At 35.7% G+C, this 288,358-nt stretch overlaps 7 protein-coding genes and 1 pseudogene across 14 annotated transcripts in view; 3 read left to right on the top strand and 5 right to left on the bottom strand.

Annotated features, from left to right (window-relative positions):
• Positions 1 to 47,388: 47,388 nt before the first annotated feature.
• On the top strand, positions 47,389 to 59,209 carry LOC109110028 (annotated as a pseudogene).
• Positions 59,210 to 60,780: 1,571 nt separating this feature from the next.
• On the bottom strand, positions 60,781 to 98,206 carry LOC109110521 (chromodomain-helicase-DNA-binding protein 2). Of its 5 annotated transcripts, XM_042743974.1 has the most exons (38): positions 90,475 to 91,534; positions 90,041 to 90,150; positions 85,174 to 85,408; positions 84,967 to 85,053; positions 84,582 to 84,643; positions 82,176 to 82,292; positions 81,599 to 81,754; positions 80,718 to 80,854; positions 80,382 to 80,607; positions 80,138 to 80,238; positions 78,490 to 78,531; positions 78,226 to 78,395; positions 77,999 to 78,123; positions 77,042 to 77,258; positions 76,855 to 76,944; positions 76,582 to 76,772; positions 75,249 to 75,437; positions 74,910 to 75,072; positions 74,674 to 74,826; positions 73,493 to 73,564; positions 72,318 to 72,467; positions 72,046 to 72,194; positions 71,742 to 71,931; positions 71,481 to 71,648; positions 69,348 to 69,517; positions 69,223 to 69,264; positions 68,275 to 68,414; positions 68,038 to 68,176; positions 67,136 to 67,286; positions 66,905 to 67,027; positions 66,512 to 66,628; positions 66,246 to 66,383; positions 65,007 to 65,123; positions 64,741 to 64,919; positions 64,553 to 64,652; positions 64,281 to 64,476; positions 62,757 to 63,000; positions 60,781 to 62,641 (listed from the first exon to the last, which is right to left on the bottom strand). In XM_042743974.1, the coding sequence occupies exons 2-38, from the start codon at positions 90,100 to 90,102 to the stop codon at positions 62,341 to 62,343; spliced, it is 5,409 nt and encodes a 1,802-aa protein (XP_042599908.1). In that variant the 5' UTR covers positions 90,103 to 90,150; positions 90,475 to 91,534; the 3' UTR covers positions 60,781 to 62,340. The 5 variants fall into 5 exon arrangements, 3 of the variants coding, with proteins under 3 accessions (XP_042599908.1, XP_042599909.1, XP_042599910.1); XM_042743975.1 differs by lacking the exon at positions 82,176 to 82,292 and having other exon boundaries at positions 90,041 to 91,535; XM_042743976.1 differs by lacking the exons at positions 60,781 to 62,641; positions 62,757 to 63,000; positions 64,281 to 64,476; ... (7 more) ...; positions 68,038 to 68,176; positions 68,275 to 68,414 and adding an exon at positions 68,675 to 68,732 and having other exon boundaries at positions 90,041 to 91,546.
• A 6,176-nt stretch (positions 98,207 to 104,382) lies between these two features.
• fam174b (family with sequence similarity 174 member B) lies at positions 104,383 to 109,483 on the top strand. The gene is made up of 3 exons (XM_019123072.2): positions 104,383 to 105,018; positions 105,940 to 106,071; positions 106,970 to 109,483. Exons 1-3 carry the CDS (start codon positions 104,753 to 104,755, stop codon positions 106,971 to 106,973), a joined length of 402 nt encoding a protein of 133 aa, XP_018978617.1. The 5' UTR covers positions 104,383 to 104,752; the 3' UTR covers positions 106,974 to 109,483.
• A 3,140-nt stretch (positions 109,484 to 112,623) lies between these two features.
• LOC109110033 (alpha-2,8-sialyltransferase 8B-like) lies at positions 112,624 to 126,916 on the bottom strand. 2 transcript variants are annotated; one of them, XM_042743973.1, is made up of 7 exons: positions 126,712 to 126,916; positions 126,188 to 126,586; positions 119,708 to 119,764; positions 119,241 to 119,396; positions 118,857 to 119,114; positions 116,223 to 116,516; positions 112,624 to 114,041 (listed from the first exon to the last, which is right to left on the bottom strand). In XM_042743973.1, exons 2-7 carry the CDS (start codon positions 126,283 to 126,285, stop codon positions 113,756 to 113,758), a joined length of 1,149 nt encoding a protein of 382 aa, XP_042599907.1. In that variant the 5' UTR covers positions 126,286 to 126,586; positions 126,712 to 126,916; the 3' UTR covers positions 112,624 to 113,755. The 2 variants fall into 2 exon arrangements, with proteins under 2 accessions (XP_042599907.1, XP_018978620.1); XM_019123075.2 differs by having other exon boundaries at positions 126,188 to 126,916.
• An 8,082-nt stretch (positions 126,917 to 134,998) lies between these two features.
• Positions 134,999 to 188,210, bottom strand: LOC109110517 (solute carrier organic anion transporter family member 3A1-like). The gene is made up of 10 exons (XM_042743972.1): positions 187,672 to 188,210; positions 173,207 to 173,645; positions 147,098 to 147,196; positions 146,315 to 146,590; positions 144,125 to 144,289; positions 142,229 to 142,427; positions 140,557 to 140,725; positions 139,551 to 139,723; positions 138,777 to 138,841; positions 134,999 to 136,692 (listed from the first exon to the last, which is right to left on the bottom strand). Exons 1-10 carry the CDS (start codon positions 187,813 to 187,815, stop codon positions 136,316 to 136,318), a joined length of 2,106 nt encoding a protein of 701 aa, XP_042599906.1. The 5' UTR covers positions 187,816 to 188,210; the 3' UTR covers positions 134,999 to 136,315.
• Positions 188,211 to 211,919: 23,709 nt separating this feature from the next.
• Positions 211,920 to 215,115, top strand: LOC109067607 (ras-related and estrogen-regulated growth inhibitor-like protein). Of its 2 annotated transcripts, none has more exons than XM_019084525.2 (4): positions 211,920 to 212,070; positions 212,201 to 212,254; positions 212,343 to 212,419; positions 213,387 to 215,115. In XM_019084525.2, the coding sequence occupies exons 1-4, from the start codon at positions 211,998 to 212,000 to the stop codon at positions 213,810 to 213,812; spliced, it is 630 nt and encodes a 209-aa protein (XP_018940070.1). In that variant the 5' UTR covers positions 211,920 to 211,997; the 3' UTR covers positions 213,813 to 215,115. The 2 variants fall into 2 exon arrangements, with proteins under 2 accessions (XP_018940070.1, XP_018940069.1); XM_019084524.2 differs by having other exon boundaries at positions 213,384 to 215,115.
• A 171-nt stretch (positions 215,116 to 215,286) lies between these two features.
• Positions 215,287 to 246,687, bottom strand: plin1 (perilipin 1). 2 transcript variants are annotated; one of them, XM_042743970.1, is made up of 8 exons: positions 246,387 to 246,687; positions 245,915 to 246,110; positions 237,743 to 237,825; positions 237,315 to 237,579; positions 233,961 to 234,151; positions 232,497 to 232,637; positions 231,461 to 231,652; positions 215,287 to 216,734 (listed from the first exon to the last, which is right to left on the bottom strand). In XM_042743970.1, the coding sequence occupies exons 1-8, from the start codon at positions 246,429 to 246,431 to the stop codon at positions 216,339 to 216,341; spliced, it is 1,509 nt and encodes a 502-aa protein (XP_042599904.1). In that variant the 5' UTR covers positions 246,432 to 246,687; the 3' UTR covers positions 215,287 to 216,338. The 2 variants fall into 2 exon arrangements, with proteins under 2 accessions (XP_042599904.1, XP_042599905.1); XM_042743971.1 differs by lacking the exon at positions 231,461 to 231,652.
• Positions 246,688 to 283,327: 36,640 nt separating this feature from the next.
• Positions 283,328 to 288,358, bottom strand: part of gnrhr4 (gonadotropin releasing hormone receptor 4) — a 15,879-nt gene continuing 10,848 nt past the window's right edge. The window contains exon 4 of the mRNA XM_019121971.2: positions 283,328 to 284,661. Coding sequence (XP_018977516.2) covers positions 284,195 to 284,661 — 467 coding nt within the window. The 3' untranslated portion in view covers positions 283,328 to 284,194. The remainder of the gene's footprint in view (positions 284,662 to 288,358) is intronic.

Below are 288,358 nucleotides of genomic sequence, written 5' to 3'. Positions count from 1 at the left end.
TCACTTCTCTGGCATTAAAAATTAAAAATGCAACAGTACAAAACAAAAAGAAACAATATATATATTAATTCTCTGGATTTTTAAAAGCCATGTAAACTCTAAATAAATGAAATGTTGCATTATTAGTAAGGAATTGTTCAGTAATTAATTATTAATTATAATTTCTTTCTTTCTTTCTTTCTTTCTTTTTCTGCATTTTGTTAAGCTTTATAAGTGCTTGAAAATTCCCCCATTTTTGACATTCTGTGTGCCTAACATAGTATTTTGCTCCCTTTTTGTGTGGCTTTTGTTTGTCTGTGAAAAGAGTAAGAGTAAGAAGTAATTAGGTGTATTATGTCCACAGACCTGGGCATTTGCAATCGTTCTCAAGTGGAGTTCCCACCATTATTGTCGAATCTTTGTTGTACACACTGCCTTAATTGTAAATCTCATTAGAGGCTCAGCATTACACAACTATGTTTGCTGTAAATGGGTGAACATGATTGTTTATAGAAACCAACACAGTTTGTAAAGTATTAAGCTCATGTAACATTACTGTGTTCAGCCGTGTCTAGACAAGACATGCTCTGCCAGCAGTAGCTCACTGGGTTATTAGGCTCAAAGCTTCACAAATGCTCCTGAAATTGTCTTGTCAGAGTAACAAATTACTCTGATGTTTTCTGGCCATACTATTGAATAGCCTTTCCTAATATCTGAGGCCTTCCTGGCTCTTTTAAGTTACTTCTGAGTCTTTAAATGTCATTTTCCAATAGGGAAGTATAATGAAAAAGCACACTGCAGTTTGATGAAGGATTAGAACAACTTTCTGTGTTTGTTTGGCCCACCAGACCTCACAAGCGGTGGGCTTCTCAGTGCTTAGAAAGTTCTGTGAAAAGAATGTCACTCTTTGATGATTACATCATATGAAATGTGACATGACAGCAAAATAATGATGTGAGAATGCTTTAGAATTATTGTCAGCTTAATTAGATTGAATTACTATGTAGCCGTAATGAAGAACGACATCTAGCTAGCTAGCTATCTTCGTTGAATATAATGTTGTTGTTTTTGTTTTTTGTTATTTTATCAAAGTGAAGTTGTACAACCAACACTACTTTGTTTCTTGATAATCTTAACTAATCTTTTACATCGGCCATCTTCTCAAAGTTACAGAGCCCTGCACATTACATGCAGACAAAAAATATATTTATCATGGCCACGAATTAAGAATTCGTTCCCACAATTTTTTTCCACCCATGAAATAAAAATTCATTCCCATGACTTAGCTTCCCTCATTTTTGTAAATCACAGCCACGTCGTACCAATTAGCAATTTGTTTTAATTCAAATTTGGGAATGAATTAGTACTATCTTTCAAAAGTTTGGACTATGATTGATTGATTGATTGATTGATTTGGAAAAAATATACAGCAAGATTATTTTAGACTGAATATAAGTGACAGTAAAATCTTTCATGTTGTTACAAAAAAATCAGATTCAAATGAATGCTGTTGAAAGTATATTAAATGATTTCTGAAGGATAATGTGACACTGAAGACTGCTGCAAATTCACCTTTCTTATCAGAAGAATAAATAATATTAGGCATATTAAAATAGAAAATGGTTCTTTTAAATTGTAATCATATTTCACAATATTACTGCATTTTTTAATGTTTTACTATAAATGCAACCTAACTGAGCATAAAAGACTTCTTTCAAAAAAAAATTAAAAAATCTTACCAACTCTAAACATTTGAACAGTGTATTTTGATTAGATCAAAAACTACTCCTAAACATTTCACCCATGTTAATTTTTACTGGAAAAGTTATGTTTTACAACATTAAGTTGTCAACCAGACACCTTTGATGGTGTGTGATTTAGACTGTGTAACGTTTTAGTCTCTAACGAACAGTGGTCTTTAACAGCCCCAGTGGGGTCCTATCATAACATGTCTGTTATTGACCATTGTTGAGTCGTGGCGCCCTCCCAACAGGGCCTCTTAACTTTGTAGATAATGGACAGTGCGAGCGACCCTGTGTGGCTGTTTGTTCCCCAATTTGTTCTGCAGGATATCTGGCTCCTGCAAGGTGCCTTTGGCCAGAGCCAGCATGGCGGCAGCCTACGCTTGCTTAACTGGCTGAAAAATGAAGATTTATCTGCACATCTGTGAAGCGGTCCCCAGACCGAACAATGTCGGGTATCTTAACTACCCTCAAATAGATGGTGGGAAGCTACGAATGTGAGCTTGTAAGTGGGGAGATGACCGAGTGACATAAATACAACTCTCATGCCCCCCCCCCCCCCCCCCCCTTTTAGCCGCAGTGTGAGAATATTTACCAGGCAATAACAGACAAAACTGTGAGCCACTTTTGCCTGTTTATTCTGTTAGTAGGAGCCTTTATAAGCCCACAGGGCCAAACCACCTCCATTTCCTGCCGTTTTGACCCCTTCTCCTTCCACTGTGACCTCTCACACAGTGAACCATATGAATGGACAATACTGGCCTTCACAAGGGCCTTCAGGACATCTGTGACTGCAGCTGGGGCTGCCTGCCCTGCCTCTAGGGTTCTCAGAAAGATGAAGAGGATCTAATGCATTCTGGGGGGCCACACAGATTTGGCTCATTTAGGCCCTCTCACCTTTCATATTGTTTTAAGGTATTCATTAAGGGTGTTCATAGTAGATATGGGTTTACCTGATAATTGGTTCTTAAATATCAGTATTATAGATATTTATACGGTGTCCAAGAAGTGCAAAACAAATCACAATTCTGAAAACAAAACAACAAATTGCAAACGCAAATTCAAATCTAAAAAAACAAATAGCAATTCATTAAACACAACAACAATTCCAAAAACATTATAACAAGTCAGAAAACACAGCGACAATTAAGTGAGTGAAACACAAACATACATTTTTTTATCAAATAATACATCATGAATGAGTTCACTTCTCTGATTTGGTACGATTGCATTCATATCAGCAGCGAACCGTTCCAGAGTTCACATGAACCATACCCCAGACCACCATTTTTAAGCGGACTCCGGCACCCGAGTTCAGAAGACAGCATTCATTTTCCAAACAAACCGAATTCTGACATCAATCGAACCTGGGCACACACCGTAAGTGCTACTGTTAGCACCCTTAATGCTGTTTGATATAACTCAATTCCAGTTTAAATTTTCTAATAAAAAGACTGTTTAATTTGGTATTTTGTATTTATATTCTCCCCTTTAAATTCTCTCTGCCCCACAAAAAAACCACCAAACAAAACACCTCCTCTTTTTTTTTTTTGTTTTTTGTTTTTTGTTTTGTTTTGTTTTGTTTTTTTGCATCCCCATTTGCTGAAATAGTGAAAGAAAATTGCCATGATAGTGTTATAATTTTATTATAACACTATCATGACTTATAATGAGCTTGTAAGTGGGGAGATGACCGAGTGACATAAATACAACTCTCTCCCCCCGAATATATATATGTGTGAGCTCAGCATCATCAAATTAGGTCATATTAGGCTTGTTTTTGTTTATTCGATTTTTTCACATGCAGGTCTGTGTAGTAATTCATTCAAAAGTGTAAAAAGTGAAGTTTAAAATTTTACACAAAATAAAGGAGATAAATATTAAATTAATTTATGAACCATCTAGACTGTAAAACAACAAAAATAAAAAAACAATATACTCTATTAATATTTATTTATTGTTATTAACAATAATAATATAAAACTAATAATAGAACATATTGTTTTACTTTTGTAGTGCAATGATCATTTGTTTGACAAAATAAGTAAAACTATTATTACTGTCATAATAATAATAATAATACATAATGCACATAGTTTTTTTTATTTTTGCAGTACAATGATTGTGTATTTATTGAGTTTGCAAAAAATAAAAATAATAATAATAATAATTAAATAAATAAAAAATACTGTCACTTAATTTTAAGGTCCAGTTCTCACTATTAACAAACCATTAACTACAGCTTTTGCCTTAAACGCCTAATTTGCTGCATATTAATAGCTAGTAAGGTAGTTAAGTATTGGGTAGAATTAGGGATGTATAATATACTTATGCTATATAACTAATCAACATCCAATATGTTAATAACAGGCATACTAATAAGCAACTAATTAAAAGTGAGAATTGGTCCCTAAAGTGTTAATAAAAATTCTTATTAGGTTGTGGTTGTGGTTATCAGAAAATTACAGTTAAAAATCACCTGAATTGGTGCTGGTCATAAAAGCAATTTCTAGTTCACAAAGATAACTAATTGACATTTTCTCTCTGTCCTCTAAAGTAACTTGATGGATTGCATGGGCAAACAAGATAATAGATTTCCTAATTGAATGATACAGTGCTTTACGTCAGTAACTGAGGGTAATAATGTGCCATTCTTTTTCTGTGTACACTGAGTCCGACTCAGTGTGTAAAGACACAATCTGTGGTTGAGAAATCCACTTCACACTTGCTGGGGTTGAGTCCCTGGAAGGGAAATTGCTCCAGTCTTGTGGAATGAGTAAATATATAGTGGGGGTATGCATGTCAAATTGCCCAACACCCTACCTCTTCAAGATATGTTTTGCTTTCTCTTCCCCTCCCTCATCCCTTTCTTTAAGACAGCACACAGTACAGGACTCATGATGAAAGGCATGGTATTATGGGATTACAGAGGGGCATCCTGAAAGGCCAAGGAAGCAGGCAGAGTGGTAAGTGATTCTTTTCAGTCAGTGGATTAACCCCTACAGGGTTGAAAAACCTAAACAAAGTCCTCTGTTCTGGTGTCACTGCGGCCTCCGTACAGAGGAAGCCAATATCTAAATATTAAATGTGGTTGAAATACACAGAAATTATTTATGTTTTATTTATGTTCGTCCATGTTTGTTCTTGATCATTGTGCATGTGTGCACTACACATACAGTATAAATGTTTGTGTGGTCATGGCATGTGAACACATGCGTGTAGTTTCGTATGGAACTGGAATATCTCTGCCAAACAGTATTTATTTGCATTATCAAATGAAGGGGAAAGCTTTGCTATTTTTCATTCGTTATTGACCAACCAGTGTAAACACAATGGGTGTGAAGTGCACACAGTGCATGTTCCGGAGTGCTGATAGCTAACTGATTGTATCCTTGTGTGGGGCCTTCAGCTTCTTCAGGGCTATAAAAGTATCATGTTTAATTCTTTAGTGTGGTACATTACATATCCTTACTTCAGTGCATGTTAGCCCATTGTTTAAATAATATATGTCCTGAAATATGAGGTATCTCTTAATATACCAGATTTACCATATAAAACAATCTCTTTCATTAAATAAAATAAAATAAAAAAATAAATGTAAAAATAAAATAAAAAACTTTTTAAAATGTAATAAGCTCATTTTCACATGCTTACAGGATGATGTACTAGAATACATAAACACACACCATATATATGTTTTAGCACTAAATGCATTACTTACACTATACTGTGCTCTTCTGTTTGAAAACCCACTGGAACATAGATTGGGCCATCTTTTACCTTTTCCTTTTGTGTGATTTGTAATGCCTTTAAGCGAAACTTGAATAGTGCTGATTTCTTTCCGTCTTTCTTTTTGTGTAAGTGTCAAAGTCACAGATGATTGGCTTCATTTGTGCTGGAATATTTCAAGGCTAATTTAGCTCGCTTAATGACAAATGCTTTGGCAGTTCATCCTGTAAGATCATGTCAGAATGTTTCCATGACAATGAAAGATCCATTCCAGCAGCATTCATGGTGCATGTGGTGATTCATGATTCTTAAATAAGCAAGTATATGATGAAAAGGTTGGTGTTTTGATTAGAAGGATGATTTATTGCCTACTAACAACAGATGAATATTATTAACGCAATTTAAACATGAAATTCTCCCCAACTATAAGTAGGACCGTTTTTTCTACATCGGTGGGTCACAAAAAGTCAACACTGGCAGGAAAAGACAAGTTAAATGCATATAGTAAAATGCAACAAGCAATGTAATTGTTATGAATTAATTAATGAAACCATTTTCAAAATGTATACATACATATGAGGCTTATTCATGGATATATTAATATATTTCAATTATTTGGTAAATATTTATTTTTAATAATATTTATATTTAATTGTAGCTATTTTACTTTTTTTCCTTACATTTTTCAGTAGAATTATATTTAATTATTTTGTACTTATTAGTTAAAAGAAATACACTTTTGGAAAGGTTTTTTTTTCTTCTTCTTCTTCTTTTCTTTTTTCTCCCTGTATTGGCCACCACTTGTAAAATCTGCATTCTGTAGGAAACCCATTTGGAAAGAGGATCAACACCATTAATATACACTGATCACCTTGGAAACATTGGCATGATAAGCCTCCGAACTGAACTTGCGCATGACGTTAGACTGGAGCACACTTCCCCAAATCCTCTTAAGAGCTGCAGACCATGACTCCTCTAAATGAAAGATCATTAGCATAATGCGCTATGCTGCTGCTTAGTGATTTCTTTTAATCAACCCCAGAGTCTGTGGTAATTAGCTTCCCACTTCTAATAGATTCTGACATTCTTGAAATGTGCAATGTAGGCCGTCATATTATCTTTCTGCCTCAATGCTGATTTGCATACAACCTTTAATTCCAAGACTGGTCACTCTTTTGACCTGGGCTAATGGAATTTTTCATTCTCATTTGTCCATTACCCTGTTCTACAGCCCTCTGTTACTTTATAATGCTGGTCCTTGCTTGTTGTATGCTATTAAAGAGTGATTAGGATGACTTGTCACCAGGTCAGATGGTGTGGTTGGCATACGTTGATTGCAAATCATGGTTTCATCTGAATCACAGACTTTTTTTGTTATATGACACAAAAGAAGAATATAATGCATTCTCAAAAAAGGTACAAATCTGTCACTGGAACAGCAACCTGTTAAAAGGTACACTTTTGTTTTTTATTTACCACTAAACAATGCTTATTAGTACCTTGAAGGTACATATTATTACTTTAAGATTACATATTAGTACATTTTGAAAGGGTACCACACTAGTGACATACATTTTTTTTTCTTGCCTTAGTGAGTCTTGGTGATTTTTTCTCATTAGAAGGAATAATTATAAGAAAAAGTGACTTTTAAGCTTCAAAAAGGGAAGCAAAAACACCTTGTGTTTCTTGTGAACCATCTTCCAATGCACCTTTTGAGATTATTATGATGAACTGCATATCTATTGATAAGAAATACAAAGAAGAACATTGAATTAAACATCAAACTTGGATCATGTTTGTTTTTACAACTTTGAAGTAACGCTAGTGAAACTGTGCATTGCTAATCTTTGGTGAGTTTAACTCAACTCATTTGTGACTGAATCATTCAGTTGCTTATGTGAATTGAACTTTGAACTGATTCACTAAAAAGATATAAAGATTCAGTATTTCACTTTATGAACGAATGTGCCGGATAAATAGACTTACATTTTTATCTCATTTTAATACAAATCTATAGTATGGCCCTAGAAGACCTGAAATATAGTTCACAAGCTTTATGAATCACTTTTATGATTCTCCTTTGGGATAAGGATATATATTTTGTTGTTTTTCATGGAAGAAAGTAAGTTTTACACAAGTTTGGATCAGCAGGAGGGTGAGTAAATAATGACAGATTTTTAATTTTTGCGTGAGCTCTCCCTTTAAGAGTCTTTAGCACGTTATTGTGTCTCCTGTCCCTCTGAGCTAGAGGCAGCCCTGAAGCTTTGCCGTCTTATACTCATTTGTCAGAGAGCTAATTTTGCTGAGCCGCCAGCAGTCTATGGGCTCTGAGTGATCCGGAGGATATTGTCATGCATTGTACTTTTCAGCTCTTGTGGCGGTGCGCTGAAGCTTTATTTCTCCACAGGACATACAGTAATTGGAGTTCTGAAAGATAATAACGAGATAAATCCAGCGGCTTCGGAACACAGCAAGAGAGACCACAGACGTGGGGGATGGAAAGAGAAAGAAAAGGAGAAAAAAGTTGTTAAAATTCATTGGATGATAGAATGATGAATGCACTCAAGGACAGCCAGAGGTTAGGGTGTGTGTCTGGCTCAGTGCCTGAAGTTTACACTGACATAAGGGAAGGAATGTTAGTGAATGAGCATATAGGTAGTCACATTTACTTGCTGAAGTTACAGGATCATTAATTTCAAAGATCATCTGTAATGTCAGACCACTGGCCATCTGTGCCTTGAGTTACATCTAGTAGTGATTCCCCGAATTTTGGGTTAATTGTAGGGCAATTTTGTCATTATTTACTTAAAATCATGTCGTTCCTAACCCATATCACTTTCTTTCTCCTCTGGAACACAAAAATAAATATTTTGGTAAAGTTTCACACAGCCGTTTCCATACTATGACAGATTGTATAGTGACCATTGACCCATCAAGCTCCAAAAAAGGGCAAAACAACGCTATAAAAGTAATCCACGTGACATTATATTTTGATATTCAAGCTTTGTGTGATGAATAGAATGAAATTTAATCTATTATTCACTTCCAAATCAAATAATTCAAGCAAATGCGGGTCTCAAATCCAAAAACCGCATAGGTTTTTGATGTCATAAATTGTAATTTGCTTTTGCATGTCTTGATTCAGATTTAAATTTTAAATGGTAAATTTTAGAAATATTCATAAAGAAACAGCACGTAACAGACTGAATTAAACATTAAAATGAATTAAAATTAAATTAAATGATAAAATATATATATTTGTTTTATTTGCAGCTTCAAAATAAATCATTGTATCAGTAAGTAACTGCAAATGATTTGGAAAGTAGTGTACAAATGGATTATTTTAATGATGTTAATAATGGTAGTATGGAGTAAATCATGACATAAGTTTCATTTTTGGGTGAACTATTCCTTTAAATCGCTTGCTGCTAGCAGCTTTGGTCTATCAGGTCAGTATGTGTGCATGTGAGTGCAGTTCTGACCTTTGCTGTTGCCGCATTGTCTTACAGCAACTGGAAGGTCGTGAGTGTTTATCAATAAGAGCGCTTGTTTAAATCCTAACCCATCCCAAATTATGATGGATGAGGCCAGTGTTGTGAGAAAAACAGCAATGCTTGGCATTTGCATTGGGCTTCCAAGAGATGAATGGCTAGTTTGCAAATGACTCGCAGTTTAATTATGAAGTCATTGGAACAGTACTGGGAAAAGGTCAAATATTCACTCCAGACAAATACAACTGCCTCCGTCTCACACATTTTTTCTCCAAGCCTTCACACACTCATACACACACTACAAAAAACATACAAAATAAATCTCTATTTGTGTAAAATCATTTTTGGATAAATAAATAATTTTAAAATTAAACTATCAACATAATTCAAGATATAGTTCCTTATAGAATTAAAACATACTACTAATAATAAAAATTATTGTTGTTTAATAATTTAATAATATAATTTTTATTATTATTACTATTATAGATACACACACACAAATATATATGTGTATATATATTATATATTTTTTTTTTTTTTTTTTTTTTTTTTGCATTTATTCTTGAAATAACAAAAACTCAAATGGATAAAATTAATTTCTGATTAATTTTCAATGAAAATAGTAATTGACTTTGAATTGAAAAAATGTATATCCTGAAAACAGGAATTTTGCATTATACAATTTTGCTTTCCAAATAATTATCAGACTTTTTTCCAGATTTTTTTTTTTATTTTTTTCACCTGCCCATTCACCCACCCACACACAGTTACATGCTTGCATAAACACACTTCCCCCAAGGATATATATGTGTCTGTGTGTCAGCGGTGCCCCTCCCTGCAGCTGTGCACCTGGAGGAGCTTCCATTCCTACACTCCAGTGAACCCAGACACCTGTTCACACCTCCACACACTCCTCACACCTCAACAACCCTCTCATTCTACAGCCCTAAACGCGCATTACGTTCCTCTTCCCGTATGCATATGAGAACACGAATACAAAAATGAGAGCAGCAGTCAAACTCAAACAACAGGTTATGAAAGCCCCCCACTGTCTCATGCAAATGATGGAAAGGTTCACTTGCATTTTAAAAGGGAAAAAAAGTTTTACATTTTCAGTTAGAGGATTTAATCTCAGATTACACTCTATGTAGATGGCCATATGGTGAAAGGAAGATATTAAGATGTATAACAGTCATTCATTGTCTTGTTTAGCAGTACAAATATCCAAACATCTATAAAAACACAATAAATTTACCCAAGAAATAAAACAGTGTTAGGTGATAAGACTTTTAGTCAGAAAATATGTTTTGCACCTACTTGTTCTGCTCTTTTAAAAACATTTTGCTTGTTTTAAACAATGAAAATTATTAAATATCATTTTTATCATTTATTTTACATATTATTTTAAATCTTGTTTAAATTTAATATTTTTAGAACATGATTTCCCAAACAGGGGTTTGTGGAGAAATTGCAGGGTATTCATGAGTTGATAAAAAGCTAATAATTACATTAAATGTACAATTAAAATAAATAAACGTAGCTGCACGATAATTGCAATATAACTTAGTGCAGATATCAAACCCAAAGGCTGCAATTCTGATATGTGACATGTTTCAGAGTGAAGCACACAGAGCATTTCAGTGTGATTTTTTTTTTTTTCACACTTCCAAAAGATTGCAGAAAAGTGATTCAGCAGGCTAAAGCTCCCTCGAGTAGAGCATCTGCCTGACAGGCAGACACTGACGACTCGTGCTCATTTGTCCCTATTGTTTTTTTTACAGCAGTTGCCACACAGTAAAGCCTATCACCTGCCCTACTCTGACATGCAATGTCTTTTGTGTGACCACAGTTTTCCCACATACCACATGCTGGTTATTTTAGTCAGACAAGAGGCTGTTTTATTCCAAAAGAGGCAACAGCATTAACAGTGGTTTGGTTTTTGTCATTGCTGACATTATTCAGGGATTCCTAAAATGTGCCACAATGAATTTGCATTACCTTAAGATTACATGTCTTACATCTGGTTTTGTACAAGTGTAAGGGTTTTTCTTTCTTTCTTTCTTTCTTTCTTTCTTTCTTGCTTTTTCTTTCTTTCTTTCTTTCTTTCTTTGGAGGTCTTATAAATCAAAAACTGTAATATATGAAGATCTGGTAAACATTTATAACAAACTTCTTTTATGGGCACAGTGGTTCTCCACGAACTGAAAACTTTCTTTCACTAAGCACACTGTCGTCCATCCTAAATTTGTGGCCACATGAAAGACAAAAACTTCAAAACATCATTGACTGTTTGTTGTGACCTGAACAAATACTGCCCTGCTTTAACACCACACAGAAAAAAACAGGAGGTCCATCCATTCTGCTCATAAGCTCTTCTGCCCCACACAGAGGTGCTAGAAGCTGCTGACAGGAGCCTGTCTAACTACACCATATGTCTTTCTAGACCTGATCTCAAGACTTATGACTTAAGACAAAATGGATCCACATAGCATACAGACAGACACATCTATGAAGGAACAGATCTGAGGACCAGACAGCTACCACAGATATTTGGATTCAGCTGAGTGAAGCTCAACCCAGCTAAATTGATTGTTTAATATAAGCAGGGGAGACCAGAGTTAGTTTTTACACAAGGAAGACAGATTTCAGCCAAAAGATAGATAGATAGATAGATAGATAGATAGATAGATAGATAGATAGATAGATAGATAGATAGATAGATAGATAGATAGATAGATAGATAGATAGATAGATAGATAGATAGATAGATAGATAGATAGATAGATTAAAGTATTGTTTTAAATTTTGCATTGTTTAGAACAAAGTTTCCCAAACGGGGTAAATGAATTGATGAATATCTAATAATGAATTATAGTGAATTTAAAATATAATATATAAATGTACCTGCATGATAATCGCAATATAGCTTAGTGTAATTATTAAATCAAAGGCTGCAGTTTTATTACATTCTTAAAAAAAAAAAAACTTACTGACCCCAAACTTTTGAAAGGTGGTTGTATGTTATTTTTGCATTTTTATATATTTTACATTCTGCAAATATTCACTGGAATAAAAAGCAAAGACTGAAAATATTCACTAAAAAGAAAAAGAATGACAACACCCCCTGGTCTTCCCTTTATTCTCTATATTGATAATTAATTTTATCTGTCATGTATTCGATCTTTTGGTATATGAAAGAGCCCAAAAGATGATAACAACAGAAATGAATGAATGAATGAATGAATGAATGAATGAATGAATGAATGAATGAATGAATGAATGAATGAATGAATGAATGAAATAACACACTAATGAATGAATGAATGCTTCATGGCCAATTGTTTCTACTCAATTAAGGATCAGAGGAAGCACAAGAGCTCTCTCCAACTCTAAGACTCTTAGAGTAATATAGTTTCTCACACTTGGCTGGTCATGTGTACACAGTACTGCATATAAGCCTTGCCCACCACTACTGGGAACCCAATTAGAGGCCTATTGTAACAGGCCAGAACTCGAGGCCTGCTTCCGTTCTTGTGTTTTGGGCTTGCTAGTTGCCTAGCGCTGCTGTATTCAGCGTGCTCATTAGCAGCTCTCTGGCATCTCAGCTCCTTCTCCTCTCCTTACAATTTTAATTCCTTTTACTCTTCTCTGAATTGATGGGAAGGTCAGATGGGTAACAATAAGGCCTAGTCGATGATTGGCTCTGGATCGAGTCCACAGTTCCTCGGTTACTCTCTAGACCCAGGTGCTGCGGTACAGAGGGCTCTTAAGCACGGACGCCACATCAAAGCTAAATCAGCCGGTAACTAATTGGCAGGCTGATTTATTTTGGCTTGGGCACTCTCCTTCTGCCCTCCCATCAGCGAATCTAGCATTTTGCCTCCCCACAGTCCCTTCGAGTATGTGACCGCGCATCCATTCTCACATATTAACGGACTACACACAAAGCTCTCAGTGCACCGCTGCCTGCCACATTGTAAATAAGAAGCACATCTGCTCATTAAGGTTTTCCAAAGCCCAAAATTCTTCTTCTACGAGTTACGGTTGAATCCATATAAGTGTCCCACAGTAACAGTTCCTTTGTCTTTTATCAAATGGTAAGTGCTCCCTTGATGCACAACCTCAAATATTTGAAAAGCATTTCAGTTAGAAACACGTCTTAAGTTCACTCCCTTTCTATCTTTTCGCTGTGATCTTTGGTGAGAATGAAGCATATGGATTGGGTAAAAGGACATGGCTATCTTTGAAAAGAGAGGGCTGGATAAAACAGCTAACCTTTATTAGACAGCCGTCTAATGGTGGAACCGTGAAAAAAAGCACAAGGGGTGAAGGGAACGTGGGGGTGGCCACATGAAAGGAGAGAGAATAGAGGCTGTACATACAGCTCAGACTGACCCCATTGTAACCAAGGAAACCGAAATGTTTCCAACGGCTGTCAGTCATTCTCTTGTGTCTTGTCTCTCCCATTCTCCAAAACTCAGCTTAAAAGTGGCGTCCTGTTTGTGGCAAAATAAGTTTTTGAATCAATGTATTAGAGTGTTAAAGCTGAAATGCAACATTTTAATGTCAGAAAACAGTAAAAATAATGATTGTTTTCAAAGAGGTTTCCAGATGACTCATCTGTCATTTGCTGGAAAAAAAAGATAGTCCCGCCCTAAAACTCACAGCATTGATTGAGCCAATGTTGTTTTGTTGAGCTTTCTGCAATGTTATACTTTTTTTAAGGCTACATGATCTGAAGAGTCATAAACTTTAAAAAGTTTACACAAGTTTATACATCATGGGTAAAAAAATAGGAGTCTGTGGACCATAGTGGATATGGTGTATATTTTACTATGTATAATTTATTTGACTTTTTAATTTATTTATTAATACTTTTTAATGTTTTTCAAAAGAGGTCTCTTATGCTCACCAAGGCTGACCAAAAAAACAGTAAAAACAGTAATACTGTGAAATATTATTACAATTTAAATAAATGTTTATTTATGTGATGTTTTAGGATCCTTCAGAGATCATTCTAATATGCTGATTTGGTGCTCAAGAAAAGATTTCTTATTACTATCAATGCTGAAAACACTTGTGCTGCTCAATATTTTTGCAGAAACATGATCCCTTTTCAGGAATGTTTGATGAATAGAAAGTATAAAACTTTTGAACGGTAGTATAAGTTCTTAATAAAATTTAGTACAAACTATGAAAGTACAGGAAGTAGCTTTTCTTATAGGTTATAGGTCTAATAGGTTGGTGTACTATCTCTTTAAGAAGCTATTATGCTTAAAATATCCAGAAACCAAGATTCATCAAGTCTAATCAAAGTCTTTGTGTTTTGTGAAGTACAATGTGAGCAGAACCATTGCGGATACCCCTATAAACAGAGCTTTGGTGAGGTAAACATGCACACACACGCGCAAACACTCTCATACACCCACATGTGCAGTTTGACGGCCATGTGTTCGTCCTCTCATATTGTGGAAAACCAATTGTTTTTTTTGGCCTCTTTCCACTGGGGATTATTTTCCACATTTTTAACATCTGCTTAACAGTCACATCAGCTGGAAAAGTGAATTATCGGTAAGTCTGCCAGTGTCCATGCATAATTTGAACTTTTAGCAAATTCAGATTAAGCAGGAAACTGGCCATATGTGAGGGGGAAAGACTAGGAATAGGACAAGAGTGACAGTGATAGAAGGTGTGGAGGCAAAGGAAACTGAAATCCAAATGAAACTGTTTAGCTATAGCCAGGGCTTTGATTAAACGTCATAAATCTGGTCCAGATTCATCTGGCCAAGAACCGCCCAATTAGACAGGAAGAGACCATTTGGGTGACATGTAATGCAGCTAAAGCCAATTTATTTTGTTTTTATGTGCCATTTAAAGGTGGGGATATCTGAAATATATTATACCACAAGGACAAACAACAGCAGCTATTTATAAAAAGTATATATATAAAAATGCTATTAGATAGTATAGATGCTATTTGGTGTGAATTGTGTACCACATATAAATAGACACTGTCATAACAAACTTGTGTTACTAAAAAAAAAAAAGAAAGATTGGTCTCATTAAATGGTTGTACAGAAGGTCATAAAATATTGTGATGCCACTAACCTGTCAAACTGGAAATATCCAAAAGTTGATTCCTCTAAACATATATGTACATTCTCAGAAGCTGAATAATATTAGCCATTCAAATTAGTGTTTGCCATATAGCAGAAATTGTCTACTTATGTGAGCAACATACATCAGTCAGAGAACAGACTGTGTTCTATAAATCTATTCCTATTTGATCATTTTTCGGCTAGCCACCTTAAATAGCCACCAAAAAGCTGAAGAGAAATATGTTTATTTACTTTCACTAGAATGTTTAAATTGTTCAAAGCTAAATATAAAGGAAGGAGGAAATGGATTTGTTTATGCTGTAACCTGTTTCACAGCGGATGGTTTTGTGTTTACGATCGTTATCATGGATGACAGCTCTTTGTCACGCTCATCTTCATGCTCGGTAATGTCTACGGCTTGATCTACCACAGAACAAAAGGAGAAAGGGAAGTGAGCTGAAGGAAAATGCAGGGCTGGAGTCCTGTGTGCCTTTTCAATGGTATTCCTGAATGAAAGAGATTACAATCTGGCAAATCCACATCTCGCCGTTATCAAGCGGGACTTATACATGTATATATTTGCCTGGCTGCAAAAGAAGAGCAGGGCTTGCGATAAACACTCCTCCTCCCTTCTATCACTCTCTGTTTCTGTCTGTCTGCAGGTGAGAAGAAGCCACCTTGAACTCTGAGTGCTTTTGCAGAGGATTGCTGGTTTTCACAGGCAGGGTTCAAAGGTCGGTCCATTCCCAGCGGGGAGCTGCTTCTCAACACTTAAATATATCATGTGGTATAACTTCTACAAGAGCTTGGATCATCCGTGCTCCCTCTTTCTCTTTGCACAGCTTTACATTCCTTCCTGGGCCTCCGTACCCCCTAAGACTGGGCTGAATGAGAAATCAGCATCTCTATAAAACGCCTTTTTACGCGTGGCCCAAAACCCCCGCTCCCAATAACCCCTCCTTGTCCTCCTCTCTGAAGTTGGGAATCCATAGGAGGTTTATTTGAGATGCAGCACTAAGCGTGAGAACTACTGGGTTGGGAAAATCCATCCGGCTGCACTGAATGGACAGCATAGAAGCGTTCCGTCATTCCAAAATTCAGACATCTCCGGGGTCTTTTCTTGCATGCTTTCAGCACAACTGGGTCTGTTCTCAGTCAGCTCGAACAAAACCAGCTGTCGCCCATACAAAACTGTCATTGCCGCAGTGCTGCTCTTCCTGATTGAGCCTTTTTGTGGTGTCACTAGAGGTCCTTTATCAACATTAGTTGTTTGTAGTTGTTTCTTGATTTGAATATATTATGTGCGACCGTTGTGTGTGTGTGTGTGAGTGTGTTTGATTGACAGAAGCAAGGAGTTGGCTGTGAAATGAGACGCAGGGCACAAATCAGATGCTTTCTGTGAGCTTTGGAGGATGCTTAGTTACTGCACTCTTGGAATGAGAAGGGGAGATGCTCACACAATGAGACCCAGCAGTTTTATTCACTTCTCCCTTCATTTGGATTTTTTACCATGATCACAGTGTCTGTGTTAGAATACCATTAGAGAAAATGAGTAAAAATAGCAAGGGGGACAAAGCTGTTGTTGTTTTCCGAAATGAAGCTCTGTGACCCACAATAAAGTACAATTTAGCCACCACAAGTATGAATAATGCATCATGGAGTTCATTTATTTAGTCTGTAGCATTGTTTTTGTATGGTTTAATTATTCATGTAAATGCATTAGAATTTCAAAACTTTGCACCTTTTTAATGCATTATTAATGTCAAATGTGCTTTTTGACCTGTTCTCTCATCTGACTATTTGATTAGACATGCAAGTCAGTTTGTCTACAGCAATAGTGCATGTATTAACTTATCCACCAGTACTGTAATTCATAAAGTATGTTTGAACTAAATGCTTGGGCTTTTTTCCAAGCAGACTGTTTTGTGCTTGGGAAAGCAGTTTTTTAACCACATAGCCTACCATACCAATATTATTTATTCGTGATTTTTTGCATAATACTGAGTTTTTTTTTCAAGTAAATCAATGTAACACTTTAGGTAACAATTTATTTATATAAGATTTGCAGTTTAATCCATTTAACTCACTTACTATGAATCTAAAGTTGCTACATTGATTAGGCTTCTTATAAAGGCAAGTGAAATTATTATTTCATTAAACCATCAAAGTGGACATTAAAGTCTGTCATGAATATAATTAATATAAAATAAACTTAATTAACATTCCTAAATATTATTTTGACATGAATGTTATTTATTAGTAATGCTTTTATATTTGGCAGCTCTTTGTTCTTTTAATTGTCTTCCATGTTTTTGATCCTTATTTCCACTAATTATCGGCTGTATTGTATTGCTTGACTCTCTCTCTCTCTCTCTCTCTCTCTCTCTCTCTCTCGTTTCATGGAGTCCTGGAATAGTAGTATGGCTATACATGTGTTTATTGAAGTTACGATTATGGTTTTTATTAAGCTGAGGTGAATTAAGTCACACTGCCCTTCCTATAATGAATGAATGAACAAAAAAAAAGTAATAATAAGCATTTAGACTTAAAGGTGTTTTGCTGGATTAAAACACAAAAGGCATCTCCTCCACTGCTGTGTTGAGATGACTCTAGACGTTTACCGGAACATTGCCAGAGAGATTTATAGCATTCCTTCCCCTTACAGACACAACTCATCCTTGAGCAATGCCTCAGTCTTTCCTATATGCCCATCTATTTCAGCACTGATGGCCAGAGCTTTATTTTCCCATAAGGACAGTTTTGTGAACGAAGCAGCACAGTGTGGATAGCCTGCATTTAATGTATTTAAAAAATACATTAAAATTGATATGACAGTAATCCTCTCGACAATGTACTGTCTTACCCCCTCCCACCCTATTTTTCCACAGAATGTGCTCAGACATGCCAGTCAGATGGCAGACTTGCGGAAAATGTGGAAAAGCAACTCCCATACGCACTGTCCCACTTCTCCCTGCATAACTCTTGATCCTTCATTAAACATTTCATGGCTGACAGATAGTAAAGCTCTAGCCTTTTCACTGCCACAATGTCAGAGCAACACTACACTGAAGTGCTTTTTATACCTAACAATACATAATGCAATGAAGGGAATTTTCTATTTACAGAATATATGGTTTTGAGCATGTCTGTATAGCCTGAGTGTGTACAGAAAACAATTCTAAACAAAAGTTTTTTTCCACAATTCTGAGGGAAATAAAAGATCAGCAAAAAATGTGGTAATTCTGAATTGAGACAAATCTGTGAAAACAATTTTTTTTTATTATATTGTGAAAAAAAGTCTGAATTGTGAGAAAAATCACAATTACCTTTTTTATTGTTTTTTTATTTTGCAGCGGAAACAAACAAATAAATAGAATTGCCAGATTTAAAATAAGAATTCAGAGAAAAACATCAGAATTGCAAGAAATAAAATCACAATTGTGAGATATAGACTCAAAATTGTTAAAAAAAAAATGTAAGAAAGTAAGAGTTTATATCTTGTAATTCTGACTTTTTCCCTCAGAATTACCAGAAATAAAGTCTGAATTTGTGAGATATATAAACTGGACTTTTATAACTTTCTTTCTTCTGTAAAACTGAAAATAAGATATTCTGAAGAATTCTTTTGTTTGTCGGACACCACTGACTTTCAGTGTGTGGATAAATAAACACAGACACATTTTTAAAAATACTTTATTTTGTGTTCCACAGAAAGAAAAAAAAAAGTCAGGGTAAGTAAATGATGACCAAATTTTCATTGGTTAAACTAACTTGTCAGCTGTGTTACCAAAACAACATCATGAGGAAACATAAATATGAGAAAAATGAGAAAACAAAGTATGACCATTTAATTAGAATTCAGACAATTTTGAGAAGAAGAAAACACTAAGCAGGAAAGTCTGCCTGAACAAAACCTTTACTCTGGTGCTACACTGAATGTACAAAATGTATACAAATTTACCACAAATTCGAAAAAACTAAATATGAATGCCACGTGTTGTCGTTTTGTCGACATAGACAGATATACAGTTATGAAAGAGAACATAATTATGAATTCACAGAGACGTTAGACTTTTCCATCTTTTGAGCCAAGAAATGGAAAACTGCAGCTGTCATGTTTTTGTTATCACTGGCATAATGAACAATATGAACCCTCAGTTCTCATGCGTCTAGCTCTGATCACTCTGAAGACTTACAATGCACATCAGACATGAATATCTTTTGGCTAAAACACATTTTAATCTGTCACAGTAGATTCTCCATATGAAATCGATGTTCTTCCGCCATGCCTAAAAACACACACGTTGCCACTTGTGATGTGGGCCAAAATAAACATTTTTCATCCACGAAATTCCACATGCAGCCAAGTTAGGATGTATTTCCCTTAAATTATGCAAAGTTAGGCGAGGCAGCATTATGAATATGTATGCAAGGCTCATTTTGATTCAAACTGAGGGTGATTTTGATGACCAGGGATTGCAATGAGAGTACACCAGGACGGCGTTCACCAGTGTTGTAAAGGCCACCAATTAGGTTTGGCTGAGGCGAGACAGATGTGTCCATTTCAGAGTGACAGAGCTGACAGATGACTGGACTGATCTGAGAACAGCTGCCAAAGCCTGATGGTGGAAAAGGACCAGGATTGTAGGCTGCTAATGACCAGCATTTTTAATATATGATGCACAAAAAAAAAAAAAAAAAAAAACATTCAATTTAAGGCATCCAATATCATACTGCAATGCAGTTTAAATCTGTAGCACCAGGACTGCTGTGAAACACAAGTAACCCTAAACATAAACAGATCATTATCAGTCGGGTGCAGAGAATTTCTAATGCTACCTGAGATGAGAATATGTCAGCTTCACAAAGCTCAACACGTTATCTGCCCTGTGTGAGTTTCTTTTTTGGCTAATTTGATCATGCAGTGAATTATTGCATCATTTTACCAAAGGTCAAGGCATGGTAAGTTCATATGGCATCAATATACAATATATCATGACAACACAAGAAGTCCTGCACTTTTAATCCTTCCTGACTATATCAACACCCTTGAGAAACAGACTAACACATATTGGAGCATACTTTAGTAAAGGGACCATTTCTGACTATAAACTATAGTTGCTTATTAAGTAAGACTTTAATTAATATATTGGCTGTTTATTAGTACTTATAAAGCACATATTCTGCATGATCATATTCTACATCCTCAATCCTACCCAATACCTAAATTTGACAACTACCTTACTAACTATTAGTAAGCAGCAAATTATGAGTTTACTGAGCAAAAGTCATAGTTAATGGTTTGTTAATAGCGAGAATTGGACCTAAAATAAAGTGTGACCAAAGAGGACTTATTATGGGATAATAATAATAATATTCTTTTAAAAATAAGAGTGAACTGAATGTAATGCTCTCTGACACTTGCATGTTAATTACAATTAAATGAAATTGTTTTATGCAGTTTAGAGTGTTTTATATTGAATAACACACCACAGTGAAAACTGTAATCAACTACTTTACATGTGTTTTAGTATGTTAGATAACAAAATAAGTGTATTTCTTTAAAGCACAACAAATGATTATTACAACATGATTTAAAATGAGCTAATTTTTCTAAAAATAGTAAAAATTTTAATTTGACATTATTACAAAGTGTACTTTTTAAAAGCGTACTGAGGTATGTTAAGAACTATTGTTGTTTTTAAAGGTTAATTTCATTAACATATTGTCTGCAAAGTGCAGGTTTTTTAAAGTACACTTTTAAGGTTTGAAGCACTTCTGTTTCACATATGCTACATTTAAAACAAATCTGTTTAGGACACTTTTATTAATTCTGTTAGAAGGTAAGCTGAATGGCCAGTATTTGTAAGCATGATTTCTGAATTGAATAAAAGAATAACTGAAAATTTAAAAAAGAAAGTTTTGATTTATTGCTTCAAAACTAGGATCTTTAGACCATTGATCTTTTATATGCTTTGAGATTATTTACTTCTTGTCAACTTCTTTTTTCCCCCCGTGACTGTCTATGTAATAAGCATCAGGCTAAATGTGAATATAGTTTATATAATATAGTAAATTCGTATAGCAAATATCATTTTGAGCAATTTGATTATAAGTGCAAATCTTAACTGTCCTGGCCTATATAATGTATAGCTTACTTTATGTACTCCATTTAATACATTTTCCATATTTACATTAATTTAACATATTTTTCCACAAAAATGCAATGCTAAAACATAAATTCTGACTGGGCCTGGTCACTTGTCAGTATGAAAGACTTTATGTGTTTTAACAACTAGTGCCAGATTTTATATTTTGGACACAATTTCATAACTTCCTCAGACATACAGGATCATATTTCACAAGACAGAGGCTGTCAAGAGAAAGTCTTGCTTCTTGACACATCATAACTCCCAGAAACTTTATGGTGAATGATCATTGTTCTTTTATGTGTCAGAGGCATTGCGATACTCACCCTCTCACTTGACTTTCCTATCTACATTGTTACAGTAATGTAGACAGATGACAAAGCTTCTCCCTCTCACTTTCCACATGACTGCATTATAGCAAGTATTGTGCCCATTTGTTTGTGTGTGCGTGTGTGTGTGTGAGAACAGCCAGGTCAATGTATGCATTTGAATATGAGTGTGCTTGAAAATGTGTAAGACCTTGTCTCTTCTCATTAACTAAATCCATAACTTGCTCTAGTGGAACAAATGGGGTTGTAGTTTCAACTTGCCCCATTCTGACAAATGACTTATTCTCCCCATGCACTGCCTCCTGCCTGCCTAGGGTGCTGAAGTGACAATGATGCAGGTATTCTGTGTCTCAGCCAGAACAGCTTTGAGGTTTTCAGAAGGTTTGCAATCATGGACACCCCCAGGTGCATTTATGTCCACACACACACACAAAATAAACACACAAAGTCAGGACTAAAGAGTGATATCGTCTTTTAACAGCTGCACTGCAGTCACACCTCGCTCAGGTTCACAGACCCGAAAAGCAACAAATAAACACACATGTGCGCATGCAAAGCACGCATACTTAACATATCCAATTACAATCCAAGCCCATTATTTTACAATAGGTAAAAAAGAAAGGTAACTGCAAAGTGTGTGAAATGACTTTGTGTTTAAGAGAATTTTCTAAATGTCTGAAGAGTTTTGTGTTCTCCGACCTGTGGCCCTTAATCTCCCTCACGTCAACCCAGATTTGCTGCTTTTAACACTTCACTTTGCAGTGGCACAAATTCAGCAGACAAGCTGACAAACCAGGTCAAGGTGTAAAGCGAGCTTGCACCTGTGGCTCTTTTGTTCTTTCAGCACACTTCAGCATATGGTCTGCTCAGACTTTTGCTCTGAGTAGCTTTGTCATACTTAAAGCACCTTTAAATAACTGAAAATATTTGAGTGTTTAAATGTCACAGATGCTCTCGCTCTTGAATATCACTAGTGCAGAAACTAGTATAAAATATACATTTATTTTTGCCTTTTTTCATATCTAAGCATCTTTAGAACAAGAAAATAAATGTGTATTCTGTACTCTCATTGGCAACATATTTAATCTTCAGCATAAACATTTTTTTCTAGTAAAAATAACTTAAAACTAGATTAATTTAATTGAGAAGCAAAACTGCATGAGATTTTATGACTGTTTTGTCTATTTTTTTAATCTAAAAAAAATATTATGTCTGAATATGTTGTGATAATATGTGATACATCAGGCTTGTACCTAAGGTGGAAAAACAGGAAAAATTTTATTTAAACTGAGAGGGGAAAATGCAGTTTGGTACAGTTAATATTTATATGACTAAAAATAAAACACAAAATTCTGATTAAATTTCTGTGTGTATGTAAATCAATTCGATCTTTACAACACTTACATAAAATGCATCATAAACATGCATCATAACATGTTATCTCCCAACAATATGTCTTAGTACAAGATGATATTTAAATGCATAGTTTTATGATCAAAGCACTGTAGTTTTTATTTTGGGAGCAAAACATATAATGGTGATTGAAATATAAATAAATGTACAAATAAACATTCCTCAAAAGCCTAATGAATTATATTTGATAATTGCATTTAAAAAAAAAAAAAAAAAAAAAAAAAAAGTTTATGGATAATCAAGTAAACTAAAACTGCTTCAGTCCAGTGTTTGCTTTAAAATATTACTAACAATATGAAAGTTATAATGCATTTATAAATCAGTAAAGATTTCACAGCACAAAGACACGTGATACCAAAAATACCACAACCTGAAGGGGGACATTTTTTAATTATACTAATTTATTAGCAGTATAATTTAGTATAATTAAGGTATAATTATATACAGTTATATACAATTATAAAATATTACTAAAATATTAATAATATTACAATTATAAAATATTACTAAAAGTTTCAATCAGACAAAGCATGAAGTAGATTGTGTACAACAGGTTTATCAGAAGTTTTTGATCATTTATAGACCTTAGAAATTTGCTATGAAATATGATACTGCATGCTTTTTAAGGTTAAACATCCATTCTCTTTCAACTAGTCTTAATATATTATGCAGTATTGCTTCATGAGTGAATTTATCTTGTTCTAAGTTTTTTTAGACAGTTTAGCTGGAAACATTTAGGCTGACAAAAATAGTTAGGAAGCAGCAATGTAGATGCACATTGTTGCTATGCTCCACATCAACCTTCCGGCCCACCCCACCCAGTACCCTCAGTACCTCCATGCTGTCAGAAGATATCCTCACTGTAACCTAAGATTCCGTACCTGCCACAGTGTTACCGCTGAACAAAGAGAAAAAAGAAAATACACGCCAAGGCTTGTTCTGCAAGCCTGCTATTCTGACACACACAAAGACAGCACTCATCCAGGCTTTGTGTTAAGGATTACTAGAGCAGATATGATAAATCCAACCAAACTGAGATTAGGCCTTCTGTCTTTCCCAGACTCAACGGCCCGTTTACAGGTATTGCCCTGTCACTTTTTGTCTTAACCTTATACAAGGAGACTAGAGTCATTTCTCACCGTGGACAATCGTAGAGTGGCTGTGAAAAGGATGTGGAAATTAAATCATTCTATTGAAGTAGCAGAGGGCTGAACCAATGAAATACGCAGGTTGGTGGGCGGGGCTGAGAAAATACATAATGTGCAACTACTGACTTGTCATATTAGTCCCTTTTGAGTGATTGTGTCTTGTTCAAATAGAAACGGGCCTCTCCCTAGATGCCCTTTAGAAATATGAGTTTATGTTGTTGTAAAAAACCCATGTAGTTTAAACCCCAGAAGGATTTAGGTAAATGCAGTATTCGTTTCAAACCGGTATGAATGAAATGCTCAATAAATGTAACATCAGTAATAACCTTAATGCTCAATGCTCAGTGTAGTCATATCAGGTATGTGCAAACACAGTTCAATCCTCTACCTCCTACAGTTTCAGTAGCAGTCAGAATATTTTGGAAAGAAACTCGTTTTGAGCTTGAGTTATGTAAAAAGGGATAGATGACCCAAAAATGCAAATGTAGTTATTATTTACTCACCTTACTCATTTTTGTGCTTCACAGCCGAAAGTTAGTCATAAAAGTTTGGAAAGACATGAGGGTAAATTCACTTTTCCTTTTTTTTTTTTTTAAATTAACTATTCTTTTAAGTAATATAGAGAATTAAAAGAATTAGGAAACAAGTCCACAGTTTTGTTTTGCCTAACTAAAATACTGAAGTGTGGTCAAGGGATAGAAATCTACCACCGTAACAGTTTTGTGCATATTAAAATGTACTACCATTCAAAAGTCAAAAAGAAATTAATATTTTTTATTCAGTTAGGACAGTTAGGACACATTCAATTATCAAACTTGACAGTAAAAACATTTATACTATGTAAAAAAAAATTTTTTTTTGTGATTTTAACAGTAAAAAGACTGTAAAAATGCTAAAGTAAAAATCTGTTAACTGGTTAACAGTAAGTTTCCTACATACAGTGAATAACTATAATTACATCAAATGTAATTTTACAGTAAAATACAGTAAATTACTATGTTTAGAAAATACTGGGGGGGGGGTATAAGAACAAGTCATTGTATTATTTACAGTGAAAGACCATAAATTGACATTACCAGAATTCTCTGCATAGATATGAGTATTTCTATGTAGGAGTATTTCCCTCCTCATCTTGTTATAAAGTGGTATATTAATGATATATTAATATTATATCAGTTAATGAAATACCGTTCTCTAACTGTGAAGTCTGTAAAACCTAAAATGTTGCTACCATATATTTTACGGTAAAGTTCTGGCATCCACATCCATTACCCTAAATGTCACTTTTTTTTTTTTTTTTTTAGAGTGTAATGCTAGAATTATAATGTATTATTTCAAATAAATGCTGTTCTTTTTGACTTTCTATTCATCAAAGAAGAATGAAAAAATATATCATCGTTTCTACAAAAATATTAAACAGGTCAACTGTCTTCAACGTTGATAAGAAATGTTCCTTGAGCAACAAATCAGCATATAAGAATAATTTTTGAAGGATCATGTGACACTGAAGACTTAAGTAATGATACTGAACAGTACAGTAATTAATTAGATTTTAAAATTAAAAAATAATTCAGTTTCACAATTAATTAATATCAATGTTTTTTTTACTTTATTTTTTTGACATGCATACATTTCATGACATGACATACTAATATTATAATAACATAAGTGACTTCTTTCAAAAACATAAAAAAAAAAAAACTCCACTCACATTTACCAGCACCATTTTGCAGGAAAATGGGTATCAGTCAGTGCAGTCACTCGTTATCTGCCTAAATGTCAGAACTGTCAAATCTGACATTAGACTTATTTTCCCATACCCCCAGAAGACCTCTGGGGTTACGTTACCACACTATAAGTATGCATCTAATAGTGTTTGAGAATGTGTTTTTGGTGTTAACAGCGTAATATTTGCTTTCCTGCGCTTCTGGTTTATGTGTGCAGTTTAATAGATGCAATCCCTTCGCCCACAAATTCTATTCCGAATCCTATAGGAGCTTCACTGTAAGAGCTTGTTCCAAATCAGTAGCTTAATTCAACGTAATACAACAGCCAGTTTGACTATAGTGAAATTCCAGGTGTCACCTCAACCTTGTTCACACCACACAGACTACCATTTCAAATTAGACTTGCTGCGCTATCCATAGTCTGGATAATAGAGGCGATTATCAGATAAAGGCCTACAGAGCTCACCATCTTATTGCTGTGCAGGAGTCATTTCCTTCAAGGCGCTTCTTTTAGACACATGGCGCTTTCATTTACAGAGGGAGGGCCAGTCCACATGAGTCATATCCCAGGTGTCTGACTAAGCACATCTTGTCGTCTTTCCACTATTTGAGAGAGGTGGTTTGTCACATGGACAGGGGCTGAATGAAAGAAAAATGCAGTTACAATTAGAAATTCAGATTCTGTCAATTCAGATTCTGATTCAGAACATGACACGAAGGTACTTGATACAAATTGTTTCATAAAAGATGGATGATCACTGAACTGAAGACAATTCAAGTTTATTTGTATAACACTTTTCACAATGCAAATACACAGTTATTGAATTTACATGAATCAACACTGAACTGACTTCTGCTGAATAATGACACTATTTTCTTTTTAGAGTTGCTTTACAACTGAATTTTAACTTGTCTCATATTTAAAGAAGTTTGCATGATTGATTCGGTTATTTCCTGTTCAGAATTGTATAAAGCACTATTTAAATAAAGGTGATTTGACTTGACAAAACTTGATATTCAAGTTTAGCCCAATGTTAATTCCATTAACAATGACTGTTAAGAAGCATTAAATGACCCACTTTTGATAAGTGCTTGTCTAATGTTGATGACGTTCTTTATTACATTAATTTTGCATATTTTATCCACAACTCCTCTCCCAAATCAGGTAGGTCCAACAAAGCAAACAGTTCCTGAGGCTGATTTAATCTATTAGGTTTATTCATGGCATGAAACCACAGTTGAGAGCTTGTGAAGAGGAGCGTTAGCTTAACTGAACACATAACTGTCATTTGAATTAATGTATTTGCGACTCAGATGAACTTTTAGCAGCCATGTTTTCTTTGTTTGGTGAAATATTGTGTTTGGTGAAGGTTGGTGAGTGGGTTTAGGCATGGCCTGCCTGTGTTCAGCTCTCAAACACACACTTGCTCTCTCACGTACTCTCTCCCCTGCTTTTTGTCTCTCTTTTGAGCTGTTTCCTTCTATGGTTCCACTGGATGCCTTTAAAGAATCTTATTTTCTTCTCCTTTTTTGTGTGGGAGCCTCATTGGCTGCCAGTTGCCTCAATAAGATTGAAGGCTTCACCTCTTTGTCAGTCAGCTGCATTGTGTCAAAGGATTTGCAGGTGCAAAAGGACGCCTTTATAAATGAAGTAGCAGAGATGGACGTTTATATGTGTGTGTGTGTGTGTGTGTGTGTGTGTGTGTGTGTGTGTGTGTGTGTGTGTGTGTGTGTGTGTGTGTGTGTGTGTGTGTGTGTGTGTGTGTGTCCAAATAAACATTGTACTTAAGGTCAGACTCAATTTCAAAACAAGTCGCAAGCAAGTCAAAGCAGAATTTTTTCAAGTCAGTATGAATAACTTTTTTGTGCGGATCAATGACAAATGTATGGAAGCTTGTTTTACGATAAAAATAATATTTTAAAAAAAAATAAAGAATTGTCTAAAAATTTATATTTCACAATAATAATATTTTAAAAAAAAATAAAGAATTGTCTAAAAATGTATATTTCACAAATATTTTATATTTTTACAAATTGTCTTGAAATATTAATTCAATGTCATACCAAATGACATTGTACACCCTGAACTAACCTTTCTTGTCATAAAAAGGTCAAAATATCTTATATTTTAAGAAACAGACTGAGCTTGGTACACTATTATGAGGGTCTGCAGAAGTCTTCTATGGTATAATTTCTTATTTTGTTATTCACACCACATAACTTTGATTTGATGGCCAAAAGTTTCTCATATATTAATAAGAAGATCATTGATTAATTAAATCAGGAATTTAAAAAAACAGGTTCATCGTAAGTCACTGTATGTATGGAATACATGAATCAATCAATAGATATGGATGAAAATATGCAACTGACCTTATTACTTTTACATTAGGTATGTTTTAAGGCAAAGTTGACAACATCATCTGTTGAAAAACATGATACGTGCTGCTAAATGAACAATGTTCAGTCTTCATACAGTACGCCTTCATTCTTCATCCATTTACTTTGTATCTCTCACACTTAATACTACAAAAACAGCCAACACCTTCCCTAAATATTTATATAGATGCAACAAAGAGGCAAGTATGGACAGCATCTGTAGCCCGGGCAGTTTTTGGCTGATGTACCTGGCAGGAATCGAGGCTGTATGACTTTCTTATCTAAAACTGCTGTGTGATTTCAAATTTCCTCTGTGTGGGCTGAGACAGCTGAAAGCCTAGGATTTATTTTCAGAGCTCCATACTGACAGATATTGGCAGGAATGCCAATGTGTCACAAGAGCAGCTGTTTACACACACACTCACACAGTCACACACATACGCTAACACACATGTGCACATATCAATGGGCTTCAATCAATAGCGTATTTAGCAAAAACTGGTTTGCAGTTGTTAGGATTAACCTGACACACATTTTCACCTCTCCTCCACCTCTTTTTCAATGCTTTACTACCTAGCACTGTGGGGGTGTTTTACAGTGTTCCTTCTTTTGCGGTCAGAGTGTGTGTGTACGCATTTAGGCCTTTGCCAAATGGAATAAAGGTGGTTCTTAGCTCAGAGTGGTGGAGTTTAGATCAAGGCGCTGTACTGCTGCTACAATATAGCTTTGCCAAACAGACAGATATAGTTGGGGCTGCTGGTGTGGATCACCTTTCCATATGAAAAAAAAGGAAAAGAGTGACAGCAACAGGAAAGAACATGTGTTAGCCATCTGGATGAGCAGTAGATGTGGCGCATCCTGCTGTATGCTCACACAGAGGATTCATTTTACTGTTTGCGAAGTCTAATTTTGCATTCTGCTGCTTTCAAAACTGCTGCCGTCTGTTTTGGTTGACGCGAACAGACTGGAACGGGCCGTGGTTACATAACACAATCCATCCTGCATTCACTCAGCTCTACAAGACCTAAGTTCTGAGAATATTACTGCTGCACCACTGTGTTTAAATTGGCATTCTGCTCTAGCTCTGCAGAGAAAGCTGATGACCAGTCTTGGCACTACAATACCCAAACACTTGTAGCGTGTTGTCTGAATACCAATTCAGGAGGATTTGTGTTGGCCGAGAGGTCGAAGCGCCCACATTTTACTTGGTTTGGACAACAGTGGATTTGCCAGGTATTGTTTCAGCGAGGCAGATTTTTTATTCATGTTGTGCAGGAATACTGCATTAGAGTAGAGCGGATCCCTCTCCCACGTTGCATGTATTAAACAGCTTCCATCCCGCTCTGGGAGGGGAAAAGCCTGCAGACATCTGCTGAAGTCACTCCAGGCCTGTTTTACTGGATATGTCCTGCTTAACCCTTAAACATGCAACTTATTTCCGTATAGTTCATTTGTCATTGATTTGACTTTTTTATTATTCAGATATATTAATAATTATTAAAAATACACACAGACTTGAGTAAACCTCTTATATGATGAGTATGTTTTAAATTTTGATCACATTTTTTAAGGTCCAATTCTCACTATTAACAAACCATTAACTATGAAATTTGCCTCAGAAAACTCCTATTTGCTGCTCATTAATACTTAGTAAGGTAGTTGTTAAGTTTAGGTATTGGCTAGGATTAGGGATATAGATGGTCATGCAGAATATGTCATTTATAAGTAATAATAAACAAAACAGTTAAAATGTTAATAATAGCCATGCTAGGAAGCAACTAGTTAATAGTGAGAAGTGTTAGCTTAATTTCTGAATTAAAATTTATTTTATAATTCTTGGGGTGCAAAAATATCTGTTTGATACAATATCTTATAATAATCTTAATTTAAATCATTCTTAAACTCTAACAGCGGTTAAAATAAGTATTGAACACATTATTATTTTTCTCAGTAAATATATTTCTAAAGGTGCTGTTGAAATGAAATTTTCACCAGATGTTGGTAACAACCCAACTAATCCATACATACAAAGAAAGCAAAACAAATAAGTTCAGAAATTAAGTTGTGTAATCAAGTGGATGACTCAGGGAAAAAGTATTGAACACATGAAGAAAAAGAGGTTCAAAAAGGCATGAAAAGCCAAGACACCAGCTGAAATCTTTCAGTAATTTGAAAGCAATCCTGCCCCTTGTCAGAGGAAATTAATATTAGCCGGTTCAGTCCCAACACCTACAGTACCAGGATGATGAAGATGAAACAAGGGTGGGAGTCTCAGCAAGACAATGATACCAACAACAGCCAAGGAAACTCTCATTTGGTTTCACACAAGATTTGAAGACTCTGTGGAAGAATGGGCCAAAATCACACCAGAGTAATGCATGTGACTAGTTTCTCCATACAGGAGGCTTCTTGAAGCTGTCATTACCAACAAAGGCTTTTGTACATAGTATTAAATAAATTTCAGTAGTTTAATACTTTTCCCTGAGTCATTCCATTTTATTACACATAACTTTATTTCTGAACTTATTTGTTTTGTTTTATTTGTATGTATGGATTCCTTGGATTGTTACCAACATCTGGTGAAAATTTCATGTCAACAACACCTTTAGAAATATATTTACAGGGGAAAAATGGTGACGTGTTCAATACTTATTTTACCCACTGTAATTCTTTATTATTATTATTATTATTATTATTATTATTATTATTATTAATGAAAAAGAATGTGGAACTGATATTTATAATAATATTAATAATATCTTTTAAACTAGAATTTAAACAAAGTTTCCTTTTCGTTAACATTCATTTTTTGATACTCTCATTTGTATGGAAGCTGTTTTTACCTTCTTCACCTAATATAACTATATAACTAAAAATAAACTATAACTAACTAAAAAAAATTTATTGTTTGTATTGTGAGATAAATTTTGAATTTTGAGACATAATTAGGGGGGCTAGCCAGAATTATTCCTCATAGTTTTTACTTTTTTTCCCTCTGAAAGTCACAATTACCTTTTTAATATTGTTTCTTCCATGCTGGATACAGGCTTCCCATATACAGTCAAACCAAAATGTATTCAGACACCTTCAACATTTCTCATATTATCACAGTTTATTTGCTATAGCTTAGAAAATAGTAATAAAATATGACAACAACTTGTTCTGAGTTAAACTATTTAGGTCAACCATTTACCAAGAAATGCTTAATTTTGTTCAGTTTGTGGTGTAAAAAGGTCACATTAGAAATTAAAGACACTTAAGCAAAACATGGTCAGGTCAAAGTGTCTGAATTATTTTTTGGTCCCAAATTTTCATCAGTTTTACTAGTCCACTGAGGAATTTTTGGGTATAATATGTCACAGTTTACTTTATTTTGCTATCCTAACTTACATAAATGAACTCCTGCACCCACTAGTAAAAAATATCAAACATTAGATCTGGTGTCAGAATAATTTTGGTTTGACTGTATTGTCCAACAAATTGTTGAATGAAACGCATTTTTTTGTTTTACAGAACTTCAAAGAGTGATCTGAAGGCTATCACAACTTTCACTTAAAAAGATGGTGAAGATTGTGTAGTCTCTATATATAGTGTGTTTAATTAAAGTTCGTGGCTAGACTGCATGTTGAAACGGAGAAGAGAATGGCAGCATGGCTTGAAGGCAACTATGAGTCACTGGTATTATTTTGGCAGTAGGCAGTTGTATTGGGCCTCTGCCTTTTTCTGTTTCAGCAACTTTTGACCGGAGCCAGTTTCTGTTTCTCAGGGCTTTCTCTGCCCTGCCCTGATAAATACACACATGGCACTAGACAAAAGAAACTACTCCAGCTAATAGAGCAGCTATATTCTAAAAATTAACATTTAGGGTATGGTAATAAAATATCACCACAATCTGCTAACATAATTGAATTGCCATGAGGTGCTTCTTAACAAGGACATCTGCAACAAGTAGCTGCTATTTAAAGGTGCGCTGTGACTTACAGTATCAGGTTTGTCTGGTTCAACATCATACCACTGTCAACAGATACCGTATTATATGCAATAATGTCATAAGGCCGAGGGTTTACAGGACTTCTTATGCTGTCAATAGCATTTAACTCACCATCACGTATATTTATTTCAGAAGGGACTCATTTACATAATTCTGTTAATATAAATAACGAAACTTGTTTTTTAATATGCAAAGTTATCATTTCTCTGGCAAAGTGCAGTATTACATGTTTAAAACCCCCAAATCGCTAAGCTTTTTCTGCCCTGAATGCTGCATTTAGATACATCTCAGCAGGGAGCTAACTGTCCCACAAATTACTTTCACATGTCTGTCATTTAGTGCCAGGATACCTTTTATGTTGTTTGTAGGATTTACTCCATCTTTAACAGTTTCATTGTAATAGGCAAGCTGAAGCAATTACAGTCTAATTTTACTACTAGTAATCAATAATAGTGTAATTTAGCTCATCGGAACTTTGCATTTGACTCTCAGTGGCCGCCGGTAGGATATCTGTAAACCATTTTCCTGTAATCAGTTGTCTGTGGTTTTTAATTAATCTGGACCTCCACAGTGACATTTACCCAGCTCATTAATGAGTCAGAGTGCATTGAAACCTATTTAACGTCTCTTACTAAACTTTCCCCAGCACATATAACCATGACATGTTAATCATAGCACATAGCATTGATCTGTTTTTACTGCAACAAAAGGTTAACTGCTTGATAAATGTATCCCATATAAGTTCTGCTGCAAATCCAAACTAAAACTATGAATAATTCAGATGTACTTCATTCAAATATTGAGTCGTTAATTAATTTACTTCTCTTTGTTGATCACTTTAAAGCCTGCATAGTACAGTATTAGCCAATGATTATGGTAATGTTTAGCAAGCATAATTAAAACTTCGAAAAGATAGAGGAATATTAAAGTTGGCATTCTACTCAAGTTCAACAATCACATCATAAAGGGATAGTTCACTTCCTGAAAATTCCATCACCATTAAGTCAGTCCAAATCTGCATAGATGTCTATATTTTCTGAAACACAAAAGCTGTTTTTGTCTATACAGTGAAATTTAGTGATGCTGAATGTTGAACTTCGCTGACTTTCACTGTGTTGACAGAAAAGTATATATAAAAGGCAAAATGCTTGGACTGAAAGCCACAAAACACAACATTAATCAGCATGAAAAATAAATTCCCCCTATCTGTTTTATACATGCATATTGATCTTATTATGAACAATTTATTTATGACGTTTGATTGTGTAGCCCATTATTTTAAAGAGGACATGTCATGAAAATCTGACTTTTTCTGTTTAAGTGCTATAAACGGGGTCCCCGGCGTCTACCAACCCAGAAAACCTGAAAAAGGACAACCCAGTAATTAGATCTTATTATAATATCATTACCTCTTAATCTGCACATTTCCACCTATGACGCTGTCATTTTGTTTTTGAAAGCGACAGCAGTGTACCAGTTGTAACTCCATGGCAAAAGTACGAGCAAAGCATGTTAACTGTTCTGTCTTTAGCTGCACAGATGAGCACCTCAGAGGAGACGAGAGCAGTGGATTTATTGATTTATTTACTATATATTACACTGCTGCAACACAGATCTAATATAAACATGCAAAAAAAAATCCCAGCTGTTTATCTTTACAGACTGTTTTGTAACTTATGTGTGTTTTTAACATAAACTTAGGACTATGTGTAATAGATAGTGTAAGCGCAATAAGACATGAAAGAGATCTTAGCTTAGTACTCACATGCGGTGTGACAGGTGCTGTCTTTGCACGTGCTTTGGATGTTCGCACTCAGAAAACCATATATAGGAAGTTTAAACTGATATTGCTTTAAAATGCATGATTTTAGTGAAATAGACTGGATAATCAGACACAAATATATGTTTTTTTGGCAAAGTATCTGAGGTACAAACTGTAAAGGCACAGCTCTATTCTGGAAAAGGAGGTGGGGAGCAGCAGCTCTTTTACATTTAAAGAGACATGCACAAAAAAGCATGTTTCTGCTTCCACTCAAAATAGGCATTTTCAAAATGATATAATAAATGATCTGTGGGGTATTTTTGTATGTCAAAAATAAAGGTGTCTTCAAAATAATGTTTAGTTTGACATTTGTGGCATGCTATCAATTCCTTCAACGTGTAAATTTACACTAATGAGCTTAAAATGGAATCTATCATGTAAATTGGATGAATCAAAAAACAGAACTGTGATGCTATTGTTAAAGCACTTCCATTAATTCTTCAGTAAGAAAATGTGCTGCTTTTCTAAGTGGTGGAACTTTTTTTTCTTTTCTTTTTTTTAAGCGTTATGGACATAATTATTGAGGGGTGCATTTATCATCCATGTAAATAGAGTTTTACAGATTATTTCATCACTTTCCTTTCATGTACCTTCCTTGTATCCTCATACGGATGCCAAACAAAAGCAAAAAGATACATTTTTAGATGGTGACATGATGACATGAGTTGAAATGGATGTAACTGTGCACAGACAGGGATGGTAAGGGATTAATAACATTTCTAAACTGTATGAAAGCATATTTTACATGTCTATTCACTGTGCTGCCCACTTGCTTGAAAGTGTATTTACTGTAAACACCAGTACAAAAATGCATTATCCATTATAACCATCTGCAATTCTGCATGCCACAATTGTTGTACATAGAAATTAGGTTTTTTAATGGATAATTCCTGGAAACACTCAGATATTTAAATCACAGATCAAACAGAGTAAATCTGGATCTGATTGATTGTTAACACTCTCTCAACAGGAAACTGTTTGAGTTACAGCTCTTAATCCATATCAAGCCCTACATCAAAACAGCAGTCTACAACACATACATTTTTCTTTTTTTTCTTTTAGAGCTATTGGCAAAAGCATCTGAGCTCCTCCAGCAAAATATGTATTTAGCCAACTTGTAGTTTTCTGGTTTTATGCTTTTTCCTTGCCTAATTAAAAGTGATTTAGTCTAAAGTGTTTCGAGGAATCCTGCCAACTCGTAAAATTGCTTTGAAATCACATCTGCAATTCCACATACAGTCTTGCACCACTAAACACCTGAGCCACTGAAGAGTGTCCTTTAGTGCATTAGCATGGATCTATGAGATACGATACTTATTCAGAGCCTGCATACTCCAATCTAAAGGATCCGGGCCAATATATATATATATATTTTTTTTTTTTTTTTTGTCCATCGCAGCTGCCATCTTGCGTCTGCCAGACAGAGAAGCTGTGAAGAATTGTGAAGGGTCGATAATTGGCTTGCAGCTGTAGTAATTTTAGCTCTGGCCTTGGTGACTGGACATCACAAAGGAAAGAAAGGACGTACCCCTACAGCTGTGCATACAAGACCCTGCAGGACCCTCCTCCAATCTAACAACACAACCATTAGACATCGAGAGAGAATGACATGTCACTGACATGAATCATCGCCTAGTCACTTGTTGATTCTTATCTGTGCTACTCACGTGTTTATAAGATAAATATAATTTTTATGCTAATCAGTAGTATAATTGTGTGTGTAATGTGCTTGTCATCTAGTAGTCTATGTGAAGTTATTATATATTTTCCATGAGTTGAATGTTAAATGAATGTTAATACACGCAGGAAATGTTAATAAATAAATTAATATTCAAATTCAAATTCCATTCACACACATATATACACACACAGGACACAATAAAATTATTCTGTTTTAAATGATCACGGCTTTATAAAAGGAACTAAAATGTGTGTGGCAATGTATGGTATATGACATATATGAGTAAAAATTACCAATGTTATCAACATTAGATAATACAAAATAACAATTAAAAATACTTCTAAAGCATATTTTAGTTCATTTCAACATTTATACATGATTAAAGGGGGTAATGGGGGGTAATAAATGCCTTCTGAAGCAAAGTGTTTGTGTAAGAAAGAACTGATGAACGTGGAAGTGCTGAGGAGAGAGCAAAACAAAACACTTGTCAAGAGACTTGTAAAAGAAAAAATGTCAGAGGATTTTGATATAAGCCAAGAGAAGATTGGTTTTCCTTTGCTGTAAACAAAACATGGTTCTCGTGAGACTGATGCGTACGACAATTAGCAGAAGCTAGTGATTACTTTTTTCCACTTCCATAATAAAACATTAAATATCCTGGGTGTTTTTAAATTTAACTCATATTGGATTTTTTTAAATTTAACTAAAACCTGAAATTTCTTTTAATTTTTTTTAAATTCTGATTGTATTCGTATAAAAGAAGAAAGTCCTATACAACTAGGATGGCTTGAGGGTGAGTAAATCATGGGGTAGTTTTCATTTTTGGGTAAACTATCCCTTTAACTGATGGGACTTTATTGGGACAGCCATGGCCGAATGGTTAGAGAGGCAGACTTGTAACCCAAAGGTCATGGTTTGAGTCTCGGTACTGGCAGGGATTGTAGGTGGATAAATTAAAACCTTCTGTTTCAAATTCTATTCACACACACACACACATCTTTATGTTATAGGATTTTCTCAAGGATTTTGCCTCATTAACAGATCTATATCTGAAAATCTATTTCATTCACTTAAAGGAATAACCTCTCCAAAAATGAAATTTCTGTTATTCGAAATCCATATGAAATAGAGTGTGATGTTATGACATAGAATGTCTGTCTGGCTCTAGAATGGTGACCACGGGTGTCAAGCAAGATTTTCAAGGCAATTTTGTCTGTAAATGGCAAGTTAACTTTTTTTTTCTCACACCTACAGTATGGCTCCAGTAGATTTAAATATCATGCACAAGTCATACAGAGCACTTTTATGATGCTTTTCTAAAGATTACCAGTGCCTAGTTCCCCATCCTATGGTGGACCAGTAGTGCACAGCAAACTGAAATCTCCACAACACAAAGTAAACAAGCCACAACACAAAGAAATTAGCAAAACACAACAGAAACAAGCTGCAACACAATGAAATTACCACAGCATAATGGAAACAAACTGCAACACAATGAAATTAGCACAGCACAATGGAAACAAGCCACAACACAACGAAATTAACTTAGCACAACACAACAGAATCAAGCTGTAACACAACAGAAACAAGCCGCAACACAACGAAATTAACTTAGCACAACACAACAGAAACAAGCTGTAACACAACAGAAACAAGCCCCAACACAACAAAATTAACTTAGCACAACACAACAGAAACAAGCTGTAACACAACAGAAACAAGCCGCAACACAACGAAATTAACTTAGCACAACACAACAGAAACAAGCCCCAACACAACAAAATTAACTTAGCACAACACAACAGAAACAAGCCGCAACACAACAAAATTAACTTAGCACAACACAACAGAAACAAGCTACAACACAACAAAATTAGCACAGCACAATGGAAACAAGCTGCAATATAACGAAATTAATTTAACACAACACAACGGAAATAAGCTGTAACACAACGAAATTAACTTAAAGGTGCACTAAGTGATTTTTGAAAAACGCTTTTGACCACAGCATCAGACCGAGTCGCAAAACACACTTGTAGCCAATCAGCAGTAAGGGGGCGTGTCTTGTAATGACAGCGAGAAGAAAGCGCTCAATTTGAGTGCACAGGACGGATATTAGCAGATCAACTATAGATAGAGAAAGATGACAGATGGAAAAACAAAACATTAAAAAGAAGCATTACAATCAGGCAAGAGGCAGGACCCTTGTAAATATCAGAGCAGCTTTCCAGCGGTGGAGAAAACTTAAGGAGCGGGAAGGGCTCGAATGGGACACAAGAATGCATTGTTTTTTCTTCTTGATAGGTGCGTAATGTTGATTTTGCTTTGTTTCACACAACTTATCCATGTTGGCTTTTGTTTGAATATGCTTGTGTGTCATCTTCACTTGTTTCCATCATCGTCGTTGCCATGGATTTGTACATACGTGTGGGGTGGAGATTTCAAAATGGGGTGAGGTCCTGTTGGGGTAGGGGCGTGTTTGTTTTGGTTCTTTCAAATATCAACATCATTTGGCACTTTTAACACAACAAAACGGAAACAAGCTGCAACATAACGAAATTAAGTTGGCATAACACAATGGAAACAAGCCACAACACAACAGAAACAAGCTGTAACACAATAAAATTAACTTAACACAACACAACAGAAACAAGCCATAACACAGAAACAGGCCCCAACACAACGGAAACAAGCTGTAACAAAACAACAAAGTTAACTTAACACAACACAACAGAAACAAGCCATAACACAATGAAAACAAGCCACAACACAACAAAGTTAACTTAGCACAACACAACAGAAACAAGCCGCAACGCAACAGAAACAAGTTGCAACACAACAAAAGTTACCTTTAGCACAACACAATGGAAATTAACTTAGCAGAACACAACGGAAACAAGCTGCAACACAACAGAAATAAGTTGCAACACAATGGAAACAAGTCGCAACACAACTGAAACAAGCCACAACACAACGAAATTGACACAACAAATCGGAAACAAGCCACAAAACAATGAAATTAGTCCTATCCGTGCACTACTGGTCCACCGTACCATCCATTTTCACTGTATGGGAAAAAAAGGAGCTCAGAAAGTCTGTTCTTACTGATGAAATCAAGTTATATAGATTTGAAACAAAACTTTTACTTTTTGGTGAACTGTCCCTTTAATTGCTCACATTGTATGCTGATTCATTATATTGTTTTACCACATAAATGAGTGTTCCACCTGTTATGGTGTCTGCTTTCGGTCCTGAAGCCATTGCTCCTTTCAACCAACTTGCCTACGTGGTAGTCATTTTCATTTTGATCAACTCTAGTTTGCCCCTGGATTAATTCAAATTGCAGACCATACTCATCTCTAGGTGCAAAGTGTGAATTAAAAGCACATACCAGACTGAAATGTCTGCTTAAGAAACATCTAACAGTCTGAGTTTTTAAGCCAGAACCGGTTAACATAATGAGTCTTTGAACATTCAGCTCCATTCTTCCACCTAAAAGGTGTTCGCTTATATAGTACTCCACCAGGATACATAGCAATGCTATCTGCATCTGATAAAGTGAATGTAATGATGCCTCCTAGCACTCTACATCAGTGGTTTGTGCTGTGCAGAGAGGGTTAGACAAACCCTCAATCATACGGATAGAACAACATTTTAAGTCTAGCATTATCCTGTGTGTTGTGGGTAGCTCCCTCCAAGAGGCACTTGTCTGCGTTTATATCTGTTCTCATCCATTTCTTTTTCATTTGCTCTCAGGGCCACACATTTAATTTTGTGTTTCATCAAGGAGGAAATTACACACCAGTGAGAATAAGCTAAGGTGATGTAAGTGCACTGAGACACAGCGCACCACTGATTCTTTGCCTCTTTAATTCAGCAAATACTCCTGATGCATAATGCATGTCTAGGCAGTCATCAATAGGGTCTGTGCACAGCAGCTCTATGCATTGTCTGTGTGTGCATGTGTGTGCATGATATACTGGGATTAAAAAGAAAAACATAACAATCTATGGCCATTTGGGTCACGAAACAAAAAAGGGAATGTCTAATGCAAATAGTTCAACAGTCAGTTAGAATAGGCATTACATAAAGCATTGAATGTTCAGTTAAGAGACAAAGATGAAACCAAAGACAGACAGAATAGCGTACCTCATGGTGGTGTGTCTAGATGAAAAACAAGGGATTGGTCCAAATGGATTGACCATTGTTTGGTCAGCACACACTAATGACAGTAGAGGGTTGTGATTGGTTGATTGAAATGTTGTTCCAGGATAAACCAAGGATGTTAATCCAGTAACACTTCCTACTTGGCTAAGTCACAGTAATCGTGCCGTAAACTGTGTAAACCTTTTAGCCACTACTGACAGAAGTCTTAACTACAAACTGAAAAGCATCTTTTATCCATTGATGGTCATTGAAAATTTGCCATATATTTTGGCTATGTTGCTAATAATTCTTTATATTATAGTATTTTTAGTAGATGGGCCACGGCACCGTCTGAACAATTATGATAAATTGTGAATGCCAACAGGCAGTTTTCTGCAGGTAATATTGACCTTTTTGATTAGTTCAACCTGCATCAGATACACCTCCTCAGTCAGTCATAGGCTCAATGGAAAAACGAGCCTCTGCCAAAAACCTACCTATACAAACTGTACAATTCACTACAGTTTCCAGCTGAAACGAACACTTTGTGGCAGTAAAAAAATAAAAAATAAAAATAAAAATTGAATTCCTATTTACTATAACTTTAATTCACACAAATTATGATTACGGGGTAGATTAGCAGTTAATAAAGAATTCATTGTGTTTCCACATTACTGTGTTTCAACCTTAAAATGCTTTTACTATGCATGATTTGTACATAGTAATACATTTAGATGTTTCCATCATATTACCAATTCCATATGTATGGATTTTCTGACATATGGTAGCATATGTATCACTCAGGTAAGCCTCCTAGCCCCATGAAATGCACAATGCACAATAAAAGTGCTTTAACGATGCAAGCTAAAATGGCATTGTTGTTTCAGCAAATGCATTTTATCTCAGGTTTGCTTCTGTTACCACTATCAATAGGTTTAGGGTAGGGGTTATTTCACTTTGAAAGTGTCGTGAATCGTGCAAGAAACAGCGCACTATCGTTTTGCAGAAATGTCACCATATGCACGTTTTTCCAATGAGAACCAACTTTGAAAACTGAAAACACTTAAACTGTGCCTTTAAGACTAACTTCTAGATGTAGATATTTTAGTTATACACTGATTTCACTTATAACCTTAGTATTCACCTATAACCACTGCATTATGGAAGCTGAAGTGGGACCTGCTCAAAGCATGAAGATTGTTTTCTCTTTCTCTCAACTAATCATGTTTCCACTCACATTTAACTTTATCTATCCACAATAGGCAATGATTTCTACAAAAAGTGCATAATTAATAACTATTAACTTAATTTGAATGTGTAAAAAGTATCATTTATAATGATCATGTGAGATAATGAGATAATGGGAGCTCTGTATTTTTAGATACAGTCTTACCTGAGTAATTATAATCACCCGCCACCTATTCTTGAGGATTAGGTTGATGCTTTATGCATGAAGTCTGAAGAAGAGGGATTATCCTGATATGCTCTGTGGGAGAAAGAGATAAATGAAGGTAGTTATTTCAGTTGGCACAGCAATCACAGATGGGGGTGTTCCAGTTCTGACATATTAGTTTGGAGTTTGTCTACGACATACTTTGGCTTCGTGTCTCATTAGTTATTGCTGAATCACTGAATTACCTTATCAGCAGGAAATAACTGATGACAGGTTCAGTCAAGCCAATCTGTCTGAAGTTGGTGAGAGTAATTTTAAAGTATCAGACTATATATATATATATATATATATATATATATATATATATATATATATATATATATATATATATATATATCTATATATATATATATATATATGCTTCTTTCATGTATTTTAGGTATTATGTAATTATGGTTTGTAATTATATTATGATGACAAAGAAAAAATATGTATATCAGATCTGAGAAACAGATCTCCTGTTTACAGTCTCAAAAAAAATCTTACTTAGACAAATTCCTTTAAAAAGATAAATACAAATACAATGAATACAGAACAGCTTATGATATTGGTTTAAAGCAGTGTGTTTGATTAAGATCATGTTTTGCAGATTGTTCTCTGTTATTGTGAGATATATAATGGAAGGGTTGATAAACGTGACAAATATATTTGCTTAACAGTCCCATACAACAAATAACTAGGAATGTCCCTGCAGGTAAAACAGAGATGACTGAGAATGTAAACAAACTTGAATCTATCAGTTCTATCATAGTCAGAATTTATGAGACATGATAAGAGTCCACAGATGTTTATGAAACCACCTAGCATGTTTCTTATCAAGAATAGTCCTGCTTACAAATAGTGTAAGACTCCTATTAGACAACTGTTTTCAAAAGTTTTCATTTTTAATAACTAAACAACCAAAGTAACTTTATCATGTCCTTTCCCATATAGCATTTGTATTCATTACATGCAGACTGAGGTCGGACATAATTAACTTTAAATCGTTTTGTCGTGTGCATATTTAAATATGCAACTGGTCCCAAAAATGCACATCTGCATATATCTCTATATAAAAAGAACAGAATAGGATTGAAAGCATATTTTTTACTTTGCACATTAAAGCAAGGTACACTCAAAAGCATTTTAAACTACACACATACTTCATTATTGTTGTGTTGAGTTGTGAAGAAGATAACATGGCGACAGCTCTGTTTAAGCTGCTCTTTAGAAAGCTTAGTGCGGATATTCACTAGCTCACATATACGCTGATAAGGTCCCTCTCTAGCAAAAGGGACAATGACAGTCTAATCATTCTTTCAACTTATCTACCTAATTATACACAACACAATAGAAATTAGATAAACCTTTCTTTGATCATGCTTTCGACATTGTTGTAAGCATTCATCTCATATGTGTGACCATGCTTCAGATCATAGTGTTCCTACAGCAGGCTCGTCTCACACAAACACTCATAAAATAAACATTGGCTAGATTCACTGTGCCCAATCCTCTGCCTTTTCATGAGACAAATTGGAAAACTAATGGTTTTCATCCAGATCAGGATCCCACGTTCTCTTTCCATAATTACTGGCTGGAATGCCTCACTCTCTGGCAAGACTTATCCTCACCTCACGTTCTGTTATAGTGGCCAAGGCTTTAAGACGTGCCTAAAACTGACAGAGTGTCTATAATGGATTACATGAAATATAATGATATCGGCACTGTCATTATTCAGTCATAAAGCAAATGAAAGGAAATCAAGGTGAGCAAAAAGGGAGGGGTGTTATTGATTTTTTTTTTTTTTTTGGTTGTAATAAATACAGCTGATTGTATCTGTTTTCGTGTCTGAATGAACCACTGAAATCAAAGTAATTGTGTAAGGGCAAAATATAATAAATTAGTGTTTTTATTTTATTTTTTTATTTAGTGCATGTGTGACATCCTGTAGCTGTCTGGCCCTTGATGTGTTTTTTCTTCATCTTCTATGTCATGTGGTTTCCTCTGTCTGACTCATATTGCATTCTTTATCCATTGCTATTTTCACTTGTGTTTTTCTCACCATTCTTTAATTATATTATGCTGTTATTTCTTTCTTTTAAAAACTCTCACTTGCCTGGGTCTTCCTGCACAAAATATCCAACAGTCCTTTTCACCTTCTATCATTCGTATTTGCTAATGCTCTAGTTGGATTTTTCATTGCAGTGCTAGATTTAAAAGATGCATTCTTACAGCTGCAAAGTTTATCGCTCAGATGACAGCCAAACGTGTATCAACTGAGCGCATAGCTTTAGCAAGCCTGGTCTGTTTGCCCTTGCACCCCCCTCTTTTTTTGTCCTCCGCCAGCTGTGTTTGAGGTGGATGTCCAGCATCCGACTGTTCGAAAGCCATTCTCTTCACACCAGGGTGGAAACCTCTGCCTTGGAAACTAGCAGATTAATGTAAAAGCAATATCCCTCAAGCATCTGTCATAGTCATAGCGGGCAATGTCAAATATAAAATGTTACTATTTAATAAAATATGTTACTATTTAATTACATTAAGTCAAAGAGCATTTTAGGTTGTCAAACATTAGGTGGATTATTTATGATTGACAACGAACAGTCTCAAATTCTTTGCTCAGATAAATAGAACTTTTTTCTACTTTTTTGGAAAGTGATGGGTATTTTTCTTTCATTCTTATGTGTGCACTCCAGCAATTCAAATGGCAGTTTGATTGATTGATATGGAATAACTGCACTGTAACACCCCAATGTGCACCCTAAGCGAGCAATGCTTCAAAGACCATTTTTATTATTACAATGACCATTCATTATAATACAGTTTGTGCCAAGCTTGTTGCCACAGGGGCTGTTCACACAAAATGCATTTTTGCATTGCATTGTGCTTTTTCTGTGTAAACATAATAAACATACTAGATGGACGTCTTTGACATTTGCGCTTGTGTCTTTGTCCATGACAATTGCATTTTTAGAATGCCTTGTCATGTTAAAAGAAGTTCAGCTTTTAAAATATGCATTCCAAGACCCTGTTTTTTTGTTTGTTTGTTTTATTTTCCTGCCCTGCGTCTCACATTTTTACATGCAAAAATACATTCCATGTGAACAGCCTCTCAAAATTGAGCAATGGATCTCGCTCACAAGCGTAATGTTGTTCCAAATATCAGAATAGGCAAAGGGGCTGCAGCTAATCTGAAATAAATAATAATATTGATTTGTTTATATTGAGTTACACAAAATATTGCCAGTTGCTTTGTCTATTTTTGCTTAATGAAAAAGTTCCCCAAAATGCAGAATCAGCCTCCACATTTCCGAACTGTGGTGCTGTTTTTTTTTTTATCCATATGAATAAAAAGCATGAAGAAACCCACCACGAATGCACTCCAGAATCATCAAATGAAGTGACACAGTATTTTCTGTATATGTTTTTATGCAGCTGATTTTTTATAACAATAAAGGATGTTTATGACAGATGACAAACAGGTAGCGTTCAGTCCATTATAACATACAAAGAGTGCATGTCTGCCTATTATAGAATCAAAATCCATTTTAGATCACAATCAGAAGTTATTACAAGCACTCAACGATAGTTTAAAGTGGAGTTTGAGCAAAAACATTAATTACATACATTTTGAAATATAGCTTGATGCTAATTGTACCTCTAATTATATTTTCTTGTAAGCATTATGGATAGTTTGTGTTTCTGATGAAGAACCAAAAGTTATTTATCTTAATTTAATGCAGTATATTTAGCAGTGGATGATGTAAAAGCCATATACGAGACACATAGGCTACATGAGGAAAAATGCATTGCAGGTCGGTGTCACCTTGTGTGCAGGCGTGAATTAACAGAAGTCGCTTTTTCGCATCACACTCAGTGTGAAACGGCCATAAGGGGCTGTCCTTGCCATTAATGAGTGCTTGGATGGATAACCCCCATTTACACTGCACACGTCTACGGTGCTTTACATTTCTGACACAGCCACTCTAGTCAATGCTTGTGTTTATACCAGCTGCGCCACAACTCATAAGCATCCCAGAAGTGGCTCTGCACGCTACTTCATTAAAGATACATGCATACGTCTCCTTCGATTAAAAACAATGGCAAGTCTGGTGGCTGCGATATACGTAAACCTATCAATATTGCCATTACTTATCGCGAGAGGAAAAAATTATGTTTTAGTCTCATAACACTGGTTAAGGAAAACGTGATTACACAATACTTGTTAATCGAGATTTATAAAATATCGCAAAAGTTTTTTGCAAATATGTAATGGAAATTCTTATTCTAACCCTCCGCCTCCCCAGCACCACCTGCATAGATCTGCTATGGGGTTTCCTCTTTCTTGTTCTGTTAAATTTATGTTATCAGCATTTAGCAGAAGCAAGTCATACTTGCTCTACAGCAGCAGAAACTATAGCTCCAGCGGCAGCAGCGTAGCAGATCTAGTCCACCCACACCGAACCTATGTACACTCCATTTACATTAATAAAATATTTTAGAAACTATCCCAAGAGTTGTCATAGCTGAAATATGAAATATTCCCTAACTTCTAAATTTAACAGGAAAATGTTACATGTATATGGGATTTGTATAATGTAGACAGGTCATAGTATTTTGTCTCTTAAATCTAAAATGGATAATGGGCAAAGCCCCTGACATTGGCAGAGTCTAGTCACACCCCTGCTCTACAGTTACCAGGACATGACTCAGAGCAGCCAGTCTTGTTTCTAACACTTTAGTTACTTTCTGGATCTGTGCCATTTACATTTAGACTGTCTAATTACATTATTTGTACCTTGACTGCTTTTACTAAGAGGTTGCATGTAATTACACCCAACAATAAACCAAGTCTAGTTTATATAGTTTGTTTGTATGACATGTTTGTAACCATGTACGCCTACTTTTAAGGATTTTCTTAAATAAATACACTGTAGCCTGAACTTTTGATTTGCGATTATGTTAATGGATGTTAAAGTTGGGTTTCATCTGATTCAGCAGGTTCTCTTGTTTAATTTGACATGTAGGAGAAATGTAAGGGTTAGACGGTTTGGGAGCCAGGATAGACTCAAACCTGGGTCCCTGTGAGCCAACATCTGCTAGGCATGTGCACAGCTTCAATCAGAACTAGTTTTTAAAAGTCAAAAGCTGCATTTGAAATGGCATACTTCCTATATAGTAATATGCCCAAATTCACAGTATTCATATAGGCAAAAAACTTCTGAACTGTGCATCTGATATTTTACTATCCCATGAGGCCATGGGTGAGGATTTGTGAATGGCAGTGAGGTGACGCAACTGACATTGATGGTCACACGACAACATGATGAATACAGTACATCTAGATTACATTTATGCTACTCATGGGCACCAAATAAGTACTTATTCAGAAGAAATACCTAGAGTATGCAATTTTGGACACAGCCCAAGTGTCAGTGTTATCGCTTTCACTTCTTCTCTGTGTGGAAAGTTATATGCAAGAAAGACTAGAGTCAAGTAAGTACTGAATGCTGTGAGAAGAATACTCTGTTCCAGATCAGCTTTCAGTCTGTGTGTTGCTTGGTAGGCTACTACTCAAAGCCTGATGGTTCTGCAATTTTCAAACTATTATTGTTTGCTGTAGTTGATCAAATAAGAACCTACTAGTATTTATCTAAAACATATTGTATTTGCATATAATTTCTTTGTATAGCCTAAGTAATATACTGTGCGAATAGCAGTTGTATAATATAGGGTACTGTTGTATAAAAGCAATATCACACTCACAATATCAGTTTTTACATGTGATTTTGCACATGTAATTTGATGACCACATTAAATTTATACACAAAAATTAAAATGTCCACGTTTTGTATTAGGCTATTGTTAAAGACCATCCAGTAGTTGGATGGATTGTAACAACAGCACTTCATTAGGCTGATTTACACAGTTTATGGATAAGTAGTGGATTGGTTAACTAGGCTACTTCAAGTTGTAGCAGATAGGTATAGTAATTATATCTGTTGAGACACACACACACACACACACACACACACACACAACACAACACTAAATTACAGATAGAAAATGTTTAAACAAAATGTGTTTTCTAATCCAGATACATTATAATCTTAACGATATTCTTAAAGCTTGGTTTAACAGACATAAGCCTGTATTGACTATGACAGTGTGGGGAGTTCGAGACTGCAGCGCTGATCATTGTGCCTCACTTTCAAACTCGTCCTTTCACAACACTGAGGCGAGGAAACGAGCCAGCGCTATCAACACTGCTGCCCCGAGGGCTCTTCCTACTCAAGTCCTGAGAGCCACAGAGGAATCTTGGGAATACCACGGCAAAATGAAGAACACTATTGATTCGAAAACATTTCCGAGGTTTTCTTTTTTATCGTGTGTCTCTCGATAAACTGGTTGACGGATCGTAGCTTCATTTCCAGATCACGACACCGATGAAAATAACATCAGACACCGCAAGAAGATTAGCAGCGTTTAGATAAAAACCTATCCTGCGTTTAAAATAATAAACAGCTAATAAACAAGGGACATCATGCAGGGACGACAGGAGTGCTTAACCTTTAGTTTTACAACGATGTATAGACTTAAATAAGAATTTCGGATTACTGGTACAAAGCACGCCTGTACGCGCTTCAGTCCGGATTCGACCCGCAAGCTTCATCCCGGTTCTGCAAAGAAACTCAACCCAAAAGTGTTGAAGAGCTCCATGCATTCAAAAAGGTGGGTTCTGGTTGATTTCTTGACGAATAACTTCGATTACTTCTAAACAGTATGCAGTGGTTATCTACTTAAACAGTGAATACCTTCTCTTAAATGGTACAGAGAACAGTAGCCTATATTGCATAGTCTCTTATAGGTTTTGACTTAAAAATCTGCATTACATTGTAGCTAGTCCAGTTCTTTATCTTCACTGCTGATCTAAATATAAGGATTGTGTTTAATATCAGGAATAATTTAAATGTTTTGCATTAATTAGGATAGAAGAAAGGGAGAACGGGATTTTTATATGTTGTGCACAGCTGCTGTCACTAATGAGTGTTATTTTGCTCTGTCTCTAAATTTTTATATTTTAGCCTCTGTCGCACTAGGAATCATAGACATGCTGTTAATGATCAATTAATCTAACAAATGGTTAGAGAACATCTGTGTTGGGTTCACAACACCATCGATATTTTCTTATTAAAGACAAGGTATCATAATGAAGAAAAATGAAGACATCACAATTGAACTGTAAATAATATGGTTCTTACAAAACCTTATACACGAGGACGCATCTCTGGAGATATCATTCATTCTCCACCACTGTGCAAGCGCCATCTGTTGGACTGCAACAGCTGATCACTAAAAACAAAAACCATATAGCCTGCCCTATAATAAATCCACATTCCCCTCTTTTTTTAGGACCTTTCAGTTACCTTGACCTGTGAAAATCTCAACAAGACATTTATGATCAGATTGTTTATTACTTTAATAGTACTTTAATAATACTTTAATAGCTTATTTACTTTATAGATGGCGAGTCTTATTCGTCCTTCATCTCATATGTTCACACAAACAAAAAAGTAGTCCTAGTATGATTATGCATTATATAAATATTTCACATTTTATAGCAGTGCATCTTGTTAAGGTAATCTGTCAGGGGGATTTAATGAAGCAAATGCATTGACATGAGCTTAGATCTCTCAACTGGTGTCACATCACATATTGGCTAGATGTTTTATAAACCCTAGGCACTGATTATGTATGCTGATGCTTAGGTGGATGCATTTACATTGACAGAGACAGAACACTATGTAACAGGTGATCATACATCATACCGTTCCAATTAATTGAGGGGGGTATGGGATTCTCTTCTGTTTTTAATTTGAAAGTTTGGACAGAATCCTTCCTTTCTGATTTCTTCCTAAAATCAGTCTACTGTATAAATAAATCATAAATTCCTAATTCAGTTTTAATCAGAAACTGGTTCACTCTTTGGCATTTAAATGAGTTGGCTATGTAACACAGGGGTGTCCATCCAATCTGCTCCTGATGGGGGGCTACTGTCCTGCAGAGTTAAGATCCATCCCCAATTAAAGACCTGAACCAAAGAAATCAAGGTCTTCAGAATCTTCTAGGCATATATAACATTTTCATCATGTATAAAAAATGTAAAAAGGTTATTGAAAGTATGTTTTATTTCAGATTACAAGTAGTAACAACAATATAGTAACATTTTATTGTTAATATAGGCCTAAAAGAATGAATTCATGTGTATTTGCAAATTTTCAATTAGCCTATATAATATGACTCAGTCACAACTATTTCTTCAAAATGGGGCTGTTTTTTCAACCGTACTGTGATCACTAACACTTATTGTGATTATGATTTATATGAGACAGACAGAGCTATCTTTCTTGGATACATTAATAATGGACGCTTAATTATTATGTATACTAAATCTGGACTTGTTACTATTTACACTAGCCATGCAAAAATCAAAACAAGACATTCTGTAGCCTACTTTCATTTGTAGTGAACAACTTTGTTTGCAATACATCAACTACTGGGATGAAAAATGGGATTAAATTGTCAGACGTATTGGTGAATTTGTGTATAAGAAAAGTAAATGCTATTTAGGCTAATTACCATAGTAATTTTAGAACTTGATTTAAATACATTTTCAGTCTCATTTTGATTCTCTCCGAATTGAAAATGCATACAGCTGCACAGGAAAGTATTACACTTTAATTTATTAAAAAGTAACAATGTGTTCACTTTCATGAGTTCGCAGCCTACATTGCAAACGGGTGAAGTACTTTTCAAAGCTCAGGCGTAATTTGAAACTAGTGAGGGGTTGGTGGCTAAACAGTGACTTCTTATTGGTGCACTTCGCAGTGTAGGCTGCACCCTCTTGACACTAGCGAACTGGAAGCTCGATGGCACGTTTCTAGTGAGGGTTGGGAATGTGTGAACACTGAGAATACCTGACAAAAAGCAGCGATATTTGTACGACGGAAGGGCGGACGGCATGATTTCGTTGTGTTGCGGTTTTCAGTCTCCAGCAACTTAATCAAACGGAAAGCCCCAGCATTGCTCTAATTCGCCTTTCCTCACATTGCTGGTGTAAATAGGGAGAGGAGAGGAGCGCTGTCCCGTGCTGGATGGATGGTTATGGGGAAAGGAGCAGCACCATCGGCGCTACAAGTCTGCCAGTTCGTTGTTGTGTTTCTCTGTCTGTTTCCAGAAGGTAAGAAAAACATTTATCATGGAGACTCTAATTCGAGTTTTAGGACTGGAAATAAGGATGTTTATTTGGAATTCATTTGTCGAAACAATGATGCAACATAATCGCTACAAAACAGCAAACACTCAAAGCAGTTAAATATGTTAAAACAACGCAGACAAACGCATGCTTTGTTACTTAGCAGCAAATTAAACGCAGTTGGGTGTATTTTGTTTAGTCATGACCCAGTTATGTCTGGTAAAAGTTAGGCTATTTATCTTCTAAAACATGTCAGTGTGCATTCCTTCATTATGCACGCTTGAATAATGTTGTTTATAACTTTCAAGTTTACGCTACACATAATACATTTGAGTTAAAGGTGTTACATTTCCATCTAAACTTTTTCGCATTAAAAATATGCGAAAAAACAAGCACGTTTGCATAGCTATAGTGATGATTTAATTTGTTTTAGAGCCATTGCTAAAACCGTGCGATAAAAACGTAGCGATCCGAAGGTTCGGTTCGATTCTGCTGCACTACCGCAGTGTTTCCCACAGCTCTGGCGGAGACGTGCTTTTGTGTTTGGGGGAGGGGAAGCGAACCCTCCACATCTATAACATGCCTTCGCTGGGCTTGTGGGGGCAAAATTCCCAAAAACCATTTCACAAACACAGTAAAGCCTTTTAAAACGCGTGAAGACCGTCTTCAAAAGTAAAAAAAAAAAAGTTTTTAAATTGAACATAAAATATTACTTAAAATCTAAAAATGGCAGAAGTTGTCTGTATGGATATTTTAAATAGATATGTGCATGGTTAAATTCACAGAAGAATATCTGAATTTACTGTACTGTAAATACAGTATGCTATGACTTTACAGTGAACAGTAGTAGGAAACAGTAAAGTGTAGTGTTGTAGGATCACAGACATTATCCCTGTCTGCACTACACTATAGTCTTGTGTTTATAGATTAACTGTAGCCTAATATTTTGATGTCCACAGTATGAATTTAACACTGATGTTCCCAGCATACACTGCAGCATGAATACATTTTTGCTGTTGCTGTTTCTTTAAGCTACTTGTTTTGTAAGGTTTTTTTTCTAAACTTGAAAATAGATTGTCACCATTATTGATATTTTTTCTATGCCGAGTGTTTATACCAATATGGTATTAAATGATAAATGACCTATTTTATTGCAGAAAATTACTGTTGAAGTCCTGCCGATTTTTTTGTTTTTTGTTTACAAAGTAGTATTTATTGCAAAAAAAAAAACAAAGAGTGCTATTCCTAATTCCTGTATTTCACTAGTGGAATTTACAAGTGTTGTTTTGTTCTGTCAAGGCTCTGGTCAGTTGTAAGTAGTGTGCAATTTGATTTCACACCCTGTGTCACATCTTCTTTCAAGTTATTTAACACCAAACAAAAGGCAATCATGCAAGCATTAGTTGTTGACATCTTAAATGAGCCTATTGTCTCTTATCAGATGGATGATAAATGCCCTTTGTAGCTGGTAGGTGGATAGACAGCAAAGATTGTTGCATGATCATTTGGAAACAAAGTTGTGTGTAGTTTTGGCATGTCCTTGCATTTTATCAAACGAAAATGATGAAAAACCACATGACTGAAAACCCTTCAGATTTCAATTCAGATCTTGTAATCCAAGAAAGGGGAATGTGCTTGAAATTGCTTTTGCCTTTGATTATGGCCTTTTGCTCTGGACAGGTGGCTATCTCATATCAAGTTTGACCTGTGGAATGGTGAGACCTACTCTGTGTTCCACCCATTGGTCCTGGAGCCAGTTTCTCTCCAGAGATCCTGTTTCTTTAAGGCAGTCCTTAGCCCCCCTTCCCTCCTGCCTTGCATGGCTGATGAAACTCTACCTAATCCCTTTACACAGGGCTAATTTATGACTCTGCTGGTTTCTTCTCAATGGCAAATTGCATTGTCTTCATTCAGAGTCCTAGGACTACACCCTCCCACAGACACACACATACGCACACACACAAACAGCTACCCCCTTCTGTTAAAGCCCTAAGTGATTTTTTTTTCAGATGTACATTTGCTCTCGGTCACTGACACCCACAGTGCTTTACTCAAAAGCACCCCCATGATCTGCTTAGCAATGCAAAGAGACAGCATAAGGTGTGAATGAGTGTGAATTTTATATGAGATGATTAGCACTTCTAAATAATAGACTTTTGCTGGTGTTATTGTCAGTTTGAAGGCTTCCTTCCCATTTGTGTTTAATTGCTATTAATTTGTGTTGCACCTTAAACAGTGTAAAATTGCTAGATATCCAACTGGGATCTTGGAATCAGTCAAGGATTTTTCAATAAAGCATACAGCCCATTTACTAATATAAAGTGATGTCATTCATGGTGAAGTAATGAAGTTAGATAAGCCTGTCGAGAGTTCATTACTTTGTAATGATGCCTATTTAGATGCTTATTGCTTTACGTTTTGTATTACAATAGCTCTTAAGTGTTGAACTTTTCTCCCCTGTGACAGACATAATCAGAGTTTCCCATTAACATTTAGAATTTCACATAAAATCAACAAACCTTGATTGGCCTACTTGAATGTTTTTTTGTTTAATTTACTTTTGAAAAGGCAACAAGACGACAATAGCCTTGCTTTATACTACATTTAGAGCACTTAGACTTGATGGAAGTTGGCAAAACACATAAACTTGGAACTTGGTTGGAATGTTGTTGTATTTTTTTTTTATTATTATTACTGATGGAATTAAAGCCTCACTTTGTTCAGATGTAGAGAGAATTCATGTGTTGTTATGAGAGCCTTGAGCAACTGGCATTCATGAACATAACACAATAAACTGAACCTCATTTGAAGTTCAGTACTGACATAATCAGAATAAAATGTATTCCTAAATGAAATGTGTCTAAAAAGTGCAAAAAGGGTGTAAAATTAACTGTAAGAAATGAAAATGGGCTATTCTTGAATAAAAATGTGAAGGATGTTGTTATTTTACGACACTTTTCCTCATAAGCCTTTGTTTTTATTTTAACTGTTACTTTTTAATTTAAAAGCTTAATCAGTTTTGTCAGCTACTCTGGTTGATGCTTATTTCATTTTAGCTTTCTGTAAACTTGGTTTGACCATGACAGTGTGTTTATGCTATCTCTCTTTTGACTTTACAGTAACTCTGCAGTGTAAGATCCTAAAGTGTAACTCTGAGTTCTGGGCCTCCACCTCCAGCTCTGGCCCAGAAGAGGAGTTCTGCACTGCTCTGCGAGCATATAACAACTGTGTACGTCGCACTGCCCGTACATGCCGGGGTGACCTGGCCTACCATTCAGCCCAACATGGTATAGAGGATCTGATGAGCCAACACAACTGTTCCAAAGAAGGGCCCACTACCCAGCCTCGTGCCCGCACACCCCCGCCCCCAGTCCAGCCACCACCGGACTTCAACGTTCCTTCCGACAGGCCAGAGGTGTGCCATTATGAGCGGAGTCTACCACGTAATGCTGCGCCTCCCAATTACACTCACTGCGGCTTTTTTGGGGACCCACATCTCCGCACATTCAACGATGACTTTCAGACTGAGGGAGCCTAGCCACCCATTCACAATAATCACAATAACTACCCATCTTACAAACACACAAACACTCCCTAGATCTTCTGCTAAACCACCTACGGCTACTAGTAAGGTAAGGATATTTTGTACCTCACATAAAAAACAAGTAAAAGTCATTTCAGCATCAGTCTCGGTCTCATTTCACCAACCTTTTAAGGAACGGTTTCAGCATGGAGCTAGTTGATGGTGAAAGTGTGGTTTTACCAGTGGGAAGAGAAAGCAGACCTTGTAAGTGCAGACTGTAGTTAGCATTTGGATGTGTTCCAAGACAGATGAAGAAGAGATAAGACAATTGGCGAAAATCTGATGCTTTTTTTGTTTTGTTTTTTAAATGCCAGCAACAAAAGAGAAGTAATAAATTAGAATGTAAGCAGACTTATGTGCCTTCATTTTTTTCCGACAGACAGAACTAATGCTACTATATCTGTGGCAGCCCTTGCCATTGTTTGTGTGATTTAGGAGTCTTGTTGTTTTAACTAAGTGCTCAGTCCATACAGGAAACTGCTGATATTTTCTCTGCATTAGTTGGCCCTCATACCTCATAAATTATCATTGTTTTGCTTTACGGCCCATTGGTCAAACTGGGGAGCTGCCTTAGAATTGGCCAGCTGTGGAGCCTAAGGTGAAAACACAGGACTTCAAGTTTATTTGTCCGATTGCCGAATGCTAATTTCACTATGCCTGATGTCCTTTTGGCTGCTGTAAAATTGTGTGACCAGGGTTGAATGTTTTTCAGAGTTTTTCCTTGTGGCAGAAAAACACAAGAACTTTGTACTCAGTCACATTAGGAAACAGAGCAATTTTCCGCCATCAAAAACCTCTAATGATTCCCCATTAAGTAGATGGACCCACAGTTCTTTCTTGTAGGAGGGAAAGGGATTGTGATATTTTTGTTAAGCCGACTGTTTTTGAATAAATGACAGTGGCTCAGAGGTCATTCAGCTTGGACAAATGCACAAACAGGTCTGCAGGCAGATGGCACCTGTGCAAACAAGACATCCCTTGTTTATTGATAGACCCTTTGCTTTAAACAAGCTCTCGCTGTCCTGCGAAAAACTAGGGTGGCGCTAACAGGAGGTAGATCACTGCACCATTAGTGATTATAGGGTGGTTTGGTTTAACTTAGTCTCCAGACATAGACACACATGCACACACTCATATGCATCATTTGCAAGATCAGAGCAGCCTGGACATCCTGAGGTCACATATGTGTCAGCAGTCCATTGGCCTCCTAATGGCAGCTTGCTGGAGGAGTCAGAGGTAGGAGCAGCCTTCTCTAATTAGCCCCTGTGCAGGCTGTGCTCTCTAGCTGGCGCGAGTCCACTCCCTGGAGCTGAATCCGGGGTTCACAGGCAGGCTCTGAGCAGCATGAATGGATTGTCTTTGTGTCTGCATACTAAGGCCTGCTGTAACATAGACTGGACCTGTGTTTCTCCAGAGTGCGTTTACATTGGCCCCCTGTATCTTGAGCTGCTGCTGAAATGTGACATTACGAAAGCTTCTGGGCTTGGAGGGTCTGCACTACACAGTCATCTGGTTTTATAAAGACAAGGCTCGGTTATGCAGAATGGAGTACTTAGTCACCATATTTTGACATATGCAGTGGTGCATAAAACACTTTATGTCTGTGGTTGCTGTTTGTTGGCTGGTTTTAATTGAACAAATATAGCATTTTCAACATCAAAACTTTGTGCACTTTATATGTTTTCTAGCCATGTTTTTCCTGCTAAAATTGTTTTGTTCTAAAGTATTTATGTCCAGAACCTTAATTGATCTTGAATACTGTTCTCACTTTTTCTCACTCTCACTTTTACCACAGCTAACAATCATCTTCAAGAACTTTCAAGAATGTGTAGACCAGAAGATGTACCATGCAGAGACTGATGAGCTTCCTGCTGCATTTGCTGATGGTTCAAAGAACGGGGGTGACCGCCATGGGGCCAACACTTTACGCATAGTAGAGAAGGTGCCTGGACAACACGTGGAGATCCAGGCACGCTATATCGGCACCACTATTGTAGTACGGCAGGTTGGCCGCTACCTCACATTTGCGGTGCGGATGCCAGAGGAGGTTGTGAATTCAGTGGAGGACCAGGACAGCCAGGATCTTTACCTCTGCCTGCATGGTTGCCCTGCAAACCAGCGAATAGACTTCAGGACCTTCAGAGTGCGGGCGACAGAAAGCCAAGTCTTAAGCAGGGGACGGCCAGGAGCTCCTATTAATGGCTTCACATACCAGTCAGCCATGGCCAAGTGCAAAGAACGTCTACCAGTTGAGGATTTGTATTTCCAATCCTGTGTTTTTGACCTGCTATCTTCTGGGGACATCAACTTCACCCTGGCAGCCTACTACGCCTTTGAGGATGTTAAAATGCTCCACTCCAACAAAGACAAGTATCACCTCTTTGAAAAGGATACAATATTCAACTCTGCCTCAGAAAAATGGGGTTTTAGTGTCTTAATCCTCATCAGCCTTGTTGTCATACAGTTGTGGACTGGCTCATTTTCCATTCGTCTGTAGTCCCCATTGGACATCCTTGTTAGATGGTTGTAAGATGCTGTATGCATGTGAAATGCTGCTCTCACCGTGTTGTGTTCCATCTACCAGAGGCTGGGCTTCTCATCTAGAGCCTGAGCCTCTGCTGAGGGCTTTCACACTTGTGTGTCTTGTATCACACCATGGACTCATCTCTCATCATCATCACGTATGTTCATTCATCAGGCCAGAGCAGAAGCGTTCCTGGAGATCCACCCATCTCTGTGGTCATCCTGCTGATCTCATAACTGCTTCATGACAGAGAACGCAGCGCTGAGAGGTCCTGAGACCCAAGTCAGATTAAACCACCCTTGTTCCCACCAGGGTGATGTGCAACTGACAGGAGTGAGAGGGGGATGATCCTTTGCAGAAAGAAGAGCTTGGAGATGTTCTACAGTTCACTTGATGCCAAGTGAGAGGTGAAGTATGTCTCTCGGAGCCAGGCTGGAGGACGTGACAGGAGCTTTTATTAATGTCTCCAAATGCTGGAGGGCCAATAGGGGTTTTCTCTTTGAAGAAGCTCCAGCTTCTGAAAAAAAGTTAGCTTTCTAGAGAAAACCCCCTGGCCAAGGCCATGTCAGACTAGTAACTCATGTTGTCTACAGAGGAGATTAACAGGCCATAACATCAGGCTTTTTGTATAGTTTTTTTTATGTGTGTGTGCAAAAGAAAGATGTGTTATTTTGTGTGTATGTGTGTGTGTATGTGTGAAGTGTTTCAGAATATCTGTATATTGCACCCAGGGTCCTAATATAGCTCTGGTGTGGTGGTTCATGGGTCAGTAAGAAGTTTTACTGCCTGCCAAGAGCTCTTTTCCTACATTTCATATAAAAAAGGGTGTCAGCCATTGTGTCAAACAGACTTTAAACTACACCCATACTGCTTAGGTGTTATAATTTCAGAAAATATTTATTGAATTCCCTCCATTGTCAAATTGGGTGTTCAAAATCAGCCTGAACAATTATAGAGAATAAGTTTCTTTACTTTGTTCATAAAGTAAAAGCCACTGAGTGATAAATCCACGTCATACAATGGTATAGCCCAAGACAGAGTTGTCTCTGAAAACACTAGCTTCAGATATACGCATTTGTGGAAAAATATTCATGTCAGTTTTCAGTAGGTAGCATTACCATCAACGTATATATATCCAGGAGAGAGCCAAGTTCCTCCATACAATGTTTGCAGTTTGAGATGGGACCCACAAGGGAGGTCCATCAGTCATCCTTACTGCTTCTTAAAGAGCAACGCCTTGCTCTCCATTTCAAAAGGGTGTCGACGTGGCTGTGCTGTAGGCCCTGTTTAACTCACGACTCTGTAGATCTGTGAATTTATGGCGGAGGCGTTTTGCCAAAGAACAAGCCATGGTGCCAACAATTTCCCAAACAGCTGAATTATCTCTCTCTCGCTTTCTCATGGGACCTTTTGTGGTTTGCTTAAGTATTTGGGCTTGAACCAGATGTCCTGATTGTGTATAATATTGGAAGGTGCTGCTAAATACAGTGTGGTGGATGGACCAGTGCAGGAGCTTATGAGAACATCTGCCATGCATTTCTTGTGACATTTGAAATGGGGGCATTTGCTCTTCAGCCATTAGCAGGCTCAGGATTTCTGGCACTCAGTATTGTAAATAGAAGTAGTAATATTGGCGAGCTAAAGTCACACGATACATAGCACCACTATTTTGAAGAGTGAAACTGCACCCTTGGTAGCCTAATAGTTTTATGGGCCATGTCTAGAGACTGTTAGAGAGGTCTTTATGGAAGATGAAGCCCACATAACTTCATCTTCATCATGTCCCATTCTTCTAAGTACATCTTTCACAGCTGTCACTTATCAGTGTTTGTTTTCTCTTAGTAAAAAGTTTGAACTATGAAAATAAGGTTTAGATATTAATTATGCATAAAGAATCCTCTGAGAGACTTCACAGTAATTTATTCTTACACTGTAAAGTTTTGCGAGCCTTACTACTGCTGAGATAGCTTGTGTTGTAGGTGCAGTTCATGGCTTTAAAGAGACTTTTGAAAGCATGCAAAATGATTGTAATGACTTTTGTGTTTAAGTGTGCTTGTGTTGTCAGTGCTTTTTGGATTTATATGTGTAATGTGACATGTATATAAGTTTGTGTGATTTGGCAAATAATATTTTGTGCTAATGTTTTTTGGTACATCAGAGGGTGTGGTCAAATTTACCTTTAGATGTAAAGGGATATTATGTACAAAAGCACCAAAAACATAAGATAAGGGACTTACAATTTAATTTGGAAACAGATTAAAACAGACACCATGTCTTTTAACTAAATACAAAGTAGGAAACGTGTGACTTGCGGTGTTCATGTGTTGTTTATTACAAAAGCACTTTATGTTTTTATTCTCTTTAACCTAGCTCTTACTTGGTTTTAACTTGATGGTGAAAGAGGTTATCAAACTTGTAATGCTAAAAAAATAAAAGTGAATGATAACGTTTTCAAATGTATTAACATTGAATGGGAGATACCAGACAGCTTAGTCTGTTTTTGTATGTAGGACTAAAGCGGTGCCACACACCACCTGTAAATACTGTAAATTATTTATTGAAGAAAAAATAAAGTGTCATGTTGATATATTTTTGATGCTTGGGTTTTTGTATTCAGCTGTTTTCCTTTTTGTTTGAATTTTGTTTGACAATGGAAGTGACTTCACCACAGACTTAATGCAAGTACCGTTGAGCTAAGACTGCCACCTAATGGTACAATAAGTAAACTCAATATCCTAAACTATTTTAGACCACAGCCATGATCCTATCTAAAGAGAACATTGTACATTACAGTGTTCGAGCCATATTATAACTTTTGCTCTATTAACAGCAAATATTCTAGTCAAATGTGCTTTCCCCACTTATTATAAACATTCAACAATTATAAACAAAAAGACTGAGCAAAAATATTTAAATGTTTTTCTAACATGTTTCTTAACCAATTCGTCATTATGATTCTAAAACACGTGTTTCATGTAGGTTATAGCTGACGAACGTTACCAGCAATAACAGTACATTCCTGAACAGAACATTACAACTAGGCTATTTGCATTTTGCACTGGTGGATCGAAAAAATACTGAAAATAATTCCACAAAATGCCAAAAGAAGAAACAGGAGCAAGAGACAAAAAGCGAATAGGCAATTTATTGAAATCTGCATTTAAACTCCAACAGGCTGTTCATCAGCTGATCAAAAATTTAAGACCATAGCCTTAAAAAGTTTAAACCTGTGCAAAAATATGTCTTTCATGTCATTGTCCTTCAGGCAGTCACACTGTCATGATCTCCTGATGGCAAAGGCAAAAGGGCTTTTCTGTCTTTGAACGTGGCAGGAACGCGCCATCGCTGCCGAGGTTGGACGCAATAAGACCTCTTAAAAGATTCTGAGTTATGGGACAAAAAAAAAAGTCAAGTTTGACGCCCCTGCACAACCTGAAGCTCTATTTTCCCATTGAAGGAAAAAGCACCTTAGATCATGATGGAGCCTCCTCCACTGTGCTGCATAGAAAACATCTCCAGTGGGATCTTTTGTCATGCCAGTAAGCCATCACGACCGTCCAGGTTAATTTTCTTTCTCGTCAGAGAATAAAACTTTCTTCCACCTTTCAATGTCACATGTTTGGTGCTCCCTATTAAATTCGGGCAAGTTTGTGAGTTTGGAGGAGACGTGGCTTTTGAAGACGTTACTTACAACCTGGTTACAATCCACCATTGCAAAATGCAAATACTTGTAATGTTCCCCCCGGTTTAAAGAATTTGTTCAGGAGTGTATTATTCCCTTATCATTTTAATCACTTAAATCTGTTATTAATGTTAAAGCCTGTTGAAAACAATATAAAATATACAATATGGAGTTAAGGAAGAGTCTCACCTTAGCAATTCGCGCCATTCCTCTCAGACTCCCAGTGCACGTGATGAAGACAGGAGCGCGAACATCCGGACCAATTAAACGTTTTTTTTTTTTTCTTACATTTGATAATTTCGAGGATTCTTCCTAAATATCACCTTAAATTAATGGAAATGAATGAAAATAAATAAAATAAATCCAAGTTGGTCAACTTGTTGAAACTGCATGAAGACTGCAGTTGACATAGGTTGCATAAAACTAGTTATAAAAACTGCAATTAGTTTTAATTATCACTGAATAACAAAAGCAGATTGTCCATGATGTAGGAAAGTTTAATACATATAGGTATATAAACATATGTACAGTACAATTAATCTGAACAGTGGCTTTTCACAAATATAAATTACTTTAAATTGGCTTGTTTCAAAGCTTAACATGTCCGTGGAGTGTGAGCAGGAGCTTGGGTGGGAAAGTAGCACATGTTCAGTATTCCATATTTCACCAGCTCACCTGCTCTCCTAGTCCTGCCACCATGATATTTTGGAATTGAGCACACCACATTGTTCCCCACTCACCAGAGCTGGCTTTACATGCACTCAGTTAAAATTCCATTCTGGCAAACGTTTTGAAATTGTACACAACAGCATAATACTGCATCATTTCCGACCGCTTAACATCCTTATACCAATCCGGTGTTTGAATCTACACAAGAATAAGGCACAGATGGAAAAACACATCAAATAAACAATCAATGAACAGTATCTACCAGCATGCCAGTCTGTCAACGTTTTGGCACAAAATCTGGTTCACCAAAAATAGCTTAACCCCCACCCACTCTGTCCATTCATACAGTACTCACATTTCCACTTAAAGGTCAACGGTATCAGCATTTCAGCACACTTATACTGAGAAAACAACTCAACAAAACATGAAAATCAGATTCGGATAACGTCTACCATTACTACATACTCAAAATCGAGCAAGTACTGTCCTTTTAGTGCAATAAAAAGATGCAACAGTACAAGCACTGACCATAAAGTGGACTTAAGTGGTGCCAAGTGTTGCAGATATAAGAAAATAAAAACAAAGATAGCTTACGTGTTATGATTATCTAGTGTTCTGACAAGGTCTTCATAGACCCTGAATACTGTTTAGCCTTTTTTTTCCTTCTTTGTTTTTAAAACAAGGCTACTGTCCTCCAACAGGGCAATATTAACAAGTGGCGGGTCTGCAATAGCAAAGACGCATTTCGCGGACTCGATAATTCGAGAAAAACAATTCCAGTAATTGTTGCTCATCACACAAGACAAAAGACAAAAATGTACATGTAATTACTTGATTTTCTTTCCTCAAAATGACGTACGATCACAGGGGTCTGGGCATTTCAGAAAGCAAAAGCGACAGTTTCGAAGAGCTCAACAAAATTATGAATCAACATCTGAAGGTGCAATTAAAACGATTCCTTTTTTCTCCTCCCACAAAGGCTACTTTCATGAAAAAAATCATTTTTTGCACAAACCAAAATAACACGAAAGCAAAAAGACATGAACATCAAAGAAAAGTTCGCTTTGGGGATATTCCCTTTCTGCTAATGTCTCTCAACAAAGACCAAATACATGAGGCACTTTCTAACTTAGGCATACTTCAACACTTCATCAAGTTCAATCATAGTCCATAGGACTAACCATGCTTTGTTCTGTCTCCTCAGTCCAAAATGGCTGACTTAACCTGGTTGTGAAACCTAGAAGAGAGCGGAGGACACAGTGGCGATAAAGAGGAGCTTGGTGGAAGCTCCATTTATTGCCTAAGGTGGCCTTTCTGACACATCCTTTGGCAGTACAGACCGTCCCTGCACTAACCAAGTATTCACCTCACGTCTTCCTGTTGTTCCAATTAAAGTCCGTCACAGGTTTCTGCTCTGCAGTTCTTTCCATAGCAGGTGAGATGGGCTCAAGGGGGGATTTCTGAGACTGAGGTGAACGGGGGTCAAGCAGGGGTGGGGGTTTGTCAGGGTGGAAGGGGCGGTAGTGATCGGGCCCCATGGGGCCATGGTTTCCAGGGGGTCCCCTGTGGTCCGGCATCCTTCTGAAGTCCTGTGGATGCCCTCCTCCACCTGGGTGATAGTTCGGGGAGCGGTATTCATCGGAACGCCTTCTCTTAGGGTCTGGATGTCTGAAAACAAAAAGCTAAATTTTAGTCCTACAGCTCTACACACAACAACACAGTTTTGGGTATGAGGATGGGTTGTAAACGTTAACAGATTTAATAAAAAGCTACTCTTACTCACCTGTCATAATAGTCTCTATGGCCACGATGATCTCTATCATTACCATACTCATAGGGTCGTTTGCGAGGGGATCCGCTGTTGCGGTAACCTCCTGAGCTGCGATAGTCACCATGAGGACGACGGTCACCGTAATGATGGTCCTTGTACCTGTGAGTGTCATACGGGTGATGCCGATCCCCTTGCCAGGACTGATTGCTGTTACCTGGGTAGCTGTACTTGCGGTCTCTTTGCCAGTCTCCCCTATCTGTTAAAAGATGCACAAGGTACCAAATGAGACCAAATGAAATTGTAAATGACATCATTTATGACTGTACAAAAAATATCTGATATCCAAACCAGAATAATAGTAGCTATGTGATGTAGCTATACGGTTTCTGGGTCCAAGCCTCTACTCCATTTTAAATGAGAATACTTTCTCAGAAGTCATTTATGAGCACTATTCGGTTAGTAGGGCCCTATGAAATCTATTAAAAAATAAAAATTTAATTAGTAAATTAATTTAAATTAAATTAAATAATGAAATAAATTAAGTAAATTAAATAAATTACAATGTTATTATTCAAAAAGCATGTCTAATTAATTGAATTCATGAAACCTACACAATTTATTATTAGTTTAACAAAAATTACATATTTAAGGCCCTATGATTTTTTTTTAAATTCAGTTCTATTTTTTTTTTTTTTTACAAAATACTATTGTCTATTATTTTTCTGGAAACTATTTTATGTTTACATTAAATTGTAATAATCAAAAGCATCTCTAATTAATTGATTTTAGATATAAAAAAAAATATTATTATTTTCTTTCTTTTTCTTTTTTTTTTTCCAGAAATAATGTGTTGTGTATTTACATTTTTCTGCTAAATAAATTCTGGTGAAAATTTTTTCATGGTAAATATTCCTTAAAAAATATGTTTAATTCCTATTACTAGTAGTGATACTATCATTACATTAAGTAATACATTTGTCACAGTTTCTTCAAGTTAATCAAACTTTTATTTTGACTGGTTGCTATGAAGACCTTCAAGTTTCTGATTGTATATTATATGACTATAGTTTTCCCTCAAAAGAAATGGTAAAATCCTCATGAATTGGCTCTCAGAGCATGTGTTCATGTACTCATATTGAGACAGCAGAGGCTGAAAACACTGTGTAGTAAATGAAACCACGTGTCTACGTCGTTCATTCACAGGGACATGCAGAACATGCAGGATTCATATCTAAATAGTCTTTTTGCAGCTTAATATTCACAGACACTAATCCATATCGTGTTTTGATTTAATTGTACTGACTTACTTTTGATTCATCCATCCAAAATTTGACAAATTCCGTGACATTTCATGTTATACAGTAGATTCCATATTTATAACTTGATTCTGTGTTTTCAACATCACGGAAATCATAGGGTCCTGGTTTAATAGTACTACAGCACAATGTGAATGCAATAAGCTGTGTGTTTTTCCTGATCTAAAAGAGCGTTTGGACCCCAAAACGGTGACACTTGATGGACTGTTGCATCTCTCACCGTCATTAGGAAAGTGCCTTTTATTGGGCTGGTTGTACTCTCTGTGGTGGGCGTGAGGGGGAGGTCCAGGCAGATGGTTGACTGGAGGATGGGGTTTGGGTGCATGCGGGGTTCCTGCAGAGTCCCGACTAGATCCAGACGGTTCTGGTCTGAAGGGTTTTTTCTTGGCAGGATCATCTTTCTTCTTTTGCTCTTTCTGTAAAAGGATCAAGTGAGTAAGTGGTACACGAGGAGAACAATGTCATTGAGAACTGTGAATTTAAGATGCTTACCTCTTCTTCCTGGGAGCGCTTCTTTTGAGCCATCTTATACAGCTTGTGCAGTTTCCGGGCACCAAACTCAGTAAATTTAGAAACAAAAATCCAGAGGTTTCTGACAAATTAAAAAAGCATGGTTGAATATACTGTCCAAATCTAATGGGAACTCTTGGAATCGGATGTGTAATGTGTAGTTGAGATACCTGCGCCAGGTCTTGACGTGCTCTGGGTCACTGTACGATTTAAGGCACTCTGTGATGCGGTCTCCGATCTTTAGCAGGCAGGTACGAGTGTGCTGCAGCTGCTCCTGCACTGACAGCCCCTCGTCTGGCTTATCCAACTGCTTCAGAGCCTTCTTCACCGGCCTCATCCGCTCCTTACACTGCATACACATTAAACATTATTGACATACTTCTGTGTACATCACGACTAGTGAAGGGAAGATTAAAATGAGAATTTTAACACTCACAATGCTGAATGTTTCCTGGTCCAGCTCATCATCTTCCTCTCCAATTGGTACAGGCTCACTTCCTGCAGTGATGTGCACAGGGCCTTGAGCTTTCTTCCCTCTTCCTCCTGGTTTGGCCTGAAAATGTGAGAAGTTGAGAAGCACACTGACACATGATATAACTTAATTATGTACAGATTTAGTCTAATCCATCTTGGATTTAAAAAAAGTAATCTAATTGTCAAAAACAGACAAACTAATGCTTTTATATTAATAACACCGATAATTTAACTTAATTTAAAGGGTTACTCCAACCCAAAGTGAAAAATTTGTCATTAATCACTTACCCCAATGTTGTTCCAAACCCGTAAAAGCTCCATTCATCTTTGGAACACAATTTAATATACTTTGGATGAAAACTGGAAGGCCTGTGACTGTCCCATAGACTGCAAAGTAAATAACAGTGTCAAGGTCCATAAAAGGTATGAAAGTCGTTGTCAGAATACTCCATCTGCCATCAGACGTGGAATCTGGGTTATATGAAGCGACGGGAACACTTTTTGTAAGCGAAGAAAACAAAAATAATGAATTTATTTAATAATTCCTGTCAACAGTCTCCTCTGTGTCTCTCCATATGTATCATCCGCGCCACAAGGATGCGCTGTTTTCTTTCAAATCAAAGCTAAATACACACAGAAACAGCGCATCCTTGTGGCGCAAAAGAGCATACACAGCATATGGGTGATATGGAGAGACACAGAGGAGACTGTTTACAGGAATTGTTGAATAAAGTTATTTTTTATTGTTAGATGTTATTGTTTTCTTCGCTTACAAAAAGTGTTCCCGTCACTTCATATAACCCAGATTGCAAGTCCGATGGCAGATGGCGTATTCTGACGACGACTTTCATACCTTTTATGGACCTTGACACTGTTATTTACTTGGCAGTCTATGGGACAGTCACAGGCCTCCCGGTTTTCATCCAAAATATCTTAAATTGTGTTCCGAAGACGAACGGAGCTTTTTTTACGGGTTTGGAACGACATGGGGGTAAGTGATTAATGACAACATTTTCATTTTGGGGTGGAGTATCCCTTTAAGTCTAAATCATGAGTTTGAGTCAACCCGTTGATCTAAGAAATGAACAACCATATTGTGCACAGGATGACAGTGAAACATGATACTTAAGTCCAAGTTTCTAAAGGAAATGTTCTCATGCTGAAACATAATACTGCAGACTCTGATGCCATATAAAAATACCTTCTCTTTTTTGGACTTTGAACGCTTTTTGTCTTTGTCCCCCTCCTTCTCTTTTTTAGGAGTTCCTGTTTTTTCTTTGTTCTCTTTGTTATCCTTTTTCTGTTTCTTCTTTGTGGGTGATTTTTCAGCTCCATCGTCCTGGAAAACGAGAGAATTGTAAATATGCAGCCTAACTGGTTAGTGCTGTGGATTTGATGTCTTTATATCTTTACTTTAACAAATCGGTTTCGTTATATAGGTGATACGATGCAATAAAAGGAACATACCTTCACCTCTCCCTCTTCTGACAGGTTGTCGGAGAGACGAGGAGAGGTGATTTCATTGACCAGATCATTGTTAGGGGCCTTGTTCTTCATTCGAGGTTTCCTCTTTCTGGGTTTGGTCTGAGAGGTGGGAATATACAACGAATGAAAATGCCATTAAATATATTGGCTGAAACTGATCTTTAGTACATGATAAGACCACCTATTTTTCAAAATGCCTTTGCTAACACATTTTTTGCTTAAAGATGCTGGCCCACCAAAAAGTTATTTAATCCTTACATCCACTTTAAGGACTACTATTGTTTGTTTGGTATACTACAATACCATATTGTCCTCCAAACCACTAGGTGGCGCAAGTCCAAAAACCTGCAAACCTGAAAAACCCACAATCCTTACCTCATCTCCCGTTTTAGCAGAATCTTGGCTTTCTTGCTCCTTCTTCAGCATCTTAAGCAAGTAGTCTGCTCGCATCTGTAACTGCTTTGCCTGAGGTTTCTTATCAGGGTCATCTAGGAGAATCTACGAATAAAGACAACAGGACATTTGAGGTCAGGTAAGGCACACTTGCAAATTGTTGATGCTGCTTATTTAATTGTGAGCGAGCAATAATTTGACTTAATAATGTACCTTCTCAGAAAGTTTGAGATCAGGATCGGTCTTGATCAGGTCCCAGTTGGCGTAGCCGTGTTCATAGATACCCAGTAACAGTTGTGTGTCATCATGAATATCCCAGTCTACGTCAAAGTGTGGAGTCTTCACCCGACAGGTCAGCTGAAATCTAGCCAAATGGAAAACTTCACTTACTCTACATTTTATACCTTATTTATAAATGCATCAGTGGTGGGAAAACTTCATAATCAAATCCTTGAAAAATGCATTTGACGCAATTAGAATTGAAATTGGCTGTCTATCATAAAAAGAAGAAATTGACAGAAAATGTAAAGTAACAGCAGAGAAAATCCATTAGTCCATTAGATTGTGATTTTATTCTGATTTTCTCAACTGTTAAAATATTTTCAATACAGTCGAAATATACCACATTGTGTTCAGACAACTTTATACATTTTGGCAGACAAGTTTAAGTCTATAAACATTTACTGATTATATAATATTGAGTAAACTGGATAATTCTTTGATAACTGATTATATCCTCTATATGTCGTATGCATTTAAAATGTACTAAATCAAATAATTATAATACTGAAATCTAAATGATTAAAAACTACATAGTGCAGCTTTCAGATTTTTTTTCTAATTTTACCTCCTTAAATTGGATTCCTTAAATTCTAGATTATGTTTTTCTACCTCAATTCAACAGCCTCAACTGAACTGGGGTTTAAAATACATTCTCAAATCAATTTTGAATGGTGCACCAGCCTGGAATGGATATTTATTTGGACTCAAATTGAAGTTCCCCAATAAACCCATCAAATCATATTCAAGGGGCTTGATTAAATCTCCACCCAGCAACTCAACTATGTACTATATTATGAAAAATTATCTTTAATATAGTTTTCATTAGGACTTACTTGTTTCTTTCAGCAGGATTTGAAGGCACAACTTTATGTAGTGGTTCAAACTCCTCTTCGTGCTGGATAATAGACTTAGCATTGACCTGAACTCCAGAGATCTTTATGTTAATGCCTCGTCTTTTCCCCGGGCCTTTAGCTGCAACAAAGAAATAATACAAATGAAAGATGATTAAAAAAAAAAAAAAGGAAATGAATCACTCTTCTTACTCAGCACTGCTATTAACATTCACACACCTTCCACAGGATTTTCTTTCATGTGCTCCTCATGCTCCTGCACTGCAGTCACACAGGTGTTGTGCACCAGTTCCCCCAGTCTCTTCAGGTCTGCAATGGACTTATCCACCAGCTCAGAGTCACGGGCAATCGCCTCCAACCTGTACAAAACAAAATTGTTTCTGTTAATTGAAATAAATCTGAATTAAAATATGAATATTAGATGAAAAACAAACAGGTCAACAATTCAAATTTTTGTTTAAATTTTAAGTTTAAATACTAAAAACTAAAACTGAAATCATGTAAATGAAAGCTAAATAAAAAAATATATACAAGCAAAAATAAAAGACAAAATCAAAAAGTATAGCAATGGAATATAAAACAAAATATTAATAAATAGTATAATAGTATATAAATAATACTAACATAACCTTGTTCAGTACTGCTTCTCACTGGACTGCATCATTAAAAAAAGAGAACTAAAAACATAACTAATTATTAAAGACATGGTTCACCCAAAAATTGTAATTAGCATTATGTACTTGTTATTTCTTCATTACTGTTTTTTTTTATTTTTTTATTACTGTGAGAAGACATGATGCCAACCCTCAGACAACATACAAAATGACCAAATTTTGCTATAAGTTTAATCGTAACATATAATCATTGCTGTTAATAGTGCTCACCGTCTGTTTGATTACATGACATTAACTACTTGCTTGATTTTTACCGTACATTTCGGTCATATGGACATCAACTTGAGATAGTCACCACTAATAAGCTATTACTAAAAATAATGTAGAAACTTTAATTTTCTGTAAAGCTGCTTTGCAACGATTTGAATAATCAAAAGCTCTGTACAAATAAACTTCAACTGAACACAATTGAGGGTGACCTATTCCTTTATATAGAAAATAACATTTGGAATTCCAACAAAAAAATATAATTTCTGATCATAGTATTTCTTACCTCTCAAGCGGAGCTCCAAATTTCTTGTATGCTTTTATAAACCTACAATAAATAGACCATTAAGTAAATGAAATGTTTACAGCAAAGCCCTCTTAAATGAGTAAGTGGATGTTAAGTTATAGCACCTGCGGATCTCTGCGTCAGTAAATCCCTCCACATTGTTTTTGCGAGCTCTCGGCCTGCCTCTTCGCTTGGGCCGTTTGTCATCCTCACTATCATCTGTTTCACTGTCTGAAGCCGAGGATCTGTGCTTCAGTTTGGATCCCACGTCGCTGTCGCTGTCATTGGCCTGCGCCTGAAATCACCACGATACAGCTTTTACAAAATGCACTTTGGACATATCCTTGCAGAATGTATTTTTCTTGAATTCTCTCCATGCATAGATTAGGAATATTAAAACAGTGTTTTCACTGAATATTTTGTGGACGTCTCTGTTCTGCTCTGGATTAAATCATCTCTAGCGTAACGCAAGAGTAATGACCATGTGACACACATGGCCTTATCGCCGGGGAGTCCACTGCTCTGTAAAATTTAATGACTCATTTCCAAAAGCTACGATGCCACATACTTCAACATGTGCTGCCATCACATGGGAATGCAGCGTGTGGCTATAAAATGTAATGAGTCATTACAGCCTGCGCAAGATATTATGGATCCAGCTCAAGGAGAGGATAAAAGTGCTGAAAAGCCACAGGGAGTACTTCACAGTATACTATGTACATTTATGTTACTGATACACACGTATAGTATAAATGCATGCTGATAAGTGAATTGTGTCTGTTTACAGAGCTGAAAATGATTTTAAGCCTTCTGCAAAAAAAAAAAAAAAAAAAAAAGTGTCTCATGTAAGACATGTACAGGTCATATTTCACCGAAAATCAAAAAGAAAAAAAAAAGTACATAGGGTTGTATACAGATAATGTAGCCTTTTTTTTTTCATTTTTAAAAAAGGTCTCTTAAGCTCAACAGGCCTGCATTTATTAGATCCAAAATATAGTAAAAGTAAAGTAAGTGTTTTCCATTTCAATGTTTTTTAAAACAGCTGAGCTGCTTAATATTTTCCTGAAAACAGTGATTTTTAGACTTTTTCTGCAGGACACTGTTATAAACAGAACATTTTAAAGAACGAAATTTATTCGAAATAGAAATATTTTGTAAAATTACTTTTGAAAGGCAGTGTATATTTGATTTAGAAGTATTGAGACTATTAATTTTTTGTATTAATTTACCTAGATAACACCATATACTCCACTACTGTGGATTCTATAAAAGCATATTTTAAGCTGGCACAAGCCTTGACAGTACATGAAAATTAGTGGTTGACGGATATATTACCAAGGCCAATATATCGGCCGATATTTGACATTTTTCAAGTATCAGCATCGGCCAACAAGTTTTTCTGTTTGGCTGATGTGTTTGAGGCGGGGCTTTTATTTTGATGGCGCTGAGAATGGCAGAGCCTGCGCACGCAGTGCTCACATTCTCCCTCTTGTTCGCTGTTGTCATTTAACATGGATAGAAGTCTGTCTAATAATTAGATAGAACTGTTAAACAAAGAAATTAAAATGTGTACAAAAAAGTACACATTGCTTTTACATCATTAGTAAAAGAAAGGCAAACGTTATAATACTTTCTCGTTTGCCATCAGCATTCAGCAGATACACATTTTTATTATCATTTAAACAAATCTTTGAATGACTAACGAATATTTTATTTCACAAACCTTGCAAACTTAGTAGAATCCAGCTGTGAGATCTTGTGAAGTGTGCATTTGTAAATTGCCTGATCACATGTTCTCTGCGTGACGGTCGGTCCGTGTGAATTGAATACGAACAGGGGGAGGTTCAGCTTCACTGGAGACGTGTAATCGACAAACTTTAACCTCATGATATCAAACTATGCTGTGCTTTATCCGTTTGCCCACTGCCATATTCATGTCATTTTTACTGTATGCTGTATGTAAAATGAGTGTTACCTTGGCTTTATTTGAAAAAATATGATTCACAATACACACAAACTTCCCAGAATACCGAGTGCCCTTTTGGTTAGTGTTTACTTCCTTTTTAATTATATTTTTATTAAATATTTATTTAAATTTCTTAAACATTAATTAAAATAAATAAAATGACATCAGCTTTATATCAGCCATCATTGCTTTCCAAGATATCGGCACTGGCTGTCAAAAAACCAAAATCAGTCGACCACTAATGAAAATACAGGCAGTAACCACTTCAGGTAACCTAGAAGCACCTCCTTACCCTCTTTTTAGATCTGCTTCTGGGCAGCATGTAGATGTCTTCCATCTCCTTCTGCTTCTGCTCTTCCTCCACCTTCCGCCGCTGCTCCTCTGGAATGATCTCGTCCCAGTCGCGTATAGGCTTCTCCTCAAGATCTGGTGTGCTTTCATCCATGGTGAAGTTAGCAACCTATCAGAAGGAAAACACACAGCTCAAGCTAGGCCAAGGCTCAGGAGAAAATATGCTTCATGACATTAAAAGTTTGAATAGACTCTTGAGTACCTTAAACTGTGACAGAAGCTCGTCTGTAGCACTAGATCCTTGATCGCTCTCTCTGGTTTCAGCAAGCCGCAAGATCTCATCAATGTCCATTTCCTGTGGTTCTGATTCCTCCCCCTCAGGTTCCTTAAACAGATCCTCTGCTCCAAACTTCAAGATTGCTGTCAATTCTTCTTTACCGAAGGGGTTTGAACTGGAGATGGAGATGAACACACAGGCATACATCATGTGTTATATGTTTAATACATGCTTAAAACAACAGTCTGATAAGAGAAATTTACTTTTTTTAACTACTTAATATTCTCACTTTGAATTTCCGGAGCTGTTATCCAGTACGGTTCGCCCAGTGGTGTCCATCCTCTGAATCACAAGATGGTCTAGTACCATCTTCTTTTTGGCTCTTTCAATAATGTCTTCCTCCACTGTGCCTTTTGTGACCAGACGATAGATATTCACCTATGCAAAGAACCCCAAAATATATTTAATTGCAGTCTATTTATGCTACTTATGACACTATCTCATACTCCTGCAGAAGTATGTGCGGTTACACATTAGGTCAAAGATTCGTGCTCTACCTACTTGCTTTTTCTGGCCAATTCTGTGGGCTCTGGCCTGGGCTTGAAGATCATTTTGTGGGTTCCAGTCTGAGTCAAAGATAACCACTGTGTCGGCAGAAGCTAGGTTAATGCCAAGCCCTCCAGCTCGGGTGGACAGCAGGAAACAGAAGTCCTGTTAAAGACCGTGGACAGTTAGAACAAGAACGAACTGCACTGTGATGAATGCTTAAATCTATTTATCCTATTCCAGGTTAATATGCATAAAAACTGGATAATAGCCTATGCAATGGTATAAAACAGCAGGCAGGTGGAGTGATTGTTAGGAAGCCATCTTTTTGCTTTTGTATTATTTTTAGTGACATTAGTGGCACAGAAGTTACATTACCAAAAATCAATATTATATAAATTATCAATTAGCCTTATGGAACCTAAAGGCTGAGCTAAAAACAAATGTACTGTATACAGTATACTTCATATTCTATTGTAGGAGTTACATTATGTGTTAGAAACTTATTTTGCTTCATGATTTTTGCATTATTTTTAGTGACATTAATGGCACAGAATTTGCATCACTATTTAAATACAAAGCAACCCTATATGAAATATAAAATAGACCTTAGGGGAACCTCAAACATCAATATATTGTATATACATTATATTTATGACTTACATTCCTTGTTAGAAAACCTTTTTTTTTCCTTTGCAGTTTTTACTTATTTTTGGTGACACTAGTGGTGCAGATGTTGCATCACTACTTAAATACAAAACAACCTCGTATTAAATCAACCTTATGCAACCCCAAACATCAATATATTGCATATACTGTGTATTTTAAGATTTAAATACACATCAGCCTTGTAGAACCTCATTTCACAAACTTATGAAACATTAACTTATACTGTATATTTAATGAGTTTACTGTAGAGTTAAAAAAAAAAAAAAAAAAAAAAAAAAAAAACCGTTTCAATCTGACAGAACTGTTTTTAACCCTTTATGAATTACATTTATATTCTTCTAATAATTACATAAGGCCTGTATTTCCCATGGATCAAGCATTCCCAGAACCAGTCAAGTGCCTTGTCAACTGAACTCTGACGCAGAGAGCTGACTGGAACATCACAACCATAGCAAATGCCTCCAGTCAGTGCAGCTCTGCCCAAACAAAACAAACATGCATACCACAGTTTAGGATCTTACCTCAGAGCCTTCTGCATTAAAGTGGTCCAGTGCTTGTTTTCTGAGCTCTCCCTTGATGGAGCCGTCCAAACGCTGAACATGAGAGAACACACAGATGGAATGTCAAAGCGTGGCACTCTGACCAAACTAGGGCACCTCAGCTGTACACCCATAAAATCCTAAAACCCCCTAAAAAGTCACCACAAAATTATGACGACACTGAGAATGTTTTGACAGACCAAAACAACATTAAGACGCAAGCTGTGCTAATGCTCAAAGCTGCACCAACCAAAAAAATAACCGAGGGATAAAAATAGGCTCGGGGAACTTGCTGTCTGAGCAGACGTACTGCAACCCTGACACATGATACCCTAAATCACCCGAGCAAGCTACACCTCTGAATGAATGTCTCCTAAATACAAATTGTCAACTGTACAAGGACACTAAGCAAGTGCATGCACATAATTTTGTAATCGAGTACTCGGTAGCACACAAAAAGAAGTATCACATTTTCCCGGAAAAACACATGAGTGTAAGTGCAGCACCAGGTCAAAATTTCACTGAAGGGAGAAAAGATGTGACTCAGATTGTGGAAAATATGGTAATCCAAATGCAAGTTAAAAAGACCTCAAGTATGCAATGTATTTTGTTTTATAACTGATAATGATTTTCATGCAAATTAACTTCAAAAACTTGTGTATGATTAAAAAATAACATAATAATAATAATAATAATAATAATAAAAGTGAATAAAATAAAATAAAATCCCCAAATTCGCCTCAAGTTTACAGAGAAATTAATTTCAAAAGTAGACTGCCACCATTAGCATAATAGAAGTATACAAACGTTGTCTCAATACAAAGTTTAACACATTCTTATTCAGAAAAGCAAGTAGTGAAAGTACAAAAAACACTGATAAGCGACCAAGTATCTTTTTAACTTTACAACAGATCCTTATACATTATTATTACTTTACATAATATGGAAATATTGCCACACGGCTTCATCTCTTAACGGCACATATCCACAGCACCACCCAGTGCATTCAGAGATCACTGCGAGATTTAGGTACAGGAATAATGCTTTTACTAGTCGGCCAGTCAATTACACATGTGCTTTCCTAGTAGACATCTTTCTAATTAGGGTTCATGGTGCTGTACAAATAAACAATTTAATACTTTGCAGTTCTGTTCAGATCATACCTGAAATGGATATCGTTTCAAAGACAGGTATTCAGCAAGGATGTCCAACATTCGGACCATCTGAGAGAAGATGAGCACACGGTTGCCTCTCTCCCTGAGACGCGTGAGAAGCTTGTCCAGCAGAACCAGTTTCCCACTGCCTCGCACCAAGCTCTGAACAAACATTAATAAACAAGCTCAAAAAAGACGTTGGTCAAAGAACAAAATGATTCTGTTCCAGTCTGGGAGAGTCATACCTGTAGGTGCTCATGTGTTTTTTCATTCTCGACCTCCTCTGGTTGTTTGATGAGAAAACCATGGTTACAGCATTTCTTCAGTTCCATGACAATGTTCAGAAAGCCAGAAGAGCTGCCTCTGGTGCCTTTAGACAAGGCTTTGTAGTTTCTTGTTAGGATCCATCTGAAAAGGTCACATTACAAATGAACAGCGATGAGATGGACAGATGTTCTCTGAACACTTGCATTCCAACTGCATACGGTCTTCAAGTCTGGAATCGAAATTTGGCTCAATCAAAGAGTTACAGGATTTAGAGAGCTATTGGAAAGAGGCATGAAACTGGATAAAACAGCACTCACTTGTAGAACTGTTTTTGCTGGGCAGACATGTCAACTCTGAGGATTTGCTCCACTTTAGCCGGCAGGGATTTCTCTACATCTTTCTTGACACGACGCAGTAGGAATGGCTCCAGAACTTTGTGGAGGCTCTGATAACCATTATCCCTGCCTTTACCATGCTCATCCTCAAAATCCTCCCAGGACTCAAACCTAATGGGAGGCAAAGTCAAAAACAAGGATTTTAAACATTTTGACACCAAGGACGCCCAAATATGATGACCCCCTAACTAAAATATAAAGGCAGCTCCATAAGCTCATGTTAAAAGACCCATTTATACTGTGTGAGTACATAATAAATATAATATTATAAAGAGCACTGCTTATTTCTTCAAGTAGGTAATTAATAATTCAAAGGGATAGTTCAGCAAAAAAAAAAAAATTCTGTCATCATTTACCAAACATCTGACGGCACCCATTGACATCCATAGTACTTTTTTCCGTACTATGGAAGTCAGTGGCTACCCTCAAGTGTTTGGTTACCAACATTCTTTAAAATATCTTCTTTTGTTCTCAACAGAAGAAAGAAACTCATAGAGGTTTGGAACAGGTAGAGGGTGAGCAAATGATTACAGAATTTAGATTTTTGGGTGAACTTTACCTTAAACAATTATCTAAAAATACACTACCATTGAAAAGTTTCCAAAGATTTTAAAGATTTTCTGGTAACCAAAGATTTTTTGGTAACTCTTTACGATGAGGTTATATTTGTTACACATTAATTAACAAACTAACAATGAAAAATACTTCTAAAGCATTTATTAATCTTGGTTAATGTTGCTTTCAACATCTACTAATACATTATTATCTATTCATGTTAATTAATGGACCTGAGGTAACATGGACTAACAATGAACAGTTATATTTTTAATTAACTAATGTATTGCTCACTGTTAGTTAATGCATTAAATGTGGTTAACAAATGGAACCTTATTGTACAGTGTTTAAGATTTTTTAAGTGTGTCTGTGTGTTAAATCTATAATGCTCACCAAGGCCGCGTTTATTTGATTAAGAGCACAGTAAAAACAGTAATATTGTGAATTATTACCATTTAAAATAACCAGTTCCTATTTTAATACATTTAAAAATGTAATTTATTCTTGTGTTGGTTAAGCTGTTATTTTGATCGGTAACATAAACAGTATATACAGAAGCATTTTCAATTCAAATTTATTTGTACAGCGTTTTCGCAATATATATACATAATCTAAAATATATTTACTAAATGTCTTAAATTAACATTTTGACTCGCAAATGGTAAAAATGAACCTGCAAACCCATAGTGCGAGTACCTACTTGTCAGGCATAAGAAAGTGCAGAAGGGACCACAGCTCTTTGAGCGAATTCTGCAGTGGGGTCCCAGTAATGAGTAGCCTGTGATTGGATCGAAAGTCGATCAGAGTTTTATATAGCAGCGAGTCATCATTCTTTAGCCGGTGAGCTTCATCAACTCCGAGGAAAGCCCAGTTTATATTCCCCAGCACTCCCTGCACACACAGACACGTCTTGACTCAATAATTTGGGAATAATGTAGAACAAAAGATTAAATCAAACATATGAATATCATACCTTGTCCTTCAGTAGAATTTCATATGTGGTCAAAAGTGCATTGAACTTGATTCTTTTTGTCTGCTGGTGGATCCATTCATAGTCCCGGATCTGGTTAAAAACAGAGAGTTAAACCTCAAACCAGCATTATTATTACAGGTTGGATTCTTTGTGGTTGGATTGTCTCAATTCTTGAGTACTAACTTACTGTCTTTCTACTCGTGACGTCTCCCAGGTACACCACTACATTCATGTCCGGGGCCCATGTATCAAACTCCCTCTGCCAAGAAGTGAGGGTTGACAGAGGTACCACCAGGAGGAACGGACCATAAAGCTGGTGCTGATGGAAAAGATAGGAAAGGAAGGAGATCGTCTGAATGGTCTTCCCCAGGCCCATCTCATCAGCCAAGATAACACTGTTACACCTACAGAACACAACAGAAACCAGAGATGAAGAAAGCATGGTTCATTCAAAATCAAGAACTAATATGAAAGCTTGATATTAACTACTTTTTTAAATTAACTTAAAATACTGAAATCATTTTTGTTAATCAAAACAATAAAACTGAAATAAAACAAACAATACGTATTAGAAGAAAAACTAAAAAACAAAACAAATGACAATAAAAAATGTTATCTCAGCATCTAAATAAAATAAGATGAAGTACTGAAACTGCTAAAACTGAATTTAATGAAAATAAATTCAAGCTAAAAAGAACAATAATAAATACAGAAAGAAAAAATAATAGTAAAATAAATATAAAAACTAAATTATTTAAACTAAAATTAATGTGAAAATAAAATAAAAAATTAAAAGCTATATCAAAATATTAATAAATAATAGTATATAAATAATACTAAAATAACACTAACTTATATTAATTTTTTTAAAGAAAATTTTATTTAATATCAATGACATTTAAATTTTATTAAAAAAAAAAAAAATGTAACCTTGAAGTGTTTCTATGTGTTAATATTATATAAAGGTTTTCCCCAAGCAATTAAACAGTCAGTTAAAAAAAGTGCTCTTTTTAGTAATGTTGATTAATTAAAAATTTAATAAAGCAGCACATTAATTAAGTTCTATTTATACTTCAAGGCATATGCACAGAAATAATATTTTGGCACAAATCAAACGCCAGTGCTGCACTTGTATGTTACATACCTGCACCAGGAGTGAGCAAGCCAGTTCACTCCATCTAACTGGTAATCTCTGAGTTGAAGGACCTCATCTCCGATGTAAGAAGGCTGCTTCTTCAAGGCCGCAAATCTTGGCCTCTGTTTCAATACCTTCCATTTTGGGAAAAAAATAGAGAAAAACACAATGACAATTTCAACACCTTTTCCCAAAAAAGAAAGAAAAGCTCCATCAGTACACAATCTTATACTCACCTTGCAATCTTTGGAAGGAACTGTCTTACATGCATTTCTGTTTTGGAAACTATCAACACAGGCCTGAAATTTCTTTCTGATTAATGCGCCATCCTCCCATGTGCACTCTGCATACGGCAGCCCCATCCACTTACACAGATACTCTGGCTCGCTGGAACTGGTTTTTTGGGCTGTTGCGACGTATCAGAAAATGATTAAAGTAGTAAACATCTCTCTTGACCAAGTAGATCAGAAACAGTGCAATTTCAAAAGCAGCAAACTTACAGGTAACGTCTGATGGTGGTTGTGATTTCCCAGTTCTTGTTGCTGATTAAATGAGAGAAAAAGAAAATGAACAACAGATTGTAAGTTTTTTTTTATTTTTGAAAATAATACTTTACACTGATCGAAAGTGACAAAGACATTTACAATGTTAAAAAAAAAAGCTATCTAGCTGAACTTTCTATCACTCACAGAATCGTAAAAAAATTCTCTCTCTCTCTCTCTATATATATATATACATATATATCATGGTTTCCACTAGGGGGTGTATCGGTACACATATTCGTACCGAAAAATGTTCGGTACAGTTCTTTCGGTACGCATGTATACCGAACAAATCAGCTTCTTACTTCTAATTTTAATACAAAATAATAATCTTATGCCTCATGTAATCACTCAAGCAGTGTTTCAATCGTGGAAAGACGTCATTAAAACAGCTTGTAAACAAAATGTCACATAGCATTTCATTTACCTCAGACAAGTCATCAGTGTCCACATCGTGTTAGTTCGCTAGAAGATAAGTCTAGGCTGGCTATTTACTCATTATGTTTTACTTTAACTGTTGTGATGTCTGAATTATTTAATTTATGTTTAAATTAATATTTTATGAAACAAGTTATGCCAGCCACTGTGTAAATTATTTTATTTCAACAACAAATAGAAAACATATAACTTAGAAGTTAATTTTTTTTGAGTGTTGATATATATAGTTGAAAACAAATAGTAATTAAATTTAAGTTTGGGCTTTGTTAATTGTAACCTTGTAGTAATGTAAAAGAGCTCACTATAGTTCAGACCAGAAGCTGAGGTAGATTTTTATCCCTAAGAAAATTTGTAATTAGAATTGAATTTTTTTTTTTTTTTTTTTTTTTTTGTCAAAGAGCAATTTGTTCAATAAACCACTGTTTATTTAAAAAAAGGGGAATTTATATTATGTTTTTTTTTTCCTCCTGCTGTACTGAAACCATACCGAACCTTGACGTTAATACCGAGGAATGTACCGAACCATCATGTTGGTGTACCAATACACCCCTAGTTCCACAAAAATATTAAGCAGCACAATAGTTTTTAACATTGATAATAATAAGAAATGTTTCTGAATGATTTCTTAAGGACCATGTGACACTGACTGAAGACTGGAATAATGGCTGCTGAAAATTCAGCTTTGCCATCACAGGAATAAATGACATTTTGAAATATAAAAAAAAATAATACAATAAAAATAAATCAAAATAAAACACAATAAAATTACTCCAAAATGGTTATCACAATCAAATAAATCCAAACTTAACATGCTGGGAGAGATGCTAACTTCATTTCAAGTATGGGATTGGTCACATTTATTTATTTATTTATTTAATAAGTCTTACGCTCAGTAATATATAACTATATATATATATATATATATATATATATATATATATATATATATATATATATATACATACACAGTATGTATATATATATATATATATATATATATATATATATACATATATATATATATATATATATATATATATACTATAACAATTTCAATGCAGCCTTGGTGAGCAGAAGACAGTTCCTTCAAAACACTGAAAAAGCTTTCTGACACCAAACATTTGAAGTTTATCAGTGGTGAGATTGTCTTACTCGAGTCAGCACTTACCGATCACTCTCTCTACTATCTGAAATTGCTTGCTCAGGTCATTGGTTAGTTCTTGCTGGCAGTTGTAATATTCTAAATCTTCAGGTGATGCTTTCTTCAACCTAAAAAAACATCATTGTAATTTTAACGTTTTGTGTCAGTTTTTAGTCTGTTAAAAAAATGATGTTCATGTTCGGCTTGAAGATGCCAGTTTCTTCCACAAATTATATAACAATGAGAACAAGGCATCTCTGAGAGCACTGACCAAGCATTAAGCTCTTCGTTTTTCTTCTTGAAGTTTTCCAGCTTTTTCATCCCTTTGACTTTCTGCTGAGTGAGGGAATCTACACTCTCCCAGGTGCTGTGGATGTAGGACCAGCCTTTCCACTTGATGAGGAACTGAGTTTCCCCTTCATCTTTCTCAGGGTCAAAGTCTGCTCCAGGGTCCCCGTTTTCCTCAATAGCATAGAGAGTTGTGGAAGCTCCAGTAGCTGTAAACAAGGGGGAGAAAAATTAAGGGCTTTAATGAACAAGAGCAATAGCTGGTGTGTATCACAGAAAATTACATATAAAAAGAAAAACTTTATAAAAAGTTCTTTACCTCCTTTTTTGCCAATTTTGGTCTCAAGGACCTTCTCAATGGTTTCACTGTCATCGTCCTGTTGCTCCTCGGCTCCTTCTGCCATTTCAATAAGGTCATCAGAGTCCGTCTCGAAATCATTCTGGTCCTCCTTGTAACTGCAACACATACTTCATCATTACAACTCTGCCAAGTCATAATACTTAATTGGGCAATCACAAATAAGAATGTCAATGAAGAAAAAGACAAAGAAAACTTACTGAATGCTAGTTTGTATGGTTTTAATAACTTTTATGCCATTTTCAAGAACAATTATTTACTGACTCTAAAAATGTAATTTGGTGTAACATATATATATATATATATACACACACATACATATATATATATATATATATATATACATAATATATATATATATATTAATATATATATATATATATATATATTTACAGTTATATATATATATAATATATATATATATATATATGTGTGTGTGTGTGTGTGTGTGTGAGAGAGAATGAAATGGAACAGGAACAATCCCAAAAATAAATAAATAAAATCAAAATAATAATAAAACTTTGCATACATGTTTTCTAATGAATATCATTTTTTCATCTTAAAAATCTTATTTCATCTTAGTCTACAACAGTTATACGCTAAGGATTGAGCGATGTAAAAAATCATGTTTCTAATGTATCATAATGGCCACATTTTAAATTTAACTAACAGGATTAAACTAAAAAACAGTTTGCTTGCTATTTTTTTTAAAACCTTAAAACATAAAAATTCAGAAATATATACGTGTAGTATTTACTGTATGTATTAAATAACTATATCTCTCAATAAATGATCCTATGGCATCTCCCATATATCAGACACATAAACTATTGAACCCTTACCTGACTTTAGTTGCTGCTCGCCGCCTTGTTTGTCTTTTTGGGGTATCCTCCTCATCATCGTCATCATCCTCATCTTCTTCGTCTGAGGACTCCTGCTTCCTCTGTTTCCGTCCCTTTTGTGACTGCTGCTTACCAGCAGATGATTTGGTCTGTGGCCTGGGAAGGGAAAGAGAAAAGTACACACATATATACACTCATTTACCATGGTAGGATTTTTGCCTTTCGTTCGGCGTCCCTGATGTGTTTGCTAGTGTAGCGACTCGTTTTCACACCTATCAGCCTGACTCATAAGCCAATAGCCTTGAGACAGCTGTCAGACTTATATAGCAGTCCTAATTCTTCATATGTTATATATATTAATATTTTAATGATTACATTGATCAGTATGCCAAAAGTACATGCTTTAACAATTTAGGACACATGCAATAATTTATGATAGAGCAAAGAAAATCACACCAATATTTTTAGCGCAACCATAGCAATTAAAAATGAGCCATCATCACTTGCATTTAATAAGACCGCTTGTTTAATAATTCACGATGCGCTGTCTGAAGGCCAGGCTTCGCTACACTCTTACCTTCTAGCAGGAAGTCGTCTGGATCTAACTTTTTTCTCTTCCTGCTCACTCTCTGAACTGCTGGCCTCTTCCTCAACATCCTCTTCGTCATTTGAGTCATCATCTTTCCAGGTATTTCTTTCAACACAGAAATACCACAGGTTCATCTATTGGACCTCTGTTAGCTTCTGCTTCTAGCCTATCGTAAAGCTGCAAGCCAGTGCGTTTCACTTATTACCCACCGCGCAGGCAATTAAACATGCTGCGAGAAACACTTCAGTGTGTATACAGTACTGTTCAAAAGTTTGGGTTGGTAAGGTTGTTGTTCTTGTTTTTTAAAGAAGCCTCGTGCTTACCAAGGCTGCACTTATTTGATCACAAATACAGCTAAAGTGTACTATTGTGAAATACAATTTAAAATTGTAATTTATTCCTGTGGTAGCAAAGCTGAATTTTCAGCAGCAATTATTTCTTTCTTCTGTGTGACATGATCCTTCACAAATCATTCTAATGTGCTGATTTGGTGTTCAGGAAACATTACTTATTTTTAGGGTCGGGAACCGAGAACCGGTTCTTACTCAGAACCGGTTCTGTTTTTTAAAAAGAACCGGAACCGTGAGTAATTTCTAAGTTTCGGTTCCAAAAACGGTTCTGGTGTAACACGTGACCAAGCGCTGTGAGCACCCTTGCACTGGTGTTCTGACGATTCGGCGTTTGCAGTAAAGGATGTCACAAACCAAATAACAGAAACGTCACCCTGCCTCTTTAATTACTGAGCACACTAATTACAAACACTCAAAATACACACACACCCCCTCATCTCCATAACTTCAAAATACAAATACACTACTACCTAACACCACACTGCACTCACGCCACTGATAACTGTGCACATCGTTTTGTCTGACTGTACATGTACCGGCAGCGTGCAGCAACTGCCGCCACAAAATTACATTATATTTGTCCCATATTGTCATTAATATACATACTGACTTTAACTTGGACCACTAAATAAATAGACTGCTATTGTTATGTAAATATGAGGGTTAGATTATTTAGTGTACAGGTAATTTCAAGAGTGATAAACAAATTTATAGAAAATATTTATTTTCATGCATTTTAAATGTTAAAAAAATGTGGAACCACTCATTGCATCACACCATCTACTGACTGCATTATTATTTGTAAAATAGGGGCTTTATGGAGTGTGTGTATACATGGTTATAAGTATAACAGTTTACATTTCATTAATTTAGGGGAATAAACAAGTGTCTTAGCCCTCAAGGGACTATTTGGCCAACCTATTCCTGCTTGAAAAGCAAAAACCTAAAAATATCTAAAAAAACACAAACCTAAAAGCACATGCTGATTGATGGACTTGCATTACTCAACATTACTTACTACCTTCCAGCAACACTACATTCAATCAAGGTTAAATAGTAAAAAACATAATAATAGTTTATTTAAATGGAATCGGAACCAGAAAATTTGTATACTGTAATATATATGTTACATTTTGACATTGACAACCTTTAAATTAAGTTGACAGTACGTAATAAACAGTATTGAGCATTGAGTATTTGAGTATTGTGCATTTTTCCTTACCACAATTTTTTTAATAGTTGTTTAATGATTTTAATGGAATCGGAATCGGAAATTTCTAACGATTCCCAACCCTTCTTATTATTATCAATGTTGAAAACAGTTGTACTTCTAAGTATTTTTGTGAAAACCATGAACATTTTTTCAGAATTCTTTGATGAACAGAAAGTAAAAAAAAAAAAAAAAAAAAAAAAAAAAGCATTTATTTGAAATAGAAATATTTTATAACAACTGAATTGAATGCATCCTTGCCGAATACATTTAATAATTACAACCAAAAAAAAAATCTTACTAACACCCAACTTCTGAATTGTAGCGTACTCAGAACATGTGCTTGTATCAAATGCTTACATTTCATGGTTTACACTTAAAACAACTTTTATTTTATTCTATATACTTATAAGCCACACTTAATGTATGACTGTCATTGCACTATATACAAAACTTCATATTAAGTGGCATCTGCAACAACATCTTTTCTCAAAACATTTTTTTCTGAGCCATTTTTTTATCAGTTAACATTTTAACAAGCAAATGTCATTTCTTTTTTCAATTACTTACAAAAAAATGACTCTGAAAAGTGTTAAGTTCTTAAAACCTTTTTAATATACACAATATGTTTATTAACAATATACTTAGTGTAAAGAAAACCAATGCCCAAAAGACATTTACATGCAAAAATATGGGTGAATCTAAATGTTCTATATGGAGACATACAGGATTTAAAAAATAAATAAAAAAATAAAAAACAAGGCACACATTTGTAAATACAAAATGGAAAAAAGGAAAGTGAGAGACCTACTTAAATACTTCAAGTACACTTACTCTTTCTTTTTCTGCCGTGGGCTTTTTCTTTTGGGACTTTCGCTCTCTGAATCACTGCTGCCCTAAAAATCCATGAAAATCCATTTTGAATATGTGGCACTAGATTAAAAGCCATGAAAATGTCACGTTTCAGATTAATCAAGAAAACAAAGCTTTCAACTCATGTGAGTATGTTTACACGACTCGGGCTGCCAAGCCTGATCAGTTCCGAGTCTAGAGCCAAACATAAATGTTTACGCTTTAGTAAGTAACCATGTCTGTAACTACTTTAATCCAAGAAGCAGAACATGTTGTCAACTTGCTGCAAATATCAACACAGTATGTAAAAGAACGCAAGAAACCACCAGGGGTCAGTGTTGAATTAATTTTTGCACTGCCAGCCTACCTCGGCTCCAATGTTGAGGCGTGCAGGCTCTTGTCTGCTGCGACTGGATCTTCTAACGCCATAAATATCTGGATGTTCCTCCCACATCTATGATAATTAGGGATATAATTCACTTTAAATCATAAAGCAATTAATCAGCAGCTAAATTTAAACTTCCACTGGGAATAACTGATTGATCCTAATGTTCAGGCTGGCCTATTTTTATACCTTCTTCACATCTGCCAGGCTGTCTTTCTTCCTGACTGGTTTGTCTTTGACCTGCGCTGAGGTCTGATGGGATTTGGACCCAGCGGATTCACTGCCCGACTCCGAATGGCTCTCAGAATCAGATGTGCTGTTGGACTGGGAACGCCGGGAACGAGCTCTATCACTTCCTTGCTCGCTCTCAGACTGACTCCCAGACTCCGATCCAGAGCGGTTTGATTCCTCTGATGCCGAATTGCTATAACATTAAACACGTGCATGTTGAGAAACAATGAAAACAGGTCAAGCTGCTCTAAACTGTAAAGCACGAATTACTTATATGTTATTGCCAAAAATGTCATTCAGCTCTTATGAATTGTCAATAGGTAAATTTGTAGTTTATATCTTAACTTGTTTAATTCTAAATAACTTAATTATGCCACCTTTTTTTTCACCAATTTTAAACTGACAAGTCTGTCTTTTAAGCCAAATCTAATCATCTCAGTCCAAAAAAGAAATGCTGAGTCCTCAAGTGGGATTTCTTCAACCATGCTGTTTCTTTGTCAATGTAAACAATAGCATTCCAAGGATTTGGAAACTAGGAATGGGGAAACCCAGCACAATACATGGGAAACTTTTTGCATTTAAAATCTAAAAATAAAAAAATATGCTACTTAAATGACAAACTGACAACACCTGTAAAATTAGAATAATTCATTTAATTGACAGAATTAAGAATTGTTTTTACATGTGCATATGTGTAATGAGACATTTACATACTGATCTTTTAAATGATTTCATTTTATTTCAAATTAAAGATGTCTTTCAGTGTGCAAATCTAAAAAAATACAAATAAAAAAAACCCCACCAAAATAACCTTTATGAAATGTGAAACTATCGGATATGTGGCATCATTCTGTGTCTGACCACTTCTGCTGTCCTTTTGCCCTTTGAGTCTAAAAATAAATGCAATGGCTTCTTTCGTGAACAAACCCGACCCCGCTTACTATAAATGAAACAATCTCAAAACAGAACATTTATCTTCCTTACATGGTTAAAAAATTAACTCGTTTCCTTAAACCTAAGTATCTCAGTAGTGCTCTTTAAATTTCGTACAATGGCATTCATGGGAAACCATAATGCAGATCTGGATCTGAAAGCTAGCACATTGAGTGCTATACTGGAATGCACTGCTAGAAACAAACACCCCCTCATGTGCTTGGGAGCAAAACAGCTGCTGACGAAGCAGCCATACCAGCCAGACTGTCCTTATATGGTTGCTGACATCACATATGGGCGGACCTAACCTCTCAACTGAATTCTCATTGGCTGCTTATTGCTAGCCTAAGGAAGGACCAATGAAAACTCGGTGTGAAATCATCTGACCTCTACAAGGCTTCCTGCTTCCGCTTCCTGTAGTTCCAAGAAGCTTTTATGTAATGCAGCAACTAATACAAGCTATGCAGCACAAAGCAAGAGCCATTTTGTGACTTTGAGGACTTTCAGCCATTTAATGAAACCAGTCTCATACAGTGATGAAACAAAGCAGTGCTGTTTATGTAGCGCTAAGCCTTACAAGCACCTCAAATAAAGTACACTGGCTGTAAAATAGGAAAAATAGCATATTTTTCAACTCGTTTCTTTTAGTAATACTTAGAAAATGGCTGCCTCAGCTAAAAACACAGTAAAGATAAATGTTTCTGAGGACACTGCATTGATATAGGCTCTAATGTGCATCTTTATTACTGAAAACATTATTTGCAACCTATAAAAGTGAGCATACATGTTCATTTGACAATTCATGTTGACATATACAGCATTACATATAACTACTGTTTGTGTAATTGTGAAAAGATAACATACATTTGAGGGGTTTTTTCAGTTTAGACTCTGGTATCTGGCACATATGCAGGAACTTCAAAGCTGTCATCAATTCAGAGGGACATTCTTGACAAACAACCATAAAAATAATGACAGATCCAGTCATAAGCACTATACATAACATCAAAACATTTTTATTTTTTTTTTAAGACTTATGATGGCCCACAGGGTAAAACCCTCATTGATGAGGTCTTATGTTTTATAAAAGTTGAAGCAAATTATATGTTAAAATGACACATTGTGTGTCTGTGTTTAAGTGTTTAGTGTAAATACATTGTTCAAAACTGAATAAGTGGTAATTAAAGGGGTCATATGATGCGATTTCAAGTTTTCCTTTCTCTTTAGAGCGTTACAAGCTCTTGGTGCATAAAGAAGATCTGTAAAGTTGCAAAGACTAAAGTCTCCAATCCAAAGAGATATTGTTTTCTATTGTTTTCATCTCTACGTCACTATGTGGGAAGATTTGCATAACGCCGCCCAAATGTTCACGCAAAGAAAGGTGTAACTTTTATTCTCACTGTAGTATTGTTGTTGCTGCCGCCGCCATGTTGTGGAGATGCTGTGCTTTGTTGTGAAAGCGAAACTACTTTGTTTGGCCTTCCACAAGAGGACGATATCTGCTTCGTCATGCCTAGAGCTGATCTGTGCTGGTCGCTGAGGAAATACATCAACTTTGCACTGTGGATTGCCGGATCGGCTTTCACAGTGGACGAAGCAGAATCCAGCCCGGGATCGTCACGTGTCCTTGGTCGAATCTGCCGGCCGCGCCGTTAGCCCTCCGCCAATTCCTCACTCAAGCCTGCAGTGTGTGACGCATTATATTGAGGACTGTTTCCTGAACCTGCACACTAGCCTACAATGGGTCTGTGCTCAAAGGTTGTTCTATAAAGTGAGGCAGTTCCAACTTTGCAAGGACAGTCTGGCGCTTCTGACTCACAGCCTGTAAGTACATTTTTTATATTTAAAGAATTTGATTCAAACACGAATTTAGAGCAGTGTAATGCAGACATGGTTTTGTGTTTACACAGCGTGATACGGAACGCGTAAAAACACAGTATAAGTCATTATAATCAGTAATTATGTGCCCACTGGATGCAACAAATGCCTCGTTTGTAATGGGTTTTATTAGTTTTGTCTCGTTGTGTCGGGAGATGCCATCACAGTATGTTAAGGGGCGTAACATTTCTGTCACACGCTTGAGGCATTTAACCAATCACAACGCACTGGATACCTGGCCAATCAGCGTACACATCACTTTTCAGAATGATGAGCTTTGTAAAAATCAACATGTTTCAGAAAGGCGGGGCATAGAGGAGAAACAATAATGTCATTATGTGGAAAATAATGTGTTTTTTGAAACTAAAACCGCATAAACATTTCATTACACCAAATAATGTTCTTTTAAGCAACATCATATGACCCCTTTAAGAAAAAAATCTTCCATTCAATGGTTGGCTTAAAGTATTTTTTTATATATTTCCTGAATAAACAAAACATGAACCTCTGAAAAATGGCAACACTGTCTTATTTCAAAGTCCCCTGCAAAATCATTGTCATTTTGTAATATTTTAAAGAAAAGCCTAAATTAATAATTCATATGTAAATACATTTCTGTAAAAGACAAATTACTCTCTTTAATATGAAATTGCATTATTTACAACTCAAATAGTTCCAGTTTTCATATGGAAATAAGAATAACTGTGAGTGTAGTAAAGTAACCAAAATAATTTGCTTCCACTTGCATGTTTGAAACCAAGACATCCTGTTTTTATTTGGTTTGGAGGGGATAATGATAGAACATATACATATTCACACTGGAGAACTACTTTCATTTTAGATGGTGCTATCAGTGTTAAGGAGCAATATAGATGTGTTATTTTTTTTTCAAGGTTTTTAAATGTTTCACCCAAAAGCTAGTTTTGCTGCTGAAAGTTATTCAAACTAAACCAATTGAGACAAAACAGGAAAAAAAAATTTGGTCCTCAACAATGCTTAAAAATAATAAACACTCTTTTAAAACAAAAATAAAGAGTGGAAGCTAAAGTATTTTTTTACAAAGAGCTACAATTAATTGTTTCAAAGGTAGTGAATTATGAAATATGTGATTGAGTGCTAAGCTAGAAGTGTACTAATAAATGAGGTTATATACCCAATGTCATTCGGAAATTATAAATATTTACTCCATAAACATTTAGTACCCTCATAGCCAATGACAAATATAGTAATTCACACGGGTCATGTGTGACCCTAAAACAATTAGTATTTTAGTATCTTTTTTTTTAATAAAAACACTAAAAAACAAGTGATTATTATTTCCTGTAATAAGAAACAGTTTATCATAATTTAAAATACAACTGCACAGCAAACAAACAAGCAATAGTTTTGTTGACATTAAAAAAAAAAAAAAAAAAAAAAATGTAAAAAAGGTAAAAAGTAAAAAAAAAAAACATACAATCATGCCTATGTAAAATTACACTCTTCATTTTGGATAAAACAATTAACTTGCTTTAAACATTTTATTTGTGAAATAGGATTTCATTTAAATATTTCAAGAAAATCAGACTGAACAGGTTCTCTATACAAGTACTGCACTATTAATTCAAAATTATCAAATGCTAAACTCATGCACTGTCAAAGTAAAAGTGTTTAAAATGTCATTAACTTTAATAGTGGTGCAATGCAGCACATACTAATCAGACAAGGTCATTTCACACGATCCCTACTAAAGTGTAAATATTAGAACTATAATCACTGCATAAATCTGTATAAACCCTGTGCATCTTAACTATAAATTTGGGTAAAGGCCCATAGGCCCTGAATTCACTTTTAGAAATACTAGCAAAACCAGGGTGTGGCTATACATCTATCCCAAGGTCAATGATCCGAAACCCAAATATTTTACAGACATTGTGGTTTAAACTTCTGCACAGGTGATCAACCATGCTTGTAAAGGTAAACAATCAAGACACATGCTAAAAAAACAAAAGAGGAAAAATATGAAAGATCGTACCTGGAAGCATTGCTTTGAGTCGAGCCTTCATCTTCCTGCTTTTTATTCTTATTCTTCATCATGATTTTGTCTTGGGATTTGTTAATGATGGTCTTTTGTCCAGGTATTAACTGTCAAAAGTTTAAAGTGGGATGAACCATCAAAAAAAAAAAAAAAGTCCTGCCGCTGCGCTATATGGACAAGGCAAGTTGGCGTCGTATAATTTAAAATAAATAAATATTTATATTATCTCTTAAATCAAAAGGCATCGCAGTTGAAATGACACCTGCTCGACTCTATTCGATGTCAAATATCCATGTGTCGATGGCATTTCAAGGCAACCGATTCAGAGCCACATGCATAAATTCTTACTGCGTCATCAAACAAAGGACGATTAAAACATAACGGTGATAGCAAATAAAATCGACATTGAAAAAGAAACTATGTAAACATACCTATTGCATTGACAGGAGGAGGATTGTAGCAGTACATTCACATCTGACAAAATATCCGATTTGTTACTTTGGCCATAACAAGAAGAAAAATAAAAAAATATTACAGGATTGAGACGAAAATAACAATCGGAATAATATTCGGAAATAAAAATAATTGCAGTAATCCACCGATGGCTATTTGAATGGAGAGAGAGAGTGAGAGAGTGTGAGAAGAGCCCAGCAGAGTGCACTAAAAATGGAGGACCGCCATGGCTGCCAGTGCAAGGCAGGGAAAACAACGACTGGCCACTCTACGCACACACCAGAGCCGTTTTCGACGAAACAAAGTCGCAAAACGTGCGCGTTAACGTCTCTACAGTCCGAAACGTAATAAAACGAACGATTTCGCGCGTTTACGGTGCCCCGGGAGGCACTCAAAGTTCACCAAAGTTGAGATACAAGTGCTATCGAGAGCCCTGCGAGGCTCAGCGCTCTCCCCTTCCCAAGGTTCATCCGCCATCTAAAGCTCCTTCCCAGCTCTGAGCTTAGCCTTTGATTGACGTTCTCTCCATTTACCCAGGGCTCAGGTGATGCACGAAAGTCCCACCCCTTTTATTTCAAATAAAAACTAGTTTTGAAGATAAATTCAGTGCTCAAGTTAATTTTACCCCACAGGGGTAGTAGTTGGAAAACTGATTAGTGGTTACGAAGGACAGTAGTGATCTTTATGTTAATAAAATTATTTCTTTAAGCCTTCACTTCCTGCATAGACAGGAAATGAGACAACAGACTGCCATTTTGCAGTGAGTGCTGGACTACACTGGACACCATTTTAGACCACTTAATTTGAACCCTTTTACACCTGCTCTGTATATGTATTATACTTTGCAGATGTAATATTTGAAAGAGGAAAGTTGCATGCACCAAAGCTTGCAGGATGGCTCCTGTGATTAATTCAATAAGAAATGAATGGGTGGAGTAAATTAAACAAAAATAATTTGCGAAATCATCATAATTATTTAATGCAACCTATGAATTAAAAAATAAATAAAATCAAAATAAAATAAACCATTAAGAGCAGTTAAAAAAAATGACACAAATCCTTTAATGTTTGAAAATATCACCTAGCTTGTCAGTTAATAATTTATAGTTTAAGTAAATAACGTAGTAGACCTGTATTTATTTATTTATTTTTTTAATAAATAAGAAAATAAAACCTTAAACCCGGACAAGCTGTGTTAAACTTCGACGTAAACCGCAAAGTAAATCTTTTGCGAAACATCATTTATATTCTCCATCCAATAAGAGCAACTCGGTATTGTTCAATCACGAATTTTTTTATTTTTATTTTAAAAAGGCAAATAAGCATTTTTAAATTTAAAATACAGGCATTTCATCAAAACAACAATGCAGTAAAGTATGAAAAGACACATACAATTGTTAAGCACATTAGCGAATGAATTAAAATATCACAGCAAAATCACAAATAAAATGTCTCTTTCCAAATCCAAAAGCAAAACATGAGCCGCCATCTTCCTCATTAAGCAGTAGTGTCCACTTGACTGTCCAGAATTGGTTCTTAAATGAAATCAAAAAGGAGAAGGGAAAACATTTAAACCCCAAATGTATTCTTTAAGATGCGATGACAGCTTTTCATATAAACTGTAACGTACAGCCATAGTGTAGCTACGAACAAAAATATCTTTTACCGTACCCCATTTTGTATAGTTCGCTAACTAACGATTATCAAGTTTAAGACAATGGTCAATCTCCCAAGGTGATCAATTAACATGCACAACTTGTCCATACAATAATAGTAGCATAATAACAGACAATAACAACAAAGTGCATTATTTTTCTTATATTGATAGTAAAATGCTAACAGAACAATGCTACATCTTTGCCGCAGCTTTAGCATGATTTTGTTACATTCACCTACAGATGTAGGTGCAAAAAACTAATTCACACTATTTCAGAAGCATAAAAATCACAAGAAACAACACTACAAAACCCTTTACTTTCAACTTTCAACTACCAAAAATCTATAATACCTGGATTTGGTACACTTCTAAGTTTACTTTTTACATTGCTACTCAGAAAGTAGCTTTATGATGGACCCAAAGTTTAAATGATCACAACATAAAAAAAAGAAACAAAAAACATAAGCATTTTGAAATCCTGTAGTGTTACAACATATGTCTGTCATTAGCTATCATTTCTCTGAATGTGCTTCACAAAAGGTAACTTCATTCCAATCTTTGTAATAATAGCCATCAATACAAGAACAAAGATGTATCCAAGTTAAAAGTCAGAGTTGAAAAGCGTTGAAATAAGTGACAAACAAGAGAGAACTTCAATTACTGAAGTTTAGTAAATTATTTTAATGTGTCGGTCCTTGTGATAATGTTATTACAATGTGTAACTTTGGCCAATATTAAAAATGTATTAAAGGAAATTATAAAAACACTGTAATACTGTTACATTTATGTCAATCGGAGGTTTTGGGCTGCAGAGCCTTCATTTTTTATATATACACATTAAAAAAAAAAAAAAAGGTGTCACAAAACTGTCCTTGTGATAATGTTATTACAATGTGTAACTTTGGCCAATATTAAAAAATGTATTAAATGAAATGATTAAAAAACAAAACTCTAATATTGTTACATTTAACTCATTCGGAATGTTTAGGCTGCTAAGCATTCATTATATATATATATATATATATATATATAGATATATATATATATATATATATATATATATAAAAATATAAAAGTGTCACAAAGTGGCTTAATAACCACCAAAAATGACAAGTGACCCTAAAAAGGGTCCATTCATAAACAGAGAAATTTGCTTGCAGATCTGTATGTGAAAATATAAAAAGCAAGATGTCCCTAATGTTATATAGAGAAAAAAAAATTCCCCAAAGAAAAAAAGGCCAGGTATGAAATGTTTAATAAAATCCAGGCTTCAGAAAAGTGATTAAAAAGACTCCCGAGTCACAGCACTTAATAAAAATATGGCATTTGCTTACTGAAAATGTCAGTAGCTTTATTCTCAAGTTAAGATCATTTCCTTCTAAACTGTTTGAATCCCTTTTCATCAACTATGTCACTACAATAATTAGGTGGCAGCTCAAATTAAACAGTCTTAATATGAAGGAAATGGAATAATTCACTGGAATAGGCACATTATTTAATGTGCAACAGCAACAGACCATGTTTTCTGGTCTGTCCCTGTCTGGATACCTATCCCAAAATCAAAAGCAAAAGTTTCACACAAGGAAAATGGAAATGTCGCGGTTTATTCCAGTGTAAAAATGGCACTAGTGCAAGTGAAAGTGAAATCTTCAATGCATAATGAAATATGCAATAACCAGCGAAAACAAAAGGAGGCCATTTGTGGCAGAGAATCAAGAAAGATGTGTAAAACAAGTCACACAAAAGCAGAACTGACTCCACAAGAAACGAGTCACTTTTCTCAAGAAAGGTTTCCGCTGAAAACAAGCTGAAGTGAAGGCAGCACCCAAGCATGCTCAGGTCAATGTAAAAAGTGTGGTCATCAATACAAATCGAAAAAGCTGAACTCGAAGCTATTCTGAACCTCATTTTATTAAGCTTTGAATTTGTTCTTTACCTTTTGTAAAACTGTGGAGAACTGCAGAAATTCTAAATGAATTATTTTGACAAAACTTTCATTTCATGCAGTTTACCAACTACTACATTTGCTGGGCTAAAACCCCTTAACTCTGGGCCCTAAATGTAGCTAAAATGACAGACATATGGAGTAAAACCTTAATAATACAAATAACACTGTGAGGACTTACAGAGCAGTCTTCTGTTCCTTGAAACTTTGGTGAAGCTTCCTCTTCAGGCAAACGTCATCTGCAGGGAGAAAGACAATCGGTGAGATCAGAAGTATAATACTGTCAGTTGAGAACACATTAGCTCAAGTTAAAGTCACGCTGCCCAATGATTAATTCAAGATGTTATCGGTTTAGCAGTGGAAATGCCTCAAGCCTATTTATCTTCCAAATACTACTTCATGTATTTTCTGTTGAAAATGTGAGTGCTGCTGCTTCATACAAAAGTCACTGCCTTAATGTTCAGACGTTCTGATTGGTTGTTAGAGTATTACTATGCAAAACAAGTCACAAGGTAAAAAACCCACAATACTCCAATCCCAAAATACCATTAACAAAATATAAAAATGTAAGGGACATAAAAAACATGCCAGATGAAAAACTTGCCACATGAAATTCTTGTGTCTGATCATTTAAAAAAAAAAAAAATCACACCCCATTACCATTTGGAGCACAAACAGTGAATTACTCACTGAGATGTAATACTTAAAATGAGCAATAATTACAGTACTGTTTGCTTTGGGAATCATAAATAAAAGTTATCACTAATTAGACTCCATTACCCTGGCTGCAATGAAGTAGCTAACTTGCTATTAGAAACCACAGTTTAAGCAGGAATTGCAGTGCTGCATTCTCAAACAGTAGATCCTTGCACTAGGTAAGGTTGTGGGTTCGATTCCCAGGGAATCCATGAACTGACAACTGGTGAATTAAAAGTTTCTGGTTGCATAAACTAAAGTCAGAACTAAAAGGTATTGTAAAGTGCTCAAATGCAATGAGCTTAAGGTATGCTGGTGAATTATAAATAATAATAATAATAATAATAATAATAATAATAATAGGTTTTCAAGTAAAACGACAACAAACCCAAATGTAACTGGAGTGACAATTACTTTAAGTTTTATTGTAAATATGAAATTATGTCCTTTATTTACTTTTTATTTTTCGTTTGCTGCATTAAAGCGGTTCACACTAGGGATGCTGATGTGTTCTCAATTATTGTAATTGAATGAATAAATTTAGACAATTTAAATTAATTCAATTAGTAAAAGCCGCAATGTTCCAGCTATTAATGTTGCAATGAAAAGCAAATTATGCCATTAGGTATATTTTGTAATCTGACAAAAACATTTTTCCACACTACTCCCAAACAACATTGAGCAATAATGTTGCGTTTAGTATTTTTCTGTTAATAAATGCATTTTTTTTTCTGTCTGCATTCATCGCTAAAGATGGTTGCAAGTTAAAATGTTCATAGCTAGCTCCATACAGAATGTTGCGGTTACATTACCAGATGATATGGCTACTATAGCAAACTCAGATTCTTTATTTTAAAAATATATCTAAAATAAATATAAAATGAAATTAAAGCTGAATAGAATTAAAAAAAAAGCATTATTGTCGATTTGCTTATATTATGTAAAAATTACTGTAAAGTAAAGCTGAAGCAAATTTGAAGCTTTTTCGAAGCATTAATAAATACACCACATAACTATAAAGTAGCTTACATATAAACTGTATGACGTTCAAGAAAAGATAAGAAATAATTTAGGCTTCTACAATGTTTAAGTGCGATACTTACAGCGAAAATTCTTTTCCTCATCTTTCTTTGACGTTTGGCAGATCAGAAACCTTTAACAACAAAAAGATTCTTCGTTAAATCGAAAATTCATCTTACAATTTGATTTAGAGCACAACCTAGTGGTAGTCGGTGATAAAGTAAATAAAAGGCAAAAGATTGCTTAAATGTAATTTAACAAAGTATAGCAGTTTTTTTTTTACATTACATTATTCAACATTACGTTATCAACACTTACATTTACATGATATGAGACTGAACGAAACGCCATCATCTTTCATCCAGTTGTTCTGATTCCTTTATACACACACACACAAAAAAAAGACAATTAGTATTGTATTTTCTCCTTAACATAGTTACGCTCACTTCAGCATCAAAATGTTCAAAAGAAATATTTATTTCAGTCATGCGGTTTGTCTACATGAAATACAATTTCTTTAGCTTATGTCCAAGTAAATGGAAAGTACTACTGTTTGAAATCTACTTCATGTACATAACGTGAAAATACGCCACATACACCAAAGAACATACATATATCAGAAACCTCTTTGATATAGAAACATCAGAGGGCTCATGTTTTATTTTTATTTATTCTTACTTGCAACATTTGTAGCAACCTTTGTTTTTTTGAATAACAACAGTAAACAACAGATTATACAAAAAAAATAATCAAAAAAGACCTCATGATATTTAAAAGTTAACATTTTGCACTTTAAATACAGACATACTAAAGAGCAATACTTTTTATGTTATATGTTTCTATGTTATTGTGGCAACAACCAGAGGATTTACAATTCCAGGTTTAATTTGACCTTTTTTATATACTGATCAATAATTTTTGCACAATTTTAAGGCATTTAATACTTTAAAACAGTACTAATCAGGTAAAAAATGTACTACACATAAATCTCTGACCAAAAAGGAAAAACAGAAATTAAGAAAGAAGTTTCTACATTAAAAAAAAATACATATATGTAAAGGCTTCTTGTGGACCACAATGGGTTAAAAGCCAACACCCTATTATTTAACGTTGAAAAATACAGCATAAATGTTTCTCAAAATACAAGAAATACAAGTGGATACCTTTAAGTTAATTACCAAGTGGAAAAGAACCATAAAATGAACAAATGTTTAACAATTACATTTTATGCAGATAACAATAGAATCTTTATTTCAAGTAAAACATCAAAATTATGTGCCAAATCCTATGGTAAGTTGACACATTCACAATGTTCTCTTAAGTTCAAAACAATGTACATCAGGGGGAAAAAAAGAAATTTTTTAAAGTAATTAACACACAACAAATGCATTAAAATGTCCAATAAAATTGTTTATTCAAAGGAAACATTTGAAATCAACAAAAGACATTCAAAATGTCGATAATGGAAATGGAACGTCCAAAACTGCATTATTACAACAATGTTTAAATTTAATTTATTTTTTCCGCTTTCAGTGTTACAAGGACATTATGTCCTCTCAAGGACAAAGCGAATTTAAAATGCGTAGACAGTTAAATCCTTGTTTCTCTTCGTTGCCGTCAGTTGAAATCTTCACAGTTTTCCTGCAACATATCCATGCATTGTTTTCCTAACATTTTCGCGATGTTTTTGCCATAAAACCGTTGATTAAATCGACGGAATGCCATTTTTCAGTACCTGGCAATGGCCCCTTCATGGCCATTTTACAACACCTCGTCGAACCCTCTCCTTTTCCACCATATTGGTGCGTCTGTAGCACTCGCTCAAACACATCTTGAAGTTAGAATCTATTATGAAATCTTACCATGTTCCCACCGTTGCGACCTGCTCTTTCATCTGGACGGGTCGACGCCATCCTCGTCGATAATATTCTTCGTTTTAAGGAGGTCTTGTCGCGCAGAGCGCTCCGCGTCACCATCTTCGCCGTCTGTTCTCTCCCGTCTGCGCTCCTCGTCCTCTCTGCCTGCGCTGTTATACTGATCGGGTGGACAGCCCTGAGCTTCAGCGTAAGCAGAGACCACTTCCTCTCACTGCAGCATTCTGGGTAGAAGAAACGCAGCATCCATGATTGTATCTGTAAACTAACGTTTGATTTCAGTGACCGTAAAAAAAGTACTTTTTTACACTGGAATATTGGCAACACTACAATTTAACCACAAATACCGAAGAAACAACAACAATGCGTTCCCAAAGATCCACTTACCTTTCTGTATCACTTATATAAAGCTTTGGCATTTATATAACAACGCAAAACAAAAGAGCTCCTCCGTCTGTAGTTCTAAAACCAAGAAGAGAATTAGCATTTTTGGAACCATGTTTTCTGATTGTAAATTGCTTTTGTTTTTGAATTACACGAATCCAAATTTGATTTATACCTCTGTGGTAAGCATTAGGTTAGCTACTTGAAGGGAGCAGAAGATAAATTACACAGACCTCAAAAGTAGGGGTGGGCGATAAGGCAAAAATATAATTTCACAATTTTTTCTTTTTTCAGAAATATCACGATTTTATCACAATACTTTGTCATGTTGCTTTTACTATTTTGCAAGTTGTCTGAGCATTACAGCCAAACTAATTTCCCTATTATATAGACATAGCCTTTCAAGGTAGCAAAATATAAAAAAGAATGGAGGATATTTAGGCTAAAGTGGACGAAGATAAAAATCTTTGTCATTATTTTATCTTTGTTATTAAAAAATAGGAACAAAGATACATTACAAATACACATAATATACCAATAAAACAAACCATGTTGTATTTTAAGGTACTATAGCTGTATTTAGCAGGAGCATTCAAGAAATTGAATGAACAAATATAAGAATGAAACACTATATAGATTGATTCCTATTAAAGCATCTGTATTAACGTTTTTCAGTCAAGAGTAGTAAGTGATTTTTCTTTTTGTGTTTTGTTGTTTATTAACATTAAAGCAACATTTCACCCAAAAAGAAAAAATCTGTCATCTGTCTGTCAATTCTGTCATAGTGTTTTATTTTTATACCATTAATTTTTTTTTTTTTTTTTTTTTTTTTTTTGAAGAAAGTGGAAAACCAAACAGTTGCTGGTCCACAGTGACTTCTGTAGTATTTTTTTTTCCTACCATCAAAGTCAGTGTGGACCAGCTACTGTTTGGTTACCCACATTCTTCAAAATATCTTCTTTTGTGAAAGAAATTAATAGCTACAGGTTTGGGACAACATGTGAGTAAATAATGACAGAAATTAAATTTTAGGGTGAACTATCCCTTTAGTCGGCAGCATGTTCAGTGCTGTCCCTTTAAGAGCTGCACACATCTAATATACAGGCACTAAACTCCCTATCACAAAACTGTCTAAATTCATTTTAGACATAACCAGCTGAGTCTATATGTTAACCTTGTGTGTTTTGACAGTTTTAGCTCAAAAGATAACTTAGTTCAGTAATCAGGCACTGTTTAACAGGCTTTTTAGTGTGTGCGCTTCGGTATGCGTTCAGAGAAAGCGGAAGTCAGAACAGCGAATGAAACGTTTAACCGGCGAGGCTTTAAAGCAGATGCAAATAATGTACTTTTATGATTGTGAATAAGTGCAGTGTTCTGAGAGAGTAATTCTACCGCTGAGTTAACACTGATGTGAACGCATGTTGCGTTGTACAGTATATTGAGATGGAGGCACCAGAATTGCAGCTGATAGAATGTGCGCTGTAGCACAATACTACATTTCTTCAAAAGCAGATCGTGGAGACATTTTTATCATCCAAAATCAAAAATCGTCATATCGCACACCCTTACTCAAAAGTGATTTTTAAAGATTTATTTTTATTCTCTCTCTCTCTCTCTCTCTCTCTCTCTCTCTCTCTCTCTCTCTCTCTCTCTCTCTCTCTCTCTCTCTCTCTCTCTCTCTCTTTTGTTAACACCAGAATGTGAGACTTCAAAATTTGTGTTTAAGATAGGCCTATAGTGTTATGTTGTAGAAGTTTTAAAGTATCTTATAATAATGATAACCACAGACCATATTTGATTAATTGAAAATTGCTTTTCCACACATACACTTCATCTATCTAGGCTATCTGTCTATCTAATAGTCCTAGATAGATAGATAGACAGACAGACAGACAGACAGACAGACAGACAGATAGATAGATAGATAGATAGATAGATAGATAGATAGATAGATAGATAGACAGATAGATAGAAATAAGAAAAAAAAAAAAAAAAGAAAAAAAAAAAAAAGAAAAAAAAAAAAAAATAGATAGATAGATAGATAGATAGATAGATAGATAGATAGATAGATCAACGTGCTCTCTGTGCTCTTCTTAATTTTGTAGTTTCATCTGAATGTCAACATTTGTAAGATTAAGTCAGTCAAAACAAGTTTTGAGGTTAATTGATCTAATTTTGTTTAGATTCAAGATGAAAGGCGTGCTCAATCCCTTTTAAGTTTGATTTGGGTGCTCTTCGACCAAGGTAGAACATCTTAAGAGGGAGTGTAGAGAAAAAAGATCTCTGATAGCCGAGGCACTCCGTAATGTCTTTATTGCAAAAATGACATGTCCTAAATGGACAACTTTAAAATGCCCACGCGTAGCGGCATGGGGCCTTCTTCAGGGCATAGTGAAGCAGATAAAAAAAATAAAAAACTGATCTTATAATGACAAAGACACACAGGTAGATGAAAACACATAGGTGCTGACAATCAGTATTGAATGTCTACAGGTAATTACTAGGACACGCCTCTCACACCGTTCTCAGCACTAAAGGTATTAGTCACAATAAACAACAGAAGCACAGGCAACAGATAGCATGCATATATATTCATGCATACATTGCTAGGGCACGCCTCTCACATGGTTCTCAACACTGAAGCTGCTGGTCACAACAATAAATAAAGAAGCAACAAATAGCATGCACATACATTCATGCATATATTACTAGGGCACACCTCTCACATGATTCTCAGCAATAAAGCTGTTGGTAACAATGCAAGCAAAAAAACACAAGCAACAGGTAGCATGCATATATTCATGCTTACACCTTCATGTATACATATGCATACACATATACATATACAATATATGGAAAGAATAGTTACTATTCTAACTAGTTTTAATAATCTAATTTTGTGTCTTCAAAATAGTCTGTGGCCTATTCTGTATTATGTTGAATTTCATAATCGTGTCTGTTTGCCTGTAGTGTGTTTGTTAATAAGGGATTTGTGAAGACAGAAATTTGGCCCAGAAGGCCCAGAGTGCCATGTCACTAGTATTATTATTATTTTTTATTTAATAAGCAGAGTTATTATTCAGTAATTCTATGAGTTGTACATTTCAGACATCTTCACTATTCATTAAACCTATAGGATAATTGAGCAAAAATGATTCATTGTTTGATATATTAATGATACATTATTTTATTTAATATTAATTTAATATTAATTTATATTATAGTTACAACATTATCAATGCAACAGTCACCAAGAAAAAACAGGTTTCATGTACAACAGCCCAAATAAGACACATTAGATCAGTGCTATTGCAGTATGAATAACATATTGATCTAAAACTCATCTGCATGAGTTGTTTAAATATTTAAAACCTTTAATTTATGAACAAGTAGCCGATGTGCAGCCTACAGTAGCAGAAGCTCAGCTCTGTCAAGGGCTCATTTCTATCTTCTCCAGCAGCTAGTCTGCATATGCAGTTGGTTACTAAGCAACTGTAACTGGATCATTCCCCTCCCCCTTCTTCTCTAAAGTCATGCCACGTAGGCACTGGCAAATGCACCAGGTGGACTGTTCATGGAAGGCAGAGGCCTCGAGCTGAACTCTATTGATTATTTGTGTACAACCAAGACTATAATTATATATAAATTAGCCAAAAATAAATAGAATGTGGCATCAAAGGCAAGATGCTATTATGTCTGTACTTCTAATAAAAAATAAATAAATGATAATGTGATATTATGGCCCCTAATATCAGCACACAAATTTGGATGCACATGCTAGTGTAGTACTGAATAAAACAAAGATGTTAAATAAAATATGGGCTGGTCTGAAAAATACACAGATATCTAGGAGCCCTCTTGTGGCCTTATGAATATATATATTTTTAATCTGTGGATCTATAAAGAAAGTTGCAGTCCTTCCAACGTAATGTATGCCTGAGAGTTGACTTATAAATATGTTAGTACACACACACACACACACACACACACACACACACACACACACACACACACACACACACTCACACATATATATATATATGTGTGTGTGAGTGTGTGTGTGTGTCACAGATATAACCAATTCAAAAAAAGTAAACAAAAAAAAAATTAACACAAACACAATAAAAACACCCAAAAAATACAACAATTTCGTGTAGTAAACTGGTATACTTGAAGTCATGCTAAATTTACTTTTGGTATACTAAACTTAAAGTCTGTTTAACTGGAACAACTTATTTTGTGCGGAAGTAGTGCGGAAGTCCAACTGAAGACTGAAGTATATGTAATTGTGCTAAAGTGGAACTATTGCAAGTATACTTCAGGTACACTTTAAATATCTTGCATTTAAAACTGATAATATTCAAAGATCGTACAATCCTCAACAATAGTGTCATTAAAACACATTTTAGGCTAAATATTAAGAAATATGCATTGTGCACAAGTATTACTCCAAATAAAGTTTAATTATAATTTTTAAATCAGCACGTCTCGAGTGATATGTGATGTCAGTAAATATGTTAACAGATTTGAACTATACTTATGAAATAAATGTATATAAATCTAAGAATAAATACAAAAGAACTTTATCAATGTCAAGGAAGAAACCTACCTACAAAGCTACTGTTTTAGGCACTTGTGTAAAAATGCTGTAAAGTGAGGATGCTGTCAAAAATAATGTCATAAATAGATTTTGTTTATCAATTTACTTCTATTAACTAAATCAAATCAACATTTGGTGTGACTACCCTTTGCATTGAAAGCAGCTTTTGTACACTTGCACATAGTTTTTTCAGGTAGCTTTGTAGGAAGGTTTCTTCAAGCATCTTGGAGATGTTGTCACATTTCTTATGGATTTAATCTGTGTCTGTTTTTTTTCTTTCATTTCATGTCATTTCAGACAGCACAGACTGGATGATGATGAGATCAGATCACTGTGTCAGACACATTGTGCATACAAAAATCTTAATGGATTATTACAATTAATGGTAAAATGAGTGTTTGATAATGTAAACTTATAGTTCCTACTGACACATGACAACAAAAGATAGAAATAACTGCCTTAAAACCATTTTCTTTGTTGGTGAAAATACTAATGGCCTGCTGTGTGTGTGTGTGTGTGTGTGTGTGTGTGTGTGTGTGTGTGTGTGTGTGTATAGTGTACAGAACATATGCGTAAACATATTCTCAACCATTGTCCAGTGCACTTTCGGTTTGGGGTCCACAGTAAAACATTTGTGCGCAGAAAAAAAATGTGTCCACTGATTGTATTTGTGCAGTGCGCCATCATGTGGCTTATATAAACTAGGCACTTAATTTACTTCCCTTCTTTTTTGTTTTAGAAGTGTTCAACTATGAGAAAAATCAACAGCACCTCCAAAAAAATCACAACCTCGGTTACAAAACTGTGTATTTAGAAGTGTGATACACCAAGGACTGTCTGTCTGTTTATGAATTAACTGTTTTTTTTTTTTAGGTTTTAAAAGTATTATTGTTATTATTATTATTATTAAAAACCACTCATATGAGTTTGATTTGAATGCATATTATAGATTTAACATAGTATCATATTATATGCATTTTGATTCAGTAGACTATATGAACTGAGACTCCTCTGTTATTAATTGTTAAATATTGTTAAATAACAGGATGGAACACAGGAAAGCCAAAGTCTAATCCAAGAATAACCCATTTCCTTTACTTATAACCTTAAGGGCTCAAATCAAGCATTTATTCTTTTGAGGCCCACTTATAAGTTTTTTTTGTTTTTGTGCAATATAAACAGACTCATTATTTTTTTTCATGACCATTTCCTACTCTCTCTAAAATTAAGCAGGCTGTTTTTGTGCTGCAGGGTACATTTAATGCTCTCTTATTTTAGAAACAGAGATTTTCCAGGATAAGATAAGGATTTCAGGTTTTCTGTTGCGGTTAAAGAGTAGCTACTTAATGAGTAATTCTTCAACAAAAGCCGCATTGTAAAGTCAACATCACATTGATTTTTAAAATAAGCTGTGTTCCTTGCACAAACTGTTCAAATTGGCTGAAATAATTCAAAAATAAACTTTACCCCTATTAGATAGATAGATAGATAGATAGATAGATAGATAGATAGATAGATAGATAGATAGATAGATAGATAGATAGATAGATAGATAGATATGTTTGCAATATTTAGCCTATATAATTTGTAATAAATTGATGACACATATACAGATTCAAATTTATTATTAAATTATTCAAATCTGTCTGATAGGCTACTCTCGAGGAACAATGCAATACTTAAACACCACAACTATCAACATGCGCCATTCTTCTTGTGCCAAACGCTGATGCGCATTGGTTCCTCGTCGGTTTGGACCCTCCCTGAGCTCTTCCGGGTGTGGATAACCCACATTTCCTTCTGCCGACACGCATTCCCAAGAAAACATCCTGGAAAACGGACCGAGCTGCGTTTGAGTGCAAACCATCGAATGAAACCGAGCGCTCGAAGTGGAGGACAGATAGTGCGCGAGATACAGGACATGTTTGGCGACCGACTGGGGGAACCGTGCTATATTTGAGATGTCAGAGCATCATTTCCCAGCACCATTCGTCAGCCAGCTGTTGTTCACGTTTTGAGTTACAGAACGCCGACATTCTCTGTACTGACATTAAGCAAGCAGTTTAAATAGAGAAACAATATGTGGCTATATACTTTGGCTATTGCTCTTGTTGTCATTGCGCATGAGGTGAACGGAGAGCCACATACGCGTCCATCCTCAGCGACGCCGCTCAATTCAACATTACCCCCTCAAGAAGAAAATTCATCACATAATGAAACAGATTCAGCGGTTGGATCGCGTATTTCTACTATTTTAAGGGATCTTCCTACCATCAAAGGCATTTCGATTTCCATCTGCGTATTAACAGTCTTGCTAATCACGTGCCTTGTCATAAAAATATTCAGGTAACATATATCTGTCCTATATTTAAATGGTTTATTATTTTGCTGGTCTGAGTGCTTGTGCAGATATTCAGTCAGAAAATGTCACCTTGCTCATAATTGAAAATGCTGTAATTTTTCGAGTCAGTGGTAAATGGCTCTGTTGTTTTGTGTCACTGTTCTTCTGATAGGCCTATCATATGCATAATTCGTTTATTTCGGAACATTCTAGAGATTCTCTGTTAACGTCGTTGACGTTATCCCTGATTTTAATCCTCTAACGGCTTTGGAAGCAGATGGTTCGCCTGTAGGAACCCGAGAACCGATTCAGAACCTTATATATATATTTTGACGTTCGGTTTTGTTAACAGATGCGAACGAAACTAAAATACTCTGACAGTGTTTCCAGCACTGTGTACAGCAAAAATATAAAGAGCACGAACAGTCCGGTGTCTGAACAAACGAATAGTGACTCTTATGAGCCGGTTCTTTTTAGTGATTCAAAACACTGTGTACTTAAAACGAGACTCGACGACTGATTTGTTAGTAGGACATGTAATTGAATACATTATGAGTTTTGTTGAAGTGGTGTTTTATAAAAATAAATGAATGACATGATAAAATATATAAGCAGGATCATTTATTGGATTGCATTTGTTATATCTAGAAAGTCTGAAAAGTCTGTCACCATAAACACAGCCTTTTAAAGAATTGTATTATTTATGATTTGTTAGATTAGTTCTAAAATGATCGAATTTGGCAACAGACTGTGAAGGGAAGTGAGTGACCGTTTCTTTTTTCAAAATTACTAAAATGATCATTAATAGCTAAGGAACTGAAATCAGATTTTCCCATCACTACTTGCCTAAAAGGAAAACTCTTGTACACTATTGAACATACAGGTCATAACTTTACTCACCTGTTCTCTCTATCCCTGGCTTGAAGATCGGCAAAGAAGATCAGAAAAACACGAAAGTATGACATCATCACAACTCCTGCCGAGCGTGTAGAGATGGCACCTTTAAATGAAGACAATGACGAAGAAGACGACTCGACTTTGTTCGATGTCAAGTACAGGTGAGTACTTTACCACAACATTTGCTTACAACATTGCATAAGATCTTGTGTATGAACTTTTGTCTTCTTTTGCTCATGTTTGTTTATAGGGGCGTTCCAATGCTTTTTTAAAATAGAAATTTTAAAAACAAGTTGAAGGGAGGGGGACTAATGCCTAAACTAGTGGCATTTGGGTCTGAATCATATTTGATTTGTTTTCAAGTCTGCCTGTTAAATACCTTCAATCTTCACAGGGAAACAAGATTCGGTTTCTTCCCAGATGTTCGGCAATAAATGTAGTCTGTGCAGTGCAGCTACATCTTTTTCTGTAGGTAACACAGCATTTTAAATATGTTTCAGTAAACAGAGTAGCAACGTAGTGGGACAAGGAATGTCTAAGGACTTTAATCTCATTAGAATAAAGTATTAGCTAATGGAAAATGCCTCCCTAATCACTTAATGCATATTTGAACATTTTGCTGAGGAAGTGTGTTTATGTGCTACCTTTCTGCATGAAATGTTTGGTTTTTATACAGACTTAAGTTGTAAATGTTTTAAAATGTTAATGCTTCCCATTTTTGTGTTGCTGGGCAATATCTGACAAGGTACATTATTATATTCTAAAAAGAGCTTGTTTATTGACTATATGAATGTTCTTGGCGTGTGACCTCACAAGTCACAATGGAAATAGTTGTGTTATTTGGAGGGCTAGTGAGCGTCAAGACTTGACTTCTCCCTTCCGTCCAATTGTTCTTTGACTGAGAAACTGCTTCCGTTTAGCTGGGCATGGCTCCCTGTTTATCAGCTTTTATTGGCAATGTAGCTGTTTGATATTGAGCCAAACCAGTTTGACAACTAGAAACCTGATATTTTTGTTAGTTTATTAACCCTCTCATTTAAATTCTTTGCTTTTTCATAGGTGAATTACATTCTGCGCTCTGAGTCAGTGCTGAAGATCTCTTTTTAACCCCCCCTGGATACCTCTGTGTGAACACATCTATACAGGAATTGTGCTCGGCTTGAATCTTCAGTGGAAGCAATGTTTTGTTTGTTTATGTATTAATATGTTTTGACATTCCAAACCAGCATGAAATCTGATGTTTTATGAAAGCTTTTCTGTAGAAAGCACATAAAGTTAATCAAAAAGTGATAAAAAAATAAAAAAATAATAATTTAACTTTTCTTTGCTCCAAAGAAGGGAGACACTTAAAGTTAATCCTTCACAAATGAATTATTGCTTTATTTATTGCACAACTTTTTATGTTTTGCCCAAAAAAACATTCCAGATGTTTGGTAGAAAGTCAGTAATTCAATAATATATTCAACATTGCCCTTGAATGTATCAGGCAGCTTGAACATTTCTGTTACAGTATATCACACTGAAGCTATTTTAAGCAATATTTTTGAAATGTAATCAATATAATTCCAGACAATTATTGAAATTATTGATTTAACATGGAGCTTACTTTAAGTGATCTAGCTGTGCTTGAATCAGCTCAAAGTTTCAAATGAAAAGAATATAGATATATTTGTGATGGACAGAGATTTTTTTTTCCCTGAATCTGACTATTGACTGAAACTGTCTTTATTATATACTTGTGTCTGTATATACTGTATGCAAAATATTCCTCTGAAATAGTTTATTTTTTAGACAGAAAAAAACATATTTTGATTTAATAAGAGTAATATGTTTCAAACCTCCCTATATTTTGAGAATTATTAATCGACTAACCACTAATTGTGCATATTTACTGTATAAGGGTTGAATGTATGTGTAAGAGAGGATGTGTGTGGAGGAGGGATAATATTGTTGCCGTATTGCTGCTCTCTGACGTTGGGGGTTGTTTTTTATTGTGTCGCATATGCACACCTCCTTTTTTAATTTAGTGGGTTTTACAGTGGAAAACTGCAGTGCCACACATCATGAAGGGTTTAAACGCATATATAGCTATCGTATCAGATATATTCAATTATATTTCCCAGGTTTAGAGCAGCATTGAAAGAACATCTTAAAGCTACAGCGATATATTGATAATATATTGTATTATATGACTTTTCCTTAACACTTTTTGGTGCTCCTACTAGATTTTAATGTGAAGGAATTATGTTCAGCATCTAAGGGCCAATAAGAATGTTTGTTGAATTATAAATTGTTTATGATGTAGACGTTATTGTCTGACTAGAAACTGAAGTATGTGATTCTCTCTCCTTCTGTTCTGCTCTAAATGTTTCCAACTTCATACAAATCTGAATGGAGAGGAATGGGAAGTTACAAGTATTAAATGCGAGCGATTGCCGATGGCTGTAAAACTGCCCTGTTAAGATGAAGTGTTATTTCTGCACTGTCTTGTCTAAGGGGTTTTTTTTCTATCTTTGGCATTCTGCGATAATTGAACATGTCTTAAAATACATGCTTTAACTTTTTCCTGGTTTTGTATGACATGCCTGCTAGTCTAAACACTGGACAAAAAAAAAAAAAAAATGTTTTTCTTTCCAAAGAAAACTTGTCTATGTCTGTGTTAATTGTAGAATATTGTTTCTGAAGAGTACCAAATCATAAATGTACTTTTTTGGGGGGGGGTTCTTGATTAATAAAAATACTTTCTAAATGAAATAAATACAAATCTTAATGCATTAGAATTATTCAAACAAGGTTTGTCGAATGCGTTGTTTGAAACCTGGTTTGAGCTTGAATGTAAGTTGGCAGATCTGCCACAAACGTGTTAATCAATAACTTGCAACCGCTCAAGAACTGAATAACAAATTTTTCATTTGTCTGGCTTCCCAAGCTTTAGCTGCACAGGATATTTTGGCTAACTAAAAAAAAAAAAAAAAAAAAAAAAATTGACAAATAGATGCAAAAGACAAGTTTCAAAATTGGTGGTACTTTATTGGTGTACACTCAGAAAAAGGTATAAAAATGACATTGAGGTGGTAATCTGTCAAAAGGTAATAATATGTATTTTTAAAGTACTAATATGTATAATTTGGATGTTGATAAGGAAAAAAGATGCCACAGTGACAGCTTTGTAGCTTTTTTTTTTTAAGTGTGCACCTAGAATATATTAATGTTAATAGCCCTCTTAGGGTTATTATTTTGAGTTATAACTTAGAATCATGTTTTGTGTGTGTGTGTGTGTGGAGAGAGTTTTACTGAGAGACTATGTTTCACTTAATCACATAAATGCATGCCACTTCATTACTTGCAGAAGGCAGACACATTTTGTTCCACACGACACAATTCTGGCTTTAAAAATGCATTTGAAGCTTTATGTGGAATTTTGGTGTTAAACGAGCCTTCCATCCTTTGTGGCTGTTCCCCTCTAAAAAAAAGTTGTGAAGCACCACATAGAATATTGTAAATTCTCTTTTCGCCTGACATGAAAGGCTTTTTAAAAAGTATTTTCCTGTGATAAAAGTCTTTTAAAACAAACTTTGGCTGAGCTGAGTCATTCTATGGCTACAGATACTCCTCACACGTTGGTCACCCACAAGCCTTTAAAACACGCCACATTTCCAGAAATTTGCCTGACAAGACATCACGCTACATACTTCTCCGAAAATATAGGCTAAAATGCTGTTAAGTGGCTCACAGATCATAAATGATTTTGCTTTTCCCAGACTGGATCCATTTTGTGGCATCTCCAGTTCCTGTTTCTCTTGTTATTTAAACTTTATAAGACTTTATTAAAGGAATAGTTCACCTACACTCTTATAAATAAAGGTGCTTAAAAGGTTCTTCACAGCGATGCCATAGAAATTCAGTCAAAGGTTCTCTCTTTCTTACCTTTGTATAATCTGAAGAACCTTCTTTCCCCACAAATAACTTTTTGTGAAACAGAAAGGTTCTTCAGATGTTAAAGGTTCTTTATGGAACCATTTAGACCAAAAAGATTCTTCTATGGCATCGTGAAGCACCTTTATTTTTAAGTGTACAAATAAAAAATTGCTGCAAATAAGGCCACCTAAGCCTTATTGTAGATAATGATGTTCTCTGGATCCTCTGCAGTGAATGGGTGCCATCAAAATAAGAGTTCCAACAGCTGATTAATACATTAGAATAATCCACACGACTTCAGTTCATCAATTAACATCTTGTAAAAAGAAAAGCTGTGTATATAAAAAACAAATCCATCATTAAGGTGTTATCACTTTTAAGCCATTGCCTGTGGCCAAAATACCGATTGCTTGTGGATTATTGTGATGCTTTTATCCACTGTTTGGACTCTTAATCTAACGGCACCCATTCACTGCAGAGGAAACATTGGTGAGCAAGTGATGTGATGCTAAATTTCTCGAAATCTGTTCTGATGAAGAAACAAACTCGCCTACATCTTGAATGCAAGCAAATTTTTCATTTTTTTGGGCGAACTATTCCTTTTAAGTATAAAAGCATGACTTTTGTAAGTTGGCTTAGCTCAGAGATCCAGCATCCAACTTAAAATATGCATTTAGATCTAAAGACTTTTTCTTTAGAAGTCTGATACAGTTTTACCATACAATGAAGACAAAGAAGCTCTCATCTCCCCAAACATCTGGGCTATTTTGGGTGTTAATAGGGTCCCTAACCACACAGGTCATTCAGTAAAAAGAGAAACAAAAGGATCCCCCTTTCTCCTCAAACACCAGACACTGTGGTAATCATTAACACATCCTGAAAGTAGGAAACGTGGACATCTCTCCCGAACGTCCTCCAAGCTGTGACCTGCAGTCAGTTGCGGCGTAATTAAGTTTAGTCATATTGGTTACAGACCGTTTCTATTTTTTTCAAAACACAGGGGTGCTTTTACGGATAAATGCGTTCATTATGTCGGATGGCCTGCTGACGTCTGCAGTGAGACAATTATCTATTTTTAACTTAACTGGAGACATAATAAGAGCAACATGTAGTGCAGCGAATGCTCCATGTCAAAAACACGACAGATCACATGGTTCAAAACACATGAGAAGCTCCTCGCTGGGCTGGTGTTTATGCAGAAAAATATTCCAAACATTCACTAATTTTGATTAACTGCTTCCAGAAAACCTCTAGCAAACAACTTCTAGGAAAACATCCTTTTATAACACAAAAAAAAAAATAAAAAAAAATTTCCCCCACATATATTAAAATTTTTGTGTGTGTGTCCAAAAAAAAAAAAACAACCAAAAAAAAAAAATTAAAATTCTGTCTATTTTCAAGAAGTTAAACGCTAAATTAATTTATGTCTAGAGTCATGACATGTGATATAACCATTAAATAAAAAAGTAATATTGTTGCTTGATTACATGTTCACATCAAAATTTAAAGAAATTAAAATATTTTATAAAGGTAAAAAAGTATTGCGAACAGATATCATGGGTTTTTACATTACATTTTACTTTTTTGGGGAGTCGCATCACATTTTACAACCTCAAATAAACTTGCATTGTTGTAAAAATATCAAATTAATTTGTCTCATTCCAAATGAAAATTAATCTGATACTTGTTGACCTTGATACAGTCATAAGGGTCTGCAGGGGTTCTTTCTGTGATATAATTTTTGCTTGTTTTTCTTTTCTCTCTCTTCTGCTTGTTTCTGGATGTGTCACACCACATTACTTTTTATCAATTTGAAGCTTTAAAAATATTAATAAGTAATGAAGAGATTTTGAAGAAATTTTGTGAAGTATATTTTCTAATAATTTTTTTTCTGCATTGCTCTGACATTTTTACTTTATGGCCCCCAAAAATATCAATTTCAAAGTCAATGTACACTACTGTGCCATTTTTTTTTTTCTGTGAAAAATAATAATAATAATAATAATAAATAATAATAAAAATATCAAATACATGAATTTGACCAAAAGTGAGAGTAAAAACTTTTACATTTTTGCAAAAATATAAATTTCTTAGACTTTGCTGTTCTTTTGAGCTTTTTATGAAAAAATAAATTTGAAAAATTAGCATAATTTTAGCATATATTAATCTAGAACAATTAAAACTATTATTTTACAATATTACGTTTACTGTATCTTTTTATTTAAATGCAGCATTGGTAAGTATAAGAGACTTTCAGAAACATTTTTCAAAGTCTTATTGACTTTTAAACTATGTTTAGTCTGTATGAAAATGTTTATAAATGGAGATTGTTATTAAATAAAGGCTATAGTGTTGTAATGTGTTTTTAGCGTTTTTAAACACCAGTTAATCATTTTTAATAATTTTGTTAAACTATAAAAATATATGTAACAACTAGTTCCCAAGCAATTTCTTGATGCCCAAATAATAATCTTAGTTGAGGTAACATATAAAACACATGGTTACATTTTAATTGCTGTAGTTTTCTAAAAGTTTGACCAGTTAAAACATTTTAGCTGAATGGACTATAAAACTAGCTCAGTAATGGTTGAGCCAACTAAAAACTAACAATTCAGATAACATTTTGAAACCAGAAATTGACTGAATGTAAAATTTCTGTGAAACTAGTTACTAAACAAGTTGAAACAGCTTGATTATATATATATATATATATATATATATATATATATATATATTTTTTTTTTTTTCAGTGTATGCATGAATAAACTGGAAGAAATAATAATAATAAAAAACGTGTTATGTCATAGACCCTTTTATCACACTGGGCAGATGAGTACAGCAGTATATTCTTTACTTATAAGTTATCACAAATACATTCACTTAAACATGTAATATGTGTCACATACAAAAGAAATCCAAAACTCCCCCCAAAAAACCCTTAGATACAGAAACACCGCTACTATGTGGCTTTAACAAATTCCAAAGTTTACACACTGAACATCCCTTCACGGTCCACCATCCTTGAGTACACACGAGTGTGTGAACAGCTGGGTGTGTACTGGATTTGGCTACAGTATCTCAGCGTGGGGCTGCACACGCTCTGATAGCTGCCTCACTGTGCAAACATGTTCAGCTACACCAGAGTGTGTGGACAGTTGCAGTTCCCATGTCCCACAAGTATTACTGCACATTAATGCAAAAGTTTCAACGCCTGCTAAAAGTCACAACACTACTCACTTTGTCTTTCTAAGGCAACTTTATCAAGTGTCACATGATGCAGCATAACATCATCTCCTACTTGAGGCACTAAATTATCGTCCAAAATATCATCTAGAAGAACGCATGTAGCAACGTAGTGATAAAACCCCTTAAAACCATTTAAAATGTTAATTCTAAGTCTAAATTGTATCATGTTAAATGTAAAAACTGACAATAGTCCTACATTCAGTCAGGCTGTCTGTGGGCTCAACAGACATATAGACCGTAAAGGCAACAAATAAATGACATTCTTAATTTAGACTTTCTTTTTTTATACACAAATTGTCCAAAAAAAGCTAAGAATAAAGACAAAAAGAGCCTCTCATTTTATCCTCCCATATGCTTCCACCTTGTGGCCGAATATGGCATAAAATCTGAACAAATAAGACAACATGTTAAAACATGTAAAAAAAAAAAAAAAAAAAACGGGATAAGAACAAATAAAACAAAGGCAATGGACTTTTTTTTTTTTTATCAAATAGCCTTAATTACAAATTAAAAACCTTCTTAAGGTTGAACACTTTAAAAGAAAATTTTAAAAAATTCCCCCGTTCATATTGCATTCTCACATTTGGTCAGAAATTTACCTGAAGTATGCAGGTAAACTATTTTTCCACAGCATCTCTTAGGTCCAGTGTATGCAAAACATTTGGAATGAGGCTGCAAAGCTCATGTTGGAAGTTTACACGGTCCCGTGTGCAGCCGCAGCGCCCCCTGTCTGTGAAGAGCACTTAAAGTTCGAAATTCCAAAGGCATTGTGTGTGGACTGGCACTGGATGTGTAGTGGTAAGTAAGCATGTCGTAGTAGTGGTACTTGACCGGTTTGCCATCAGGATCATGAGCGAAAGGCCAGAAGCCGTACAAGTGGATCTCATCACAAAAGCGTGTGGCCATGGTGTACATCAGGAGTCCCGTAGTGGGTCTTTTGATCTGGACATGATTGGTCAACCAGTATCTAAAAGAAAATCAATGATAACAAACATAAGACCGAGTGCATGCTTTCTTACAATTATTATGAGGCTATGCTGTTTTATATTTGTAGATCAATTATATTGAAGGGATAGTTCACCCAAGAATGAAAACTGTCATTAATTACTCACCCTCATGTCGTTTGAAACACGTAAGATCATTCATCTTTGGAACACAAATTAAGATATTTTTAAAGAAATCTAAGAGCTATCTAACCCTGCATAGACAGCAACACAACTGACACGTTCAAGGCCCAGAAAAGTAGTAAGGACATCGTTAAAATAGTCCTTGTGAAATCACCGGTTCAACAATTTTATGAAGCTACGAGAATACTTTTTCTTTGCCAAAATAAAAAACAAAACAAAAAAAATTCAAAAATTCTTCTCTTCCATGTCAGTCTTCGTGCGTTCAGAAGAGTACCATGATTTTTGTTTTCTTTGTGCACAAAAAGTATCCTCTTAGCTTCATAAAATGAGTTGAACCACTGATGTCACATGGACATCCTTACCACCTTTCTGGGCCTTGAACAGGTTCCAAAAATGAACGAAGTCTTACGGATTTGGAACCACATGAGTGTGAGAAATTAATGACCAAATTTTCATTTTTGGGTGAACTATCCCTTTAATAAAATCTTTAGAAAGATTTAAATTTTAGCAGCCATTAGTCCAGTCTTCAGTGTCACATGGCACCTCAGAAATCATATTAATATGCTTATTTGGGGCTCTAAACACCTTTATTCCTATTATTTATATTGAACATTTTTGCTGCTTAAGAGTTTTGTGGAACCAGAAATTGTATTTATTTATTTATTTATTTTTTAATGAAAGTTCAAAAGAACATTAACTTTAAATTAAAAACTTTTGTAACATTATAAACGTCTTCTTTGTCATTTTATCAACTGAATGTGTCTTTACTGAATAAAGATAGTGATTCCTCTGAAAAGAAAAAAAAAAGGGAAAACTCTGCTCCCGAATTTAGGCTAAATCCCCTGTTTAAAATATTCTCATGCTAAACTCGCCCACATCCAAACCTGATGGCTGTGCCACTCTTCCACGTTTAAAAGGAAAAGATCAGACAATTGAACAATGTCCATTAAGATGCACTGAACCCTCTCCAGTCCACTCACCCCTGAATAACCCTCACAATGGGGCTCTCTCTGTGTATCTGTGAGGTGTCATTCATTCAGAACAGTTGAGGAAAAAGGGGCGCTTGGAGGAAAGGAGTTTCAGATAACAAAGAGCATCCCATATCTTAGAGCTTTACCTCTGGTCTTTGTACTTTAGGGTGGAGTACAGAATTCTGCTTTCTGATTCATTTGTGATTTAAAACTAAATTCTAAAAATTATAATTCATAATATTTTAACCTGTAATTTATTCCTGTAATGGCAGAGCTAAATTACCAGCAAACATTACTCCAGCTGTCAGTGTCACATGATCTTTGATTTGCTCAAGACAGATTTCTCATGATTATCAATGTTGAAAACAAGTGTGCAGCTCAATATTTTTGTGGAAACTGTTAAATCTCTCTCTCTCTCTATAGAGATTTCACATTTAATACTGTTTCTTTGTAACCGTTTGTGAAATTAACTAGCAATTTCTGAGGTTCTGAAAATGTTTTTTAATTTTTTTCATTTCCAAATGAGTGTATGCAGATTATATCATTTTTAAATGAGTACTACTGCAACATATATTTTCCCCAATACACCATTCACTGAACAGCTGTCTCTTGCCTGACCTTTATTCTGGCCCCAGCAACCCATGTTACACAGATGGATCGAAGAAAAAACATCCTCGGCTAGGTGCATTGTAAGGATGGTGGGCTCCAGCCACTCTGCTCCAAGGGAGGGCTGAATAGCAGACTTAAAATATGCAGAGGTCAATGAAAGAGGCAAAGGTTGCGCGCTATTTAAAGACAGCCGACTACAATTGAGCCCAGAGGGGCTTGAATTCATTGAGCGAACTTACAAAGACCTTTTGAAAAAAAAATACAGATATATAAATGCTGGTGTGCACTTGCGCCTCGGTCCACTTACAGGAACAGCCCCACACTGTGGTCACAGAGAAGGATGTGAATGTATTGATGCTTGAACTATAAATAGCGAGAGGCTTGATACACCTGCTTCAGCGAGCATGAGTGTTGAGTAGGCTTAAATGCACAGACACGTACCCTCTGACAGCATGGAGCAGACGCAGGGAGGGGAAGGCGGTGCGGACGTTCACGGTATGCAGAAGAATTAGGCGGATGGCCCACTCCACTCGCTCCTCTCCTCCTTTAGCCATGAAGGCAGGGATCCACAGCACACTCCCGCTGAGGCTCTGCAGCCTGTGGACGAAGCGCTGTACCCACTCCTCACTGTTCAGGTCCTGAAAAGCACGCTGCACCACAGAAGGGTTCATAGTCACCAGACTGGTGCGCAGGCCCACATCAGTCGCATACTCCTCCACTGGAGCCAGGTTACACCTTGGAAACACATATATTCATATGGTTAAGTCTTAATATTAGTGCTGTCAAACGATTAATCGTATCCGAAATAAAACTTTTTGTTTACATAATATATGTGGGTGTACTGTGTATATTTATGATGTATATGTTTACATTTTAAATATATTTATATACAATATGAGTTATATGAATATAAATATATACATGTAAATATTTACGAAATGTATATTGTATGTGTGTGTATTTATATATACACAAATGTACACAATACACACAACAAAAACTTTTATTTTGGATGCAATTAATCGCAATTAATCATTTGACAGCACTACTTAATATAATCTCAAGTTAGTTCCTTTACATATTGTATATGTAAATGCTTATGCCTGTGTGTATTCACATGGTGACGTATGATCAAGCCTTAATGTTCTAGTAACAAGCTATCAACAATAAATATATCTGAAGTTTATTTCACTCTGCATGTCTGCTTCAAAGAGACTACATTACACCCATAACATACTCTACACAAATGTGTCAATGCAGATCCTTCAAATAAGTGTTGCATTTTCAGTGTTGCCAAAAAGGGTGTGATAGCACTGATGAAACGGTCTTCTTTTACTGTTATTTTTCTATAGAGTGCAACAGCTGGGTTCTGGAAGTAAAAATACCTTTCATTTTACCGGTCCATAGAGGGCTTTTTCAAATAAGTAAAAAAAAATAATAATAATAATTCTTTAGTACTTAAGATAATCTTAAGATCATCTAAGTGTATTCAACCATGCTATTTTGGGACACCATGAATATGAACTAAAATAAGCTTTTAACATACTATGTATTTCAAAAAAAAAATATATATAGCCACCATTTGTAGTATACTTGAGTGTACTAGTGTATGAAAGATGGGTTCAAATGAAAAACTGAAAAGCCCTGCTGGACCACTGAGCATCAAGTCAGAGTGACATATAAACAGCTAAAAAGCAAGAACGAGTAAATGACCTTCACTCCAGACTTGCTTCATTTTAAAGCAAGTAATTTATCTTTGTATAAACTACAACATTAATTCTACAGTAGACTTTATCTTCTCACATGCAGAATACTCCTACAGACTAAGCAAGTGCCTTTTAAAGCTCATCCCATCATTTAACTTCAAAAAATCCATAAAGACACACAGAGGTGACTTTAAAGCAAATACTGAGCGCAGTGTTGGCATTATCATCTTGCCACAATACCTGGAAAACCTTTCAACACTGGCACCTTGCCGACTGCCAAGGCTTAGCTGTCACGGTCACACTCCCACACAGTCTTGTCCTTGCCCAGCAGAAAAGCCATGCCAAACACACAGGAGGGATTTAAGTTCCTCCATTACTTAATCTTCGAGGCTCTATATGTCCCTTGACTGGGGCTGAATGACATTAATGTCCTAAGAGCACAGCTGGGCTGATGAAGACTCATTGATTGGGAATCTCACAGTATTACACAAGTATATTACATGAAGCACACTGCTGTAAAGGTTTTTTTAAGCAAACAGCTTTCGGCTGTAGGCAAAGCACTTTACAGGCAAGTGAACTGTAGTCACTTTTAGAAGACAGACTAATTATGTTTCCAGGGCTGTGGCTTAGTATGACTTATACAAATGTCATATTGGCTCAGCTGGTCACTAATTGCAGTATGTATCACCCTTCAGTTCTGAAAGCCTTCCGACAGTATGAGTCAAGCCTGGATGTAGTACTGACAGCTATTTCAAAAGTGCATTGTGTCGCATACAGATCGTAATGTTTTTGAAATCCAACCAATTCCTTTAAAGCAAGTTTCAAGTTGAATGTAGAGAATGTGAATCTATGGCTGCAAAGATTCAAACAGCACAGAAAATGTATTAATTAACTTCAAAATTAATGAACATCAGCCTTGCCGCTCTGAGGTATTAATACTACTCATGTTGAAACCTCCGAATCTGAGATTTTTTCTGCCTGTTATTCATAAAAACAAGTTTCCACCTCAGAGTAAAAAAAATAAAAAAGGTAATTGTGATAAAAAAGTCACTGTGAGATATAAAGTCACAGTTACAAGAAATAAAGACCAATTTATGAGAAATAGTGGCAATTGCATGACATATTTTTTACACTGAGGCACAAACACAGTTATCACTTAAATAAATCTGGTATTAAAGACCAAAAAAAGGAAGGTTCAAATGATTTACTTTATAGAGTATTTTATATATAGTTTAGTTATAATTCTAGTTTTAGGACATTATTCTTTACAGCTAGTTTAGGTGGATTTATTGTTTGATTCAGGATAAGGTTACATCAGCAGCACAAACTGCTGAATGGTACGACACAAAACAGAAGAAAAGTTGTTTACCTAATGACAAAGTCATGTGAATCAATCTCTCTGCCGCAGCTGCTATTCAGTAGTATCCCAGAGTTCCCTACGATGGCACATTGTTTGTAATGCTGGTTTTTCATGGGAGACACAGTCGGCAAAAGGTTGTACAGGTTCTCAGAGATGTTTGTGGTGCTCTGGCGGTCAAATATATAATGAATTACATCCCCAGGTTTAAAGGTGCTCTTAAGAATTGAGATGTCCCTCTCAGCATCCAGGAACCTCAAAATGTTTTTCCTGGAAGGAGAATGAAAAACAACAACACACTTTATGAATGCTAAGGGATTCAAAAACAAAGTATTAACAGGGAACTACATTCTTTAGAAATGTCATACTGTACATTTGAATAAATTCAAGCCGTACCTGATGAGGTTAGACAAGGTTCTGTTAAAAGTCCATTCTGGTGAGGATGAATTGCTGGTTTTGCTCTTTATGCCTGGCAGTGGAATTGGAGAAGAAGAGACTTTGCTCTTTCGATACGTGACTAGTGAAGTAGGAACAGCATTCAGGACTGAATTTCTGATGGAGGAAAAAGACCATGTTTACGTGCATGTCTGCCAAACATCACTGTTAGACACAGCTACAAATAACATCTGTCACCTCAAAAAATATTGGCAGCTATGTTTAATGAATTCTTGAAACCCTGATTAATCAGTTATATGAAAAAAAAAGATTTTGAGTAAGTTTAAATAATTATAAATAATTAACATGCAAATAAACTGAAAATAGAATACATTTAAAATGTCTTGCTTTAGGTCTTTAACACTGAGAAACAGACTTGAATATGTGGATGTAAGCATCAATGGCATATAACAAATCAGATAACAAACCTGTTGGACTGAAGGACGAAGCTTTTTAAGTGAAACTTCTGTGAATCCTCAATGTTCCTAAGAGCAGAAGGCATAAAATATTCATCATCATTATCCAGCAATATGACCATTAATAATGCTCTCTGAGTAGATAATTGAGGTAAAGGCAATTAGACCCTGGACTGGAAAAATATATGAAATTGAATTATGATTATGTTTATTTAGGACTTAATATAAGCCACTACCACTTCTAAACTCTATAGAATATTTTGATGGTACAAACACAAGGTTATTGTTATTACGGATTAATCATTTCATAAAAATAAAGTGTGATTTTTTACTAAAGCCTAGAGGAATTCCCTTTAAAGGAATAGAATACTCACCCTCAGGGCATTCAAGATGTAGATGAGCTTGTTTCTTCATCAGAACAGATTTGGATAAATTTAGCATTGCATCACTTGCTCACCATGTATTGAATTAGTTAATTCTAAGCATGCATCTTTTCACATCACAAGATAACTGATGGACTGGTGTCTTGTGGATTTATGTGATGTTTTTATCAGCTGTTTTAACTCTTATTCTGACGGAACCCATTCACTGCAGAGGATCCACTGGTGAGAAAGTGATGTATTGCCAAATTTCTCCAAATCTGTTTTGATAAAGAAACCAATGCATCTACACCTTGGATGGCCTGTGGGTGAGTAAATTTAAATTTTTTGGGTGAACTATTACATTCAGACATAACGGCATGGATAATAGGTAACTGACATCATGCCGTTCACACCACCTCTTCCTGCAGGGTGCCCCCCTTCAAAGCAGTTAGGACAGAATAGCATTGTCTCCTTGAGCAAATCAGTCCTATTTTGTCTACCACTCACTGTAATGTTCTCCATGTCTCCCTCAAAGTCATGGCTACAAGCATTATTAAGCAGACAGAGCACAGATCTCTTAAAATTCTGGGGAGCAGCTTCAAATGCAGATTTAATAGTGCTGTTGCTTCAAAGCGCTTATAACTGCTCCGAGATATACCCCTTAGATCCTTTGTTTGATATGGAATTATATTCTAAATTGCAATAAATTATATATCTCACCAATAACTTAAGCAAAAATTAGATCATAAGCATCATCTAATGCCTTCTGACAGCTAGTAAATGAGGTGTGAAATTTCCAAATTGGGATTTTACAATTATATTTTGTCTCTGGGATATTTTGGGTTAGCAAATATGAGGGAGGAAATATTCCCTTTCCATGCTTAATGGATAAATAGTAATCAGTGCAGCAGAAATTTGAAATACAATCTCACGGTATACAGAAACAACCCAAATACTTTGCATAAAATGTCAAATGTGGCAACTCTAGGCATGATCCATTTAAAAATTAAGCACTAGGCCTATATGCACATCTTGGCAGCATACACTTGTGTTTGAGTGTTGTTTTCTCGTGCAATTATTCTTGCAATTAATCCATCTACACACAAACATTCTTCTCGCTCGAGAGCTTTAAAGTGTATGTCCCGAGACAACTAGATTTTTCCAATTATGTAAGCCGGAGGATTTCTGCTACAGGGTTCAATTATAACTGAGGAAAGGCAAACTGTTCATTTTTGTCTCCAGGCTGTAGCTTTAAAGTCACAAATCAAACAGTAATCCCCTAGCTGCCACAAACCACAGATCAGACTGTCTTTTCACTTGCCATGAATGGGCACAAACAGAACACACTCAAGAGTAGAACACTGAACCACAAACCAGCAGCCATCAGTTATAGAGCAGCAGGGTCAGCTGCATTTATCTGTTGACTCTCATACAAGATTTCACACTCAGCAAAGTCTGAAGGACTTGTTTTGGAGACCTGCCAATCATTAATAGTTTGAGACTATATTAACACTCTAAGCGCCAAAGTCGCAAAATTGCGACAAGACGTCATACTTAATAAAATAGACTGTAGTTCCTAATATGGTGTAATATCTCATTTGTATTCCCTACCACTAGATGGCAGACATGTAGTACTTCGATTCTAGACCATCATTACGTCATGTTCCTATTCAAAGTGTTCGAGGAAAAAGCAGAGCAAGTGAGCTCTCGTGTCATTGATGCGGAAGCAGTTCAGTTCATAGCGTGCGAGTAAATGGTGAGATTTATGAGAGAAAATCGGCAAATGGCTAATACAAATTTGTACCGTGAGGATGTATTGCAAATGTTATTCGCTGATTCTGACTCTGAAGGGGAATATTTGCCTTTTGGAAATGACGATCGGTCATCTAATGGTCGCGCTTCTCCCGGTACATCTTTGCAGCGCAATGGTGCTTACACCGTACAAGGCGAGAGTGTTCACGAAGCACAAACAAATGATCATCTCGACCCTTTGCCCAACGGGGATGAGGGTGGCAGGGGTGAACGTGGTCATAGTGTCCATAGGAGAGCTGTTGCTGATCGCGAGCGCTCTAAAGGCCGCTGGCAGACAGTACAGGTGCAGTCAGTGAGTAGGTGCGCTCTGCGCTGTGCCATGCAATGAGAGGAACCATACTCTCAATAACTATAAACTGTGTCGCCTAGATACCTGATTGGTTAGATAGCTGGTCAACTGATAAAAAAAAATGGACATGCATTTTACCATGGCACAGTAATATAGTAATAATTTACTACTTTTCCGTTCTTTTTTCTTTTTTTTTTTCCTGATCATTTGGAATGAGAATAAAAAGACAAAAAACAAACAAACAAACAAAAAAAAAAACTTCAAACATCCATTCAATATCTATTATTTCCTGAATATTACTGATGAACTGATCAAAAAGTAGGCTACTGGTCACATGCGTTTTACTACTGTATAGTGTAGTAATATAGTAATAATTTAGTTCTTTTTTTTTTCCTGTTTTATTGTTGGATTCCTCTTTTCTGATCATTTGGAATGAGGATAAAAAGACACACACACAAAAAAAAACACATGCAAATAAGTTCAAACATCAATTCAATATCTAATATTTCCAGAATATTATGAAATTCGAGATGGCTGCCCCCGGTGACGTCATAATATGCAAATTAGATGAGTATATTTACACCCCACATAAACTTTCGGCCATGCCCAACATTTTTCTAATTCACAGTAGATTTCTATCTTTAAGCCCTTTCAAGCCACAAGCTTTTGAAATCTTGATGTAAAAATACAGCATTTTTTCCAAAAAACCCTGGCGCCTAAAGGGTTAACAATATTCAGCAAAATCAGTTCCAAAATATTATCACTCTGCTGGTAACTCTGAATGGATAAAAAATAACTTTAAAAGCTTTAAAATCTCACAATATCCCCTCCAGATTCTACAGAACTATCAATGACATCAAACTAACGCAATATCAAATGTGAGCTGTTCCCTCAAATTTAAAGGGTTGGTTCACCCAAAAATGAAAATTAGCCCATAAATTACTCACCTTCAGATCATCCTAGGTGTATATGACTTTCTTCTTTCAGACGAATCCAGTCGGAGTAATATTAAAAATTGTCTTTGATCTTTCAAGCTTTTTAATGGCACACAGTGGGTGTGGCATTGCATCAGTCCAAAAGAAGTGAAATTAAAAGTGCCCATCCTTAATAAAAAGTATCTCACACAGCTCTGGGGTTAAACAAAGTCCTCCTGTAGCAAATCGATGCATTTTTTAAGAAAAATAACCATATTTAAAATGGAATAATCACTTTATTCTAGCTTGCGGTCACTGTTGTACATGGAAGCAGCTCCGGGCAGATGATGCATGAGGTCGGCTTTGCGCCCCTCAGAAGTGAATAACACGGCAGTGCAGGGGAGAGATCAAAACAACGGTCATTAATTAGAAGTACAAAACGATTATTTGTAAAGAAGAATGTCGGAGGATTTCGATATAATCCAGGAGGAGACTGGTTTCCCTTTGCTAAAGTAAGGAAACTTTGCTTCTTTTGCTCCTGTTAAAGGGATACTCCACCCCAAAATGAAAATTGTTATTATTAATCACTTACCCCCATGTCGTTCCAAACCCGTAAAAGCTTTCTTCGTCTTCGGAACACAATATAAGATTTTCTGGATGAAAATCGGGAGGCTTGTGACTGTCTCATAGACTGCCAAGTAAAATACATTGTCAAGGTCCAGAAAAGTATAAAAAAAACATCATCAGAATAGTCCATATACCATCAGTGGTTCAACCGTAACGTTATGAAATGACGAGAATACTTTTTGTACACGAATAAAACAAAAATAATGACTTTATTCAACAATTTGTCTCCTCTGTGTCTCTCCACATCAACGTAGCACCATTTTGGAGAATATGAGCTGTACGCAGGAAGCTTACGCTCTTCTGTGTCAGCTGCGACACAAGGATGCACTGTTTTCTTTCAAATCAAAGCGTAAATATACATAGAAAACATTTCCTTGTTGCACTTGTACAGGTTTGGAACGACATGGGGGTAGGGCTGGGCGATATATCACATGTGATTGTCACGCGCATTTCATCAGTAAAGCCGGTTCCCTGAATGAACACAATATCGCGTTCATTATCGCAGAGGAATCGCCTTCGATAATGAACTCGATATTGCGTAGCTTGTCAGTGATCTACGGCTCTGTCTATTAAATGCTGCTCCATTTGAAAGCAGGTGATGGCGATTTAGCGGTAATCAGGGAACCGGCTTTACTGACTATATGTGCAAAAATGATTAATGACAAAATTTTCATTTTGGGGTTGAGTATCCCTTTAACAATCATTGGTTTTTATGAGACTCTCCAGCGCATGCTGACCTCACACGTCATTCTCCTGGAGCTGCTTCCATGTACAACTGTTGGTGCAAGCTACACTAACGTAATTACAACCTGTCCTCCAACTAATACGCTCGTATAGGTCGTTTGTCCAAATCCCTGAAATACGACCCATCAGAGCGTATACTACAATTGCGCCCCTATCGGCAAAAGGTCGTTTTCATATTAATGTTTTGTACTCTTTTATTTGCACTGTGATTTGCGTTTCATGTAGCTCAGTTGGTAGATTATTGCGTTATACCTTGATATGCAATCATGCTATCATGGGTTCGATCCCAGAGAACGGACGTGCACGTAAAATGTATATGCTCAAAAAATCATAATTTAGCATGATTTCTGTGAGGGTTAGGTTTAGGGGGTGGGGGTTAGGTGTGGACATTCGAACGAAAAAGCCACCTAGTAAAATATGTACGAATTACTGTGAGATCGGTGTAAAAAGTCCTCACATTGCATTTCAATAAGCGTGCGTTTTGATTGGTAATGACGTTATACGTCATTTCATGACGACAGACGCAACGCGAAACTGTCATTATTTTTACGCCCGCTAGAGGCCGCTTAACTTTAAAACGTAAATATAGGTCGTAATAAGGTGCTTGCACAAACGACCTATATGGTCATTTTTTGTTGGAGGACAGGCTTTGAATATAGATATTTTTCTTACAAAAATGCATCGATTCGCTACAGGAGGCCTTTGTTTACCCCCCGGAGCCATGTAAGACACTTTTTATTATGGATGGGCGGTTTTTATTTCACTTCTTTTGGACTGATGCACTGCAACACCTGCTGAGTGCCTTTAAACAGCTTGGAAGGTCAAAGACCATTTTTAATACAACTCCGACTGGATGCGTCTGAAAAAAGAAAGTCATATACACCTAGGATACCTTGAGGGTGAGTAATTTATGGGCTAATTTTCATTTTTGGGTGAATTTACCCTTTAATTAAGAATCCACAAACACAGGCTATGGCTTTGAAAACAATAGTCCTTGGGACAACACATTGTCTCCCTCTTTTGACGTAGACACAGTATTACCCTGTTTGATGAAAGACCAAACCAACCCCGCAGGAAGTGTTTAAGATGTAGTCTGTGTTTTAGAACATTGTAGCTGGTCTAAGCTGGTTATTTGCGGTTCCAGAATGGTTATTAGCTGGTCCAAGGTGGTCATTAAGTTGGTAAAGTGGTTAATCATCTTGGAACAGAAAAAAAAAAAATCAGCTCAGTAGGGTGGTCAGGCTGGGGTTTTGGAATATGGTAGCTTTTTAGACAACAACTGAAAAGCTTAGACCACCTAATAACCAGGTTGGACCAACTACAGACCAGTTATTTTCCAAAACACAGCTCCGATTTAGGATTGATTTTCCAATAATAAATAAATAAATAAATAAATAAAATAAATAAATAAATAAATAAATAAATAAAATAAATAATACACAAAATAATCAAGAAAATAAATTGCACAGCTCTTTGTCATTTTCATTATACACACACACACAGTAGTAGTGGTATAAATAAAGCCAATGTAATACGCAGCTCAGGCTAGTCCTAAATGGACTGTCCATTGTTTGGGCTTCTACAAAGTCTCTCTTGAGACAATCAAAGCACGGAGGACAATGTCCTAAACATAAACATCACATAAACATAAATAGAGTGCAACTGTGCATTGAAACAAAGACCAAACAAGATTGTCATTATATTCATTAGTATTGTTTATTATACGTAAATCGAATTTACTTACGCGATTTCTTCCTCCACTTCCGATATATCCGCTATAATCACAAATATAACCAGGGCTGTCCCGATTCCAAACATCAGTATTCGGAATTCAAAAGACATGACTTGACCGATATGTGCGGTTCTACAGATGCGTTGAACTATAAGCGCGATAGAAATCTGTTCTTCCTTACGCAGGGCAACGCATGTAATGTTCCTCCGTCTCCTCGACAAAGCCGGACCATTCTAACTGGCCGTGCAGATGAGCGAGCAGTTGTCTGCATTAAACATCACGTCCACCAGCTTCTTCCACCTTCACTAAAGTAGTGTAGAGATGAGGCAAACGTGGACGTCCTTTCTTCTTTTCTACTCCTGCCACTACTCCTCGGAGATCTGGTGGGTGGCAGTTCCCTTGAAACTTTGCCTGCAAGGTGCATAAACTCGCATATGAATCTTATGCGTTCAGTTTAGCCACGTAATTGATATACAGTGGCAGAAGGCGTGGATTTGAAATTGAATATGAAATATGATTCCCCCTCTCCATCTTACTCTCTTTGTTTCTATTTGACAAAGGCACAGACGTTTGGTTCTCTACAGTGAGGACTTTCCATTGACTTCTATTGTTTTTATATTGAGCTAATGTTTTTTTCTAACCTCTAATCCTAAATCCTTGTCCTAACCAGGTGCGACGCGTCAGGGTTACAGAAACAAGCCATTTGTCTGTCCACAATGAACCTGAAACAGCTGCACGACGCGACATAATCAATCACAAATCACAGCCAATCAGAACAGCTCCCTCCGTCTGCGCGCTTTCTCGTGCTGCGCAACCCGAACACCTTTTATTTTCACGATTTTCCTGCTGTTATTTAGGGCGACATGCTTTTCATAATTTTCTTTGTGAAACTTTAGGGATTTGTCATATGATTTCCAATATTTCAGTTTGTTTATTATTACAATACACTACTAAATTAAAATTATATTATAACAAATAATAGTTTGCAATTTGAGTTTAATTTGAGGATGAGAAATTTCTGATGCAGATTTCACAGCAGGTTACAGTTGATCACAATGATTTGCCACAAAAAAACAAAAAAAAAAAAAAACAGAAAGCTGCTTAGTTTGAAAGAAACGTCTGTGTGAGCCGTGCCTTATACATTACTATTAACTAATATATATATATATATATATATATATATATATATATATATATATATATATATATATTTTTTTTTTTTTTTTTTTTTTTGCCAGGAAATGTCACTGCAATTGTAAAAAAAAAAATTGACTGTACATTACAAGACTGTTTTGTACAGCAAAAATGACAGATTGCACATTAAAGTTAAAAATGTCTGCCCCAGCTCCTATGTTAAAAAAATTGTGGATGTTGCCATATATTCACAGTATATGGAAAAAAACTGTAAGTGCAGTATGTTAGCTATACTCTTGCTTATCGCCCTTGCAGTCACAGCTGGTTAGAAAACAAATTTAATTGCTGGAGGTCACAATGCCAATGTGCTAATGGGGTTTTGCCTATATTGTAGGGTCATTTGGTCATTTAAACCCCACTACACACACACACACACAGACAAAAGCACCTGCTGCTTCAGCCAACAGTCCTTTCATCTTTGATTCTGATCATCTCTGATTTAATTGAAAGGTAGTAAAACTTTAATTTGCTGGTTGTTTCAGTGATCTACAACCTTATACAGTTAGGCAGCATAATTATTTTTTAAGCTAAGATTGACTGGTTATCATGATCAATCACCAAGTGTTTCACAACACCAGATGTTATGAGAGGTATTAAAATTTGCTGTCTTTTTAAGAGTGCACCCAGCAGACATAACTGGAAATAAAGCTGACAAAATGTTACTTACGAAGAATGTGCATGACAGTTTTCACCGTCTTCCAGGCTCAGGAATATACCCAAACAGTCCTGGCATATCATTTCTAAACCTACAAATGAAGAAGATTCTCGCACTGTGAAAGATGTACTGTTTATATCACAGTTTCGTGTCAGGTCTAACACCCTCACTGCTTATCAAAATATGCTTGTGTAGGCAAATGTAAGTTTGTATTAGAAAATACTGATATAAAGTGTGACACTTTAGGATTTTTAGTCTATTTATTATATTTTTATGATTCAAATATCATAATACATTGCTGTCATACCATCATCGCATGCATATTTAGGATGAACCTAATACTGTTTTTAGAAATGGAAGAATATACACATAATGATAGCAGACTGAAAGTGTCTTATACCGTACATCCACCCTATTAACTGATTGTTAACGATCATTTATGAATTCCTGCATAAAGTTCATCTTGCCATTCAACTAAAGGTCTTTGCACAAATTCCCATCCAAAATTTTCGCATGTTAAAAAATAAATACGACCTTACGTTGTGTCAATCACATTTACACACTGCCTCCCAAACTTTCATCCATCCTAAAAAATTTTTTGGACCAGGTTCGATTTTCTGTAGCAAGCATTTTGATAGGAAAGGATGAATAAGAATAATAATAAATATATAAAATATATAAAAAATATATATACAAATAAACAATCTTCAAATATAATAATAACAGAATAAAAAAATAAAACGTATATGAAAATTTAGGATCGGAGTGTGCAAGGACCTTAGCTTGCTATTTTGTCAGTATAAGATCTGTAATTTTCTTTCTTTTTAAAGTTTTTAATATATTGGCAAATGAGCCCACAAAACATTGTTTTGTGTCCACAAACCAATAGTGAATTTCTAAAAGAAGCAGAAGCAATTCTGATACATTTGTGTGCTTCGTGCTGCCAGAGATGGCCTAGAAATGGTGGTGTCCGTGGAGAAAAGAGTAAGCAAAGGAAAAAGGGGGTCATCTTTCTGCCATATTTTTAATTTGTCCTCACAATTGCTTTATAGGGAGTCTGTATTCATGATGGGTTGTGAAAACCTTCTAAATAACATTTTGTTTCTGTGTGAGTGTTTAATAGGCCTACTATCTGTCAGTGAAAATTATATCTTAAAGGATCTTTATTATTGGCATCCCTACTGAAAAAAAAAAATAGAGGCCCTAACAGAATTTGTAATGGTTTTACTGGTTATAATGGGAATTGTAATGGTTTTAATAAAAACTGTAATGGTGCCTGTTGGTCTCTACTTGTAATTGGTTGCCTTCTATTGGTAGCTTGTTAAAACCACTAAATCCTAATGGACCATGTCCCAAAACTTCAGGAATCAATTTTTATTGGTTTAATAGTTAAAAGTTGATGGTTTGTAATGTTTATAATGGTTTTTGTATGGAAAACATTAGAATTCCTGTGAAGGTTTCTATTGTTTTTTTTGTTTTGTTATTTTTTCAGCAGGGATATGGTTCCACGAATAACCTTGTTGCTGCTTCCCATCATAACAGCTTAAAGTGTTAGTTCACCCAAAAATAAAAATTCTGTCATTAATTACTCACCCTCAAGTCGTTCCAAATCCGTAAGACCTTCGTTCATCTTTGGAACACAAATTAAGATATTTTTGATAAAATCTGAGAGCTCTCCCAGTAGACAGGAATGCAACTGCAATGTTCCCAGGTTGAGAAACCTAGCAAAGACATCGGTAAAATAGTCCATGTGACATCAGTGGTTCAACCATAATTTTATGAAGCTACGAGAATACTTTTTGTGCGCAAAGAAAACAATAATAAAATAATTTATTCAACAATTCTTCTCCCCGAGTTACTGTCTTCCGCCATTTTGGAGAGCGTTGTTTACGTTCAGCATGTGCACACTTTAAGCGTTATTTACGTTTAACATGCGTGCGCTGTCTACTGAACGTAAAAAAGCTGATTACATTAATTACGTTCTGGGGTACTCTCCAAAATGGCAGAAGATGGTAACTCAGGGACAAGAATTGAATAAATTATGCCATTATTGTTTTCTTTGCGCACAAAAAGTATTCTCGTAGCTTCATAAAATTAAAGTTGAACCACAGATGTCACATGGATTATTTTACCGATGTCCTTGCTACGTTTTTGGACCTGGGAACATTGCAGTTGCATCGTTGTCTACGGAGGGTCAGAAAGCACTCAGATTTTATCAAAAATATCTTAATTTGTGTTCCGAAGATGAACGAAGGTCTTACAGGTTTGGAACGACACGAGGGTGAGTAATTAATGACAAAATTTTCATTTTTGGGTGAACTAACCCTTTAAAACTGTCTATGATGGACGCAATAGAACGACTGTTGCAAATTTGTCCTACGTGTCAGAAGTAGTGCGGCCATTTGAAGTAGGGTCAGAACTAGAACGGGAAATCGGTTTACTGTCGGGAATTTGTCCTGTTGCGCTGCATCCAATATAAACTGACTGTTCACTTGGGGAATCAAAAATGGTTCTATGGCATTGCTGCAAAAACCCCCCTTTGGAACGTCAATACTAGTGTTGTAAAGTGAAATAAGTGAAAAAGTAAATCAAATTCAGAATAGCCATCTTAAAAGGTATTTCAAATAGTTTGTAGGTCTTTTTTCATCTTACCAAACTTGGACCAGGCTACTGAAGCTGTCGGAGAGTCAGCGGAGCTGCCTGCAAATAAATGAGCAACATTTCATGTCAGTGAGTCACAGCAGCTCTTGAATGCCTTGAGCCAATATAATTCATCTGCTGCAACATTAAGGTAGAAAATAGTGCCCATATTTCCATCGGCTCAGTGTGCCATTGCACCGGACTCCGTTTAGCCCTGCATGTGCAATGTGTATATCCAATGGAAAATGACCATGCTCCATATCCAATCTGCTTCTAAGGATTTCATGAAGGCAAGTAATGGGTTTTTGTAATGCTTTTAAATAATCTTCTCCTGCCTCCGCGCGCACACACACACACACACTGCTCAACCCTCAGCCATAGGGAAGGGAAATACTTTTGCAATTAAATTTTTATGTAAGATTGTATTTTGAAACAGTCCAAAGAATAAGTGAAAAATACTTTGGAGGAAATCTGACACTTTTTCTATTTTCTTCATCTGAAAAATCTCTTTCCTGTATCGCGAAAAATTGTTGCACAATATGCAATTATATATTGTAATGTTTACACAATAACTGCTAGTACATTAATGGAAAACAAAAAAAGTTAAAATGAGAGAATATTATGAGCATTCAACATTTATTTAATATTCAGAAAGTAGTTTACATTTTCTTGAATTTAAAAAATGTATATGTGTATATGTGTATATATATATATATATATATATATATATATATATATATATATATATATATATCCTTTGGTTTTGATCATAAAGCATCAAGCTCCTTGTTGTTTTCCCTAAACTCTGTCTGTATTTGAGCATTTGAGCTGCTCTCAACATCTACTTTGAACCGAACATCAAAAATGTACAACACAAAGAGCCAACTGACAATCCTTCCTATTCCGCTTCTCTCTCAAATATTAAGTGCCATTTGAAGAGTATCAGGCGTATTTTTGATTTATATTTGTGACACAGCAGGGTTTATCTTCAGCTGAAGATGATTAAGTTGTTTGATTATTATGGACAACTTGAGCTGTGGTTCCGACGGATAATTTTCTAAACCATAAATTCAGCATCTTTTTCAGTTAAAGCACTGCAGCAGAACATCGACTCCCTTTTGAATGACTTATTTACATAAAATATTCTGTGCATTTTCACACAAACACATCAGTCTCCTGAGAAATTAGGCCTTGTAATGAATCCTCAAATTAATTATGCACAGTTTGATGGGATAGCCATAGCAGTGATGGATTATTATGTGAAACAAAGCGAAACAGATGCAATGTGCATAGAAACGTACACACGAAACATGCCAAAACTAATCCTACTAATGCACTCCATGGTTAGGGAGTAAGTCTTTAGGGAAACGTTGTATATATTGTAAAAGCTTTGAATTCCCAAACAGAGTTTTCCCTCCAGTTTCACAGGTAATATACCAACAAAGACTTCTGTACTAGCAGTTAAAGGAATAGTTCACCCAAAAATGAAAATTTGCTGAAAATGTACTTACCTTTAGGCCATCCGAGATGTAGTTGAATTTTTTTCTTAATCAGAACAGATTTGGGGAAATTTTGCATTGCATCACTTGTTCACCAATGGATCCTCTGCAGTGAATGGGCACCATCAAAATGACTCAATGACTTCAAAAGATAAAAATATCATAATAAATTCCACAAATAAGCAACACAACTCCAGTCCATCAATTAACAAACTGTCAAACCATTGCTTCTGGCTAAAATACAAGTTCTCTATCCATAATGTGAAAAAGCTGTCTTGTCTGAATCAGCGGAGAAATATGCACAGATCAAGCACCATTTACAAGTGAGAACAACAACAACAACAACAAAAAAACCATGTGACAAGACAACAGGGGACATTTAATTGGAGGGAGCATTTTCATGGATTATGGACTTTTGGCAAGAAGCATCGGATTAAGTCATAATGCCTTGATGGATTTGTTTCTTATGAACACACAGCTTTTCACTTAACAAGTTGTATGGATTACTTATGGCCTCTTATACTGACGGCACCCATTCACTGCAGAGTGAATGCAGCAAGTGATGTAATGCAAAATTTCTCAAAATCTGTTCTGATGAAGAAACAAACATCTACATGGATGGCCTGAGGGTGAGTACATTTTCAGCAAATTATGATTTTTTGGGTGAACTATCCCTTTAAGTACGTGAAATGGTCTGTAATTGAATTAGCTCTCTCAACTGTGTTATTGCTGCACATCAGTTTAAATAGCTCTCTATTTGCTGACAATAATAACCCTGATAAATAACCCTGCACCGCAGAACATAAACGCTTCATATCCCCATCCCTCCTGAGTTTGGATCCTCTGAGATGTAAGAAAGTGGGAACTGAACAGTATTGCACCAAAGACATATTTGAGATGTCAGTCTTGACAACAGTGTGTTCCATGAAGCATATTTTTTAACAAGATTAAACCTTTTGTAGTGTTGTCAGATGTTTTGTGTCTTCTGCAGGTGCTAATGAATAGGATATCATGCTATAAATATCCTCCTGAATATTTCAGGGATATTTAGTACATTATTCAGTGAATATTGCTCTGTTGTTGTTGGTTTCGCATCAGAAATGTTGTCTTATTGCTACTTTCAAAATAAATGTGACATATCAGACATAAAAAAAAACAATAAAAAATAAAACTCTAAACTGAAAACAACACACACACAAAAAAAATCTAGTTTAAAATCTGAATAAAAACTATACTAGTATATAAATTATTTTCTAAAACAACACTGCTGCAAACTACAAAATAATAAAATTGCATTACATTTGTTTCCCTATTAGTAAATGGGTACCTTCCAGTTCTATCGGTTCTTCGTCAAGGCTGCAAAAGGGAATATAAGTCACATTAAATAAAGACTTTAATCTTCTTACACACCAGAGAAGATTAACACGCAGTATATGTGTCACCTCACTTAAAGAGACACTGTTAAAAATTGATGGAAGATAAATACTCATAAATCCAACAGATGGATTTCAGTTCAGATACTCCTGCAAAAATCTTCACGGTGATTCCAAACAGCCTGACATTTGGTGTCCATTCAGTTAAATAAATAAAAATCTTTAAGGTTGCCAGGTTTATATATAACCTTTTGTTGTGAAGAGCGTGTCTATGAAGGATATCAAAAAAAAGCCTTTTTACCCAATAGCGGTATAGCCTCTGATGTTGGAGATGGTCCAGAGTTCAATTTCAAAGGCCCATGGTGAAATATTGTGCTTTTCACCTTCATAGCCACAATAGATCAAGCAGTTTCTTTATTTCAGGACCAGCTTAAGGTTCTATGAAAAAAAGCTTTGTGTCCATGCTTTTAATAACTCCTTGGTTGAACTGGAGGTTGTAGCTCAAGAGGAGAAGGTAAAGCAAGGAATATATTATCAGAAGCAGTCAAACACAAATGCAATAAGTCCTTTCTGATTAAAATATCTTTTTCCATATAGTGGAAATCTCACTCCAGCAGTCGAATGGCTTATAGTCATATTCTCTCCATTTTGGCCTAGATGTGATAAATAACTAAATTGGGTCCATTTACATCTACACTATAATACATACTCTTATTCTTATTTTGATGCGAATCCAAAACTGTACGAAAGAAAATTAAATAAAAAAAAATCCTAGTGAATATTAACATAAAAAAAAAAAAAAAAAAAAAAAAAAAATTCAGAGTAGATTCTGCATAATACTCTACTGATAAATTATCTTAAATTGTATTCCATTAAAGAATAGTTCCAGTCCATCAGCTAACATCTTGTGAAGTGAAAAGCTGCATGTTTGTTAGCAACAAACCCATTATTAAAACATTTTACTGTTGCTTTTGGCCAAAATATGAGTCCATAATGACGCTTCAACATCAAAGTTCACTAACATGTTTGTTTAGAACTGTTTCAGACTGTTTTTAGTTGTAAATTGTGCTTTATATCTGCATACTTCTCTCCTGAATCACATTTTTTTTTTATGAAAACAAAATCAACATTATGGATACAGGACTCGTATTTTAGCCTGAAGTAACGGTTAGATTTTAAAAATGTAATGATGAATTTTTTTATTACAAAACACATCACAAGACATTGATAGAATGTAGTCATTTTTAACAGCTGTTTAGTCTCTCATTCTGATGGCACCCATTCACTATAGAGGATCCACTGGTGAGCGAGTGATGCAATTTATTTTTTTTTTAAAAATTTTTTATATCTGTTCTGATGAACAAAAAAACTCTATTTCTTGGTTGGCCTGAGGGTGAGTACATTTTATACATTTTTGGAACTATTTAAAAATTAAGGTAAAAAAGAACCATAGAGGCAAATCTGAGATTTTATGAAAAATAATTTATTTGCAGAATAAAATAAAAGTTATTTTGCCATTTTAAAAAATGATACGAAAAGTACACTGCTTAAATTTTTACCTGCAGTGACACCTGTAAAACAAGAATGATGTGCTATGAAGCTTTAGAGGAAATTCAAATAATGTAAAATCAGAAAGTCATCATGAACAGTTTTTATCCCGAGTATCTTTTGTATACAGCTCTATTTCTAATCTGCTAAGAAACACAGTGCCATGTTTTATTGCAGTGAAGTGAAATAAAACAGTTTAATCTCAATCCAAAACTGAAACACACTTTACATGTTACATTATAATTGTATAAAATTTCATTCTTCATCCAACTCATAAATACCAAGGCCCAGCCTGAACATCAGAACGTTATTTGCTCTACAGCGAGATGAGAGCAACACTCATGAATGACAACAGTCTTCTGCCATTTAATAAAAACGCCTTTTCCCAATACTTCTCCTCTGATGTCAGTCATACTGTAGGTCACAATATTCTCAAAGTCTAGTCCCAAACATGCCATTATTGTCATCTGAATAAAAAAGCATTCCTAAATTCATTAATAAAACTACAAATAAACAGTCTCATTCTCTGTCTTCATTACCCAAAACAAAATCAAATACACTCTCCCACTATTGCACAAATGTATAAAGAAGCTTATAATGTACAGTATCAATAACCTTTACAAATTAAGACATTACAGGCCTCAATAAACAATATAAATTAACAACAGCAGAAAGCAAATGCTGCAAAAAGCACTTAGAAAGAAAAACATCTCTCAAACACCCCTTTGAATGTTCTGAGAAAAACTGATATTGTTTTCATATATATATTGTATAAAATTGTAGTATGTAGTATACAATAGAATTATATATTAGTATTAATAAACTGGTTGTGATGTACTAAATGATCCCCATAATAATAGCGGAGTGGGACGGGGGTCGAGAACATAACCAGCATCAACCAGCTGGATGACTGATGACGAGTTAAACTTGTTGATCTTAGTTGTATATATATAATTTTTTAACTTGAAAAATTGTGGAAACAGTCATTTTGTGCATGACTTCAGCTAATGCACAGCTGTGTGAAGTTAACAAACCAGCTACACAGTCAGGCATTGAAGTAGACGCCTTCAGCTAACTACTACAACGTTTTACTGGCACTGGAGAAACACCTGTGAAAGTACTTGTAAAAACAAGATGGACCCAGTAGAAGAGTTTGAAGGAGTTTACAAGACACATCCTGGAATAAGAGACGATCCTTCAGTATAACGATGCTTGAATTAGCATGAAACCACTATAAAACAGACTCCATGTTTTCACACCACTCGTGATCCTCCAGGCTATATATAAATTTAGTCCTGTTGACTTGGCTCTGACTGCTGTCCTTTCCAATACTGTCCAGATTCACGCTGGACGAGAACATTTCCGTGGGTGTAACGTATCCCTCATGGTTTTTAATGTATTTCTTGTAGTTTCTGCGCAGGCATTGCCAGGTGGTTGTGTAGAGGAGGAACGCCACGACCTTGAGGACGATGGCCATGCTGACGTACAGGTGCCGGTAGCTCACGTTGTCGTACAGCAGACAGGCGCCTTTGTCCCCGCACTCGATGCTCCAGAAAAGGCATGTGGAATCGATCCCCGTGCCAAATATCAGAGGAGGAGGAATGAACCCTGAAAGAGGCATTTTGAAGACAAAACTGACATTCTGATCTGCTTCTACACATGTTAGCTGTTTTGCAATATTGAGAGATTGGAGAAAGTCTTCATTTTCTGATTATTAAAGCAACTTGAGAACTACTTAAAGGGGTCATATGATGCTATTTCAATTATTCCTTTCTCTTTGGAGTGTTACAAGCTCTTGGTGCTTAAAGAAGATCTGTGAAGCTGCAAAGACTAAAGTCTCAAATCCAAAGAGATATTCTTTATAAAAGTTAAGAGTCAATCACACCCCCCTAAAATGGCTCGTTCTAACACGCCCCCACATATCTATGTCACTATGTGGGAAAATTTGCATAATGCTGCCCAAATGTTCATGCAAAGAAAAAAGGCGTAACGTTTGTTCTCTCTGTTGCCGCTGCTGCCATGTTGTGGAGTTGCTGTGTGTTTCTTGAAGTGCACTTTGTTTGGCCTTCCAAAAGAGGACATGACTAGAAATCAGTGGTTAAGTTGTATTTCAACACTGTTCCAGAATCAACAGTTCAACCCAAATATTCAGATGTGTGCTGTGCATTGTATAGAGGATGAGGACTGTTTCCTGAACCAGTAGCCTGCAATGCGTCTGTTACACAACGGCTGTTTCTATAAAGTTGGGCAGTTCAAACTTTGCAAGGACAATCTGCCGCTTCTGACTCACAGCCGGTAGGTAAGTTTTTTATATTTAAATAATTTGCCACTGATGATTCAAATGTGAGTTTTGAGCAGTAGAGTAGGCTTGTTGTTTGCTGTTTCTCAGATCACAAATGCAGATAGGTTTTATGTTTATGCAGCGCAATACACAACGCAATGCGTAAAAAGACAGTATAAGTCATTATAATCAGTAATTATGTCCCCACTGGATGCAACTGGTTCACGTCTCCAGTACGCACTAATCCACAAATTACTCCTTTTATTCGGTTTATAAACGTACCTTACACTCCCTTTGACGTGAAATAAACCAATATCCTGAGTTACTCCTAACAGTACATTGACTGAACTGCTAAAAGAGAACCGATGATGGGATGAGCACGAGCAGAGCAGCTGGACTGAGTCTTGTGCTGCTGGCCTGGGAGACGGCATCATAGTATGTTAAGGGGCGTAACATTTCCGTCACACGCTTGAGGCATTCGGCCAATCACAATGCACTGAATAGCTGGCCAATCAGAGCACACTTCGCTTTTCAGAACAATGAGCTTTGTACAAATCAACACATTTCAGAAAGGCAGGGGATAAGAGGAGAAAATATAATGTACATTATATGGAACATAATGTGTTTTTTGAACCTTAAACACATTGCATTGCACAAAATACACAAAATCATGTTCTTTTTAGCAGCATCATATGACCCCTTTAATTAGGACAAACAGCTGATAGTTTACGCAAAAAAGAAAATTCTGTCATTAATTACTCTCATGTCGTTCCAAACCTGTAAGACCTTCATCTTCGGAACACACATTAAGATATTTTTGATGAAATTCGAAAGCTCCCTGACCCTGCATACACAGCAACACAACTACCACGCTAAAGGCCCAGAAAGGTAGTAAAGTCATCGTTAAAATAGTCCATGTGACATCACTATTTCAACCTTAATGTTATGAAGCTATGAGAATACTTGAAGTGTGTGAAGAAAACAAAAATAACGACTTTATTCAACAATTTATTCTTTCTTATTCAACAATGTACTTACTACCTTTCTGGGCCTTGAATTTGTCAGTTGTGTTGCTGTCTATGGTCAGAAAGCTTGTGAATTTCATCAAAAATATCTTAATTTGTGTTCCAAAGATGAACAAAGGTCTTACAGGTTTGGAAAGACACAAGGGTGAATAATTAATGACAGAATTGTCATTTTTGAGTGAGCAATGCCTTTTTAATGCTAGAAAACTATTGCTTTTTTTGAACAGAAGTGGCAAATGAACTTATCATTGTTTTATGACACTTTGGATTGTGAGGAATTGACTCTGTAGAATGCTTATTTCACTGAGACAAACAAATTACTCTCCACAATATACTGTGAAAGCATGTAGTTTGAGTTGTAATGTGGTTGTTCTGTGATATCTCACCTAACAGTCGCAGAAGCAGAAAAAGAACTCCAAGAGCGTATGACTTCAGCTCTGGGCTCACAGTTCTAAAAGAGCAAGAAAGCAAGTCAGTGTATTAAGCACAAAACATGTTCATTTTCATACACACATTCATGACATACACTCACACACACACACACACAGACGTTCAAAGTGTCCCCTCAGATAAAATAAAAATAAAAATCTGATATACTTATTTAGCAGACGTATCATTTATTTATTTTACTTATTTATTACACTACCAGTTTGTCTTTTTAGGAAATTAATACTTTTATTTAGGAATATGATGCATTAAATTGATTAAAAGTGAAAGATTGCTACTTCATATTCGTAATAATATTGCAAAATATAGATAGATAGATAGATAGATAGATAGATAGATAGATAGATAGATAGATAGATAGATAGATAGATAGATAGATAGATAGATAGAATAAAAATTATTAGTTAAGACTAAAGGCTCTATAAAAGTATTAATATCATTCTTATCCCATGAGAATAGAACTGGAATCACTTTCAGAACCATTGTTCCAGCTGATGGACAATAAAAAACATTGACAGCCAAATAGATTTCTTTCTGCATTAAATAGCTTCAGCATTGATCGCTGCAGACGACAAAACTGCAGTGCACGCTTATAATAAACAAGGCTATCATGGTTATCATCATAGTTATTGCTCTTGGTTTGTACGGGCCATTACACTGGAGCTCTGTTTTTTACTCTCATTTCAGTGTGTAATAAGTGAAGGTAGAGTCACCTGATGAGGATGATGATGGAGGGCGTCTGGGCCATGGCTCCGATCATACTGCAGGCACAGATCACACACAGGAAGGTGAGGAAGGCCTCCTGGCAGCCGGGACGTGGGCATTTGCCCGGCACAGCTGTGGCAAAGTCATTGTATGCGGAGATACACGCACATCCTGTCATATTCTGAAAGTAAAAAACACGATCAAAAAAGGTTACACTTTATCTTAAGGTGTCCTTATTACAGTGTAATTACACAGTTAAGAAATGAGTAATATTAATTAATTACAGTACATGTACTTACTACATGGTTAGGGTTTGGCTTAGGGTTACTTGCATGTAATTATGCATCAGTTATGCATGTAATTATGCAAAAGCATTACCTCAAATAACATTTATATTCTCCTCATAAAATAAATCTGCTAATAATTTTGCCTCCTGATATGTGCAAATATGACAGTAAGCATGATAAAGTGATTTTAAATCACTTAATATATGCTACCACTGACCATTAAATTAAAACGAGAATGAATAATAAAAAAAATTATCTGAATATTAAATGAGGGTTTAGTGGACTAGTGTAAAGTAAACGAGTCATTATGAGCTGTCTGAACGTGCTTTAGTCAATTTAATCTACAGAGAACCTATGCACCCTCGAACCCTGGCAGAAACAAGCTCATTAAACCAGTTGGTATATTCATGTCGTGAGCCAGTGCTCAATTACGATAATGGTTGTCACTGTTATCTTGGATTCATCTATTCCAGTTTGTACCATTCGCTTTGTATGCTAGTGAGTGCAGAGGCCCATATTGCAGTGGCCATTAGGATGCCTGGCAGGCAGACATACTGTATATCTGATGAGTGTCGTGGGCTTCACTTCTAATGACCCACGCCGGACATGAGCTGTCCAGAAAATGAGCGGAGAGCCAGAGAAACAGACATACAGAGAGTATGTGACAGCAAAGAGGAAAGAAAGAGCGAGAGACAAACATTGTTGTGTAAATGAGATGGGTAATGACCTGAGAGAGAGGAGGTGGAAGTCCAGTGCTGATGACTCTGGTGCAGCCAGCGAAACAGGAGGACAAGTAGGTCACACCGTTGGAGCCACAAACGGGGCTAACGGATGAAGTGTAGCAGTTACAATGACTCATGCAGGGGGCTTCCAGCCTCTGGCCTACTTGCAGTGTCCTATATACACACAAACACACATTCACCTGTTTGAAGCCAGTTCTTTTGTCTTGCATTTGACATAATGAGTGTCAATGAGTTAATTTGATTTATCACACACAGCCCTGTTTGTAAAGCAGCTTAGATATGAGCAGGCCCAGATGGAATTGTTTGACTTTTGGGGATGGAATTGGTCCCATTCTGGGGAAAAACCAATAGCGTGTGATGGTGTACACAGAAATATTGAACAAATACTGAATGAGTCTGAACAAATTGGAGCAGCAGTGACATCTTGTTCATGAACAAACTGAATGAATGAATCATCTGCTGACCGACATGTGAGTTCATTTAGTTTGTCGATCTCATTCAGAGAAGAATTATGAATGTGCAAAAATGACGAAAATCTAGGATTCACTGAAGTGGTTTTTACAAAAATTGCTAATAATATAGTTCTGCTAAAAAAAAGAACAAATGCTAAAAATTACTTTACTGAAAAAATAATATATATTAAAAATAATAAAACATGAATACTTAATAATAATACAATATAAAAATAGACATTTTTCTTATCAACAGTTAGAAGAATATTATACAAATTAAATTATAAAAATAAATTCGGATAATACGACATTTTCTGCTAATAATTGGCAATGAAAAACTGTATTATTAAGGTAATAATAAGGTAATAATAAGGTATTAATAAGGTAATAATAACATTTATTTTAATTAATTTGTGTAAAAATCATGAATGAAACACTAAAACTGTTTTCACAAAAAAATCTGCTAATAATTTGCAATGAAATTATTATAAAAAAGGGGAAAAAATCTTATGCTAATATTTTAGAAAAACAATTTTATATCAAATTACTAAAAAAAAAAAAATAATAAAAAAAATAAATAAAACATCAATAGAAATAAAAATATGGAAAAATAGACATTTTTCCTATTAATAATTAAAAAAAAAATTGTTTTAGATGAATATTATCTAAAAAAATAACTGTATTAAAATTACATTATAAAAACTGCATAATAGGACATTTTCTGCTAATAACTGGCAATGAAAAAATATATTACAAAAAAATGCATATATCCAAATATAACAAGAATCTGAGTGATTCAATGACTTGCTCATAACACAAAAATACACACATTTTTGCCACCTACTGGTGTAATGACGAAAACAAGCAGAAAGCATCAGCAAATGAACAGATTTAAAACATTTAAGTCACTGAGATCATTGAAAATCCACAGCACTATGTGTGCAGATCTATAAAGCAAAGATTCAGTGTGGGCCTGGAAAATAAATTGGGATGTATTACTAATCTGTTCTCTCCTATTCCCTTGAAACCAGAGAAATCTATAAAATACTGAAGCTGGCTCATCCATGGCTGGCTCATACACAAAAAAAATGAAGGGGTTTCAGCATGTAGACTTGTCATCCTCTAGCTTCTCTGCAAAGACATTATAAATGGCACAAAAAATAACAAGGCTGTGAGGAGAAAAAAGCAGCTGAGCCGTCCGTACTCGTTGCCATAGGCGACGGTCACCCCAGCGACAGGTCCTGTGTCACAGCCCAGGAAGAGGAAGGACACGTAACAGGCCGTGGAGATCAGATTGACCAGCATGGCCATTCGAATCGCTCCCAGAGCAGACAGGTTCAGCTTCTTCACCAGCAAACCTCCCAGGAATATGCCCAGACAGGCACACGGGATGGCCGTCATCCCTGTTTATGAAAAGAATATCCACAGAATTATGTGTTACATAAAGTCAAGCTTCACTGTGTACCTGTATACCCTTTTATCTTTGTTCTTTGTTCTTGTATTGCGGCACTTCAAATATCGATAAATTGCTTTTGTTTTATTCCTCATTTGTAAGTCGCTTTGGATGAAAGCTTTTGCTAAATAAATAAATGTAAATCTTATAATTATAAATTATAATTAATACTGTTACTGGGTAAGAGTCAAAGATAAACGTGTTAGGATAAAGTGAGTTTCAAAAGACTGAGAAAAGTCTCGAAAATCTGGTAATCCAAATTTATTTCACATTTTTAATGAAAAATGTATAATTGCGAAGAAGTAAACTCTATTAAAGGAAAAAATTGAAAAAATATACACATTTACATAAGACACATTTTCTATGAATGATTTGGAAAAAATTATTTGAATTAAATTAATAAAAATAATAAAAATAAAAATACAGTAAAAATAAACTAATGCAAATATTTTTGGGAAAAAAATTAAATTTGTAAAACATTAGAAATAAAGACTAAAAAATAGGGGGAAATCTGCTATAATTTGCAATGAAACTATTAGAAAAAAAAAAATTGCATTAGGTTTCATTTGATTTCATTTGGTTTAATTCCTGTAATAATTTGCAGTGAAATAAATGCTATTGAATTTAAAAATGTAACATTTTAAAAACAGATTTTCTCTTAATAATTTTGAAAAATTATATTAAATTAGAATATGATATAATAATTTGCAATAAAATTTATATATATATATATATATATATATATATAATATATATTATATATATATATATATATATATATATATATATATATAATATATATATATATATATATATATATATATATATATATATATATATTTAAATTAATTGTAATTAAAATTAACATTAAATTAGAAAAAAAACACATTTTTGCTAATAATTTGCAATGAAAAATTAAATGGTTTGTATTAAATCAGTAAAAATAATAATAATAAGAAATACAGTAAAATACACAACCTGCTAATATTTTTTTGGGGAACAAAAATATAATTTGTAAAACATTAGTAAATAACACTAAAATAGGGGAAATCTGCTATAATTTGCAATGAAACAGTATTAGAAAAATTGTAAAAAAAAAATAATTTTAATTGCATTCAAATTTTGAATGCAATTAAAATTATTTTTACAATTTGAAAAAAAAGAATGAAAACAGCAAAACAGATATTTTCCTCTTATAATTTGCAATGAACTAACTGTTATTGAAGTTAGTTCATGTTATTGACTGACTGTTGTTTTTAAAAATAGATTTTCCACTAAACATTTACATTTTTCTGTTAAAAATTTGCAATAATACTTGAATCAGAAAAAAAAATAGTCAAATTAATTGTAATTGCATTTAAAATTAAATTAGAAAAAAATAAATAAAAGTAGGAACATTTTTGCTAATAATTTGCAATGAAAATTTGTATTAGATAAAAAATTTCAATAAAAACTAAATCATAATGTAAAAAGTAATAATTACTGTATTAAAAATTAAATGACAAAAATAAGAAAAATAAGACAAATACATTTTCTACTAAAAATCGGCAATGAAAAACAACAGGAGAAAAAGATTGATTCTGACTGACTTCTGCAGCTCGTTGTATGTGTGTAAGTGTGTGTCTACAGTACGTGTTCTATACACACCCAGCAGCTGGTTAGCAGAGCTGGTAGTGAGGTTGAACTGCTGCTCCAGGTATTTGCCCAGGAAGGCAGCAAAGCCAGCGACAACAGCAATCTCCATACAGGCAGCTAACACAATACACGTGAACACCGGGTTTGACAGCAGGTGCTTGGTCACCTTGGGAATAACTGGAGTGAAAAAGAAAGCGACAGAGTGGAGAGACGGGGAGAGTGGAAGAGAGACAGAGAGTTCAGTGACTGAGCCCAAAATACAGAGTAATGACAGACCAGTCTAGTCTATAGCATTCAGTTAAAGTTAAGATTGACGCTTGTTAGACTTGAATGAAGAAACAGATGATTTATGATGCAATCAACAGACATTCACCCCCTAATTTCCTGTTTCTTTTCTAAAGTGCTGCAGAGCTGCGGAAACATTCTGAGGAGCCGTCATTTTGATTGATATATTTGACAGATGTGTTTGAAACATCACAACGGAGACTGCTTTTACACCAGATGGCAAAAGTTGGACAAAACAGCTACCTGCATTATTGCTGCACAGAGTCTTGTGTGTTTGCCTTTAGCTTGTGCTGCCATGGCTTCTTTGCTGGTAATGCATCATGTTAGCTAGCATGTAATCAGATCTTACATGATTGATGGATGCTGTTGTACAAAATTAGAGCTTTACAAGTATAGTACAATTCCAGCATAACAATTACTCTATTTACAGACAAACAGACGAGAAACAAGAGCGGCAGTATGAACCCGGAGAGTGACAGTTAGCATGCAAAAAGTGCTTCTTCATGTTTGGCTAGAAACATATTTAAAACCTTGACTCTTATAAGCAGATCCAGATGGAAACTAATGTTTTTTTGTTTGTTTGTTTGTTTTTGCACATTACTCCAAATTAAATATGTTTTTCTTAATAATCTTTAAAATCTTTTAAATCAAATCAATCACATTGAGCCCCTCTCATCGCTGCTACAAAAGGGCTTTTTTGAACAAAACCATAAAAATAAAAAAAATGACACCAGATAATTTACTTGACCAGAAACAATGTATAAAATTGACAATTTCATGCACAAGTCTTAATATCTTGCACAGTGTTGCTTCTTGAGCAAATTTATCTTTAAAAAAGTCACACAATATAAATACTCCTATCAGCATGATTTTTTTTACACTGCTCTAACCACCAGGCTGTATTCTGTTATATAATAAATAATTTCTTACCCTGCACTTTGTCTAACTGAACATTCTATTTCATAAGAAACATGAGAACACCACACTTCTATTAACTGGTGAAAGCAAAATTAAAATACACAATATACTTCACTGACAAAACATAACAATGCTATTTTAGTATTATTTATATGACATTTATTAATATTTTCAATCAGTTTTTATCTTTTTATAATCAGTTTTCATTTATATTTTAATTTAAGTTTTACTCATTTTATTAGGCTATGAGCTTTTGTCATTGTTTTTTTTTTTTTTTTATTTAGCTTTAATTTGTATCTTTATTTAATTTCAGTTTTAGTTTCAGTAATTTTAGTACTACTTTTAATTTGAGTTTAATTCTATATTATATGTCCGTTTTTTTTAGTTCATTTAATTTCAGATATTTTAGTATTTGAACTTAAACTGAATTAAAAATATATATTTTTTTCTTTTAAGTTCAAGTACTAGAATAACCAAGTAATAAAATAACAAAAAATAAAAAAAACCTAACAAACAAACAAAAAAAGACAGATATATAATATATTCAGTTAGTGTTTTTTGTTTCCAAGTAATTTTTTTAGTGGATGTGTAGATGTTCAGTGGAAATCGGCCGAGCTTCCTACAAACTCCTGCGGGTGCAGATTCCACGTGGGCCTGCTAATAAGTACGACTTAACTCTAATTGTCTAATTGCCTCCTCAGTGTAAACAGAATAAAAAATATAAACCCAACAATATAAAAAACACCGTTAAACAATAAAAAAAACCAAAGCAGATCAACCCTCGAATTTAACATACACGCAATCAAGGTGTTTGCATCTAATATTTCTCCTTATTCTTTAAAGACAAGTGTAAGCGTATTCAGCTAAAGTAGACTAATCTCAATAAGAACACACTGAAGATCACACGGTGGATTTGCAAGTCATAGACTCATGGAAAGGAAGCGTTTAGGGGTTGTGTAACTGTGTATAGTGATTGGAGCCAGATACTGGCACAGAGACCTCGGAGCTGCTGGCAGCATGACAGATTGTTGCTGTTGGGCTGGTAGTTCTGCAGGACTCCATTGCTGGGCTTGGATTTCTCATAATCCTGGGGTAAAGATGAGGGTAGCATGGCCTGTTCGCTCTCAAGACCTTCCTCCACCTCTTTGCCGGGCAGAGACTGGGGGAAACCAAACATGAAGAGGGCTGAGAAGAAGAGTAAAACACCGCAGAGGAGAAAGCCGCCCCACCATGCACCGATCCAGCGGGGGTCATCAGGAGTGATGTTCAGCTTAGCTGAGAAAAGCAAACACATGGTGGTAAATACACGAATAATGTGTAGCAGAATGATGAATCTCTAGCATATGCAGACATTTAAAAAGACTCAAATTACATGATGCAATTCACAGACATCTGACATCAAAAACATTACGCTGTTTAAAGTCATTGGAGTCACTGAGCTATTCGGTATGCCTTATTCTACTCAAAATGATTTTATTGCTATATTTGGTGGAATGGATGTAGCTGAAATGACCAAACCACTTAAATAGAAAGAGATGTACATTTACTTTTGACATCATAATGCATCAGCAAGTAGTGTGAAAGTTTGAAAAAATTTGCTGATTCTCTCGCTGATTATTGATCGTGAAAGTGAGGCAGAATATGAAGCCTTGTGCTTTCAATTATTCAATAGATGCAAGAGCCGTGTTGGGGGGAAACAATATGCCTTGCAGCAGTTTTCTGTTGTAGTAAACCGAGTGTTTGAGTTGTATCTGGAGATACAGAGGATGAACTGAAACTCACTTGTGTCGATGAACAAAGCATCCACATAAAAGTTGGTACAGACAGATCCCAGGATGAAACCGCAAGCAGGTCCAAACACCAGCGTGGAAAAGAGTATACCTGAAATACAACAATAAAAATGATCAGATATCATATCTTGGAAACATTATATGATCAAACAACAGTTACAAAGTAAATTCCAACATTTCTTGTTATATTTAATTTGTAATATTCTCTAAAAAATATATAAATAAAAGGTTACACTGTATTTCAAGGGGTCCGTTACATATAAATAATATATAAATATATATTGTACTTTTTATATATATATATATATATATATATATATATATATATATATATATATATATATATATATATATATTATAGTACTGAGTAATATTAATTAACTACATGTCCTTACTATATGGTTAAGGTAAGGATAATGGTTTGGCTTAGGGTTACTTGCATGTAATTACACATAATTTATTTTGATTATAATAGCAAGTACATGTAACACGTGTAACAAAGACACCTTAAAATAAAGTGTTACCAAATAAAATACGATTTGTATGGTATTACTATTAAAACAACATTTTATATTATAAAGATATTATATAAAATAAATGTAAAAATTATTTTCTAATCAAGTTTATGATATAAAACAACAGTAATAATTTTTCTCAATTAATATTATCCAAAATAAATATAAATAATTATTGTGTATTATTATTATTATTATTATTAAAATTACATTTTATAATATAACAATATTAATGTAAATATTTTCTGATCAAGTGTATTATTTAAAACAACAGTCACAATTTTTCACAATATTACAAAAGCAGGAAAAGATTGAAGTTTTCCAGCCACAAGGTGGCACAGTCAACCCATGGAAAAATCTCTAGTAAAGAAAACAGATTTACCATCAGAAATACACGAAGGAACATTTTTGTATGAGAAATATTGCAGTGTGCATGCAGTGTTATGTTTTCACCCTTTCCCATATTTTCCAAAAGAACAGATTAATTCAAACAAGCAAGGCGTATCAGATCTTTTCCGAAACCATGATATCCCTTGATGCCATTGCTATATGAAACAATAACAGACTGCATATGCTGTTATTTGACACTACATGTTCCAAGATCAATAGTAATGCATTAAAAATAAAGTAAAGAATAGTATACTAAAAATACAGTATAATAAGAAGAAGCATTCAAACACATAACCTTCCCAAACTATGTGCACAAGCTGCCTGAACAAATATTCCAAGCGAAGAATGAGAACTAAATTCAAATAGTCTGAGTAATTCACCAGTTCTTGACAGGTTTGCACACAAAGCAAGAAAAAAGGGATTTGCTTTTGAGCGGAATGGAGTGGCAGAGTGGCAGACATCTGGGGCACAAATCCCTATTAATATGCTGTCAAAAAGTGTGACAGCGGCCCAGCAATAGCCCCGTGGGTCACATGCAGCTTCTGAGATTATGAAGCCTTTATCCAGGCACTCCTCATCATCAGCTTTCCTCATCCTCTGTCCTTCTCTTATTAAAACACACACAATATTGTTTCATTTCAAGCAATGCATGCCTGTGCAATCACAAAAGGTGGTGCCAAATGTGTCTCACTGAGTGTTATGGACAAAACAGAACTGCGATTTGACGGTAGCAAGTCTGACACTGAGATTTAGTTGCAATTTATGACGGCTCTGAGTCAATGAGGTACAGCAGACTGAAAGGACAATGACAGAGAGCTAAAAAACACAAATGTCCAGTCTGTTACTGACAGGTGTTGAGTTGGACGATGCTTATGTCAGCTTTTTATATCCTCAATACAGACCTCCTAATATTAGAGGGAGTTTGGGAGTAAAAGATGTATAAAAAATGTGTGTTCAACCAAATGAGTACTATTAATATATATATTTTTATTATTTCATAAATTAATAGAGTTAATAAATTATTTAATAATAAATAAATAAATAAATAAATAAATAAATAAATAAATAAATAAATAAAAACCAGGAGTGGTTTGTGTGTTGAGGCAATGACAATAATTGACAGAACAAAAATAACAGAAAACCAACATTATGAAATATGCAATCAAACTGTGTAAATTACTCACTGACCTATAGAGTTTACAAGGTGAATTTCATAAATTTATTTAAACGAATTAAGCACTCTAATAATTTTCAGTTTAAATTGATAACAGATTTTAGACTGATTGTTATTGTTTTTATTATTATTCAACTTGATGACTTTCAAATATAACACTGCATGGCTAGTTAATTATTTTGTTTAGAAATTCAAAAAGAATATATTAAATAGAGGTATAGGTATCTTCATCTATATAGCAATAGTAATCTTGATAATATTTGCCATTAAAAATATTGACAAAAATATTTAAAATACTCCTTTATGTTTATTCTACATTCATTTGGGGATTGAAATATGTATCTGTAAATATGTAAAAAAAAAAAAAAAAGTAATATGTAAAATTTAATATTAGATGTAATTCATCCTCAGAAAACTGAGATTCCATACTTTAATTTGTATTGGGTCATAGCCCTAAAATTAAAATATAAACTAGACAATAATTTAAGATAGAAAATACAAATTTCCAGTATAAATTATAAATTATTATAATTAAAATAAATGATAAAAAATAACTACAAATAAATTATTATAATTATAACAATTATAAATATTACAACTAGGAACCATGCAAAGTGCATAAATTTATATGGATAAAACCCTATTTAATTTTTATTGATTCATAGCCTTAATTAAAAAATAAGCTAACAATTTGACTTAAAAGTCTAACTATTTTTTAAACATTAAAATCAATTACAAAAACTAGTTGCAAATAAATTTTAATACTATAAGAATTATAAATATTATAACTGGGAACCATGTAAACTGTAACAAGAATATATATTGGACTAAAAACCCAACCCAACCCACTGAAAACCACACTCATCAACTTCTAAGAAACATCACTTTAATGTCGATGCGCTGAGATACTTGCTAGACTGCGACCTTTGAGCAGTTAACTGGAATTCCTCAAGGACTGCTTAATGTGCTTGATAGCGAGACAATTCTCAGACACTACACTGAAAAACTTCATAGATCACACATTAAAATGCAAAAGGGCATGAATCCTTTAATAGACTCACACCCAACCCACAATCAAACCAACAGAGACACGTCATATCCGAGTACTGATGAAAGGAGCTGAAGCCACACTAAGGTCAGTCACCCCACAGAAAGAGACCTCACACCACACCGAGCCAGACCAACGCTTCAACCACTTATAAGGCAGAAGCACAACAGATGTGGCTCACTATCCTCCAGCAACCAATTAATGAGTCTGTCTGGAAAAAATGAGTCACTTTCACCAGTCCCTACATTACAATGCCTCCGATCAAAGCGGCATTTTAAATGTGCGCATGAATGCTTGTTTGTGAGCTGTTTCTTGAGCTTCTGGCCATCTAAGAGTGTACTCACACGTACACAGTGCAAACCGCGTATCCCGTTAGAAACCGCAACCACAAGACCTGTTCTCGATTTACAGAACATCTTCATGTTTCCCATGAATCAAATAGGAACAGGTTGTTGTGAATTTTTTTCCTTCAGTTTTAATAGAAATGAGCACTTACTGACAAAGGGGTTTTGAACTTTCTATTGATCAAAGAGTCCTGAAAAAATAAATCGATCAAAGTTTCTGCAAAAATCTTTATTTCCATAAAAAGAAATGTTGATAGAAATCAGAAATGTAAAAAATATATATATTACATTTTTTTAAATAACACACTATATGTTCTATAATACAGAAATGTCTTATACATATTATCTATATTCAGTCTGCAGGTTTCACAGCGATTTGCTTTATATAAAGAAAAAAAAAACTGTGCATGGAAACACCAGTAAAACCATGGTGTTGGATTCACAAGAAACAGCTGCAGAGTTTCCATCCCAACTGTTGTGCTGCCCAGTGGAAGGCACTGCAGTGTTTTTACTGAGTGTTTCCTTAGAGACTGCATGTTTATGTTTGCATCTATGTATGCCGATTGCTCATAGCAACGCTTCAGAACTGACTAACCGAACAGGAAACCTCAAAAAGGCAGCAGAAATCTTGCAATCACCTTTAAAGTATTGTGACAGCTGGTTTGGGCTGAGGACGCTACCACAGAGAGAACAGAAACAAATCCACCTACTTCTTACTATATAAAGCAAAATAACATGTTTCTTGTGATCGATAAGCATCACTTCTTGTTAAACAAACATCATATTCAACCATACTGAGGTAAGATGGTTTTGATAAGAAAATCAAAACTGAAGTCCTAAAATGATTTTGCCTCATAATAATTGGAGATAATCTGATGATTTAAAGGTCAAAAAGTGTTGGAAATACATAGAGCCGTTCCCTCTTTCTTTCCTTATCTGTCTTTCTACTGCTTCTCCAAAACTGTGTCTGTCCTGAGTGTCCTTTCATTTTTATTTCTCATGGGGATGCGTAACATAGGGTTAATAAAAATCTCCTGACAAGCATGAACACAAAACTGGGCCTTCAGTCGCTGGAGAAATGGGCTATTTCCTACATCCTTTCAGCTAATCATCAACGTGCAGGTAATTATGTCCAATTTACTGCACAGTACAAATTCGGTGGTAAGCATTTTTAACTTTACAACTTAAATCATCATTAAAGAAAAGAGCAGGTATTAAAATGGCATGCTGGGTAAGGTCCATGATTCTCTTAAATATCTTTGAAATGACTCTTTTTTTTTCCAGGAAGTCTTGTTTGGGTACCAAGGAAAAAGATTTATGTGTGGCCTATTCCACTGCCACATTTTAACATCCACTTTCAGTGCAGCCAAGACATAATGGTATAATGCTACAGCCTTTTACTGCCTAAAATGTCTCTTTAGAGGACAGAAACGTATGACATTTACTGAGAATTACACATGAATCAGCTAAGTGTCTATGATCATGAACTCTGACAATCCTTCAAGAAAGGATCTTTATAAAAGCATTAAAACTTAAGTAAACTGCCTCTACTTTAATACATTTCATTGTGTTTTAATTTAATTCAGAAAAAAAAAGTTATGTTAAAAAATTAATTTAGCAAGAACTAAAATAGCGTTTCAATATTTCCAACCATAATTTTGACAGCAAAATTATTTAAAATGTGTGATAACTTCTTTTTTTTTTTACACATTAAAATCAAGTGGCAGTGGGTTTATAGATGACTTTAAAGAGGTGTAAAATGTGGCAAGAAACATAATGGTGTGTTAAATTATCGTACGAGACAGAATTGCGTGACATAGTATCGCACTTAATGATAAATCGCTAACATTTAGGATAAATAATAAGACTAATTATATTAAATAATCTTATTCAATATCCAAAACAATTGCTAATTTTTATAAAGATTTGAACGCAAGCTGGTTTTTGTACTTCACACAACAGACCACACTCACACATCTCAGCAGTTATCAATTCAATCTTATTTTCAGCATGAGACAGAAATGATAAATATGTGAAGTGCAAAGGAAACAAAGCACTACAGAGAAAAGAAATAGCTACTAAATAGTTAAGCTAAGATCTACTGCATTCTCTGGTTGCATTTTACACATTTTATGCTTTACTTTGTATACTTTTTGCACCACAATTCTGCAATAAGGCCAGAAGCCAAATTATATAAATTACATGTAATTATTCCTGTGATGGAAAAGCTGAATTGTCAGTAGCAAGTACTCCAAGTTTCAGTATCACATTATCCTTAAGAAATTATTCAAGGAACCACTTTATTTTAAGGTGTTCTTGTTACACATATTACTTGTACTTATTTTTATAATAGCAATAAAGTGAGTAATAATAAGTGACGTGACATACAGCCAAGTATGGTGACCCATACTCAGAATTCGTGCTCTGCATTTAACCCATCCAAAGTGCACACACACAGCAGAACACACACCCGGTGTAATGTCAATGTCACAGTTTTTTTGTGTTTTTTTTTGTTTTTTAAGCAGGCATGAGTAATATGTTTCCATACAGGTACAAAGAAATTGTAGTTGAGCTTCAGTCAAGTGCTTTGTGTTCATTATAACTTGCTGCAAGAGACTTTTTACCTGTCATAATCCAGAGTGAGCTTACAAAGCAACTCCACCTGTGTACGTTATCCACCAGAGCTTATGCGACATAAACACACACACACACACACACTCCCACAAAAATGCATGGGTAAGCATGCACATATACTGTACTGTAGAGTTACTTCTAATGTACTTCAGTGCTAATAGGCATTCACTATATTTCATCACAAATCAAAGACTCAAACAATAGTCTGAACTGTGTGGCATGTTTTTCAAAATCTCAGGTGCCACAGTGTCTGACCTAACAAACCAGGCTGTTTTAGACATAGTCAAAAATGAAAACAAAGCAAACGAGAGCAAGAGAATGAGTGCTTTCTGTATGTTACGTGTGCCCTTTAGAGCCTGATGACAGACTGACAGTGAAAAACATCCACAGTGACACTGAAGCAATTGGACAAGACATATCCACAGCGAAGGAACGCAAGAATTACGCAAACATAAAGTCAGGTCAGGGACTTATTCATGCTGTCAGACTGAAATTTTCACTTTCTGCTCCTCCATTCATGTTTCAGAATGTGAATGTGCATTACTTTTATTTTCCGTAGGGGAGATCTAGAGTTTTGTAACACGGCCCACAGGGTGAACTGGACCATCATCAGTTCAATTAGACACATGCTATGCAGGGGAGAAATAATTATCAAACATGACAACCATTATTATATTTTTAAAGCACTTGATGATGAAATGACAGTGTTAAATACAGAAGGAGAGTCAGTCAGTCTCATAACAGCAGGGCAGAAGAAAACCGACAGCATGAAATTGTGTCTAGCAGTTTTAAAGACAAACAGCAGGACAATGACAGATGGCCAGTGTGTCTGATAAGCTTAATATGATATTTTTTACCAAACACAGACACTATTTTCTTTAAGTAAGACTGACGAGGGAACGTGCATCATAAATCTACATAGAAATCTAAATTTAGTGTATCCATGTCAACAACTGGATAACTCTATATTCTTAAAGGAACAGTTCACTCAAAAATGAGAAAATATAATTGTTCCAAACCTGTATGACATTCTTTCTTTTGCAGAACATAAAGGTGAATTTTTGAAGAATGTCACAGCCACTTATTTTTATTTAAAGATGATGAATGGGGGTGGATTCTGCCAAATAAATGAATGAATGAACAAGTAAGAAACAAGACGAAAAAATCATAAACATATTGGTGTATGCTATATATCAGAAGAATACAGAAACATATCCTGGACACTTATTTCGATATAAAGTAGGCGAATGGGGACGGATGCTGTTGAACGTAAACCAAATTAATTAATGAATTAAGAAGAAAACAAAAAAATTATCATACATTTTGCCATATGACTTATTTAAAATTATTTGTAAAAACTCATAGAATAGCATTGTGCAATGAATGAATCAATTTGCAGTAGGTCGCAAACTAAATATGGCGCTGTAAGATGCAACACATCAGGCCTGATTTAAGTAATTATAAGCCATCAAGTCTGATAAGTCACATTTAATTATTTATATTTGTAAATATGGCCTTAAAACATACTCAAATTCACTTTCATGCAGTTTACAACATTTTATTTTTTATTTTTTATTTACGGATTTATTTTCACAATTTTTATACAATATCATGGTATAAAATCCTGATCAAATAAATATACGTGTCCCTTCTCTTCATTTCTCCCCTGCTGTTCAAATGTTCAAATACATCAAACTGTCTGTCACTCACAGACTAATGCTACACGCCACTGACCAGAGGCCTGTCAGTCTGAATCTAAGATCAGATGGTGACGCCGTGTTTTTGACAAAACAAAGACTGTACTAGAAATACGTTTTAAAATATTGTAGCCTTAATCTCAAACATTATTTTAAATGCCAAAAACCTAATCCCATATGTCTAAATAAAGAAAATCTTTTATGTAATGGAGCCACGGTCATGTCTTAGCAAAACTGGTCAAATCAACCCAGCAACCAAGTGCAAACAAATCATTTTAAGGCGAACCCAATGCAAATATGTGCTTTTCCTATGGAACATTATGCACACACAAATGCACACATCTTGTCTAATGCAGGGAAATTTAGAGACCAGGAGGCTTTTGATTTCTGTCCAAGTAGTTTAGGACTGTTTGGTTTTCCCAGGGTGTGGAAGGAATTTTCTCAAATTCCACATCTAAGAACTTGACTCCGTCTGGCATTTGGAACATGAGGCGAAAAAAGGGCATAAGCAATCTCTCAGATTATATAATTCACAACCGTCTTGACACACACATTCTGGATGTATCAGAACATGGCTTTGTATTTTAGACTAGCAGACTGTTTGATGCTTAAAGGTTTATGAGTCAGCATAATGAGTCAGCATAATCAAACACAAATGAACACAGATTATAATAATGATTATAATTATATAATTATAGTTTGTGACATGAGGTAACTGCCTCAAAACATGAACCCGGTATGTCTTTTATTTTGCTCGAGTCAGATGAAGTGAACCTGTCCACTGCTTTTCAGCATTTGATCGACATGCCTCATAATATCAAAGCGATAGCAAGGAATGTATTCTCTGGTTTAGTGATCATCACAGAGCTTGTGAAGTGTCACCGAATGTCCTCCTTCAGGTCACTTTCCACATTTCATTTTAACAGGCAGTCACTGTGACAGCATCTGTGGACTCCTGTGGATTTGTTCTCTTAACTTGTTTCCAAGAGATACACATCTTTAACAACACATCTCAGGAAAGCAAACACACCCGAACATTTGAAGAGCCGCCGCTTAATGACACGATTACAGATTACTCAACAAACAATATCTCACTAGCATTATGTAATATAATCTTTACTTAGGACAACAAGATATTATGGCTTCAATGTTTTTATGGACATAAATGTGTCAGAAAAGGCAAACATACTGTAATTGCTATTTATGGCGTTAGATGGGTGTTTCAACTTCAGGCCCTTTTATGGCCCAGAGGTTGTTTTTTTATATTAACATTTAATCTTTATAAATTGTTTTTTTTTTTTTTTTTTTGCTTTTGCTTTTTTTTTTTTTTTTTTTTTTTATGAAGATCAACCTGTAAAACTTCATCATATGATAAGTGTGAATGTGTGAAAAAACAAGGTTTTTAAACAGAATACTTGTTTGTTTCATCATTTCATTTCCAGTTAACCTGTAATATTGTCAAATTATGTGTAAAATCATCTCAATCACAGAATGCCTTTAAACACAATACGTTATTTGAGAATGAATGAAGAAATTCTGAGCAATAATGCACTGATTAAAAGTTATTGTACACACATTTATAATGTTACAAAAGATTTTTATTTAAAATAAATAAACGTTTAAACTTTCTATTTATCAAATACTTAATATTAACATTAATAATAAAAGGTAATGTCTCTTGAGCAGCTAATCAGCATATTAGAATGATTTCTGACTGGAATGAAGTCAGCACTGAATGAAGACTGGAGAAATAATGCTGAAAATACAGCTTTGCCATCATAGGAATAAATTACATTTTAAAATATATTCAAATAGAAAACAGTTATTTTAAATGTTACTGTTTTTAATTTTATACTTGATCCAATAAATGCAGCATTGGTGGTTCAAAAACATCAAAAAATCTTGGTAGAATGGCAGTGTACTATAAATAGATATATATATACACAGCTAGACATGGTTAGTTTACAAATTAAATAAACTAGTGTAGGGCCAAAATTGTCCATAGCTGAAGAAACACCCATATATGGTTATATACAGAACCCATGAAGAGCTGAGGACAACAACAACAACAAAAAAAGCTTTGATAAGACAGATAATCCTTTAATCTATTTGAGCCACAGAATTTAGGGTCCCATCAGCCAAAACAGCAGTGGATGCTTATAGATTATGCTGCTTTTCATTATTGCTGTTGATTACGTAATGGGTGCATCATAATGAAATAAAAAAAAAAAATTATTTAAATGAGAAAGAAATATCTGATTCTGTTGTACTTGCAACATGACCAGATTTGTTTGCAACAAACAACACAAAATCAAAGGGATATTCTACTATGACTCAAAACCAATCTCAACTATGAGGCAGTATAAGACACTTGGAGCAAGTATCTTTTTGGAACGTTTGTATGCGTTATCAGGGATCATATGTTAATTAACTTCTCATTAAATCGATAGTGTTTCAGTTCTGCACCATATTGACCTAAATAATCATGAAAAAGTCAAAGTGAGTGAAAGCAGGAGCCAAATTACAACACACATTACAACTTACATGCACTTAGGTATACTGTTCTTCATAATATTCATGCAGTATAACATTTCTTGACTAACGCTTTGGTGGGGTTTAAACCTCTTGTAAGGTTGAGACCTCTCATTAGACTACAGTATGAAAGCTGATGGCTCTTTAATGCATTGCCACTTCAGTGATGAGAACCATAGCTTGAAACCGCAAGAAATAGCACACAGTCTATATCGCCGCAGGCAAGAATATAATAGTAACAGCAATTATACTTGAGAAATGGGGTCTTTCAAGGACGGAAGATATGGTTTAGACCACAAGTGCTCTGTGTATCCATAGAAAATGCTTAAAATGAACAAAACATATTCTTACAGTATATTAAATTACAGCCTTAGTGTTTCATTGGAGGAGTTCTGAATGCAAATATAAGCAAGAAACATTTGAACAACAGATAAACATATAATGTGATTATACAGTGAAGATGGATCACTTAAAAAAGAAAGCATTATTAAAAACACACTATAATGTATGTAGCCTTTATTTTTTATTATTTATTTGTATTTTTTGCTTTTACTCTATAAACTTCTAAATGGTCCAAAGAAGAAACACAATAAATTGCAAACACCCTGCTTCCAACTGATTTGCCTGATACTACTGCTTATATTAGCTATATTTACTCAGTTGATCTGAGAAAAAATGTGTGTTGATCCTGGCTTTTCAGTATTCTAAATCTCCAACGTCTTCATCAAAACAGCTTAGCACATACTTGGAAAATAATTCAGCGTGCCAGCAGCATCACAGGCCAATGTAAATCTTAAGTCAGGTTCGCAGGAATAAGATAAGCCAACCTGCCTTTTGAAGAAAACTGCAACTGTACATTTTGTCCGCTTCAAAACATCCCAAATTACCCTGGGGTGGCAAAACCCACCAAAATACAGGCTTATATGTTCACACACAAACAGATGCTAAAGTGTAAATAAATGAAACATGCTCTTGTGGAGAAAAAAATATTTTAGTCAGTGATGATGTGGTCACAAGCCATATAATGTAATTTAGTCGTATTCAGGAAGGTCTAAAATAGCTGGAGAAAGCTCCCTGAAAAAGAACCCTCAAACAAAACGAAGCAAAGCAAAGCAAAGCAGAAGTAAAACAAAAGTAAAAAAAAACAAAAAACTAAACTAAACAAAAGAAAAAACAAAATAAAATAAATATAAAATAAACAATAAACTAAACTAACATAGCTTGGGATAACTGAATCATGCAAACCAGTCTTATCAGATGATGGTCAAGCATTGGCTAAATGTTCCTTTTGTCTAAATGCAGAATAAGGGAACTTATCACACATTTCTGGTATGTTTGCAAGCAGACCATCCTGATGTTTATATTGCACCCCAAGAGCAAAGAGTGAAACAAAAACCAAAAGATGGAGTGACAGTAGTACAGAAGTCCAGCAGCTATGTCCTGGCCACTGGCACAATTAGCATACTTTGGCTGCTGTGTCTGATGTTTCCCTTGTGCTAAGAGCCAGAAACACAAAAAGCCCTGAGAGAAGATGAGCAGGCAGTAGTGTTGAAGAAGCAGCAGGCCTGAAGTCTCCATGGGCCTATTGGTGAAGAGCTCCAGCTGCACTGAAGGAGGGGCCCGCAGTATTGACTACAGCTGGTCCACCCTTCTCCAGCAGGTGCCTTGGCCTAATTATCAGTATAACGGTGCCAACAGCGGGTCTCCAGATACTTTCAAGCTGTATCCAGAGAGGAACCAGGCCACTGAATAAAGAAGCCCCTTACAGCAAAGTATGCCTGCTATTCGTAATTAGGCGCTAATTGTACTGCATCCGGAAGGAAAGCAGTAAATAGACTAGATCTGCCATGTATGAACTTTAGTATTGGTAGAAAGTTACAATACCGATCTTTCAAACAAACATGACTGGGATGAACCGAGCTAAAGATGAATTGATGAATTGTAGATATATTATGCCATGTCCTGATTAATGCGCTCTGATATGTTTTGTTTTTTTTGTAACGGCAGATGTCAACGCTGATATCTAAAGTGAATGTTCACGTCACTGATAAAATTATATAAATATAATACTTTAATGAAAACACATAAGATATGACATTTTCAGATTTAAATGCACAATAGTATGCTGAAAACTATCAAAAATTATTCTAAAACCAAACAGACAATAACCAATAAGGCCCATATTAAAATGATATACTATTTTGTCTGAATAAACTAAAACTACTAAGATTAAAAGTAGTAGTTTGAATCCTAAACCTGAATTTAGGCATCACAACATATTCGTTCAGCTATAGATCAAATTTGACATTAGTGCTGTCAAATGATTAATCGCAATTAATCCAAAATTAAAGTTTTTGTTTACATAATATAATACATAAAAAAACAAATTATATACATAAAAAAAAAAAGTTATATTGGTATATTAAATATATCTATATATAATAGAAATTGTATAAATATATACATGTAAATACATAAATACACACATGAGGTATATACAAAAAAATATATACTTTGTGTGTATTTATATATACATAAATATACACAGTACACACACACATATTACATAAACAAAAACTTTTATTTTGGATGCGATTAATCATGATTAATCATTTGACAGCACTAATATATATATAAACAGTGCAGTCATCTAATAATTATTATTAATAATACTAATAGAAGTAGAAGTGAATGCAATTAAATGCTCAATATTTGCAGTTTGTGTTTGGGGGTCAGTAACTTTTTCTTCAAATTAATGCTTTTATTTAGCAAGAACACATTAAAGTCTGAAACTGAGCACTCAAATAAGCTCTGTTTGTTATTAATTAAAGAATGCTTCTATTTTAATTGAAAACAGCAATTTTTCTTGCAATAATATTTCAGAATATTTCTGTCTATTAATTCAGTCTCAGAGACTTGCTTAAATCTTACCAACCCAAAACTTATGAGCAAAATTTATTCACAAGTCTCAGATTTAATAATTTTAAAATACCCCAAAAATTCTCGATTTATCATCTTGACCAATATATTCATCTATCACTGGTCCTAATAAAGGGAAGAATTTATCCACGGCCAGTATTGATTTCATTCAATCGCTGTAAATACTTTTCCATCGACTTACACTGTGGATAAAAAGCAGATTGTGGCTGGAAACCTGAGCTGTGCATTATCTTAGAGGTGTATTTATTGTGCAATCCCATTCTGCATATTTACTACCAATACTTCTTGTGTTACTCAGCTAGGCATCTTCAGAGAAAAAGGAGGATGTCTCCTAACAATTAATAATACGAGTGAACACTGAATATAATAATTTTATCCAACCTTTATTGATCCACACCCATTTAATTAGACAACCCTATCTTGCACCTCAAATCATTGTTGATGCAAAGAGCTGAACACACAGAAAGGAGTTTAGAGGTCTAATAACCACTCAGTCAATGAGTCCAGGTATTTACACTAATGCCACGGGCAGCATTAATCTGTAAGAACAGGCTAGTCTAATCAAATCATGCCTCATTTGAAGTGCCAAGATTCCTGGATCAGTAAAATACAGTGAGAAATTATGTGCAAGGGGAGGGACTGAGTATCTCAAGCTGATAATTTCAAGTCCAGATTGTACAATCAGACAAACCACTGATTTGATGTGTTGTATTTTATAATGCCATCATCCCCCCCCACCTCCATGTTTTCAACCATCACCAAAAAAAAAATCCGCTTTGTAATCAGCAGAGACAGAGACTTGTGACCCAGATTTCAGCAGTGAGGGGTTATCAAGTTCATGGGGATTGGTGAACAAGTGGAAGATAATGCTTGAGGACCACCATCAGTCCCATCCGAGGCTCTCTGGGCCTCATGGGATGTTCAGAGCTCCCCTGCTTGAAACATGACCATTTTTAGAGCTTTCCATGATGCCATCTCCTGTGACACAGCTGGACTCTATCCATGTACTCTATAAAGTAGATTTATTGGGGGGGGGTCTGTGATTTGTGCCAAAAGTCTGAGCAGCCACAAAATGTAAAAAAAAAAAAAAGTCACATTAAAAAAAAAAAAAAAAAAAAAAAAAAAAAAAAAAAATATATATATATATATATATATCTATATATATATATATATATATATATATATATATATATGATATGCCATAACACCAGGCACTTTATTTAAAAAAAAAAAAAAATAATTAACGGCATATATTCACACACAGATATGAAGCTAAAGTGTGATACATGCATTTGTGAATCAACAGAAATATTTTAATGAGTGATAAACAAACAAAAAAGGAACATTTTAAAGCATAACAAAACAAACAAATAACAAAACCAAACCAAAACAAACAGCAAAAACAAAAACAAAAACTGAACCATGCAAAAAAAAAAAAAAAAAAAAATTTCCGCAAACACATTTTTAAGCAAAGCAAAACAAAATAAACAAAACAAAGTACAGTTTTAAAGAAAACAAAACAAACAAATAACCAAAAAAGGTATACTTTTTAAAAGTAAAATATTATTTTCTTTTCAGATTTTTATTGATAAAACAACTACTAAAACTGCTCAGAATTAGGATAAATTGCATTTGGAAATTTTATGAATTTCAAACATTTGTGCAACAAGTTTATAGTTAATGCGATGAACTTACTTCATATATCCATAAAAAAGTAATTTGACACTATTTGGTTAAAAGCCAAAGCAAAATTTCCTTATACAATGACATTAACACAAATATGTGGTGGCAACTTCCCAAGCAGATTTTTGGACTACTACATTAGGTCATCACATCTCATAAGCCATCTCCAACAAACCATTTTTGACAGGGCTACAAGCACTGCAGAGCATGTAAACAGAAAATAACAATTACGAGCAGCCAGTAGGATGCATAGATCTGGCTCGTGTCTGCATGTAACAACAGTTGACATCGCATCCTCTAAGGCTAATAGAGTAGGATGGAAGCATGGAAATCAATGTGCAAAGTCATTTCTTGTCTTTTTATAATAATGAGCATTATAATGAAGAGCAAATTAAATGGTCTAAGTTTAGTAGCAATAAAACATGATATAAAAAATGGTCTTGCGATTCAAATGCTGTATCCTGTTCCTCCACATGGCTGAATGACAGTCCGTTGTTAGCATAGATTGTTTGTAAGGGAAAGTAGCTCTTTTCTATTACCTAGGATTTGTTTAGTCTGATTGGCAAGCAGGATTGACCAGTGATAGGATTAAGTAAGGCGAGTGATGCCAGATGACTCCAATGATGTTACTCAACCTCATTTTAATGCAGTCTTAATGCTAATCTTGATGTCTGCCTTTGTTCCATTTAAATGAATCAGTTTTATCCAAGTTCAAAGGCAGTCCCTTCAATTGGGCTTCACCAAGGTTGGACATGCTCCTCAACATAATCATCTTAGCACTGCTTTCTGCCCACGTGATTAGTTTCTTTCTAAGTAGCATATCCCATCTTTACCTGCTAGTCTCTTTCTGCAGAAGCATCATGGCCATTCAAACTACCCAATCCATTCAGATTTCTGAGCTAAGTGAGGTGATAACGCAACTCTCCTACCAAAATATTAGCATGTTGCATTAATATTGTTTTGTATTTCAAACTTTGCTTCTCTGGAACACTGTTGTAAATATAACACCTCCATTTATAATACTTAATGCTATTGTACAGTAACCACAAAAAATTATTTGGTCATGTCTTACGTAAGTGAACTATGGCTTACCTCCAAAAAATAGGTGCATGACACCCCTGACTATGCACTACAGCACTTGAGACTAACTTAAAGAGAGGGTTGGTTACATTTATCTTGCAAAATAATGCAGGAGTTGACAGGAGACTGAAAAGAATGGGTTTGTCTGGGAGAGAGGACTGCTGGAGTCTGTTCTCTCACCCCCGCAGAGCAAGAGATGATAACGTTCATTGTTCTCAAATTAAACAAACAGGAGTTAGTAAGGCGCGGTCTTGGCACGAAGCTTATCGGCGAAATGGAAAAACCCATTTAGAATCTAATCCTTCAAGATGACATTACATGTGCAGCGTTTCAGTAGCTTGTGAGCATGCGTGGCTGTCTGGCTGATGGCAGGGGGTGAAGTTGAATGACTGCAGCAGCCATGCTGACGTGTCTCATAGGGATGGATCTGAGATCTCTAAACATCATCATTAAGATAAACATCAACATAGCAGAATAAAGTTCAATGTTCAAAAGATTGTATTTTATTGCATTTGCCAGTATTGTTAATCATTATCATAAGTTTCTTTGATAACTTCAGATAGAAACATATGAACTTAAAAAACCTTTGAAAAAAATAATTAAAAAAAAAAAAAAAAGTTTAAAAATAAAATAATAGTGATCACGTAAAAATTTAAAAATGCTGAAAATTTACTCACCTTCAGGCCAATCAAGATGTAGATTAGTTTGTTTTTCCATCAGAACAGATTTGGAGAAATTAAGCAATACATCACTTGCTCACCAGTGGATCCTCTGCAGTGAATGGGTGCCGTTAGAATGAGACTCCAAACAGTCAATAAAAACATCACAAAAATCCACAAGTAATAAACATGAGTCCATCTATCAGTTAATGTCTTGAGAAGTGAAAAGCTGTATATTTGTAATGAACAAATCCATAAAGACTTTTTTTAAATTCAAAACACTGGTTCCGGCTAAAATACAAGTCCTCTAACCATAATATCTTATTCAGGAGAGAAATATGCCCAGATCAAGCACTGTTTACAAACGTAAACAGTCTAAAACAGTCACAAACACATAAGTATTTAAATATTTTACAACAACAATGAAAATGTTATTATGGATTCTTGTAATTTAGCCCGAAGCAGTGTTTTGAATTTAAAAAAAGTCTTTATGGATTTGTTCATTACAAATATACAGCTTTTCAGATTAAAAGGTTACTCCACCCCAAAATGAAATTGTGAATGAATTTTGTCATTAATCACTTACCCCATGTCATTTCAAACCTGTAAAAGCTTTGTTCATCTTTGGAACACAATTTAAGATATTTCGGATGAAAACCAGGAGGCTTGTGACTGTCCCATTGACTGCTAAGTGACTTACACTGTCAAGGTCAAGAAAAGTATGAAAGACATTGTGTCTCTCCACATCACCATAGCGTCATTTTGGAGATCATCCGCTGAATGCAAACATCGATGCTATTCTGTGTCAGCTGCGACACACAGAAGAGCGTAAGCTGCTTGCGTTCAGTGGATATTCTCCAAAATGGGGCTACGGTGATGTGGAGAGACACAGAGGAGACAAACTGTTGAATAAAGTCAGTTGACGTACAAAAAGTATTCTCATCGCTTCATACGGTGTGAACACTGATGGCAGATGGCTATTCTGACAATGTCTTTCAGACTTTTATTGTGTACAGTTTGTTGCTTGCAGTCAAAAGGACAGTCACAGTCCCGGTTTTCATCCCAAAATATCTTAAATTGTGTTCCGAACTGAGCTTTTACGGCATGGGGGTAAGTGATTAATGACACAAATTTAAATTTTGTCCTTAAAAACACATCTAATTTAAAATGATTAAAACATTTCATTATGCCTTCATGATGGATCTGTTTCTTATAAACACAGCTTTTCGCTTCACAAGATATTAATTGATGCAATGTTGTGTGGAATACTTCTGGATTATGGTGATTATTTCATCAGCTGTTTGGACTCTCATTCTGACGCCACCCATTACTGCAGAGGATCCATTGATGAGCAAGTGATGTAATGCTAAATTATTCCAAATTTGATCTGATGAAGAAACAAACTCATCTACATCGTTAGATGGCCTGAGGGTGAGTAAATGCACAGCAAATTTTCATTTTTGTGTTAACTATTCCTTTAAGATGCTGTTATGATATTTTTTTATTCTTTTTGCTTGTTGTGCTGACTGTAATGGCAGAGAAAAAAGTTTTCAATTTCTAATGCTGCTGTTTACATGCCCTATTTCAAACTATATAATACATATATATATTTAATATTTTTAATCAGGAAAAAATACTGGATGTACCTATATGCAAAAAGATTACTGTTTAAATGTGATGCACACATTAAATGTTTAACAGCAGGCCCAAATCTTTAACATAAATTAGACATGCCACAACAAAGTGCATTATGCTAATAAATGTTCTCATTGTGAATATGATGCCTATGTTTTATATTTTAAAGACATTTGCCAGTGTCCTGAATATAAACCTACAGCAGAATAAAACAGGACTTTCATTTCCCTGCCTCCACCAGCCATTTATTTTTTGGGAAGTCGTGGCCTAATGGTTAGAGAGATTGACTCCTAAACCTAAGGTTGTGGGTTCGAGTCTCGAGCCCGCAATACCACAACTGAGGTGCCCTTGAGCAAGGCACCAAACCCCCAACTGCTCCCCGAGCGCCACAGCATAAATGGCAGCCCACTGCTTCGGGTGTGTTCACAGTGTGTGTGTGTTCACTGCTACTTCACTCAATTCACTTCACTTATCTGTCATATCTTCTTTGGCCTAGGTGGTGTATGTGGAAGCCCAGAGAAGGTCTGGGTTAAGTCTTCCCAGAACCGCCTAACCATAGACAAAAACAAACAGCCTTCACGTCTGTCACTGTGTTAGCTACAGTACTTGACTGCATATTTTAGCTTTTTTTTTTATTGTTGACGTTTTACTTTCTGCAAAATGTTTTGTGTTCACACACACTAGTGTAAGGAATTTTTCCTCAGTATTTTGGTGATTCTTATCAACAAATCAGAGTTTCAGAATCCATAGTTCTTTATTGCAGACTTGTCTGGAAATTTCTGTATATGTACTGATTTTTATCAGTTACTAGAAATCGGATATTCAAACAAAAGCAGGCTAATGTGTTTGAATAAGCTCTGTCTACAGCTGCTGTCCCCTTACTGTCTTTGGGCTACATGAATCCAATCATCTACGTCAACATGCAGGAATCATGTTACTGCCACTGTAAAAGCTTGTAAAGCATTGAGAGCCAGTTCGGTGGGGCTCAAGCGTTCCTGACTGTTATGGCAATACCCTGATCCCTGCATGAACATGCTGTGAATTTCTACAGTTAAGCCCCTGTGGGAAGACCCAAAATTAGCAGTGGACTGCAAAAGGTTACAAGAGTTCTGGGAACAGTGTCCATTTTCAGTCCTGACCCCATCTGCGATTGTTTGCTTAAGTCAAATGTTGAGGCACTAAAAATAAGATCATCATACAAAAGCTTTGTTTACCTGCTTTAAAAGAGAAGTGTCATACATATTATGTCACAACTGCAGGATGTGAAGTCACATTGTGTAATTTACAGTCACATTATCAGATATAAAGTCAAAATTACGAGAAATAGTTGCAACAGTCACTTTTTGTAAGATATTAAATGCAAACTATAAGAGACAGTTGTAATGGTGAGATATAAAGTCAAAACTGTTAGAAATAAGAGTTTCAATTGCAAGATATTAAGTCAGAATGTGAGATATTAAGGCAGTACGAAAATATCACAATTGTCAGATATGAAGTTTTTAGCATATTAAGCATTGTGAGATACTTTCACATTTACAATAAATAAAGTTGAAACTACAAGATAAAAAAGTCACATTGTGATATAAAGTTGCAGTGCAAAAACAATAATAGTCACATTGTGAAATATAAAGGCACATTTAAGTCACTTTTTGTAAAATATAAACAGAATTAGAAAAAAAGTTAGTAATGGTGAGATATAAATGTAAAATATTAAGAACTATAAGTTTCAATATCTTGCAATGTAACTTGACATCTTGCCACTTAAACTTTTTTTTGTATTGTGATTTTATATCTCAAAATGAAACGTAATATCTCACAATGTGACTTTTTCTTGCAATTAATTCCATTTTGAGATATAAAGTCACAATACAAAAAGATATAGTCACACTGAAATATAAATTCACAATTACAATTGCAGCATATAATGCTATATCAGAGATATTAAGTGACATTTTGAGATGTTGCAGTTGTGAGATATAGTCACATTACAAAATATAATGTCCTTATTACACAGGCATTGTGAGATATAAAGTCATAACTATGAGAAATAATTGTAATTGTAAGGTCTAAATTAAAAAATGCATGAAACAAAACTTGCAAATGTGAGATATAAAGTCAATTACAAAACATAGAGGTGCATTTGCAAAGTGTAAATCTGGTTGAACCAGTGTTTCAGAAATGTTGTTGCAGGTGGCCTCTGAACTATTGTTTCTACTAAACGTGACTACTAATTCACTGCTCCATATTTGCCATCTATTCACGTCTTCTACAGCTTAAATGAGAAGCTGGCCTAATAGTGACCTAATAGCTTATATCTGTGCATTTGCTGATGAAAAGCACTTGGCATGGCAGTTAGATTTGTGGGAGGCTTACTGTAAGGAAACAGGAAAAGCCATGTTCCCCCTGTGGGAGTTGTTTTTCACAGGGCTGTGCGGTATGCATGTGCTGCCGGGCCAGTTCAGACCCACCTCATGGCTGGCTGGTTGGCATTCCAGCCTCATTCTGTAATTACGTCTCCACTCCTACAGAGATCATCCAGAAGCATGCTCTGAAAGCACTCATGTCTGTCATGTACTGGTCTCATTTGAACAACACACACATGTAAAACACTGTGCTTGTGCATTCCATACTGACTTATGCTATTCAGGATGATTGATTGTAAGGCTGGCCGATATGGCCAAAAACATTATCACAGTCATTTTTTCCCTTATCAAACAATATCGATATTTATTACAATATTCATTTACCATTAATGGGGAAGGAAATGCTTTTCACATGGTTGTTAGACCTTGAAAATGAATGTAAACATAATTATAACTCTATTTTGTATTTTTTACATTAATGTAAATAACGTTTTATGTATTAAACCGAAGTGTATTTCTGTAGTATAATTTATAGTTGTTGTTTTTTTTAAGGAATTTTTACATTTATTCCAAAATAATAACTATAAGAGCACAGTAACAAATTCCATATTTAATGTGTATTTTATTTGTAAAATGATCTTTCTAATAGACAATTTATTTTTAAAAATTAATTTCAGTTAATTTCATCAAGCTGATTGCTTACTAAGAAATTTTACCAATCACAAGGTGCATGAAAACAACTGGATACAAGAATGTGAGGAAAGATTCCAGCACTGCTTGTGATAAAGAGATTTTTATTAGCAATACTGACACAATTTGCCTAAGGGCCTTCTTCAGGATATTAAACACACATCCTACACAAACATTTAAAAGGCACATCTCCATATTGGATGCACATTCACAAATGAGCAAAAGCTGACAAGATTAACTCAAGTTATCACACTAATTAATAGGAGTTAACTATCCAGAAGTAATAATCATCCAATCAGAGCAGTTTCACATCAGATCAAAACATACACTGCAGGAACACACATGAAACCACCATCATAGAAACTTTTTAAGAGAAAAGTCCTCGTTTGTACCTTGTGGAAACAGACATTTCAAATAAAAAAATCCAAAAGCTTTCTTATGCAATCAGTGTTACCACCTCTTGAATTCTGCTTAATCTTTTCAATTCCAAGAAAAAAAGAAAGATGACATTTTGTGGTTACATTCACAAAAATTTCTTGCAACAGGACTCTTTAGATCCTTTCTATTTATAGCACTTCTATGTTCTGTAATCATTTCCTTTAATGAACGGGATGTTTCGCCAACAAATTTTATTACATGGACATTGAATTATATAAATCACATTATTTGTCTTACATGTTATAAAACTCTTAATAAAAATTGGACTTTTATTATCAGGATGATTAAAAAACGTAAATTTTTTTAAATGAAATAATGAAATAAATAGGATCTAAAGAGTCCTGTTGCAAGACATTTTTGTGAATGTAACCATTAAATGTCATCTTTCTTTTTTCTTGGAATCGAAAAGTTGAATCAGAATTCAAGAGGCGGTAACATTGCTTGCATAAGAAAGAAGCTGGAAGCTTTGGGATTTTTTATTTGAAAAGTCTGTTTCCAAAAGGTATGAAAAAGGATTTTTCTTTTAAAGAGTTTCTGTGATGGTAGTTTCATGTGTGCTTCTGCAGATTACTAAAAACCTTCACAGATCATGTTTTCAAGTCATTTCAAAGTTTAATGTGACATGATATAAAGCAGTGGTCTCTTAAGTAGGTGAGTTTTTTTTTTATTTACTTTCAATTAGTTTATTATTTATTAATTCAGATCAATTAGCGTATATGAAATGAGAGGCAGGATTTATCGCATGAATAGCGCAATAGGCCAATCATAGCACAATGGAGGCACTGCCTTTTTTCATGTAACTTTATAAAAACAAGTGTTTTGTACACTTTTCATATGCCATTTTCAGCATATTTGTGTTGTTTTATTTTTATACAGTGGATTTTTTTCTCATAATTTTTTTTGAGGAGGCGCTGATATAGCTTGTCTTACATTCACATATACGTGTTATGGACACACATTGGCCCAGTTCATTATTAGAAAACACCTCGATGTCATGCATGCATCTTGTTGCATTTTCATAATAAGTTGTTTATTGAAGCAATTTGCATCACCATTTAGTAAGTCAGTCGTCTGTTGCCATGGCCAACAGGTGGTAATTGTCTCATCCGACATTAGCATATTTCTCAAACTGCTTTCCTGAGGATAAAAGCTCCATTTAGTGTTCTTTTCAGATTTCAGCAGAAGTGGGCTAGCACTTATTTAAATGAAGTACTTGATAGATAATAATAGAGAAATTGAAAGCTAAGGTGTGCATGTGCAACATCTTCCATGAAGATTCTTTTCTTCCCTGCTTTCTTGCTTTAAAGCACTTGATGAACGTTTTTTAATAAGATCCCACCGTGTGCTCTACTAATGAAGGCTTTTTACTGTGAGTGCTGAGCGTGCAAGGTGTGCAGAAACACAAGAGTGCAATGTGACATTCAGGCCGCAGGAGTGCAGATAAGAACGACAGTGTGGGTTCAGGCTGACCTGGAAGCCAAATTCAGAGATGCTGACAGCCAATAAAAGACACAATGATGTGGTCTGTTCAAGCTCATTAAAGGTAAAGGGTAACAGAGGCTATTAAAATGCCTATGGTTTTCTATATAAGGTTTGCCTGTTAGTCACTTATCAGTTCAGAGTGGAGCTTTATATTAGAGCAAAAATATAAATATTGTTTAAATCTAGTTGACTTTATAAATAATAACTATATATACATATTAATACATAATCAATATGATTCATACGAATGACAACACCTAACCCCGCCCCTAAAATTACACAAAAAATAACAAATTTCTTACCAACAAATAAAAATAATACAAAGATTACAATGAAGTAAAAAAATTCTAACAATTCCACAAAAATACCAAATTGTTGAGCACCAAATCAGCATATTAGAAAGATGACACTGAAGAAAATTCTGCTGAAAATTTAGATTTGCAATAACCAAAATAAATTGTTTTAAATTTATTAAAATAAAAAAAACATTTATTTAAAATTGTAACAATATTTCACTGTTTTTATCAAAAAAAATTATACATTATAAAATACATATTTTTAAACCTGACACAATTTTTTTCCCCCTTTTATTACTATTTTTATTAGTTTATCAGATATGTTATTAAAAATATCTTAACACTCTCATGCCAAGTCATGAGACAAGGAAACTAGTCTATTAATTAATTAAGTTGGGAAACTTAACCAAAATCATGCATTAAATCATATTTATATCTTATTTATATCTTATATCTAACACATTATTATTTTTATTTATATCAAACACATATAATTTTTTAACTCATCTGAAGCAAGCATTTAGCCTACATTTATAAAAACAATTACACAAGCAATGTTGTTGTGTGACAAATTGAGAATATATTAGAAGTGCATGAAGGAAAGAAATCTTGGTGATGTCTGAACAATCTGGCCCATTCATGCAGCACATGCTATGCCTGCAGCACGGGGATTTAGACGATCAGCTGAGTGCAGCTTCCACTACAATACAACATTGTTCTCAAACGAAACGCTGCTTGTTTGCCTTCAAACTCTGTTGTGCGGCTTATCAGAGAAGCACAGCTCCAAATCTCCCTCTGAGCTTGCAAACTGAAATCAGTGTGTGTCCATTTCCTACTGCTCACTGTCAAACAAGCACAACGCTTGCCCAAAATCCTTCTGAAATGCTGGTTTTCAGACAGACAAGACAGCACAGGAACATATAAATATACTGTTCACAATGACACTTTAATAATTAATATTATTATTAGCAGTACATATTTAATGTTAATCAGTAGAAATGTCACTTGATCTAATACTTTGTATCTAATGCAATCACATTTATTTCTTTTGCACCTGTTTGATGTGGAACTTGTAAACCATCACAGCATCAAAGAGGGCCTAAAGGCACTTCCTTTTCAACACTTATCTTCTCTTCCTCATCACTGAGATGCATGCATGTGAAACAAACCATGGCCCACTTTCTTTGATACTTGGAAATATTTATGCTTTGATAAGAATTGCTGCCTGTACCTGTATGAGGTGTGTTTCTTGTTTTCTGTGAACACGAAATTTGTCTTGTTCTTGTTACCCTGACAACTGCAAAATCAACCAAGTAAACTATAGTCACATGTTTTTTTTTAGTAAAGATAATATTAAAGTCATGTTCTGTCTTCATCTCTTCATATCTAAGAATGTCTTTCAGAATAATTCTGTGGAAATGCAAGTCCTGACCTGTAATGTGTGTAAATATAATGAGTATCATTTTTTTTTTTTTTGGAAAATATTTACATAAATTTATGCCCACCAAGTCTGCATTTATTTAATCAAAAATACATAAAAATATTAATATAATTATATTTTTTAAATTCAAAATAACTTTTTTTTTATTTTAAAGTGTAATTTATTCCTTTGATGGCAAAGCTGAATTTTCAGCCGTCATTAATCCAGTATTCAGTATCACATGAACCTTCAGAAATCATTAAAATATGCAAATACCATTTCTTATCTGCGTTGACAAGAGTTGTGCTGCTTAATATTTTTGTGGAAACCATGGAACATGTTTTCAGGATGCTTTGATAACTATAAATGCATTTATTTTAAATACCCTTTTTGTAACACTGACACTTATGATAAATTTAATGAATAAAATATTCATTAAAAAAAGTCTTACTGACTCCAAACAGTAGTGAATGGTAGCATAGCATATATATATATATATATATATATATATATATATATATATATATATATATATATATTCACATTTTTATTTATCCAATATACACATACATACTGTGCTGCACACTTTCAAACCTGCTATCTACTGTTCGCACAGAAGAGTTATTTTGTTTTTACGCTCTTTTTCCATGCCCTTCGTCCCTAAACATACAAAATAAAAGTAATTATGTTTAAAACCCTCCCAGCACTGCTCACCTGCTGATTATATTGTGAAAGCTGTGGTCACAAACAATATAAAACATAACACATTTCCACACACGCATATGCTTTTTTTTCTTATTGATCCAGTGGTTTTGTGCACACGCTGCTTTCTGGCACATAACAGCTCAACCTTCTTATTTGCTGTTCCACTTTAATACATCAGTGGTTTTTGGCTTGCCATTGGAAGGCCTGAAACCACAATAAATCACCCTGATAATCATCTACTTTTTACTTACTAAGCCATAGGGGAGATACATGCTTTTCCACAATTGTGGTGCAATTCACTTATGCGAAACAATTGCTGCCTGTGGCTATGTAAACTAAGCATGTAGCAAACATAAATTACAGTATGCTTACTTACCTATATAGAGAGAGGAGTCTTTCTTCCGCACATGATCGTCTATGTAGGACACACCCAGGGGCTGAACAGGTGTGGCACCAATACCCAGCAGCACCTGGGCTCCAATCAGAAGCAGGTACATCATGTTGGTGTTGGCTCTATTCCCACATGGTTCATCAGCTTTAGAGGTGTTGGAGCACACGTCTCGCCCCAGATCCTTGCTCCATGTGTCTGTGATCTTGTATTGACTGGCGAGGAATTCTGGTAATGCGGACAGCAGTGCTCCCAAAGCCATGACAATGCCACCACAGCCAATTAACCGGGGGCGGTGGGCTTTAGCACCAAAATAACTAACGAAGAGAATGAGGGCCAGGTTGCCAACCTCAAAGCTGCTGGCGATGACGCCCACATCAGCACTCTGAAGATTGAAGCGCCGCTCCAGCGTGGTCAGCACGCTCACCTAAGAGATACACAAAGCAGAATAAATGGCAAGTTCTGTCATGAAACTCAAATTGATGATATTCACAGAGTTAACTTGGCATTAGCTGATTTGTTCAAGTTGCATATGCAGCCTGAGAAAGAGCTTGCTGTTTTACATTTAAATGGCTGGTTAGCTCCCACAGTTCGCAGCACGCTTTCAGAGTTTCTCTGAAACCTCCACCTCCCCAGCTCCACCTTTATAGATCCTCTACAGGTTATTATATATGCTATTTGTGCAGAAGCAGTATGTATAAAATACTCACAGCATTGTATTGGCATATGTATTGGCAGTAGCAAGTTCCTGTACTTGCTTTGTCATATCATTGTCATATCTATTACCATGCTTAAATCTTCCATAATGGAATTATTGTAATACTAGTTCAAAATAGTTGTATAATATTACCATTTCACATATTACAGTATCTGAACTGGATGACAATTCTATTCAGCATAGGTTGGTGTTCAGGCAGTGTGACGTAAAGTGTTAAGGCATTATAACTGTTTAATTTTGAAATTTAGTTTAACAGGATGTTTAACAAAATCATTTTTTTAAAGACATCTCTTAGGCCCCATTTACACTGCATGGTTCAAGTGACCCAATTCTGATTTTTTCCTCTCATGTGCCACAGATCGGATATGACCGGTGAACGTGTAAGCAGGAAAAAACCGCATGGATTCCGATTTTCTCAGATCGGATTCAGGCCTCATTCATATGTGGTAATAAATCGGATATGAATCGGATACGTGCATTTGTGTGTGCCATGTAAGCAGACAAATCGGATATTCCCAGTAAATGCGAGTCGTACGTCATTAAAAAAGTGACGTCAACTCAGGTGGACACCACCAACTGAGATCACATGACTTATTATAGGCACGACGGAGGATACACACGGTGGAGCAATGCCGAGGTTTCATGTCTTTTAAGTCCTCTTTTTTCTCCGCCGTACGAGACCAATGTTTTGCTGATTTTTTTGTTGACTTTTCAAAATATTGTGGAAAGCAAAACACTGTATAATTTTATTTGCATCTGCATCCATTGTATTTTGTGCTGTTTTACTTCCTTTTCCGGGTCAGAACATCTACGTTTGGTAGTTTCAGCAGTGTATTGTGTAAATGCAAAAATCTGATACGGGTCACTTTTAAAAGATGATGTAAGCGGGTCGTAAAAAAAAAAATCGGATATAGTCAGAAAATCGGATTTGGGCATCAAGACCTGCAGTGTAAATGCAGCCTTATGCTCACTCTTAGGCTGCACTTATTTGATCAAAAATTCTGTAAAATGGTAATTTCATGAAATATTATTACAATTTCAAATAATATTAAAATAGTTTTTTTTTTATGTTTTAAAATAGAATGTATTCCTGTGGTGGCAAAGCTTTGTTAACTACATTTATTACCATTACTTCAATGTCACATTATCTCTCAGAAATTTCCTGAATTTGAACAACTAATTTTGTACTTAATGCACTTTAATTGTATGGAAGTAGTGCTGAATCCCAATATATTTACTAAAAAGACTATTACTATATTTACTAAAAATACTTAAATATGTTTGATAGTGCTAAAGTGGAACTGTAACAAGTATACATTTTAGGTTTAATATTAAGAAATGTGGATTGTGCACAAGTAGTACTCCAAGTAAAGTTGAATTATAATTTTTATATCAGTAAGTCTCGAGTGATATGAAGATTTACCTATATTTAGTAAGAAATAAATGTATTTTAAATAATTTTAAAGAACTGTCTTCACTTTCGCTACTATTTAACCCAAGATGAGAAAATGAGATACAGTAATGGAACATGGAAATGGGCATGTCAGATTAAAGTAATCAAGTCCTCAATCAAACCAAACATCTATTCTAACAAGGGTAGAATAAAAGGACAATAAACCCATGTCAAAGAAGAGAACTAACGGCCCAGTAAAATAATCATTTTGACAAATCCTTTCAATCTGTGAAAACGTCAACATGCAACTTGTCACACATTCATTATCGAGGCCTATGACAAAAATAGCTAGTGAAAGTTAAAAGATGCCATCAGGCAGCCTTGATAAGCAACTGTGGGACTTTAATGAAGCAGCTTTGAGCTGGAGCAACACAAATATGGCATGGCTGTGAAAAGAGCATGTTATTGAGGCCACGCTCTTTACTATAATCCTATTTCTCTAGAGTAGGCCTCTCTCAGATGCTGCGTAGTGGTCTTTGCAAATCTCCCCATGCTGCACTACAGATTCCTACAGACTGGGTCATTTAGATGTGATAAACAAGATAAAATGTATGGATTCTCTCAATTAGCTACATACACAGTTCTCTGGAATACTTGATTATGATTGGTCAATCGTGGCATTAAGCAACAATATGATTACATGGACAAATATTTATTTTGCTCATTAATAAGTCACGTAAAAAAAAGGAGCCATTATTACAAAAAAAAGAAAACTCTTTAAATCACTGCCTTTCTCACTCTGTGAGTTTCTATACCGCTTTTAATGCAAGTCTATGGATACATGTATCCAAAAAGGATAGAATCAACTGTATATGCATTTGATGATGGCTTTACCACTCTATCCAGTGTTATTTATAGGCCTCTTTGTGAATCATGGTGATTCTAGTGTCATCAAAACTTCTGAATAGCACAGCTCAATGGGTGGATTGATATAATTGTGCAGTGTGAAAAGGCACACTTTCTGTTATCATATTATCTGTACTGTAAATTCTGTACAGAAGAAGATATTCATAAACAGTTAAAATGCATGTTGTGAGTAATGGGTTTATTGTGAGCTTTAAACAGAGCAGTGATGTTGTTGTCATGACTGTCTGATAATTCAGTTTGCTTTAACTAAGTTTCCTGTAGTTAGTCTTTTGCAATTTAATTGGAAAGCACCTTGGACAGTCAGGCAAACTGCTCTATTGTGTGCAGAACTGTTGTATGTGACACATTTGCAGTCTGTTAGAAGCCTGACTTGAAGGTTTCTTGTGTTTCAGTTAGTAATATCACTCCATTACTGTTAAACTGTTGGTATATGACTTAGATAAACTGCAAGAAACATAGTACTGTTCATGCATATATGGCATCAGAATTTTAATATCAAAGCTACTTGGTCAAGATCCATAATCATTCTTCACATTTTGAATATTGGACTATCAAGAATGTTAGAGAAGACTTAACTATACAAGGTCTGTGTTAATGTATGTGGGTCTAAATTTGTGAATTCATCAAAATTTATGAAAAAATAATAGACTATATCTTACCAAAAACATTTCCATTGTGACAGTACAGAACTCTTTTGAGATCTGGCCTAAAATCTAGTATAAAAAGAATTTGCATGTTTCAATCCCAAGTTATCCCAACATTAGCAACATTGATTTTAAGAGCTCATAATGTCAAGTGACAATCATGGAAACAGGATTTAAGCTTTAACACAGATTAATAACTAAACAGTGTGTGTGTGTGTGTGTGTGTGTGTGACAGCAAAAGTAGTAATGTTGTGAAATATTTTTACTATTACTATCAAGTTTAAAAACATTATGATTTTTAAATGTTTTAAATTAAGTCTCTTATACTTAGCAAGGCTGCATTTCTTTGATTAAAAATAAAGTATAATATTGTGAAATATAATTTAAATTTGAAATAAATATTTTATTTTTTAATATTTTCAGAAGTACTCATTACCCATTTCTCCCCCCCCCTATGAGCACCCATTACACACACCTCCCTCCCCTTTCCAACACCCAAAACAATCACCCTTTTCCCGTTAATTATGCCACGTTAAGCCCCATATTTAAAGTGTTGTCTGTTCCCTGATTCCCTTGTCCAGTGTTAACGTCTTTACCAAGTGCTACGTGTGTTCCTGTCTGCCCTGTGTTACCCTGTGTTTGGATGATTAAAGACTGTTATTTATGAAACTCCTTTGTCTTCATTCTCCTTCGCTCCCGCACAGTAGTCCCCATGACAAATATATTTTAAAATGTAATTTATTCCTGTGATGCAAAGCTGAATGCCACATGATCCTTCAAAAATTATTCTACATGCTGATTTGCTGCTCAATTATTATTGGTGCTTGGTTATTAATAATGGTTCTTATTATCAATGTAAAAAAGTTCAGAATCAAATCTTCAGAACTATAGCATTTATTTGAAATAGAATCTTTCATAACATTCTAAATATTTTTGGTGTCACTTTCGATCAATTTAATGCATATTAGCTGAATAAAATCTTTAATTTCTATTATCTATTGTACATAGATAAGATTCCTGAAGTTGCAAAAGACTAAAGTCTCAAAAACAAAGAGATATTCTTTATCATAGTTATGATTCTGCCACCCCCTCCTAAAACGGCTCATTCAAACACGCCCCCACATGTCTACGTCATGATGTGGAAATATTTGCGTAATGCCGCCCAAATGTTCACGCAAAGAAAGAAGGCGTGGTTTCAGTAACCGCAGTAGTGTTTTAAAGGGATACTCAACCCCAAAATGAAAATTTTGTCATTAATCACTTACCCCCATGTTGTTCCAAACCCGTAAAAGCTCAGTTCGTCTTTGGAACACAATTTAAGATATTTTGGATGAAAACCTGGAGGCTTGAGTCTGTCCCATAGACTGCCCTTTAAAATTACTTACAACAAAACAGCAACGCATTTTATGGATGACCGTTTCGTGAACCTAGGAGAGAAGGTAATTCTAAATTTGCTATGACAATCTGGTGCTTCTGAATCAGCTACTGTAAGTATGTTTTGTTATTAGTTTAAGTATTTGCTATTGACTGTTCAAATGCAGAGTTTTGCGCATTGTGTGTGTGTATGAGAGAGAGAGAGAGACAGGTTCACATCACAGAGTCAGCTGTCTTAACCCTCTGTGGCTTGTGTACTGCAAACACATACAAGCTTCATCACTGTGTCTGTCACGCAACTCTGTTCCCCTTTTGGGCTTGAACTGATGGTGAAACTAAGGACATATTAACTGTCTTTACATTTATTTTGAAAGATGAAGTACACGATCATGGAAAGGGGTGTTACATTTCCGACGAGTGCTTGCGGTGTTCAGCCAATCACAATGCACTGGGTCAGCTAGCCAATCAGAGCAGACTGTGTTTGTCGGAAGGAGGGACTTTGTAGAAAAAGACGCATTTGAGAGAGGCGGGGCATAGAGGACCTACAATAATGTACAGTATTTGAAAAATAATGTGTTTTTTGAACATTAAAGCATGTCAACATTCTGTTACACCAAATACACAAAATAATGATATTTAAAAAAGCATCATATGACCCCTTTAATTTCCATTATCTAAATGTTCTTAAGAATTAAAAGTTTGTTGTCATTTGAAAGTGTCTAGGACTTCCTGCATAATTATGCTGTTATATTATGATTATATATTCAGTGGCATAGAATGACAATAATATCGCTTATCGCAATTATTTCTGGGAAAAAAATACTTTTTAGTTTTATTCAAACAAATTTTTCCTCTTGATTGACTATGTGTGTCTGTTTGTGTACTATTCACACTGGCTCTTGCTCAATTGCCAAGCCCAAAGATATGTGCCAGCTTACTACTTCTGGAAGCATGACGAAAGGACTGGGACAGGCCACATCCCCCATCTGCCTCCACTTTCTGCCTGCCTCAGAGTCTCTGCCAACCTGCTGAAACCTGTTGACTGAATAGCTGGATCTCTCTGCATACATCAGTGCCAGTGGCACAGTGATAGGGCACATAGACTGCCACCATAATGCCAAGACACATTCAACATGCCGGCAGTGTCAGCTAATGCTAAATCTCTGTCGATAGTCACACCCATCGCCTTCTAATCCCTCAGCATGAAACCATATTATTAGGAAGACTATGAATTATTGAACAATGAGACAAAAAATGTCTATCATGTTATTGTTGAAACAAGTTGAGCTTACATAATAGATGATGACAAATTCCTGAGTGCAGAACAACCAGTCTGTATCATTCAAGCGTGAAATGGTTTCTAGAACATGTGCGCTAGCAGGCATCCTCTAGCAATCTGTGTTTGATTTCCAACATGAGAGAGACTTAGCATTGCTTTATCAGTATGATAGGAAACAGAACAACCATAGTACTTGCATTTTCAATGGTTTCTGTAAAAAGAGGGTGGACCGATAGAAAACAGTGATTTACTGTTTTCACAAATTAATTCCTCTGGGTGTGGCGCAAAGCTCTTTTATTGATTTGTTTAAAAAATATTTATTGTTTAAAAGAATATAGAACATTAATACATGAAAGATGAATATTCAATACAATAATTTCAAAGGATAAAATATATAAATTACAGTGAAATATCTGGCCGTTTCAACTGCTACCAGCGTCCATCACAACATTTCAAAAGACAATGTGATGGGAAGATAAATGAAAGCTGTCATTTACGGTATCAGCCCATTGTTTGCTGACAGTCAGAGATTGATTTTGAATCCTGCTCCAACCACAAAAACACCTGTAAAGAAATGACTTGCACTTTTGAATAATATCTTTAAAATCATATGCACTCATTTTTGGAAGCATAAAAATGTGCATATTTAAATTTGCAGTGAAACTCGAGTAGCAACAGATTTTTTCTTCTGTATTGTGATGTATATCTGAGTGTAACAGATTATTGAAAAAGAAAAATGTAGAATAGGGACTTGGATTTATGCATCAGTTATTGATAGATTTTGAGATGTGGCCGTTGCTCTTTAAAAGTGGATACAGATGTATAGAGAGCCTCAGGGATGAATTATTATTGTAGGCCAACACCTGGAAACAAACTAGCATTTAATTTTAGCACTTTGAGTTCTATCGTCCTGGAGTCAATAGGTTTTTTGAATGTGTTTTTGGTTAAATGCTTGAAATGAGGTCAGTGGTAGACAGAAACTCAAGATATATTTAAGTTTTATTCCACAACTTAAAAAGTTTAGGGCTGGGGATAAACATAGTAACTGACACAATGTAAAGAAATAAGTATGATGTGTCAAACACGCCACTCATTCAGTCTGTGGTTAACACATGCTCAGTATATATAAATGTTTTATTCTATGACATATATTGCATAAGTAATACTGCCTTGTTATATTTTTACACACAAACATGTACACACATTTACATATCTCCCACACCAGAAAAGTTTCTTTGAGCGGGGAAGGGCATGGCCTCAAAATTAAGGGTGAAGGACACAACATGTTGCCAGTAGGGGTCACTCATAATTCATTACATAAGTAATAAACAGTTAATTTTGCTGAAATACATAATACATTGCTATGGGTGTTGCACTGTGATACACAGAACCATTAGGTGAAGCGGTCAAAGCCATGCTTTATCGTAAATATACTGAAGCTGTTGACCAATCAGAATCTAGGACTGGAACTAACCGTTTTATAAATAGGAACATTAAATATCGCACCAAAAAGGTAATCTCATGTACTTTCTATAGTCCACTTTTTACAGCCTCGTTGTGTTTATTATCATGCTCTTGCAAACTATTTGAATTGACATTGAAGTCACGTGACTGTGGTGTAGTTTGTTTATGGCCTACAGTACATTTAGCTTTTTACTTAGGCTTCAACATTCATAGAAGTTGTGTTTATTTGTAAAGATTATCATGATGAACAAAGTGTGCAAGTATCATAAACTTTTGTTGATCACAGAGCTTATGTTCTACAATAGTGCAAAAGCCAGTGGAAAAATCCTTTTTTTAAATGTATTTATTTATTTGATTTGATTTGATTTTTTTTTTTTTTTTTGTAGAAGGAACCGGAGCGATGCTAACTTGCTGGTTTGCCTACAGCACCTTGTCACTAGCAAGAAATCTGTCACTGTAACGTCTGGTAAAAGTAAAAATGAAATGCATGCATGGATGAATCATCCACTGCAGTTTAGAAAATGGAAAGCGTGAATTTCAATATGATGCGATTTCAAGTTTTCCTTTCTCTTTGGAGTGTAACAAGCTGACTGTGCATAGATAAGATCCCTAAAGTTGCAAAAAAGAAAGACTCAAAACCAAAGAAATATTCTTTATCAAAGTTAGGACTTCGCCACTTTCCCCTAAAAACGGCTCATTCAAACACACCCCCACATGTCTACATCACGAATGCCGCCCAAATGTTCATGCAAAGAAAGAAGGCATGGTTTCAGTAACCGCAGTTAGTGTTGAAATGTGGAGTTTTGCACGTCCTGCGTGCAACAGAGACAGCAGACTTAACCGACAGAGACATATGTACTGCAAACACAATACGAGCTTCAGAGAGAGAGTGAGAGACAGGGTCACATCCCAGTGTCAGCTGTCTTAACCGTCCGTGGCTTGTGTACTGCAAACACAATACGAGCTTCATCACTGTGTCTGTCACGTGACTCTGTTCCCCTTTCGGGCTTGAACTGATGGTGAAACTAAGGACATATTAACTGTCTTTACATTTATTTTGAAAGATGAAGCTCACGATTATGGAAAGGGGCGTTACATTTCCGTCGAGTGCTTGCGGTGTTCAGCCAATCACAATGCACTGGGTCCGCTAGCCAATCAGAGCAGACTGTGCTTGTCAGAGGGAGGGACTTTGTAGAAAACAATTCGTTTGAGAGAGGCGGGGCATAGAGGACCTACAATAATGTACAGTATTTGAAAAATAATGTGTTTTTTGAACATTAAAGCATGTCCACATATTCTGTTACACCAAATACACAAAATAATGATCTTTAAAATAGCATCATATGACCCCTTTAAATGGTTATTTTGTTCCTAACAGAAGGATATTAACTATGGAAAGACTACAGTGCATCGTTTTACATCACACTTAAACTGACCTTTTGAGACTGCTGCATCTGAAGCTCTGCTTAATATCACTTATTGGCTTTTATCTTATTGAAACAGCTAATATCCCAGGAGCAATATGGTGGTTATAAATACACAGTATACAGCCATCTACATGTTTCTGTCTACTGCATTAAGTACAAGCAAACTGAGTAGGCACAAAGTAAAGAGTTGAGGTTAGATGAACCAGATATATTTGTGTGGATATGTCACGTGACACGTCTGCCAAAGGTCATTTGCAAACACTGCCCCAGCATTTTTGCATCATAATCAGAGTCCTTAAATATATGCATATTGAAAGCTATACAAAGATGGGAGCAAGTTGTGAGTGCTTTTAAGGAGATTAAAAAAAGACACTGTCTCTCTTAGCACATGGGGGAAGTCCAGACTGCACAGAGTCAAGCTCAGGGCTGAGGCTAAACATAGGAAACTGACACAATGCTTAGGAATGAGTATGATGTCGGAAACAAGCCACTGAGTCAGTCTGTGAAGGAGGGTGGAGACTCCATCTCAAAATGGACAATTACAGTTGCTTCTGAGATAATCCAATTGAATCATTCGGAAATTACATGGAAAATTAAATTAAATGTTACTACACGACCTGCGTGCTGATAAACTCTATTCTATTTTTAACCTTGAACAAATAAAGGTGGATTTAAACGAAACATTATCATGTGAGAATATTGATATTGTGTTCTATGTATAAATAAATAACCCAATGAGTCAATGACCAGACATTAAACAAGCACTCTGGGTAAACAAACTTCTACCATTTCACACAAATGTTTGCCTCAGTAAGACAATATTTGGAATTATTTTGAAGCAATTTGATGGCTGGTTTGTCTATGGAAAAACCCCAGGGAGGATAAGTTTAGTTTAACGCTGTATCTATCTGTCAAAATAAATCTGGACAATCTCTGAATCTTCCAGTCCCACAAACTTTTTTTAATGGCGAAGTTGTGTTGATTTTGTTTCCAAACATCAGAATTTCCATAAGCTGGGAACAAATCCAGTTCACAACAAGTGTACCCCTTTGAGACTGTTCCCATGATGTATTGCGGCTTTCTGGAACAGAGCGAATGATTGTTTCCTTTCCAAATATGGTCTGAGCGCTCACAGACATCAGAGACGTCCCAAGGGTATGGAGGACATGGCTGGACAAATCTCTTCCTTATCAAAGATGCTATAGTGCAGTGTCCAACTCACTGACAGCAAGCAATGTGAGAATTTTCTTTTAGATATTGGACAATACAAACAAAGCAGAGGCAACTGCAAAGCAGCACTGTTCTGTCAAAATAGAATAAGCAAACAAATCTTGCATATTTGCCAAAATATAGAAGAGATTCTAGCTCCCAGGCATCTCTCAGATATCTAAAACAGATTTTTGTTATCCTGGATTCTGTTATCTGCATCCAGTTTATGGATATATATAAGTATGCTTTTTAATAAAATCATTATTTTTTATGTAAGATTTTTACAAAGCCAATTGCCAACTGCTGTGTTGTATTGTGAACAGTCTACATTCAAAATAAGAGGAACGTTTTTGTACAGTCTCGCATGTTTGCCAAAATAAGGACAAGATAAAGACTTTGACCTGCATGGCCCCACTTTATATTAAGTGTCCCTAATACCTGTGTACTTACATTGTAACTAGATGTGTACATAGTATGTAACCACAGTGTACTGTAAGTACACATTGGTCCATAGTATCTACAGCACTAATGTTTGTGTAACTACACATATGTAACAACCCACAGAATAGGATTGTGTAAGTACAAATGTGTAACAGGACACTGGTAACAACACTTTTTGGTAATGCAAGTACAAATGTGTAACAGGACAAACAGCACTTTTTGGTAAAGAAAGTGTTACACTTTATATTAGATTTATCATGTAATTACTCTGATGTTACACAGCATCTTAGAGTACTTTAGGCTTTACATATAAATTGTGGTTGGTGTCCAGAATGCTACACTTTATATTAAGTGGACAGTTCCTTAGGAGTTACCATGTGGTCCATCTCCAACTCGAGATCCAACTCCTCCCACTTTATATATCCCTAAACCTACCCATCTCCACCCCCTGGATCCCATTTCCACCCCTAAATGTACCCATCCAGCCCGATCTCACGGCAATTCGTACATATTTTACGAGGTGGCTAATTCGTACGAATTCCTACGACCACACTCGTACAAATTCATACGATTTTTGCCAAATCGTACGTATTGTTACGAGTTGCACATTCGTATGAATTTGTACCCCTACACCAAACCCCGCCCCTAAACCTACCCGTCACTGGGGTCTAGGCAAATCGTACGAGTGAGGTCGTACAAATTCGTACGAATTAGCCCCTCGTAAAATACGTACCGTGAGATAGCGTTGACCCCCTAAACCCCTGGATCCCATTTCCACCCCTAAACCTACCCATCTCCACCCCCTAACCCTAACCCATTTCAACCCCTAAACCTACCCATCTCCATCCCCTGGATCAAATGGTTCCAATTACTCTTATACATATTGTAGTTACAAAACCTAGTTATATAATTCCTGTTACATGAGTACTTAGTGAAGTGGAAAAAAGTGTTGTTACCAATGTCCTGTTACAAATTTGTACTTACACAAACCATCCTGAGGGTCGTTACATGTGTGTAGTTACAGAAATATTACATCTGTAGATACTATGTACAGTACTAATGTGTACTTACACTGTGGTTACATACTATGTACACATTTAGTTACTATGTAAGTCCACAAGTATTAGGGACACAATATAAAGTGGGACCGGGGTGCCCAACCCTACTCCTGGCGATTGACTGTCCTGCAAAATTTAGCTCCAATCCTAATCAAACACACCTGAAGCAACTAATTAAGGTCTTCGGGATCACTTAAAAATTAAAGGCAGGTGTGTTTGATTAGGGTTAGAGTTAAACTTTGTAGGACAGTCGTTCGCCAGGAGCAGGGTTGGTCACCCCTGATCTACATCATGAGGAGCGTTTTTTTTTTTTGACACTAAAGACTTTGAATGTTAAAGAGATATCTTAAAAAATATATCTCAGCTATCTAAAATATATTGCTCTTGACCTGGATTCTGCATCCTTATTTTTCTTTTAGTTTATAACTGAAGCGGGTCTCTCTTATAAGTGAACTAGTGCGAGAAATGTAAAACCAGGAGTGGATTTCAAGCAGACTGATCACTTCCCAACCAGCTTACCTTTGTAAAGTGCATTGGTGTTGAAGAAATATCCAAACTAACAGTTGTCTTAAGTTTTCTACATGAATTAGCCTACTTTCCATAGAGCTGTTGAATAAAACCAATATCACACCCACAATCAGAATATCAGCAGATTTGTAATCGCCCGCTGCAGAATTACAGCAGTGCTAATATAAAGTCCACTTCCAACAGTACTTCTGTTTGTGTGATGTTGTTTAATGGTGTTTTATTGATGTAGATTTAAAGGATTAGTTCACTTTCAAATTAAAATGCAAAAATAAAAAATTTACTCACCCCCTTGTCATCCAATATGTTTACGTCTTTCTTTCTTCAGTCGAAAAGAATCGACCCCACACGAAGGCTCTACACGATACCATACGAGGAATAAGGGTCTTATCTAGCGAAACGATCGTTCATTTTCCAAAAAAAATAAAATAAAAAGTATATGCTTTATAAACAGAAAAGCTCACCTTGCACTGCTCTGCGATACGTGTCCATAACTTCACGTAATTCGTTGACAAGGCCACGATTGATGTAGGCGGAAGTAACAACTCAGTGTTTACAAATGTGGACGAGGACAGTACAAAAGTTGTTGTGTGTTCAATGACACATATTCAGATTTTTCGACTCAAGCCCTGTTCACACCAAGAATGATAACTATAAAGATAACGATATTAGCGTCCACACCAGCCAACGATATCATCTGTTTATTCGAAGCACACACGCGTCTGCTGCTTTAAACTCTCGAGGTTGTCACAGCAGGATTAATTCTGATTGGCTGTCAGAGGTTTTATCGTTTATCAGCTGGAAAAATATAATTCTGAAAGTGATTCCAATGATATTGTTTCTCTGTGCCTTTATCGTTAGAGCTGTGGTGTGAACTGCTATTCTTTAATATTGAGAACGATTTTTAGAGCTATATCTTTATTGTTATTTTTATAGTTATTGTGCTTGGTGTGAACTGGCCTTTAGTCTTTGCACGTTCACAGGGGCGTCGGACTGGAGGTAAAACCAGTACTGATTACCAGGGCCCCAAAGGAAGAGAGGGCCCTTGAAAAGTCTGGAATATATTTTATTTTACCTGGATATTTTAGGGGTGGGGGGGCATGGGGGCCCATCAGGACTGCCTATGCATAGGGCCCGGGATCTTGTGCAACGCCCCTGCACGTTCGACTTGTAAACACTGAGTTGGTACTTCTGCCTACGTCACGCGTGACCTCTTCAACATGATAACGTATTATGTGAAGTTGTGTAAGCGCATTGCAGAGCAGTGCAAGGCGAGCATTTCTGTTTATAAAGCATATACTTTTTTTTTTTTTTTAGAAAATGACCGATCGTTTCGCTAGATAAAACCCTTATTCCTCATCTGTTATCGTGTAGAGCCCTTTGAAGCTGCAATGAAACTGTAATTTTGACCTTCAACCGTTTGGTAGCTATTGAAGTCCACTATAAGGAGAATAAACCTGGAATGGTTTTTCATCAAAAACCTTAATTTCTTTTCGAATGAAGAAAGAAAGATGTAAACATCTTGGATGACATGGGGTTAGTAAATTATCAGGAAATTTTAATTTGAAAGTGAACTAATCCTTTAAAATGACTCATGTAAGGTTATCTGTAATGGACATGTACTGGCCCACAGTTTACCATGCAACTTATTTCTCATAGCCTGACAGCTATAATCTCTGTTTATGTCTGCTGAGGCAGCTGCTGTATTGCATGAACACTCAGTGATGTTCCCTTCTTTTCGGCTGTTTTCTTTTTCTTTGAACTTAGGGCATGGCATGTTATAGAATGAATGACTGAAGATCATTATAAGACTGTCACTTACATCCGTGTTTCTTGTCATGAAGGTTGCACTCGAGTACTGGACGGTTAAGGTTAAAGAAACGGATTAGCGTAAACCAAATAAGTTCAGCAAGTACAGTAAGAACAGACAGTCATTCCCAGAGCCTAAAGTGTAAAACTAATCCAAAACAAAAGGAAAGCATTGCTTTACTTACCAAGTATGCGCCCACTGTGCCCTGTGCCAACATCAGAGCACATTCCGCCACTAAAAATATCTTAATATTTGAGAAACATGAGGGCTTTTTCTTCATATCATCCCTCTGAGGGTCCTCGGAGCTCCTCTGCTTTTTCACCTGCATCCTGAGCAATCCAACAGCCTAGAAACGCAGCGAGAAACTATTGTAAACGGAGAATAAACGCTAAATCAAGCGTGTCTTTATCTGTAGCACTGACTGTTGTTTACAGTCAGACTCTGTGCCGTGTGACAGGTTGTAGACTTTTCATTGAAACTCCGCCGATGAATGAAGCCGAACTAAATTCTCCTCCTGTGCACTCTATCGCGAAAACGGAGAATAAAACGTCACTGGGTTTTACCCCAAACATCTTTCTTTCCCTCTGAGACTGTCCGAGCTCCCGTCGTGTAAGTGTTTGCTCGTACTCCGTCACCATCGCTCTGGTCCGCAGGCTTGATTCTCCGCCTCAGTCATTATGAGTGATAGGCTGTGTGAGCGTTTCTTGTACAGTATACGACACATACCTCGGTAGAGGCGCTGTGCGGCAGGCATCATACGCTGAATGCTTTACTGACTACTGTATTCATAATACAGGCACATTAATGGCAGGTAAATTGCATGTTTAAAATAATTTCTGTCAGTAGTTTTCTGGGTGTATTCGGTGCGTTTCACGCAACACAACACTGGCTTTGACGCCACCTTCAAACGTTAGGAATAAGATTTAATGTTTTTTAAATAAATAACTTGCTCTTAAAGTCTGCATATATTTGATCAAAAAAAAATACAACAAAAAAAAAAAAATATAAATAAATATAAATACAATTAAAAATAAAAATAACTAAATAGAAAAATATTTTAAAATGTAGCCTAATCTATTCTTATGAAGGCAAAACTGAATTTTCAGCAGCCATTACTCGAATGTTCAGTGATCTTCACATATCCTTTAGAATTATATATGCTAATTTGGTGCTCAAGAAACATTTCTTATTATTATCAATGAAGAAAACGCTTTGCTACATAATATTTTTGTGGAAAATTAAAAAATCATATTATCATTCCAAACTTTTGACTGGTAGTGTACATCTGTATGAAAAGAAATAAACAAACAAACATTGGGCCTACATTAGAGGCTTGTTTTCTTATAGAAATGGTTTTTATTTACAAAATGTTTAATGCAGCACAGTAAAAAAGAAAAAAAAAAGAAAAAACAATAACACAATACTGGTAAGAAATAACATAAACAAGGATTTTATTTATTTATTTATTTTGTATGTGCTCAGTGGAACCATAAAGGTGATACAGTACAAAATCTCATGACATACAGTATATGAGTTTGAACTCTTGTAATTTTTGTTTTATGATGAATTATTATCTGACAGAATTTAAAGACTTGTCATAAAGACAGGCCTAGGACTATTTCATTGCAAGCTGACATAACATGCTTAACAGCTTGCTTAACTCAACAGCTGAAGTTTTTACGGACTAGCTTTTTTGTTTTTGATGAATCGCTGGCAAGTGTGATAATTTCATATTATATTACTGCAGCAGATATGCCTCACAAATTGATTTTTGAATGAATGTTATTTATCTCTTTGAGATCCATCTGCTGAACAACTCCTAGTTTCATGACTTTGAACAGCAAAATGTTCTGGTCAGAGTTTTGAGGAAGAAGAGAGTGAAATACTGACTCATGCTAGGTGCAGTTATAGGGTGGAGGCCGACGCTCGCCACACTCAGACTGAGAACTGCTGTACATGGGCCTGATGACACACTGCTTTGGTTGTGTTTGGTTACCATAGCAAACATGTTACAGCAGCTGTTAAGTCATGAAGACCTGCTTTCTCTAACTTTTCTGATGGTTTAGCATTCATGGGTGTGTTGTTTAGACAACTGAGAGAATCTAGATAAATAGTTAATACTGGCTTGTCAGAATCCAACTGTGTAGGCCTATTAAGCAGGGTCATTATCACTAACTAAAACTAAACCTATTAGATATTGAAGATGAAATAAAATATTAAATGAAATAAAAAAAACTGAAATAAAAACGAAATAAACCTATCATAGAGTAATATTTAAAACAAGCTATAAAAATAACAAAAGCACATAGTAAAATTACTAAAAATTATTAATTATAATATTAAGAATATTCTTATTAAAGTATAAATATTATAAAAGACACATATAAGTGGATATTGATCATGCAAGATGTTGTACAGTTTGTTCTTTTAACAGGATATGAGTCAGGTATGAAAATTCATGTGGGGGTAACAGCCTGAATGGTGGAACTGCATATAAATAGACTAAATATAAATATTGCTGTCGCTCTATAGAGATGTTATTTATAGGTTTTTGAAAATATTTGGCATTTTTGTAACATCTTTATTTGGATAAAAAAGTTAAATTGAGTGGAATTCTTTTCATTAATATACATGCACATTGTTTGACCATTTAGTAAAAATAAATAAATAAATAAAATATATATATAGGTATTATAAAAAGAAAGACAGACTGTATTCACATTGAGCAGAGCAACTCTTAGAATCCAGATTCCAAAGAGGAAATCAATGCTTGGCATTGGTCTTAAACAGTATTTGACTTTTATTATGCTTCCCATGAGGTCAATATTTCAGCACTATTGTGAATGGAGCAATAGTGGTGAAACTAAATTTAATTTTAATGATCCAATATGATGCTGCAGTAGGTCTGCTAAAATAAAAGAGGCTGCACTCACATTGCACAAATGATGTCTTTACAGCAAACTGGATGATATGAACATCAGAGATCACTCCTTTTATCTAATATCCAATTATGACAAGACCAATTTAGAGCATATTTATTTAGTTTTTTGCTTGTTCGGCTGCTGATGTTACCTCTGAGATGTGTTTGGGTTTCCAGGCATTTCGCTCTCAGTTGTGAAATTATTGACGATGACCACGGAAAAGTTCCTTCCGAGCCAGATGTGTCTTTTTAGGGCCTCTTGGAGAAACATCAGGTTGCACTTCACTCAAGTTGTTCATCCACTGTGGGTTCAAGCCTGATAGGACACAAAAGCTTCAAAATACAGCTTTACAATTTAATATGATCCAAAAAACATGCTTCTACATAAATAGATTAAATACGGAAACACTCACCATGCAGTTTCTTCATGCACACGAGTCAAGTGCATCATGGAAAAATTTTAAATCACTTTTTCAGGCACAGACTTGACATGTTAGCATCCATTAGTAGATGCAAAACATGCATTAAAGTGACTTGCTGGGGAGGGGAAAACCATCTTCACAGTACAAACAACCTCTCTGACAATGTTCCATATGGCCCGTGCATTTTTTATGTGAATCGGAGAAACAATGTCACAAAAAAATAAATGCTGCTTTAATTTATAATTTCAATCTTATTTTACAAATTATTTGATCAATAATTCTGTTTTTATATGGGCCACTCATAAATATCCCTTGGAGAGATTATAAGAAACACTTAATAAAGCAGTCATCGCCTACTAGTTTACATTACAATACATTGCTTCTTGCATGTTTTGCAACATATTCAATGTGAAATGTCCAGAAAGTGGCACTAAAAGTGTTATTCAAAATAGATTACTGTTTATCTGGCACCATTATATTACGCTGGTTGTTGTAAGTATCACAGCAGTTCGGATATTATATGTCCAATAAGTGGCGCTAAAAAGGATTTTAGGTAAGCTACTGAGCAACTTTACTATACCAGGCTAACAAAACATTTGGAGCTGGTTATGTGACGCAAACATGAAAATGTACTCATTACCAGTTACCAAGATGGAGATCAAGTCGACTGAATGTAACCCAATCGACTGCAATTAAGCAAAGAACTTGTTTTCATGGAAGTCTTTAAAAAAAAATTGGATTATGGAAAAAAGTGGATTATGCAGTTGTATATGATTTACATATACACCATGCAGCAATAAAACATCTAAAGGGTAACTTTACTATCCGCACACAAAATTCTAAGAAAGAAAGAACATTTAAAGCCTTTTCTGGAAATACTGTTTAACTTATATTATCAACAGGCCAGACAAAGGTTACATACAATCATTACACAATTTAACAACAACAAGCCTCTGTACAGATCGCTTAATTATATGCACAATATCCAATCAGCCCAGCACATCTGAAACTGATTTGAATCTGTCTCTTAAAAAACTAAAGTAACTAAATGTAAGCTTAAAAAATTACATTATATAATAGATTAACTTCTGTAGTGCACCAAAAGAGCTATTATTACTTTATTATTACAATTAAAAACATGTTTGTGTGAAACTTCTTTGGGTTGGAACAAAATGTTAATTGGAAATGGCAAACATGAATGTATTATGTAGAAAATTATGAACACCAAGTGATCAAATAACAGATACACACACTCCCTGCTCTCCTGAAATTTCCACTCTTCATTCCATGCATGGAAACTCCCTTTATACAAACAAAGAGATACAAATACTTGGCATGTTTCTGCTACGGGTTCTGGTCTCATGGAACTGTATTATACATGTACACATATTATCATAATATAATGCATTTTTACAGATATTTATTTTTCTTTTCTTTTCAGACGTAATCAATAATTCTATATGAATTATTAACAAAATAATTTCAATAGGTTTTGTTATGTTCATGGAAACTTCACATTTGTATTGATGCAGACTTTATCACATCTAATATTTTACAGCTTGAAAGTTGTGGGATATCAAACAAATTGAGAAGAAGTGCTTTCATATGCATTAGTTCTCTCTGAGTTCTCCAAATGCATTAGTACATATCTAGGCACTCCATTGCCAGCACACATTATGGTGAAGGCAGTCAGCAGGCTTTAATGACTTCTCCATGCGCAACGAAGGCTTGCTCATTACACTAATGTGCTTTATGGTGCACAAACTGCATGATATTATGACAACACCAGTGGCCCTATATTTTACTAGTAAGCACAAATGAAACACAGGCTCCCACAGCTAAAATCAATTTACATTTAATTAAATGGCCTGTCTTGTGCTTCATAATGAAAAGTGGCACTGTAGTTTTCAAATAGATGCAGCAATAACGCTGTTCTGGCACATGACATTATGAGTGGAACAAATTTTAAAAGGAACAATTGATGGTTTAGTGTCATTGTACCTCATTTGAGCATTACTGATAGGCTTGTTAGGCTATAAGACAAACAAACAAAAAAAAAAGGTTGTGAAACACTTGCCTAGATTGCTCCACATTGTGGAGCTATACTTGCAGCCATCAGTTAGGTGCAGAGGAAATCTGGCCTGTGGCTCAACATAATTACTCGCGCCAGTGGGCTGGAGTTTCACCTGAAGACTGAACATATGTGATGTCTCCAGATGCCAGCATTTAGCAGATACCATACTGCAAGTTCCCTACAGATTCTACCATTGACCATGAATGGAAGCCAAAATCTGAGTAAGTACATGATCATGTTGTTGTACTGAAATTTAAAACCAGCAGAAATTTATGTAAAAATCACCTTGAAACAAGTATTGTTAAGAAAACATTGGTAACAATTTAGTTTAGATTAGGGAACACATATTCACTATTAACTAATAGTTAATAGCGTACTGATCATTTCCTGCTTTTATAAAGCCCCTCCCTCAGAAATAGGCGATGGGCTCTGATTGGTTAACTAGCCCAGTGTGTTGTGATTGGCTAAACCATCCCGTCCCTCACCTCAGCGGCATGTGCTCCGGTTGTATTGTAAACAACGGCGTCATTAATATCGTGTATCAGTTTGAGCCCAATTGAGAAACAGAGGATATTATTGAAGAGGATCGTGCAGAAACTGTGCAAGCATGGCTTTTAATGGTAGGCCTATGTTTTTTGTTTGTTGTTGTCTCATACTTTTAGATACGCTGTTATTTGTAAATGCTAAATGCTTCTGTTAGCTATTAATATACGGTTTTATCCTGATTAAAGCTTTAATACAGTATGGCAACTGCACGCGTGTCCATGTTTAACGCTTCTCATAGCTATGTGAAAATAAGTGTTTAATTGGAACAGTTCATTGTTGGAGTTGAATGAGAGAGAGACAGATGCAGAGTGTGTGCAGAGCAGAGGGATGCGAGGAACAGTATTAAGAACTGCTGCTTATGGGCGGGGATTATCTGGCTTTGTTACGTCACAAACCTGGGAAGTAACTCGTTGTAGTCCCTACCAGCCATTTTTGTAGGCATTAAACTGCCAGAAATTTTAAAAGACGATATCTCCGTTTGCATTGAACTTTCAGCCTGTAACTTTGCAGATAATGTTCAAACAGCAACATTACACACTAACTTTAAAAAAGTGAAATCGCAATCAACCACCCCTTTAATATGTGACTAATAAGTAATAATATACAGTCAGCTAATGCTTGCTAATAATAAGTAACTAGTTAATATTAAGAATTGGTGCTTAAAATAAAGCGTAACCAAAACTTTTTAGGCAATTTGACTGTTCATTTACACCACAACAGCGTTTTGGGGGCCTGAAAACACAAACTTTTAAAAATGGGTTTCAATATGCAAGTTTTTGAAAACAATACTGCTATAACCTCCATTTAAACTACAAAAGGTGAAGTTGTGAAAAAGGTTACGTCATGCATATGTTTATTATGTGTTCAGTCTATAGTGCAGCCACACAGTGTTTTTTTACAAAGTGACATCGCCCCCTACTGGCCTGGCATGCATAATGCAGAGTTTTTAGCCATTTTTGCAAGTGTAAACGAGGATTGTTTTGACAACATTGTTGTCTGTACACAAATCTATTAAAAAATGTTAAGGAAAAATGTTTCTGTTTTTAATACAAGATTGTTGTGAAAACGTAACCTTAATGTCCCTGACAACCTCTGTAGTCCCATTTTTCATTGTAGTCCCAACATAACATACAAAGAAAACAGGCTAAAACCTCAGGGTCCAGCCTTGTACTCTCAAACATTCATGATAATACCTCTGCCAAAAAGCAACAGCTCCCTTGGGAAACATCCTGAATATAAAGATACCACACTGGCATTTGAAGCCTTAGCAGATGTTGACTGAGAAAATGTCAGGCGACATTCTTTTTTCAGTTTTGCTGTCCAAACTATTAATAGAGCATCAGTATCTGTTCTGTGTTCAAACCACCACATCACACACACACACACACACACACACACACACACACACACACACACACACACACACACACACACACACACACACACACACACACACACACACACACACATCCAGAGAGACCTCTTCCATCTATTTTTACCCCGGTATCAATAGAGAGGCCAACATGTGCTTTTAAACTTCAGTGGCACTGCAGCGAGAGGGTTTCAAATATAGAGCCTTCCGCCTTTGGAGTGATGGGTTGTGATATCTTGCAAGGGAAAATCACAACACTCTTATGCTGTCTCATGCTTTTAGAGGAAAGAATGACGTTAAACATTCGCAATCTCAACAACATCGGTAGCTCTGTAGGTGTTATGTAGTAAGTATTCAAGGGTTCAATAAACTGGAACAAACTGCTCTCTAACTGCTTTCCTGGAAGATCTTGCCATGCATACCAAATTGTTGACTCTGAACCGAATCTTCTGCCTCTTTACTTCTGGAAAAAACAATAAAGCCACATAGTGGTGCAAGCAAGCAAAACAAGCTTAAATGCCATGGGAATGTCTCCGCCTACTGATTCCCTCAGCAAACAAAAGAAAACTGAAAGGTGTTGCAGAAGTGACAAGCAATCTTCTACAGGTGCAGTTAAATGCCACAAGACGGGCCGGACAAGTTAGCAATTGTGTAAGTCGAAATAAAGCTATTTAGTCAAATGTGAACTCGCCATCTGCAAGTGAGAGTGGGAAACACACAGTACAAACATTAGTAACTTAAGCTGATGTGTGGCAAAGGCGGGGGTCTAAAGAGAGACACAGTGCCACATATTCCCATAATCCTACCAATCTCCTATTTCTATGAAATCTGCACATGAAGTTATTGGACATGAGGCATTAGTTTTTGCTATTTCAAATCCCTCTTCTGGTCTGTTCAAGCTATTAATTCCTCCACCATAGCTGAGAGGAAGGAGCATTATTTTTGGCAGACATTCCCACTGGAAACAAACAAACAAACAAATTACCAGCAACAATAAACTAACACATATTTCATTTAGGCCTGTTAAGCAATCATTTATTTTTTAATACATATTTATTAATATGTATTTATTTATTTATTTTTCTGTTTTCTGTAATTTATTTCAATTAATCACATCTATAGTTTTTTTTAAATTTACACAACACTGAATCCTCAAATTAATTCATAATCAACATGAAGAATGCATATTTTGAATCATATTTGTTTAATGTGAATCTCTTAAGTATCAGTGTATTTTGTATGTGTATATATATATATATATATATATATATATATATATATATATATATATATATATATATATATATATATATATTAATCTATATAACATATATTCTAATATTAAAAATCATTATAATTCTATATATATATAAATTATATATATTTCTATATATATATATATATATATATATATATATTATAATTTTTATTTATGTATTATTAAATGAATATTTAACTTTATATTCAAAATCTATTGCTTTCAAATATCTAATAGGCCTTGAATTATCAATATGTTTTTATTATGTATTAATAATTACTTCAGAACATGATCACTGTAATACAATTCAATTTAAACAAACGTGTAACAGCTGTCATATAAACCTTCTTTAATGCATTATTGTTCATGCTAAATAAGAAAATCCCCTTAAATCAGGGCAGATAATGCAAAAAGTCTGCAGATTCTGCACATTATAAAATCAGCACGCAAATTACCATCCATATCCAGAGGCTATTGGTTTGAAGTATCTATGATGGTCATGCAGCAGCTAAAATGTCCTTAAAATGACAGCCTTTAAGGTCCAGTAGCACTTTTCTAATGCCCTGTCCCTCTCAGCACAAACTGACTTTTCTAATCCAGATATTTATATGACGTCTGTATTATGAACACAAAAGCGACACAGGATTAGCAATCATTAGCTGGGCACTTTCTCATAAACATGACTGACAGTCTAAAATTGCACTTTATGATTAAAAGATTTTGGAAATTAAACTTCAGCTAGATGAAAAACTGGCAGAAAAAGACTAGCGCTGAGCCGTCACTTGGCACTTCTGCACTCAATAGCATTGCCATACTGCGAGTGTTGGACCAACCCCGAGTTTTAAATTTCACTGGGTAAATAATCCCTTTAATTAAACCTTCCCACCCAGGCGTTTTAAAAACTGACAACTAGAAATAAACAGACATGCTATCAAATATCTCCACACAAGGGCCTACACACAGAAGTCTTAATCTTCACACAAGGAGTTATTTTGCCACTGGGAACGACTGAAAATCTCCTCCTGTTTATTTCTACCTATAATTAAGAGTTTAAAAAGGAGAAGTGAAACCGCACAAGGAATAGGCTGCTTAATAATTCATAAGCATATATAAATCCAAATTACTGATGTCTGTTAAAAGTCTATTGAGGTTTATTGCAGTGATTACATAAAACAACTAAACTAAATCTCTGCAAAATTATGGGTATTTTTTTAAATCTTAAACCTTTAAAAATAAAAATGCTTTTTGTTGTGATTTCTATATATAAAAGGGTATATCTGATTTTTAGAAATGTGCTGTGATGCAGCTCAGGTACTTAAATGTAAAAAGTTCAAATTGCATTATTTACACAATTGCAAGATAATTTACTAGATTGAAATAAAATAGCTAAAAGCACAAAAGAGACCATATGAATGAATGAACAAATGAATGAATGAGTAAATAAATAAATAAATAGAATGTAAAATATAACATCCACTATATAAAAAAAGAAAAGAAAAAAACATTACATCACTTGCTCACAAATGGATCCTCTACAGTGAATGGGTGCCGTCAGAGTGAAAGTGCAATCAATGCATTAAAGCATTTTAACTTTAAATCCTCACTTCTAGCTAAATTACCAGTTCATGATCCATAATAATGCTTGCTCCAGTGAACACATGTAGAGGGTTTAAGGATACTTTTATCCTAGTGTGTGGCAAACTTTGTAACAGCCAGAAATCCAAACAGTTCAGATAAATGATATTGTTATTCTTAGTGCGAGTTTGATATTTATGCTGTCCTCTCCCTGACTGATACAGTTTTATGGGTGTGATGGATTTTATAGCAAGGGACAGATAAATTGCCATAACCTCCTTTCAAGAGCACATAAAATACACTATAAAGGGGCTCTGTTCTTTCTGCTGGCACAGAGTGAGTTGCCACCGTGGATAGCCGATGGAGGAAATAAACAGCATATTTAGCATTTCAGAGTCTCTCACTCTGAAAAACCCCAATAAATTCAGCTAGAGTTGAAAAGCTGCTGACTGTGCTTTCACAGGCCTGACTGTGACAGCAGTTTGGAGACAGGGTGCCGTGCCACCTCTCAATTCATTACAAGCCCACTGGAACTATGTGGATAGATGAGAATGCACTGAAGGGCACACATAAATGTCTGTCATGTCATGACAGGAGTCACATCTTTTATTCAAAGTGGCACAGTTGTAAGCAAAGCATCTTAAAGGGGTAGTTCACCTTCAGTTGCTAGTCCCCACTGACTTCCAAAGTATGGGAAAAATCACTATATATACATGAACTAACCCTTTAAGAAGTGCTATAAAGCAACCATTTCTACCCCAGAAGTGTCATGGCTTGGAAGAAAGAAAGAAAGAAAGAAAGAAAGAAAGAAAGAAAGAAAGAAAGAAAGAAAGAAAGAAATAAATAAAGAAATAAAGAAAGAAAAAAAGACAGAAAGAAAGAAAGAAAGAAAGAGAAGAAAAAGAAAAAAGAAAGAAAAAAGAAAAAAAAGAAAAAGGGATGGATGGATGAATAAGATTCAGTAAGATTTTTTATGGATTGATTGATGGATGGATGGATGAATAAGATTCAGTAAGATTTTTTTTTTATGTTTTTGAAAGAAGTCTCTTATGATCACCAAAGCTTCATTTATTTGATTAAAATACAGTAATATTGTGAAATATTATTTCAATTTAAAAGAACAGATTTCTATTTTTATGTATTTTAAAATACAATGTATTCTTGTGATGCAAAGCTGAATTTTCAGCATCATTACTCCAGTCTTCAATTATTTCTGTTACTTAATTATTAATAATGTATTATTATCAATACTGAAAACAGTTTTTGCTTATCATTTTTGTGGAAATCATGATTTTTTTTCTTTTTGTATAACAGAAAGTTAAAAAGTGCATAATTTATCTGAAATTAAAATCTTTTGCAATATTATAAATATCTTTACTGTCACTTTTGATCAATTTAATGAGTCCTTGCTGAATAAAAGTATTAAATTATTTTATTTTGTGTTATTTTGGGTGTTGTTTTTTTACTACACAAACTTTTGAATGGTATCAGTATCGGTTTACACAAATATAAACTGTTTTATATATATATATATATATATAATATATATATATATATATATATATATTATATATATATATATATATATATATATATATATATCCATCATATAGTTTGTGTGTGTATATATATGTACAGTATATATATAATATAATATATAATAAAATAATAAACTGTTTATTACATCTTTTTCTGCATACAGTAGTTAGAAAATACTGTAGCTTGTTTTTGAAAATAGTTTTGATGGTTTGCATTTTGCACACACCCTGTTGGTTCACATCCTGTGCAGCTCTAAAGAAGGAAAAGACTCCTTGATTTCATTTGTCTTTTAAAACAATGCAGGCCAAGCATGTACTCACCCTTTTGTCATGGCAACCGCCTCGGCTCTCATTCAACCAGTGACATTCTAGAGATATTTATAAATGTTAAATAGTTCTCTCTGTGGATACAGTCAGGGACATTGCAATTCAAATAAGGTAAATGTGTCCTCTGAGATAAATATCAAAAATACAAAAGGCATCAAGTCATTCCACTATTCATGATAATGAGCAAAGCTGCTAAGTGCATTGGTGCATTCATGTGAGCTGAAAAATCGCTTAGCCAATTCCTGTTTAGTCTGTCACAAGTTTTACTGGCAGCTTAAAAGAGGGAAAAAAAGTCTCCAAATCTGATTGCCAGGGTAAAGATATCACTATTTCAATAATCTGAATAAGATTTTCCTTCTTAAAGCTTGATGGCTGCTTTATAATTTTTACAGTGTTTATTAATGAATTAATGGCAGTGTTGTATTGAATCAAACAATACAACACTGCATAGCACATGCATAGCACATCCGAGTGTGTATAAAAGAAAGGAGCAGGGGAGTATTGTATAGTAGCTTTGGTGAGCGTTTAGGGACCATTTGAAAGCATTTATCATATTTATTCCATTAATTATTCATTTGTTGCTTTTCCTCAAGCATGCACATATGCCAAATATCTAGTCAAATTCAACTAACATGTAAATGCAATTCATGAGATCACTCATGCTAGTAGTTCTATGGTGGTGGCAATAACAGCATTTTATTACTGACTGATGTCCTGATGCCATTTTTTTTTTAAAGAATTTTCTTATTGCGTACCCATGCAGGCTGCATTTGTTTGGTCAAATGTATAGAAAACATACATATAGTTAAATATTACATTTAAAAAAAAAAAGTTTTTTATTCTGTTTCAAGCTTAATCTTTTTTAGCAGTCATTACTCCAGTCTTCAGTATCACATGATCCTGTCATAAATCATGCTTATATGTCGATTTGGTGCTCAAGAAACATTTTATTTTCAGTACTGAAAATAGTTTGCTGTTTTAATGCATCTTTATTTCTTCATATGTGTATTTCTATGTGTATATATTTAAGGATTTAAAAAAATATATATATATATTTATTCATTTATTTTTAAAAGAACAGAATTTACTTGAAACAAATATATATATATATATATATATATATATATATATATATATATATATATATATATATATACCAGGTTTGTGTAATAAAATAAGCTCAATTAGGGCTTAACTGACAAGCAATCTGATCATGCGTGGCGTGAGAGCGGCATGGCTTGTCAGACATAGCAACAAATAAGGGAGGGCAGGTCTTTGTGAAGGGTCAATTGGTACTCCAAATTTTCCCAGTTGCAATTCTGGGGGAAAATGGGGTTTAGCTTCAACTTGCAGGCTAAAAAAAAAAAAAAAAAAAAAAAACGGCAGCAACAGTATAAAAATTGCCCAATTCTGTGGGAAAATCACAAATTTGGCAACAGTTTGTGGGGAACTCAGAATCTTCGATGGGTAAAATTATATAGTGGTGAACAAAAACTACAAAGACTATAATTTTTGCGTTCCCATTAGCCCTATTAACAAATAACATTTCAAAGGCTTTCCAAAAGAGGAAAAACATGTCTCTCCATATCACCGTATGCTGTATATGCTCTTCTGTGTCAACTGCGCCACAAGGATGTTCTGTTTCTACATGTATTTAGCTTTGATTTAAAACAAAAACAGCGCATCCTTGTGGCGCGGATGACACAGAAGAGCATACTCAGCATACGGTGACATGGAGAGACACAGAGGAGACCGTTGACAAAGGAATTATTGAATAAAGATGTTATTTTTCTTTTCTTCGCTTACATAAAGTGTTCCTGTCGCTTCATATAACCCAGATTGTGTGTCTGATGGAAGATGGAGTATTCTGACGACGACTTTCATACCTTTCATGGACCTTGACACTGTTATTTACTTTGCAGTCTATGGGACAGTCACAGGCGTCCCAGTTTTCAGTCAAAATATCTTAAATTGTGTTCCGAAGACGAACGGAGCTTTTACAGGTTTGGAACGACATGGGGGTAAGTGATTAATGACAAAATTTTCATTTTGGGGTGGAGTATCCCTTTAACGAATTGAACCTTATTGTAAAGTGTTATCATTATTCATTTTCTTATGATTCAGTTAGGTGAAAAAAGAAGAAGTTTTTTTTTTTAATTAAGGGAGGAAATACACAAATTACCCTTTCATAAAATGTCCTCATGATGCACTAACAGACATAAGCAACAAGCAACAGGATGTCTCATTTAAATTCAGATTCAAATTCAGATAAAGAGACGGGTAATGGAAAGTAAGACACGACACATGCATTAACAATAAACTGATAACACTTTCTGGCACATTGAGAAGTGCAGGGAGCAGCTTCCACCCCCTTCCCACCATAATACATCTAGTGGCACTAGAAGCAGCTGTTTGTGAAAGGCTGGGCTGTGCGATTCTGCCTCCTCGCTGCACAGCTTGTGGCTCTACTGTAAAGTAGCTCAAGCATTTCCTTCCTGAGGGGGATATGAAAAAGCAATGGTCTCATCTTTTCCTTTTGTAACGGTTCCTCTGCAGATGTCTAATGATGTCTAATGAAAGCTGTGCCTCACAAAAGACAGTGGTTAACATCTCAAGACAGGCAACATGTAGGGTCAAGAAGGGATTGGCTTTAAAAGATTCACATGTCACAACAACTATGTTACTTATTTATCCCTAAAAGGCACATAATCATTAATGGGAAAACAAGGTAAAAAGTTGCCCATTTAAGGCAGAAAATGGCCAAACCAGCATTTCACGAGAGGAAGAGGGATAAAATTATTTCTAATTTATATTTTTCTTCTAAGTTAAGTGAATTTTCAATGTTTTCGATAAAAAAAGGAAATTATTTAAAATTTTATTTGATTATTTAAATTGTTAATTATGTTATACATTTTAATATAATATAATGCAACATTAAATTTTAGCCCACAGCCCTCAGTCAAGTTTTAAGGCCTTCATATTAAAAAGGTCAGGCATTTTTTGCATTAAGGTTACTGCTCTGTAAAAAAATTAATAAATAATATATATATATATATATATATATATATATATATATATATATATATATATATATATATATATATATATATATATAGTATATATATATATATATAAAAAGATTATGGCAAACAGCTACAGTATAACAATTTAAAACTTAGTATTAGAATAACTTGAATTTATCCTGAATTTAATTGAATTGTTAAGATTACTTAAATATCAGTGTTGTCACATAATACAACTTCACATTGCAGGTTAACTAAACTTAAATTTTAAGGCAGCATGAACACTAAAAAGAACTAAATAAATATATTAGTAGGAAAAATAAATAAATGACTTGATAAAACAAATAAAATTCATTTAAATGTCCTAAATATATATTTTTTCATTATATATGGAGCTATTAATCATCTTGTGATCTTGAAATTATATTTTTGACTTCAATATACTAAATTAATTTAGATGTTACCACATGATGCACTCTTTTAGAATAGAATTAAGATTGGTCACACTACATTATTAAAATGGGTAACTTTTAATTTTCACATGGTATCTCCATGCATGAAGATCAAGAAGCGCCTGTAATAAAACAGCAGTAGGGTTTTGAAAAAGATACGGGTGAGATTTAGTGGCGTGTGTTCAGAGAAGGCCAAACACATTCCTTTGAAGATTATCCTGTCCGCTACTGAAATGGCATTAAATCCCATGCATCACTCACAGTTCAAGGTGGGCAGTTCATTGGACGGTTCCTTAAGAAAATCCATCTAGCTGAATAATTGAAGTGTCTGAAACCCATCCATGAATATGCAAGAAGGAAATCAAAGAATCTCAACCTCTCTCTTCCATCATTCTCCTGCAGGAGTCAACAGCACATCTGGGCTGCATAGAAAGAAACGCTCATCGTACAGCACTAAAGACCTCTGCCTCAGCATGATGGGTATTACTGAAATAAAATGCAATCAAATTAAATCACATCAAATGTGCTAATGGGTTGATAGCAAGATCTGTGTGTGCCACAGCTTCTAATAAAAATGTAATAAACATGCAGCAGCTTTGACCTGTTTGATTAGTCTAAATATGCAATAAAGCATGTACTTTGACTATCAGGCACATTGTATAAATTCAAAATGTGAAATAATCAATAAATGGTCCCGATTTTAATATTTTCTCTGTGTTTCACTCACATTTACAGTAGATTTAGTTTAAAAGTTGCAAAACTGATTCTCTCCAGTGTTGTCACTTTAAATAAATTGAATGTTTATTGTATACAAGAAGCTGTAAGTCATCAAATACGCTCTTTGCTTTGGACAGTTTACCTGTATGAATTGTAAATCCAATATAATTTTCAGACAGACCTTTTGCTTGAACGGTCTTATATCGCACACCTTTACTCAGCCAATATGCTATACACTTGAACCAGAAAAAGAGAGGAATTATCAGACATGGAAGAGGGTTTAGATTAGTCCATAAGGAGATTCATTTGCATAAGCACACACACGGACTCAGCTGCTTTACTGGAACTGGCTTTGCATGAATAAATGGCTGCTATAAGAGGAGGTTAAGAAGTATTGGATTTGTAACTTTATCAAAGTTCATGCAAAATCCACCAAATGCAAATCATTGGTCTGGTGTCTTGTCAGTTATTTTAATGTCGGATATACATTTAAAAGCACACTAGCTTTTAATCAACATTCATTAAATCTGATGCTCTCAAATAAAATAACGTTAAATATAACATCATTGCTGCCAACACTCTTAGCTAAACATTTTAATATTAAAATTTGTAATGTTTTTTTTTTCTTTTTTTTTTAATAAAATAAAATAAAATAGGTAAAACTCAGTCTATATGGGAGTAAATGTCACTCACCTGTGCAGGATATATGTTGTCTCTAAGACACTCCTGAAGTATTTCACACATGTGTGTGGCAATTAGAGCAAATATAACCTCTGACAGCTCAGAAATTGAAGAAGTTGCCCCAGGGTATGTACAATATTATCTACATTCCCTTTGGTGCCACCAGCATATAATATATATACTTCATTTCACAAGGCATTAAAACGTTTTCCTAAGAGAATGGTAATGACCTCACACACTGTGCTCTTCTAACCCTGCAGCGAGATCGCAGAACAGAATACTACAAGTTACTGTCTGTTAAGTATGTAATGAACTATATCACATTATACTGTGTTCATATGGCCCATTTCTTGTCATTGCTTTGACTTTTCCAGATTTATTATTTATTATTTTTTTAAATATAGATGGCTAAAAATGGAAACATTCAACAATTCAGGTGAGACTAAGCTGTGCATGTATCATTCATAAGCAATTCATAGAAATATGATTTGAATGTGTTCAAGAGAGCAGTTTCCATGCCACTGAAACCCTTTACAGTTTTTCATTTCAACAGAATGGCCTCAAATTAGTTTGATAGTGCTTTTTATGAGGTCAGTATGGAAATAATAACCGTAGCTTTGGCACAGGGATCTAGATGGGTATAAGAGAGAAGAAAATTTTGAGATAACATTACTCTTTTTAGATTAAAAAGTAAATTAATATAAATTAAATATTTGAACTATTATATTTTAATTGATTTTTAGTTCTATTTAAAGACAATTTTGCTGACACACAAGTAGTAACAAGGGAGTTAAACATCCAAGAACAGTTAAACATCCAAGCGCAAATAATTAATTGAGGTTAGATGAATAATATTCTGCTAATTAGCTGTAATAAATAATTAACATACCATATAATGTTTTGACTGATTTCAGGCTTAATTACTCATAACTATAATCCATTTGAGCTTAAACCAGGGTTTTAAAAGATGAAACCTGTGATGTGACATGACCTTTTAAAGCAGAGAGGCTAGACTGACAGGTTGATATTTTGAACCAATACAATTCGGAGTTAACCCTTTTTGAGATCTCAACATAAGTTATTTTTCTCATTTCTTTTGTACAAAAGTAACAACAGCTTGTCATTGGGAGTCAGTAAACTTAAAGGGACAACCTTATTTACCTCTAATAGTAGTAGTTTATAGGAGTACCTTAAGGATACATATTACGAAAGTACTTTTTGTGTGTAAGGTGTGTGTGAAATCTATATATATCTAGTATGTATGTATCTACTGTACATGCAGATGCAAAGTAAGAGGTTCACTGACAGCTCTTTTAATTCTAATAAGAGTTTGTGTGAGCACTGAAGTCTTTGACCATTCATGATTTTCACTTTAGTCCCAGTATAAATAATTGTCCAGCCCTATCCTGTAATTAGCCTTTTTATTATTTTATAATTAATATATGCCTGTTTTATATACTGATAACTTACATTAATCTCATGTCAACAGTTTTGGAATTATGTAGCATTACATCACGTGCTCACCAATAGATCCTCTGCAGTGAATGGGTGCCATCAGAATGAGAGTCCAAACAGCTGAGAAAGAAATATTATGGATAAAGGACACATATTTTAGCAGGAAGCTACAGTTTAAAGTTAAAAATGTCTTAAAGGGTTAGTTCACCCTAAAATGAAAATTCTGTCATTAATTACTGATCCTCATGTCGTTACAAACCCGTAAGACCTTTGTTAATCTTCGGAACACAAATTAAGATATTTCTGATGAAATCCTAGAGCTATCTGACCCTCAATAGACAGCAAAGCAACTGAAATGTCCCCAGGTCCAGAAACATAGTAAATACATCGGTAAAACAGTCCATGTGACATCAGTGGCTCAACTTGAATTTTGCAATGCTGCGAGAATACTTTTTTTGCACAAAGAAAACAAAAATAACATAATTTACTCAACCATTCTTCTCCCCTGAGTTATGTCTTCTGCCATTTTGGAGAGTACCCAAGAACGTATTGACGTAATCAGCTTTGTTTACGTTTGGGGAGAAAGCGTGCACATGAACGTCATCTGCGTAATAAGCATTGTTTACGCTCAGGGGAAAGCGTGCGTATGCATTCTAATACTCTCTAAAATGGCAGAAGACGTAACTCGGGGGAGAAGAATGGTTGATTAAATTATGTTATATTACTCGTATAAGTATTCTCGTAGCACTGCAAAACTGACGTTGAGCCACTGATGTCACATGGACTGTTTTACCGATGTATTTACTACATTTCTGGACCTGGGAACATTTCAGTTGTGTTGCTGTCTATGGAGGGTCAGATGGCTCTCCGATTTCATCAAAAGTTACTTAAATTGTGTTCTGAAGATGAACGAAGGTCTTATGGGTTTTAATGACAGAATTTTCATTTTGGGGTGAACTAACCCTTTAATGATGAATTTGTTTCTTACAAACATTCAGATTTTTGGTTCACAAGACATTCATTGATTGGCTTAAGTTGTGATGATTACTTGGATTATTCTAATGTATTTATCAGATGTTTCGACTCTCATTCTGACGGCACCCATTCACTGCAGAGGATCCATTAGTGAGCAAATGATGTAATGCTACATTTTTCCAAATCTGTTCTAATGAAGAAACAAACTCATCTCGGATGGCCTATTTTCTTTTTCGGATGAACTATTCCTTAAGTGTGTGAATAAACATGAAATATGTCAGATGCAGCTTCTTTACCACCTTTGTAGTGTAAAGATGACTTTTTTATGTTGATAAAATCCTGATTGATTGATTAAAATAATGAAATACTTGAATAAGAAAAAAGACAACAGAAATACAATTAAAAAGTTAATTCTATAAATTGCTCTCACAAAGATTTTTAAAAAAAAAGCCCCAGAAATCAATCCCGGGGGCAAAAAGCGCCCCTTCATAGAAAAGTAATGTCTGAGCCTGATACATACATAACTGAACTGATGTATTGCCTATGACTCCAATTCCATTGGTGAAAAAAGCAACTTCACACCTTCAGACAGTCACAGATGAAATGAATCACACATACCAACAGCTCAGCCAGGGTGGGACAGCAGCGTGACTTCAGAAGCAGGAGAAGTTTATGAGGACCCCCTTTCTACACAAGCACTATTTAAAGCATCCCATCAGGTAGTATTACCGCTTGGCATGGGAGCAGAACAATTCAGGACGGCAGAGACGTGCAGATGGTCAACTGAGTATACAACTGAAATTATGGTACAGAAAGAAGTAAGGAACAGTGCAATTTGTCAGAGAACCAACAACACAACACCTGGTTTATTAAACAAACAGATTAGATCGCAAGCTAGAAAAGAGGAGAAATTCAGAGAAGAAAAATAGGCCTACATTTTTGTTCATTGGTTTAAGGGTGTGGGGTGATTAAGTGCTTGTGGAAAAGGTGTGTCTTCAGCTGCTCCTTGAGGAATTACTGAGGATCCAAGCCACCCAAACAATAGCTTGTTCTCAATGCTGCAGTCAGGAAAATGGCACCACATTCTTTGGACCAGTGCATAAATCATAAGGGGCTGCTTCCTCCAGGCCACCCATATCTTTAATGATGATATGGCCACACACAAACCAGAACTGAAACACTGTTGGCACCTTCATCAGTATGTGATCACTTAGCATACAAACAGCTATTATTCAGTAAAGCAACATATGCTTGTATTTACACTGTATGCACATTTATGAAGGTGCCTAAAGAGTTTCTGTTCTGGTTTGTGTGTGGCAATATGATGCAGTGTCTTATTTTAGATTGTATACAGTATGATCAGTTTTCTATTTTATTTGATTTTGCATGATATTATTAAGGGACATGATAATTGGTGGTAGACAATTTTTTTTTCTTATTGTTTTGTCTGTATACATAGAAGACCAGGTGAAAAAAAGAATACACATTAAAAACAATTATACAAAACGTAAGATGCACTCACACACTGCCCTCCTAAAAGCGGGTACTTTTTTAACTAACCTAATAATCTAAATACTGCAGACAAAACTTTTTTGTCCTATGCCACTTCTGTCATGGACAGATGTCTAATTATTGTGATTATACTGCACCCTAGTGGTCACATATGGACAATGCATTTTACAGTGCATTTAATTTTTAATTTCCTGGCTTTTACCACAGGAAAAATAAACTGATCAATGTAGTCACTGATCAATGATTTTATAGTTCATCTATAAGAAAAAAAAAAACGTTTCGGATCAGTAAGATTTTTAATGTTTTTAATGGAGTTAAACCTTATGCTCATCAAGCCTGTATTAATTTGCTCAAAAATACAGAAAAACAATACTATTGTGAAATATTATTGCAATTTCTAATATTGGTTTCCGATTTCAATATCATTCCAAATATAATTTATTTCTGTGACGCAGCACTGAATTTTCATCAGCCATTAGTCAAGTCTTCAGTTTTACATCATTCTAATAAATAAGAATTTCATTTCACAAATAAGAAATCCTTCTAATATCCTGATTTATTATCAGTGTAAAAGTTAAAAGTTAAAAAGAACAGCATTTATTCAAAAAATAAAAAAATGTACTGACCCTAAAACTTTTCAATAGTAGTGTATAGTGTGACACAAAATGTCTATTTTAAATAAACACTTTTATTTTAACTTTTTATTTATCAATGAATCCTGAAAAAAGTACCACGTCTGAAAAAAAAAAATATTTAGCAGCACAATTGTCTCCAACATGAATGATTTCTGAAGGATTATGATACACCAAAAGCTGGATTATATATAAAAAAAATACAAAACTGCAACACAAAAATAAAATAAAATAATAAAAAAAATAAAAATACCCCTGTATTTTTGATCAAATAGTTACAGCCTTGATTGAGCAAAAAGTTTCTGCTTTTTGATCAAATAAATGCAGCCTGCATAAGAAACTTCTTTAAAAACAGAAAAAATCTTACTGATCCCAAATTTTGAATGGCACTGCAGATAGTGGTGTAAACTCCACTATTCTCTTTTTAATCTTCACTATTCTCAATTTTTAAACCTTTATGGCTAGTTATCATTTTTGTTCTTGATGTGAACAAGCCTTTAGGCCTTAGCTATAATAAGCTAATGAACATTTCATCATTATTGTCCAGGAAAATAGAAAATCATTAAATAGCCTATACAGCTTACCCCTATCATGATACACAGAAGTGTGGTTTTACTATATTCACTTTTTATTCACTATAACTATTGTACTGCAGCTAGCTACAAATGATACTATTTAAAATTATTTTTTAGAATATACAAACATTATTATAATTTATAACTGAATGGACAAGATGGTTTGAAACAAACATCCCTGCTGAAAAAAAAACAAAACAAAACATAAAAACCAATATAAACCTTCACAGAATTTGTAATGGTTTTACTGTTTTTAATGGAAACTGTAATAATCCCTGTGGGTCTCTACTGGTAATCTGTCGCATTTTGATAGCTTGTTAAAACCACTAATTCTTAATGGAATATGTTCCAAAACTCACTACAGGGAACCATTTGTTAATGGTTTATAGTTGATGGTTTTAAATGTTTTAATGGGTTTGTAGTGGAAACCATTAGAAGTTCTGTGTTGGTCTCTATTGTGTGTTTTGTTTTGTTTTTTCATCATGGATATAAAACAGTTAGCTAAAAATGTGTTCTTTTTACTTCAAAATATGCTGTACAGACATGGCCAAAAGTTTTGGCAGTGACATAAATTTTGTGTTTTGCAAAGTTTGCTGCTTAAGCTGTTGTGGTGTTCATTCTCATTGTTTCTAGATTATTGTGTAGAGTGATCAGATGCATTTTAAATAATTGCTTAAAGCTTCATTGGCCAAAAAAAAGTAACTTTTAACAAAAAAAAAAAAAAAAAAAAAAAACAATAACATTAATTGACTAATCATAGCAGCACATGTGAAAGTGTGAATGATTACTAGTCAGGTAAAAACACTATCAGACTACTTAAACTGTAAGAGCGGACTGATTGCTATAAAAGGAGGGGAGAATCGCTTTCAGTCATTGTGTTCTTGTTAGCAATGGTTACCTCCAAAGCAACACGTGCAGCCATCATCTCTTTGCATCAAAATGGCCTCACATGCAAAATTGGTACAAAGAATATTGCACCTGAGAGAACCATTTACTGGATCATCAAGAACTTCAAGGAGAGAGATTCAACTGCAGTGAAGAAGTCTTCAGGACGTCCCAGAGTGTCCAGCAAGCACCAGGACCGTCTCCTCCTGAGGAGTCCGCTATGGAGTCGTGTCACCAGGAGTGCAGAGCTTGCTCAGGAATGGCAGCAGGTTGGTGTGAGAGCATCTGCACGCACAGTGAGGCCAAGACTTTTGAGCAATGGCCTGGTCTCAAGAAGGGCAGCAAAGAAACCACTTCTCTCCAAGAAAAACATCAAGGACAGACTGAAATTCTGCAGAAGGTACAAGGACTGGACAGCAGAAGACTGAGGCAAAGTTATTTTCTCTGATGAAGCTCCCTTCAGACTGTTTGGGACATCTGGAAAATCGATTGTTCGGAGAAGAAAAGATGAACGCTACATCCTATGTTGTGCCAACAGTGAAGCATCCTGAGACCATCCATGTGTGGGGTTGCTTTTTCACCAAAGGAGTCGTAAATCTGCCCAAAAACACTGCCATAAATAAAGAATGGTATCAAAGCATCCTGCAAGAGTGACTTCCAATGATCCATGAGCAATTTGGTGATGATCCGTCCATTTTCCAGCATGATGGAGCACCGTGTAACAAAGCAAGAGAGATGAAGAAGTGGCTCGAAGATCATTGCATTTAAATTTTGGATCCGTGGCCAGGCAACTCCCCAGATCTCAATCCCATAGAGAACCTGTGGTCAGTCCTCGAAAGGCGAGTGGACAAGCAGAAGCCCAAAAATCAACTCCGAGAACTAATAAGGCAAGAATGGATCTCCATCAGTCAGGATCTGGCCCAGAAGCTAATATCCAGCATGGTGAATTACAAAGGTTATGAAGAACAAGAGTCAACACTGTAAATATCATTATATATTTTTTTGCCAATAAAAGCCTTTAAAACTTATGATATGCTTTTCATTGTTTTCCAGTATACCATAGAAACGTGGAAAAATAATCTACAAATACTGAAGCAGCAAACTTTGCAAAACAAAAAATTTATGTCACTGCCAAAACTTTTGGCCACGACTATATAGTTTATACAGTGAAAAAAGAAAAAGAAAAAAAAAAAGAACTAGCAGTTTTTCATATTAAAAGTAGAAGCAATTATTTTCAATAGCCTACTCACACCACCTTGTGGCCTAAAACAGATTCAACGTCTGAACAATCCATGTAAACGATGACAACAAATACAGTATTCACAGTCCTCTCTCTGCAAAGTATGACAGTTAAATGCCGTTTACTGACATACCGCTCTTTTATGTCTTTCAAGCCATCGGTTATACAATGATTGTTGTGATTGCTTTGAGTATCTGCTCATGAACCTCAGCGTCGGGGCGGGCACATCAGCGTCACGGGAGCGAGCACGTCGAACGAAGCCCCGCCTACTCCTCAACGTTGTTGACTGCGGCGGAGACGCGCCAGATCACTTGCAGCATCTGTAAAGGACATGACTAGACTGAACGGACAGAGAATGGACGCAAACGTCGTGGTACTCGGCACAGACAATGTTGGAAAATCTGGTAAGTTTATTTTTAGGAAGTATTCCATGATATACATCCATAGAATACATTTCTTTCTTCTTCATTCATCTTTTGTAACTTTAAACATTTTGCAGTATAAGCAAATGCTCATAAGTTTTGTGTTTTGCAGCACTTATTGTCCGATTCCTGACTCGTAGATTCATCGGAGAATATGGGGATATTGGTACGTTGCCTTTTTACTGATTGATTTATAAGTTTATAAGTTTTCTATTTTATATTTTTACATTTCATTATAACTGGTTTCTCTACAGAGTCCCTTTACACTCACAATGTTGTTGTGGATGGACGAGAGCAAGCTTTGAATATATGGGATGCACCATATTCACAGGTGATTCAGTGTTTCATAACCAGTTAACTTTCTATCAACTATTTAGCCTAACTTTTATATATGTGTGACCCTGGAGCACAAAACCAGTCATAAGGGTAAATTTGTAGAAATTTTGATTTATATGATTTATATTTTGATTTAGATGATTTATACATCATCTGAAAGCTGAAAAATAAGATTTCCATTGATGTATGGTTTGCTAGTATAGGACAATATTTGGCCGAGATACAACTATTTAAAAATCTGGAATCTGAGGGTGCAAAAAAAAATATTGAGGAAATCACTTTTAAAGTTGTCCAAATGAAGCAGTTCATATTACTAATCAAAAATTAAGTTTTGTTATATTTACGATAGGAAATTTACAAAATATCTACTTATATTTACATAATATCCTAATGATTTTTGGCATAAAATAAAAACCTATAATTTTGACCCATACAGTGTATTTTTGGCTATTGCTACAAATATACCGGTGCAACTTGTGAGTAGTTTTGTGGTCCAGGATCACACACACACACACACACACACACACACACACACACACACACACACACACACACACACACACACACACACACACACACACACGCACACACACACAGTATCATTCATTTTTAATCATTTTCAATTATTTTTAGATATCCCTGGTGAAAAAAAAAAAGAAAAACACTTTAAACCTGCTTTAAATGATGTGGTGGTCTTAGCTGGTCTCCCAGCCTTGTCAAGGTGGTCTGTTGGCTAGATTTATAAGGGCTTTGGACACTTTGTGTAACTTGTTAGGCTAGATAAACCATTTGTATATACGATTGTACAGGCTATAAGACCATCTTAAACCAGCCAAGACCATCAAATTAGCTTAGGCAGTTTTTATGCAGTTTTCAATTTTTATATTTAGTGAATAACAAATATTATATACACCATCTGATCTGAATGCTGAATGAATACCTAATGTTTGTCTTCTCAGCAGGACCTGTCTTCCGAGTCCTTGATGTACGAAAAGAGAGTCCAGTGGGCAGATGGCTTTGTGCTGGTCTACAGCATCTGTGACCGAGCCAGTTTCAACGCGGTCTCCAGACTCATTCAAATAATCAAAACCAATAAGGACATTCTGGGCTTTGAGAAGATGCCAATAGTTATTGTGGGAAACAAGAGGGACCTGCACCACCATCGTACAGTCCTCAGCGAAGAGGGCAGGCTGCTTGCACTCTCTGCAGACTGTCAGTTTTATGAAGTCTCAGCTGCTGAGAACTACCACAGCGTCCTCATGGTTTTCCATGGGCTGGTGGATCGCATCAGGGAGTCCAGGGTGTCTGTGAAAAAGTTAGCAGGCATCAAGGGCATTGTGAAGAGCATGTCTGCAGTGTTCACCCGCAGGCGAACAGATTCGCTGTGAAGCTAATGGGAGCTCTGGAAATAAAGTTTATGTGGTCTGATATGACCTATTTTAGATCCATTGAGAGGGACGAGCCGTTGCTGTGGCTTGCATGAGAGTCTGGGATCTCTCATGAGACTACAGCTGGATCTTCCGTGTGGGCAACTAAGAGATTGCCCTAGTTTGTCTGCTTAGGCGATGGCTTACATTGAGAACATGTTGACAGTGGAGAGTTCTCAATAAAATGCTTAAGATGCTATGTGGCAGCAGATTATATCAATCATAAGTGGAGGGAATATTCCATTGTTTGATGATAAATGTGTAATTTAACCTTTAAAAGGAAAAGTTCAGCCAGAAATGAAAATTTGCTGAAAAATTTCTCACCCTTAGAACATCCAAAATGTAGATGAGCTTGTTTCTTTATCTGAGTAGATTTGGAGAAATTACATCACTTGCTCACCAGTGGATCCTCTGCAGTGAATGGGTGCCGTCAAAATGAGATTCCAAACAGCTGATAAAAACATCTTCGTAATTCACAATTAATCTACATAAACAACTGTTTTGGACTGTTTTTGCTTCTAAACTGTACTTGATCTGTGAATATTTCTCTTGAATCAGATGAGATGACTTTTACATTGGAATAAACATTATTATGGATAGAGGACTCATATTTTAGTTAGAAGCAATGATTTGACATTACAATGTGACATTACAATTACAAAATGTGATTTGATGGCTGCAGTTATGTGGATTATTGTGATGTTTTTATCAGCTGTTTTAAATCTCATTCTGACGGCACCCATTCACTGCAGAGGATCCACTGGAGAGCAAATGATGTAATGCTAAATTTCTCCAATTCTGTTCAGATTAAGAAGCAATCTCATCTGCTTCTTGGCTGGCCTGAGGGTGATTTCCAGCTGTTATTTGTAAACAGGAAAGATGTCAGTGCTTCTGCAAATAATCATGAATGTTGGAAGAAGGTAAACACTGTGGTGAGGATGGCCATGGGAATTTTTCATGATTCAGTGCTGATGTGCTGTGGCCTAAAAATATAAACTGATGCAAGACAACATTGTCTTATGCTACATTTATCAAATACAAAAGGCTCCAACAGTATCAGCTATTATCATTCAAGGAGCTGTTATCAGCTCAAGGCCGTCTTGCAGTTCAATTACAAAGTTTGATGATTGCGCCTGTGTGCATTCAGATAACAGCACAGAATGTGTTTTTTTCCAGCTTCTTTTCTGAGGCTGTTTAAGTGCTTTATGGAGAACATGTATTGGTTTCTAGACCACACTGTTTAATAATAAATAAATAAAAAACACTTCCTGAATGCCATTGTACAGTGCAATGTTACAATCAGTAAATTAATATGCTGTATTTGTATAGAATACATTGTTACACTTAAATCACGTTGTCAAAGTATGTTAACTATGGATGTTGAAAGATTAGAGGTAGAAGTTTAAAGGGAAACAAATTCAATGAATAAATGGTGTACAGCTAACAGTTTATGCACGTGTATTTATTTATCAACAATCTAAACAAAGAAAATTAATATAGATTCATAGACCACAATCAGGCATTACAAGTATGCATGTAAACATTTTGATCAGCTCTTTATGCCATGACTAAAAGAGGCGTTTGGACAAATTATGTTCAATGTTAATATTAATTCCATAAATGAATTAACTGAATAGTGAATAATCATTGCTGTAATGACTTGCTGTGATTGTCAATCTGGTATCTTTAAAGTGAAACAAAAAAATCTGAGGACTTCTCCACCTAGCACACTGTTTAACTCAAACATACAATATGCAGGGACATGGTAAAAATCTGATTATGAAGTATTTAATTTATTCCTGTACTTAATAGGTTGGTTTTCTTTTTAGCAGAGTCACATCTGTGCAGTCTTTCTTTAATAAACGTTGTGTATTGATCAATTCTAATTCATCATAATTTTGTTTTTTCAAGGGGACATCTTATTGAAAAAGTGTATGATCACCAATTGCTATGAATGTTGATACAATAAAAAATATTGAAAAGTAGCCCTGTTTCATTATTGAGATTTGCACCACCTCTTCAATTATAGTTACTATTATATAATCAGTCGCAAATAATTCAAGATTTATTTAAATGTATATATTAAAGTCACACCACGATTTCTAAATCAGGATTTCCCCCTCTTATTACACTAGTGATCAAAATTTGGGGGTCAGTAAGGTTTTTATTTTTATTTTTGAAAGAAATTATTTTTATTTAGCAAGGATGCATTAAATTGATTAGAACTGAAGGTAAAGACATTTATAATGTTATTAAAGATTTGTTTCAAATAAATGATGTTCTTTTGAACTTTCTATTCATCAAAGAATACTGAAAACAATGTATCACTGTTTCCACAAAAATATTATATAACTGTTTTCAACAGTGATAATAAGAGACTTTAGAAATCATGACCCATGACTGCTATGCTTAATGCTTTAAATGAACATGACAGACCTGCAGGACAAATAATGAAACCCACATCCCACTCTGACTATTCTTCCATTCTCATTCTTCAGTAGGGGGGGCAATCACCAATTCATTTTGCTCTGTATGAATGCAAGAAGACGATGAGGAGGAGATCTGGGTGCAATCTGTCAGACTCTTCTTTGGGGATCTGGGTACCTCAGGGATCTTGGATACTTTCTTGTTACTGCCACCAAGAACTGCTTTCTGCTGCATAGGAATCTGCTCAATGACCTCCATCTTCAGCTGACGGGTCTCCTCTGATATCTCCTTGAGCTCTGTAACCTTAAGGGGCTGCTTTTGAGAATTGCCACTGGGACTGTGCATGTGGTCTCCTACACTAGTCTCCAGCACCAGAGAGACACTCACACTTTCTTTTGATCTCTCATTTTCCGCCATTTGGGATCCTCCTTCTGGCTTGGAAGATCGCCTAGGAATCTGTTATTAAAGAAAACAAAGCCATTCTTTAGTTTTCCACATGCGAAGGCTCTCAAAGGTAGCAGAAATTATGGAATTTGACATTCAAGCACTACTGTTGATTCACATTAATGTATAAGTGTTAAAAACAAGAAAATGCCCTGGAGCTATCCAGCTGAAGATGAAAAACATCTAGTATTCTTGATATTCATGAGGCTTTAGAATATACTAAACTCTTTGAAGCAGAGTTAAATTTAAATTCCACTCCTATAAACACTTTGACTTGCAGAACATTTGCTTTGTTTTCGATGGCTAGGGCTAAATGTGGTTAGCCTGTCTCTTTCACTCGTTTCAGACATTTTTTTCTCTAAAATACCAAATGTCCTCAAAAAAGGCATCAGGAAGACATAAGTCACACAACATCTCCCTGTGTGTGGACAGATATCCAGCTGCTAGAGGGCAGAGTAATTTTGGTGCCAGACCTATTGGAGTCTCCTTATTTTGTCTAGCTATTTTATGGGATCCCAAACAGTCCCAGGCCAGGGGTTAATTAGGGAGGGATGGGTCTGTCTGTAGCCAATTACAGCTCTTTGTCACATTCCCTGACCTCTATTGCCTCTAAAGTCTAAGTGACTGAGTTTTAAACTACAGTGAAAGCTTAAGATCTACTTGATTAAAGGGATAGTTCACCCAAAAATTAAAAATCTGTCATCATTTATTCACCGTCATGTCATGCCAAACTTGTATGACTTATTGTTTTCTGTAAACAGAGATAATTTGAAATGATTTCCCCCCCAATGATTTGGACCCCATTGCCTTTTACTGAGTGGACAAAAGCAATTGCAAAAATCTTCTTTTATTTTCCAAAGAAGAAAAAGACAAACGTTTGGGACAACGTGAGGGTAAGTGATGACAGAATTTTCATTTCTAACTTGTGTAAAGATATATTGGAAAACAAAACACAAAAACAAAACACAAAAGTAAAACACAAAAGTAAAACAAAACATAAATAAACTACAAAAATGAAAGAAAACACAAAACAAGACAAAACGAAACAAATGCAAAAAAAAAAAAAAAAAAAAAAAAGCAATACAAAACAAAACAAAACAAACAAAAAACAAAACAAACCAAACTAAACCATAAACTATGCAAAGATTTATTGCACAGTGCCTAAATGGGAAGGTTCTAGCCCTGAATTGAAAAAGAAAGGCCAAAGAAAGTTTCTGTGCAATTTTCCGTAGCCAGGCAGATCACAGTACCTTATCTACTTCTAAGAACATGAAGAAATGTGTGGCCTCTGCTCATAACTGTTAACACTGCGGTGCTATCACAGATCTTCCACTCCAGATTTTCCACTCAGTTAAACTCACGCAGATCCTTAAGAAACATGCAGACACAAGCATCAACATATCTCTCCCTTCTACAAGATAAGCTCAAGAGCAAAAACAAAGAAACTCTTAGACAAAACAACCCAAATATTCATAGAATGATAAGATCATCTGTGAGACGTGACTTCTAGGAACTTTGATGTAATAATCAACATCTCTGTACCCAGGGCCGGATTTATGCATAGGCATTCTAGGCACATGCCAATGCTTGCTCGTCCAGGGGGGGCCCAAACACAATGAAGAGATATATAATATTTTGTTATACTATGGGCTATCTACAACAATAAAATAACTAAAACCTCAGAAGACATTGAGCAAATAAATATAACAAACAATAGGTTAAAAAATGACAAACTATTTCCATGTCTTTCACCTTTTTTATGTACGGAAATCACGCATTCTCCGTTTCTCTCTCACAGACTCACACACACACACACTCGTGCACACACGCGGAGACCCAGAGATGATCGCAAACAAGCCAGTTACGATCTCAGAAAATCCATCAAAGCCGCAAAAAGACTATATAAAAACAAAGTTGAAGAACAATTCAACACCAACGATGCAAGAAGCATGTGGCAGGGCATCAATAACATCACAGATTTTAAAGGAAATAAACCAGCTACTGTGAACATTGCACCTCTCTACCGGATGAACTTAATAACTTCTATGCTCGTTTCGAGGCTCACAACACCGCCCACACAGAGAGCACTCCCGCGGCTGCTGCAGAAGAGATGAGTGCACTCTCTGTCTCTGTCATGGATGTAACCCGATCCTTCTGACGGGTGAATATCCGGAAGGCTGCGGGTCCTGATGGCATCCCAGGCTGTGTGCTCCGAGCATGCGCATTCAAACTAGCCAGAGTTTTCACAGACATTTTCAACCTCTCCCTCTGTCTGTCTGTGGTTGCCTCATGCTTCAAAAAATCCACCATTGTGCCCATACCAAAGAAAAATAAAATCAAATGCTTGAATGACTGGCGGCCCGTTGCTCTTACACCCATCTTCAGCAAGTGTTTTAAGAGACTCATCAGGGACTACATCCGCTCTGTGCTGCCAGCCTCACTGGATCTGCTACAGTTTGCATATCATAGCAACTGTTCTACAGACGATGCTATTGCTTTCACCCTACACACTGCTCTCTCCCACCTGGAAAATAAGAACACCTATGTGAGAATGCTGTTTGTGGACTACAGCTCAGCATTTAACACCATAGTGCCTGCCACACTTGTTGCAAAGCTCCAGACTCTAGGACTAAACAGATCTCTGTGCAGCTGGATCCTGGACTTCCTGACGTCCAGAAGTCAGGTGGTCAGAATGGGCAACAACACTTCATCCCCGCTGACCCTCAACACTGGTGCTCCTCAGGGCTGTGTTCTCAGCCCACTCCTGTACTCTCAATACACACATGACTGTACAGCCACACTCAAATTCGCTGACGACACAACGGTGATAGGCCTGATCACCGACAATGATGAGACGGCCAATAGAGAGGAGGTGATCACCCTGACTAAATGGTGTCAGGATAACCATCTCTCACTCAACTTCGACAAGTCCAAGGAGCTGGTGGTGGATTTCAAGAGACAGAGCAGAGAACACACACCCATCACCATCGACAAGACACCTGTGGAGCGGGTAAACAGCTTTAAGTTCCTCGGCGTTAACATCAGTGAGGATCTCACCTAGCTTTTTCCCTCAGGCTATCAGACTAATGAACAGTCAAAACTAATACACTCTACAGCACCCTACAGCATACTCCCACAATATGGTATGCCACACAATGCACTTTAACTTCAACAGTTCAACACTGGAGTATACATACACACTTCATTTAATACAATAATCTACCTGCTGCCACTGGATACCATCCAATGCACATCGTTGACATTTTGTGTATCCAGTTCATGTATAATCTGTTTCACCTTAGCATATTTTTCTGCGTATATATGTCTACATAATGTAGAATGTGTTCATACTTTGTGTAGTGTATAATGTGTTGTGCTAACTGTATGTACATATTGCGTATAATGTGTAGTGCTATATGTCTAATAGTACACTGTGTGTACTTACAATATTAAATTTAAAATATCACATCAACATCTGTAGAACTCTCCAAAGAAATACACAAACCAATTCATAAATTCCTTGATCACGATCCCAAAAATTACAATAAACAATACACAATTTACATGGTAATACAAAAATAAAAGTGACTTGACTTGACTTGACACAGAAACTTGTCATCAACGCCACCCCATGAATTTATCAATAAAGTAGTTTTGCAGCTGAAAAGCTACATGACATTTCTCAGTAGGGAGGTTCTTGAAGCAGTTTAACTTAAAGATTTGCTATTAGTAGACGCTGCTGCTAAACACTGCTGAGAGACACACAGACGCAGGTATTCACATGTGCTTAATCTCTCTCTCTCGCTCTCTCTCTCTCTAATAACTGCATTAGACTGCATTAGCCTGCATATCAATGGCTCAAGCCCTTCAAGGTTTGGGATGAGGTGCGTAAAAAATAGTTCAACACATTTCAGGACGGAAACATGTCAAATGTCTTGAAACAAATCATCTGAACAATGTCTTGATGTGTGGTTGTGACTCCTGGCCATTAAAATTATTAGAGAAATAACTCCCGAAGTGGTACGCCGCGCCTTTTAATGTAATGGTCTTTCTGAGTTCTCAAACAAATTGAGCTACTTTCTATTTTTATTGACTGAACGCAAGTGCTTATTGTGATAGAAAACACTGTAACGTTTCCACTGATTATTAAAGGGGTCATATGATGCTGGTAAAAAGAACATTATTTTGTGCACTTGGTGTAATGAAATGTGTTTATGCAGTTTAAGGTTAAAAAAAACACATTATGGTACATTACAGTTTCTCCTCTATGCCCCACCTTCAGAAACGCGTTGATTTTTACAAGGCTCATCGCTCTGAAAAGTGGTGTGCTGTGATTGGCCAGCTATCCAGCACATTGGGATTGGCCTAATGCCTCACATTTAAACACAAAACCCATTATAAACGTGATATAAACATAATTTCTAGTCGTGTCTTCGTTTGGAAGGCAAAAATAGTAGTTTCGCTTTCTCAACGAAACAGCATCACACACCGCGGCCTTGAGCGAGCAGAGGCCGGAGGCCTAGAGTGAAAAGCGGTCTAGAGTGAGCCACAGCCGGCTTGAGTGAGCAGAGGCGGGCGGCTTGAGGCGGATTCTACGAAGAAGCGCACCTTGTGTTTGCGGCAATCACATGTGACGACCCCGGGCTGGACACTGCTTCGTCCACAGTGAAAGCCCATTCTGCGATCCACAGTGCAAAGTTGATGTATTTCCTCAGCGACCAGCACCAATCATTACCAAGCATATATAATCCTATATCGTAATCCCAAACAAAGCAAAACAAATTACACATTCAAACACACAGCGTACGCACAGCGTCTATACGACATGGTGACGGTGCCAACAACAAACCTACAACGAGAATAAAAGGTACGCCTTCTTTCTTTGCGTGAACATCTGGGTGGCATTATGCAAATCTTCTCACATACTGACGTAGATATGTGGGGGCGTGTTAGAACGAGCCATTTTAAGGAATTCAAGACCAATATGAAAGAAGAAAAATTGAGAACTTTGAATGATTTATTATATTTTCTCTAATCTCATCTGGTATACACACTGCAGTCAAGGACGGGGATCTAAAATAGCTTTTATTACATCTCGATGACTACTAGGTTAAAGAATCCACTGCACCTGGGAATAGGTATTCAGCACGTAAAGAGAAACTAAAGCTCTGCAGGCTGGAATCAGTTCAGGTCTTTATGAACCTGTAAATCTGAATGAGTGTTACTAAATAACTGAATATTTTTTATAGGGTATTTATAGCAATGACACATGGACAAGTGTTAAAGGGATAGTTCACCAAAAAATTAAAATTTGATGTTTATCTGCTTACCCCCAGGGCATCCAAGATGTAGGTGACATTGTTTCTTCAGTAGAACACAAACAAAGATTTTTAACTCAAACCGTTGCAGTCTGTCAGTCATATAATGGAAGTGAATGGGAAACACGGCTTTGAGAGTCAAAAAAACCTACACAGACAATACCAAATTAAACCCTGCGGCTTGTGACGATACATTGATGAAAAAAGACACGAAACGATTGTTCTGTGCAAGAAACTGAACAGTATTTATATAGTTTTTTTATATTGTTGATTCATGGCGTCTTCTTCTTCTTCTTGCTTTATGGTGGATCGCAGACTTATAAGTGCAGTACTGCCACCTATCTCTCAAATGGACCATTGACACTCCTAATTGAGATTGTAGATAGAGTGTCAATGAGAGATAAGTGGCAGTAATGCACTTATAAGTCTGCGATCTGCCATAAAGCAAGAAGAAGAAGAAGAACGCGCTCAGGACAGTTCTGACATTGCAGTGAATCAGAGGTAAAAAACGATATAAATAAATTTATCTAACAATGTGCTCATTTCCAGTTTAGTAGTAGGATTTCCTGTGTCAATTAGATCTGACACCTTAATTGTGTTAGAATAAAGCTGATGGAGGACAAAATAATGTTAATAAAAGCTTTAAAAGGTCAGTGTGATTTTATTTCTAAAAGAAATCTCTTATTCCCAACAAGGCTGCATTTATTTGATCAAATATTCAGTGAATATTACAGTTAAATAATACTGTGAAATATTATTACAATTTAAAATAAAAGTTTTATTTATTTATTTTTAAATGTAATTTATTTCTGTGATGAATCGATGGCTCCTGCATTTTTCAGCAACCATCACTCCAGTTTTCAGTCTCACATGATCCTTCAGAAATCATTTTAATATATTGATTTGGTGCATAAGAAACAGTTTTTGATTATTATTTGATTATTATTATTTCTGATTAAGTTGAAAACATTTAAGCTGTTTAATACTTTTAATAAAACCATGATAGATTCTTATTCATTTATTTATTTTTCAGGATTTAAGTTCAAAAGAACATAATTTGTTTGAAATAAAAATAATTGTCACATTGTACTTTACTATCTTTTGATTAATTTAATGCATCATTGCTGAATATAAATATTAATTTATTTAAAAATGATTGTAACCACTCTAAGTTCGTCTGCCTTGGGAAAGCTAGCGTGTCTCCAACATAGTGATAACACTAGTTGCCTTCTCTAGTGCAGCTCAACCAGGTCTCGTCCAATTCGTCGGTATTTGTGATATCCCAAATCCCGGAAAATATGTGTTGTAGTCCAAACGAGTCGTTCGTTGTAGTTTTTGAAAAGTGATTTCTGTTAAATAAAATATTTCCTTTTGAAGTGGACTTTGAGCTTTGTAACTTTGCATATCTTTTTTATGCTCAAAAAGTTACATTACAGACTAACTAAACTTGAAAAAGTGAAAAAGCATAATAGGACCCCTTTACTATATAGTTTTGAAAAATCTTACTGACCCCAAACTTTTGAATGTGTATGTATATAAGTTTCTGTAGATAGTCTATTAATTACTATATCAGATCTCTCATTTGTAGATCAGTTCTGCAAGCCAAAAGCACAGATTGTTGCTCTGATTCCAGCTGGATCATTTCTGCTATTTTGATATGAAGCCGAAAACAATCAGCTGAATTTTATATTAATTTGGTGGGCTTGTTAAATTGATTTCTAATTCAAATATGCAAATATCTGTTCAAGAATCTGATAAAACCATGTTAAACAGTGAGACATTTTAAAGATGTTCTCTGAAATATGCCAACAAAACAGTAAAGAAAACTGCATTCAAAGCATTGCATTACTGTATGTCATTAAAGAAATAATGTAAAAAAGAGAAAATTAGAAAATTAGACAAAACTAGATTTATAGTTAGACTAATGACAGTTAGACAATGCAAGGATGTCACTCTTACACCCTGGTTTCCCGTTTGGCAAACCACCAAAGGAACATCCAAGAATGCACTGCTTAGTCATGATTGAAACTATTTGTTTCCATATCACCTGACGTCTCGGATGTGCGTGATTGTCTGGCTTTGTCATTAACTACATGTTTGCCACTGACTCTCTCTGTGCATAAGGAAAATAAATTACCCTGATACATACAAAGAATGGTGGCCATTGCAGATAACGGACAAAAAACACTAGCCTGTTATAAAAGCAAAAACATCTTGATCAATAATCCATTTACCAGTCCAAATACCACAGGAAGTCTGATATAATTAAAGTCAATAAGTACAGTGATTTACGAAAGTCAGAATGAGATTGTCAAAGTATGCCCTCAGTGGTATTTGAAATATTAAAAACCACTGTGGGCACCACTGTGGGCAAACTATGACAATCTTATATTGACTTTCACAAGTGCAATAAAGACTTTAGATCTGCAGGGGTCTGGAATGTGTGAACTAAAAGCTCCTTGTTCAAGTGAACCTTCTTTCTTAAAAAAATACCAAAAAAGTGATTTAACTGTTCAAAAATTCCAGTTCCCTTTCAGTCTGTCACTCTCGACGTCACATCGGGGACCGACGAATTGGGATCTCCCTTCGAGAGACCAATCTACTTCAAGTGTAAACTAAACGAACAAACGGACACTGGCATGTGATGATTGCATCTAGCTGCCGCTGATCACAGTGTGAGCATAAAAAGGCAGCAGGTGCAACGCATACATGCTTTTCGGTTCGGAGCCGAGCGACAACATTGTTCTGCTCCTACCAATATTCCTGTGTGAACAGCGAGTTCAACACGCTCTTGGAAGCTTCTTGTGTTGGCAGACAGTGCTTCAGTGGTGGTCGTTCCTGTGTCGAGTGGGTAGTGCACTTTAGGCTGCACTTCCCTCTACCACGCATCAATTTAACACCTCCCATGACATAAAAGAGCATTTCCCTGAAAGAAAAAATACCCTAAAATATCTTACTGTGTGTGTCTTTGTAAAGACCACTGAAAACACGAAAGACCATCTTTTTAAAGATGCCATTTCACCCGTGCATTTCGTGGCGCCTCACTGACAGACATTTGTAGAGCTGTGGGCTGGGCGACCCCCAACATGTTCGCTAGATTCCATAGCATTGCAGGGCCACGGCGTTAACTGCAAGTGAGTGTTGAAGTTGTTCACGAAACTACCACCAGGTGGCGCAAAGGGACAGTTTGCAAACTGACTGAAATTGATATTTTGTTTTGTAATCAGAAATCAAATAACGAAATAAAACAACAATAACATTATAATGTTATAATTAAAGTTGATTTCAAAATGTGTGATAGTCAAAAATGAATTAGACAACAAAATACAACTTAATTTTCTCATTTTCTCATTTAATTAGAAAACAACCCCTGATTCACAACATTAATTTCCATATGCATAAATCTGGTATAGACCTGCACAGGCCTCAAACCTAGGCCCTAGCCAGCCCTTGGCTACCAGTAAACAGCTTGTACTTTTTTCAGTACGACCATGTGGATAGCAGCAGGCAGTTGATTTGATCACATTTACCATGTGGATAACATAACACACTATAAATTAACAAATCTTTGATCAATTGTAGTGTGTTGTTGTTCTTGTTTTTTTAAGTGACGACATCACGACAGCTGCCTTGAAATTATGCATATATCTAAGCGTTTGTGCGGAGAGTTAAAATAAAATCTGTAGATATTAAACACTTAAAGCATAGTACAACGTTAGCTTAAACATTTAACCTAAATAAAAGTGCGCAGTTATGCATATATCTAAGCGTTTGTGCGGAGAGTGGAAGCTGAAGCGTGCTTAATGCATGAAGGCTGATTAGGCGCCAGCACAATCACTTCATTTTGTTCTTCAGTGGAAACAAGTAGGCTACTCCATAATTTTTGCTCATACAGATAAGACTAATACTTCATTTGGAACTGTAAATGTTCTACCCTTATTTTTGTGTGCACTCACAGTATCAACAAAATGTTGTGCTTTTGTAAAATAGAGAAAGCAAACAGGATGCGCTTGCCATCTTGTCTGCGTGAACAGGGACACGTTGATCTCGGCCTGAAATGCAAAGCTCTAAAAGCAGGTGCAGTTTAGCTTCACCGTGTCCAAAACTGATGGGTTATATTCACAATAAGCTACAGAATACATGTAAGACTGGACCCATGAAGGGCTAATTATGACAGTATGGCGTCAATGTATGATCGCGCTTTGGTTCATATTTAAGAAACGACTTTTAAAAAGTCATATATTATTACAGCAAAAATGTGTTTTTGTTCAATTGAGGTTGAAAAATAAACGGTGGTATTATCATTGGTGCTATAAGTTAGTTTTGCCGTAGGGTATTCATCAAAAGCAACAGCAAAAAGCAGCGTGCTCACTGGCAGACAAGTACATTATGAATAAAAAATTAAGCCTATATAAGATCAGCATTTGAACACTATAATAAACAAAAAATGATCTGCATGATGACACTGTTATTTTTATTACAGGTTTTTTTTTTGATACTATTTTTCACAGGTAAGGTGCACATTTTCAAAACTCTTAATAAAAGACTTTAAACTGATCACACTTGTTACACCACTAGTCATTCTTTCAAAACCTGATCTCATGATTTCATTTTAGTTATATAATTTATTATTTAGTTACATAATCATTGTTTCAAAACACAAGCTCATTGTGATATGTATTGAGAACATTTGAATTAATCACCAAAACACAACAGTATGATCTTCTTTCAGTTTAGTACTTAAAACAATCAGTTCATTCAAGAGCAAACAATGCAAGATACATGTATCAAATCACCTTTGTTGCTGAAATAATTACAGTAATACAGGCAATAAATGTCAAGTTAGAAAATACACTTACCTTACCTAACTTGCATATGTCACATAAAATCAATAACGTTTGTAAAAGTATTTATCCAGTGTGTTATCAAAAGGTGTGATGAAGGTATGACATGGCCATACGGTTTTGTGCTAGAACAGTTTACTGTCAATGCAGTCAATGTCCTAACTCCATATGACTTAATCTATATTCTAGCTAAATTTTCAGATGAAGGGAGAGTTATAGTAATGTGCAGTCTTTACCATGGCAATGCTTCAATATACATTATCACATGGCATAATGTAATGTAAAATGCTGTATTTGATGCCGTCTGTCTCCCTTCTTCTGATACACCTCTTATCTATCTCTGATCAGTTCCTCTCCCTTGTGTCCTGCTGCATATTCACAAATAGCAAAACACAGGGTTTTACAAATAAGGATGTCCTCAAAGAGAGGTTTTAGGTGAATTTGTCAAGTTTTGCTTACTTCTGGGTAACAATTTTTCCCCAGTATATGGTTACAGTAAGTAGGTACACACACACACACACACACACACACACACACAGGTTTTCCTATCATTATGATGACACTCCATATGAGTAATGGGTTTTATACTGTCTCCCCCTACACTAACCCTACTCTTAAACCTTCCCTAATGAAAATTTTTTTTTCTCATTGGACCCAAAAAAGGACAATGATTTCAGATATTGCCATCTTTATGGGGACATTTTGTCATGTGTCCTGAAGGAGGGAATGGAGACGTCACATCCCTCACCACAGCTGCTGTACCACCGCTGTGAAACCTGGTATGCATTGCACCTGCTGCCTTTTTATGCTCACGCAGTGATCAGCCGCAGCTAGAAGCCATCATCGCATGCCAATGTGCACTGGCTCATTTAGTTTACACTCGAAGTAGATTGGTCTCTCTTAGCGAGATCCCAATTCATCGGTCACCGACGTGACGTCTGTTCCCTCCTTCAGGGAACAAGGGTTACTATACATATTTTTTAATCTCATGCCAACTTAATCAAGTGAGTTCTTTACTTTTAAGAAAGTGAAAGTTATGTGACATACAGCCAAGTATGGTGACCCATACTCAGAATTTGTGCTCTGCATTTAACCCATCCAAAGTGCACACACACAGCAGTGAACATACACCTGGAGCAGTGGGCAGCCATTTATGCTGCGGCGCCCGGGGAGCAGTTGGGGGTTAGGTGGCTTGCTCAAGGGCACCTCAGTCATGGTATTGAAGGTGGAGAGAGTGCTGTACATTCACTCCCCCCAACGACAATCCCTGCCGGCCCGAGACTCGAACTCGCAACCTTTGGATTGCAAGTCTGACTCTCTAACCATTACGCCACAACTTCCCAAATATAGTATGTAACCGAGACGTTATCCAATATACCAGTGCCTTTCCTAAGCAGTGGAGCCTGAAAAGGCCACTTGTTGATCTGATTCCCAAATATGTTTCTAAACATGGCTCTTCTGGATCTGCACTTACACTAACTACATTTATTTGATTAAAAAAAAAAAAAAAAAAAAACTATTTTGTGAAATATTATTAAAATTTAAAATAACAATTTAAAATGGAAAAAAAAAAATGTAATGCTGTTACAGCAAAGCTGAATTTTCAGCATCATTACTCCAGTCTTTAGTGTCATGAATCTGATCTCAAATTATTTAATTGACGTGACATACAGCCAAGTATGGTGACCCATACTCAGAATTCATGCTCTGCATTTAACCCATCCAAAGTGCACACACACAGCAGTGAACACACACACACCATGAACACACATCCGGAGCAGTGGACAGCCATTTATGCTGCGGCGCCTGGGGAGCAGTTGGGGGTTTGGTGCCTTGCTCAAGGGCACCTCAGTCGTGGTATTGCGGGCCTGAGACTCAGACCCACAACCTTAGGGTTAGGAGTCAAACTCTCTAACCATTAGGCCACGACTTCCCCAATTTATAATTAATAAAAAAAAAAAAAAAAAAAAAAAACGGATTCTATTACTCCAGTTTAAAACCTAAAACTAACAGTTGTTAAAACCAGACAGGAACAGTTATCTCCTCATCTGACAGCAAAAATTCTCAGATTTACAATACAGATGACCTCCACCTCATCTGTTTTTGATTAAATCCTCATGTGGGTATCTCCTTTTCACACAACACTTCGCAAATGCCTAGAAAACATGTCTGCACACATGTATGTGCTGTGCCATGTGTCCCGGTTTCTCAAAGAAAGTGAAACGTAACCTGCTTGACAATAAACAATACAAGCAGGATTAACATGATTCTCAATTAAATTGCATCCACTTGCTTCTGTTGGAACTGACTCTAGAAGAGGCCTTTCATGAGCAGCACTGATGTGTGTTTTGACAGGTTTCTGTAGTGTCTACAGTGGAAGTGAGGTAATGAGGACTTTTACAGGACACAATAGGGTCAGACAACCACTCTTCCTAGCAACAGTCACAGATTGAAGACCACTGTGCTCCATCACTATACCCATATCAGGATAACTACCAGAGGTGTCAAGCCAGACAGAGGTTAAAGGGTTACAGTTATCTGCTTTGCACATCTCCATGTTATCATTTACCTGAAGGGATAAAACTGCAGAAAGGAATGTAAAAAATATGGTTGTGCCATGCTGTGGTTATTTTATTTATTCTTTAAAAAGATGAAGATCAGAGTCTGTAGCGTAAACCAACAAGATTCTATTTATAATTAATATGAAATATTACTTTACTGAAAGACACAAAACAATCTAATCCATATTGATGAATCTTTATAAGTTAGATCAAAATGCAAACTGCCTGAAACGGATGGCCTGCATGGCAAGTTCTTTTTTATGATTGGCATAGGCTACTTGTTGTTCTACAGAGAGATATTATCTTGTCAAAGGCTTTATCATGTTAAAAATGTATATGGCTTTGAATGGAACTTTCTAAATTGCTGCCAAAATGCTCACAAAAACTGCAGATTTTTCATGCTCCTACAAAGACATTTGATCTTGGAAGCAAAATTATATTTGCATTGAGTGTGTTAGAAAGGACGGTTGTATTTCCTGAGAGTAACACAGAAAGTTCTCAGGACTCGAGTGAAAAGAATCTTTGTCAGTCACTCAGTCTCAAAAAATAAGCCCATGTGGCGTCTCCTCTTAAATTCTCTAGTTCAATTTTCACAACTATTTGCTTGAATTTAATTTATACTTCAAAACCTAGTTATTGTGTCAGTGACTTAGCCAATGCTACCAAAATAAAGTGTTTGCCACACTAGTCAAAATGTTTTGTTTATAAATGTTTTGTTATATGCTAATTTAATTTAATTTAATTTCATTTTGTTACAGTATATGCAAATTTCATTTTGTTATATGCAATTTTATTTTATATTAGTTATATGTTAATTTTTTTTTTTGTTTGTTGACAGACTGCTTTCTATACTATACAAGAACACATTTTCTGCCTCATTCTGTGATAAGAAGCCACATCAGATCACAAAAGGAAGCTATTTCAAAACATTTGACTGATGTTGTGGAGTAAAAACGCAGGGTTCATGTAACAGATGCTGCAAAAGATGCAAAACTGAAAGAAAGAAAAAAAATGCAATACACAAAGTTCAATATTATATTGAAGAGTTTTGGAATCCCTACACCACACATTCTTACTTATCTTCTTACAGCTCTTCCACGATGAGCAACTGTAAATTTTCAATTTACAAGTAACACATTTCTACATGTACTGTAAATGTACTGTATAAATATAAATGTATTTACAGCAAAATTGTGATTCCTATTTCATTACAATGACAAGTACGGTTACAAAATAGTGAGAAATTTCTGGTAAATTTCCAAAACTCCAAAAGACTATGAAAATTTACTAAACCCCCCGCGCCCCCCCAAAAAAAGCCCACCCCTTTGAAACCCTAATGGCAAGCTATCTGCCTCCTTAGCAGACATTACAAACATTCCATGTCAGACATTTATGGAACATATACGTCTGACAGATTTTGATAAATTAATGGATCATTTTGCATGTGATGACTCACATGATGAAAGAATGTTTAGAAGTTTTGAAAAGTTTGACATTTTCACTAAGAATCAACTTATCCGTTTTGATCAGCAAGCCATGTGAATTTAGTTATTGTGCAAACTGTAGAAAATTTTACTTATTTTTTGCACACGTGCCAATTTTTCAAAACACATGCAATTTGCTTAAATCAACAAGAAATCGAATCTGATGTGAACAAGAAACTAATTAAGAACTTATTGTTTTGAGAAAAAAACTCTCACTCAAGAATTAAGCCAAAGAGATTGAGAAAAACTGCAAGATGCTCTAACGCAGTTGTGAAGAAAGGTCACAATTTATTTAAACAATTCAATGTTGCTCTCAGTCTAGACAGAATCTATAATGGAAATATCCCCTGATATGCAGAGCTGGATGTGTGATCACAGCAGGGGTGGGTGATGAGTTTGAGGTGTGTGTGTTTGTTTGTGTTGAAGGGGGTCTATGCACATGTGAGGAGTCCACGTGAACTAGATTCCAGACAGTACAAACCACGTGAGGGGCCAAATCAAATCAAACCCGCGGATGACTGACTCACTCACCAGCCCATAATAAGAAAGGATGTGCAGTGCTCTCTCCCTGACTGTGCCATAGGACTGCAGGACAATGCTGACTCCATCCTTAGCCAGGTTGAAGCTGGTTAGATAGGTTTTCTTTACATTAGCCACCACAGACCCATAGACCATCAATAATTGCTGCCCTAATCCACTGACCAGCCTCAGCAGCCCATTACTCTGCAAGAGAAAATATACTATATGTGTACTATATGTGAACAACCATCTTCATATGAGTGTATTAGGAAGATTAAACAAACAAACAATCCAACAATTTTCTTATGCTTTTATGGAGGTCTGTGTACTTACAGAATGGTTTCTTGCCAGGACTGCTAGCAACAAGTGTTGCGTAATACATAGCACTTATATATCATTGCTCTTTTGTTGTTTTTGATTGCTTCCATTGTCCTCATTTGTAAGTCGCTTTGGATAAAAGCGTCTGCTTAATGACTAAATGTAAATGTAATGTAAATGTAAATGTAATATTGCTTAAATCTCACATTTATGCAATATTTAAGCAAATTTCACAGGCAAAAAAGGCCTATTGTCTATTGTGAATAGTGTAGTGATATATTAAGCACAGCTCACACAGAAGACACATTCACACAAATCAGCTTTCTTATGGTCAACACAGCGAATTTGAGTCAACAACTTGAACACAATTTTGCCAGCAAACTTTCGAAGAACAGCGGAAACTTGGACCACACCTTACAGTAAGTCACCAGTATATAGTACTGTACACTCAAACAAACTCATACAGTAGATCAAATTGGGAAATTTCTAAAAGTATATCACTAAACAAAACAAAATAAAAAAAAATCGTATAAGTTTAATGGGAGGTATGAATGTTTATGGTATTACTGCATCAAAAAATGGCAGTGAAACTTTTTCACTCACACTTTTCAGTGAACTTTCAGTAAACTCCAACAATTATAAATAAACAACATTTTTTAAGTGTGTAAATTACTGGACATAAATAGATTTTGCAAAAAAAAAAAAAAAAAAAAAAAAAAATCTCACTAACCTCTAGCTGCTCAAACTCATTACTGGTCATCTCCTTCAGAGAACTGTGCTGTTGTGCATCTTTCAGAAACACTGCCACAGAGCTCGGCAGACCCAGTATTACACTTCCTATGGTCTTCACAGTCCTCATGGTATACTCAACCTTAAAAAAGACAAAATCAGCTTTTACAAATTTTATATTTACTGTTTTGATTTTGTTTTTGTATAGGCGATACATTTTGTGCATGCAGTATATATACAAAGTTCTGAAATGAAACTCTAGATGGCACAGTCTGATAGGTCCAACTAAATCTGACATAATGACATCATCACATGTCACAGCTGATTGGTTCTCTCTTGTATCGGTAGCCAATGAGCTCACTGCTCAACATTCAAATATATGACTGCTTGCTGTAGCAGTTGCAGTGTGCTTCAAAAACCCTCCACCTTCCCCAGCTCCACCTGTATAAACAGTGTATATATATATATATATATATATATATATATATATATATATATATATATATATATACATACATACACACTTTTGTAAAGAATCTGATACATTACTTTTAGCAAGGACACATTTAAATGTATCAAAAGCAACAGAATTTTATTTCAAATAAATTTTGTTATTTTGAACTTTCTATTTTTAAAATAATCATTCACAGTGACCCAACAAACACCAACATTTCTATGGCGTAGAAATGGCTGTTGGTTTTGGATATGAATTGAAAATACAGCAGTAACTTGTCTTTCTTAACGCCAACATGGTGAACACACTGATATAGAAAAACTCCCTGGAAGTTGGTATTTGTTAGGCAGGATGACCCAGACATCAGGGAGTAAATGTTAATTGTTGCAAAATATTAGTGGGACATCAGAGACTAATTTAGCAACATAGGAAAGACAATAGCAGTATGACACTGACGCATTGACTTTTGTACAGACCATTTTCTTTACAATCTCAGTTTAAACTTAATTGTTGGCAATGTTTTATTACACTAGTCACATGGCCTTTCAGCCAGTAGTCACTATTTGAACATGCTCATCATTATGTCAACTATGTGCTTTATACTGTTATAGAGGTTGACATGCTTCTTATTTGTCAGTATAATTTCAAAAAAAAAAATTGTTAAATAGGGAAAACATGGAAGTGTTTGGAAGCTTCTAAATTCATCCCTGTTTGGATCCTAAGGAATGTATGGTGCTAAGCTAAATGCTATCATAGTGGCACGGCACGCTACAGTGATTAAGTGCACTCACTGAGACTGGAGAGGTACGTATCAACTCATCTAAGATGAAAAAAGAACATAGTTTAACATTTAAAAATCATTTCGTTTTCCTTTAATTTTGAATGGGCTCTATGAAGAGTTGAACATAATTACATAACCTAACACTTCAAAAAAGAACATGTGCTCAACGCTGAAGCCACATTTTGTTCTTGGAAGGACAAACTAACACTTAAATGCTGTTTGCTACTTACCAGGGGACTCATGCCAGGGATCTGTTTGACCAGTCCCTGACCTTGACGTTTGGAGCGCTGAAGTTGTGCAGCGGTCTTCTCCAATGCTCGTCTGTAGGTGGTGCCAGCCAGTGCTCCCAGCCTGCTGAAGCTGGGCTTTGGGGCAGAGGCTCCAACATCAGGCTCCTGCTCTCCCATACTCCCATCATCCTCTGCAAAATAGACATTTTATGTGAGGACATAAAGAGTGGAAGGGAGGACTTTTAACTGCTTTCATGCTCTCTTATAGTGGTCCAAACACTCATCTTATTCACTCACTCTCTGTGACAAAAAGATGACTGTGAAAGGGTCACAGAGTGGTTAAAATGACTTTATGCAATGAAAAAAAAAAAAAATTACAACAGTGGAATTAAAAGATAACAATGGCATGAACAGGCAGAATATTGAAAGGACAATTAAAATGTATTAATATAATATATTTACTTACTGTCTTAATATTTAGTCATTTAAAAACTGTATCGTTCTCTATATACTGTATGTGTGTCTAGGATTCAAAAATTTGGGGTTAGTAAGATTTTTAAAGGTTTTTGAAAAGTCTCCCTTTTCTCTCTAAGGCTGCATTATTTGATCAAAAATACAGTAAAAGCAGTAATATTGTGAAATATTATTACAATTTAAAATACCTACTTTAGTACAATATATTTTAAAATGCTATTTATTCCTTATTATCAATATGAAATAATGCGCTGTTAAATATTTTTGTGGAAACTGTAGTACATTTTTGGGGAATCTCTTATGACTAAAAAGAACAGCATTTATTTTTAATAAACCTTTTGTAACTATATAAAGGCCTTTAATGTCAGTTTTGATCATTGTATTGATTGTATTAAAAGTATTCCTTTATTTTAAAACAATCTTAGAAAGATCAGAATGTTTTTGAAAGAAATACTTTTATTCACTAAGATGCATTAAATGATACAATTTGTTTATGTTGATTTTACTTATAAATATATACAATTGAAAATTACATTTAATAATATATATCTTTTTTTTCTATGACATGAAATGGTTTGTGCAGACTTCACTGGGACAACATACCCATCTGTGACATGGCCCACTACTGTGCCAACTATAGCACTGGTTTCCTACATAGTGGGAGGAAATGTATTCCTTCAGGCTAGGAAATGACAAAAACAAAAAGATGGCGGAAATGAAGAAAGAGAGTTTCTTAGCATTATATCTTCAGGGCAGATTTATAAATGATCTCTATACATAAGGGTTAAAAAGAGAAGTTCCTCAGGAAGCACTTCCTCTCTGTGTATAAACAGAACCCAATGTAATAATGCCACACATGACTACTAAGCTCAGGGCTACAGAGGCATTCAGGCCCTCTCGCTCAATATACAACATTAAATGCAATCCAATTCAATTTACAAAGGCAGACAAAACACACACTAAACAGATTCTCTCTGCTGAATGTACCATTAAACATGGCCACAGAAAGACACAAGCATGAAAAAATGCTCTAACTGTATTGGGATAGAAAAAACCAGCAGCGTGCTGCTTTTTTATGGCCACGTGAGAAAGGAATAATCCAGTTCGACACACTTTCACACTCATGGATAAACAAAGGATAAAACAGAGAGCTGTCCACAGGAAACTTTACTCTTCCGTTTCTAAGGAATCAAAGGAATAATTGCCTCTGAGCAAAAAGATCTCTAAGTCAGTTTTGTAAATTGCAGATTTGGAGAAATGTATCATTACATCACTTGCTCACCAGTGGATCATTTGCAGTGAATGGGTGCCATCAGCATGAGTCTCCAAACAGCTCATAAAAAAACATCACAATAATCCATAAAAATATAAGTAATCCACAATCTGCATGTTAGTAATAAATCCATCAGTAAGATGGTTTTAACTTCAACCCATTGTCAGCGGATTTTGATGTGAAAGGACCACAGGGGATGGACTTTTTATTTACTATAGAAAGCATTATGACCAGAAGCAATGGTTTAAAGTTAAAACACCTTAAGGATGGATTTGTTTCTTACAAACATGCCGCTTTTTACTTCACAAGGTGTTAACTGATGGACTGGAGTTGTGTGGATTATTGTGATATTTTTATCAGCTGGTTGGACTCTCATTCTGACGGCACCCATTCACTGCAGAGGATCCATTGTTGAGCAAGTGGTGTAATGCTAAATTTCTCTAAATATACTCAGATTAAGAAACAAACTCATCTAGATCTTGTAAATTTTCAGCAAGTTCTCATTTTTTGATGAACTATTCCTTTAAGGTGATGTAGACTTTTTATGTCGTAATTATTATTTACCAAAGCTTGATTTTTTTTTCTTGTGTGTTGGAAATGGGCTTCCATATTAGTTAAACCCACCCATTCAGCAACTGTATCTACTTTGTTTAATGTTTTTAAAAGTTTTAGTTTTATTTAATAACCCTGCCTTTTTTTAGACATCAAGCGCTGAGAGCGAAGCACTAGGGATCAATTCAAGCCAAAGCCAAAGTTCAAAGCCTGAATAGTTCTGTTCCAAAAGATAAGTAAATGTCTTACATAAATAGATACTAAATAATGATGTGATGAAACACTCTCTTTAAAACATCCTGTTAACAGATGATGCAATTTGTAGCCATGACTGTGAATACGTGCCTCCGGACACATCTCTGTAGAGAAGCAGATGCACAGTGGACACTTAAAGATGAAATATTATAATAAACAGACAGAAAAGTGGGAACAAGGCTACTACAGTTCTTCCAGGCAATGAGTCACTAAACTAGATCAACACTTATTCAATCTAGGGCTCTCTATTAACTTTATCCATGGGTCTAAGACTTGAACCACAGCAATACAGACCACAACAGAATAAAACATTATAATACATCTGTTGTTACAAAACAGTTTGCAAAGACAGTGTTTACATTTAACAGATACATATGCAAAATGGACGGTCTAACTCAGCGGAGTCCAGTCTTGCTCCTGCATGGCCACTGTCCTGCAAAGCTTAGCTCCAACCCTAAAACAAATAATCAATGTCTTCAGGCAACTTTAAAAACTTCCAGGCAAGCATACTGGGGCAAGGTGAAGCTAAACTCAGATGCTGTAGTCAAATTTAACAAAATAGTTATGAACCCATCACGTTTCAGGACTTCATCATCTCTTTAACAATGAAGTTTCAGCGACATCTAGTGTCCAGCCTTAAAAGCACATGCATTTTGCTGGGGCCACACTGAATTTATTTGATATTTATTTGATAAGATTTTCTCCCAAGGAATACAAATGAAGAAACTAAGGAACGTTCACTAAAAACATACAGCTATATACTGTAGGACTACATTAAGCATATAAGAATATCAGAATACCTGTCTCAGTTGAAGATACTGGAAGGACAATGTCGACCAGGTTTTCCAACAGACTAAGAGCCCTGTCAGCTCTCTGCTCAGCCAGGCAGACAAGCTTGCTGTTAAGGACATAATGTATGCCGTCATTTAAGGCATTCTTACTCTGCTGGTACCCAGTAGATACCGTGTCCATTACAACATTAGAGGTCTGTTTGATTGGACTGCCAACACTATCCTTAGCAGTTTCCAAAGTTGATGACACCAGCTCCTTGATGCTTGCTGTTAGCTGTTGAGGAGGAAGCAGAAGAAGGACATGTTTAAAATAAAGACATTTTACTATACTTGTATATGCATCTTAGCTAAATGTGTGCCCACGGTTAAAACAAATACAATTAACAACTTACAGAGCAGTATTAAGAAACCAGTTTTAGATATTTGAAGCACATTACCTCTTCAGGTGGATACTGCAAGGCTGGTACCTTCTCCTCCAGGTGGTCCAGTCCTCTGCAGGCCAATGAGTTGGCTGCTACAACTACAAATAATACAATTTTCATACAAATGCAGAGTGTTAATGTTTTATAACTTGGTTAAACGTCAAAATATATTATTTCTCATTAATGCAAGCATATGCTGATTAATTTGGCAACACATTAACAATTTCTTTCAAAATGTTTCCCCAGCTAATGCTAAGCCTTACTAACTCTTCTAGAGTTCATGAGGCTGACCTTTAATATCTGAAATTACTGCTGAACTGATCTGGAATGTTTTTATTGCCTTGTAAATGTCTTGTTAATGTTCATTATAGAAATAATCTATGTGGATGAAATACTGCATACATTATGTACACTTCCATTCAGAAGTTTGGAGAAGTTAATTTTTTAAATGGTTTTGAAGGAAGACTCTTACACTCACCAAGTATGCTTTTATTTGTTCAGATTTTTTTTTTTTTTTTTTTTTTACACAATTTAAAATAACTTTATTTAAAAAAAGATTAATCGGCTGTCAAATCGATTAATCATGGTATCGCATCCAAAATAAAACTTTGTATTTACATAATATGTGTGTGTACATTTATATATGAAATATATGCATTTATACAACAGTTCTTTCTAGTTTTCGAATCTGATTGGCTGATAAGAGTGCGATATTAGAGTGATATCAGAACTCCAACAGCCATTTCACAGTTTATATTCGTGTCACTCCGCTTGCAGTACTTCTAACAGCGAGTGTCATGGCGGACACTGAAATCCAGTATCATTTTATAAATATTAAATATCTCTCTCTCTCTCTCTTTATATATATATATATATATATATATATATATATATATATATATAAACCAAAATGCAAAAAAATATATACAGTGCCCTCCACAATTATTGGCACCCCTGTTTAAGATGTGGTCGTGGACTTATAAAAATTCTCCTTTTTTTTTTTAAACAACATAGAACCCAAATGCAAAAAAAGAGAAAAATCCAGCCTTTTATTTAAGTACATTACTTTGGTGGTAAAAAAAAAAAAATCACACATTTAGAAAAAAAAAAACTTGAAATCATGTGTCCCACAATTATTGGCACCCCTAACAATTCCGCTGAAAAATTTTATTGATTTTTTTCTTTATGTATTTTTCTGTAGTTGCTAAAGTTGGTCAGGGTATCTAGGAACTTTTAATTAGTAATTCATGACCTGGGGTATAAATATGACGTGACACAGAGGCCTAATTCTCTTACCTATTTGTCAACATGGCAAAGACAAGAGAACACACCATTCAAGTAAGGCAGATGTGTGTCGACCTTCATAAGTCAGGCAATGGCTACAAGAAAATAGCCACTCGCCTTAACTTGCCCGTATCTACAGTCAGACGAATCATTAAGAAGTTTAAAACAACTGGAACAGTGACAAACAAGGCTGGAAGAGGTCCCAAGTTTATCTTGCCACAACGCACAGTGAGGAGGATGGTAAGAGAAGTAAAAAAAAGTCCTAAGCACACTGTCACAGAATTGCATCAAAGAGTGGCATCTTGGGGTCACAAAGTCTCCAAAACAACCATCAGACGCTTTCTACATGCCAACAAGCTGTTTGGGAGGCATGCAAGGAAAAAGCCTTTTCTCACTAACACTCACAAACGTAAACGTCTGGAGTTTGCTAAGCGACACTGGGACTTCAACTGGGATCGTGTGCTTTGGTCAAATGAGACTAAGATTGAGCTTTTTGGCAACAAAAACTCTAAGTGGGTCTGGCGTAAAACAAAAGATGAGTATGCCGAAAAGCACCTCATGCCCACCGTGAAGTATGGTGGAGGATCTGTGATGCTGTGGGCCTGTTTCTCTTCCAAAGGCCCTGGGAACCTTGTTAGGGTACATGGCATTATGAACGCTTTGAACTACCAGGACATTTTAAATAAAAACCTGATGGCCTCTGCCAGAAAGCTGAAGATGGGTCGTCATTGGGTCTTTCAGCAGGATAATGATCCAAAACATGTGGCAAAATCTACACAAAAATGGTTCAGCAGTCACAAACTCAAGGTCCTCCCATGGCCATCTCAGTCCCCAGACCTCAACCCAATCGAAAACCTGTGGGGCGAGATAAAGAAGAGAGTGCATAAGAGAGGACCCAGGACACTGGATGATCTAGAAAGATTGTGCAAAGAAGAATGGTCAAAGATCCCTCTCTCTGTGTTCTCCAATCTTGTGAAATGTTATAGGAGGAGATTAAGCGCTGTCTTGTTGGCAAAAGGGGGTTGTACAAAGTATTAACATCAGGGGTGCCAATAATTGTGGGACACATGATTTCAAGTTTTTTTTTTCTAAATGTGTGATTTTTTTTTTTTACCACCAAAGTAATGTACTTAAATAAAAGGTTGGATTTTTCTCTTTTTTTGCATTTGGGTTCTATGTTGTTTAAAATAAAAGGAGAATTTTTAGAAGTCCACGACCACATCTTAAACAGGGGTGCCAATAATTGTGGATGGCACTGTATATATATCACTCATCTTTCAACGCGATCTCACAAAGATACATTATAATCAATAAAGTTCTCTACGCTGGATATTAATGTTACTTCAAAGATAACGCTTTCCTCAGCAGATATTTAAACTAATGTTTATTGTGATATGAGACTGATCTTAAGAAAGAATGCTGTATCCGATGCAGGTAATCACACTCACTCAGTCAATCTTCCTCTCACAATATCTACTATACATAATACACTGCTTTTAATACAGTAATACAGTAAGCTTTTAACGAAGCAACTCAACATTCCTTAGTTACTAGCTAAAGTGACGTTTTAGAATTAGTAACGGAGGCTTGGGCTCAGCTGTTCAACTGTCATACTGAGATTTGAATCCGTGAAAATAGTTCTGCACAAAAGAGGTTTTTTTTAAAGACACTCCGTTGTTATTTTTTTATGTATTTACACACTCGTGCCGTCGAACTGCTGTATAAACGCAATATCACACTCGTAGACGTGAGATATGGCTGTATGTCGGCATGGCTGTGATTCGGCCATAGGCACGAGGCCGCAGGCCATCTACGAGTGTGATACACATCTACGAGTGTGATACACATCTACGAGTGTGATATTGCTTATATACATAGACACAGTACACAAATAAATTATTCAAACACAAACTTTTATTTTGGATGCAATTAATCGTGTTTAATCGATTTGACAGCCCTAATTTTAAACCTTCCAGTTTTCCTGTGATGCAAAGCTGAATTTTCAGCAGCCATTATTCCAGTCTTCACTGTCACATTATTCTTCAGTAAACATTTTTATATGCTGATTTGATGCTCAAGAAACATTTCTTGTTATTTTTAATCCTTGTTGAATACAAGCATGAATTTCCTAATCACAAGCACGGTGAGACCAGAGTTCAGTTTTGCAATGCCAGACTATAATCCTGGCTATGCCTGTCAGGACAGTCTTGGCTGTCCTGTCTTTGTTTAATTTGTGCCTGAGCTCATGGCTGTGTCTTTGTTTGTGTTGGCCATGTGCCCCTCTTGTCCTGCCTCCTCATTTTCAATCACTGTGTCCCCTTGTTTAGTCCTTGTTTGTCAGTTGTGTTCACCTGATCCTCATGTGCTCTGCTCTCTTTATATTGTGTTCATTTCCCACTGGTCTTTGCTGGTTCGTTTTGTGTGTGCCTTCTCCTTGCTTGTGTCTTTAGTCTTGTTAGAACTCGTTATTCAGTATATTGCATCTAGTCTAGTTTCCCTCTTGTTATTCTAGTTTTTATTTGTTCCCGTGTTTAGTCTATAGTCTAGTTCCAGTCTTTGTGGTTTAGTTTTTTATTGTAGTTCTTGATTCTTTTGATTTTTTTCCCTTTTATTTTCTTTGTAGTTTTCAGCAAGGTTGCTGTCTTGTCTTTATTTTGTTTGTAGTTCTTTATTTATTCCTAGCTTTTTCCTATTGTTATCCTTTTCTTTTCATAAGTGCCAGTTTATTATTTCTAGTATTTATTGTATTACTTTTGTTTTTCCTTTTCTGTTTTATTTCTTTTCTCCCTAGGCATAGTTTCAAAAGTTTTTACTTTTGATCTGTCTATCCCTTGTCTCTCCTGTTGTCTTGTCTTTGTGTGTGTCTGTTGTGTTGGTTCCTGCCCTGCTTCCTGAGTCCTCCCTGGTCACTGATTCTTCTGACCTGACAGACATTTTGGTGCTTCAAGAGTTACCATCCCCAAGGCCAAGCCTGTGGTTCCTTGAGTTGCTACCAAGTCTCCTTTTGCCACTGAGTCTGGAGCTACCCCCCTCCCTGACCAGCCTGTTTTCCTGTCGTGTGCCCTGCCCTATTGTGTGGACTATCTTCCTGCCTCATCTGTTTGTGTTCTCATTCTTGTTAAAGGGGTCATATGATGCGATTTCAATTTTCCCTTCTCTTTGGAGTGTTACAAGCTCTTGGTGCATATAGAAGATCTGTGAAGCTGCAAAGACTAAAGTCTCAAATCCAAAGAGATAGTTGAGACTCATCCACGCCCCCTGAAACAGCTCGTTCTAACACGCCCCCACATCTCTACGTCACTATATATGGGAAGATTTGCATAATGCCGCCCAAATGTTCACGCAAAGAAAGAAGGCGATATTCTCTCTGTTGCCACAGGTGCCATGTTGTGGAGTCGCTGTGTGTTTTGTTGAAGTGAAACTTTGTTTGGCCTTCCAAAAGAGGACATGACTAGAAATCAGTGGCTAAGTTGTATTTCAACACTGTTCCATAACAGTTCAACCCAAAAATTCAGATGTGTGCTGTGCATTTTATGGAGGATGAGGACTGTTTGCTGAACCAGTAGCCTGTAATGTGTCTGTTAACACAACGGCTGTTTCTATAAAGTTGGGCAGTTCAAACTTTGCAAGGACAGTCTGGCGCTTCTGACTCACAGCCGGTAGGTAAGTTTTTGCCAATGAAGATTCAAACGCGAGTTTTGAGCAGTAGAGTAGGCTTGTTGTTTGCAGACATGGTTTTATGTTTATGCATCGTGACACGCAACGCATAAAAAGACAGTATAAGTCATTATAATCAGTAATTATGTCCCCACTGGATGCAACAAATGCCTCCTTTGTAATGGGTTTTATTTGTTTTGCCTCGTCTAGTGATGTCCGAATCGCGAACAAATCTTTCTATTTAACCGGATCTTCTTTGTGAACCGGTCGAACCAGTTCACCAAATCAAACTGAATCATTTGAAATGGTTCGCGTCTCCAGTAGGCACTAATCCACAAATTACTTAAGTTATTTGGTTTATAAACGTGCCTTACACTCCCTCTGACGCGAAATAAACCAATATCCTGAGTTATTCAGTTACTCCTAACAATACATTGATTGAACTGCTAAAAGAGAACCGATGATGGGATGATCACGAGCAGAGCAGCTGGACTGAGTCTTGTGCTGCTGGCCTGGGGGACGGCATAGTATCTTAAGGGGCGTAACATTTCCATCACACGCTTGAGGCATTCGGCCAATCACAACACACTGGATAGCTGGCCAATCAGAGCACACCTCGCTTTTCAGACCGATGAGCCTTGTAAAAATCGACACATTTCAGAAGGCGGGGCATAGAGGAGAAACTATAATGTACATTATATGGAAAATAATGTGTTTTTTGAACCTTAAACCGCATAAACACATTGTATTACACCAAATACATAAAATAATGTTCTTTTTAGCAGCATCATATGAACCCTTTTATAAACTCTGTTCTCCCGTTCATTCTGCATCTGGGTCCTCCATTGCCATAGAATGAAAATAACTGCATTACTCAACTTGTATTTGAAATTATGTTACAATTATATTTGTACAAAATACACAGGAGGACAAAAACATACACTTTTTTTTCTCCCCCTTCTTTTGTTGGGGGGGGGGTTGGTCATTCAGAATCCTCAGATTTTGAGACAAGAAAAGCATTTGCAGAAGAAGATTTAACTGAATAGCACTACTTTTTTTCCTTTTTTTTGAGTTAAATGATCTTTTAGGGTTATATATTAATATCAATTATACTACTTATACTACTATATATCAATTGAATGCTTGAATCTGATTGGCTGACGAACGTTCTGAGATGTGCAATTATTTTCTGGGAAACGCATGGCGAACGTAGTTCCAGGAAGCTCTCTTGACCGTATTACAGTTCCATATCACTTCGCATAGTAAAACTGTAATAACGGAAATTACAGGACTAACAAAAACAACATGACAGACGATTTTCTGAAAGTAAATACACATGACATTTCTCACAAGCGAGGTAATAACAGCGCTGTTTAGAGACGCTGCTACAGAACACTGTTGAGGGATGCACAGAGGTAGCCTAATTCACACAAGTGCTCTCTCTCTCTCTCTCTCTCTTTCTTTCTCTTTCTCTGTGTCTCTGTCTCTCTCACTCTCTTTCTAATAACTTCATTAATAACTGCTATAGAATGCTATCAACGAGGCGTTGGATGAGATGCGGAAGAAATAATCCTACTCAACAGCGATTTAAATACAAAAACCTGACGAATCCCTTTAAATATATAATCTGATCGATGTCTTGAGGTGTGGTAACCATAGTATAAGCGGAATAATTGACTTCGGGCCTTTGAATTATTAGAAAAATAATGTACATCGTCTTGTTTCTGTGATGGTGCGTCGGGCTGATGACTGATGTATCTGTTCAATTGAACTTTACTGCAAATATATGAACTCACCTGTTTTAAATACTTTTATATTTAACATGTTCGTTTATGTCCTATATTTAGTGTTAAACTGTTGGTCTTTAAAATAAATCTACTTTTGATTTTCACCGTTGACTGCACGCTGATAACTTTGCTCTGATGTGGCAATAGCGATATATGACTGTTGTATCTGAATATATATGAAATAGCTGTTTTAAATATTTTTTATATTTAACATTAGTTTATCAGTAGCATGTTTGAAAGTATATTATTTCGATTATTGGTGCTTTCATAGGCTCTCTCACACGCGCCCTATTATGAAATACCCTATGATAAGTACAGAGAGTCTCTCTCTTGCCGCCACACACGCATGCACGCACGCACGCACGCACGATAATATCGTGAATCGGCGATCTCACAGGCTGGCGATATGACGATTTAAATCATGACCATATCGCCCAACACTATTGCAGACCAAAACAGCTCATTAACTTCTCACCAGATTACTTCTTTTGCAGAGTCTCACTAAAACAGACTTGATTGTAATGCAAAAATAAGATATTAGGCTTCTCATTTTATTTGTTCTGCCTATATTCTACGGACTGATTTATTGCCAAACTCTCAGAAATATAGGTACAAAAGCTGTCACTGGGGTGGTACCTTTTCAAAAGGTACAATTTTGTTCCATTAGGTTCTAATATGTACATTTTAAGTACTAATATGTACCTTTAAGGTACCAAAATGGACCCTTTAGGTACAAACATGTACCTTTTGGAAAGGGACCGCCCCAATGACAGCTTTTGTACCTTTATTTCTGAGAGTGTAGGAACTAAACTGCAGTCTCCATTCCTTCACATCAATTTAAACTCATTTGCTTACTGATTGTCCCAAAAATAGAGACATTCTCTAAAAACTGGTCATTTTACTTGCTAATCCTTTTATTTGCACTAGCCTATAATAATAAAGTTGTTGGTAAATCATAATTATGACATAAAATGTAAAAATTTGAGATACTACCTCAAACTGTAATTATGAGATCAATCGAATTTGACGTAAAATTCATAATCATGATATAAAAATTCAAACTCTGCATTAAAGACTTTATACCAGATACAGCTTGTTCCCTGACAAACTTTTTATGTAATATTTACTACTTTACGTAATTATATTATGTATTTATGTATATATTTAGAATCTCATAATTTATGATTTACCATAACATGAGCTTCCACAAACTAGTCATTGCTAAACAAAAAAGGAAAAGAAAAAAAAGAGTGAAAGCAGTGTAGTTAAATTTGACAAAATTGTAATGTACCTATAAAACTTCTCTAATAAGTCAGATTTCAGGACAATAAGGTTTCAAATTTTTAATAAATAAAAAAGGCCTAGGTACTAAAAGAATCTACTTTACATGATTATCATCATTAAATGATTATTATTATTATTACTACACTGTATAAATAATAGAGAAGATTTCACTTACGCTGGGGCTCGAGTACATGGAGGGCAGGTTGAATGCTCCACATGGCCAAGCTGCCAGCCTTACGCACACCTTTCTCATACATGCCACACACAGAGTATATAATGGGATGAGACTGCTTCGTATGCATGTATGTCTTCTCAATGGATTCCAGAGCGGCACTGACAGATCGAAGATTGCGGATTCGAAGAAGTACATTCTGCAAGAAAAATGTCACAACTCTGAACAATAAAGTTTTTTTTTTAGTTTTCTACCTCAGATTTTAATCCAAACCTAGTCGTACTTTTGTGAATATGTATTAATAATATTTTTGAATAACCTATAAGACTGGTGTGGACATAGACACACTGATAAACAGCACTGACCCTCAAAATAAACAAATGTATTCAAACTTAAAACAGCGCAAGACAATAAAACTAAAAATTAAAAACTGAGCTATCAGCAGGACAGCAACTGCCACACTCTGAAACATTACCTGTTCCTTCAAAACCTCATCGGTGTCCTTTTTCTCAGACTCCATCTCCAATACTGATATAAAGTTGGTTCGATGTTTGACGTTGGATATTAGACAGATATTCAGCCGCGCAAACCTTCAATAAATTCTTAGTGCATGAGTATAATGAGTATAATTGTATAAAACATGGCTTATCTGAAAAGCATTAGAAGGTAGAACTGAACACACATCGCAGTTTATTTGTTTTAATCCTCCACGATATGTTGCAACGCATTAAAATGCTCTTGCAGCTAGCGTTTAGGCCAATTAGGGACCGTCTGCAAAGTACACGTGAAAGGATAAAACGATTAACTGTTTCCCATCGGAACGTTTTGTACAGTTAACAAAACAAGAGCAACGGGTGCACCAAGGTCTTTGAAAGATATAAAGACAAACACTTATAACGCTCACTTAAATATAAATCAGAAATCTTGTAAACATAATGTGATAGTGATTATTATTATTCATAATATTAATAAGTATATTAATAAACGAAAAATATTAAAAATCAATATCATTCCATAATCCAGTGGTTATGCAGTAGGCTGATTAATTTTAATGTTCGTTGTTTTCACACAGAAGTATGACACCATAAAAGTGCAGCTATAAAGTTTTAAACCAGTAAATAAATTCATTTAAAATAAATACACTCTTCTGTATCAACCTCATGGTGTGTGTCTTTGTTAGGGTTGCAAAATTCAGGGACTTTTCAAGACTGGAAACGTTCCATGGGAATTAACGGGAATAAATGGGAATTAATGGGAATAAATGGGAATTAACAGGAATTAACAGGAATAAACTGGAAATTTGCAAAACCGCAGGAACTGGGGACTTAAATGAAGTTGAGAAAAAATCTTGCCGCATAATATTGGTTAAAACAACCTAATTTAATGCAATTTCAGTTTAATTTCTAACCTACACATTGCTCAATCACATGCACACAGCACACTGCTTACTGCAAGGCTATTGAGGCCACACCCCCTACATGCACTGTGCTTTCCAGATCATTTCTTGAATCCTGCACACAAAATACCAAAATATAATGAATATGTATATAAAATTGTTTCAAACTAGACTGGAACACACATTTAGGTGAGATAATAATAAAACAGAAGTCTAAAAATGACCTTCCCCCCACACAACCCCCCCCCCCCCCCCCCCCCCTTATTGAATGAAATTCTAATTTGTTAGTAAATTACTTTAAAGGTATGCAGTTTTCCATAACAACTTCAAAAGCTGTGTCTTGTTACTGGTCTCTAGAAGAATATTTTAATGTTTTAGTCACAGAAATATGAGAGAAAACATTAAATTTAAACTAACCAGCCAATTAAATTGTTTATTAAGCTGATTAACCAATACATCAATTAGTTAAAAATTAAATTTTCGAGCTGATTTTCAAAGGGTCCATTTTGTTTCTTTAAAAAACACTTTAATGTTTTGTAAAAGGGATCACACAAAATGCATGCTATTTTTAGTACTGTCCTGAGTAAGATATTTTGCATAAAATATGTCCACAAGACAAAACAATAGCTAAATTATGTCAGAAGCTTCAGAAGAAACCTAGATGTTTCCCAGAAGACAAAATTATTACATTTAGTACAATTTACCCAAAGAGTTTGTGAGACCTGGAAAGTTTTTTTGAGGAATAGTGGACAGTTTAACTGCTCAGGACAAATAAGGGACTCATGAAAAACTATTTAAAAAGAAGAAGAAGAAGAAGAAGAAGAAGAAGAAGAAGAAGAAGAAGAAGAAAATAATTTAATGGAATTGTTTCATTTAATTCAATAGCGTGTGTCCTGAATTACATATGAGAGTAAAACCGGAATTGAAATGTTTATTTAGGAATCAGAAACAAGACACACCCTTTGAAGTTGAACTAGAAGACTGTATTGATTTTAAATTAATTTATTAAATGTATGGTAAGCGATTTTTCAAAAACACTTTAGAAAACTGATTTGGGTCGAGTAGCAAAACAAACTTGTAGCCAATCAGAAGTAAGGGGCGTGTCTACTCGTGATGTGGAGGAGAGAGCATTCAGTGCACAGGACGGACATTAGCCGAGCCGAGCGACAGAAAGATGGAGATGGCAGATAAAAAACAAAAGAGGAAAACATCTGCGGAACAAAAAAAGGCAGAAGACAAAAAGCATGACCCATGTAAATATCGGATCAGCTTGTTGAGGTTGTTTTGTTTGTTCTCAATAAGTGAGTAACACCGTGTCTGCGCCGCAACAGCTAAAGTCTGTCTAGTGCACTGGACGCGACAAAGCGACCGTTGAAAATCATTTGAAATTTTTGTCAGTACGTCATAACTAGAACGCAGCAGCAGTTTTGTTGTGTCATGCTGCGCTGCATCCAATTTAGACCATAGATATTTATATATATCAGCATCACTGATTATAATGAGTTCTGTGGTATTTTGTCGCGACGCGGCACTCGCGTCTGGTGTAGACATGGTGTAACATTGACATAACTAATCGTTGCACAGGTTACCGTTACCTGGGTTGCGTATTTATGTGTGGGGTGGAGCTATCAAAATAGGGGCAAGACTCTTTTGGACTCTTACCCCACTTTTAAAGGTTTTAATGTCAAACTCAGTCAAAGCAACTGCAGTATCTTCCTCTAGGGGGCAGTAATACTTGAGATTCTTTGGAAGGTTTCGCAAGCTATTCTTGAATGTCAATAGCGTGACTTCTGCATCTCTTTTGACAATGAAAACTACTGTAAAATGTTCGAGAAATCTGTAATAATACACAGCCTTTGAAGCTGAGGTGGAAGAATGCATTTATTTTACACTAAATTATGTATTGGTTTAATTGTCTATAGTGTGTGTACCATTATAGTTCTGTGGCTAAAACCAACATAAAAATGTTCTTCTAGGAATCAGTAACAAGACACACCCTTTGAGGTTTAAATGTCAGACTCTGTGTATTTTAAATTAATTTATTCACATTTCTGAATTTTAAACTCAGTCAAAACAACTGCAATGTGTTCCTCTAGGGGGCGGTGTACTACACATCTTAATAAGCTTCTTCTCAATTTTTACATTTAAGTTTTTTTTTTTTTTTTTTGCCGTATAGTTGTGTGAATAATATCAACATTGAAATATTCTTTTAGGAATGAGTATCAAGACACAAACTTAGAAACTGAGATAGAAGAGTACATTTATAGCAAATTAATTGATGTATTTGTTCACATTTTAATATGTGTTGTCTTATAGTTCTGTAAATAAAACCAACATCTACATGTTTGTTTAGGTACCAGTAACAAGACACACCCTTTGAAGTTAAGATAGAAGAGCATATTTACTTTACATTCATTGATGTATTCATTGACATTTCAATATCATGTGCTGTGTTATAGTTTTGTTAATAAAACCAACATTTAAATGTTCATCTATGAAGCAGTAACAAGACACATCCTTTGAAGTTGAGAAGGAATACTGTATGTTTTTTAAAAATAAATGTGTTAACAGATTCAACTGTAATTCAATAGCGTGCATCCTGATTTGCATATGATAGTAAAAGGTGGCTGTAAATATTGTTCTTTGAACAAGTAACAAGACACACCCCTTGAAGTTTAGATATCCAACAGTGTGCATTCTAAATTAATTTATTTATTAAACTTCTGAATGTCAAACTTGGTCAAGATAAGTGCAATATCTTCCTCTAGGGGGCAGTAAACGGCACAATCTTTGTAATGCTTTGCAAGCTTTTTCTCAATCGTTCCATTTCAATAACTTTTGATGTGCTATAGTTCGGTGAATAAAACCAACATCTAAATGTTCTTTTATGAATCAGTAATAAAGTACACCCCTTAGATCTGAGATTTATTTTTTATACATTTCACAAGTGAAGCATTTAGATGGAATAATTGTGCTTTTTGCTCTTGATTTTGCACTTTGCAGACGGTCCCTGTCCTGCACTTTTACATTATAAAGTCTATATGGTTACAATACCTTAAGGCAGATTAAAAAAGATAAAACGTGTGTTCTCTTCTACATTTGAAAACAATTAAAACATAGTATGTTTCTTGTTATTGTGTTAAATCGTTGAAGAACTATTGAAGATTTCCGAGGCTGAATCTCAAATGAAATGTCAAACATCGAACCAACTTTATATCGGTATCTCCAATAGCCTTCAGTCAACTGCTGAAATATGTGGAGAGAAACTTTAGCTGGTCTAATCCCACATTTAGACAAATATCTCGTGACAGAATTACTAGATTATGAGTTCTGCAGTCTTAAGCATGAGTAGGCCTAAACCCTATTCGCACGGGATTAGTATTATCTGGGGCAGGCACGGATTTTTTAGGGTGGCAAAGGGGTGGCATGGGGTCTATGAGGGGTGGCAACACCAAAGTAAGCCTCCATGCATAGTTTTGGGGGATTTATGGTCTGACATACACAGTTGTGTTCACGAATATTATATTACCATTAAGTAATCATCTAAACCGTTTAAATAAAAAAAGAAAAAAACATTTCAATATCCATCATGGCACCAAGTCAATACACAATATAAAAAACTTCAACAGGTTATAAGCGTTTCTGAGCTTGTATCACTAAAGAAGACATGCGGTTCTATTAAAATGGCATAGGATACTTAGATGGTATAATCACGTTTAGGTCAAGTTTAAGAGCAACAAATAAACTTTTGAATTTCTTAACATTAGAAAGAAATACAATAATATTAAAGCACTGAAACTATTTGTTTTTCTGTTATAAACAGAGGTGGGTTTGTCTGTAATCACCCTGAACAAACTCTACCAACCATATACTCTAGCAACACCCCAGCAACTGCATCGCAAAAGCCTAGCAACCATCCAAAATATCCTAGCAACCAACTAGCAACTAGCATCTAACTGACCAAACCATTTATGTTTTTTAAACAAGACTTTAAGACAAACCAGCATAAATTTCTCTTTCAAACTTTCCAATCTAGTTATTACAGTTTTTCTTACAGGATTTTTTTTTTCAACTGCTTTCACACATTTTCAAAACTTTCCCACTTTTTGCACTCTTGCAAAATGAAGCACTGCACTCAAAATATCACAAACACATCTCAAAAGCAAACATTTGCAAACAACTTTGCCATAATATTAACATTTCCTGTCGTAGATTTTTTTTGTGACGCATTACATAGTAGCATGGAAATTGTGTGTTATGTGTTTTTAAGGCAAAAAGTGTTTTATATTGCGTCCATTCTGAAAGCGCACTCGAGTCAAAGGCGTTACAAGAATTAGCATAGCTGGAAAAAAAAACTTTTGCAAATTCGGTGTTGTGCTTCTGCTGTTTAGTTGAGTGTCAGCTTTCATAATTATCTGTGTGAACAAGTAACGTATATTTATAGTTATCGTCTTGGTGTGAAACGGGCCTTATTATGAAATGTGTTTTGCACCGGATACGGTTCCAATGGCTCTATTAAGAAAACATCCTGTAAATGCTTACAATTCAAATACACAGACGACTTTCCTGCCCAGTGAACAGTGGTTAGGTTATCAATAACGATTCTGTAACAACGTCAAAACAGCGACTTTCTACGTTCTATAGCTACATTCAGGAATTTTTTTTGTTGTAGAGAGCGCTTTTAAGTATGTTATGCTAGGCTTCGAGGGAAACCCGGCCCACAGTAGCCTACATAAAATAATAATATTACAGGCTAAATTAAAAACATAAAAATGACAATGCTATATAGTAATTCAGACACAATTAAACTGAAATTTTGGCTTTGAAAAAAAAAAAACATTTTTCATTTTTCTGACTATAAACGAGTTGGACATCTTGCAGTATGGATGAAAAATTTCGCACTAGAAAATTTCTAATTGCTGATGAACTTGGCAGAATGCACCACAACACAGTACAGTACAGAAAATAAAAAAAAAATAAAATACAGAAAATACAAAACAAATAAAAAATAAAAAAAGTCAATTTTTTCCTTAGGGTTTCAAAGGACTTCTTTAATTCTCTGCACATTTCATTACATTATACACTACTATAGCCTGGGTTACTCCCAACAGTTTGTCTCCTGACCACAGAAATGACATAGCTATATCTCTAGGCAGTCATTTCTGCAGTTAGAACCCACAAACATTCATCAACAATTCACATTTTTTTTTTTTTTTTTTAATAGCTTGTAAAACCTCTAAAATGCAGTACATAAAAAGTGGTTAGTCTTCAAATAAATGGATTTTGCAGTCACACGCTTGAAGGTGTAACAACACTCGTGACTAAAAGTTTACCATGTACATATAGAACAAATTATAAATGTTCATTATCTAATGTATTTACTGGTACTTTAACTGCAATTTAAAATACTGGGATGTTTTTTTTTTGGGAGCCATGGCCTCGTAGGAAAATGACCGCTGGGTAGGAGCAGATGAATGGCTCAGCAAGCGGCACTGAATTTGTCATAATATTAATCGTTAGATCACCAAGACAATTATGCGATGATCTCAAAAAGTGTTTTACATATCCGGACGAGCATTATTATGTTTCAGAGGACTTCTGCTGTTACCTGATAAGTTGACAGTAATTATCTGTGCATTCAGGAACAAATGCTTAAAAAATACACAGCCAACTTCGTAGTGAACTGTGGCCACCTTTAACAAAAAACTGCTTTGTGTTTTGTTTACCTCAAGACATATACAGATAACAGCATAATTCAGCCAAATTAACTATGAACAAAAAAACATTTTCATTTTACTATAAAGTAATCTTGCAGTAGATGAAAAGCACTAGAAAATTTCTAATTGCATGAACTTGGCATGCACCACAACACAGTACAGTACAGTAAAAAAATAAAATAAAAAAAATAAAAAATAAAAAAGTAAATTTAGCATTCTCTGCACATTTGGCCAAATTATTACAGTATACAGTACTACAGCAGTTTAACAATACCCTCAAAAAATACATGCAATAACTCCACACATACACTAAACAAATAAATGGTTAGGCTACAAATAAAATTTGACAGTCACACGCTTGAAGGTGTACAACATGTGCTAAAGTTTACTGTACATATAGAACAGTTAAATGTTCATTATCTAATGTACTGGTACTTTACTGCAATTATACTGAATGTGTGAGTATAAAACCCCTGTAGATGATTGGCTCAGCAAGCGGTCGGAGAATCGGATCACCAAACAATTATGCGATGAATCTCAGACATATCCGGACGGCATTATTTCTCAGAGGACTTCTGAGTTACCTGAAAAGCAGTAATTATCTGATTCGAAACAAATGTAAAAATAATTTGTAAGTGAACTGGGCCCCTCCTTTTTGTTTTTAACCAAGACACCCGTTCATAATAATAATCATTTAATAAAGAAGCTGTGTTCTCCTCCAACAACCATCAAGAACAATTAATTAAAAGACGTGTTTTTGCCATTATTGTGCGTTACGCTGTCATCGCCGCGGCTGAAAAGTAGCACATGAAACACTGCTTACATTTATATTTTATTCTGTGATAATTCTGAGGTTGCAGGTGGGGTGGCACAGCTTTTTCTTAGAGTGGCAGACAGTTGCCACCCCGGTAGACCCGCCCTTGATCTGGGGGACCTTGTGTGATTTTGAACACACATTCATTTTACTCGAATTTACTGATTTACGTCAAGGCTTTGAGAGTACACCCCCCCCCCCCAACCCCAACCCCAACCCCAACCCCAACCATTCATTTATTTCAAAATCACACAAAGTCCACAGATAATACTGTGAGAACAGGTCTTGAAATGAACTACACCAACACTGGCAACCCTGTCACTATTTCAAAATCTCTCCCTAAATTACGTAAAGGGGCTAGCTAATTCCAAAGACTGCGTTTGACGCAACGTGCTGTAGCCTACTAACGTTACAGTAGGCTACATGTTCAACAGATAACTTTTTTGCTGCCTGACTGAGAGTTAGCAGCATCACCCTGATGAAAAAAGGTCTAAAAATGGTTAAAATAATCTCTACCTAGGCCTTTAAATTGGTCTCCTACAGACTCTTGGGGAAAGAGTGACGAGTTACAGACCAGCCTGGCCAGCCAACCATCTTAAATGTTGTTTTTTGATTTTTTTGTTTTTTAGCATGGCAGACAGTGGTCTAATTTGATAGTGGCTTTCAACTAGATGGCTGAAATGCTCTTATGACACAGCGAAGCGACATGTCACGTAAGCATGTTAAGCCTAAAGTTTAAGTTTCCAGGTTAATACTGACTATTCCTCAGAGGTGTTTCATTCTTATTGTAGCCTACGCTGTCCGCTGCAGTCAGTTTTGTGATGCAATAACATCTACAACCACTAGATGTTAGTGTTCTACGAGCACCTGTTATTTCGCCATATAATTATCGCCAGTAGATGTCAGAATTTGTCCAGCTCTAGTTACTTTAACACTCAGCCTGAACATCTGAGAATCTGGGAGAATTTTCTATTTTAGCTTTCGACTAACTTAGACTTTTTCCTATTTACAAAAAGAAGAGACGTGTGCATGTGTGACTGATATCTTGTGTATTCATCATAGCAGTTTTATCTTGGTCTCCTTGATACACTTACAGTTTGTGTTAATATTTTGAATAATATTTTATTCTCTTTTCATTAGTTTAAGTAATTTTATTGTGTTTTGTCATTTTTATTATGTTTTTCTTTTATTTGTCTATAGTTATAAATTTTATTTTGTAACCACATCTTATTTAATTTTAGCTATTTTAGTACTTAAAGTTAAATTACATGAAAATGCCTTGGCAACTACCTGAAAATGTTAGTTTTTTTTTTTTTTTTTAAATGGTTCTAGTTTTATTTAACAATAATAACTATATAATTCAGAGTTTATCCAATTGAAAAATATTGTCATGCTGATGTTCAACTCTTGTATCTCTCCAAGGTGAATTATACTGAGGTTCTTTATTATTTAGGAGCATTATGTAAACCTTCATATTTGTTAAGGATGTTATCAAAATTATCCTTTTAGCTCAGCTCAGATTAATACAGCTATACAAAAACCTCTCAGTATCCTGATTCAATTTGGTAATTACGACTCACTTCATTTTTGGGTTGACTTTGAAAGGAAAACGGCTTTGAAAACTATATATTTTTTGCAATAGGGATCAATTGACTTTTAAGGATAGCTCATCCACAGCACATGCTGAAATTACATTGGACATCACTGTTTGGATAAAGGCTCAACTGTATTAGACAGGCTAAATAAAAAACTTCTCTATAACCTTGAGATAATTTTATTAGTTTATACTTGGGTAGATTGCCTGTAATGAATTTATGTCTATTCTACCTAAATGGAGATGGATACAGGGAAAAATGTCATTGCATCATGCCAACTAAATCATTGTGATTTGCATTTCACGGACAAATAGTGACAGAGGTGAACAGGAGTGCTTGTGCTGATAATAGACTCTGTGTGTGTCTCTCTCAATGATGTGGATCCAGCCGTCTGTGTTCATAATAGCATCTGAAATGTGTTTACAGTCGTTGGAAGGGTCAGCCAGATTGAGAGCTGCATGATGTTGAGAAAAGCATATACAGATTTTTGCTGATAATGACAGATGTATATTACAAGTTGATATAATCAACAGTGATACCAATACTGATGAAGTCGTCGGTAAAAAGAAAAAAAGCAACAAAATAATTCAAAAGAAAATTATCCTAAGCTGATGTGGAACCACAAACACTCACTGAGGAGTTTACCATAGAGTCTCAAACCAATAAAGATACACAAAACAACAAAAACCAAAGAAGAGGCGGAGATCAAAGGAAGAAAATAAATATTGTCATACCGCAGGGATGAAAACTAGATGGGAAGACAAGAATTAAGAGCAGGATGATCAATTCAAAGAGATCCAGAAACTGCTGCGTTCTGCATCTTAGTCAGCTTTTATGCTGATCTGTTGCTCCACAAGAGAAAGTAGCACGAAATCAAAACGGACTATATACAGTACACATTACACACTACTTTTAATACTTTTATTCCACAAGGATTCATTAAATTGATCAAAAGTAACAGTATAGACTTTTACACTGTTACAAAATATTATATCAAATACATGCTGTCCTTTTAAACTTTATATTCTTGAAAGAGTCCTCAAGAAAACTGTTTTCAACATTGATAATAGCAATGTTTTTTGCACACCAAATCAGCATATTAGATACATTTCCTAAGTTTATTCCTGTGATGGAAATAAATGTGTATTTATGAAATTATTAGTCATTTGAATGTTCATTTGAAGAACAATATAATACACACTAGCCTTTTGTTTTGTCTTTATCGACTGAATGTGTCCTGTGCTTCAAACCCTTAAAACGTACATACAAAGAAATGTTCACACACTCTCATACACAAACTCCTCTGTCATTATCCCTCATCTAAAAGGTGTTCATTATGGACTATTATTAACACTATTGCAAGCAGAAATCTTTACTCCAGTAATTTAAGTGGTGTTCCAAATCCATTAGTGCAAATGTGCCCACCTCTGTTTGCCACTTCCAATTAAGTCACTGAACACTATTCATGTTTTCTCAACCGAGCTGTGTCTAAATGGTGTACTCTAACAGCAAGATATTTAAGAAAAATATAAAATCCTTATCTTGTTCTAAAGTATGGGATCATGAACAATTAGAGATCAAAATATTCCCTAACAATAGTAATTACTTTTGGATTATTGTGATGGTTTTATCAGCTGTTTGGACTCTCATTCTGACGGCACCCATTCACTATAGAAGAGGAGGGTGAGCAGTTGATGTTACGCTAAATTCTCCAAATATGTTCATATGAACAAACAAACCCATCTAAATCTTGGATGGCTTGAGTAAATTTTCAGCAAATTTTTATTTTGCAAAATGAAGCTTTTTGATGGTTGTTGTCATTGCAGTGGGAATCTGCAATGTTCAGTGTTTGCCTGTCAATGCAATTATTAGTTATCCATGGACATATGAATTTATAGAAAAAAAAGGACAAAAAAAAACCTTTCCCTGGAAAATATGAGTCACAGCTGCAGTCAAAGAGAGTTAATCTGATGATCAAGTCTGCAAGCCTATTAATAGAGCTGTATGTCATTGAATAATAATGAAGTTAATATATAGTGTCTCCCTGCAGCAAATCCCCCTCTGAGCTTGCTTCCCACGAGCGCAGAGAGCTGATGTGACTCACTAAACTTCTGTATACATCCTCTGAAGCTCTTGTGAAGTGAACACAGCAGGGGTTAAGAGGTGCCATCCTGCTTCTGTCTCACATCTGAATCTACCAACAGCCACTGGAGAATCAGGTCTCGTCGGATGATTGATGCACACACTCATATCAACTGAAAAATCAGGAATCTTGCACTGCAATTATCATTTATTCTGAGTACGGATGGGAATCATAAAGAATTCCATTTCAAACATAAAAATGCAACAACCAAACAATATTAAATTCATTATTGACATTCATAAATACAAATATGCAATTGCCAAATAAGATTCAATCAGTATTGGGAAAGTTACTTTGGAAATGTAATGGGTTACAGATTATAAGTTACCCTATTTAAAATGTAATAAGTTGTGTGCTTTGTTTGAGATAGCATAAATGTGATCCAATGATTGCCCTTAATAAGTGACAATATTAAATAAAAAATAGAAATAAAATAGTTAATTTATAAATTTATTTTTATAAAATAGGCTAGTAGTGACAAAACTCATAAAATATGTACCTACCTGTCATCATATGAAAAACCAATCAGTAAGTAGTATAACTTTTTTACATAAGCCTTAATGTCAGTATGAAATGGAAAATAATGCATATTATTGATCTCATTGTGAATGATTTATCCAATAAATAAATCAAGTCCCTATCCTAAATTTTTTCTTTTTCTGTAAACCAGTTCACTCAGATGCACGTCACAAGTACATATCACAATATAAGCTGCAATTGACTGATATACTAAAAAGAACTGACTCATAAAAGTCATTTGTTTGGAAATCAGAAAGCATGTGTTACGCTTTGTGATGCTAATTCACTAAAAATAACTAACTTGTAAAAGTCATTTGTTTGGAACTGATTCATGAGAGTGATTCATTAGGTAATTGGACTACAAGTGTCATGCTGTAGGTCTACAGTATGTTGCAGATTCACTAAAATGTTGAAGTTGACTTTAAAAAATTACCTCCTTTCAGGGATCAGACAACAGTAGCGCTGTTAACCTCATGCTATAGTTTCAGCAGAAGGGAGAACAGTAAATGGAACGGGATGACGAAAACTTTAATCCAACCAGCTCTGAACTTTCTCAGTTCTCAACCCTATGTAACCCAAGAGATCACACCACATGACTGTAAAGTACCACAGAAGCCACATATAGACCACAGAAAGGTCTGTCTATACAGATTTTTCATTGTGCAGACAGGGGAAATGTTCAGTAAACCTGTCCTCCACCTAGTCAACACCCTTTAACTACAGTATATGGGTGACTGCATAAAAAAATTGGATGTTCTTCTTCAGACATCAGAGCAGCATTTAGGAAAAACCGCACAACAATACAGTAAAACAGTGAAGGTGAAATTTATATATATAATATGGTATTGAAAAATAATGATATGTTCTCAGAAATAACTCATGTAACAAGCAGAACAGCATATATATCACTCAACGGGAGATCCATCATCGCCATATCACAAGAAGCCCATATGACACATCAATCCTTCCATAATTCTTCAGTACATTGCAGGACCTTTCATTCCTACCACTAGAGGATAATATCTGCCCCCAACACATACTCATCATCCATGAGAGGTTCACCTCCTACCCACTCACACAAATTATCTTCCTGCCATGATTTTCCCTCTCCCTCACTGTGGCTAGAAAATATTTTTCTACTTGGTGCTGCATAGAGAGCTTAAGATCTAACTCTTATCAGCAAGTCTCGAGGCAGACTATTGGCCTGCAGGAGATATTCCTCCAGAGCATTAAAAATACTGTATGCCTGTCATTCTTGGTGCTACATCCCCCATTGGGCAGGAAACATGAGCATAAGCTGGGATATGGAAAAAAAAATCTGGCCCAAATCCAACATGATTGACAAGATTTTCATTAAAAAAAAAAATAATAATAATAATAACACACACACAGACAAAATAGAAACTCTCGGTTATGTATGGTAACCCTCGTTCCCTGAAGAAACTGGTCGATACTGCTGCCGCTGATCACAGCGTGAGTATAAATAGGAAGCAGATCCAGTGCTTATTCAGGTTTTCACTGAGGAGCCGAGCCGCAGAGGTGGTACAGGAGCTGTGGTGACGGGACGTGACATCTCTGTTACGTCCTTCAGGGAACAAGGGTTACCATACGTAACCGAGATATTCCCTTTCGTCATGTCGGATGACCAACAAATTGGGATCCCTACCAAAAGGCCACAGATATTGCCCCTTCCAGTGTCCTGTGGAAGCCTCCTGCACCCCTACTTTGTGGCGCAGGCCAGGGCTTGCCACAAGAGGACCAGCTACTGCTGCTATGGCACTACCTACTCAGTAAGACTGATAACACTGGGAAAATGTACCCGTTCCACTTGGAACAGGAACATTGCGGAAGCCCCATCCTTCCCATGTAGGTTCATATGGAAAATTAGAGGTGATTGAAATCCTCATGGAAATGGCAGAAGTCTGCCAGGGAAACATGGGCTCTGAGGCTATTATGTGGACTTTACACATATGGGATCCACTTGGGTCTCTACATATGGAACCCAGCCCTCTATCGATTCTCACGGATTCATCGAGTGAGGGACTGGCGCCGGATTTTACACAGGAGGAATTCGGCTACACACAAAGGCTATAGAATCTAAAGAATGTGTTGGGTTCGCCCAGCCCGCAGCTCTACAGATATCTGCCAGCGAGGCACCAGAAGTCAGCACCCAGGAGGACGCAACACTTCTAGTTGAGTGAGCTCGCAACCTGAACGGGCAGGGCACACCCTTTGCCTGATAAGCCAGGGTGATGGCATCCACTATCCAGTGGGCCAACCTCTGCTTGGAGATGGCAGTCCCCTTCTGTCGGCCTCTGTAACAGACAAAGAGCTGGTCTGAGGTCCTAAAGCTTTGTGTCCGGTCTAAGCAGCATCCTAAGGCTCAGACAGGACAGAGCAAAGCTTGGGCTGGGTCTGCCTCCTCCGGGGGCAGCGCTTGCAGGCTCACCACCTGACCCCTGAAGGGAGTAGTGGAAACCTTGGGCACATAGCCTTGCCAGGGCCTCAAGCTGACCTGCGAGTCAGCTGGCCCAAATTCTAGGCACGAATTGTCGACTGAAATGTGTGCAGGTCCCTTACCCTCTTGATCGAGGCCAGCGTAAGCAGGAGCAGAATTTTCACTGACAGAAACTTCAGCTCGACTGTCTGCAAAAGCTCAAATGGGACTTACTGTAGTGCTGTGAGGACAAGAGTCAGGTCTCAAGAGGGTATAGAGGAGGGCCATGTAGGATTTAGCCTTCTTGTCCCCCTAAGGAACTTGATGATCAGGTTGATGACCCAGTGACTTCCCTTCTATAGGGTCATGTTTACCAGCGATCACAGTGACATAGCTTGGAGGGTGGAGGGAGACAGCCTTCGGTCCAACCTCTGCTGTGAGAAGGACAGCACAACTCTGATTGGACATCTTCAGGGGTCTTCTCGGTGAGAAGAGCACCACTTGACGAACAGGTTCCACATCCAAGCGTAAGCGTGTCTCATAGACGGTGCTCTCGCTGAAGTGATGGTGTCAGCTACCTCTTGGGATAGGTCACCTAGAACCTCCGCTTCCCGTCCTGTGACCAGACATGAAATTTCCAGAGGTCTGGACGAGGGTGCCATAAGGTGCCCTGTCTCTAAATAAGTAGATTCTTCCTCAGAGGAATCAGCCAAGGGGGGGCTGTCACGAGGAGCATTAGTTCCGGGAACCCAGTCCAGGTGGGCCAATAGGGCACCACAAACAGGACCTGCTCCTCATCCTCCCTGACCTTGCACAGTGTCTGTGCAAGAAGGCTCACTGGGGGGAACACATGTTTGTGAAGGCCCCGCGGCTAGCTATGTGCCATTGCGTTCATGCCGAGTGTTTCCTCGGTCAGGAAGTAGAACAACTGGCAGTGAGAGGCTTCTGGTGAGGCAAACAGGTCTACCTGAGCGGCTCCGAAATGTCTCCAATTCAGCTTTACCATCTGGGGATGGAGTCTCCATTCTCCTGGGGGCGCAGCTCGTGACAGTTTGTTGGCTGCCCGGTTGTGCAGCCCAGGAATGCGAACGGCATGAAGTGACCTCAGAAGCTTCTGACTCCAAAGGAGGAGGTGGTGGGCGAGTTGCGACATGCGACGGGAGCACAGACCACCTTGTCGGTTGATGTACACAACGGTCGCAGTGTTGTCCATGTGGACTAGTATGTGCTTGCCTCGTAAACGCCCTTTGAAACGGATCAAGGCAAGGCACACTGCCAGCAACTTGAGGCAATCCATGTGCCAGTGCAGTTGGGGCCCCGTCCAACCCCTGACACCGCAAGCCCATCGAACGTGGCCCTCCCAGCCGGTACTAGAGGCATCCTTGTATTCACGCAGTTCAGCACCGACTGAGCATGTTCCTGTGTAAGGCGTGCTGTCTATTCTACCTCATCCTCCATAAAATGTGCAACACACATCTGAATATTTGGGTTGGACTTTTCTGGAACAGTGTTGAAATACAACTTAACCACTGATTTCTAGTCGTGTCCTCTTTTGGAAGGCCAAACAATGTAGTTTCGCTTTCACAATGAAGCACAGCGTCTCCACAACATGGCGCCGGCAGCAACAGAGAGAATCAAATTTACGCCAACATTCTTTTCGCAAAAATCAAATCTTCCCACACAGTGTGTGGAGACACAGTGTCTTGATAAAACGAGCCGTTTTAAAAACGAGCTGTTTAAGGTGGGGGGGTTGACTCTTAACTTTTATAAAGAATATCTGTTTGGATTTGAGACTTTAGTCTTTGCAACTTTACAGTTCTTCTTTATGCACCAAGAAATTGTAACACTCCAAAGTAAAAGGAAAAATTGAAATTGCATCATATGACCCCTTTAATAATGACTACTGGTTCATGATTTAAGCAGTCTACCAATGCCATCAGTGGAACAGATCTATTTTCTTTTTAATAATAGAAACAATTTAATTGTGCTTGTTTCACTGTGTGAATGAAATTAGTGTTTCAGTGCTGCTAATTTAACATGAAAATAAACCTTCATGGGCTTGTTTCTCTGCTCACAGTTGGCTCCTCATTTATTGGCAAAGCAATTTTGTCCAGATTTCTAACTGTGTGTGTGTGTGTGTGTGTGTGTGTGTTTTTTAGTGTGTGTGTGTGTGTGTGTGTGTTTTAAACATACTGTACTGGTGTAAGTTTGGGTTCAGTAAGATTTATATATATTTATATATATATATATATTTTATCATGAGTTTTGAAGCAGGAGGTCAGGCAAGGACTGTCCACTGCAATTAGACTTTTGGCACATTCAGTGGTCTGGTACGACATATAAAACATACCAGCTCTTTTGTTTTTGTATTGTATTGTAAATATAGGTGAAAGTCTGTACAAAAAAAGTAATAGCATGAGAACAAATGCAGCTTTCAAAGCTGGAAACCAGTAATCATTTTTGAAAATGGTACTTTCACATCTTACAGTGACTGTTCAGCAGTTTTATGCATAAATGGCAGGCAGGTGCAGTAAATGGGAGGACGGCGTCTGATACAAAGAGTTACTGATCTTGCAAATTAATAACCTTGGGTCTTGAGTAGCAGTTGTCAGATGATGTACAGTAATGATTATTCCTTTGCACTGACCAAAAATGCGGAATTATTGAAAGGCCTACCAAAAAAAGAAAAAAAAAGTGCCTCCCTGAAAAAGTCATCTAGCTTAGATTTCAAGAGATGCTATGAGAGAAACTAGTTGAATGCTACAGGAACAATAGGGCTTTAACTGGAAAAAAAAGTGCAAATGCTTAACATGAAAAAGACAACTAAGAACTAATGCACTGCTGAATTGCATGTATGATGCCTCATATTGCATCATTGTTTTATATTTTTATATTATACCATTTCCAGCAGTCTGTTTCCACTCTTCATTATGTTACAATTCATATTTTCAGCAGGTTGTAACCCTCCCCTTGGTGATAATGGCAAAGAATGGTGTGGGGAATTTTTCGTTTGTAATTCACCTCATATTTAGCAGAACTAATCAGAAATGCTAGGCATTTTTCTAATTGTTAAAACTATTTTTGCACAAAGAATTGTGCTTCACACGTGCAGTTTAACCAGAGGCGAACCAAGATGAAGTGGGGGACCCAGGCAAAATTAACAGATGAGGCCCTTCTAAAATATTATTTTGTTAATATATCTTTGTTACCTAGCTATATATGTATACAACATACAAAAAGTAGTTAAAACACATATAATAGAACATAAATTGTTTTGTTTTTTTTAAACAAAGTTCGTATTCTTTAACAAAATATCAATCTTCATCTTTATGGCAGAAGATACAACTGACAGCCTCTCTTGGTTCATTGTTGACCTGAGGTATGTTTTTATCAGCTGTACTAGTTTTATTAGTTGACAACTAATTATGTTAACTCAATTAATTTAATGTAAAAGAGCTAAATAAATAATGTCAACTTAGTAAATATAATGATATTTATTTATATTTATTTGTGGGGTCCACACTGGCAGCAAGACACAGTACACAGGGATGCAAACTAATCGTGGGTGACAAAGACGAGCATAACCCACCCACCCCACCCCCCGGCCTCAAAATAAAACCCTAAAAAAAATTTTAAACCACTTATAATAATTTAAAGCCTTTATTAAATTTTTTTCATTCTGCCAATAATAATAATAATAATGATGATGATGATAATAATAATAATTATAATAATAATAACTTTAAGTGTTCACTTTCTTTCCTGAAGAACATAGGGAAAAATTGTCTCCTGGTGGAAAACAAAGACTTAAGATGAAAATGAAATGAAATTGCCATTATATCCAGTAGATGGCAGCAGAGGATCACTCATTAGCTCAGTTGCCATTTCAAATCCCTAGTTTTTTTTTTTTTTTTTTTTTTCACACGTCTTGCTTTAGGATTATTATAAAATGACTATGAAGTATAGCAAGTGCAGGAAGTCACAAAGTGCCAGTTAAAATGGGAAGATATGTGAGCATGTAGAACTATGCAAACTTGCGAAAATGAAAATGAAATCAGAGCAGATTTTGACTAACCTACAGTAAAAACCTCTGATTGGCCACTGCTTTCAACAGAGATGCCTGTGATTGGCTACAAAACTCAATGCTGCAAAACACATTATAAATAGAAACTTTTGGTTTTGTAATTCGAAACCAGAGCGAGCACACAAAAACACACATGGAGTGTTTGAAAGCAGTTGACTTTGAGCGGGTACAGAATTGAGTTGGTACTACTGTCTGTAACTGTAAAAAGACCCCCAACCAAACAGTTTAAAAAAAATCAACGGATCTAAAAGAATCACACAACTGACCCATTCTGAATTCAAAACTTTCACCGAACTTTGCATCCCTGGTACCGAAACTTGACAGGCGGTGACGCTGGTGATGTGTGCATCTTTGCCTGTACAACCTATTCAGTTGCAGCCTATATTAATACCTGCTAAACACTACTTAATATGCTGCTGCTAAGTGCAACCCTAGCTAACCTGTTTCCTAGTAACCCTATTAGTAATTGGACTATTACCAGTAATTCATCTTGCAAATAATTAAACAAAAATAAGCTGGAATTAACAACAAAAACATTTGTTTGTTACATAATTATCCTTAAGTCAGTCGTATCTCCATCATGTACCGCTGACATGTTTCCTCTTTTCCGCCTCTTCTTGCTTTTTTTCTGCTTCTGGCTGCCAGACAGAAAAGTCCTCTTCATGTTTAAATCAGCAAATGCACAAGTAAGTGTTGTGCCAGTTTGAAAACAGCGGCCAACACATCACGAGGAAAATGCAAGCACATCCAGCGTAATGCGAGAGGGGCCCCCCTAGGGGGGATGCAGATATATTGCTCCATGTTATATTAAAAATGACATTTCAGATTGTTTTTAAAATGCTCAGCTGTTGGGGGCCCCCTCAAAATGCAGAGCCCCAGGCTATTGCCTGCCTTGCCTGTCCTATTGCTACGCCTCTGAGTTTAACTGAGGTGAATATGAATGCATCTTCCACCTCCACATGCACTGAAGCTAATAAACACTTATGTGTCATTCAATGGTTTCCTAGAAATTGAGGAAAGTTCACCAGAGAATACTACTGAGTGGAATGTAGTGAAATTCTGAGAACATCAAATAAAGAAAAACAAACTACATTTAGAAAGAGAGAGAGAAGGAAAGTATGACGAGAGCATGAGTGTTTGAGCAAGGTCTGATGATGGAAATTATAGATGTACAAAAAGAGGGCATTGTATTCCTGGTAATATCTTCTTAAATCTTCCTATTTTCTCAGAGATAACAACCCCCTCTTAAGAGTCTCCTTTTCAAACATCTTATTTAAGTTGAACAATCTATCTATCTATCTATCTATCTATCTATCTATCTATCTATCTATCTATCTATCTATCTATCTATCTATCTATCTATCTATCTATCTGTCTATCTAAAATAAAAAAGTTGAGTCAACTTAAAAAATTAAGGTGACCAGCTGCAAAGCATTTTTGAGTTTATTCAAGTTGTGCAAATTCATATATAAAAGTTCACTAAAACAATAACTAAGTTTTGAAGCATAAATTAAATGTTTTGGGTGAATTAGGCTACTACCTTTTGCAGACATGCAATAGGGTTTTGATGTGTCAGAAAACAGTTGTGACAATTGCACTTACAGTTTAGAGATCGTTATGACTGTTTTGAAAAATGTGCCAAAGCAAATGAGAAAAACTGTAAAGGGACATTTCACCCGAAAATGAAGATTGTCATCATTTACTCACCCTCAAGTTGTTCCAAATCTGTAAGAGTTTCCTTGTTTTGATAAACACAAAAGAAGATATTTTGAAAGATGTTGGTAACCAAACAGCTAACAGTAGCCTTTGATTTCCATAGTATTTCTTTCCGTATTATGAAATTTAATGGCTACCGTCAACTGTTTGGTTTTTAAGATTCTTCAATATATATATATATATATATATATATATATATATATATATATATATATATATATATATATATATATATATTTTTTTTTTTTTTTTTTTTTTTTTTTTGCTATACAGAAAAAATAAACTAATTTTTTCAACAACATTTTTTTTTTTTATAAAAATCTCATACACCTCTTCCTTTTTTTGGGTGAGATTTCCCTTTAAATTGATTTAAAAAAAAAAAAAAACTATTTAATGTAAATTACATTATATTATTTTTATTACATTTTTTTGGTCATCAGACCTGTACTCACAGGTATTATCATTGATGCAGTATAAAAATTAACTTTATAAAAAAATACATTGAGATTTGGTAATATTTTAAAAGAACTATAACTAAAAATGCTGAAGTAAACTTTCTAAATGAAAGCAATTGGCCATCCTATTTTTCCATTAAGCTGTTGTTATCTTAATAACAGCAGTTCCCTATCTGTCGGTCACTATGAGTTAAGTCGAACGACATATGGGGTCTCACTTGGGAGGCCAATCATCTCTGAGTTTAAGAGAAAACACCAATGAAAATTGGCTAGTGGATTTTGCACAACTGAGCCACTCCCGTGCATACGGGTATAAATAGGCAACAGGTGCAACCACCTATTAGATTTTTGCTTCGGAGCCGAGTGGTTGTATGAAAACCTGTTATACTCCACAAAGCCATTCATCTGTTGTGTGTCGGGAAGCTGTTCTGGTTGGCGGTACAGCGTGAACAGCGGTGTCCCTTTCAGTGAATCCCCTTGGCACTTGAACTAAAAGAGCAAATTTCTTAAAAGAGCAAATCACGGACGATTCGTATCTTTTTAAAGACACCGTTTCGTCCATGTCCTTCTGGATGCAGTCGTTTCCTGTCCTCTGACAATGGCCACGAGGTTTGTCTTCCATGTCTGGGCATTCAGCATGCTGAAGACACTTTCGTGGATGATTCATGCCCGCACTGCGTGCATGACCATGGCAACGCTTCATCGCGCCTCTCCTTTCTTAAAGGGAAAGGAGCAGACCCCTCTGTCACTACCCATCCCGGTTTGTCTGCTACGAGCAGAGGACCGCTGGCTAGTGCTCTGGGAGATTTGAGGGTGACAGTGAGAGCTTCTTCACCAGGCCACACCCCACAGACCTCTCCCCTTCCGCAGTGGTTGCCCTGTGCAGCTGCTGGGTGATTCTGCTGGCATGTCATTCGGTGTTCCCCTGGGGGATCAGATGTCGACTGCAGCATCGGGGGATGGGCTGTTGAGCTCTGTGGATGAAGATTTGGTGGGGCTGCCTACCTCGGGTGTTGTCGCCACTGCAGAATCGGACCCAGAGTTGACAGCCGTGCTTGCCCAGGCAGCTGTGAGCATCAGGTTGGAGTTGAATACATCACCCAGCCCTGAGTGCTCACGGCTGGTTGATTGGTTCTCGATGTAAAGCGCACCTCACAACTGCGTTTTGCTCTGGTTCCTTTCTTCCCGGATGTGCATTGGAAAGTGACGTATTCGTGGATGGCCCCTTTTACAGCCAGAAGCTGCTCATCTCCTACCTCCGTCCTCACTACCCTCGATGGTGGGGCAGCTAGGGGGTGCATCGACATTCCCCAGGAGGAGAGTGTGATTGTGGTGCACCTATGCCTGCAAAACGCTGCCACTTAGAGAAATAGTCTGTGTCTCCTACCCAAAGCCTGTAAGCTGTCGGCGGCTATCGCTGCCTAAGCTTGCAGTGCTGCAGGCCAAGCTGCCTCTGCCCTGCATGCCATGGCAATCCTGCAGATTCACCAAGCCAAGGCTTTGACAATTGCACGAGGGTACAAGCGCCCCGAGGTTGATGCAGTAGCTGTGCACAGTGACTGAACTCGCCCTTCCGGGTGACGGAAGTCACGACGCAGTCCCTCGGGAAGGCGATGTCCACTTCTGGAGGTCCAGTAGTGCCATCTCTGGTTCAGCCTGGTTGAGATGAGAGAGGGCCATCCAACATGGCTGTCCTGTTGGCGAAGGATGCAATCAAGCCGGTCCCTCCAGCCGAGATGAGGAAGGGGTTTTACAGCCCTAACTTCATCGTACCCAAGAAAAGCGGTTGGCCTTCGACCTACAGTATCTTGGATCTGTGAGTTTTGAATCGGGCCCTGGACAAGCTATGTATTATCAACTGTGTTCAAGCCCAGGATTGGTTTGCAGCAATCGACCTGAAGGATGTGTACTTTCATGTCTCAATCCTCCCTCGCCACAGACCGTTTCTGCGGTTTGTGTTCGAGGGTCGGGCATGGCAGTACAAGGTCCTTCACTTCGGGCTCTCCCTGTCCCCCCGTGTCTTCACGAAGGTCACGGAGGGTGCCCTTGCCCCACTTTGGGAACTCATCATGGCCCGGTCTTGAGAGGAGTTGTCCGATCACAGGGACCTGGTGCTTCGGCACCTCAGTCAGTTGGAGTTTTAGGTCATCCGAGACAAGATCAAGCTCTCCCCTGTGCAGAGAATCTCTTATCTTGGTATGGAGTTAGACTCGGTGAGTATGATGGCGCATCTCACCAGCGAGCATGCCCACTCGGTGCTGAACTGCCTGAATTCCTTTAGAGGCAGGACAGTGGTACCACTGAAACATTTTCAGAGGCTCCTGGGGCATATGGCATCCACAGTCACGCCACTCAGATTGCTTCATATGAGACCACTTCAGCACTGGTTATACTCCCGAGTCCCGAGATGGGCATGGCGCCGCGGAACACATCGTCTCACCATCACACCAATGTGTCACCACCTATTCAGCCCCTGGACCTTGCTTTTCTACGGGCCGGGGTGCCCTTTGAACAAGTGTCCCTGCATGTCGTTTTCACGACAGATGCCTCCAAAACAGACACTGTGCAAGGTCAGGGAGAACAAGGAACAGGTCCTGTTGGTTGCGCCTTTCTGGCCCACCCGGACCTGGTTTTTGGAACTCATGCTCCTCGTGACAGCCCCTCCCTTGCACATCCCCCTGAGGAGGGACCTCCTCTCTCAGGGGCTGAGCACCATATGGCACCTGCATCCAGATCTTTGGAACCTCCACATGTGGCTTCTGGACAGGACGCGGCAGACCTAAGTGATCTGCCACCAGCGGTGGTGGACACTGTGACTCAGGCTAGAGCTCCCTCTACGAGGCAGGCCTATGCTTTGAAGTGGAGTCTGTTCATGAATTGGTGTTCTTCTCACTGAGAATTTGAGATGCTCGGTCAGAGTTGTGCTTTCTTTCCTCCAAGAAAGGTTGTAGCGTAGGCTGTCACCCTCCACCTTGAAAGTGTATGTGGCTGCCATCGGTGTCACGCTTGCTGAGCCATTCCCCCTCACATGGGGATGCGAGCGCCTTTCTTCTCTCTGTAGAGTTTCCCAGTTGGTGAATCCCGGTTGAGCTTCCTCCAGCACCCTTGGCAGTCAGACTTGGCGGAGCAGTCTGATGCCAGGCCCAGTATTGGTCTTAGCATGCCCGGAGTCCCAGTCAGCCCTTGTACTGGGCTAGGTATCCATATGGCTTGATTCCCTTCATGTAATCCCATATGTGTATTCTTCCACGGTAAGGTTTCCCTTTGGTAAACCCGTGTCCTCCCTTGACAGACCCACTCTGTCAGTCTCTTCTTCCCATTCCATATGTAGTACTGCCCCCTGGGTCACTCCATATCAGTACCTCCATGTCACCTCCCTACGGGTAGGATGTGGTCTCCATAGCGACCTTTTTCCCTAAGGCTTACTTACCCATTGTTCTGCCAGGCTGAAAGAACAAATAGGAAGATTTGAAGCAATCTTTCACTGAAGGTTGCAATCCCTCCCAAAAACTTTTTTTTGTGGACGGAACAGCAGCATGGCCTTCTCCAGCAGCGATGTACTCACCCTTTTGGTCCCCATCAGTACCAAGGTCAGTGAATTTGTGCTGGGACTTTGGGAAGGTTACAGCCTTAGCATAGCTTTTGTGACACGCTGCGGCTTGTCAACAGTTGCAGCGCCACAGGATTATGACGGTGTTCAGGTTGTGGTGTTTTCCATGGACCCCATATGTCATTTGACATAACCTGTAGTGACCGACAGATAGGGAATGTCTTGGTTACGTATGTAACCCTCGTTCCCTGACAGAGGGAACGGAGACGTTATGTCCTCATGCCACAACCTTGAACCATTCGCTGTTTCCAGGACATGTTCTATATACATATATACGACTTCGCTTACCTGAAAATTCTTAATTGTCAAATGACAGAAAAAGATAAACTTAAAAAAGAAAGAAATATGTAACCAATTAAAAATTATCATAGATATGATATTCAGATAGGTCATACATAACACATAATATTAGAATAGGTACCCCTAAGTTTCAAAATACTTACAGTATAAATGATTTGTTATTTTACAGGTTGTTACCCCTTTATTTCCCAAACGTTGCATATTTTTCCGTTATTCCTACACGGAGGTACTGAATAGGTGAACTATAATTACAAAAAAGTTATGCTGTAAATTGCAGGCTGTAATCGAAAGGGCTACTGCATTCACTAATATACTACAGTATATAAGTGCAAAACATATTTGGTTTCATTTAGTTTTTTTTTTTTTTTCTGGAAGACATTACAAATACTGAATATAGTTAAAGCCTTAAATAGATCTTTAATTGTTTCTTTTTTCCTCACTGACATGGTTTTACTTCAGGTATTTCTTTATGAATTTAATTGGACATTTAATCACTTCTTTTGTAACCCTATATAATGACCTTCATGAGGTCAGATGTGTAAAACAAAGGTCAGGAAATGGAAAGTCTCAAGTGCAAAACAATTAGCAGTTAGACGTCATCTGCTGTTTAGTATAAGACAAAACTTTTATTTTATCACTGGTAATTGCTTCCTTTTTCTTACAGCCTTTTCTTAATTTGCAGCTTCCTCTGGAGTGATAGTATCAGAATCACTCTCTTTACAAATCCATGTGACCTTTGTGACATCTGATGTTAAAAATACAGACTGAAATATAACTATTGTACAGTAGAGAATGCCAGTTTGATGTAATTTCGAATGAAACATGGTCTATTGTTTTTAGACTGAATCGTATTTATCGTGATTAATTAGAGGTTCTATGACTTTACATGAAGAGATAGAATAATGTGTTGTTCTTTGGAGGGGAATTGAGCTCTCTAGTATCTAGTATTATTAATAATATAAATTATTAAGCTGATGTTTTGCAGTTTGAATTTATTGTCCATTTTGTGCTATTTGACAACCAGAATTTTTATTTTTTTTGCTCTCATTGATTTTAAAAGCAAAATCGTATTTCTGCTTTTAAAGACAGTACAAAGGATATATTGTTTCATAATGCATGAACACAAACTGAATGCCAGAAATAGATATGCATTAGGCTTTTAGGTTTTCATTAGGTTGTGGTTACTTTAATGTTTTTTCCTTTACTTTTCTGTTTTTTTTTTTTTCTTCAACCCCTGGGTCCAATACTGCAGGGTTCCATCAATTGTTGTTTGAACTAAGTCTAATTTGCATGATAATTTTTTATTTTTCACACCTATTTTCATTTGAGTTAACTTCAAACAGATAAAATGAACAAGTTAAACTTCATCTATATCTTTCATTTCCGCTTTAATATTCAAATGTATTTTACAAGTAAATGACTCTGTACAATATTGATTATAAAGGCTTAGCAATGCAAATATTTTAACTACAAGGTTACAGCAAGTGACTTCCACCACATAATCAAATAAGCTTTTCACCCCATAAATAAAGATGAGGACATAAAATGTTATGAGAGAAGAAAGAGTTTAAAAATGTTATCTTTATTATTTGTTTACAGTCGTTCTGGCAACAAGACAAACATTTAAACAATATTACTGTAGGCCTAATATCAATACTGTAATCCTACAGTTTCTTTTTACAGTAAATACATTTAATAGCTGAGGTGCAAGATGATAGTTCAATTTGAATGAAACCAGGGAGAGTGTAGCCATATGAAATGACACATTTAAAAGAAGTGCAGACCTCAAATACCCAGATGAATGGTATGTTATACGCTGGTGTTAAACGACGGTTGTTATTGAGGAATAACACTACTCAGAATTTTGCGACTGACCAGAATTAGAATCAAGTATTCAAAAAAGCAGTGTAATAATACAAGGGTGTGCAATGCTTAGTAGAGGTCAGAGAAGTGCATGTTTGTGTCATTGGTGAGTAATGTTTCTTTCCTTTACGTCTTACACTCCTCTTTTTATAGATACATGTTCAGCTGTGTTACATACGTCATGGAACCTGTGACTTTAACACATTTGGTCTCAGAGGCACTTTTTTATCTATTTCTCCCTGCCCAAGTGATCTGGGGTCTCATTTATAAAACTCTGCGTAGATTTCACCCTAAAAGTGTATGTAGGCACAAAAGCTAGATTTTGCGTAGGCTCAAAAGTTTTCATATTTATAAAACCATGCGTATGCCAGAACCTGCGCAAAAATCCCTTTATAAATCCCATGGGGAACATATATGGCGCTTACAATGCCTTGTTTTACTATGCATAACCTTATCTGCATATCATTTCTATGCATATTCCCATCCACGTGAAACCATGTTTAACACCATCAGAGGTACAAGATATTAAGGAAATATGAGATACGGTCTATAAATGCCATTTGTGCCATACACATTAATTTTTATTGCTAAAAATCATCCGGTATCCTTATGTTTTAGAATAAATATATCAAAATATCCATTAAAATTTTTTTTTTTTTAAATGGTTCTCAGAAATAGAGTTGATCTCATTCATATCTACTGGCCCAATAATATTTCAGTTGTTTTAAAAAATTTAAATTAAATTAAATTAATGCTGTTTTGCTGATAAGGTGAACATCTTTTGCTTATTTTTAGTGGAAAAATATAGGCTTATATTTATTGCAGTGTTATTACAATTATATGACTCTGCCCATCATTGACAAATTATTTTAAAAAGGAAACGTGCAGATCTCACCGTTTTCTTCAAGTTACAAGTATTCTTCAAATACAGTGGCATTTTTCATAATGTTGTGGAGATGCCTTCACACGACATCAACACTTCTGAACAGCTCTGGTTGTACAGTAAGCTATTATTATTGGTCCTATTCAAACCAGACAATAGACCGTTCTATCCAGCAGTGTCCCCCATAATATCAAAGTAAGTGCGCATCACTGGTCATTGTTCTCACTAAAAATATTTTCTCATAACATGAGATAACATGAGTGCAGTTTACTTTAAAAGATAAATGATTATGCACCTATAGCACTCCTTGCTGTCATTAAAACATAAAATACAGGAAAGGTAAGCTAATTAAGCCATCCACTACAAATAGGCAATGTCTAAATTCATATAATTTTTGTTTAACTTATGTGTAATGACTTTATGCAATTTCAGAGCTTATCTCCATTAATGAGAGAGGAATATTTGGTGTAAATGTATATTATGAAATGAAAACAGTTTAAAATCATTGTTTACTTCATTACTTTTCTCTCTCCAGCAAAAAAGTCTGTACGCATGGTTCAGAGTTTGTGTGCAGGTGTACAAATTGTCCTGTCAAGTTTGTTTTTTATAAATCCCACCTTTTACGTAGGAAGTGGTAAACGCCTCTTTCAGGGCAGGTTTTGTGTGTACACAATGGTTATAAATGAGGCCCCTGGTGTTTTGATATCTCAACTCATTATACTGTTACACATTGCAATTTCAAAACTCAAAATGGCAGTTTGATTTTAAGGGTTAGAAAATATTCATGTAATTAACCGACTACTATACCACTTTATTTATTTATTTTTATTTATTTATTTATTTATTTTTTGGATCATAATTCCATGTGATTAAAAAGCCTTGTAGGTCATTTCAAACACCTAGAAGTCTGACACGAATGTCAGAAAGAAACTTTACTCTGTCTGTGCTTTAGAAATCTCACACATTTCTTGTTTCTTGTTTCATTTCTTGTGCTCCTCAGCAGTAAAAAAGTATCAGTATATAGAGTGTCCTATCTGAAGAATTTCTATAATCAAATGATTGTTTCTGTATTTTCTGTCAGGGCTGTACAAAGCAGATTCTATGATGCAGATTATAAGAGGCCTCTCATTTCAGATCTCTTCAGTTGCACAGTATACATTATCTTCCATATAATTCTAATAGTTCCTCAAAGCATGATGGTAGCAAATTTAATTGTATATATTTGTCCCGTTTTTTAGCATTGTTGGAGTAAATAATTAGTTGAATGAATTTCTACTGTATACTGAGGCAGCAACTTTCATTCAGTTTCGTTCAGTTTTGTCATCATCCAATTCTGTCAGTCAGTGTAGTCATTATCAATAAATTGGAGGGTCCTTACTTACTCACACCTGGTTATATTCAGTCATCCAGCTATCATATTAAACATCTGACCTTTATTTGTTCAAACACATGCAAATGAACTGAAGATTACATCCAGCATTGTGAAGTTTTATCTTCTCTTACCTCAATTTTATTATTGGTGTTATTTATTCTTGTTATTTATATGATAATTCACTAAATAAAAGCACTGCAGCGATTGAAATTGGGAAGGTTGCAGTGTATATTCACCCCAAAGACAATACTTGACATTGTAAAGCAATAAAATGGCAACTCCAATATGGAATTAGTAATTTAAAGAACATAAAATCAGAGCTCCAGGTTCTGGCACTAAGGCTCTTTGTTAAAAACATTTCAATATCAGACTGTAACCTCGGAGATCTAATTGCTAGTGGAGAAGTCTAGCAGTTTGACATTTGGCTGTTTGTAAAATGTTATGTTTGTTAGTTCTTTTTGAGAATTAATATGTATGGCTTTGTGTGATTTAAATAGCTCACTACTATGAATATAACAAAATAAATTGGAATCGTGTTTATTTTGATCAAAGTCTTTCATGATGGTTGTAATCATTCAGTCTGAGTTTTACAAATAAAATCCCCAATGGTCCCCATTACCAGGACACTGCTCTGACAAAGACGGGACACACTTGATCAGTCTAGCCTTGTAGTGGAGAGAAACAAAAGAAGAAAAACACTGTTTTTCCTCAATGGACATATTTTTAAAATCTGATTGTCAATCCCTCTCTTTATGTCAGACCTCTACAAGCCTTTTTGATCATTTAGAGTGTGATGTTAGATGCAAATTAGATTACCAAATTATATGTCCTTTTTTAAAGGTTATTTTTATGAAAAAATTAATTCAACATGGTGCATGAAAGTGGTGTTGCACAAAGTACCTCTTTACCTAAGTAATATCTGCTTCTATCTTTTATTCCAGAAGATCCAGATGGGCAAGAATTATTATTCAATAGAATAATATGGAAGAACCACTTTCATTAAGGTAGTATTAATGTATTTAATGTATCCATATTATATTGGTTTATTGAAATTTCAATTAAGCTTTTTTCAAACTATAAAAAATGATAGTAATTTATGCATAAATAAAATATTTATTGTAACCAATTAATGATTCATTGTAGAAATAAAACAATGGGAACAAAATGTATTTAATATATAGACACGCAGGATATTTTTTGAGTGTGGGTACAGTATGTTGTGCATGTGGTGACATGGCTTTCTTTAGTTCCTTTACAGAAATTACAGATATTAATAAAAAAATTTTGATATATAATTGTTTGTTTATTTCATAGATGGTGTATTCTTTACTTACATTCAAATTGGCTTTTTGTTCAAATTCACATCAGAATTGTAAAATAAATATACGTCTTAGATGTATAATGGGCACTGCATTGGAGAGATGTATAACTGTTAAAATACATACATGAACACACACACCCCCACACACACACACACGCACACACACGCACACACACACACACACACACACACACACACACACATATATATATATATGACCCAAATTTTATTTTTTATTTTATATAAAAAAAGAAGAAAAAAACATTACAAAATAAGGTACTTTTCCTTTGTGATTTGATATTTCTGCTCAGAAGACAAATATTGTATCATTTGCATTTTAAAACTGCATTCACCATATCTGATACTTTGCTCATTTCTGTTTCTGAACCCTGCTATGAATAATTTTGTTGCTGTTTATGTTACTTTGAGAAGCCTGTACAGAAAGCCTCTTTTCCTCAAGTAAAGACAAGCTGCTTAGCTTCTGCATTCTGTTAGCTGCTCACTTGCATCATTGTCTGATAAAAAATTAAGCCTTGAGACAAGTCAATTGTGTGCTCCTCAGCAGTAAAAAAGTATCAGAGTGTCCTATCTGAAGAATTTCTATAATCAAATGATTGTTTCATTTTTTTCTATCAGGGCTGTACAAAGCGGATTCTATGATGCAGATTATAAGAGGCCTCTCATTTCAGACCTCTTCAGTTGTATACATTATCTTCCATATAATTTTAATAGTTCATCAAAACATGATGATGGCAAATTTAATTGTATATGTTTGTCCCGTTTTTTAGCATTGTTGGAGTAAATAATTAGTTGAATGAATTTCTACTGTATACTGTATACTGATCCAAGCAAGACCTTGGTTTGGAGGTGCGTCCACACTGTCACCAACGCCCTTCTGCGCCATGCAGGGGAATTCTGATTGTAAAGTACCTTACCATTAATATAAAAGTGTATTACATAATTTTTAGAAGTCGTTAAATCCATGTCAAGAAGCGACACAAGTGCCACAACGGGATAAGGAGGGTGGATGATTAGCGAGGGATACCCGGTTTGTCTACCCGTCACAACATATTGTGTGAACAGACTGTATTACTGACAATATGATAATTTAATTAATAGTCTATATTTTACGGATAACTTAAACTTTGTTAAAATAAATGTTACTGGAATAATTTGAGGAATGTTTCATTTGCATAGAGCGTGTTGTCTTCCTTTATGCCGTAATGCACCTTGTCGTGAAGTGGAAAATCGATTCCTGAGCAATCGATGCCAACTAATTCAGCACCTTTACTTGGGACAGCGCCTTTGTAACGTCGAACGTAAGAGGCAGCGTGTTAAGAAGCTTCCTAAGGGACACTTCGGGGAAGACACTTAAGAACATAAACAACTTTGGTAAGATATATCTTTCGAGTCTTCTTAGCGCGCTAAGAGTGAGCGTTATCGGGGAACCGGGCCTTGGAGGTTTTCTTCATTTTAGAACATTATATTCATAATTTCCCCAGGATTTTTCTTTCTTTTCAAGTGTCCTTACAAACAAACCCCTGCATTGAATGGCCTCCTTATCCTTTGAGCCCAAGGTGATAAGAAAAGTGATAGGTAGGATAAATCAGCCACTTGCTCCAAGTATTAAATGTGATGGGTGTTGGGCTGATTAGTGAAGTTGTGTGTGTGTGTATGTGTGTGTGTGTGTGTGTGTGTGTGTGTGTGTGTGTGTGTCAATACATATCAGGACACAACTTTGTATAATGACATGGGTATGACACAGGTATTACAAGGAGAGGGTGACTTATGAGGACATAACCCATCTCCCCATTTTTCAAAATGCTTATAAACCATACAGGATGAGTTTTTTTTTTTGAGAAAGTAAAAATGCACAAAGTTTCCTGTAAGGGGTAGGGTTAGGTGTAGGGCTGGTGTAGGGCAATAGCATATACAGTTTATAAAGTATAAAAACCATTATGCCTATGGAATGTCCCCACAATTCCCAAAAACAAACATGTGTGTGCAGAAAGAAAAAAATTAAAAATAAAATATTGAGAAAATTGCCTTTAAAGTTATCCAAATGAAGTTCTTAGCAATGCATATTACTAATCAAAAATTAAAGGGGTCATATAATGCAGCTAAAAAGAACATTATTTTGTGTATTTAATGTAATGAAATGTGGTTATGCGGTTTAAAGTTCAAAAAACACATTATTTTCCACATACAAATCTTCCCACATAGTGATGTAGAGATGTGGGGGCGTGTTAGAAAGAGCTGTTTCAGGGGGCGTGGACGAGTATTAACTTTTATAAAGAATATCTCTTTGGATTTGAGACTTTAGTCTTTGCAACTTTACAGATCTTCTTTATGCACCAAGAGCTTGTAACACTCCAAAGAGAAAGGAAAAAATCTAATCGCATTATATGACCCCTTTAAGTTTTGATTTATTTATGTTAGGAAGTTTACAAAATATCGTCATGGAACATGATCTTTATATCCTAATGATTTTTTACATAATTTTGTAATTTATTCTTGTGATCAAATAGCTGAATTTTCAGCATCATTACTCCAGTCTTCAGTGTCACATGATCCTTCAGAAATCATTCTTATATGCACATTTGCTGTTCAAGAAACATATTTGTTGTTGTTATTATTATTATCAATATTTAAAACCGTTAAGTACATCGGGGTTCTTTGATGAATAGAAAGATTCAAATAAAAATGAAATAAAAAGCTTTTGTAACATTATACATGCACTATATCAAAAGTTTGGAGTCAGTATATATATATATATATATATATATATATATATATATATATATATATATATATATATATTAGCTGCTGCTAAGTTTTATGTGCAGGAATGTCTGCCCTGTGTCGAAGATTTGGAAGAAAAAAATTTGGAAGAGAGGTCATGGGAAGAATCAATAATTCAGTTCAGTTTAAACTTATTTGTATGGTGCTTTCACAATACAGCTCCAAAGCAGCTTTTCAAAGAAAGGTGCCTTACAATCCCTACTGTACAAGCCAAAGGCGGAGGTGGTATGGGAAAAACTCCTTTCAAAATATGAAGGCTTGATGAGGACAAAATCTTAGCAGGAACCTTGGATTATTTTATTCTATTGTATTTTAAGTCCAATTATATATATATATATATATATATATATATATATATATATATATAGTATTCATATAGCTGATGCATTTATCCACATTGGCAACAAAATCACTATATCATTTGCATATACATGATTCTGAGAAAATCCCAGAGAAGTTTGTGATATTCAGTAGAGGTTCAGGATGTATCCCTTTTAATATTCTGGATACACATGATTTTGATGATGTAATATGTTTTGTAAATTCATCTTGCCCTTTTAAATTTAAAGACTGCATGCTCTATTCAGGTCTAATATGAGATGTTGCCGTCCAAATTTCTATGGCAGTTGGTTGTCCATTGGTTGCACATTTCCATTTACCTTTCGTGCCTTTTTTTCTTTTCAGCAATGAAAATTGATCTGTATCAGCTACGTCAGTGTTACCTACATCAACAAAAGTATTTACACTGTTAAAGCACAGCTCTCAGTCATTACTCATACTGTCACTGAACAAAGCTTCAGGACACACTTGCCTATTGATATCACACGAACACAAAACCCTTGGGCATCTGGTTTGATTCATTTTCAGCTATAAAGGTTAAAGTTCTAGTTTGTTCCACTAAGATTTATTTATAGTTTTTCAGGACAAACATGTTGCTAAAGAAACCAGTACACTAGCCCTAAAAAACCTATAATGAAAATTCTTAATTTTTAATAATAATAAAAAAGAAGAAGAAGAAAAAAGAAGGTTGTTAATTTGGTATAATATGCTTAAAAACAAACCAGGTGTAAATTCATCAGCGAACACCATTGCTGAAAAAATGCAGTTTTTTTGCGGGGTGGTACTTTTCATATCATTAGGAACAAGGTTTGTAACATTAGCAACACATTATTAGCTGTTTGATAATGTAGTCAAGTCAAAGGCTAATGGTATTACTTACTATTACGTGTTCAATGCTGAAGAAAGCAATACATAAAATGTATTAAAATTCCAATAAATTGTCACATAATTCACTCTTCCATCTCGTTTTTCGGAATCAGTATCTGGCTCAATATATGGCTGAATTAATCCAATGTTGCCATTGTGTAGCATTTACTACTTCAGTTAACCTAGTGAAAGACAAGATAGTATGGATTTAAGGAATTTAACACAGGTCTGTATTGTGTTATCTGTGTACTGCTGACTACAAAACAAATACATGTATACTAAATGTGGTATGAGCTAATATATTTTTTTATAATATTTTTTTCTTTTGTATTTTGAGAGCATTTTATGGTACACATTAATATTTATGCAATAATTATGATCCATGTTTCCCATTGAAAATAGTGCAAAAAATATATATTTTTAAAATTATTTTTCAATTGATGCAGTATTTCAGATTAAAATAGAGAAATTCAATTTTTGAAGGCAGAATAGCACATGGTGAGAGCAAATAAATAAATAAAAAAAGAAAGAAAGAAAAGAAGACAAACCTGTACTTTCATGGTGTAACCACTAGATTCCTGTATAGTACTGGTAACTATATCAGATATTTGATTTTAACCTCACATTTCCGTCTTCTGACTCATTTTGACTTCATGGTTATAGCCATACCAATTCATTTGAGTATGTATAATTCTGTATGCGTGTGTGGATTTATCTGTTTTACACTCTTGATGTTTTTGAGTGTAACCCCTTCCTTGCTGTCCACTTTCTTACTGCATTGTAGTTGAATTATTAATTTTATTTTATATAGTTATATTACAGTCACACCAGTGTGTGTACAAGTGTGTGTCCACACGTGTGTGAGTTGGTGTGTTGATTTTGCACTCTAGATGTTTTAGAGTTTCACCCCTTCAATGCTGTGCAATTTTTTTTCCCCGCATTATGGGGGATTGCTGGTTTGTACACACAAAAATATGTTGTTGTTTTTTTTTTCATTTCCCATTCATTTTTTATGGTCAGTCATTTTTGACCAAAGACCTTGAGTGACCACAAGTGTGACTATAAGGGTTAAGACATCACAGGGAAAAATGGTTAAATACGTCACTTTGATTATAAAAGATGAGTTTTAAGGGTTAAAATTAGTGACTTGATGGAGATTTTAAAAGAACCATGAAACCAATTTGAGAGCTCATTAAAGCCAAAAAAAGAAAAGAAAGCAGCATCTTAAAGAACCTTTAAGAAAGTGTAAAATAGTGAATGTGCTTGAACAGTAAAAGAAATAAAATGTATGTTTTTTCAGTGTCTTCTCAGCTTTTTGGGTTTCACTTAACTTGTTTTATGTATTCTCAGGAGCATGATAATTGCCATTAATGTGGTTTGCAAATTTATTACAAGTCACAACAGAATGGTTTGAAATTATTAAAAGACTGTTTACACATTTATCAATAATGTTCAACAACAAATTGTGGATAAAAAAAAAAAAACCTTTGTAAATGAACATAATATGTTTATTACTGCTACACTTAACCCAGAACAGACAACATAAGGACACAAAATACCATATCATCATCATGCACAACAAGAGAAAATAACTGCTTTTCATTTCTTCTTTTTTCAAACACATTGGCGTAATGCATTTAAATAAGGTTACTGCTAGATTAATGTCAACAGTTCATATAAATACAGTACCTATCATATTCACATCATGACGCAGCAATGTTTTTTCTCCATGTAATCTCTTAATCCTTCTCTTCAGCAAATATATATATAATGGATAAAATGAGAATGAGAAAATCAGACAGACAATACCTAAATAAATTTTAAACCCTACTGCAAAACCATCAAGCACAGTTGTAGCGTACCTAATGTTTCCATCTGAAAACATTAAAGTTCAGCTGTGGTTCACTTAATGGCCGGATACTATGTGTGTACATACATGCGCAAGTGTATATATATATATATATATATATATATATATATATATATATATATATATATATATATATTCTCTTCAACCATGACAGATTGACAGAAAGGACTCACTCCCCTTTCATTTTCCTCCTCGGTACACTTTCTCGCAGGGCTATTACATTTACTGAAGTTGAAAATCTAGGTCATTAAAGCCCAAGTACATCCTGTAGTGACACGGCAATCACAAGATGCACAACTAGTGCACACTCGAACACACAGCAATGATCATGGTTCTGTTGATTATAGAGCGCTGTCAGAGCACGTATCGTCACATCAACAGAAATTATGGTATTCACCTGACATTAAAATGAGGAAAGCTTTACAGTTTGTCTCCAGTTGGACTTCAATACCCTGTGACAAAAGAAGCACCTTCCCTGAGAAGTATGATGTAAACACATTCATGAGCTACTCATGCGTAAATCAAATATAATTTTAAAGCTAAATAGTTTGTTGTAATTGCAAGGGACATTACGGTATGGTGTCGGCCTCAGTGCAATGTCACTTCATACATCTGTTGATATTCATAATGTAAAGTGTGGTTCTAGCACACATACAGTATATATTTATGTATGTCTGAATAGACACTCAAACATACAATATCAAAGTATTGACAGGATGCAAAACGCAGCATTCTACATATGAAAATAAAGATACTGAGTCCTTTTAGATTTTTCAAATATTGAATTAATTGGTGTATTTATTTGTATTTATGTCTCTATACTTTTCTGTGCGATTTCTGGTGCTGTATTGTAATTTTGAAGGATTTTCAAGGGTGATTAAACAATATACAAACTATTGTTCCTGAAAGATTTTTTTTTCTCGTTTTTAAAAGTAGTCTCTTATACTCATAAAGCATTCATTTGAAACAAATCAAATGCAAAGAAAAAAACAGTAATATTGCAAAATATTAGAATACTTAAAAATTCTATTTTAATATTTATTTTTATATATTCATTTTTGCTTCATTTTCAGCAGCCATTACTCCAGTTTTCAATGATTCTTCAGAAATAATTCTAATATGCTGATTTGGAGCTCAAGTAACATTTCTTCTTATCATTAATGCTGAAAACAGCTGCTGCTTAATATTCTATGCTTAATATTATTTTGTAACATTATAAATGGTTTTACTGCCATTTTGACCAATTTGATTTTTTATATATATATATAAAAAAAAAAATTATGGTAGAATACTGACACTAAATTTATTGTCACTATGCATTTATCTGTCTATTACACTTTTATATTTTATAAGAGTGGTTAGGTTTACGGTAGGGGTGGGCTTCAAAATATGTATATGTGTACAATTAAAACGCTGCGCATATGTGAATGCGTTCACATTTTAGATGTTGTCGATACATTCATATTGTACATTTCAGCCTACATACAAAAATACAAAACAATGTATGTGTATACACCATAAATACAGATTTTAATGAGTTTAGGCTGCCCAGTAATATTAGCACAGACTTTTAAACATTAAATGATAGCATCTCAAGGGTCTGGGTTATGATTCCTGAAAAGGAATGAATGCTTCCAGTTAACACCAGACAATAATTCAAGAACCAGTGTACATGAATTTGCATTTGTAATATCTCAAAATGCTAAATCCACACATCTTATTTGTTTATTTATTAGATTAAACTAATTTCTTCAGCAACTCAAGAGCGATGCCCTTTGTGATAGCAGGTGGAGATGCAGCAGATGAGATGTAAAAAACCTTTGATCTAAATGACATTTTCAACAAAAGCCACAAGTAGAAATGGTCTAATTAATATGCAGTGTGATTGGCGTATTTAGTAAAGAGCAAATGATTACAAAACTTAATCACCTGTATCAGGAAAATAGATGAGTATTAAATATAACTGAGTAATTGAGGCAGCTCATCAGCAAATGAAACAAAAGATGTGACACACTTGGGCTCAATTAGGATCTGTCTAACGCTATTGAGGAGAACAGGCAGGAGTGTGTTGTTGTCTCATTGTTCTTGCGAGCAGCTAGACAGCCAGTACAAGGCCTTCCTTGTCACATCCATACCTTTAATCAAATGACACTTTCAAGGCCGGATTGGTAGGGTTGCCACTATTCCTTGTTTTCACTGTCAGCTTGATTCTTATCTTCCCCACTCACCGCATTCTGCTCTGGGACAGCTCCTGCACTGGTCTGGGTCACTCTTTTCATGCGAAATGGGGATGGTGAGCATTTCATTGAGCCCGTCATGATTGAATTATTCTCTGACTCGGTTAGTACAACCGCATTGCGACAGTAGCGCTTCAGTCCTTTGCGAAAATGGATGGTGAAGAGGCCATAAGTGATGGGATCCAGAATCGCATTAAAGAGTCCGAAAATAAACAGTATGTGAGTGAGTGAGTGAGAAACAGTCTCTTCTAAATCCTCAGGAAGGAACCAGTACCAGAGACCCAGCAAGTAGTATGGTGTCCAGCAAACTATGAAAGAGGTCACTATGACTATGCTCATTTTCAAAGTCCTCATACGGGCCTTTGGGATGTTGCTGTTGGAACGCCGTAAGTGGACTTCCTTTGATGATACTGTAAAACAAGATGATTTTTAATAAATTTGCAGTGAAAATATGTTTTTATACAAGTATTTTACTTCACTACAGTATTTAAAGGTATAGTTTACCCACAAATGCAAATTTGTCATAATTTACTCACCCTCAAGTCATTTAAAACCTATATGACATTCATTTTCCAATACAGCTCATTAGTAGATATTCTAAAGAATTTTTCAACTGAAATTCATGACAGGACATAATTGGACCCCTCTTTGGTGGAGACTCATTTTGAGTCTCTTATGGTCAAAAAACACCGAGATACATTTTCACAATTTTTTTTTTTTATATTCCAAAGAAAAAATAAAGTCATACAGATTTGTAACGACACAAGAGTAAGTAAATGATGAGAGAATTTTCAAATGTCTGCACTTAATCAAAATGGCGCCAAACACGGCCGCCATGGTGCTAAGCTCTCCAGTTGTTTTACTGTTTTTGTTAATTTTTCCTGTCTTTTGTTTATCAAATACAATCAGTTTCACCAGGGATGAACTGCTGACCATTCGGCAGAACACACCACGCAATCTTCTATTGGTTTTCGATTATTCGGACGTTTAGCTGTTCTTGGTGGAACAGTGGTGGCGATCAAAAGTTTTAGGATGTACAAAATGGGGGAAGTGAGCTAGCGCGCTTGTGAAGCTTAGACAGCATGGATTTTGAACGGCACTGACTACCTTACATCTGGCAGATCTCCGCTCTCTACCAAACAAAACAGATGAACTTCTTCTGCTCTCTTGGAAAAATAATGATGCTCTGTGTTTCACTGAAACCTGGCTGAATGATGCCATTCCGGACAGCGGGTTAAGTCTGCTGGGCTTCCAGCCGTTCAGAGTGGATTGTGACACAGAATCAGTTTGTGGTTGTTACGTCCAGAGCCGTAGGTTCTGTTTGTGTGTGTTCAAGCTGTGCTGTTTTTCTTTCCATCCTTGTCTCTCTTCATAGGAGAAATGGTTTCCACCTGGTTCAGCTAATCAGTGCCCTGCTGTGATTGGATGCTGGGAGTATTTAAGCTGCAAACACCATCAGAGCGGTGTTGGTGGTGGCTTGACTGTGTACAGCAGTTTTGAGGTCCCATTTTCAACCCCAGACCTGATACTTTGTTGGACACGGTAGTGAACCGTGTATCTCTACCTCATATTGTGTGTGCTACGTATTGAAGTAGTTTTATCTTTGTAGTCTCTTTCTATGACATGTTATGATTGAGATTCAAAAGGCAGAAGTGAGTTACCTTTAAATTACTATTTGTTGTATGATTTAATTTATCTGTTTTTCTCTTGGTTTATTGGACGTTTGTTAGTTAAACCGTTATTTCTTTATTTGTGGGGTAAGTAGGGAGGTGGGTGCTGTTTATTTTGAATTCGATCTTTTCTCCGGTTTATGTTAGTATGGGAGTTAGCTTATTCTGCTGTTCTTTTCTTTTTTTTCAGTTTAAGTAGTTTGATTTTTAAGGAGTAAGATTGATTATGTTTTTTGTTTTGGCAATACCCCCTTCTGATTTAGATACCCGTCGTGCCTAATCTGTAAATAAAAACTACTTTCTTTAATGAGATAACTGGTTATTGAGGAACGACTCTGGGTCTGGAGACGGGGTGGCTTTCATGCTGTTGCACATTCATCTCACCACCATCCATTTCTTTTTGCTGTTTCATTCCTCCCCTAGACCAATCAGGAAAACGTAACAGTAAATGGGGGCTCGTCCCTTGTTGATTTGTAGTATCACAAAAGTGTGTGTGTGTAACAACTATTTGAGGTAAGTGTTCATTCTTTTTGCATTGTTCACATTTGTTTGCCTGGCTGATTCACTTTTGATGAGGGAGGAGTAGTCTGTGTAGTATATGGAATTTGATCTAATTTCGTTCACATTATATCCTTCTTGGCAGTTTCTACATTTGTTCGTTCATGTCATACATGCCAGTTAGTGGGGAAACCAAACCAGACCATTCCAGTGGCTCCTCTAAAACCGATTCCTGTCCTTCACGAACCGTTTGAACGGCTGCTTATAGATTGTGTAGGTCCCTTACCTAAATCTAAAACTGGGCACCAATATATTTTAACCATGTGCACTGCGACTCGTTACCCAGAAGCAATTCCCCTCCGCACCATAAAAGCTAAATCTGTGGTTAAGGAGATAATTCGCTTCTGTTCTCTCTTTGGTTTGCCTAAAGTTATTCAATCTGACCAGGGTTCGAATTTCACATCAAAAGTATTTTCACAGATACTTCGTGAATTGGGAGTTAAACATCAATTGGCGAGTGCATAAAATCCAGAGTCTCAGGGGGCATTGGAGAGGTTTCATCAGACTCTTAAAGCTATGCTCCGAAGGTTTTGCACAGAGACTGGTAGAGATTGGGTGGAAGGTCTACCTTTAATGATGTTTGCAATAAGAGAAAGTGTTCAGGAATCACTCGGATTGAGTCCTGCAGAATTGGTATTTGGCCATACAGTGAGAGGCCCACTAAGGTTACTGAGTGAACAGTTGCTTTCACAGACTTCTACACCTGTCTCTGTACTGGAGTATGTGACTTCTTTCAGGGAACGTCTTCACCAAGCTTGTCAGTTAGCTCGGACTCATCTGGTGGAGTCTCAAGAGAAGATGAAGACTCGTTTTGACCACAAAAGTGTGAGGCGTGAGTTTCAGACAGGTGAACCTGTTCTGGCCCTGCTTCCGGTGTCTGGAACAACCTTGCAAGCTAAGTTCTCTGGTCCTTACATCATTGAGAGAAAACTTAGTGATACTAATTATGTTATTGGCACTCCTGAGTGGCGACGGAAGAGCAGGGTATGTCATGTAAACATGTTGAAAGCATATACCATAAGAAATGTGAACCCAGATGTTCCTGTTAAACCTGTGTCTGCAGCAGTTGTTACCTACTGAATGTTTGGAGGAGGATGGACTGATAGCAAAGGATGCTCAAACTCTGTGTGCCCGCTTGCAGAATTCAGTTATTCTGAGTGATCTGCGATCCTATCTCATCCACCTAACAGAAGAACAGAGTAAAGCAGTTAGTAACTTAATTAACTATTCTGACCTGTTCTCTGACGTTCCCTCCCAGACTAACTTACTGTGTCACGACATTGATGTAGGAAATAGCCAGCCCATTAAACAACATCCATATAGAATAAATCCAAAGAAACGAGTCATCATGAAATCTGAGGTAACCTATTTGTTAGCGCATGGTTTTGCAACTCGCAGTCAGAGTCCATGGAGTTCACCATGTATTCTAGTGCCGAAGTCTGACTCTACGTTCAGATTCTGCACTGACTATCGTAAAGTTAATGCTGTGACCAGACCAGACTCCTTTCCTCTTCCCAGAATGGAAGATTGTGTTGACAAAGTTGGTGCTGCTCATTATGTTACTAAGTTAGATCTACTAAAAGGGTACTGGCAGGTCCCGCTAACTCCTCGTGCCTCTGAAATATCTGCGTTTGTCACACCTGATTCATTCTTGCAGTACTCGGTCATGGCTTTTGGTATGCGAAATGCACCAGCTACGTTCCAGCGGCTCATGAACAGAGTTTTGTCAGAAGTGAACAATGTTGAGGTATATTTGGATGATGTTGTGATATATTCTAACACTTGGGAGGAACAACCTTGAAAAGTTAAGGGTTGTTTTTGAACGTTTGAGCAGGGCATCTCTGACTCTTAATTTGGCTAAATGTGAATTTGCCAAAGC

This window comes from Cyprinus carpio, chromosome B18 (genome assembly GCF_018340385.1).
Source record: "Cyprinus carpio isolate SPL01 chromosome B18, ASM1834038v1, whole genome shotgun sequence".
In the NCBI taxonomy this organism is placed as follows: domain Eukaryota; kingdom Metazoa; phylum Chordata; class Actinopteri; order Cypriniformes; family Cyprinidae; genus Cyprinus; species Cyprinus carpio.
Note: the sequence above shows the minus strand (reverse complement) of the source record. Positions and strands in the feature narration are given on the sequence as shown.

Coding starts and splice junctions, on each gene's coding strand:
- LOC109110521 (XM_042743974.1), bottom strand. CDS start 90,102: ATGATGAAGAATAAGAATAAAAAGCAGGAAGATGAAGGCTCGACTCAA. Junction 68,177..68,274: donor GAAAGAAAATCCTGTGGAAG/GTGTGTGAATGT, acceptor TCTTTGTTGCAG/CTAAAGGCCCGGGGAAAAGA. Junction 63,001..64,280: donor AAGGCACTTTCCTAATGACG/GTGAGAGATGCA, acceptor ATCTTTTAACAG/ATAGGGGAGACTGGCAAAGA.
- fam174b (XM_019123072.2), top strand. CDS start 104,753: ATGTGGCTATATACTTTGGCTATTGCTCTTGTTGTCATTGCGCATGAG. Junction 105,019..105,939: donor CTTGTCATAAAAATATTCAG/GTAACATATATC, acceptor CCTGGCTTGAAG/ATCGGCAAAGAAGATCAGAA.
- LOC109110033 (XM_019123075.2), bottom strand. CDS start 126,285: ATGTCTTTTGAATTCCGAATACTGATGTTTGGAATCGGGACAGCCCTG. Junction 119,765..126,187: donor GAAGTGGAGGAAGAAATCGC/GTAAGTAAATTC, acceptor TTCTGCTCTTAG/GAACATTGAGGATTCACAGA. Junction 119,397..119,707: donor TTCGTCCTTCAGTCCAACAG/GTTTGTTATCTG, acceptor TTCCTCCATCAG/AAATTCAGTCCTGAATGCTG.
- LOC109110517 (XM_042743972.1), bottom strand. CDS start 187,815: ATGCAGGTGAAAAAGCAGAGGAGCTCCGAGGACCCTCAGAGGGATGAT. Junction 146,591..147,097: donor TGCTTTGTTCATCGACACAA/GTGAGTTTCAGT, acceptor TGCTTTTCTCAG/CTAAGCTGAACATCACTCCT. Junction 138,842..139,550: donor TCCATCATCATCCTCATCAG/GTGACTCTACCT, acceptor TTGCTCTTTTAG/AACTGTGAGCCCAGAGCTGA.
- LOC109067607 (XM_019084524.2), top strand. CDS start 211,998: ATGACTAGACTGAACGGACAGAGAATGGACGCAAACGTCGTGGTACTC. Junction 212,071..212,200: donor AGACAATGTTGGAAAATCTG/GTAAGTTTATTT, acceptor TGTGTTTTGCAG/CACTTATTGTCCGATTCCTG. Junction 212,255..212,342: donor CGGAGAATATGGGGATATTG/GTACGTTGCCTT, acceptor GTTTCTCTACAG/AGTCCCTTTACACTCACAAT.
- plin1 (XM_042743970.1), bottom strand. CDS start 246,431: ATGGAGTCTGAGAAAAAGGACACCGATGAGGTTTTGAAGGAACAG. Junction 232,638..233,960: donor TCCCTGGCATGAGTCCCCTG/GTAAGTAGCAAA, acceptor GTCTTTTTTAAG/GTTGAGTATACCATGAGGAC. Junction 231,653..232,496: donor ATGAGTTTGAGCAGCTAGAG/GTTAGTGAGATT, acceptor TTTCTCTTGCAG/AGTAATGGGCTGCTGAGGCT.